The 288,358-nt window shown below is 45.3% G+C and overlaps 1 protein-coding gene and 1 non-coding gene across 2 annotated transcripts; both read right to left on the bottom strand.

The window, feature by feature from the left end:
* Positions 1-68,001: 68,001 nt before the first annotated feature.
* On the bottom strand, positions 68,002-68,073 carry TRNAS-UGA (transfer RNA serine (anticodon UGA)). Its single transcript has one exon. It is a non-coding gene; the product is annotated as a tRNA-Ser (tRNA).
* Positions 68,074-73,358: 5,285 nt separating this feature from the next.
* On the bottom strand, positions 73,359-196,206 carry MVB12B (multivesicular body subunit 12B). Its single transcript, XM_056860607.1, has 10 exons — positions 196,088-196,206; positions 180,702-180,824; positions 161,115-161,222; positions 150,975-151,071; positions 150,101-150,230; positions 148,403-148,525; positions 135,587-135,684; positions 92,482-92,537; positions 84,645-84,704; positions 73,359-73,524 (listed from the first exon to the last, which is right to left on the bottom strand). The coding sequence occupies exons 1-10, from the start codon at positions 196,151-196,153 to the stop codon at positions 73,438-73,440; spliced, it is 948 nt and encodes a 315-aa protein (XP_056716585.1). The 5' UTR covers positions 196,154-196,206; the 3' UTR covers positions 73,359-73,437.
* Between the last annotated feature and the right edge of the window lie 92,152 nt (positions 196,207-288,358).

Below are 288,358 nucleotides of genomic sequence, written 5' to 3'. Positions count from 1 at the left end.
GAGGTTTTGCCTGGGATTGGCCGCTCTCTCGAGGCACATTTCCGACCTCCAAGTTCTCAACACTTCATGGGGGCTTCTTGTTGAGTGTTGAGGAGTGCGGATGGGGAAATGGGCATCTTTGCCAAATGGGCATCTTTGCCAATGGGGGAATTGGCAAATCCAAGGCACCACCTCCCGTGTGTCAACGACCTCTTCTTGCCTCCGCGGCGCTCGGCGATTCGGTCGAGAGGAGCCTCCTGGGCCCGAGGCAGAGGGCTGCTTCGCCGGCAGGACTCTCGCCAGGCGCTGGGCGGCGCGGCAGGGGACGGGGAGCCCGGCCGCCGGGGCCCGGCCGTTGCGGGTTCCTCGGGCCCAGCAGACAGCCGGACAGCCGCGCGGCTTGGCCGGCAGAAACGCCCGCGAAGGAGCCGAAGGGCTGGCCAGGAAGGGCCGCGGCCCGGGGAAGACCAGGGCTGCGGCGCTGCGGCTGGAGGAGGCGGGAGGCACCGCGGGAGGGAGTCAAGGGCGAACGCACGAAGCAGGGTTTCACACACGCCACCCATTATGGGGGAGAGGGCTTGAGAAACCATTCTGCCCCTCTTTCCTTTCCCCCCAGGTCCTTAACGACTGTCTTTCTTTCTTTCTTTCTTTCTTTCTTTCTTTCCCTCTCTCCCTCTCTCCCTCCCTTCCTCCCTCCCTCCCTCCCTTCCTTCCTTCCTTCCTTCCTTCCTTCCTTCCTTCCTTCCTTCCTTCCTTCCTTCCTTCCTTCCTTCCATTGCCTCTTGCTTCTTATCTTGCTTTATCTCCCTTGGCCTGAGCCCACTATCTTGCCTTTGAACTGTCTCACTCCTTTCCTATTTCCCCTGTCTCTTTTTTCTTCTTGCCTTCTCCTTTCTGAAGTTTTATTTTTTTTAAACTTTTGTTTTCCTTTCCTTTCTGGGTCCACAGTTTGTTTACCCACCTGCTAACTCCACTTTATCCCTTTGAGCTTAAGCAGCTGGCAAATGCACCTTTGAAAGAATTGATATTCTAACCACTGCACCTCTCTCTCTCTCTCTCTCTCTCTCTCTCTCTCTCTCTCTCTCTCTCTCTCTCTCTCTCTCTCTCTCTCTCTCTCTCTCTCTCTCTCTCATATTCATCCAATACAATGAAGGCTGCCTCTAATGATAGATCACGTTAAGTGGATGCAGTCAGGAATAGTGAATGTATTTATTTAAAACTTATTTAATTAAAACTTATGATTTAACATATTTAAGACTTGCTTTCAGTTCACCAGAATATTCAAGATGGTTTACGTATTCTCGAATATCCGTCCAGCAAAACAAATGTCAAAATTGGGGACAATGGCCCTTGGACCCCCTCCGCTTGGCTGCTGGCAGCAGATGTTCCTTTATTGGTTGATGAGATGGCAAATCATTGTTGTGTCAAGCCTCCATGTTCAGAGGCAGTATACCTTTTCACAGCAGAGGCTGTGGTCAAACATCCTGGGAGGCCATCTTCAAAGTGACCATTTTGTGAGTCAGAGATTGATCCCGGCTGGGGAGAAAACAGTGGATGAGACAACCATTGGTATGAGCCCACTAAGAATTCTTACAGTGCAGTCCATTTAAGTTATTTATTTATTTGCTTTATTTATAGTCTGCCTTTCTGCCCAACATGCATCCAAAGTGGCTTATATCACTCTCTTCTCATCTGTTATATCCTCACAACAACCTTGTGAGGTAGGTTAGGCTGAGAGTATATGACCTGCCCAAAACCACCCAGCAAGCTTCCATGGCTGAGTGGGGATTCGAACCCGGGTCTTCCAGTCTGACACTTTAGCCACTACACCACCCTGATTCTTTTAGGGCCGCATTGTTAAATCCTTATCCTAGAGGGAATCTTGTGCTGCCAAACATGGGAGAGAGAGAAAAACAGGAAAATCTCTTGCAAGATGAAAATGTCCTTCCTCGAAAGCTGACAGGGAAAACACCAAATGGAAATGTCCAGAAGTGAACTCGGTACAAACCAAATCTCTTAGTTTGTTGAGAGAATAACCATGAAATGGCTATGAAATTGGTTCTGAAGAAGATGAACCCTCTTAACTGGAGTCTCCAACTGAAATTAAATCTAAAATCCTAGGCACACATAGGTGGGAGTAAACCCAGTTGAACTCAGTGAAACTTATTTCTGAGTAAATGTACATAGGATTGGGCTGTGCATTTATTCAAGGGCTTCTCTTCACTGTTCTCCTTCCCTCTAAATTTTTATCACCCCCACCTTTTATTGCATTCCCCAGGGATTATTTTACCAGGATTCTAAATTAGGCACACTGAACCCATTTGCAAGACCACCCTGATTTTGCACAATTAATCCTGCTTTTCTGAGTTGCAAAATGTAATCTTTATTCCCCCCCCCCCTTTGTAAGTCATGGAGAGGAAACTAAGAGCCAGTGTGGTGTAGTGGTTAAAAGCGGTGGACTCTAATATAGAGAACCGGTTGGTTTCCCCACTCCTGCACATGAAGCCAGCTGGGTGACCTTGGGCTAGTCACAGTTGTCTCAGAACTTTGTCAACCCCACCTACCTCATAAGGTGTCTGTTGTGGGGAGGGGAAGGGAAGGAGATTGTAAGCAGGATTGATGCTCCTCCTTCTTCTTCTTCTTCTTCTTCTTCTTCTTCTTCTTCTTCTTCTTCTTCTTCTTCTTCTTCTTCTTCTTCTTCTTCTTCTTCTTCTTGTGGTGGTGGTGGTGGTGCTGCTGCTGCTGCTGCTGCTGCTGCTGCCTTTTTCGCCAGTCAGAGGTTGCCTCAGTTTCCAGAAGGAAAATGCGAGCAAAACGCGTAGGGAGAGTGAGGCGAGCTGGTGAAAAAGGCACACATAATCAAAGGGAAGCCCCGAAGCAGTCAGCGGGGGTGACCGTGGGGAAACGTCCCTGCATAAAAAGCCACTGCCTACCCACTTCCAAGCAAATGTTTGCAACCATGAGGGTTAGGAACTTGCTGATAGCAACTCAAAGCCATAGAACGCAGGAACCTGTTTTCTGCATTCAGCGTCCCACAGCCTGGCTGATGTGTCAGGGTTTCTGTCTAAAGAAATTAAGTCCAGGAAACCCAAATTCAGGATACGTGCCCCAAGGACATACTTACATGCCTTTGATCTCAAAGACACTTTTATTTGGGGGTTTGTTTGAAACCCTCACCGGCTGTCCTGAGATTTGTGTTTATCTGATACTCCTCTGGGCAACAGTCAGTCTAGGCATCCCCCCCCCCCAACTCCACCCCTTCATCATTTTTACATTCATCTTCCAAAGCTTAATCATTCCCATCTTCAGACACCTCTAAATTTATGAGGTTTTTTTTTTTTCAGGCTTAAAAGACATTATTTCAAAAAGGTGTCTACTTTGGAGAAATCTTCTCTCCCAAGGGCTGAAAGGTTATCAGGAACGATAAATGGTTTCACCTCTGGCCTCCTTTTGTCATTGATGGATGAGTGAAGCTTGCCTGATATTCCTCCACTCCCATTAGCTTGACTCGGCTCTTAATTGTTTTAACACCTCTCTTCTTTCCCTCTGGACAAAGTTTGCTGCTCTCCAATAACCCCCTCCCCTTACTTGGGCTTCCCTCCATTAGAGACCATGTTTGGCCGTTTTCTTGAGTCTTTTTTTCACCCATCACCTTTATTATTTAGAAGAAGAAGAAAAGTTGGTTTTTATATGCCGACTTTCTCTACCACTTAAGGGAGACTCAAACCGGCTTACAATCACCTTCCCTTCCCCTCCCCACCACAGACACCCTGTGAGGTAGGTGAGGCTGAGAGAATGTGACTTGCTTAAAGTCATCCAGCTGGCTTCATGTGTAGGAGTGGGGAAACAAGTCCAGTTCACCAGATTAGCCTCCGCTGCTCGTGTGGAGGAGTGGGGAATCAAACCCGGTTCTCCAGATCAGACTCCACCGCTCCATATTTAGATATTTATAAAGCCGTGGCCCTTCTCCACACTCTAGCTATCACGTCATGCCAGCTCCCTTTGGATCTACAGCCCAATACATCCCAGGTTAACTGTGTTCTTCAGGACTCTCCCACCTCATCAGATCAACCCCATCCAGAAATGCTTCTATCCTGGCTGTAGCTTGTGGTTGAACACTAGGTTCAGGTTTTGGAGAATAGAACTTCTGTAGAAGTTCTGTAGAAGTAGAACTTCTGTCCCAGCTGTAATGTGGGCCAATGTGAGTTTTAGCTAGGGTGGCGGCATTTCTGGAGACAGCACGGGATATGGGATCAGCATGTTGCCAGAGATGTCCCCAGCAGGGTGCAGGGTGGCCATGCCGTGGCACCCCTCAGATACTGGAGAGCTCAGAGGTGACATAGCAAGGCTTAGCATTGCCCATAAGGGCCACCAAGATGGCTAACAAATGGGAAAACGTGCTATAAAATCACATCTTACAAACCATTAAAAGCAACAAAAGCAACCAAGGAGTCCATGAACACTTCTGAGAAGGGGCACCTCCCACCCAATTCTGCCTCTGGGAGACTTGTTGGGGCACTAGCAGTATACCAGGACTGGCTTCTACCCAGATTTTATTTTTTAAAAATTTCTCCCAACTGAATTTATATATGTCAATTATACTTGGAGTAATGCTGAATGTAATATTACTTTTGTATTTTTTATTTTTTTAATAATTTTTAAAAAATCAACAAAAGCCATTAAAACAATTAAAACCCAGAGCCAAAACATATACAAAAGCATAAAAAGCAACAAGAAAAACACTGTGACATGTTAATCACATTGCCGTCCCATACCCCTCAAAGAAAGGTATGGCGACGTCCTCTATCCATGTCCGTTCCAGAAATAAAAGATGAGGTCCTTGGCACCGTAACGGCTAGTAATATTTATTCCACTATAAGAGTTCATGAGTCAAAGACTACTTCATCAGGTGTGTGTGTGCGTTAAGTGAAGTCAAGTCGCTTCCGACTCATGGCGACCCTATGAATGAAAGTCCTCCAAAATGTCCTATCTTTGACAGCCTTGCTCAGGTCTTGCAAATTGAGGGCTGTGGCTTCCTTGATAGAGTCAATCCATCTCTTGTTGGGTCTTCCTCTTTTCCTGCTGCCCTCAACTTTTCCTAGCATGACTGTCTTTTCCAGTGACTCTTGTCGTCTCATGACGTGACCAAAATACGACAGCCTCAGTTTAGTCATTTTAGCTTTCTAGGGTCAGTTCAGGCTTGATTTGATCTATAACCCACTGATTTGTTTTTTTGGCAGTTCACGGTATCCATAGCACTCTCCAGGTGTATAGGGGTGTTAATCCTTTGGACTGATTTCTGTACTGAACAGAAAGGTGGCGTGTGTGTAAGCATGGGGGGGTGGGGGTGTTGCAAAGAGAGACTGGTTCAAAACAAGATTTGATCCAAAGAGCAAACAGTTCACTCAGCAAGGATGTGAGACACACCCTATGGCCATTTATGCAGGGTCGGTTTTGATGCTCGCTCAAAGCTTCTTTTTTAAATCCGACCTTTAAAATGCCTATCCATGGTCCCGATGCAAGAGGAGAAAAACAAATTCCACCCCTCCCACGCACCTGCTCCTTCGGTCCTTCGTTTGCATAGCCATTAGCAATCGTCGTTTGCACAGCTAACCCAAAGCTGTGATTCTTCATGCTTCCTTGAGTGGATGCTTCGAGGCGGGGACAGAGCAAATAAATTCGCAGTGACTTCTGAAATGACGGTTCAAAGAAATACACAAGGCACTTCAGCCTGGAACTCACAGCCTGGAACCAAGCATAAACGGCCAATGTGTCTTAAATAGTTCAAACCTAAAACCTAGTTCACGATGGGCTGAGATAAGTAAATACAACCAGAAGCCTCAGAGGCATAGCTGGAATAAGGAGTGGGATATCCAACTTATTAACATCTATAGTGAGAGCCAGCAAGGCGTAGTGGTTAAGAGCGGTAGACTCTAATCTGGAGAACCGGGTTCGATTCCCCACTCTTCCACATGAAGCCTGCTGGGTGACCTTGGGCCAGTCACAGTTCTCTCAGAACTGTCTCAGCCCATGTGGAGACAGGCAACGGCAAACCACCTCCAAACATCTCTTGCCTTGAAAGCCCTATGGCGTCACCATAATTCAGCTGTGACTTGATAACACACCCGAGTACACACAACATCTATGGTGCATTAGGAATCCCAGCTCCTTGTTAAGTCCTGGGAAGGGGGAAGGGTTATACGGTCTTGAATTTGTTGCCAAAATTGTTTAGCTACACCAGGCTGGATTAGCCCTTACTTCACATGCTCACTGGCTTCCACAGCTGAGAAAAGGAAGTGATGTTGTGATGCCAGAGGGACATAGGCAGAGATGCCCAGCAACTCTAGGCCTTTCTAAGCATGTCTAAAACTGACTATTGATTCCATTCTGGACATCGTTGTCCCCTACAGATTTTTGGCTGAGTGGAAGGTCATCATGAGAACCTATGCAAAGCATTCTGAACTTATCAAGGTATTCTGCAGTAAGTACTTCTTTTTATCACCATCGTGGTCGTCATTTGACACCCTCTAGCTATCTTTTTAGAAATCTACTAAGGAGCAGATCTGTGGACTCAAAGGTTTCTAGAGAGCAGCAATGTGGTATAATGACCGAGGACCGAGTTCAGATTCACCCTCAGTTATGAAGTTCACTGGGTGAGTTGGGCTAATCATGCTTCTCCCTCAGCCTAACCTACCTCACAGGGTTGTTATGAAGATAAGATGGAAGAGGCAAAACCCGTGGAAGCCTCCTCGAACTCCTTGGGGCCAAAGGGGGATAAAAATGTGATGTTTTTAATTGGTTGAAGTATATGACTCTTCTGCTTGTCTCAATCTTCTTGGAAGACTTCTGGGAAAAACCCTTCTGATCCGTACGCAACATACTCTAACCAAGCATCATCTGCAGTTGACAGGGCAGGAAAATCAGGTCCATCTCCTGGCTGGAATGTCTCTTTCTGAAATACAACCACCTCCGGCCTGGGGGAGAGAAAAAAAATCAGCATTTTAAATATGGATTACAATGCTTCTATGAAAGACAGATGTGAACTGTTAAAAATGTTTATAACATGGCTTAGTATTGAAAAAAACATATTAACTAAGGAAGCTTTGCTGATGGGGACTGATTGGCATGCGGGATTAATTACAAGATTTTCACCTCTCAAACTGGAAGGCTAAGCTAGTCAAGACCCAGAGCGGTGACCCATTTCGAAATTGTTTATGTGTTTTAGAACGGTCCAGGAGTCAATTAAAGAGGGGGGCGGGAAGCTAGGATAGTCTCAATTGAAGGTCGAAACAGACCCCAGTTTTAATCCTAGGGAAAAGAAATGTCCTTTAAAACAAGATCATCTGCCAACATATAGAGCCACAACAAAATCTCGTGTCGTTGAAGAAATTGCATTTTTTAAAGGTAGGGATTGGGTGTGCAGTTTTTTGTTTTTCTGGCACAGCAAAAAGAACCCCGAGCATTTGCTTGGCTCAGGCCTTTAGGGTAGGCTTGCCAGCTCTGGGTTGGGAAATTCCTGGATATTTTGGGGGTGGAGCCTGGGGAGGGTGGGGTATGGGGAGGGGCCTCAGCAGGGTATAATGCCATAGAGTCCACCCTCCAAAGCAGCCATTTTCTCCAGGGGAACTGATCTTGGCCATCTGGAGATCAATTATAATAGCAGGAGATTTCCGGGTGCCACCAGGAGGTTGACAATTCTACTTTAGGGTCAAACAATGATGCTGGAAACCCATAATCAGTAAGGTTGCCAACCTCCAGGTAGTAGCTGGAGATCTTTTGCTATTATAACTGATCTCCAGCCTATAGAGAGCAGTTCACCTGGAAAAAATGGCCGCTTTGACCATTGGACTCTATAGCACTGAAGTCCCCTCTTAGGATGGGGCATTCAATAAACAGTGCAATAGGATTAGGGTTGTAGAACCAACCAGAAATCTGAAGCAGAGCATAACATGACACACTAAATGTTGCAAAATGACATAGACAGATCCTACTGTACACAGTAGTATAGACCACAATCCCTAGTAATGTATCCAAGTACAGTGCTATCCTATTGCCTGCATAGAAAAGCCCTCTTTCATAATTCAGTTTTGCACAGCCCAGGTGGTCAGATCAGCCACATCAAGGTGTGTGTGTGTTAAGTGCCATTAAGTTGTTTCCAACTCATGGTGATCCTATGAATCAATGTCCTCCAAAATGTCCTATCTTTGATAGCCTTGCTCAGGTCTTGCAAATTGAGGGCTGTGGCTTCCTTTATTGAGTCCATCCATCTCTTGTTGGGTCTTCCTCTTTTCCAGCTGCCTTCAACTTTTCCTAGCATGACTGTCTTTTCTAGTGACTCTTGCCTTCTCATAATATGACCAAAATACGATAGCCTCAGTTTAGTCATTTTAGCTTCTAGGGTCAGTTCAGGCTTGATTTGATCTATAACTCACTGATTTTTTTTTAAGTCCATGATATCCATAACACTCTCCTCCAACACCACATTTCAAGGGAGTCTACTTTCTTCCTATCAGCTTTCTTCATTGTCCAGCTTTCACACCCGTACATAGTAATAGGGAATACGATGGCATGAATTAACTTGATCTTGGTGGCCAGTGACACATCCTTACACTTCAGAACCTTTTCTAGCTCCTTCATGGCTGCCCTCCCCAGTCTCAATCTCCTTCTGATTTCTTGGCTGCAGTCTCCCTTTTGGTTGATGATGGAACCAAGGAATATAAAGTCTTCAACAATTTCAATTTCCTCATTATCAATCAATTACCACATCACGGTAAGGGGCCATTTTACGAGCTAGACTGAGTTCAGGTGCATCAACTTGCTTCTCCGGCTATAATGATGGGTCCTGCTTAACCCTGAGGCTCTTAACTGAGTTGGGAAGGGTCAGCTGAACCTCACTAAAAGTGGGAAGCATAACGTCCTTCAAGATCAGCCAGCATTCCTTCTGTCTTTCCAGGGTTCGGTTTCAATTCATTCACTCTTACTCGTTTAACCACAGCAGCCAGGCGGCGGTTTAGGACCGTTGCCGCAACACCAGGAGATTTGGATAAGGATACATATTGCTGTAATCATCTGCATATTGATGATTGCTAGGGTTGCCAGGTCCCTCTTTGCTATTGGCGGGAGATTTTTGGGGCGGGGTCTGTGGAGGGCAGGGTTTGGAGAAGGGAGGGACTTAAGTGCCATAGTCCAACTGCCAAAATAGCCATTTTCTCCCGGTGAACTGATCTGTATCAGCTGGAGATCGGTTGTAATAGCAGGAGATCTTCTGCTATTACCTGGAGGTTGGGGAGAAAAACGGCACCTCTGTACTCGTACCAAAAGGTTTAGAAAAACAGTACAGGAAACTGTATATACACAAAGTGCAAATATTTATAAGCTACTGAGGTGAAACATAGACCATATAAGTGACATATATACAACACAATTATATACAATATGTACAGTTCACACAAAAAATGTAGAGAAATTTCCAAAGGTCTCAACTGAGTACCACAAATATATAGAGGAAGTTCCAAAGGTCTCAACTGAGTACCAAATGAATGCTAATATTGTAATCCTTGTGTAAAGTTCATATAGAGCCACAATCATCGATGGATACGGCCGTTTCAGATCCACAGCAGTGGAAATCTTTCTTCAGTCCTTCTAAAAATTAATATATTACCATCAGTATATAAATATATAAAGATTATGACTATTAAAAAATGAGTCAATACAATATACTTACAATACAAAAGTGCTGTTACATATTCATCATTCCTTCCCACACAGGGTAAGTATGAGCAATCAGACGTCAGTAAAGTACATCACATAGTGCAGCTAGTAAACTAGAACAGAGTCTTAATCAGATACATAGGAAAACCCAGGTGTTGCTGATGATGCATCCCCAAAGTGGGTTAGAATTCTTTAAAGTGACAATGTATATTTTAGCAGCATTTTAACATCAGCTTTACCCTATAGAAAGTAAGAAATCTCCAGGCCCCACCTGGAGCTTGGCAACCTTAGAACTGGCAATCCTAGTATAATACCATATAGTCCACCATTTAAGGGTAAAGAGTAATGCTTCAGGTCACAAACTGGCAACCCCAATAATGCAATTTGTGGTGGGTAGTTGGTTGGAATTCTTAAAGTGACAGTGTATATTTTAGCAGCATTTTAACATTGGCTTTGCCCTATAGAAAGCAAGAAAAATCATTATCCAGGTTTAATCCATTTGGAGACATCGTGTTCAAAAGATGAATGAAGAAAGCCTCCTTCTGCCTTAACAATCTTTCGTTGTCACCTATATTGAAACGTTTCCTCTGCAGTCGCCAGATTACAAAGTAGCGAAGCTCATTTTCATTATGGTGCATCTCGAGAAAATGTTCTACAACCGGGGCAGATACTATCTTGGCCCGTATCCTGGATTTATGCTCCAATATGCACATTTTAATTGGTCTAATTGATGAGCCTATGTAAAATTTGCCACACGGGCCGCGCAAACAGTAAACACAGAAACGCGTGTCACAGTTGGTAAAGGACTGCAATTTGAATAGTCCTTATTGACTCATTTTTTAATAGTCATAATCTTTATATATTTATATACTGATGGTAATATATTAATTTTTAGAAGGACTGAAGAAAGATTTTCACTGCTGTGGATCTGAAACGGCCGTATCCATCGATGATTGTGGCTCTATATGAACTTTACACAAGGATTACAATATTAGCATTCATTTGGTACTGTCAGCGAGGGCATGCAATCGGACCCGGGATAGCGAGGTGACTTTCGTTTCATCTCTCCTTCCCATGGGAAGGAAGAGGCAACAGCCAAAAGGCTCGAGAGATCTCCACTTCAAAGTGACTTCCTGATTGTAATCCTGCTCTGATCTTAAGGTGTGAATTCTCTCTCTTGGTATTGGGGAACCTCTGATGTTTTGCATTTCAAAGATGTTACTTGTAAACATGCTAGCGTGTGTACTCTATAAGAATACCCTCCAAATGATTTGGCGCCATTGTAACGTTGTGTTTCATAGATTACTGTACCCTTCCTTTCAAATAAATTCTACTTTAACTCTCTGCTAACGTCTGGAGTAAAGTTGATGATTCCTGAGAGGCAACGGAGTCCTAGAATCTGACAGTACGTTACAATCCCAACCTTTTTTGTTTTCGGGTCAGAAGTAGTATTAGGATGTCTGTACCACCCTCGGGGCCGCTCAACGTGGGAGAGGAAAGTCGGCAGACTCCCGCTGATATTGAGGTTGGCCAAGGAGAAGCGACCCCGGAGCAGCGCCCACCCGGGCCTACCGATGTCCCTGGGAGGCTGACGTGGACCCCCCGACTCTCGGGGGCCGGGCAGCGGCAGAGAGCAGCGTCAGAACCAGGAGGCGACTTCTACCGGGGACCGCTGGCCGCTTGGTATGGAGAGGGGGAAGGGTGGAAGGACCCCACGCTCGCTCACACCCCTACCCTCACTGCAGAAGCGGCCACTCTGATACGCGGACAGAATCAGATGCTCGTTCTGCAGAATCGGGACCTGCAAACTCAGCTAGACACCTTGCAGCGGGATCTCGCAGCTGTTCTAGGGGCAGTGAGGGGGCTTGGACAGCCCGTGCAACCACCCCAAACGGATTCGCGGCCGACTACAGGACCGCTCGTTGTTGGGGAGGCTCCCACGCCCAGACGCCCTACGGCCAGAGACCTGAAGGTATCTTTCGACGGATCCAGCTCACAGTTGCCTCACTTCTTACTCCAAATTTCCGGCTTCATGAAGGACCAGGGGGAGACCTTTGCCTCGGAAGAGGCTCGGGTCAGGTATGTGATCAGCCTGCTGGAGAAGGAAGCGGTGGAGTGGGCAGTGACGGCGGCAGAGACTATGCCTAGAGTTTTGGCATCCCTGGATGAGTTCTTGTCCGCTCTGCGACGCAGGTTCGAAGACCCCCACCGGGGGGAAAAGGCAAAGGTTGCCCTGCGTCGTTTGAAGCAGGGAACCCGCTCAGTAAGTGAGTATGCACAAGACTTTTTATCTTTGTCGTGCAAGATACGGGAGTGGAGCGAGGCCACAAAGGTCCAGCATTTCCGCGAAGGGTTGCGGTGGGAAGTGCTGGATGGCTGTTTGACTTTGGGAGATCCAGAATCGGTGGAGGAGTGGATAAGTTTGGCAGCTCTGGTAGAGAATCGCAAGCTTACCCTCCAGTTCTCCAGGGATCGTCCTTCGAAGACAATCCCTATCCCGCCCGCGAGAGGGGACAACGCAGTAGGCCCCCGGCGAGAGGGAAGACATCGAGGAGTCTACAGTCTCGACAGGGCGCGTCGGTTCAGGGAGGGAGCTTGCCTTCAGTGTGGGAAGATGGGCCATTTTGCAGCAAAATGTACCAACACGCCGTCAGAAGGGACGAGCAACAGGGCGACACAAGAGCGGGAGGCGACACCACCTTGGAATCTGGAGCACAGGAGAGCGGAGGGGATGAACGGTCGCCGTGGGGCGGCGGCCCTGCAAGCTGAAACCTCATCGGATCTCCACAACCGTTGTACCCGAGATAGTTTCCGAAGCCCCTCACCGGCAAAAAACGAGGACGGCCTTCTGTGAGGGAACCGGCACAGAGGGCACCCGCGGAAGAAACCAAACCGGCTCCATGTAGGGTGAGTGATCAGGGAGAGACATTACTGATACCTGTGGTGTTACGAAACCCCCAAGGGGGGGAACCTGTGGCTGTTGTGGCTATAGTGGATTCCGGGTGCTCCCGGACCCTAATTGATCAGGCGGTGGTAGAGCGTCTGAAAATTGGGACTCGAGAACTGGACCAGTCCCTACACTTCCATCAAATGGATGGGAGTGACCTGCGGGGGGGGCCGGTTCATTTGCGCACTCGCAAGATGTGGTTGGGGGTGGGAAATCACTGGGAACAAATCCACTTCACGGTAGTTCCTAAAATTTCCTACCCGGTGGTGCTCGGCATCAATTGGTTGGTGGGGCATAACCCGAGCATTGATTGGGAACAAAGGCAGGTGGTATTTGGAGCTCCCCAGTGCGAGAGACACAGCCGGGATGATTTACCTGGAGGGGAAGGGGGAGACGCCGCTGCTTTGGAGACGCCCACGTTACCCCCAGAGTATAGTGACTTTTCCGATGTATTTGAAGGGACGGATTGTGATTTATTGCCTCCTCATCGCACAACGGACTGTGCCATCGAACTGATTAAGGATGTGAAACCGTCCAAGGCTCGAGTTTATGCCATGAGTCCTCACGAGAAAACAGTGCTGCGAGAATTTCTGGACAAGAACTTGAAGCGGGGTTTCATACGGCCGTCCAAGGCTGCATTTTCTTCTCCCTGCTTCTTTGTGAAGAAGAAAGGTACATCTGATCTCAGACTGTGTGTAGACTACAGGGGGCTTAACGCGATTACTGAAACTAATGCCTACCCCCTTCCCTTAATCCCGGATCTCCTGAGTGCGTTGCAGGAGGGTTGTGTTTTTTCGAAAATTGACCTGGCGGAAGCCTACTACAGGGTCCGGATCAAGGAGGGGGATGAAGCTAAAACAGCCTTTTCTTGTTGCTATGGTTTGTTTGAATTTTTAGTCATGCCATTCGGTCTGTCTGGGGGGCCCTCGTGCTTCATGCAATTAATTAATGAGATCCTACACGACCTCCTATTTAAAGGTGTAATAGTATTTCTCGACGATTTATTAATTTACTCCAAGGATCCCGCAGAGCACAGAGAGTTGGTGCGGGAGGTGTTGAGTCGTCTAAGGGACAATCATTTGTATGCTAAGTTATCAAAATGTGCATTCAACCAAGACCAATTGTCGTTTTTGGGTTATGTGATATCTCCCCAAGGGTTAAGCATGGATCCGGAAAAGGTGCAGGCAGTGTTAGGATGGGAACCTCCCAGAACTCGCAAACAAGTTCAGCAGTTTCTGGGGTTTGCGAACTTTTATAGAAATTTTATTCAGGATTTCGCTCAAATAGCCTTGCCTATTACTGATTTGCTTAAAACCAAGGGGAAGGGGCAAGAGGCCACCTTTGCACAATACCAGGTACCTTGGACCGCCAGGTGCCAGGCGGCTTTCGAAATTCTTAAGGAGCGCTTTACCTCTGAACCCATTCTGGCGCACCCAGATTGCTCCAGGCCATTCACCTTACAGGTAGATGCCTCTGACAAGGCGATGGGAGGCGCGCTCCTTCAGAGGGATGATCAAGGGAGACTTAGACCCTGCGCATATTTTTCTAAGAAGTTCTCTGGCCCTGAACTCAACTGGCCAATTGGGGAAAAAGAGGCAATGGCGATTAAACATGCACTCACGGTTTGGCGACAGTTCCTGGAGGGGGCTGCCGAGCCCTTTGTGGTATGTACTGATCACCGCAACCTCGAATCTATTTTGGGTCAGCGGAAGCTGTCAGCCAAACAAGTGCGTTGGTCTACCTTTTTCTCTAAGTTTAATTTTACCATCAAACACATGCCTGGGAAAGAAAACTGCTTAGCAGACGGACTGTCTCGCATGCCGCAATATGAGTGTCAGGTTGAGCGGCCGGTGGGTTCTCTTTTCACACGGGAACACCTGGGTTTGACTGCAGAGGGGAATAGTGCAGGAGTTCTGACCAGAGCGCAAAGCCGCGCGGCGGCACAGGACTCGAGTTCGAGTTCCCCTCGTGAAGTGGTCGCTCCCACCTTCTCATCCCCAGCAGTCCCCGGAGAACTCTCAACCACTACCGCTGGGGAGGGGGAATCTCCCAAATAGAGCGAAGGGACCAGGCTGAAGGGCCGGTACCCACCCCCTTGCCGGGGTCGGATGCTGCCATTCCCCGCCTCTGGGCAGTTCCAGAAAGCCTCCCAGAGATAGTCAGGACGAGGTGGGGGGAGGCCCTTCAGCGAGAGCGGGAGGAAGAATCTATCCCGTCCCAGATGACGGACAAAAACGGTATCTGTAAGAACAAACATTACGTGCCCAGGGAACTGAGGCGGGAGATATTGGAACGGAGCCACAGTTCAACAATAGGGGGACATTTTGGGTTTGCTAAATCCTTACACCTAATAAGAAGACAATTTTGGTGGCCTGGGATGCGCCAAGACATCGAAGTGTTTATCAAATCCTGCCCTGTGTGCGCAACTAGTAAACGTTTGATGGGAAAACCCCCGGGATTATTAAAGCCCCTAGAAACTCCCGAGGCACCCTGGCGAGTGATTGGGATGGATTTCATAACAGACCTCCCATCCAGTCAGGGGAAGACTGTCCTGTGGGTTATCACGGATCTTTTCTCTAAGCAAGTTCATCTCGTGCCATGTGAAGGGATGCCATCTGCACATAAACTGGCTCGCTTGTTTGTGCACTGCATATTCAAATTGCACGGATTTCCACGGAAGGTCCTGAGTGACAGGGGCTCCGTGTTTGTGTCCAAGTTCTGGAAAGCGTTTTTAGGAATTGTAGGTGTGCAGTTGGGTTTGTCATCTGCCTATCACCCCCAGACGGATGGGCAGACCGAAAGGGTTAATGCGGTGATGGAATGTTATTTGCGTTGTTTTGTTAATTATCACCAAGACAATTGGGTTGATCTGCTACCACTGGCAGAATATGCCTACAATAACTCGGTGCACTCTGCAACCGGGGTGAGCCCATTCAAAGCAGTTTATGGAATGGATTTTGGACCATTAGGGGCTGTACCCACCCCGCCAGAAGGCGATCCCCCCGAGGTGTCTAAATGGGCTCACACAGTGAGGAACACTTGGCCCTGGCTTGTAAAAAACCTGGAACAGGCTAAAGATAGGTACAAACTACAAGCAGACAAACACAGAACACCTCAGTGGGAATTGAGGGTCGGAGAAAAGGTGTATCTTTCCACTAAGAACCTCAGGTCTTTACGCCCGTGTAAAAAATTGAGCCAACGGTTTGTGGGCCCATTTTCTATCTCCAGAGTTATCAATGAGGTTACGGTAGAGCTGGAGCTACCCAAATCCTTACAAGGGGTGCACCCGGTGTTTCACGTGAGTCTACTAAAACCCTTTCTACAAGCACCAGAATGGCACCCCGAACCCGAAGCGGCAACTCCCATCATGGTACAGGGCGAACGGCACTTTGAAATCTCCAGGGTGCTCGATTCTCGGAGGCGCAGGGGCCGACTGGAATATCTTGTGCGTTGGAAACATTTAAATTCCAGTCACGATGAGTGGGTGTCCGCTGTTCACGTACAGGCTCCAACCCTTGTAGCGGATTTCCATCGCCATTACCCGGACAAACCAGGAAATCTGGAGGGGGGGCCTTTGGGGAGGCGGAGTGTCAGCGAGGGCATGCAATCGGACCCGGGATAGCGAGGTGACTTTCGTTTCATCTCTCCTTCCCATGGGAAGGAAGAGGCAACAGCCAAAAGGCTCGAGAGATCTCCACTTCAAAGTGACTTCCTGATTGTAATCCTGCTCTGATCTTAAGGTGTGAATTCTCTCTCTTGGTATTGGGGAACCTCTGATGTTTTGCATTTCAAAGATGTTACTTGTAAACATGCTAGCGTGTGTACTCTATAAGAATACCCTCCAAATGATTTGGCGCCATTGTAACGTTGTGTTTCATAGATTACTGTACCCTTCCTTTCAAATAAATTCTACTTTAACTCTCTGCTAACGTCTGGAGTAAAGTTGATGATTCCTGAGAGGCAACGGAGTCCTAGAATCTGACAGGTACTCAGTTGAGACCTTTGGAACTTCCTTATATATTTGTGGTACTCAGTTGAGACCTTTGGAAATTTCTCTACATTTTTTGTGTGAACTGTACATATTGTATATAATTGTGTTGTATATATGTCACGTATATGGTCTATGTTTCACCTCAGTAGCTTATAAATATTTGCACTTTGTGTATATACAATTACCTGGAGGTTGGCAACCCTAATGACCGCCAACCCCAAAGCTACAAATGATTTGTCCTAAGGGCTTTACATAGAGATTGAAGAGCACGTGGGATAGGACTGCACCCAGTTGGATCCCCACCGGATGCGTCCCACACTAATGATAATGTAAGTGACAATTTTGCGAGTTGGGGTTGATTTTTCCCCAGAAAGCAAATTAAGTTAAACGGGTGAAATAAATGCAGCCATTTTCGTGAAATGTATTCCTTTCTCTCGTCACTTTCGCAAGTAATTCCTTTGGGTGCTACTCAAAGATCAATCCATCAACATTCAGCAGATGGCAGCAGTACCAAAAATATGAGAGCTGGGAGTGTGTCAGCAACTGAGAGAGAGAGGGGTGGGTTCTCCCCACCACCATGGTCCTTTCACTGCTATCGGAAACCAAAAAATAGCTGGAAACAAACAAGGCCTAAAATGCAGGGGACGGAGCTGATCGCTGTTGAGAGTACACAACCAGTTTTGGCATTAGGTAGCAGAATTCTGGAGCGAGAAAAGGTCTTCTCAGGGGCAAAGGTCCAGTCTGCAGCAGGTTGCTGAAGTACCTCCTCCAAGGCAGCATGTAAGTCTGAGATTGGCTGGGTTCAAGATTTAGGCTGACAGTTGCAAACTGGCCCATAGGAACCGGTGGAACCAACTGGCTCCTGACTTAAAAAGGTAAAGGTAAAGGCCCCCTGTGCAAGCACCGGGTCATTCCTGACCCATGGGGTGACGTCACATCCCGACGTTTTCTAGGCAGACTTTGTTTACAGGGTGGTTTTCCAGTGCCTTCCCCAGTCGTCTTCCCTCTAGCCCCAGCAAGCTGGGTACTCATTTTACCTACCTTGGCAGGATGGAAGGCTGAGTCAACCTTGAGCCGGCTACCTGAAACCAACTTCCGTTGGGATTGAACTCAGGTTGTGAGCAGAGCTTGGGCTGCAGTACTGCAGCTTACCACTCTGTGCCACAGGGCTCCTGACTTACTACTCTGAAGATGCCTGCCACAGCTGCTGGCGAAACGTCAGGAAAGAAAATTCCAAGACCACTGTTACACAGCCCGGATAACCTACTAGAACCATTTAAATTGAGGTTTAAATAGGCTGACAAGACAGCTGGATTTAGGCACCAGCTAAGTCTGCCACAGTTTAGAGCCTCAGGTTATGAGGGGGCTGTAATTTTTTTAAAAACATACTGCATTCCAGGGCTAGGATAATAAATAATGCACGTAGCCCCACCCTTATTGAAGGTTGTTCCTGGGCCTCCTTCTGCCAGGGCTTCATAGGGTCAGGATCTTACAAAGAACTACATATGGCAGGACGGCAGTCTGCTTTGGTGGTAGGGATCTGGGCTGCAAGCCTGGCACTTCTCTTTCATTGAGTTGCCACTTTGTGGGCCTGGTGCCTCTGCCTTGCAAAGTTGGGAGAGACCCTGGGGGTGGGGGCTGGTGGTTTAGGTCCAGGTATGAGTGATGGATAGGCTTCCCAGGTTCTGGCAAATTGGCAGCATCTCCTGGTGGAGTGGTTCTAAAAAAAGGTTCCTTGGCCAGGGGTGGCTTAGAACCCAAGTAGGATTGCCAGGTCTCTCTTCGTCAACAGTGGGAGGTTTTGGGGGTGGAGCCTGAGGAGGGTGGGGTTTGGAGAGGGGAGGGGCTTCAATGCCATGCAGTGCAATTGCTAAAGCGGCCATTTTCTGCAGGGGAACTGATCTCTATCGGCTGGAGATCAGTTGTCATAGCAGGAGATCTCCAGTTAGTACCTGGAGGTTGGCAACCCTACATTAGCCCTGTGCTGAAATGACCAGCAACAGGGGAAGAGGACACATGTGAGTTGCACTCAAAAGGAAATGTTTGTAGATCACAGTGATTCCCAGACTCCTGATAGCTGGGTGGGCCAAAATGTCCTTTTTGAGTTTCTTTTAGTTTTCTGTCATTGACAGCCTTTCCCCCGCATTTTGCCCATTTCCATTCCTGCAGTCCCTGATCATTTTACATTTTTTTGTAGCATGTATACATTCTGCACCCTTTAAGTGCAATTGATGAAAAATCAGCAACAAGTTGAATGGCCACAATGCTCTCTATTTTCATTCCCATGGTCAGGAAAGAAGACCACTGCTAGTTCATCTTGAGGAAGGAGAATTTGGGTGCGAAACTGGGATTTTTGAACGAACAGATGGTTCTCCAAATTCAGTAACCTCCCCCCTACAAAGGAGGAAGGTTGGCAACATTTCTTTGTCAGCAGAATGCGATCAGGGTTGACCTTCTAATCCTTCCCTGTTGCAGGTACTTCGCCAGGGTGTGACCAGAGGTGCAAGCTGAAGGGAAAGTTTCAAAAGAATCATGGCCCTTGGCTTGAAACCTATAGCTATGAGTGAGCTGAACCAGCCCTGGATGTTGGAGGATCGTACCACTTATCCTTTGATCCATGTATGGGTTTCAGTTGCATTTTTGCATATATTTCATAAGTAGGGTTGCCAACCTCCAGGTTCTAGCAGGAGATCTCCTGCTATTACAACTGATCTCCAGCTGATAGAGATCAGTTCCCCTGGAGAAAATGGCTGCTTTGGCAATTGGACTCCATGGCATTGAAGTCCCTCCCTCCCCAAACCCCACCCTCCTCAGGTTCCACCCCAAAAACCTCTCACCGGTGGCGAAGAGGGACTTGGCAACCCTATTCCTAAGCTGCTTGGAGTTCTATGAGTGGGGGGGGGGATTCTGGTTATAAATGCTTACTTCCTTCATCAATAATATGCCTTTCTCACTGAAACTCAAGAAAGATTATAGAATGAGAAGCCAACGCAATAAAAACAGTATGATATGTATAAACAATGCAATAAAAGAGCATAATACAACAACCAATGCAAACAGATGCATAATCACCCCCTCCTCAATTTAAATAAATAATTCTAGCCTGGTGTGAGTTTGAGGAGGGGAGGTGGATGGTATAGCCCGGATCTCGTCAGCTGCTGGAAGCTAAGCAGGGTCAGTACCTGAAAGGGAGACCCCCCCCCTCCAAGGAAGAAACTGCAGAGGAAGGCAATGGTAAACCACCTCTGCTTCCCATTTGCCTTGAACACCCTTTGCTTGGGTGTCCCTAAATTGGCTGTGACTTGACGGCACTTTACACATACACAGTGTACGTTTAATTGAACATCAGGACCAAAGAACAGACTGTGGGGGAGATCTGTGAACACAGAGCCAGCAGGGGTTGTAGTGGTTAGAGTTTCAGACTATGATCTGGGAGACCCAGGTTCGGATCTCCACTGTGACATGGAAGCTTACTACATGAGCTTGGGCCAGCCACACACTCTCTGACTAACTTACCTCACGGGATTGTTGTGAGGATAAAATGGAGAGCGGCGTAAGTTGCTTTGGGTTTCCTTTGGGGAGAAAAGCAGGGTATAAATGACGTCAGTAAATAAAATCTCCTGATATTCTCTTGAGCATTCAAAAGCAACCATGGAGGTCCTTGATTGGGACCAGGACTGTGCTGCTGGGTGGTCTTAATCTCCCCCATCCACTTTCCTAATGACAATCACCCCGTACAGCAGCTGCTAGTGTGTGTGTGTGGGGGGGGGGGAGAGGGGTAAAGGATATCTATAAGGTATTTCTATATAGTTTAATACCTCCCCCTGCTAGTGCCCCTGCCCTGATCCGAATAGGGTCCCACCATGGCAGCATTTGGAGCACCTGGTCCCCAAACCAAATATTTGAAAGAGATGATCTGGGTCTCCTCCTGACCTGCCTCTAACATAAGAACATAAGAAAGGCCCTGCTGGATAAGACCAAGGTCCATGAAGTCCAGCAGTCTGTTCACACAGTGGCCAACCAGGTGCCTTTAGGAAGTCACAAACAAGACGACTGCAGCAGCACCATCCTGCCTGTGTTCCACAGCACCCAATATATCCGGCATGCTCCTCTGATCCTGGAGAGAATAGGTATGCATCATGACTAGTATCCATTTTGACTAGTAGCCATGAATAGCCCTGTATCCTCCATGAACATGTCCACTCCCCTCTTAAAGCCTTCCAAGTTGGCAGCCATCACCACAACCTGGGGCAGGGAGTTCTAAACGAGGGATGGGCAGGGCTGACACAAGGCCCTTTTTTCACCCTAAGCAAGAGATATCCATCCCTTGCCCTTCTGGGCTGGCGCTACCAGCCTGAGCTAGGAGGTGACGCCAGCTACCGCCTGTGCCACTGATGGATGGGAACAAGCAAAGGCCCAGCAGGCCATTGGCACCCAGCAGGCCATTGGCATCACGCCAGCTACCGCCTGTGCCACTGATGGATGGGAACAAGCAAAGGCCCAGCAGGCCATTGGCACCTTTCTTGTTGTGTCACCTCAAGCTCTCGCTCAGGTGGTTTGGCCAGAAAACCAGCCCCAGGGATGGGCGAATGTTCTCCACAATGATGATCGTTTACGTTTTTGTCAACAGGTTTCTCCACTTTTCACTGTTGGCTATATAGAACTCTCTGGATCAAGTAGGCATATTGTAAGGATGCTGTATGTACAATGTAGAAATTGATGTGGAGTGTGTATAATGCTGATTTCTTTTTCTTTTCTTTTTTAATTCAATGCTAGGAAGGCAATGGCAAACCACCCCGTAAACAAAGTCTGCATAGTAAACGTCGGGAGGTGACGTCACCCCATGGGTCAGGAATGACCCGGTGCTTGCACAGGGCACCTTGACCTTGACCTTGAGGAACTGAGTTCTTACATTTTAATATAATAATAAAAATACATAGTCAATAGAGAAGCGTCCTTTTTGTTCAAAATTCATTCTGCTCCCCAAATGAAAGTTAGTAGAATGTCTTGATTCATTGTTCTTTCACAGCTCGCAATTTTAGGGGCATGACATGCTTTCAGTACATCTTCTCACATCTTCTTTCCAGGTAGTCATTAAGCAAATGTACTAAGCATTTTATTAAATGTATTGTTAACAAAATTACAACAAACAAAGCAAAGGAAAAGGAAATAAAAATACAAACACAGAGGCAAAAAGATACTTCTGATTTCTTGACGCACAAATAAATGTTGAACAAAAAATGTGTCTATTTCACAGGGATAATTGGGTAAGAAAGCACACCTCAACTGCACAAAAAACACAGCACCAGCGATTTGCTTTGCATAAGGAAGAAGGAGAATTGAAAAGGGCATCTGGGGCGAGAACAAGAGAGGCGAAAAATTTAAAAACAGTCCTCCTTCTGACTTTACTGTCTCCATTTTGTTATTTTTATTTATTTAGTTAATTAACTTGAAGTTAGCTGCCTTTTGGCCCCATGTGTCCCCCTCCAAAGAAGTTCACAACAAATTTAAAATGTTTAGAAATAATGTATTACTCACCTAGGGATGCCGGCCTCCAGGTGGAACCTGGGTGTCCCCGTAGGGTTGCTGACATCCAGGTACTAGCTGGAGATCTCCTGCTATTAAACTGATCTCCAGCCGATAGAGGTCAGTTCACCTGGAGAAAATGGCCGCTTTGGCAACTGGATTCTATGGCACTGAAGTCCCTCCCCTCCCCAAACTCCACCCTTCCCAAACTCCATCCCAAAAAACTCCCATTGGTTGTGAAGAGGAATCTGGCAACCCTACAGGCAGAGCACAGAGAGTCACCCTTATGGGACAACAGACCTGCTGCCTGCCTTCAGCTCCTTGAGAGACAAATTCTGCATCTTCCAGGTGCTTCAGCAAAAGCTCCCAGCAATGGCTTCCACCTCTCTCTTTTGGAAATCTTTTTTCAGACTAGATGCTGCCCTTTTTTTTCATGCAGGCCCCCATGCCCTTGACTCACATGAACACATGAAGCAGCCTTATACTGAATCAGACCCTTGGTCTGTCAAAGTCAGTATTTTCTACTCAGACTGGCTGCGGCTCTCCAGGGTCTCAGGCAGAGGTCTTCCACATTACCTATTTGCCTAGTCCCTTTAACTGGAGATGCCCGGGATTGAACCTGGGATCTTCTGCATGCCAAGCAGAGGCTCTGCCACTGAGCCATGGCCCCTCCTTCCTGCACCTAGGAGTCTGGCTGCCTCTTCCAGCTCTGCTGGCTGCTTGGCCACGGCCATTAATGCACATTGAGGGGTGACTCCCACAGCTAGTAATAAACACAATACCTTTGTGCTGTAGGATAAACTAGGTCACAGCAATCAAAGCCCAAGTATGTAAGGCAGAGCCATTCACAAATTACCCTCCCCCCAAATTCATTACAGCAACAAGGGGGCCAGTGTAGTGGTTAGAGTTAGGGGGTTTGGGGAGGGGAGGGACTTCAATGCCATAGAGTTCAGTGGCCAAAGCGGCCATTTTCTCCAGGTGAACTGATCTCCATCGGCTGGAGATCAGTTGTGATAGCAAGAGATCTCCAGCTAGTACCTGGTGGTTGGCAATCCTATAAACTGATAGAACAAACTATCTGGCAGGGTTGCCAGCACCCATAACCACAGATTATGGACCTAGGGGAGCAGCCATCTTGGTCTATTGGTGGGACCTACAAGAGTCCCAGGGACAGAGCGTCACAGGTTTTGACACCACTGAAAGGGTGCAGTATTTATTCTGTGTCAAAGTTGTCTGTTCTCTTCAGGTGTACAGTTGTTTGACAAGTCAGAGGATTGTGTCTGTATGCGAGTTAGGGTTGCCAACCTCCAGGTACTAGCTAGAGATCTCCCGCTATTGCAACTGATCTCCAGCCGATAGAGATCAGTTCACCTGGAGAAAATGGCCGCTTTGGCAATTGGACTCTATGGCATTGAAGTCCCTCCCCTCTCCAAACCCCGCCCTCCTCAGGCTCTGCCCAAAAAACCTCCCACCAGTGGCGAAGAGGGACCTGGCAACCCTAATGCATGTGGCAGGGGGAGGGGGATTTTTGCCAGTGCTTTTAAGTAGGGTGGCTTTTAATTAATCATTCCCAAATCATGAACCTCCCCTCCTTAGCTTTCTAAAAACAGTAGCTGAAGAAGCTGCTTCAAAAATAAGCGGGAGAGGGCCCCCTCCTCCTGGCTCTAAGGACTGCCTTTCCTCTTTTCTGGCTGCTGGCTGAAAAACAAGGACTCGGTCAAGCCATTCATGCGGTCAGATGGCGATCCCACTGTCTTGGGATGAGGAATAATTTGGTCAGATAGAATCCTCCCTAATTTTTCACAGGGGTACACCCTGTTCTCAAAGATCGGTCCTATGCAACCTGAGGCCCTGTTTACTTGGTTACTCTTAAAGAACAGTTCAGGACTCTTCCTTGGGGTTGCAATGAATCGCTGCCGCTTAAGCGCATGTTTATTTTTTAAAAAGATGCAGATCCAGTGGCGTTTATTGCTCCCCAGAGGAACGCCCCCTCCCCAAGAACCATAGCTGTTATGAACCCACCTGGGAAAAGCACTTTTGAATTACTGGTGATTTACTCCCATTCAAATATTCACCATAATGGTCTTTTTCTTTCTAGCTTTGTTGTTTTTAATTATTCATATTTGCACATCCATTTCCCATTAATGGAGGGGAAGGACTGATGGTTAGTGTGGGTGGGAATTGTCGGAGCAGGAGATCGAACAGTTATTGTGGATTCTTAATCATCTGTTTAATTGTTCTGGGGGCTTTGCTAAAAATACTGCCATGTGTTGGTCCATTGTTTGCATAGCAACAGATACAAGGAGACATTCATAGATGCATCTGGGGGAGCCTGTTTTCCCCTTCCAGGACCCATCTTTGAATTTTCAGCTTTATAAAGCTAAGCTAATAGTCCTCTGGATGGCAGGCGATATTTAACAGACGCCACACAGTGGCCAACCAGGGGCCTCGAGGAAGCCCACAAACAAGATAACTGCAGCAGCAGCATCCTGCCTGTGTTTCACAGCACTTAATATATTCAGCAGGCTCCTCTGATCCTGGAGAGAATAGGTATGCATCATGACTAGTATCCATTTTGACTAGTAGCTATGAATACCCCTCTCCTCCATGAACATATCCACTCCCCTCTTAAAGAAGAAGAAGAGTTGGTTTTTATATGCTGACTTTCTCTGCCACTTAAGGGAGAATCAAACGGGCTTACAATCACCTTCCCTTCCCCTCCCCGCAACAGACACCCTGTGAGGTAGGGGAGGCTGAGAAGGTGTGACTAGCCCAAGATCACCCAGGCGGCTTCATGTGTAGGAGCGGGGAAACAAATCCAGTTCACCAGATTAGCCTCCACCACTCATGTGGAGGAGTGGGGAATCAAACCCGGTTCTCCAGATCAGACTCTACTGCTCCAAACCACCGCTCTTAACCACTACACTATGCTGTCTTAAAGACTTCATCATGGCTTAATAATAATTCATGCATTACTATTGATGCATAATTATTGTTAATAATTTGTGGTTGTTACTGTGATTTTGCAGCCAATTTTCATTAGAGGGAATTTCCTCATGAAAACCTCCGTCAGCCCTTCGGTCCGTTCCCCCACCCCTTGTATGCAAGCAATGAATCAAGCCCTTATCAAGGCTGTTTCCCCCACCCCCATCTCTCTCCTCCATTCATCAGCTCTGTTTGACCTGGTTCACAGAAGACTCCTTTGCAATCCGCCCCAGCCCCTTCCGTCCACATGGCTGTTTGTTTTCCTTTGGAGTTTGGATCAACATTGGCCTTACCTTTTCCCCTCTTACTATTTAAAGGGCGAAATAATATTTTCTTTTGCTTGGGAAAAGGATAGAGTGCAGGCAAAGCACTTGACCTTCCAATAAGCTTCCCTTCCCTTTGCTCCCTGACTCTCTTAGCCCAGTCTGGCCCAGGTCTCCAGCAGATGAATCATTTCTTCGTTTTCTGAATTAATTAGAGGCAGGCTTTGCTCTTACATCCAAAACTCTTTCGTTTCAGTGGGTGAACGAATGAGAGGTATCTGCCCACAGAGAAGAAACCCAGTTTCTGCATGACATAGTGTTCAGTGCACTGATTCATGCAGAGATGCAATAGGCAGCCTCCTCTGTGGGAGTGGGATGGTAACTCAACTACAACTTTTCCCTGAGCAACTGAATTTCTGATTCCCATGCAATGCTGAAACACAACAGAATGCAGGCTGACAAGAAGAAGAAGAGGAGGAGGAGGAGGAGGAGGAGGAGGAAGAGGTGGTGGTTTTTATATGCCAACTTTCTCTACCACTTAAGAAAGAATCAAACCGGCTTACAATCACCTTCCCTTCCCCTCCCCACAACAGACACCCTGTGAGGTAGGTGGGACTGAGAGAGTGTGACTAGCCCAAGGTCACCCAGCTGGCTTCATGTGTAGGAGTAAGGAAACAAATCCAGTTCACCACATTAGCCTCCAGCGCTCATGTGGAGGAGTGGGGAATCAAACCCGGTTCTCCAGATCAGAGTCCTCCGCTCCAAACCACCGCTCTTAACCACTACACCACACTGGCTCTGCCAAAGCAGCAACAGGGGAATCTGTTGCAGAGGCACACCAGTCTATTTCAATGGACAAATCCTGCAGAGATGCAACAGGCAGCCTCCTTTCAGTTGAGTCGTTTTCTCTGTGTAGGGTATCATCCAATCACAGCCTCTGCACCTGGAGATGGGGAAAGAATTGAGCACCTCCAAATTCTTTTGAGGCTGGTACAAAAAAGGAGGCAGGAAAAAGCAGGAACGGTATCATGAAGCTGTCAAAATGAGTAGAGGAAAATATAGGATGTCATCACCGCATGTAGAAGACCTGATGCCATTGAGCCACACGCAGGCAGAGATGAATGAGTGTTCCCAATATTTGTTTTTATGTACGTTCGTTCATCTTAGTCAACAGTTTTGGCTCTCTGCTTTCTGCTGATGGTTTAGATTTGTTTGTTCTATGCACATACCTTTGATGGTTTGATGTGCAATTTATACATACAATACACATTACCATTTATATGTTTAACATGTGCATCCTGTAAAGGATGTCATAAATAAGGCTGAAATAAAAATGCATGCACCTTCATGGGTGGGAGTGTTGACTGCAACCAGTCTTTAATAACTGAATAAATTTCATTTCTAGTGTGTTCCTGAGCCACTGTTTGAATTATCAGCTTAATCATATGGGTGGGGTTGTGGCTCAGTGGTAGAACATCTGTGTTGCCTGCAGAGGTTCTCAGGTTCAATCCTGGCATCTCCTGATGAAACAGAGCTTGGGGTTCGTGGAAAAAAACCTTTTCTCTGCATGAGACCCCAAAGAGCTACTGCCAGTAAGACTAGAACTGAATTTGCTGGATCAGCATCTGATGCAGAGCAAGTCTTGTTTATAAAGATTTTGTACCCTTAATATGGTGTAAAATATCACTCAGGAACATCTGTACTCCATTTTGGGGGAGGAGTATCAGAATTGTATAAGCCTGAGCCAAAATTTCACACTAAGATTTTTAAAATATGAAGTGCATGCAAAAGACCAGGCCATGTCTGCACTTACCATTTGCGGCGCCGGCTTCCGCGGGCTTTCCTTGCATGTTCCCACTGCAACTCACCCAAAGGATTCTGAGGACGTCTCCAAAGCGCAATTTCTCCGCGTTAAGCGCATCCGCTTATAGGGCGAATTAAAAAAATAAAACATCCTCCACACCCGGTGCCTCACAGTGGGAACATGCAAACTGTGTTCGATCCATTTCCTACTGCCAGCCCACTCCCTGCTGCCAGCCAAACCCCGCATTCCCCCCTCCTCCCTTACTCACGCTGGACCATGCGTGGGAGCGTGCCGGTCTGGGCTTATCAAAAGCAGCGGACAAAGGCGGCGCGGTGGGAACAGAAATTTAAACTCGTCTTGGATGCTTTCGTACTGGACGCGTGTAAATAGCGAGGTAAGTTGCTGGTGCGTTCACGGGCCAGGAACATAATCCAAAAGATACCTTTCCTCAACCCCCCACAATTTTGCTTAGTTTTGTTCCTGTTTGCTGCCTCTCCTGTAAAATCAGGAATTATACGGATTACACAGCCATTATGATGATATCATGGTGCCATATAGTTATGAGATTTGTCTATGTGCTGAATTACCATGAAGTCAGACCAGAGAGAGAGCAATGCTTCTTCCCCTCACTCTGAATGGGAGGCTGTTTTCGTCCCATTTTGCTCCCTTCTTGAATTATTGCCAAAATCAGAAGTGCATTTCATAGGAATGATATATTTCATGGAAATGTACCCATACTCCTTGTTTTGGTTCAGTGACCTCAGTCCTAGAATTACGCGCCACAATATCTCAGATGCTAGAAGTGGCTAGACTACTGAAATGCTCTTTACATGGTCTGCCTTTGAAGACTGTTCAGAAATCCCTTGAGCAGCAGGTTACATCTCCTGAGCCATTTACACTTTACCTAACACAGTATTTGACTGTTGATATTCCTAGTGTGTTGAAGATAACTGAACTTCATTAAGGTGCACTGAAGCACATATTAGATAAACAGCTGTCTACAGGTGGTGTTATTGCATAATGTATCTCTGCAATAAAGGATTATTTTAACCAGTGCTCCTTTGAGGCAAAGCAGAACATAGATATGATCAATAAATTAGGGATCTGGGCCTGCTTTCCAGATGTTTCTTATATATGTTCATCTGGCCCTGTTCATGTTGGGAGAAACAGGAAAGCATCTCATCAGTTCTCCTGCGTGCATTGCTTTCCGTTGCCACAATGCAGCCAAACATGACGGGCACAAGATTTATCCTTCCTTCACAATCTCCCAGCTGTCAAATACGGTTGACGTACCACAGCAGGGGGTCCATCTGAGAACAGATTATGAGCGCTTGTGAGTTTTGGCGCTTGCCGTTCATAAGGCGGAGGGAATCGAAAGCCAGAGGAGGAGGGCCGTGATGGTATAAATAAGCAGTGCAGCATTGCTGGAAATGGTGGCGAATGAATCATTTCAAGATGAGAGATTCAGCGGACAAAGAAGCCAATCTGACAGAACTCCGCTGACAGTGGAGGGGACGGGAGATAAGCGGTGTTTAATTAAATCGGCAAGCCCGAGCCCTGGACACCCACCCTGAAATAGAGCTTTGAAACTTGCTGTGAATATTGTCTCCACCACCACTGAGGGCTTGTTGTGGTACAGCATGTGATTTACATCCCAAAGGTCCCAGGTTCGATTCCGGCCATCTCCAGTTAAAAGACCTTAGGTAGCAGACCTTAGGAAATACTTTCCTCTGCCTGAGACCCTGGAGAGTTACTGACACACAGAGTAGGCGCAATTGAACTCGGTGGACTAGTGGCTTCACAAGGCAGTTTCATTAACAGTTCCATGGCCCATTGGTAGAGTACAAGTTTTGCAGAAAAAATGCATTGCCTGAATTCATGGGCTGCTGCACAATGAAGCATGTGCAATACACAAGGGTCTTTTATGCAGGGATCTTTCCCTGCAGTCACCCCCACCAACTGCTTTGGGGCCTCCTTTTGATTATGCATGCCTTTTCCGCCCATCAGAGGTCGCCTTGCTCTCCCCGCACATTTTGCCCGTGTTTTCCAGATCCTGTTTTAGCCAAATGGCCCCTATCAAGAACCAAGCCAAAGCAACATGAGTCTAACCATCAGGCATCCACCTTGATTCATTCACAGGGGAAAAGGGAGTGACAATTGTCTTAAATAAATACAAATAACTAAAATTGTCCAAGTAGCTTGGTGTAGGAATCTACAGCCTTTGGCGTTTCATAGAACTCTTCATCCAATAGGATTCAGTAGATACATCCAATAAATTCACACTACCTGGAGACCAAAAAAGTTGCTGATATCACATAACTAGATTTTTTTCAATGTCAAGATTTAAGTTGTCAAAAAGGGCAAGAGTCCAGTAGCACCTTAAAGACTAACAAAAATATTTTCTGGTAGGGTATGAGCTTTCGTGTTATTTAAGTTATCCTCTAAGTAGAAGGTTCAAGCATGAGGAGTGGGCGGACTTGATTTTTCTAGACAATAAATTCATCATGAAGGGAACACTAATCAGATCTTCTCTTTGCACTCTTGGACGTCTCTTACACATCTTCCTAGTAGCCGGATCTGTAACTCATTTAGGGCTTGCTTTGAAATGTTATCTTTCCAGCTTGTTTGCTGTTTCCTCTTTTTAATTTTTTTTTTTTTAAAAAAGAGGCCTCATCTGCTTGCCAGTCTTCCTTGATCAGGCACAGCCATGTGTTTTCTATTTAGACAAAAGAAACTTTTCACACATCACAAACGGCTCTGTTCACAACTGCCACCAGCAGTTGAGAATGGAAACATATAAGTAGGCTCCTCACAATAGGCAGATCTGTCCAAATCCAACTCTGGTATTAATGTGGAATTAATTTCCTAGTAATACTGTGGATACTTGAAAAATTAATCTGGCCTCTGGCGCAGATCACTCTCCTGAGCTGTGCTGCAGAAGAGGGATGTCATCACTGTGAGACAAAACGTGGAGAAGGCCACCTCACCTGTGTATTTAACTTACTAACACAGCAATCCTACACACACTTCCCTGGGAGTAAATCGCATTGAACCCAGAGTAAAACATGCATACGATTGGGCTGCAAATGCAGCTGGGGACCCAGATTCTGGATACTGTCAGGCATGTATCTCCTCAATACTCTTGGCCAACACTAAGGTCAATTTCTCATGGGCACCATGGCTAGGGCTGCCAACCCCCAGGTACTAGCTGGAGATCTCCTGTTATTACAACTGATCTCCAGCCGACAGAGATCAGTTCACTTTAGGATTGCCAGGTCCCTCTTCACCACCAGCAGGAAGTTTTGTGGGGTGGAGCTTGAGGAGGGTAGGGTTTGGGGAGGGGAGGGACTCACACATGTCTTTTCTTGACATTTTCAACATGTGTCGATAAAACACTACTCCAAAAAGCAATTGTGAGATCACACTTATGATCGAATCAAGATTTTTTATGTGCAGTGTTTTTTGAGGCATGTAAGCTGCTTTGGGTTCCCATTGGAAGACAAGGTGGCATATGAATGAAGCACATAAATAAATTTGCAATCTGTAACTCCAGGGGCTCAGCAGGTGTTAGGAAGTTCATTTTTGATATCTGCTGGAGATGCCAGGCGCTGAACCTGGGATCCGGGGCATGCAAAGTAGAAACCCATCAGGTTCCACCACTGAGGCACCCCAAAAACCTCTCCATATGCACCATGCTCAGCACAAATCCTACCCCCCCCCCCCCGAACAGGGAGAAATTTGGACAAAGATGATTTCAGAAGCATCCCCGAGACATTTCATCCCTCAAATAAATCTAAGAAGGATTTCCCAATTGTGCATCTGTATTTTTAATGGTGCCTTTTCAACATCGTGTCTCCTTATTTCAATATGTCTCTTGAAAACACTACAGATGGGAAAGAATTCCATTAACTAGAAGATAATAGACTATATTTGAGATTTGGGGTTTTTCCCCTCCCTCCCCTTCACTCTCTGTTTGTTCAGAGTTCTATTTGGAATCAAATCAAGTCCTTTTATAGCCTTGCATATTGAACTGATTTCAAGAGTTTACATATACACCCACCAAATTTGAAATTTAAACAATGAAGGGGAAAGGGGTTAAAAAGAGCATTAATGGTTGTTTATAAATCATGCCCCTGAATGTTAAGTAAACACACGGCTTTTCTTTTTGGAGGGAAAGATTGCGGGGAAGAAAGAAAGAAGAGATGGCAAAGCGCAGATTTGTTTGCATATTATTAGGTGTTGCAGTTGAGCTAGTTTGAGCCAGAACTCAGCCAACTGAATTTACCTGGGACTTTATATGCAGACTGCAGCGCCCCCTGCAGAGAAAGAAAGTAATAGGTTGGGTGAAACATCAACCCCTGTGATTGGCCAGCAGTATGAAGACTCTAGATTGGCCTATTTTTTAATGCAAACAGCTGTCCATCTGCCTTTGCCTGGTCTACAGAAGAGTATACTGAGCCTCCTGTTTGGGTTCTGGGAACTGAATTCAAGGACCTTGAGTTGCAGAAAATTAATGCCCAAGTCTGGCTCCAGCGATGGCCCCAGAGCACTTCAGACTTCCTCCAGCTGTTGAGAGTAGGGTTGCCAGCGCTGGGTTGGGAAACACCTGGAGAATTTTGGGGCGGAGCCGGAGGAGGGCAGGTAGGGTTGCCAGGTGCCCGGTGGTGGCGGGCAACCCCCCGGCAATTCACCCCTCTGCTACCAACTAGCTGAGGGTCAGCAGGCAAACGTGCATGCGCACGTACACATCGCGGCACGTGAGGGGCCTTATACCACTCAAACTGGGAGTTTGAGTGGTATAAGGCCCCTTGTGCGGCACTTCCGGTGAGAAGGCACGCGCGATCCCCTCAGCTCTGCCCCAAAAGCCTCCTGCTGGAGGAGAGGGGGGACCTGGCAGCCCTAAGGGCGGGGTTTGGGGAGGGGAGGGACTTCAATGCTATAAATTGCCAAAGCGGCCATTTTCTCCAGGTGACCTGATCTCTATCGGCTGGAGATGAGTTGTATTTGCAGGAGATCTCCAACCCAGTTCACCGCATGAGAGTCCGCCGCTCATGTGGAGGAGTGGGGAATCAAACCCGGTTCTCCAGATTAGAGTTCACTGCTCTTAACCACTACACCACGTTGGCTCTCCAGCGTTCTGCAAGTTGCATGGATCATGCATTTTAACCCCCAGCTTTTCAAAAACAGAGCCAAGGTGCCCGTGGTGGACGTGAGCACCCTGAAAGAGAATTCTGATTGTTGGTATGACCTTCTCCTTTGCTCTCAAGAAGTTAAAAGAAAACGAGGCAAAAGCTCTCCTTTCATCTGTGAAAACAGCAATTTTCTCTGAAGTGTTTCAAATCCTTGGGGGGTGGGTGGAGGATAGCGACTGTCTCTGAACATCCCCATCTGTATTCCTTTGCCTGTGAAAATGAGGCTAAAAGGAGAAGCCTCGGGGCTAATGATCTGCCTTTGAAGATCTCTCTTTTTAAAAAAAAGCCAAATAGAAATTTCTAATCACAAGTTATATAGGTGAGTGAGAGCCATGGAGAAATTAACACAGACGCTTCTAATGGGGAAATGGGTGGAGTTAACCTGAAAGAGAGAAGACATGTGTGCCCAACGGCAATCCAGCATGGCCTCTTCTGTCTCCATTGGGTACCCTTGGGTTACTTGCTAATGCCACTTGCTAATGATGTGGGGAAAGAGAGGTTCATCTCATGCCATGTTAGGGTCCTGTTGTGTCATAGGATATTTTTGGTCAGAGATGACAAAGTGAAATTCATTTGTGATTAGAAAAAACCAAAACTTAAACCCCCAAATTCTCAGCCGAGAAGGAGGCTTCTAGTAAATCAAAACAAGATAAAAAATATCACACATAACAAGACAGGATATCACTGATTAAATAGCCCCTGAAACCACAATAGAAAGCAGCCTGAAACTATCAAATGCAAAATGTAAAAGATAAAATCAGCAAATAATGTCCTGCAATATAAAAGCCAAGGGGTCAGACAAAACAATCATAACCTCAATTAAAAGCCTGGGCAGAAAGAAAAGTCAATTGAGTTGTTATGTTTTTGGGGAAAGAATGACCAATGTTTCATTCTGAGTATGGAGAAACGATAAAAGAAGCTTGAATTTTTGAATCATCACAAAATTTGGCAATGTCCCACTTAGCCCTACTGGGATAGGTATGGGGGCTTCTGTTTGGACTTTGGACAGAAGAGGCTTGGTTTCAACTAACCATTAAAGTGGCTGCCAACTTCTGATTTTATTTATTTGTTTATTTATTTTATTTCATTGCATTTCTACCCCGCTCTCCCCAACCTGAAGGTCAGGCTCAGAGTGGCTTACACAATCTAAAACATAATATAAAAGTTCTGGTATGAGAGCAATGTCAGAGCTTGTGCTACCCTATTTGCAGAGGTTCCCAAACTGTGCTCCAAGGAGCACTTGGTGCTCCACGTGCTCCGTGAAGAGATTGGAAAGAAAAAACACTACCGTCATTCGGTTTAGTATATAGGTGCTAGGTGAAAATTTGTGCTCCGTGACGAATTTCTCTCCCGAAAAGTGCTCTTTGACTCAAAATGTGTGGGAACTTCTGCCCTATTGAATACAAGGTGTTTTATCTGGAGTCGACCATGAGTCTGTTAAGATTAATATTATCTGATCCTTTTAAATGGAGATGCCAGGGAATGCAGCTTTCTGCAGGCCAAGCAGATGCTCCTCCTCTGAGCACCCACTTACCTCCCTGATGGTGGTAGGGCAAACTGCGGCAGAACCAGACACAAGCCCTTTCTGGCTTTGCATGTAAGCCACACGTGAACTTACACACTGGGGGCTCAGTTCCACAATCTTAGTGCGCACGTGCGGACTACAGAGTCAAAAGCATGCATATTAAGGGGAAATGATGGCTTCCCCCCCAAAAAAGTGTAACACCCCATTTCAGAAATCATTATGTAAATTCTCCCATTTATGCTAGAATTTAAGTGCAGAGAGACAATTTAAAACCAGAAAGGGGCACAACATGGGGAAATCTACTCATCAGTGGATCTTTGTGAGTTCTTTTGTAGCATAGACCGATTTTTCTGAAGAGGTGCAACTGCTAAACGATGCTCATAAATTAGCCAGGATTAACCTCGGTGAAGAGTGTCTCCGGCAGGCCAACATTAGTCCAGTAGGGCAGCAAGAACCCTGTTCAATGTCTGCATCAGATCGGAAAACGGCAGCCCCTTGACATGGACATTGTTCTTCCGAAATCCACCCATCTGACCAACATCTGTGCACTTTGGGTGCTGAAGTTCAAATTTTCCCCTTGCCACAGGGGTCTTGTTTCATCTTTTGATGGCGATGCGAGTCTGCCTTTGTATAGCGACTTCTCTCTTCCCTCCTCTTCTTCCAGCTAAAAAAGAGGAATGGAAAGATCTGTCCACCCAACCGAAAGGGAAGAATACAGATGGGGAAACTGAAAAGGGGGTGGGGGGGGCAGACATGACTTTTTTTTTTTAAGGAAATGCTAGAAAGAAATAAAATCAACATGGAGAGAAACAAGAGAAAGGAGGAGGGAGAAAATAAATAGCAAAGAAAGAGATGGAAGAGAGAATTTAGGGGAATATTTTCCCACGATTGCAACATTTAGTCAAGTAATTTACCTATTAAAATCTATTTACACAATTTTATGGGATTTAAAAGGTACTTTGAAATAGGGTTGCCAACCTCCAGGTACTAGTTGGCGATCTCCTGCTATTACAACTGATCTCCAGCCGATAGAGATCAGTTCCCCTGGAGAAAATGGCCGCTTTGGCCATTGGACTCTATGGCATTCAAGTCCCTCCCCAAACCCCGCCCTCCTCAGGCTCCACCCCAAAAATCTCCTGTTTGTGGCAAAGAGGGACCTGGCAACCCTACTTTCAAATTAATTGGGAGGCAGATTTCCCACTTTTAAAAATGAAAGTACTTACATAAAGCAAGCGCTATCTTCAAAGAGCCAGGCATAGTGCAGTGGTTAGCGTATCGGACCAGGATCTGGGAAACCCAGTTTCGAATCCCCACTTGTGCCATGGAAGCTCACTGAGTGACCTTGGGTCAGTCACACATTCCCATACTAACCTACTTCACAGGAGTCAAAAAGGGCAAGAGTCCAGTAGCACCTTAAAGACTAACAAAAATATTTTCTGGTAGGGTAGGAGCTTTCGTGAGCCACAGCTCATACCTTACCAGAAAATATTTTTGTTAGTCTTTAAGGTGCTACTGGACTCTTGCCCTTTTTGACTACTGCAAACAGACTAACACGGCTACCCACTGTGAATCTACTTCACAGGGTTGTTGTGAAGATAAAATGGAGGACAGGAGAACAATGTAAGCTGCTTTGGGGCCCCACTGGAGACAAAGGCAAGATATAGCTCAGCCTAACCTACCTGACAGGGTTGATGTGAGGATAAACAGAGGGAAAGGAGAACAAGGTAAGCCACTTCGGGGGGGTCCCCATAGGGGAGAAAGGCAGGATATAAATAAAGTAAATAACTAAATTAAAAATCCCTGTTGTGTGTGTGAGTGAGGGGGAAGGAAGTAGGCATGCTAGAACACCCTGCAGTTTGACACGTTCATGTCCTGTTCACACATTGTGAACAAGGAGCTGGTTTTTTGATGATTGGCTCAACTGTTCACTGACCCATTTGTGGCTGTTGCATCACACTGGGGGGGACGCTCTGTTATTCTCCCCCAAATTCTATGGAGACCATAGAGTTTGGGGGACAAGTTACAGTTGCCAGCTCCGGGTTGGGAAATACCTGGAGATTTGTTTTGGGCGGACCCTGAGGAGGGTGGGGTTTGGGCAGGGGAGGGACTTCAGTGTTATAGAGTCCAATTGCCAAAGAGGCCGTTTTCTCCAGGGGAACTGATCTCTATCAGCTGCAGATCAGTTGTAACAGAAACAGATGTCCAGCTAGTACCTGGACGTTGGCAATGCTGGGGCAATTGCAAGAGCATCCCGCTGGCGCTTCTGCATTTTGCCGGAAGTGATGTCATCACGTGTGCCGATCACCGCCCCCTATGCCCATCCCCCAAGATCTCCCACTGGTTGCCATGAAGGACCTGGCAACCCTAAATACAGAGCAATGGCCGGTTTGTTGATGCACATTCTCTCACGGTCTGATTGAGTTCTACTACCCCCCACCCCCCCATCCACACTGTATAACTGCTCTACTCAGCAGGCAATTGTTTAAATATAAAAATCCATCAAAAATAATATATAGCAAATAAATGACTGCATTTTAATATAACCCTACTCTTCTATGTTCATCTAAACAGTTCTGGTAATGCTAATGGCTGCCAATTGGTTTGAATCAACAGTTTCTTTGCACGGGCACAGTTTTGCAAAACTCTGATGCAAATCTGTTTGGCTGGCATTCGTGGTTCTTGCGTATTGGGGAGGGGAGGGGCTTCAATGCCATAGAGTCCAGTTGCCAAAGCGGCCATTTTCTCCAGGTGAACTGATCTCTATCGGCTGGAGATCAGTTGTATTAACAAGAGATCTCCAGCTAGTATCTGGAGGTTGGCAACCCTACTTATAGGACATTTGTGGACATATAATGGGGAGAGGGAGCATCAAAATGTAATCTGTCAAAGCTGACTCTTTCCCAGGTATGCTCTGAGATTTCATAATCCTTACAAGGGTTATAAGGTGGGTACAGTCACTTTGGAGTCTGGGGGTGGTTCTCCACAAGGAGGCAGCACAGCACAGATCCAAATCATCCTGGTTTTACCTTTGATAACTTCATGCACGTAGGAGGGAAAGTTGGAGGGTTTTTTTTTTAAGTATCCTGAAACACATTTTAAGTTAGCCCCCAACTGCAAATCCTTGGGAAGATACACCTGCAAATGCCAAGGGGGTTGCACCTGCCAGTAACCCTAAACTGATAATATCAGCTAGTTTAACAAATCCCACAAATTGCAGGAGGTGACAGTGCTGAATGTCCGTTCTACGGGACCTACTTAGTCCCGTCATCCCTTGAGATATTCATTTACATCTTGGGAACTAGTCTCTAAACAGACTAGTTTGTTTAGAGACACATTCACTTGCTTATAGTCTTCAGTGGTGAGGAGCGGGAAACCAACGGTGAGCGGATTGTGGGTAATCCAGTCTCTATTTTTCTGAGTTCCAGCGCTTAAGTTCAATTTGCTCACATTTTTTAATACACCTTAGACTCCAATGAAAAACTGTCCAGTTTGGTTTCACCCACACTGGTCTGTAATGCCTTGAGAACATCTATTTGGGTTTACGCCACTGTGCTAAAGCGATGGAAATAGTCATCAGTCTCGACAATGCAGCCGTGGCTCAGATGCCCATGACTAGGGTTGCCAGGTCCCTCTTTGCCACCAGCGGGAGGTTTTGAGGGCGGAGCCTGAGGAGAGCAGGGTTGGAGGAGGGGAGGGACTTCAGTGCCATAGAGTCCAATTGCCAAAGCGGCCATTTTCTCCAGGTGATCTGATCTCCGTCGGCTGGAGATCAGTTATAATAGCAGGAGATCTCCAGCTAGGACCTGGAGGTTGGCAACCCTGCCCGTGACCCTCTTTGGTCCAGACGTTTCTTCTCATACCAGGAAGCAGGAGCAGATGTCCAAACCTTCAGGACAGCGTACCACAAATGGGGAGCCGGGAGATGGGCGGTGGGGTGCGGGTCCATCCTGACCCTTCCCCCAAACCAATCATTGTGACACGCTGGCCTTGGAGAACAAGAAACCTGTTACCAAGAAGGCAGCTGGACTAAATTAAGATGGAAAGTTTGGAGTCTGGACAGTGTCATTAGGAGAAAAGCAGAACTTTGCCATTAAGTCTAATGAATGAATTAAAGGACGACTTATGCTCCTCAAAGGGGGGGGGGAGAAGCCGCTTAAATAAAGTTATTAACGCAGCCCACCTGCGCTCGCTTCTCTGACTAGGCTGTTTAACTAGCCCATTAAGTCTCGAAGTTAGTCATCTTGAAAGTGAATATGAGCTTTCTGAAGTAGGCCTTTAACTAGGTTCATATAAATCAATTAGAAGGCAGCATTCTTGGGCCGAAGGCTGGGATTCGATGCTTTCATCTCCAATAACAGAGCGCAGACAACCATGGTTAATATGGTGTTATAGCCAAAGTGGGGTGGGGGGGGAGAGGAATAGCAAAGCATTTAAATCCTTCCTCATGAAAAAAAAAAGCAAAACAATTCATCGATGGGACCCCCAGATACCTCCTGTAATAGCAACAACCTAGATAGTTATTTGCTGCAAAGTTGGTGTAGTGGGCCAAACTTTTTTGTTTTTTGAAGAAAGTTTTTTTTAATCATGCAGGCCTCCTTAATTTCCTTCCCCCCCCCCCCCAATTATGAAAGGTAGTAATTTCTACTGGCAGATCCAGTGCCATATGTTCATTAAGTGGGTTTTTGTTCAGGGGGAGGGAGAGAAATACAAGCAATGTCAGCCGGCCCACTTAATCAATGGTTATAGCAAATTCGTTAGGCTGGAGGACGCAGGCAGATGTGAGGGCCTTCTTCCTCTTCATGTCACCGGCCCGAAATGATACCACTCCTTTTATCACTTTACAACTTGTTAATGCCTTACCCCGGGACCTCTTCATCTGTAGTAAACATCTTAAGAAAATATGCATCCCTCGAGAGGAACTGTTAATTTCCTCTGGGCCTCACGCATGTAATAAGGGTTTTTTTGGGGGGGGTTTTTGTTTGTTTTTTGTTTAATGGCATGCAGGTGTTTTGCAAAATTGCATCGGGGCTGGTAATAAAAGTTCCCCGTAAAAAGCAGGTAGCACCTTGGAAAAGGGAAAATGTTTGTGCACCTGTCTGTGGAGAGGCTGAGGGAGTCCTGACCTTCAGCAAGCTCTCCTCGGCACTGCCGGGGCAAACTGAGAGATCACCTAAGCGTCAAAAGGTAAGTCCTTCTTTTTGGTTTGTTGCCTCTCTTACAAAGTCATTCTTCTGTGGGTGTGTTTTGGGGGGGGGGACGAAATTTTTTATTTTTTTTAATGGGGCACAGAGATTTTGTTGGGAGGTTAATTATGCAGGCATCATTTTGTAAACATGGAATTTCTATCAGCACATTAAAAAACAACAGCAACATTTTCATACATGTGCTCTCCACGATCCATTCAGCAAACCTGGTACAATGAACCTCAGATTGCACAGATGAACCAAGGAGAGGAGATTTAACAAAGGTCACTTGGTGAATGGATGGCAGAGGCAAGATTCGAACCTGGGACCTTGCAGCCCAAACCTTGTTGGGTAGGGGCTTAGGGCTGAGCTTACCTAAAAGCACAGGAGATGCACAGTTTCCAGGCTTTAGGAACTCTGTGCCTTGCAGTCCCAGCTGCTTGGTGTGTCTCTGAAATTTGACTCCCTTCCTCTTCTGCCTGTTACAGGGCTCTGTTAAACTCAAAAGCTTGCAGCAACCTAAGGCATGACATTAAAGACACGATTTTAACCATTTTGCATCTCTCATTCATTTGATGGGGTTTAATCTTGAGTTCCAGCCACAGCTCTGTTCCATTCAGACTGGAGGGTAGGGATGTAGCTAGAAAGGTGGGAATGATGCAATACGACTTTCATACACAAACCCATTTGGAGGTGCACATTTTTGCAGATAAAAGGAATGCCAGATTTTATTACTGTAAAGGGTCCAGTCCTCATGGCTGCAAAACAAATCAACATTGATAACTGGAAATAAAAGGAAAGGAACGGCTGTAACGTGCATTCACACACACTTTTCCTCTTCAGTTTCACATGGCTCCTCCTCTTGAGACATGAATTTGTCTAGCCATGCCCTTAGTTGATGGGGGGGGGGGAGGAATCCCAATGAGCTCCTCCAAAGACTGTGCGAGTCCACCCCCCCCCCCCGCCAAAGAAAGAGCTCAGATTTTTAAATTTCACAGATTTCAAATTTCAGTATAATTTTTGATTCCAGGTTTGACTTAGATTGGGAATATTTCCAAATTTAATATCCATACTTTTAAACTTTTGCTGATGTTTCTATAAGGCAGCCGTGTCAAGTACTTATTTGGAAAGCAGATCATGATGGGTAGCCCTGTTAGTTAGTCTGTAGCAGTAGAAAAGAGCAAGAGTCCAATAGTACCTTAAAGCCTAACAAAATTTCTGGCAGGATATGAGGTTTCATGAGTCACAGCGCACTAGTTCAGATATTTGGAAAATGTAACCTTTTAACACTTTGATTTCTTCCTAAAAACCATTTAATCCAATAACATCCATTCCAGCTGGGAATATGTTTAGGAAAACACCCATTCAGAAGGTAAACTCTAGCCCAAGTCGCGAAGCACTTTGAAGTCCCATTCATTTCAATGGAACAATTAAGCACACTTTTATTGGGTGATCCTAAACACATTTACTCAGAATTAAGCCCCTCTAAACTCAGGAGGGTTTACTCTCTTAAAAGTGTGCACGGGATCCAGTTTTACTTTCTTCGGTTGACATCAATGGGATTTTTAAGCACTCCGCTTTGTCTGGTTTGTGCCCTCAAACAAATTCAAAACAGGAGAACGTGCTTATGATTCCCGTATCCAATCAGTTTCAGCTTTTTAAAAATATTTAAGTGGACTTTTAGAAGTTGGGATGAGGACTGGAATTTCTATGTTTATTTTCCTTGCAGTTTTTGGTCCTGATCGAGAGCATCATAGAATCATAGTGTTGGAAGGGGCCATCTAGTCTAACCCCCTGCACATACCTGAGACATTCATACAATGGAGGATTTTATGAATCCTCATTATTGGCTTGCAACCTTCATGTATCGCTTTGGGATGTGACTATTTGAACCCCTCCTGAGCCCTTTAAAAGCCACATGCAATATAGAGGTTTAACCAAAGCTGGCATCTGCACATCAAGTTCCGTCTTCCTGTGTGTGACATCAGTGCTGTGATGTCATAACATCCTATGTTTCCCCACTTCATTGGCTGCCAGGAGCAAGGAACGGTAGAACATTATGATGTCATAACACATGATCTGTTCTGTTCAGGCCCTGCCTGACCATTAGACAGGGTAAAGCAATCTACCTTGAGTGATATATTTTGAAGTATTTCTTCACACAACACATAGTTAAATTGTGGAACTCCCTGCCCCAGGATGCGGTGATGGCTGCCAACTTGGAAGGCTTTAAGAGGGGAATGGACTTGTTCATGGAGGAGAGAGGTATTCATGGCTACTAGTTAAAATGGCTACTAGTCATGATGCATACCTATTCTCTCCAGGATCAGAGGAGCATGCCTGTTATTTTAGGTGCTGTGGAACACAGACAGGATGCTGCTGCTGCTGCAGTCGTCTTGTTTGTGGGCTTCCTAGAGGCACCTGGTTGGCCACTGTGTGAACAGACTGCTGGACTTGATGGACCTTGGCCTGATCCAGCAGGACATAAGATGTTCTTATGTCCTTAAGTGTCATTACCCCACAGCAAATTATCAATTTTTGTGATTGGCAGGTATCATTTAGATCTTCTGCAGCAGATACCAAAATAATCTCAGGTCTTCTGTGCTACTTGTAGCTCAATGTTGCAGAAGAGATAGGGGGAATGAGACACACAGCTGCCATTTTCAGTGGCAGACACACACTTCCTTCCACATCCATCTGAGCCCTGTGCAAACATACACTTTCAGTCTGCGTGTGAAATCATGCAGTACACTAGGGAATCCATGTACATGCTCAAAGAAACCCCATAGTTCCTTAATTGTATGTGTTCTAGCTGTTTTTTAAATTCCTGTGAGTTTTAAAACGTCAGCATCCCTGCATATTTTTATTCCTACATTCCATTTTTATTTAAATTCATTTACACTTTCCTAAGCTTACTGGAATCAGCACGGATGGGGAAAAATCAGAATAATTGGAATAAAGTAGATTGGAAATTTAGGCAGCAATCCTAAGCAATCTACTTTATTCCAATTATTCTGAATTTTTTTCCCATCCGTGCTGATTCTAGCAAGCTTGGGAAAGTGCAGATGAATTTAAATAAAAATGGAATGTAAGAATAAAAATATGCAGGGATGATGACAATGTTTATTAGGCAGTGTGCCACTACAAGAAACCTTTCCTGAAAGTTACTGCCATGGGGTTATTGAATAAGCCTGAGTCGAACTCTATGGCAGTTACTTTCAGGAAAGGTTTCTTGTGGTGGCACTGCCTAATAAACACACATGCAAGCAGATCACGTTGCACTTGGTGAAGCAGGTTTTTGGACATGATCCCCCAGGCTGTTTCTCTTGCAGATGGCGGATGTGCCTTTGAAACCGCACAACAATAACTTCACATTTCATTTCAATGTAGTTCATGCAGGAAAACTTTGACGAGTGGCATTCTTTTTCCTTGCATTTTGCAGTTGTTAAGAACCAATGTTTTTTGATAAATCAGAATGATAATGTACAATTTTGGGGGAAATGGGAGGCGTGGAGAATTTATTGTGAAAATCAATTTTTGATGGGACCGTTTAAGGGATACTCTTTGATTTAATCATATATATTTTCTATTACGATTATATATTAAAGCATTGAATGAATAAGATAAGATAAATATATATTCATTAATTAATATGGGGATTAGCTCAATTAGCAAAAGTATATACACTTTAATTGTAGATGGAAGAGAGTGAGGGGGAAGTCATTATATGTTTATTATTGATTTCTTATTATTTTATTAACTTTTAGTGTCAAATGTTGATTTCTACTTGGATGTATTAAATGAAGGAAAATAATAAAAAAAATTAAAAAAAGAACTAATGGTTTTTTGTTTTTTAAAATGTAAGGACAGGTAAAAAGCTTTGGAAAACCCTGTTATCGTTCAGAAGAACCTGTGTGGTCTAGTGCTGTTCTAGGAATGGGGAGAATCCCCACTCTTGTCACAGAGATGACTGGGTGATCCTGAGCCAGCCATGCCTGCCAGCCTTTCTTTCTCAGCTACAGGCTTGGAGTAAGGAAGAGTAATGTTCTCTATCCTAGCTCTGGCATTATGGAATCAGCTCCCTAAGGAGGTGAGGAAGGCACCATCTCAGGAAATGTTTAGGAGTCACTGAAATACTATTTTATTTGTTCGGGCTTTTCATTGATCGGGCATTTTTTTAGGGGGTGAGAGTTTTGGGGGAGATTGTTGTATATTTTAGATTAGGATTGATTTATAAACTGCCTTGAGCCACAGGAAAAACGAGGTATACATATTGTAGGTATAATTAAATAAATACATAAAAATTGACATGGGGGAACTATCTACTGTACCCTATATGATAAGTAGATATTTGAAACTTAAAACAAAAATGCCCCCCCACCCCCAGTGCTGTTTGACCTTATTCTGTCTTATTGGAAAGAAGACAAGGGGTTGAATCTAACTAGCTTTTCAGGTGGTGAAAAAGGAAAGAGGGGGTTCAGCTTGACTTTCCCAAAAGGCTACACTGGGAATCAGGGGACCTGCATGAACAAAATCCCTGTAGGATGGGGGCTGTAGATAGGAGGAGAATGGGGTGAGATTGGGCTAAACCCTAGCTAGCCAACAAAGGCTAGCTGGACAGATCCAACTCAGTGTGAATTTGGCGCAAGATGATTTGACTATCCCCCAAATCAGGCATACTCATTTTTTGGTGGCGGTGGGGGGTGGTATCATATAATATTGTGAACCCATATTCTATGACACTGGAAAGAATGCAGTATAAATCGGGGTGTAATACTTTTTTTTAAAGTTCCTTTTGGGGGGAGAGCAATACCCCATATTTTTTGGGAAAGGGAAGTGACCCAGTGGAAGTGTGCGAGTTGTACAGCTTGTGATACTTCTCTGCAAGGCTCCAATGCATACAACGGATGCACAGGGGCTGTTTCCAACAGCGGTCATTCATAACTGTAAAACAATTATCTTCCTAGCTTTGCTGTACTCGTTCAAAAGAAAAGTACCCTGGGCTTTACTGAGTCCAAAAGGAATAGAATCAAACATGCTAATAAACTCCAATTTGAAAATAGAATTTATGTACACCATCTAAATCATAACTGCAAATAAGCCAAATATTATTTTTCTAGGGTTTTTTTTTGGGGGGGGGGGCGTTGTTAGGAAATGTGAGGCTTCAGGTATCACAGCAAGTATAACAAAGGGAAAAAAACCCAGAAATTGTTGGTCAGCATGTTGATCCATGGGTGAAAACTAACAAGCAAACAAAAAAGTCATAATAACTTTTTATTAGGATTAGCAAAAATATCACAAAATAGTGAGTGCAGGTTTTTGAGACCCTGAGAATGCTAAGGATAGGGAAGTCAGGGAGGGGACAAATTTGTTTTGGAGTAGATGGTAAAGCCTCAAAGTTAGCACTTTGTAGCGTTCTTAAAATGAAGATGAGGTGTTCCAGGTGTAATTTGATTATGTGGGCCTGGGTGCAAAAGCAGAAACTAGTTTGGTGTTATCAAGCAAATTCTAATGTCTTTTTTTCTTAAGAAAAAATACACTGAAAAAAGAAAAAAAAATAACAGAAAGTTAAAAAAAAAAGACAAATGACTGAAAATATTGCAGTTACCCAAGTAGGCGGTCACGGGGAGGGAAGAGGAGGGAAGGGCCTGCATTTTAGGAGTCAGGTGAATATTTGATAATGTAATTAAACTCTCGGCATTCTGCCAAGTCATCCATTCCAGTTTGTTTGGCATTCCTCGATGGCTTCCACTAATAAGACAAAAGAAGTGGGATGTTACCAGTAAAACATAGGGAAGCAATAAGTGTTTGGGAGGGGGGTTTGCTTCTGAATAATTAGCTAATTATTTTATTCTCTAAAATAATGAGGGTCAGAAAATTAGTTTGCAGTAGCCAGATAGATCTGAGGCTGGTTGTAACTGTATCTCATCATAATGGAGAGATGCCATTTTCCTTTTTTGTGGTTCAATTTTTTTGGGGAAAGGGTTCTCTCTGAATCCCCTAAGTATTACCTTCCCTTGAAAATGGTGGCGTTGAAGCTCAGGATTTTGCTGCCATGGCCATAGGCTTCAGTCCAACAAAAATTAAGCATTTTTAGTCCCACCAATTTCAACGGGACACCAAGATGTTTATCCCCCCACCATACACACACACACACACACATATACTCAGAATTCAGTTGAGGCAGCCCATCATTTTTGTGCCTGTACAGCAGACGCGTGCTCTAAAGAGATCCTGCTCTATATTTGGAGCCATTACTAGATTCTCCTTTAATGTCATTGCCTGTGTGATCAAAGTTTAGATATATTAAAGTTTGCTTGCCAATAATCTGTTGCAATTTTTTACTTTCCTTAATGTTACAAATATGGGGGGGGGGGGATTAGCATCTCATCTTTTCTCTGTTTGCTGCCAGGAAAGCCTTCGTTGGCTAGCTAGGGTTTATTTTAGAATTCGTTTTAGAATAAAATGGTATTCCATGATTCTCCGGTGTGGAATGGCAAGAGACCTCGATTTGACCATGGAGTGCAGGTTATTATTTTAACTCTATCTTTGACTTTTTGGCTTCAGCTTGGAATAAAATAAATCGGTATTTCTCAAATTTCTGAAAGTGAGGTCATTTTTTTTAAAAAAAATTCTTAATTAAAATTGGAGGACCAGTCTTACACTTAATAATGCTTAGTTTAAGTGTGTCAGACTCAGAGTAAGATTTAATCACTAATAAAAGGACACCTGGGTTTTTATCTGAGTCTCTGTGCTGAGTGTGAGTGCTGATTGGAAGTGAGATTCAATCTCAGGGCAGCGACTCATGGAAAGAGGCAACCCGCAGCCCTCCTCTGGACTCAGGGGATACTATTGTGACCATGCATCCTGACAGCTCAAATGAGTCGATCAAACCCTACGCAGGGAGAGTATCGTAGACTGACTGGAAAGAACCAAAGGGAATGAACTCATGCAGAGAGGTTGCAGGCCGCCTCCCCTGTTGACAGGTACTTTGGACTTTCAGGAGCCCTTTGTTGTTTCGTAACTTTGATTTATTTCTAATTGGTTCTTTTTTCATGATAAACTTACATGCACAACATGGAAATTTCCCGCTCAAAACACCTTTTTGAAATTTCTCTGGAATTTCAATCTGAAATACAGTTGTTTTCAGCCCGGGTTTGAAGCCTACTTTAAATACCAAGCGTCATGACCTAATTGTTTGCAATTAATGAGCAAATGCTAATGGTACTGATGAAACATCAAATGAGAGCTTTGTGGCCACAATCCAGAACGCATACAGTCTCGAGCTGTACCTGTTCCAATTGCTTCAGCCCCTCTCCTTTGAAATTGTAGCCTAAAAGAATTTGCTGTTGTTCAAAGACAAGAGTCTGCCTGGCCAGACATTTTCTCCGATGGTTCAAGTCACAGCTCAGTCACAAGACCTTGAAAAACAAGCATTGCCTTGGCTGAGATTAGCAGTCAACGTTTCTCATGATTTCCGCTGTATATTTGTACAACCAGGTGATGATAGTTAGAACTTCAAAAAAAACAAAACTTTTTGGAATAAAATGAAAGTTACTTTCAACTGCCTGCAAACAGTTCTGAACAATTCTAGGGCTGCTATTAGACAAACCATTTATTTTTAATTTAATTTCCATTTAGAAGAATGGGGCCGGTCCCTAAATATACCCACTTGGGATGAGATCCCCACTGACCTCAGAGTGACTTACTTCCTCAGTAAATGTGCTTAGGATTTAGCCGCAGTGGCATCCTGTGCCCACTAACTCAGGTCCATTTTACTGATGTTAGACTTACTTCTGGGTAAATATGCTTTGAGATTGTCCTCTTAGTTCCAAGCCACTGCATTCTGTCTAACATTCATGAAAATATCTTTGGGTCAGAATAGAAAGGATAACGGATTCACACAGTCGAGGAAAAAGAACCAAAACAGTTAATGTACTATTAACATTAACTGCAAAATGAAAACTGAGGTCCCAGATCAGATATTCTTCTTGCTGTTATATACCAATATAGCAACAACAGCACCCACATTATGACATAATTTTGTAGCTAATAGTAATAACAACAACAACATTAAAACACTGCATAGCAAAGATGTAGGTCCCAATCCAAAGGTCCTTGAGTGAAGTTCCATGTATGCATTTAGTCCCCTCTTTTTTGGACACTGACTTTTTCGTGACACCCAAAGTGCTTCCCAAAAGAAATAAAGTTTTTTTTTAATATATATATATATATATATATATATATATATATATATATATACACACACACACACACACACACACACACACACATATATACACACACACATACACACACACACACACACACACACACATATATATATATATATACACACACAAAAAAAAAACATATAGAAGTCTTCATAATTTATGAAAACACACCCTGAATTTCTATATTACAGCTTCACGGTTTAGTCCTTTATAAAATAGCTAGACTGTCATCGCAGTCCAATATAAAAACCCTTTCATGCTCTGGACTGTGGCTCTGGGTCATGCGGTGATATAAAGGTTCTGCTCTGAAGCTGCTAGTCCTCATAAAGAAACCCCTAAGTAAGTTCAGCTTCCTCTTTCAAGCTTCCTCTTGGTTTACTGGTGCTTGTGTCTGGGAAATAGTTATTGGCTTGTTTTCTCAGAAAAAGCTTTGCATGCCACATTAGCTTTTCTTTTCTTTTTTAAAAATCATGCATTAAAGGAGAAAAGCCTACCCACTTGAAACATAAATGCAAGTGTGATTAGGTAACGTATGGGAGGATTCGGACAAGATCAAAGTGCTTTCAGAAAGGAAAGGTTTAAGAAGTTAATACAACACGTTGTTTCATAAATCGGTTCCCCTGCTCGTTTTTTCTTTAATAGATTTTGGGCAATGCTAAATCACACTTATTTCTGCAGCTGTAAAGTTTACGGCCTGCTTTCTAGAAAGATCCTGGTGTTCTCATATCTCCCAAGGTGGAGAAGAAATTCCCAGGCAAAAAAATACAGCGCCAAGATAAATTTGTAATTCCAAAACGTTTTATAGACCAGTCTACTGAAGCTTAAAAAAACCTAAGCATCATCTCATGGAAAATCAAACACGCAATGAAATGGTGTCTCAAATATCTGCCCATTCCTGCTGAAATAATGGGAGTGGGACACCAATAGCAGGTAAACTTGTAAATGGTATTAAAGAAAATGTAGACGTTTGCCAAGGGTGGGGGAGGCAACACAGAGAGGAGGAAGAATTTATCACCACAAGCTAGCCAACAAAAGGCCCCCCTTGATCCAGTAACGCCTTGTGGTCCCCAAAAATACATACTGGTCCTTGCCCCAATGGGTGCTTTGCCAGCCCACGTTCCTGGAACAGTTTTATTGGCCTCACGTGGTCCCAGCAGATTTTCACTGATTTGTGGTAAGTACATTTGACCAGAGATTCATTCTGGAGGAAAAGAAAATGGTTTGCAAAAGTTGTAAGGGACAAAGATCTTCCACATGAATCTCTCTCGTCAGGTTTTGCACAGAATGCCCATATACCTTTGCACCATAACTATGAGGCCTCCACTCTGGAATGCCATCAGTCAACCCAAAAGGAGACCAGTGGCTGTGGCAAAATATTAGGTTGCCAGGTCAGGGGTGAGAAATACCTGGACATTTTGGGGGTGGAGCCTGAGGAGGGCGGGGTTTGGAGAGGGGAGGGACTTCAATGCCATAGAGTCCAATTGCCAAAGCAGCCATTTTCTCCAGGGGAATTGATTTCTATCGCATGGAGATCAGTTGTAATAGTGGGAGATCTCCAACCATTACCTGGAGGTTGGCAACCCTACAAAATGTACTTCTGGCTCTCCCCAGGAAATGCGGCGAATAGAGCAGCCTGCTAGAATACAGAAATGGGCCGCTAGGTATCTAAGAGCATAACAATGGATTAGTTTCCGCCACTGAAATAAACAGGGGTGAAACATGATGTTGGAACTCTGTGAATGGAACTGCTGATGCTACGTCCCTAGAAAGTATGTGCAGGGAGATGCAGTAGGGTTGCCAGGTCCCTCTTCGCCACTGGCAGGAGGTTTTGGGGTGGAGCCTGAAGAGGGCGGGGTTTGGGGAGGGGAAGGACTTAACCACTACATCAGTGCCATAGAGTCCAATGGCCAAAGCGGCCATTTTCTCCAGGGGAACTGATCTCTATCAGCTGGAGATCAGTTGTAATAGCAGGAGATCTCCAGCTACTGCCTGGAGGTTGGCAACCCTAGATAGGAACTGCAGTGCTGCAAAACAGAGGGGCTTAACTCTTAACCCCATACCATTTCTGCAAATGAAAACAACCACGTTGGCTGGCTTTAAACTCCAGCAGGGAAAAAGGCAGCTACCCGTTCCCATAGCAGTATTTTTTCTGCTTTGCCTTGAAGCGGCGGTGGGGGGCGGGGGGAGAACACAATGGGAAGAGTTAGCCTCCTCTTTTCCACGGGCCCCAGCCCAATCATACTGGGGACACCCATGGCTGCTTTTCAGGACTGAACATCACATTAGCACATCCAATTACCAAACTCTAACCTCAAGCTCAGTGTGGGCCTAAGTCAATCCCATACATGGTGCATGTTGCACAGGCTGGAGCATGTGCCGCATGGTGGATCGGGTCTCTAGAATGCAACACAAAGAGTTTTGAGGAATGCAGCCAACTTACAAGTGCCATGAATGAGAAAGATGGCTCAAGATAGCCCTGCGGTTGTTCCGGATAAAAGCAAAGTCTCATCCTGACGATCAAAGAGTTAAGCACGTTCGTCCAAGCACACAAATAAGGCCAGGCGAGATAATTAGGAAACAAATTCTGTAGACATCTTGAAAGGGGCTGGAGACCTTTGATCTTTATAGACAAGAAAGCCTTCTGCTACCCCTGAAGGTTTCAGGGGCACAGCGCATGTCATGGAAAAAAAAAGAAAAGCCAAAGGAGAGGATGATACCGTTCACAAAAAAATCAGGTCACACCTAATTCCATAGTAGCCTCATTATCTTAACCGGCTGCATATGTGGCTAGGTACTTGGCCATAAGATTAGAGGGGAAAGCAAGACTGACAAAATAATTAAATCTGCAATTTGCCAAGCTTGGCCAATATGGCTTTGAAATCACCTTTTCAGGAAGTTTTACGGCTTGTCCCCTGACATATATATTGCGGCCATCAGATTCTTAGCTAAGCTCTTTTGATTACTTTAATGGATTAATACCTGAGTACCATTGGCTTAAAGGCCAATAATGTAACCTGCTTCTAATTTGGCTAAAATTGTCCCAACTTCCTCTTTGGAGTTTTGACCTCCACAAAATATTATCCTTTCCCAAACCCTATATGCACTCATATGTAGAATATCTGGTGTTTTAATCACAAAAACTCATTTTCCATGGTGCTTCCATTACCTTTAAAAACAGGCCTGTTTTGAGCATCTTGTGAAGATTCTTTAAGAGCTTTTACACATGCAGAGCATCGAAGAACAAAATGAGAACCCAGTCAAGCAGTTTAGACTAGGGCCTGGTTTGGTGTAGCTGAGCCAAATAGGATTCCTTCTTTATTCTTCTAGGACTTAGTTTGAATGGCCTAATTTCATGCCTGGGAGTCTCAAAGGACTATATCAATTTGTCAGTTCCAGAGCTTGCATTTAGAACATATTGTAGGGTTGCCAACCTCCAAGTGGTGGCTGGAGATCTCCCAGAATCACAGGTTACAAAGATCAGTTATCCTGGAGAAAATGGCTGATTTGGAAGATGGACTCTACGGCATTATACCCTGCTGAGGTCCCTCCCCTCCCCAAACACCACATTCCCCAGATTCCATTCCCAAAATCTCTAGGAATTGCCCAACCAAAAGCGGGCAACCACAAACATACTAAATAATATTAAGGAGGGGACGTCTCTAGTCATACTCAGCTGGCATTTCCTGTCACCACTGAAATCCCCTTCCTGCTAATGGCATAGGAACTGTGACTTGTGATGACTTCTTGCTGGTAACATTGGTATCTGGAAACTATGTGGGCAGGAGTAGCCATGTGGATTCTTCTCCCTGCATTGCTGACTGGCTGAAAGGTTAGGACCAGGCAGAAGGAGCCTATGTGGTCAGCACTGCCTATGTGGTTATTATTGCTCTCAGTGTGGCATAGTGATTAGATCTGGGAGACCCAGGTTTGAAGCCCCACTCTGCCATGGAAGCTTCCTTGGTGACTAGGGTTGCCAACCTCCAGGTACTGCTATACATGACAAACAATGTGAAAAGTGTGAATTAGCACCCAAAATGTGACGAAATAAATAATATAGACGATACAAACATGGAAAAATCTCTCAATATACATCGAAAAAATATTTCTTCATAATTGCGCATGTCATAATTCCACAGTTTTTAAGTAGTGCATCAATTACAGTTTCATTCTTTCTGCCTATAAGGCTAAAAGTAAAGTTGAGTTACGGTAGCTTCTCAAGAAATCTTCTCAGCCAGAAAGGCTTGAGAAGCTAACTCAACTTTACTTTTAGCCTTATAGGCAGAAAGAATGAAACTGTAATTGATGTAATTGATGCACCAGGAGCCTTTTGGGGGGTGGGGGGCAGGGTCTGAAAAGGGGGAAGCATCATGGACACTGTCATGTCACTTCTGGGACTAACTGGAAGTGATTTCATAGTGTCTGCACCATCATTTCCCCCATTGTTTCCCCCGCTGTTCCACTGATCAAATGCAGGCGATGGAGGGCAGGACTTTGCTTGATGCAAGCGGGCAAATGGTAAACCAATCCTTGTTGCAGGAGTGTAACAGGATCCATCCCCCCCCCCATTGCCTACCATGACTGGGAATAGGACAGCTGCTTAAATGGGGTAAGGAAAGGGGTTAAGCCTTCAGTTTGGGGTCTAAAACCTCCCCAGCCAAGCTCAGGAATTTTCCCAAGCCATGATGTCACCAATCCCTCCTCCCTTGTCAATTGGCAGAGAAGGCTCCAGTCCTACTTGGAAATGTTGCAGCTCCACCTAGTGAGAAAGGGTGGCTACAACCCTGCTCTGAATAAAAAGAGAACTTATGACAACCTCGTCTAGGGGTAACATTACACGCAGACACTTGTCTGAAAAGCCATTGCGACTGACACCCTGCAGGCAACTGCATTTAATCTACACCAGCCAAATTCATTCAGCTACATCTTGGTGTCATGCTGCAAGACTCTGGGTCTGAATTCGGATAAGAGTATCCAGAAAGGTTTATATGAACTTCCTTCTGCTGAGACACACCCTTGATCTATCAAGCTCAGTCTGGTCTGCTCTGACCAGCAGCAGCTCTCAGGCAGAGAGCTTTCACATCACCTGCTAATCGACCCTTTTCACTGGAGATGCCAGGGACTGAACCTGAGACCTTCCGCATGCAAAGCCAATGTCCTACCACTGAGCCATGGCCTGACTCCTTAACTACATCACGAAAAGCTGCCTTCAACTGAGTTAGCCCATAGGTCTATCAAGGGCAGTATTGTCTATTCTGACTGGCAACAGCTCACCATAGTCTCCAAGAGAGGTTTTCCACATCTACTTTTCACATCTTCAAGGTGTTGGGAATTGAATGTGGAGCCTTCTGCATATAAAGCAGAGGCTCTACCATTAAGTCATGGTCGCGCTCCTAAGATTATGGATGGAACGGAATGAAAACAAGTCATTTTTTTTTGCTGTCAAGTCATAACTGACTTATGGCAACCCCTGGTGGGTTTTTCAAATCAAGAGGCCTTCGGAGGTGGTTTGGTGTTGCTTCCGTATCATGACAGTGGTATTCCTTGGAGGTCTTCCATCCAAATATTAGCAAGGGTCAGGGCTAAGAGTGTGTGACTGGCCCCAAGGTCACCCAGCAAGCTTCCATGGCACAAATGGGGATGCGCCATGAGGAGGGCCCCATTTACAATTTCTACTTCAAGAATTAAAATGAAAGGCATAGGCTAAGATGTTTTGATTCTTGAAGTAGAAATTTTAAATGGTGTCCCCCTCATGGCATTAAAAATCTAACATAGAAACATATACATTTGTCAGTATTTGGCAAATAGACCAATAGTCAGTATTAGACAGCTTCATAGGCAAAGAAGAAGAAGAAGAGTTGTTTTTTATATGCCAACTTTCTCTACCACTTAAGTAGGGTTACCAACCTCCAGGTATTAGCAGGAGATCTCCTGCTATTACAATTGATCTCCAGCTGACAGAGATCAGTTCACCTGGAGAAAATGGCTGCTTTGGCAATTGGACTCTATGGCATTGAACTCCCTCCCCTCCCCAAACCCCACCCTTCTCAGGCTCCACCCCCAAAATCTCCAGCCGGTGGCAAGGAGGGACCTGGTAACCCTACACTTAAGGGAGACTCAAACCAGCTTACAATCACCTTCCCTTCCCCTCCCCACAACAGACACCCTGTGAGGTAGGTGGGGCTGAGAGAGCTCTAACAGAGCTGTAACTTGCCCAAGGTCACCCAGTTGGCTTTGTGTATAGGAGTGGGGAAGCAAATACAGTTCACCAGATTAGCCTCCACCGCTCATGTGGAGGAGTGGGGAAATCCAACCCGGTTCTCCAGATCAGAGCCCACAGATCCAAACCACTGCTCTTAACCACTATACCATTCTGGCTATAAAATGCTGACCTTGCACATACACCCCGTTATTCAGGAATGTTGGAAGCCGGTCATCAAGCACTGCAACAGAAATCAAATAAGAACATCAGAAGAGCCCTGCTGGATCAGACCTGTGGTCCATCTAGTCCAGCATCTTGTTCACACAGAGGACAACCAGTTGCCCTGGAGGAGGGCCCACAAATAGGGCATAGACACCAGGGTCTCCCCTGATGCTTCCTCCAGCACTAGTATTCAAAGGTGTTCATAGGCCTTTTATGCAGGGCCATTTCACGGTCACCCCTGCCGACTGCTTCCTTTTGATTATGCATGCCTTTTCCGCCTGTCAGAGGTTGTCTCGCTCTCCCCACGCATTTCCCCCGTGTTTTCCAGATGCTGTTTTAGCCATAACCTGGAAAATGCAAACAAAATGCGCAGGGAGAGCAAGGCTACCTCTGATGGGCGGAAAAGGCATGCATAATCAAAAGGAAGCCCTGAAGCAGTCAGTGGGGGTGACTGCGGGGAAACACCCCTGCATAAAAGGCCATAGCCTCTGACTATGGAGGCTCCCTTTAGTCACCATGGCTAGTAGCCTTTGATGGACCCTTTCCTCCATGAATCTTTCCTTCAATGCGCTTCTATGCATCGTTTGCAACTGTGGATTTTTGTATTGTTGTAATCTTGTGCAACAGGGGCAGAGGCTTTGTTCTCTCTTGTATGGGAACATTGTTGTTTATTAGCGTGTTGTATTCCCTTTTTGTGGGGTATTTTGTGTAAATTTCAGTTTCCCAATAAGAACTGCATGTGTGCATTTTGTGTGGCTGTTTATGCTCCTTTCTTCCTTGGCTATTTACCAACAAAACATTTAAATAGCTACCTTTCTACCGGTAGGACAGGGGGCCACAGGAAGGAAACAAAGTCAAAAGGGGGCCACAGTCAGAAAAAGGTTGAGAACCACTGATTCAGAGGATGGTGCCAAGCTGTTTTCTGTAGCCCCAGAAGGTCAGACCAGAACCAACGGGTTGAAATTAAATCAAAAGAGTTTCTGTCTAGACATTAGGAAGAATTTTCTAACAGATAGAGCAGTTCCTCAGTGGAACAGCCTTCCTCGTGAGGCGGTAAGCTCTCCTTCCCTGGAGGTTTTTAAGAAGAAGTTAGATGGCCATCTGTCAGCAATGCTGATTCTATGACCTTAAGCAGATCATGAGAGGGAGGGCATCTTGGCCATCTTCTGGGCATGGAGTAGGGCTCACTGGGGGTGTGTGGGGGAGGCAGTTGTGAATTTCCTGCATTGTGCAGGGGGTTGGACTAGATGACCCTGGTGGTCTCTTCCAACTCTATGATTCTACGAACTCAGGTCTCCTTGCCAAACATTCTCATTGCTGTGACCATGCTACACTTGACCTCGTGTCTACCACCTTGGAAGTTGCTCCATCTGCACCACCCTTTTGGACAAGAAGCTCACCTTAAATGTGTACATACTTCGCCTATGGTTTATCAGACAGAATAGTGGCCACAAAGGAAGTGACAGAAGACTGAAAATGAGGTATTAATATTGCTAGAGAGGGAAAAACAACCAAAAGAGAGGTTCAGACTGAAGTTCAGGCTGTAGACTTCTTCTCCCCCTCCCACCCTCATCTAAGACCACAATTTTATGGTGACACAAGAAAACAACCTTATTACAAGTACCCAGAGACCCCATCATTTAAATCTGGAACATTAGATACATTCCATTTATTTCAGGGTCAATTTCTCCCGGCATGTTCCCTTCCTCACCAGCGCATAAGGGAAAAAAAGAGAGAGAGCACGCATACCCAAGACATATTTATAGCAACCGCTACTTATCGGCTTGTTGTAAATATGTCTGTGCTCAAATAAATCAGCCTCAGGATTATACAGAGAAGTAATCCCATGGCTACTCTGGACGTGTCGGTGAGATGCTGGACTGCCAAAGCAAAACCTCAAGGCTTGGCGATGAATTTATTTATTTAAATACGTCTCTCAAGCTAGCTCGAAGTTCAGGGAGGCTCACAGCGCTCCAAACTCTCCCTCCCCTCCTCCCACAGTTCAGATCATTGAAGCATGCCTGCATGCACAAATGGGCTTTGTTTTATAGAATGGGCATTTCCGTTTGCGCAACATGTACAATACCTGCCACACGCACAGCATGAGCCTTTGGCACAACTTTTTTCCTTCTCTTGAAATAAATGGGAGCCCTTTTGCAAAAGGGAGGGGCCATATGCACGCACTGGGAAGTTTATGCCCCTAAAAGGCATCCCTAGAGGGGAGCTGGGAGTCAGCCCCATTCCAGTTACGTTTAGGGCTACTTCAAATTACTCCTTTCAAAATCTACTACTCCACTGTACCCTCAAAACAATCCTTGCAGGCTAGGCCGAGAGAGGTCACCCAATGGCTGAGGGGGAATCAAACCCGGAGTCTCCCCAGCCCTAATGATAACACCATACTGGGTCTCCCAGATGCTGGAATCACTCCCATAAAATGTAGTGATGGCTACTAGTTCTTCAGAAGGACCAGACAGATCCATGGAGGATACAGCTCTTAGAGAATGTTAGCCACGACCACTAAAAACAGAACCTTTAAGGATAGGGCTTGGAAGGGGGAGTGGAAATCAAGATGTCCTCCAACCCCTAACTCAGAGTACCAGTTTAGCTTCTATTGAAGCCGAGCCTCCTGAAATTGCTCTCCAGCCTTGCTAGCCCACGGACTACTTTGCGTTTCTTTGCTGCTGCTATCTGCCCCATGGGAAACCTGCATGTTTCCAGTGAGGGCTGGCAATGGATCCAAATTACTATCTGCTCACTACATGTTTTGCTGATTGGGGCATAGTAAAGGTATTGGGGGAGGGGTCATGGCTCAGTGGGAAGGGCACCTGCTTTGTGTCCAGAAGATCCCAGGTTCAATCCCTGCCATCTCTAATTCAAGGATCTCAGCTCCAGACTCAAGCCAATCAGAGGATACAATACTCAGTTGAATGAACCAATGGACTGAACTGATAAGGCAGCTTCGTAGGCATGATTCCGTGTCCAGCTTAACAACATGGTATCCCTTTCTTACCTTGATTATAATCTTCCTGTGGGCACCTGGCTGAGAACAGGATTTTGAGCTAGATGAGCTTCCCTCCTTGATGCACGCTGCAACTGCATTGTCTTGTGCTTAAAAGGCTGATTAATGCTATTTCATGATAAATAGAACCTCTGTGTACAGAGGCAGTGTACCTCTGAATAGTGGCACCTGGCCTGCCACAGATGGATACGAAATACCTGACTCTGGTGTGATCCAGCAAGGCAAATTTTTGGAGGCTGGCATTCCACTTAGGCGACACATTTTCTGACGGCTGGAAGAGTGAGCTGGAGAAGCCCTCCCCTCTGCCGCTCCCACTTCTGCTTCAGCCCGAGCACTACACCCAACCCAATGGCGCACCCGCTCTGACAGAGGTCACCACTGGGAAAGCCACACAGCCATAAAGCGAGTAAGAATAACCGTTTCCTGACAAACAGGGCCTCTGGGAAGGGCTTTCCTGCCTCCATGTGGACAGCAGGTTGGGGAGCCAACAGCAGGTTGGGGAACGGTTCTACTTTCTGACCAGCCTTCAGGGTTTGCTTGTTTTTCGCCCCAAAGAGAGCCTGTTGACCTCCATTCACCTCCAATTAATAACTCAGTTCCTACACCAATCTTGGTTTTACTCTTTGGCCCTTGACACAAACCAGAGAGTTCATTAGTCCCAATCGCCTCGGTGTTGTCAGAGACGCAAGCTCTGCCTTCTACGGGCCAAGAGGTTTTCGCTGCAGGGACGAGCCCCAGACACTGCTGGCGAAGCTGGGCCGACACGTGGGATGAGGAAGTGGACTTCACAAGCTGGCCAGCTAGATTCAAATATCCTATCCGTTTTGCTTCTTCTTTGTTAGGGCCCCAAACAGGGGGGTTTCATTTTCAAGTTGTTTTCTTTTTCCTTGTGCCCAACTGAACTGCGTACCCATTTTTCCAATATATTTTGTTCCCCTTGAGTGTAAATTGTATATGGGGGGATGTTGTAGGATAAACAAAGACGGGAACAAGAACGTGGCAGGCTAAAAAATGCTGATGACGGCAATGCATAGAATCCAAAGGAAGCCAACCTGGCCATATCCTAGTGGTGCAATTTAGACCACTGGACAAGGATTGAGGATACCCAGCCTAGGGTTGCCAGCTCTGGGTTGGGAAATACCTGGAGATTTTTGGGGCAGAGCCTGAGGAGGGTGGGGTTTGGAGAGGGGAGGGACTTCAATGCCATAGAGCCCAATTGCCAAAGCGGCCATTTTCTCCAGGGGAACTGATCTCCATCAGCTGGAGATCAGTTGTAATAGCGGGAGATCTCCAGCTACTACCTGGCGGTTGGAATCCCTAACCCAGCCTCAAATCCACCCTCCACTGTAAGAAACTAGATGGGTGACTTTGGGCCCATCAGTGTCTCTCTGCCTTCTCTGTCACAGGGTTGTTGTCAGGATAAAATGGAGGAGGGAGCCCCTTGAGCCCCTTGGAGGAAGGTTAGGATGAATAAGTACTTGGTAAACAAATAGATATTGGCTCCCCCCTAATGTGTGCGGTTTTAAGGCACGTGACAGAGATGAACAGAATGTCTGGCGGAAGTACCAAAGAAATCTCCACTATTGCAACCAGACATCCCACTTCAATTCCACGTCTCCCTTCTGCACATGACACCCATTATTCATTTATTTCCACACCTGTTTCTGGTTGCTTCCACAGAGAGACACAGAGATGTTTTTTGAGCATCCACCTAATGTCCCCTAATTCCCCTTTTGGAATCCCCCTCCTGCTTTGGTGAGAAATTTGACACGATCTTTTTGGAAAGATCACAAAACGCCTTTGCACATCGTGTAGATGGGAAGGTCACATTTTTGAAGGTTACACTGCCAATGGGGCCTATTTTCCTGGCCCCTTCCCTGTGCAGGTTGCCATTTCCCCCCATACTACTGGAAGGCTTTTTACAAACTTGCCATTTGCTAGATTGCTTTAGTGCAATAAGGTTACAATGATCTATTGTCATGATCTATTAGTGCCTCTGAATTTCCAGTTTCATTTCCCAAAAAAGTCAGCCTTCAACCCTTTTTATTATGGCGATATAAGGTATATCTCTGCAGTGAAAAGGGCTAGGGACTTAAATTGTGGAACTCCCTGATCCAGGATGTGGTGATGGCTGCCAACTTGGAAGGCTTTAAAAGGGGACATGTTCATGGAGGATAGGGCTATCCATGGCTACTAGTCAAAATGAACACTAGTCATGATGCATACCCATTCTCTCTAGTATCAGAGGAGCATGCTTATTATATTAGGTGCTTTGGAACACAGGCAGGCTGCTGCAGTCGTCTTGTTTGTGGGTTTCTTAGAAGCATCTGGTTGGCCACTGTGTGAACACACTGCTGGACTTAATGAACCTTGGTCTAATTCAGCATGGCTTTTCTTGTGTTTTTATGTTCTTATGAACTGAATTTAAAGAACACACAAAAGGCATTCACAGTACAATCAAACTCTCAAAACCCAACACCAAAAAATGAAGTACCAAAACTGTTGACAAAAATTTTTTTGGAAAAAAGAAAAGAAACTGGGAATGTTTGCACATACCTACATGGCAATATACTGGAAACAAAAGGAACTTTGCAAAGGGCAAGGAAATTAATGGTGTACAAACTCAACAAAAGTGTGAAATTCTAACACAAATTTAGTATTGCCTACTGGCAAGCCCCTCATTGGCTGAGCTGATATGATGTCACAGAAGTTTAGATGGGAGCTGGAGAGAGAGGCGCTGGAAAAGGAAAGGATGTTGAATGTCATGGATGTGAGGAGGAAAGGGACTGGCAAAAGACAGGGATTACGGGAAAGGACACAGAAGGCAGAAGCCTAAGAAAAAAGTGGAGAAAGCCGAAGGAGGTGGGGGAACCTGCCAAATTTTCTTAGCATCTCTGCAGCGCATAACCACAGTCACAGAACTGGTCCGTAGGGTATGCTTCCATTCTGCAATATCTCCTCCTCTATAAAACCAGCCCCTCTGGTTTATGTCAGCCTCTAGCTAAGCTGATGTTTGCAGGCTGATCTGAGGCAAGTAAGGTTGAAATACAAGACTTCTTCTAAAAAAAAGTAAAACAGCAAACCTTCACAAGCTCCCCCCTCCCCCCAACCTATTTTGATGAAAATCCAGCTATAATGATCTAGGGAAGCTAGCCAAAAATTGGACGAATCAAATCGCACTATTGATCAAGAGATCCTTAGATTCCACCCCCCCCCCAAAAATTCTGATGGAAAAATAATTTGGATTGTGTGAAGTATCATCTCGGGAGAATTCCACTGTGATTTGATTATTTTCCATCCCTTGACACGGTGGGTCTTTTATTAACCGGCTGCTTTGCTTTCAAAAGGAGCCATTTACAGCTTTGCTTTTTTCGAAGAAACCCGTCATAACGTTAAAAAAATATCTATCCCCCTCCGTATCGTAACTCAAGTGTCAGGATGGATTACGTTGACTGGGCTTTGTCACTTCCCAACGGGACGGAACTTCAAAACAGACAGTGTTTCCCTTTGGTAACATATCACGGATTGCATTAGAGCAGTATGTGGAATTCTGTCACTTAATGTGTTAAAGTTGGCATGCATTTGTATCCTGGCGCAAGGTGAGAAATTACTTAGCGAACAATACACTTTGCTTCCCGCGCAGGCCCGCTTCCCTCCCCCTCCTCCTTTATGAGCCTCCAAGTCAAGTGTGACTGTTTCGCCAAAAAATCCATGCCTTTAGCCGTGAAAAAATGTACATTAAAAAAACCCCAAAACACATCAAATGGAAAGAAAAGACCAGCTGGTTTTATTCACAACCAGAAGTAATGGCCTTTTCAAACTCTTTATAAATATTAGAAGCAGATGAGTTTACCGAAATCGAGAAAAAAGTTTCTTTGTGTTGACAAGACAGCTAATTACCGTGAGTTTCTACCAAATAATAAATGGATGTTTCTTGCGGGGAGGGGACAGAGTGGGGAACTTCTGGCTAAATGAATATTTTTCACAGGCTGTTTGGAAACAACTTTCTTTCTCCCCCCCCCCACCCCCCGCCTTTCCAGAGCTATTTTGAAAACTGTCCCCAAACCCCAAAGTTGCAAAATGTTGGTTTTCTTTTGTGGTCACCCGAAGTTTTTACATCTTTTGACAAAGCCAGTGAGAAAGTGGAAACATCTGAAGAATGGTTACATCAAAAGAGTGAGGCTCAGTGAAATCAGGATCAAACCGTGGCCATCTTTGTCTCCTTAAGATCTGGAGCAGAGCATGAGGGTCTGGCGTGCCGTTGGCATCACTTCTAGGCCTGAACCCTTAAGTCAGCACACAGGTTAGGTTAAGAAGCCAGGGTTATGAAAAGAGGGATAGTTGGCGTGGCGTAGTGGTTAAGAGCAGTGGACTCTAATCTGGAGAACCAGGTTCAATTCCCCACTCCTCCACATGAAGCCTGCTGGGTGACCTTGGGCCAGTCACAGCTCTCTCCCAATTCTCTCAGACCCAGCTACCTCGCAAAGTGTTTGTTGTGGGGAGGGGAAGGGAAGGCGATTGTAAGCCACTTTGAGACTCCTTAAAGGTAGAGGAAAAGTGGGATATAAAAACCAACTCTTAAGAACATGAGAACAGAAGAAAGGCCCTGCTGGATCAGACCAAGGCCCATCAAGTCCAGCAGTCTGTTCACACAGTGGCCAACCAGGTGCCTCTAGGAAGCCACCAAACAAGACGACTGCAGCAGCACCATCCTGCCTGTGTTCCACAGCACCTAATATAATAGGCATGCTCCTCTGATCCTGGAGAGAATAGGTATGCAGCATGACCAGTATCCATTTTATCTAATAGCCATGAATACCCCTTTCCTCCATGAATACTTCCACTCCCCTCTTAACTAATCCATTTTAACTAATACGCATGAATACCCCTTTCCTCCATGAATATGTCCACTTCCCTCTTAAAGCCTTCCAAGTTCTTCTCCTCCTCCACCCTGACAAGAAGATGAAACATCTCCCATTGGAGGAAGGGGTCAAGTCATCTTTGAGCCTTAGGGACGTATATTCATTTCCAACACACCATCTCATTGGGCAAACTTTTTCTCCCTGCACGGTCAGCGTCTACCGTGTTGATTCAACAGCTAGATTCGAGTCTGGGAGCAGCAAGATTTCCAGGGTATAAACTGCTGAATGTTAAAGCTCCCTTCCTCAGATACTTAAGGACGGGAGCTCTGACTCACGAAAGTTTATACCCTGGAAATCTTGTTGGTCTTTAAGGTGCTCCTAGATTTGAAGCAAGCTCTTCTACTGCAGACCAACAAAATTACTACCCACTTGAAATGTGTTGATTCAGATTAACAGTAGACGTTTGATATTTTCTGATACAGTGTTTTAATGCTACCCAAGTTTAGCTGCTTCAGAAGCCTTTTGGCTGGGAAAAAGGTCTTCCGAAATAAATGAATACTAAAAAAAAGAACTAGAAAAACTGCAACCACCATTTTCACCAGAGCAACAAAAGCCAATGAGAAGAATGGATGCCATTACCATGCTTTATTTTTCTGGCATTTTAACCGTTTTCCTGTTTAGAAGCTAATTTGCATGGACATAACGCTATGTGCCCCAGATACAAAGGGAACCCCCATACTTTGACGCGCCAGCCTGCCAATCGGCTCTTTCTGCCAGTCCTCAGCAACACTGAACTTATGAACCTGAAAACCGATGGACAGCTTGGCTTGCAAATGCCTGGAGGATGGGCGTGAGCCCTTTGCGGGCTCATAAAATTGGACACACACCCCCATCCCAACGTTCACGAAACTTCGGTGTCCGTCTAAGGGGTCTTCCTCTTTACTTTCTGAAATTTGGCAGAGGGGATCCCTGGGTTGAGGGGTATAATCCCTGAACATTTCATCCAAAAATGTATGGGAAACAAACAAGTAACAGCTGGAAATGCCCCCCACAATCAAAACCAACAATAACGGAAGGGCCGGATCCTCTGGTCTCTTCCACCAAGTGTTCCTCTGCTGGAGAAAGAATTCTTCCATCAGAGAAAGTCTTTTTCCATTGGAAAAAAAGACTGTGTTCACTAGAGGAAGGCTTGGCAGAAACAAGTCAGAGGACCCTACCCAAGGAAAACAAACACTGCTATTAATGAATGCAACAAAAATAATCTTGAAATGAATATGAAAATGGAAAAGAAAACGAACATCCCTGTGAAGCCCAAACAATGCGTGGATGTGGTCACAGTCTTAAGTCATGGAACTTGGAGCTCACTTCATAGCTCGTAACGCTTCAGCCAAGGAGTAGAAAATGTTTGATCCTAAACTTCATCCCGCTGGATCAGACCAAGTCCCGCTAGCCTGATACTCTATTTCCATCGGCTACCTGCCAAACACTTCTGGAAGCAGAGATTGCTGGCAATGACCTTGCTTGGTTGGTTGCTTCCAAGCCCTTGTTTGGTAATTTTTTTATTTTTAATATTTGTAATCTGCCCTCCCCAGCTCAGGGCGGATAACATCACTTTATAACATCACAACTGTATAATAATAATAATAAAGTAAAAGTAAAGGTCCCCTGTGCAAGCACCGGGTCATTCCTGACCCATGGGGTGACTTCATATCCCGACGTTTACTAGGCAGACTTTGTTTACGGGGTGGTTTGCCAGTGCCTTCCCCAGTCATCTTCCCTTTACCCCCAGCAAGCTGGGTACTCATTTTACCGACCTCGGAAGGATGGAAAGCTGAGTCGACCTTGAGCCGGCTACCTGAAACCGACTTCCGTCGGGATTAAACTCAGGTCGTGAGTAGAGCTTGGACTGCAGTACTGCAGCTTACCACTCTGCGCCACGGGGCTCTTCCCAATAATAATAAAATTATCAATAAAATCAAGAATTAAAGCCAAACATTAAAACACTAATCATGGATGGCGTGTAAATCCCACTCTTCTGTCAGAGCCCACACAAGTGGCTGCCCCTCGACCAGGCCATTTCAGACATGAAGGGGGAGAGGTGGGGAGGCCAGCATTGATGGTATTTTGCGGCTGCCCTCAGTTGTAGGCCTGGTGGAAAAGCTCTGTTTTACAGGTCCTGCGGACCTCCTTTAGGTCCCCTGATGTTCCTTGGCAGAGCATTCCACCAGGCCGGAGCCAAGGACAAAAAGGCCCTGGCTCTTGCTGAGGACAGCCGCACACTCATAGGGCCAGGGGCCACCAGCAAGTTCTCATCAGACGATCTTAATGTCCTTTGGGGGGTATACCAGGAGAGGCGGTAATTCAGAGGCAGGCTGCTTTTGCACATGGAAATTCCATCCCACAATTGTGGCTATGAACCAATAGACCCACCCTCCATCCATTTTTAATGGCTGTCAAAGCTAAGCTGAGAGCCAGCGTGGTATAGTGGTTAAGAACGGTGGACTCTAATCTGGAGAACCGGGTTTGAGTCCCCACTCCTCCATATGAGCGGCAGACTCTAATCTGGCGAACCACATTGGTTTCCTACACATGAAGCCAGCTGGGTGACCTTGGGCTAGTCAGTTCTGAATTCTCTCAGCCCCACCTACCTCACAAGGTGCTTGTTGTGTATGTGTGTGTGTGTGGGGGAAACAGTGATTGTAATCTGCTTTGAGACTCCTTAAAGGTAGAGAATATCGGGGTATAAAAACCACCACTACTACCTCCTCCTCCTCCATCATAATGTCCTGAAGTAGCAAATTCTACCTTGTGCAAGGAAACTCAAGGTGGACATTAGTGAGATATCATTTGCGGAACTAAAACGAAGAAGTGTTCATCAGCATCGTACTCTTGAGTAACAGATATCACGGACAAAGAAGGAAGGTCTCTAGCCTTTATACCTTCCTTTTTGCTTCCTAGCATCCTTTGGTTGGCCACTGTTGGAAACAGAACGCTGACCTACGTGGATCTCTGTCTGATCCAGCAGGCCTCTGAAGATATATTCTGGCAGGAAAGCACACTGCATGCTGGTGATAGAAAGACACGGGACTGCCATTTTCAGCAGCAGCCCTGCGCTTCTCAATATTAGTCCCATCCTAAGTGTGAAAATGCAGTTTGTCTTACTACATCCAGACAGGAGGCAGAAGGAGATTCCCGCTCCCAGACAACAGGCTGGGGTAATTCTGCTTCACATTCTCCCTGCACTTCTCTGCCCACGCCCTCCCACCCGCCATCCTTGACATTCAACTAGGTGCCGGTGATGGGTCCCCACAGCAATTGGAAAGACGCCTCCTCCCCCAAGCGCCCCCCCCACCTCCTCAGGGAAGCTGCTGTTCGTTCGGAAGAGGAGGTTACAAAAACACAGAATGTCAAAAACATGGGAATTCATCTTGTTTAATTCGAAGGCCGCTCAAGGAGAGGAGTGGGAGGTGGAGGGGTTCTGGGGGGGTGGGAATAAGGAGAGCTGAGAACGTCCCAACCCGTCACTTACCCGGCCAGGTTACAGCAAGCTTTGACAAAACGAAGTCCCCCAGTGCGAAAAGCCCTCTGCATTTCAGCGTGACGAAATGAATGGATTCCTTTCTCTAGCCCAGAGGGGAAAATACTTGCATTTCCAGTTCCCCAAAGAGCCACTTCACTGTAGTGAATAGAACATCAACACCCACCTAACCATACGACACCATCTTCATGCATGACTCTTTTCAGAGTCCAGGGAACTTCCATTCTAAGGGCCAGAGGGGTGTCGCGATTCGAACGTCAGGCTAGAACGGAAAGCTCCGGATTTAAATCACCACTCCACCATGAACCTCACTGGGTAACGTGGGGCCAGTCACTCCCTCTCTCAGCCTACCTCACAGGGTAGTTGTGTGAAGTGAGGGATGGAGGCCCATCAATGCTATCCTGAACTCCTTGGAGGAAGGGTGGAATCAAAATGTGTGTGTGGGGGGTCCAATCTTTAGAGCAAAAAAAATAATGTATGTATGTGGGACTGAGGGGAGATGACTGCCTGGGTTAGGGCTATACTGCCTCGTAGACTTTCCTACAGCTGAACACACTTTAAAAAAAACCAAGAAAGAGTGCTGTGGAGCGATGAGTGAAAAACTAGAACTGGGAAGATTTGAGTTCTGATCCCCGTTTAACCACTGGTTGTCCTTGGACCAGACATTTTCTATAAGTCTACCTTGTAGGGTCATTGTGAAGGTAAAATAGAAGCAGGGAGAACCACGTACACTGTCCTGAGTGTGGTATAGTGATTAAGAGTGGTGGTTTGGAGCAGTGGACTCTGATCTGGAGAACTGGGTTTGATTCCCCACTCCTCCACATGAGCGGCAGAGACTAATCTGGTGAACTGGATTTATTTCCCTACTCCTACACATGAAGCCAGCTGGGTGACCTTGGGCTAGTCACACTCTCTCAGCCCTACCTACTTCACAGGGTGTGGGGAGGGGAAGGGAAGGTGATTGTAAGCCAGTTTGATTCTTCCTTAAGGGGTAGAGAAAGTTAGCATATAAAAATCAACTTTTCTTCTTCTTCCACGTGCCATTTTTCCTAACCTGAAACAGCTCTGAGGAGACTCTCTGTCCTGCTGGGGGCTGCTGAACGTGTACTGATGGCTCTGTGTAAGTTTTCCCAGTGAGGCACATGGCCATTTTGTTGTTTAGATCAGGAAAATGTCATGGGGGTGGTGAGGCATACCTTTCCTCCCGGTATGCTGCAGTCCCAATCCAAATCAAGTCTGTGCACACCTAGGAATTAAGTTCCCAATGGGGAACTCCCAGACCATGTTTGGCAGCCACAGGGACTTGATCATGTGAGAATCGGGCAAAAGTGCAGGGAGTTTTTTTTACGTGGAAGAAAAGGATTCAAATACACAAAGCCTGAAGTGGTACAGTCCCAACCAAGTTTTTACCATGCATATTTTCTGAATGTGTAGATTGTTTTTCCAGACATTCAGCCCCAAGGTTTCAGAAAAAAGCACCAAGTCCAGTGCACACTAAAGCTAGGTTGAACTTTGGCACTGGTTCCAAGTGTTCCTTTTACTGCTGACTGCTGAATAATATTTGTCATTTGGGTGCTTGAATCGATTAGAGAGCATTGTTCCTTTTCTCTTTCTTTCTAGCATGCAGCCACACAGAGACACACAGAGGCAGCTGAGCAGAGAGCCAAGGAGGAAATTCTGGAACGGAAAGAGGCTTCCTGTATGGCCAGGCAGGTGAACACATGAAGCTGCCTTATACTGAATCAGACCTCTGGTCCATCAAAGTCAGTATTGTCTAATCAGACTGGCAGCGGCTCTCCAGGGTCTCAGGCTGAGGTCTTCACATCACCTACTTGCCTAGTTAGGCCACAGAACAGAATATGGAGAAACGGAATGGTTTCCAGTTGGCAAAGGTGTCAGACAAGGATGTATTTTATCTTCCTCAATCTATATGCAGAACATATAATTAGGAAAGCTGGATTAGATTTAGATGAAGGTGGAGTGAAAATTGGAGGGAGGAACATTAATAATTTGAGATATGCTGATGACACTACATTATTGGCAGAAAATAGTGAAGATTTGAAACGACTACTGCTGAAAGTTAAAAGAGAAAGTGCCAAAGCAGGACTACAGCTGAACATCAAGAAAACAAAAGTAATGACTACAGGAGAATTACACAACTTTAAGGCTGACAATGAGGAAACTGAAATTGTTCAAAACTTTCTATTCCTTGGCTCCACCATCAACCAAAAGGGAGACTGCAGCCAAGAAATCAGAAGGATATTGAGACTGGGAAGGGCAGCCATGAAGGAGCTAGAAAAGATCCTTAAGTGTCAGGATGTGTCACTGGCCACCAAGACAAGATTAATTCATGCCATCGTATTCCCTATTACTATGTATGGGTGTGAAAGCTGGACAGTGAAGAAAGCTGATAGGAAGAAAATAGATTCCTTTGAAATGTGGTGTTGGAAGAGAGTGTTACGGATTCCGTGGACTGCCAAAAAAACAAATCAATGGGTTATAGATCAAATCAAGCCTGAACTGACCCTAGAAGCTAAAATGACTAAACTGAGGCTATCGTATTTTGGTCACGTCATGAGACGACAAGAGTCACTGGAAAAGACAGTCATGCTAGGAAAAGTTGAGGGGAGCAGGAAAAGAGGAAGACCCAACAAGAGATGGATTGACTCAATAAAGGAAGCCACAGCCTTCAATTTGCAAGATCTGAGCAAGGCTGTCAAAGATAGGACACTTTGGAGGACTTTCATTCATAGGGTTGCCATGAGTCGGAAGAGACTTGACGGCACTTAACACACACACACACTTGCCTAGTCTCTTTAACTGGAGATGCCGGGGATTGAACTCGGGACCTTCTGCATTCAGAGCAGAGGCTCTACCACTAAGCCACATCCCCTCTCCTAAAAAATCTCTAAAATCTTTTTTCCTTGCCATCAGGTTGCTGTGCAATGCAGTGAGAAGCTATCTAAGCAGAGGAAGGATAAGTCCAAGAAAGGGAACCAAGCAAACTCAGATGGATACACTCTGGTCAGACAACACACAAAACCATGGTTTAACTTAACTTCACTAACTGTTGTTAGTTAAAAAGGTAAAGGTAAAGTTCCCCTGTGCAAGCACCGGGTCATTCCTGACCCATGGGGTGACGTCACATCCTGACGTTTCCAAAGCAGACTTTGTTTGTGGGGTGGTTTGCCAGTGCCTTCCTCAGTCATCTTCCCTTTACTCCCAGCAAGCTGGGTACTCATTTCAACGACCTCGGAAGGATGGAAGGCTGAGTCAACCTTGAGCCGGCTACCTGAAACCGACTTCTGTCGGGATCGAACTCAGGTTGTGAGCAGAGCTTTTGACTGCAGTACTGCAGCTTAACACTCTGCGCCACGGGGCTCCTTGTTAGTTAGGATCCCTGAAAACCAGGATCTGAAACCATGGTTTGAAGTTGGCTTCTAACTACAGTTAATCTTAACTTTGGTTTCATGTGATGCAGGAACACAGAAATTTTGGTTTGTTCCCTGTGTGCTCCCACACCCTCCCTAGCTGGTCATACCTGGCCAAAGTGAAGGAAATGACATCAACGTGTTGAGGCTAACCGTAATTTGACCCATGGCCTGTGAGTCAAATACCAATTTCATAAACAATAATTAAAAAAACAAACCACAGTTCCATGTGCTGTCTGAACCAAGCCATAGTAGAAACAGAATCATGTTAAGACTTGTTTGCCCTCCAATCTGTGCTATGGTGATAATAATTCTGACACTATTGCAGCACTGTTGAATTGACAAGGCAATATATGCAAAGCACTTTAAATAATTCTGTTGTCATATGTAAATGCTGCAACCTCCTTCAAGCAAGGGATACATTGGAAGGGTTCAGCGAAAACAAGTAGATCTTCCAAAATAAAATAAAAAACAGACATTTCTGTTGGGGAACATCTTCCCCAATGACTTTGCAAAAGCCAGAACCTGAGAATGAAGCCTGACCTTTGGAACAGTGTGTGGCAGGTCCTCTTACCGTTTCAGAATGCAGATGGGAGAATCACATGTACGGACACCCAACTACCCTCGCACATGGAAAGCCAGCACCTCAAGAAAACAAGAATACTTCTTTTGATGTATCAACTTTCTACATACCAGGAGATATTCACTTGAGGGAGCATCTGAACATGCAGTTCCTCCATCTAAATGTTATCACATGCTTGCCCCAGATTTGTTAAACGCTACTTTGGGAAGAAAATAAATGGGTGCATAGAGGCTTGGGCTCAATTTTACAGTCTTGCGAAAGAATACCTCTGGTCTTTCAAGCACAGACGAACCGGTTAAAACAAACTTTTATTTAACAAATTATATTAAGAATACAGACTAAATCCTCACACACAAAAACTTCCCTTTGCAAAATACAAGGAAGGCCATCTAAAAATAAATATGAAAGGATATTATTATTAATAGGATTAATGAACAAGTTAATCCACTTCCAGCACAAATAAAATGCATAGCATCTTAAAAAAATAGAAACACATACACACACAAACAGTGACACACAACACAACCAAAGATTCCCAACGGTATAACACAATGTTCTGCTTTTTGCCTGTAGGATCTGAGAGCTCAAAATGGATGCTTTTATCAAGGCATTTCACATTGCAGAGCCTGGAAACAGACTCTTTTCACCTCTGGTAGCCCCACCCCCTTAAAAAACCCCACCCAAACGCATTTTAAGGAGAAAGAGACAAAGCGCTGATCATGAGTGGAAGGTGATTTTCTGGCTCTCTCAACCTACAACTTAATAGGCCATTTGAAAAAATGACACGTTTATTCCACAGGATTGGTCCGCTTTGAACCAGTTCATACCATCCAATTCCGTGAAACATGAGTGGCCGTGAAATCACCGAGTATGAATTTGGCTGTACGCGCGGGGACCATTGGTAGCTGTTCAACAGTTTCAGCCAGTGCCTTTCCCTTCTACCCAGATTTCAAAGACAGCTACATCATCAACAGTGACAGTGCCCACCGACAGCCTAATTCGCACTAGGGTTGCCTGTGCAATCATGTGGTCAAGACTTGGCCATGGTTGACCGAGTGCAGGAAACTGAATCGCATGAATCTGTCTCCCCCTAATGGTGGTGGCTGGGATAACACATGGGAAATACACCAAGTTCAGCGAGCATGAGAAAAACATGCGCTGGGAAGCCATGACTGGCCAAAGTTTCTTAGCATGCACGCACACATACAATTAGACCACGTGCAACAATTATATGAGATACTGTACACATGGCTTGCATGCTCCTTCCAAACAAAGTGGAAAACATTCATTAGTTCTGAAGAGGCACAAAGCACTTCAGGCACGCTATCCCAGCAACCACCAAGAGGGGGAGATTAGAAGCTCACAACTTGTGCATTTCTTAGCACAAGACGGGAGAGAACACAAAAGCCTTTGTGTGCCTCAAATCTGCCTCTGCCGGGGGCAGTGAAACTTCAGGAGGGTTTTGCACAAGTCATTGCAGAGACCAGCCTGTATATAGGGGAAACTGTGCTGCCTGCTCTGGCAGACCCCAGTACAGCGACCTTCCCAGGTTCGCTAGAAAAGGGATAAAACGGTGGAACAGTAGAAGACACTATGCAGAAAAGAAGACCTCTTACATTCAAGAAATCACCCACTACAAGGGCATTTTCAGCTTCTCTACCAAACACTTTAGATTTTTATTTTAAAATCAGAAGATGACCCAATGTTAAAATGTAGAACCAACCAACTTAGAAAAGATGCAGTCATCACCCCAAGAGGCATGCCTGCACAGCTCTGATCTAAAGGCTTGAGAGTACTGTATCAATGCCTCTGAACATCCAGGACGCATGAGCGAAGAACTGTTACCCACCAGGCCCTAAACAATTGATAAGAGAGCTCTGTGGAGGACGCAGTACGCCCAACTCCTTTGTGTGTGCGTGTGTGTAAGAATCCAGACTATGTAGCATTACAGCACCAAATGTTGAAACCTGGAGAGCTGCCAGGGGAGCATGCCCTTGAAATCTCTGAGAACTTGATGGACCACAGTTTGGGCGACACCTCTTTCCTCAACCACGAAAAAAACCCTTCAACTGCATTTCTGGAACACACCTGTAGAAAACAACTGCACTTGTTAACTTCTCAGCTATCATTTTTGGGTACAAATAACACTTTTCTTTCTCTACTAGCTGCCGATGGCCACACACACATTTCTACCAAATACTGCCAATACATTTCAGTGCTTTGGGGGGGGGGGGGGAAACATAGCAGCAAGGAATAGGGTGGAACAGGAGTGGAGACTTGGGAGGAGCTGGATTTCTAGGGACATGCTGCATTTTTCTGAGTTTTGATTTCAGCCCTCAGAGCTGAGCAGGAAACACTGAAAAGGCAAGCCCGTCTTGTCATACCTGGCCCGATAATCTAGAAACCAGTTACACCGATGGCACAGATCTTGCAACCTATCCCAACTGGTTTGTAGGGCCAGAGGTGTGGTGCACGAGCATCCAGCTGTTATCTCCGCTGCCAAGGGCATGCACTGTGCATGAACTGCCAGCCCGTTTGATTTTGCTACATGTCCGTGATGGCAACAGAATCTTCCCAAAAGCCGGGCTTTCCTAAAAAACGCAATCCTGAACCAGGGAAGGAAAAGGTACCCTTGCTGAGAACAATACAGAACGGGACCCTCTCTCTTGATCCAAGTTACCTGCTAAACTCTGAAAGGAGTGCCAAAGGAGCAGGAGGATGACAGCCAAACGACCCACATTAACAGCAACGTGACCATGGCAGTTATTTGCATTTTAATACAGTTAGAAAATAAGTATTTACACGTTCCACATTTGAACCTTCCCCCCTTTTGTTTCTTGCCCATAATCCCCCCCCCCAACTGCCATAATGCAGTGCTTATTCTCTGGCGGGGACTCATGAAGCAGCACAAGAGATCCGGCAAACGTTCCAAAATAACTTTTCAGTAACAGATTTCGGTAACGTAGACTGGGGCTCAAAGGAGGGTGGCTGGAGATCCCCATGAGATGCATGCTGGAGGCTGAAGCCTCCTTTGTTCCTGGGCTGGCCAAGCTGTATCAGCCTTGTTAAAAACTGAAGTCTGAGGTCCTTCCAAGAAGGCTTCCGGAGGCACACACGGCGATCGCTCTCTTTTGAAGCAGCCAATGGGTGGGTCAGTGACGAAAAAGGCAACCAAAAGAACTGACACATTCGATTGGGCATTTTGTTCCTTGCCACGTTCAAGTAGTTTTGGGTGTGGGAATGAAGTCCGGGCGTCTTTTTAGGCTTGATGGAAGTTGTACTTCTGAGAGTGTCACAGAATATCTCTGCGCAAACATTTAGGCCAATGGCTCTCGGCCGAATAAAAGAGGCGACGGCTAACTGTCGGGAAATTGGGTTGGGAGACCTCTCGAATGTAGAACAGAGCAAGATCAATTCCAGGTTTCATGAGCCAGAAGGAAGTCCCGGCTAGGAAAGAGCTCGAGGTCATTCCGATCATGAATGACCAGTTATGCGATTTTCATCACTGAGAAGGCAAACGATCGGCTTTTTCCTCCCTTCATAAGCCAGTACTGAATGAAACAACCACAGGTTTATAGAAGAATACTGTCCAATTGAACCTATGAGTTTATTGTCTTTATACAAACTGGAGGAAACCTCATTTAGCGGGATATAGATGCAGGTTTAGGGCACAGGATGTGTCATTGTTCTGGAGACCAATTTACCCATGTGGGTTACAGAGACTGCACCAAGTTCCAATTCTGATATCCCTTCTAGTACCAGCCACTGCCAATTAACTACAGATCATAGTTAAAAGTCAAGGGCCAGATGTCCATTCCTTCTATAGAAAGATGTCTTGATGGAATTTCAGATAATGCCTGCCAAAACCAGTTATTAAGGGGGGGAGGATGTAAGAGAGGATGGACAGAAGCACCCATCGAGGTCTGTGTTAATTGTTATGACGTGGAGGAATTCCAGAGGAGGTTGGAAGATCTGGGCAGCTGATAAAAAGGGTTAACTGCATCCCAATCCCAAATCTCCAAAACAACAGGTACCAAAAAACCCAAAGATTAAGACCCCCCGCCCCCGCCAGTCACATTGTACAAAAATGGTGATTCATTAGAAAAAAAAACCTTTGCTAGGAAAGGTGCTCCAGTAACACTGCTTGTCAGGAACTTAGGGAGGGGAGGGAGAAAGGAGGGCTGGGGAGTCAGCCCCCCCCATTCAGTAGTACATGTGATTCCCTTCCAAGGAGTTGAGGACCTCAGGACTGCGGTAGCTGCTGACATCTAGTGGGGCTCGGGGGAAGCCTGGCTGCGGCGCTCTGCTCCGTCCTGAAGCTGTAATCGTACTGTGGGAAACAAAAATGAGACAAAGAAAGGGTTGGACATGATTCCCGGGAAATGACCACACTGTGCACCTGTCAAAATAACAGAAGGGGAAATGGACCAGCTCAGGAACGAGCATGCCGCTGTTTTTAGCAGACCCCATTCTGGCTGGAAGTATTTTTTTAGATATATCATAAGGGGTTCTTGCCCAATGAAAGGCATTTCAATCACTTAACTTAGCGGTTTTGGTGGACCGATTCAATCTGCATCGTCACAGAATAACGGTTCTAAACGATAACAGGAAACCTTCCTTTGTTTTCAGAGTCGGCATGCACACGTCTTAACACGTGCCATCTCAGAAGAGGCATTCTACATTGGGGATTGCTGGTTCCTTGCCACCAATTGTTAAGTTCTTGTAAACATAAATATTCTTTTCTTCCTTCCTTCCTTTTTTTTGTTTTTTTGTTTTTTTTGCTGCCCTATTCACCAGAGACAATTTTTAGTAGTCCGTTTTTTGTCGGTTAATGGAACCATTTCATACACCCCATCCCACAACAGCATGCCCACGACTTGGAATCTCAGTATGGGTGGGGACCACCAAAGAATGGGACCACACAGGTTTGCTTCTCGACGACAGCATCTTGGGCAAGGATACCCAACATCTCTCACCCCAGCAGTATCCCAGTCCCCATTTCACAGTCCCACAGGAAAAAAAAAAATCTTTACACTGAAATCCTGCCTTTCTTCCACCATGGAAGGCAAGGCAGTGTATGTAGGACTCCCAGGCTGTCTCCTATCTAGACAGTGGTGATTCATTAGGAAAAAAAAAACTGACCAGATTCAGATCAGCTTAGATGTGACGGGCAGCCCATTCCTGAGGGGGAGGGCAGCTCCAAAGGAGGTCCCCTCACCCGAGGCTGAAACCTCTCCATGGGGTTGCAAGGGGATACGCCACCTCAAAAGGTGGAGTATCTCTAGGAAAGGGAAAGAGGGCCTTCCCCAGCCAAAAGGGCTTAGGAGGCTGCCTAAAGGTGGCTCCTCCCCTCACTCAGTGCGGGAATGCCCTGGGAATGCCCCTGGGAGGACAGCGTACAGAAATGTGCCTTTCGATGCCAGCGGGAGGCCAAGCCGGAGTCGCGGGGGGGGGGGGGGGAGGCTGCCACAGCAGCAGGAAGAGGATGGCATCCAGGTCCCCCCGCTGGCGTCCGGCCCACCCTTTCATCCTTTAGGCTCAGAAATGGGCTGTAAGTGCCTTCCAACTATTACCTGGGCCTGAAGTATTCACAAGGGAGTAGCAATAATCCATTCCTGAAAAACGAAGGCAGCGTGGAGTGTTTTCAGGACCAGCTTGGGTAACTGCACTGGCTTATGTGCTGCTCGGATTTCGCCTGCATGGTTTCCCCCTCAACTGTAAGCTCCTCTGGGCAGCGACTTGCATCGTTTTGGAAATCAACACATACATCGATTGAATGTTAAGTAGTGTCCCCATTGCACCTCAGCAGGTACTTTGAGAGGGAGGGGGACAGGTGGGCTATGGCCTACCTGCCATCCTTTTGATGACGCTCCAACGCACCCCTCCCTCCAGCTCTAGCTAGTCAAGATGAAATTGGACAAAGGCATCAGCTCCCTAGCCAGCAAAGTATGGTAATACTGCCACCTTGTGGCAAAACTGCCACCATACAGTAAAAAGAAAAAAATATATCTCCCACTGAGTATTGCAGTCCATTGGTCAGCTGGTGGAGACTTGTTTTTTTGAGGGTTTCTTTTTTCTTTGCAAGAACGGAGCAAGTTGCCTTCCTGTTCTCAGATCAAAGCACCATCCTAGCCTGAGTTGCCTGCAGCAGCAGAAAACCCTAATAAATAAATAACACATCCCTACAGCACTTCTGAGGGTTCACTGCGCTTGGTAAATCCTCGAAAGGCAGGATACGGTCACCACCCACACCCTCCAAGACTGAGGGCTAAACTGGCTTGCTCTTATAGCCAGTCCTTTAGGAGCTGAGCTACTGCTGTGCTGCTCTCTATACCAAGCAGAAAAGAATGTTTTCTTCTCATGTCAAGGAGGATACTCAGCTATTTTCAACAGGGCCCTTCCCTCAAATAATTATTTAAGGAATAAGATTTTCATCCTCCCTCCAAAGCATTCAAGGTGGCACATGTTGGGTCATCCCATTTAATCTTCAACGACAGCCTCCGAGATAGATCTGGCTTAGATCAACCGCTTTAAGCCAACCCTGGGATTTTTTTTTTTTTGGGTAGCCAAATGGGGATTTTCAACTCTGACCTTTCTGGTCAAAAGTTCAACATTCTTCCCAGGGCTTTCGCCAGAGGGATGGTGTGGTGGGATCGACCTCGCTAGGATATTTTTTTCTGTCCTGCGCTTCTTCCAAGGATCTCGGAGCAACACACATAGTTCTCTCTTCCCTGTTTTATCCTCATAACAATCCTTTCAAGCAGGTTAGGCAGAGGGAAAGGCTAAGCTAAGGTCAGCCAGCAGACTGAGGCTAATAACCAAGAGCCAGATTGGTATAGTGGTTAACAGCGGTGTTTTGGAGTGGTGGACTCTGATCTGGAGAACCGGGTTTGATTCCCCACTCCTCCACATGAGCGGCGGAGGCTAACCTGGTGAACTGGGTTGGTTTCCCCACTCCAGCACATGAAGCCAGCTGGGTGACCTTGGGCTAGTCACAGCTCTCTTAGAGCTCTCTCAGCCTCACCTACCTCACAGGGTGTCTGTTGCTGGGAGAGGAAAGGAAAGTGATTGTAAGCCGGTTTGATTCTTCCTTAAGTGGTAGAGAAAGTCAACATATAAAAATCAACTCCTCCTCCTCGTCTTCTTGGCCTCCCAGATTCTAGTCCAACATTCTAACCCCCACCTCTCAAATGATACCCTCCAGGGCAAACAGAGGCTTTGGGACGATGCAGGTGGGGGAAACGACACAGGAGAAAAAGGCTTCAGCTATTCCCAGTGCTGCTTTCTCTATCTGATTCTCCGTCCTACTTAAAAACGGGATAGATCACGATGGGTAGCCGTGTTAGTCTGTCACAAGCAGGAGAAAAGAGCAAGACTCCAGTAGCCCCTTAAAGACTAACACAATTTCTGGCAGGGTATGAGCTTTTGTGAGGTATCTGAAGAAGTGAGCTGTGGCCCACAAAAGCTCATACCCTGCCAGTAATTTCATTAGACATCGGAAGGATGGAAGGCAGAGTTAACCTTGAGCCGGCTACCTGAAACCGACTTCCGTCGGGATCGAACTCAGGTCGTGAGCGGAGCAGTACTGCAGCTTACCACTCTGTGCCACCGCAGAAGCAAAAATGCATGAAGTGGGGCTTTTAGTTGAAACAATTGTCTGTGAAGCTGGGTAGCATCACCCCTCCTCTGGTCTCAACCGTTTTGCCTCAAAGTCTCATTCTTACATTATTCCAGCAGTGTGGCAGCTGCTGGCGTAAGGGGAAACCCCCAGACCATGCTGCTGAGCCCCCCCCCCCACTTGCACATTATTTTCTCCCCTCACCAGCGGTTCTTCAGTTCCTGGGAGAATCAGCATCACAGCTGCCCATATCACAGGGAAGCCTTGGACTAAGTGGGAGGAGCTCCCGTTGAGACTCCTCCCACCCCAGGTTCTGATGGGAGGGGACACAACAGAAGCTCCTCCCACTAAGTCCAGAGTTTCTCTTGCTCCCCTGCAGTACAGGGAAAAGTGGTTATAGTGCCGCCACCAGAATAATGTTAAGATCTAACAGGGGAATGCCAGCCTCTCTTTACAGCCTTGCTAGAGCCAGGCACCTTCTCTCTTGCATTGCTCAGTCTTTGGCTTGAAGCTTCTACCGTTTCCATGAAGACAGTGAGACTCGGTCCCCGGAGAGACGTCTCCCAATTTGCAGAACCCTAAATGATGAGGGTCATGTGCATCCCCCCCCTTTCTTTCCAACAGCAGGGTGGCAGGAAGGAGTCTCTCCTGTGTACTGCAGCTGAGAAATGAGGGGTGCCGTAATTGAGGGAGGCCTCTGAAGGGTGCTGGGTCTGAACTTGAGTCCCTCCAACGTCCCAGTAATTAACACACACACACACACAGTGGTTGCTCCCCACCTTTCCCTGAGCTGCTGTGGTGGGCAGGCGAGCCACAGAACAGGGGAGGAGAACGGCGTCAGGATAGGGGCGGGAATGAGTAGAAACAGACACAGGCTGAGATCCTCACTGAGACACACGTGAAGCTGCCTCATACTGAATCAGACCCTTGGTCCATCCAGGTCAGCATTGTCTACTCAGGCTGGCAGCGGCTCTCCAGCGTCTCAGGCAGAGGCTGCTCACACCACCAACAGCATGGTCCTTTTAACTGGCAACGGTGTGAATTGAACCTGGGACCTTCTGCATGCCAGGCAGGTGCTCTACCGCTGAGTCGAAGCTTTACACCTGAAGCGTAACCTTGGGCCAGTCGCATACTTTGCCTAACCTACCTCTCAGGGTTGTGTCAAGGACAACAGAGCTCACTGGGGGGGGGGAATAAAAATGTGGAGGAGAGATCAATTTCATCATTCCCGCTGGCCCTCCCAGCAGTCAATCACCCACCAAGGATCACCCACGAACCCCTCTAGCCACTGAAGCTCATTTATAGATATTTATCAACAAGGAGCTGAGACAAAGGTCTGGAACAGGACGTCCTCACTTCACATCTTGTTTCTGGAGCCCAGATACCAATAGTTAAACTACTAGCAGATATTGATCCAAACGCATCCTTGGCGGTCGCAAATTTTTTGTCTACGGCACTTAAGGGTATTTTAAAAATTTAACCGTTTAGCGAATAATATTGACTTACCTTACAGAGCTCTTTTACAGTTTACTGAAGTAATGTTATACAAGGGGCTTTGAATGCTTGGAAGGCGCTGTGTCAACGCTAGTATTATCCTGTCTAGCTGGACTGGGGTGGAGGGCCAAATTCACTGACCTTCCAAGCCACATGCAGTAAACCCTCAGAAGTTGCAAGAGACTGAAGAAACACACATCATGTCTTGGGGGAGAGTTTTTTTCTTAACCCTATCTCAGAGTTTTCCAAACTTTTTGAGTCACGCGGCACTTTTCAGGAGGGAAATTCATCACGGAGCACAAATTTTCACCTAACACCTATATACGAAACCGAACGACAGTAGTATTTTCCTTTTCTCTTCACGGAGCACTAGGAGATGTTTCGCGGAGCACCAAGTGCTCCTTGGAGCACAGTTTGGGAAGCTCGGCCCTATCTTATGGATGGGGAGCAGCACACAAGCCGGAGGGGCGGCGCGACCGCAAAGGGAAGCCGCAGAAGGACGGCAAAGTGACCGTTCATGGCGGAAGAGAAAAGGCGCCCAAGCGCTGCGAGAGCCCCGAAGCGTAGCCACGCGCAAGCCACCCGTAGAGGCGCCACATGCCTCGATACCTCCCCTGCTTCCAGTCTCCAAGGTCTTGGGCCGCTCCTGCTCTGATCAGCGCTTAGCCACGAGCTGGCAAACCCTTGTTACTTTGGCCGGAGTCAGGTGAGGAAGAGGGGGAAAGGAATGAACGCGAACAACTGCTGCAGAGCGCACACGTTCAGCACCACTTCTGGCAGCAGGAGGCGGATCTGGATGCCGTCCAGAACATTTTGCCTTTGCTTGGCCGAACGTGCGCAGAGGCACGTGGCCACAAAGGGACACTTGTGTTTCTCCTGCAAAAAGCTCGCAACTGGCTGGCAGGAAATGAGTGGGTTTCCCACCGGCAGGAATTCTGAAAGGGAAACCACATTTAAAACTGGCCCGCCACCCTCTGTGCCAGACGCAAAACAAAAAAAGTTCCCCGCTCTTGTTCCTCAGACCGCGTGACGCCCCTCCCTCCTCACCTGATAAACTGGCCCTCGTCCATCATAGACTCCTCAGCCTTGCCTGCTGTGCCCGGCCTATTCGTTCTGTCCTTATTTCCCACGATCTCCCCCTGGACTTCCCACGACCTCTAAAGAGACGGCAGCTATGGGACCAAAACCACTTGTGCTCTTCAGGGGGTGGGGTCTTCAGTTTCATCCCCTCCTTTGGTCTTCCAGATATATCAAAACTGGAAGAGCTTAGTCTGCCACAGCTCCAATTACCTCAACTTTTAAATTTTGTATAGTTTTTTTTTTTAAGCATTCTGATTCGTTGGCTTCAACTGCTCTTAAGCCTTTATAAGCAGCACAAAGGCAGGTTATGAATAAATAAAACGGACGATTCCTTCTTCTGACCTCTGTCTTTCGGACTTTCCCACCTCCAGCCACCTAAAGGTCTTCTGCTACCTCAAACACCTTTCTCCTTTGCTGCCCCTTAGGCCTGAAGCACCTCTCCAGACCCTTCTAGATGGGTGCCTCGCCCTTTTTCAGCTCCTGCCTCTTCCTCGCTTACAACACCTTCTGAACTTCTACCCCCTTCCCTTTGCCATCGTCCCTCTCCCCATATTTTCTTCCTTTCTTCTTTTCTGCTTTTAAACATTGTTTTTATTTAATATCTAAGTTAACCAAAAAGAAGAAAAAAACATGCCTTTGGGCTAAACATTTTAGCCCCCCTCCAAAAAAATAAAACAAATTTAACAGTAGAAAGGAGTAGGAGTCCAGTAGCACCTTAAGGTGCTACTGGACTCCTACTCCTTTCTACTGCTAGTGACAGACTAACATGGCTACCCATCGTGATCAAAACAAAACCTAAGTCTGCATTTTCTGTCTTGGTTAAACTTTAGTTTGTTTAACTGCTAGGGGTAGAGATCTGTCCTCTTGAGCTAGTAGAATGGAAATTCCTAAAAGGTGTGGTCAGGTGATGATGTGCCCTGAAAGAATCACTAGTGTGCCATGAGAAATAATTCCGATATTTAAAAGCTTCCCTAAGCTCGAAGCACTAAGCCCTTGGAAGAGGCTGCCACTCACAAGAGTGACTGGGAGACGACAGTTTCAGTTTGCAAAAGAAGAAGAGTTGGTTTTTATATGCTGATTTTCTCTACTACTTAAGGAAGAATCAAACTGGCTTACAATCACCTTCCCTTCCCCTCCCTACAACAGACACCCTGTGAGGTAGGTGGGGCTGAGAGAGTGTGACTAGCCCAAGATCACCCAGTTGGCTTCGTGTGTAGGAGTGGGGAAACAAACCCGGTTATCCAGATCAGAGTCCACTGCTCCAAACCACCGCTCTTAACCACTACACCATGCTGGAGATGCTTTAACCCAGGGGTGCCCGCTAACACCTTTCTGGTGCTCACCAAGTGCTTTTAGGAAGTGGGTGGAGCCAGGTAGGGCTTTTGCCCAACAAGGCTTCTTATTGACTACTGCAGATTTTATTGGTTGTGCAGACTTTTTCAATGTTGCTTTGGCAGTAGCTGCTACCACGGAACAAGGATCTACACTGTGTGGCTGCAGTTAGGCTGTGGCAATCATTTTGTGGCTGGCTCCGCCTCCTGCAGCAGCCATTTTGGGGCAGCCATCTTGTTGCTGCGCCCACCACGCCGTGTCAGAGTTACAAATGTGCCTGCAGGCTCAAAAAGATTGGGGATCCCCTGCTTTAGCCCATCGCTGGTATAAGAAACACCGATGTACAGTGAGGAACCGTATGAACGAACGGTGCAACCTACTCTTTAAATCTGTAGTCGAATCCTGGGTCTCTTGCGAGAAGCTGCAGCCCCTGCCTGCCTTGTGAATCATGAAGCTGCTAACAGCTCTTGCTGGGATCCTTGGAAAAAGCCCGCGTGGAAGAGGCCAAAGCATACTGGGAACAAGTTAACATTTGAATTGGAGCTAATATTGCTGGAAAGGAGGCTGGAGGAAAAGTGCCCAGTTTCGATTAGAGCAGCTCCATTTAGCTTCCCTGCTACGGACAACGCAGCCAATTGGCTTTAAAAACAACCCATGGCATTTGCTAGATGCTGCAGGTACTTTCCCAGAAAGAGAATCCAGGGGTCTAGATCCAGTGCACTCAGCATTCAATGTCATATGCTATGAAAACAGCTAGATGGTGTGGTGTGTGTGTGTGTGTGGGGGGGAAATCGTTCCGATTTCCATAAATCGCAAATCCACAATCATAGACAAAAGAGGAATAAAAATCAGATTAAAATATGGTAGCCTGCCCCAATGGGCAAGAATGAAAAAAAATAAAGGCAGTTCCTATGCATGGGGGGGGGGGGTCCCTCAAATGCCATCACTGCTGTACCACAGAAGAGGGCTATGAATTCATTCTTTGAACACATGAAGCTGCCTTATTTGGGCTCAGATCACTGGTCCACCCTGCTCATTCACGTGTTTCTTCCCAGAGCAGCTCTCTGGTGTCTCAGGTTAAAAAAAAAAGGTCTTTCCCAACACCTGGGATCACTCAGCTGGAGATGCTGGGGATCGGACCTGCGACCTTCAGCATGAAAGGCACATGCTCTGCCACTGAACCATGATCCTCTGCTTTCAGGCTTAGCTTTTGGCATTTCATTTTATGTGATGGGCTTGGGTTTTTTTGGGGGGAGATTAGTCAGTTTAGGGGGGGGGCGCAGCCAATACTGGTCTCCTTTCTCCGGGTCCCTGAAAGTGGTTTTTTTGCCATGCAAAATGACCCCCTTACAAACTGCAAGACTCCAGAATAAAGGTGTCGCCACCTAGTGGCCATGTTTTTGCAGTTAAGGAGGGACAGAACTTCACCCTGGCCAAATGTTATACATTTGAAAGAGTTATAAATCTGAAAGAGAACCATACTTGTTAACGTTTCTCTTTCCTGTGCAGTGTAGTATAGTGTTTAGCGTGTTGGACCAGAGCTGAGAAGACCGGAGTTCTTCACACTGTCATGAAGCTTACTGGGTGACACCTGAACACATGAAGCTGCCTTCTACTGAATCAGACCCTTGGTCCATCAAAGTCAGTATTGTCTACTCAGACTGGCAGCGGCTCTCCAGAGTCTCAGGCAGAGGTCTTTCACGTCACCTACTTGCCTAGTCCCTTTAACTGGAGATGCCAGGGATTGAACCTGGGACCTTCTACATGCCAAGCAGATGCTCTGTTACTGAGCCACGGCCCCTCCCCTAAGGAACCTTGAGCCAGTCATGCTCCCCTCGCTCTCTGTCAGCCTAACCTACCTCACAGGGTTGTTGCGAGGATAGAGCAGGGGAGAACCATATATGCTGCTCTGAAAACTTTGGAGCGAGGGAGGAATAAAAATCCGAGATCACGAAATGGTGGGCCTGTAGATTTTATTAGCTGCTGATTCAAATTTGATAGGACTCCCCCAGAGCCATATGTTCCAGAGATCCCTTGTGGCTCACAAGCCACCAATTGCCACCCCTAATTTACATTAAGAAAACAAAGTAATATGCTCTCGAGTTGCACCCGACTCATGGTGACCCCATCCACGGGCATTTCAGGACAGAGATGAGCAGAGGTGATTTGCCATTACCTTCCTCTGCGTAGCCACTCTTCTTCCTTGCTGGTCTCGCATCCAAGTACTGAATGTGACTAACCCTGCTTAGCTCCCATGCTCTGATGAGCCCAAGCTAAGCCGGGCGATTCAGGCTGCTTCTACATGAACACCATAGATTTATTTATGAGCTGCTAACACTCAACTATTTTCCCTCCAGATGCAATAATCAGTCTTACCACTAGATGGCACTTTGACACCACAAGAGGCATGTGTTCTTTTTAAAAAGGGGATTATTCTTGCAAGTTAACAGGTCAAAAAAGTTAGGAGGAGGTGAAAGAAAGAAATTTAGGCATTATCCAGGAAGCAAGGTTGTGAGCTACCTAGGTAACTAGGAGCTGTTGCAAACATTAAAAGGAATGCCATCTTAGCAAAGAGAATGTACGGAAAATGATGTACAGGAATGCATCTCCCTCTGCGCTTTCGGGTGGTTGTTGTTGTTTTTTGAGAAAAAAATAAAATTAAATGGCATGAAGGAGACTTCTTTGTTGAGGAGGAGTCTTTCCAAGAAGGGCTTAAAAAAAATTGGCACGCATGTCTTCATTAATTTTATGTCAATGTCGCGATGTCGCGGCGAGCAGAGAATGCCCGCAGCTAAATAAGCAATAAGCGCTATTTTTCAAACACGCAAACGCATAAAGATGTCAGCTCAAACTGTTTACTAATTAACACTTAAAAAGACACAAATTAGATATGCGTGGGTAAGAGCAATTATAATCAAGACGAATTTCTCCAGTCATTTGGGATCGGAAAGGGGGGAGAAACCCCTCCCCCCCCCAAAAAAACCTCCCAGCTAATCGCTGGAATCAAAATTTCTTTTTCTTTTTTTTAAAGAAACCTGAACGCCTGCCAGTTAGCAAATATGTTCGTTTAAAGACCATTACATGTGACTGTGCTCTGGAGAGTTGGTTGCTAAAAAGGAGAAGTGAGGGAGATTAAAAAAGAAGGGGGGGAAATACCTCCCCAACCAACTTGGAGATCTGCATAAAATTAAGCCTTCCAAGTTCTTGGTTGTTTATAGTTCCTTTGTTTAAAAGGCCTGGGAAGACCATTGCCGAAATTAAGCAGTTAAACAAACACCTCCCTTGTCAGTTTTAAGAGAGTGATTAATATTGAACATTCGCACTGCTAATTAGAACCCCCCAGGCCTCTTCGAAGCAGAGAAGCTCTGCATGGGCTGCCTCCAAGAGGGAACCAAGGCAGGGGGAGGGCCCTCAGGACTTGAAGCAAGGCACTCGCGGCCTGAGGCTGAGAGAGAGTCAACGGTGGCCACTGGAGACCCCTGCTGTTGAGCCCCCAACCCTCCAGGGCTGCCCAGGCTTGGATGGGGGAGAGACCCCAAGTTTCTAGCCCTTCTGGTTGAAAAGATTTGCTTGAACATGCAAAGGCAAGTCTTGGTGGAGCCTGAGAAGTTTAAGGAGGCCCTGAATAAGGACCCCAGAAGGCTTCCTTGCCTTAATATGGCTTTTTCGGACCTCCCCGGGGGCTGGCAATGCCACGATGCAAAACAGTACAAATGAATTTTAAAAATAAATTATGCAAGAGAGGTACAATTTATAGACAATGAAGGATTTAGCTTCAAAAAGAAAAAAAAAGCCATGTTCCCTTGATGCAAACTAACAAACTCAGCATTATCCTGAACCCTCATTGTAAGGGACGAAATTCATCCAACCATGAAAGGGACACGGGTGCTGAAGGACCGAAAGACAACGTCCCCAAAAGAACTTACCTCCTTTTCGATTTCTGCCAAGGATTTAATGGTGATGCCCAGGAGATCAACAGGCTGCATCTAGAAGGGAAACCCACAGACATCCCATTTAAATCTGAGAATGATCATGGCAAACAAATTCTCTAGTTCCTAGCATTCACTGAACCATCTGCAAAAATAACTAGATAATACAATTCCACCCAAGCTGTCGGAACGCCACACGCTTTCTAAGAGAGGAACCCCCACAAAGAAGACCTCTTCTTTCTAATGGAGACAGACATGCAAATGCCATCTTTTCTGTTCTGGGGATATCAGGACACTTATCTGCAAAAACGGAATGTGTGACTGTTGCCCACTATAAGTCTGCTGCTATCCGCAACTGCGCATCATGTTGCCCCTTTCAAAAGTGCAGGTAGGAGTACCACTAATGCGCTTGCATGTGCTGAACTGCGCTACAGGATGCATATCAAGGTGCCTTTTTTGGCGGACTACAAAATTGGTTGGTTTGGCTAAATGTAGTGGTTAAGAGCGGCGGAGAACCGGGTTCGATTCCCCATCCCTCCACATGAAGCCTGCTTTAGACTTCTTAAAGTAAGCCGCTTTAGACTTCTTAGAGTAGAGAAAAAGGTAAAGGTCCCCTGTGCAAGCACCGGGTAATTCCTGACCCATGGGGTGATGTCACATCCCAACGTTTACTAGGCAGACTTTGTTTACGGGGTGGTTTGCCAGTGCCTTCCCCAGTTATCTACACTTTACCCCCAGCAAGCTGGGTACTCATTTTACCGACCTCAGAAGGATGGAAGGCTGAGTCAACCTTGAGCTGGCTACCTGAAACCAACTTCCGCCGGGATCGAACTCAGGCCGTGAGCAGAGTTTGGACTGCACTACTGCAGCTTACCACTCTGCACCACGGGGCTCACACAAAAAAAGTAGAGAAATGCAGGGTATAAAAACGTACTCTTCTTTGAACAAATGCAATGATTTGGTTTTTTGACAGATTTTAACCATGACTATATGCAGCTGCCTTATACGGGGTCAAACTATTGGTCCTTTTAACCTAGTGCTCACTACTCCAAATGGCACTGGCTCTCCCAAGTGGTCAGGGTAGAGAGGACTTCCTCAGACCCTGCACAGACTCCTTTTTAACCAAAGACACCAGGGGTTGAATGGCTGACCTTCTCCATAGAAAGCTTGTGCTCTGCCACTGAGCTAAGTCTCTCTTCCCCATGGCTATTTTAAGCACCCTCGTAGGCCAACTGGGACAAAAGGCAGCCTAGAATTCTATTAGTGTTTCATGCCTGCAAAGGCAAACTGCAGTATGATCCCTTTATCAAGGACTGGTAATTGCTTGTAGGCCACTGGAAGAGGCAGTACGAAGATCAAGGAGATTCACATGCCCAGTTCTCTAAAAAGCACAAAGGCAAAAGTTCAAGGCCAAAACTTTCCCAGCTTAAAATATGAACTTTTGGGGATGTAAGTGTATATTTCAAGAAAGCCATCTCTGCTCACTTATTTCACTGCCTTTTTGTGATGCGCTATCTATTGTGATGGCCCAGGCTAGCCTGATCTCGTCAGATCTCTGAAGCTAAGCAGGGTCAGCCCTGGTTAGTATTTGGATGGGAGACCACCAAGGAATACCAGGGTTGCTGTGCAGAGGAAGGCACTGGCAAACCACCTCTGTTAAGTCTCTTGCCATGAAAACCCCAAAAGGGGTCACCATAAGTCGGCTGCGACTTGAAGGCATTTACACACACATCTATTGTTTTGCGGTCTCTCAGATGCCATCCTCCTCTCTATGTTTACAATCACAAAATCTCCCACCTGCTTTTGAAAAATCACCCCAAGAGGAGGGACTCTCATATGAACACCATGGAAACTGCAGCCAAACGGGAGGGCAGGGGTTAATTTTGGCTCAGTCCTAGTTTTTAATTGATATGACCCGTTAAGTCTTTGGGGCTCATTTTTTTCCTGGATTTAATGTTTCTAAACACAATGTCTCTGTAGTGCTTTAATGTCTGAAACTCTTTATGTTAAGCCCCTTGGAACAGAAAGATAAAAGCTACTTCCAAGGTGCCATCACGCTCCCGCATAGGCAGGAAAAAAGGCAGGGCTATGCAGATGAAGGAGTCGCGCCTGTGCATATATGAATAAAGCTGGATTCTCAATAGCTGGCCTCCCCAGAGGCAGGGAATAGGTTTAAAATTCAAATAATAGAATTACAGAGTTGGAAGGGACCACCAGGGTCATCTAGTCCAACCCCCTGAACAATGCAGGAAATTCCAAACTACCTCCCCCCTCCCCAATTCATCACTAGGTGCTCCTTTTTGTTTTCTGCCATCATCCATCCTCTGGCGAACAGGGAAGACCAATAGATGTGGAGTCATTGTGGCAGACGAGGCACAAACTGCTTTCCACCCTGATAGTGGGGAGCATGAGATGGACAGGGAGCTAAATCCTTCCCCCCTTCCTGAAGGCAGTTCCAAGGATCCATAGAAAAAGGCAACACCTTCCTGAAGCATCCCTTCCTACCCCTCCAAGAATTTCAGGAATGGGGGCTGGAGAGAAATGTTCCTCGTTTCCTTCTCAGGATGACACCAGATAGGACCAGTTTTGGAAAAGCAGATCTGGTTTGGACCCTTGCTCCACCCACAACAGTGAATGGATGGGGGGGGGGGAGAGACAGGCTTCAGAAGGAGGGGATCGGACCAGCTTCTTTTTTCAGGGAGTGGCTGTAATACGTAGGCGTGCAAGAAATCCCCTCCTCCACCATCTCATCAAAGTTGACAGCAACTGATGCAGTAAATCCATTTTAAGAACAGTGCCATACAACTCTATTTCAGAAGTCTCTTTTGCCTTCTCGATGTGTCGTGGGGCACGCCGTCTGTGCCGAACATATGTCGGCAAGAGCATCTAAAGAATCTTAGAGGGGGATTAGCAGGGGCTTAAGTTCCTCTGGCGTTTGGCCCAGCAGCTGTGGAATTCCAGCTTCCTGGCAACGGAAAAGGACCTGAGGACAAATACACCCCCCCCCAAAAGGCCACTCTCCAGGAAAGTTATGCTCTCTAGCCCCCCCCCCCGTCTAGTTACAGCACGCTAACTGCACACAAACCTCTTGCTCAAACGTTTGAGTCCATTCTGTCCTAAAGGCACCCAATAAGGAAGAGAAATAGAAACCGATCCTGTCTGTTACAGGGTTGGTCAATTTAAAAGGTGCCACTGATTTAGTGGGCAGCACATTGTGAAAGCTGGACAATGAAGACAGCTGATAGGAAGAAAGTAGATTCCTTTGGAATGTGGTGTTGGAGGAGAGTGTTACGCATACCGTGGACTGCCAAAAAAACAAATCAGTAGGTTATAGATCAAATCAAGCCTGAACTGACCCTAGAAGCTAAAATGACTAAACTGAGGCTATCATACTTTGCTCACATTATGAGAAGACAAGAGTCACTGGAAAAGACAATCATGCTAGGAAAAGCTGAAGGTGGTAGGAAAAGAGGAAGACCCAACAAGAGATGGATTGACTCTATAAAGGAAGCCACAACCCTCAATTTGCAAGATCTGAGCAAGGCTGTTAAAGATAGGACATTTTGGAGGACATTGATTAACAGGGTCACAATGAGTCGGAAGTGACCTGATGGCACTTAACACAAACACACATTTTAAAAAACTGTTGATTGTTTACTGCCAACACTTATAGAACACGCTAACAACTGGCGTTACCGTAGAAGAGACTTTGCCCATCACCCACAGGAGAGATTACCTGTTCTAAAATGCTGCTGTCAGGCATCATGCAAATAAACATAGGAAGTATGCATCAGAATGCTCGTTTTCATTCCTATGTGGATTTGGGCAAATTTAATCAATTAATCAGATGTTTTAAACTCACAAAATTAATCAACTAAGACTTTGTCGATTAGGTGACAGCCTTAATCTGTACATTTCACTGAATTAAGGTGTAAGGCGTATTTAGCGTTACAGTTTTGTGACTCTGCCGACATGAGTCAGTTGGTATAGGACATGATACAGTACCTTGAGAAACTCAACATTCATTCAAAAAAGTGGCCAGCTGTCAAGGATCGGCAACACAGGCTTGGGGATATGTGGGCAAGGTCTTAAAATGCAATAAAATGGCTGCAAATATTTATTACCCGGGGGGGAGGGGGGGTCAGGAGATTTATTCTTGATTGATGTTTTAATTGCATATTGTAAGCCGTCTTGAGCCACATGGAAAGACAGGATGGAAAGCCAGTGTGGTGCCGTGATTAAGAGTGGTGGTTTGGAGGGGAGGACTCTGATCTGGAGAACCGGGTTTGATTTCCCACTTCTCCACATGAGCGGCGGAGGCTAATCTGGTGAACAGGAATTGTTTCCCCACTCCTACACATGAAGCTAGTTGGGTGACCTTGGCTAGTCACACTCTCTCAGCCTTACCTATATCACAGGGTGTCTGTTGTAGGGAGGGGAAGGGAAGGTGATTGTAAGCTGGTTTGATTCTTCCTTAAGTGGTAGAGAAAGTTGGCATATAAAAACCATCTCTTCTTCAATAAATGTTTTAATAAATAAATAGATCAATGCATCCATGTGACAACTAATGAGAATAGGGAGAACCCAAGTTTCGCAAATAGTAGGACAAAAGTATGGATCAGAACTAAGGATGTACAAAAATACCCAACCTCCTTAATTCCCTTTTTGTATTGCATGCTGTCGTTGTGAGCCTTTTCGTTATTGATGTACCTTTTTCATTTTGCTCATTAAAAAAAAAATTAGAAACATTTAATCTTTACAATAAAAGGAAAAGGGAAAAAACCCTAGAGATAACATTACTTTAAAAAAAATCAAATACTGGTGTTACAAATTATTTAAAAAAACAAAACTAAAACAGCCCTAATATAGCGAGAATACCCATAGCACTATTTTTATGGCTTTTCTAAGTTACACGCCATTTGTATAGCACTGCTACAAAAATAACATTAAGCACATGTTAAGGTTGATGGGAGAAATTCAGCAAGGGGGTGGGACAGAAAATGGTATGGAAAAATGAGACCCGTGGCTTTAATTTGCACAAGGAGAAATGCGACTGAAACGGGGACTTCCGTGCGAAAATGGGGTTGCCAAATCCGGCAGCGTCCCGTAACAGAGCGATTATCGCCCACGAGTCACAAACTCTATACTCAAACCGCCTAACGAACTTTGCCAACGAACTTTGCCAACGAACTTTGCAGCACGAAATATTGGCACCGATGAAGGTCTCGAGCCGGGGGGGGGGGGAGAGAACAGAGAAGGTTCCCGTAATAGAGCAATCATCGCCCACGAGTAACAAACTCTATACTCAAACCGCCTAATAAATTAACCGGTTCCTGGGAGTTGTCGTCATCGTCTTCTTCCTTGGGAGGGGGATGCACCTATCGCCCGTTTCAGCCTCCAAATGAGCCAACGAACTTTGCAGCACGAAATATCGGCGCTGATGAAGGTCTCGAGCCGGGGGGGGGGGGGGGAGAACGGAGAAGATGGAAGAGGTTTTCCTTGAAACCCGCGTTTCTGCTGCCTGGACTCCAACAGAGGTCCATCTGCTGCCTCATTAGGACGTAACGACCTCTCAACTTCCTAGAGTGGAATGGGTAAACAGGGCCGGGGAGGCCTCTCGCTCTGTGGCAGCTGGAGGCCGGCCAGCATCGCCATGGCAACCAGGCAGAGTTGGGTCAGCTAAAGTTACTTTGCGCTCCATGCGCGGGATGGCTGACATTTTTCAAGATTTAAGCAGCTTCCAGAAATAGGGATCAGGAGGAGTCGCAGACTTTCAGTTGGAGGGAGGTCGATACTGGTGGATACAGAGGGAAGGGGCCATCGTTTTATTCTTTTTTTAAAAAAAATTAAACATTTTCCAAGAACAATAGCTTTGCAGTGCTCATTTCTGGCCTGATTCTCATAAAAAACAGATGAGGAGATAAAGCAGCCTGGCTACTAAAAGTTAAAGGTCCCCTGTGCAAGCACCGGGTCATTCCTGACCCATGGGGTGACATCACATCCCGACGTTTCCAAGGCAGACTTTGTTTGCGGGATGGTTTGCCAGTGCCTTCCCCAGTCATCTTCCCTTTACCCCCAGCAAGCTGGGGACTCATTTCACCGACCTCAGAAGGATGGGAGGCTGAGTCAACCTTGAGCAGGCTACCTGAAACCAACTTCTGTTGGGATCGAACTCAGGTCCTGAGCAGAGCTTTTGACTGCAGTACTGCAGCTGAGCACTCTGCGCCACGGGGCTATTACATTTTGTTTATACCACCCTTTCTCCAAGAAGCTCAGGGAGATGTACAAAGTTCCTTTGTGCTATTGTCACAAAAATCTTGTGCAGTAGGTAGGGTTGTTAGGTCCCTCTTCAACCGATGGGAGATCTTTGGGGCAGAGCCTGAGGAGGGTGGGGTTTAGGGAGGGGAGGGACTTCAATGCCATAGAGTCCAATTCCCAAAGCGGATATTTTCTCCAGGTGAACTGATATCTATCGACTGGAGATCAGTTGTAATAGCAGGAGATCTCCAGCCACCACTTGAAGGTTGGCAAACCTAGCACTAGGGCAAAGTTGAAAGAGAGTGAATGGGATGACCACCCTATGAGTGATGGTTAAGTGGGAATTTAAACCCAGGTCAACCCACCCTTGTCTGATATTCCATGCATTACAACAGGTACTGGTCTGTCTGTACTTGGTTCTGGACTATATACCACTTTAGGCTGCTGTGGTATAGTCTCTCTTGGGGGAAAAATCAATACATAGAAAGTTTGCTCAACAGAAGAAAAGTTGGTTTTTATACCCTGCTTTTCTCTACCTTTAAGGAGTCTCAGAGCGGCTAACAATCACCTTCCCCTCCCCACAATGGACACCTTGTGAGGTAGGTAGGGCTGAGAGAACTGTGACTAGCCCAAGGTCACCCAGAAGGCTTCATATGGAGGAGTGGGGAATCAAAGCCGGTTCTCCAGATTAGAGTCCGCTGCTCTTAACCACTACATCACGCTGGCTCTCTGTAAGCTGTAACAGGGAGAAGACCAGGCTAGAAACTTCCTGCCAAGCTAGTCATATACCTTTAGGCAATTTTTTTTGATATGGAGGCGCATTCAAACAAATGAACCACACCTGCCATTTGAAGTAGCCCAATCCAATCCACAGTTTTACTCCGCCACCTGCTGTTTGTTTGGGTCAGCCAAAGCCAGTGCTACAGCTGGGGTTCAGACCAAGCCACATCCAAGGATGTGGTGGAGCTGCTTTGCCAAAACACACAAAGAATGATCTTGGCCCAACTAGACAGCATTTTGTGTCCAACAATGGAGAAGCTTACAGAACACAAAGATGAGGGCGTTCCCCTATTGTTTCTGCCCAGTACCTAATATGCCAAGGGGCACTGAGTACGTACATAGAGGACACTCATACACATGAAGCTGCCTTATACTGAATCAGACCATTGGTCCACCAAAGCCAGTACTGTCTACTCAGGCTGGGAGTAACTCTCCAGTGTCTGAGGTTCTTCACATTACCCACAACCTGAAACTTACTGGAGATGCTGAGAATTGAAACCTGGAACTTTCTGCATGCTAAGCAGAAGCTCTACCGCTAAGCCTCGGCCTTATCTGTTTAGCTATCACAACGACTAGCTGCCAACAGACATATAATCCATGCGTCTCTCCTCTTTTAAGAGTCACTTGAGCCAACGGCCATCCCCACATCTTGAACCCATTTTGAATCTGGGCATCTCTGCTAGGCGCTCCAGGCACTCTTCAAATAAGCAACAGATTCTCGCTTCCGGGCAGCGGATGCAACAAGATGAGCAGTCTCAGAACGGAGATGAGCTGCAGGTCAGCAAGATTAACTCACCCCTTCGGAAGCGCAGGCAAACTTCTCCGAGATCATAAAAGGCACGCCTTCCATAGCTACAAAGAAACAGAAGGAGAAAATCATCATCATCACTGAACATCTCATTACCGACTGACTGATTTGCAGCGACCTTTTCATTGAAACCTTTTAAGTGGCCCACAAGATGGATCACACACAACAGAGACAACAGAAGACACTGGCACATTGGTCTCGCCTGAATGGATGCCAACACGCTTTCCGAGTGCCTGTACACCGCCCAACTCTCCTGCCCAGAGAGATCACAAGATAGGACTGGCCCATCGCAGGCTATAGAGAGTTTGCTGAAAATTAGCCAATGTCTGAGACCTCCTGGGAACCCTCTGCATGCCACCTTAGGTTCCACCATGAGGTAAAAGAAGCAAGACTGTAAATGCAATGAATAAAATAAAAATAATTTGGAATTGCCAAGGGGACTTCTTCGTTCATACTGCAGCCCTATTTTGCCAGGGGTTGTCCTTCTAGCACCCTGTGCTTTTAGCTCCACACACCCCAGGACCTACACCAAGGATATTGATGGAAGAAGACAAGAAGGGCAGAGTTTGAAAAATTAAAACTTTGTCTCCAAGTCACAGACTTGGGAACCTCTTGCATTGCTCCAGTTTGGACATCCCCCAAATTAATCATCTGAGTTGACCAACTCTGAACACAAAAGGAACACCTGGAACTTCACACAAAACCGGTGGCTAGAATTTTACTTAGAAAGCACATTTTCATTGGAGAAAAAGAAAGAATCATCATCCCAAGGAAAGAGACAGCCAGGATCAAGGTTGCCTCTCAGATGGATGGGCAAATGATTTTTTTTTTTTTTAATAGAAGACACTTTCTTATCCGGCCCTTCCTCTAAGGAACTCCAGGCACCATGCACTTTCTGCCCTCCATTTTACCCTCACAACAACCTTATCAGGTAGGTTAGGCTGAGAGATGCTGAAGAGCCCCGTGGCGCAGAGTGGTAAGCTGCCGTACTACAGTCAAAAGCTCTGCTCATGACCTGAGTTTGATCCCAACGGAAGTCAGTTTCAGGTAGCCAGCTCAAGGTTGACTCAGCCTTCCATCCTTCCGAGGTCGGTAAAATGAGGACCCAGCTTGCTGGGGCTAAAGGGAAGACGACTGGGGAAGGCACTAGCAAACCACCCCATAAAACAAAGTCTGCCTAGTAAACGTCGGGATGTGACATCACCCCATGGGTCAGGAATGACCCGGTGCTTGCACAGGGAACTACCTTTACCTAGGCTGAGAGACAGGGAAACACGGTCACCAAGTAAGTGTCATGTCTGAGAAGGGATCTGAACACAGGTCAACCCAGTCCTCGTTCAACCACAGCAGCTCTTCAAGACACTTCAGCAAGGATCTGGTGGCAGACACCTGACACTGCTTCCAAACATTCATGTCACTTGCACTAGGAAATTTGGGATGCTCACCATGAAAGAACTAAAAAAGAACAAATAACTTTTGCCCAAGGTCCAGACCAACTTCCGTGGAAGCCTAATGCCAAGACCTACCAGGGGAAGCTTCTGCAACAGCAGTCAGAAACTTACTCATTACTAATGTCATTTTTCTAAAGAAGACAATGTTATGAAACTAGAAAAAGAACATGCTGTGTGTGACCTGCAGGAGAGAATGTTCCTCTTGAGAAGCTCAACTTAGGCGGGAATACCAGACCGCGAGCTATTAAACCACCACAAAAAAATTTCCTCCTGGAAACAGACACCAATAAAAGTGCATGCCTGGGTGGGAAACTACTCTGCAGAATAGGGGAGAGCAAATGTTTCAGCTTAAAGGTCCCAACTGGGTCTCTGCTCACTTTCCAGGCGTCTGAGCCAGTTCTTCCTGTTTCCACTGCTGGTGGTGAAAACTGGTCCCCAGCTCAGAGCCCTCAAGAACAGGTGAAGACCCAGATGCAGGCTCCTCTCACATTCTCCTTAACAGCACACACCCTGGAGCTGCTGAACAATTTCCCAACAATACTGGCCCATACGTCGATGCTGCAATCTGGCAGGATGATGCTCCCAACAAACCGTTAAGCAGCTTGAGGGCTAGAAGGAAGCTCCTGGGAGCTGGCAGGGGCCCCAGCCCCAAATCTGCCCGCCTCTGACATGGAGGGCAGCCTCAGACCTCTCGTCCACCCTTTCAAGTGGAGAATCGAGCCAGGGATATTTCCAAAACTCTTCACTCAAATTTCTACCCAAATCTTGGAGTTCTAAATGACTCAGTCTTCTTTCCAAAGTGGATCCAATACATTTAAGAATTCTCCGTTTAAGACCACTGAACCATTTCCAGCATAATGAGTCACCGGTACCTGCTTTGTTTATGCAGTCGTTTTGGGAGATATGTGCCGTGTCATTTTTCAAAGCGGGTACAACACCTCTACATCAGCTGTACAGTATTTTGTGCACAGTTCAAAAAAAAGTAAATAACACAAGATTTTGACCCATATGATTTACAAGTTTAACTAAACTCTTAAAACAGCAAGTCAGCTGTTTAAACGGAATAAGGTGTACAGCACAAGTTTAAGGCCCTATTAAACAATTTTTACAAGGAACGGCACTGAGTTTCACAGACACCGGCCTGAGTTTTGTTGCAGCCAGCTGTACAAAAGGATAGATTGTAAACCATCTCACACCTCCCTTGCAGCTAAGGACTGCTTAAACTTCCTTGGGATTTGGGGCACAGCTAGATTCTCCCAGCAGACCCAGTGATCTCACTTTAGTCTGATCTTAACATAAAAGGAACAATTTAATTTTAAAAAATCATCTACTGATTCTGCCTTGCTTGTCCCTCATATACACTCTCTTTCCTGACTGCAGACTTGCTTATAGTAGTGTAGTAAGACAGCAGTTCCATCACCCATTAATTTCCTCACAGGACCTCCAGATGCGTATCCATTCTTCTCCCTCTTCCATTTTATTCTGACAACAGTCCTGTGAGGTTGGTTAGGCTAAGAGCAAAGGAGTACCTGGCCCAAGGTTACCCAGTGAGCTTTATGCCTGAGTGGGATTTGAACCCAGATCTCCCCAGTCCTAGAGCAACATTTTAATCACTATATCACATTATCATCTGTGCAAAGGGGCTGATTTGTGGGATCAGAAAGAAAAGACAGCCAGATCTTTTGGGTTTTGGACTGCTAATCTGGAGTTAGGAATCTCGCTTGTTTGTTTGTTACGGCCAATGGCCAGCATAAAATTACAAAACAGTACAGGTATATATATATATATATATATATATATATATATATATATATATATATATATATATACACACACACAGACACACACACATATACATATATGTAATAAGGTATATTGTGTGTGTGTGTGTGTGTGTGTTAAGTGCCGTCAAATCGATTCCGACTCATGGCGACCCTATGAATGATCTTGCAAATTGAAGGCTGTGGCTTCCTTTATTGAGTCCATCCATCTCTTGTTGGGTCTTCCTCTTTTCCTGCTGCCCTCAACTTTTCCTAGCATTTTAATCACTATCTATCTATCTATCTATCTATCTATCTATCTATCTATCTATCTATCAATCAATCAATCACTATATATATATCACTATATATTATATACCTTATTATATATATGTATATATATATTATATGTGTGTGTGTGTGTATAACTGAAGTGATAGAAAGTTGAATAAAATATCCTAAAATGGACAAGTTAAAATACATTTGTGAGCATAATACAAAAGAAAAAAGAGAAAAAAATACATTATACCATGCTTCACCCGTCACTCATCATCTGGTGCATCGCAAAAAGTATAACCCTTTTTATTTTGAGCGTTCCTTTTAGTAATGACCTTCCAACAAAATTTAGCTACATCGTAAGATATAGTGGGATTTTTATCCTCAAGCAGAAATTGAATGATTGAACTCTCATTGCTTATAGATTGGTTATATGTAAAAGGCCAAATTGTTGTAACCAGGGGTAGATTATAGTTCTTCAAAATTCCAGGTAAAATTCACAGTGTAATAAAATGTGTGCCAGGGATTCTTCCTCTCCTGCTGTACATAAACATTTTCTCAGCTCTCTAGGTTGATTTAGGAATCTACCTAGGAGAACAGCCGAGAGAAGGGCATCAAATCGTGCTCTGGAGAATGCCCATCTCAGTTGAGGTGATATAATGTTAAAGAGACATGGGACCACAGCTTTGCCACCATGCAATAATAAATCCCTATACACCCCAGAAAGTTGTGCAATCTCCGATTGGAACTCCATATCACTCAAGCGTTGGTGGACTATAGCTCTGTTGGGATTCTCGCTTACAGTGCAAAAGATCCCGAGTTCAGAACCTTTATGAGAAACAGGTTGTTGAGTCTAAATGACCTTTGATCTAATCTAGCAGGACTCTTCTCAAGTAACCCCCTTGCATACAAACCAAATTTCCTCTTAAAAAACCGATAAAAATTTTCTAAGAATTTCAAAATGGCATGCTGGAAAAAATACCTTCACTTTAAAATTCAACCCTTGCAATCTGGATTTGGAGTTCAAATGGAATTTTTAGGCATGGTGAGTGAAATTCAACTTTGGGAGCACGCACACCAGCTGCTGTCTGGTTGGCAGCAAATTCGCGCATGAACAGTGCTTGAAGATTACAACACTGGTTTCTAAACACTGTAAAATTCAAGTTTAAATGAAAGAACAAGCAATTTTGAGATGGAATTCTGCGAGAGAACAAATGAAGATGTATGAAAACCGACGTACAAACACAGGAGTCCTGCTGGACCAGGAACAACGATCCATCTAATCCAGCATCTGGCTTCCTACAGCAGTTAACCTGCAGTCCAGAAAAAGGGTACAAAGGCCAACACCTTCCCCTCTTGCTGATCTCCTGTAACAAGGAATATACGAGGAAGTTCGTTCCTGTCGCTATTTTCTCTAAGGGTGCAAAACCACGAGGCCCAGCATCGAGAAACACCGCGGTTCAAAAGCAGAAGATATGCCAAAAGAGCTTGACAGCGTAACGTGGGTTCTCCCAAGCAAACGAGTTTCTACAGGGCTGTAATTAAGCAGGCATATAATTAAGTGGATGCCCTTTATTGGAACGATTGCAGTTAAAAATGGCATTGATGCACAATGTAGTCTGTTATTAATGCCGTAATCCCAAAGAGAAGGAAACACACACTGGCAGGAATCCATTCCGTCAGGCCTGTCATTGCAAGATTGTTGGTAATATCTATGGGAGGGGGACTGAAGGCGGGTGGAAGAGACATGAACATTAGAAAGGAGGATGAACTCATTCAATGACTTCTTGTTTTCATGCACTGAAAGTCAAGAGGGCACTGAATGTTTTCAACCAAGACCCATTTCATGTGGCCAGAGTGGGGCATGCTCCTTTCATCCAATAAGAAGAAGAGTTGGTCTTTATATACCAACTTTATCACTTAAGGAAGAATCAAACCTTCCCTTCCCCTCCCCACAACAGACACCCTGTGAGGTAGGTGGGGCTAAGAGAGTGTGACTAGCCCAAGGTCACCCAGCTGGCTTCATGTGTAGGAGTGGGGAAACCAACACGGTTCTCCAGATTAGAGTCCACCTCCTCTTTGGCTGTGCTCTCACCCACAGACTTCTTCTGACCCCTTCTCTGGGTTATCATGGCAGCTTGCTGAAGGAGGAAACTACCAGCTTGCTCTCTCTGCTACTCTTGAGCACCACAGTTACAGATGACCAGAGTCTGCTGCTGCATCTACCAATCCAGTAGTGATCAGAGGACATAAGCGTACAGCAAAGTTCTAGGTGGTCCTGAAAACTGCTGAATCTGGCCTCAGTGCAGGTGACTCTCAGACTGCCCATCCCCACTTGCCCACTCACATGCTCCCCAGATCAACCGGTCACTGTGTTCCTACAGTCAGTCCTACCACCCACCCTCTTCTACCATATGCCATATGCCCAGTCCTTAACTTCTGCAGCTAGAATTTTGCAACATATGTCTACCCTGATGTACATATGAACATATGCAGCATATGTCTATCCTGATGTACATATGAGTCATTTCTGGCCCGGATATGTTTACTGAGCACATGAACACATTAAGCTGCCTTATACTGAATCAGACCCTTGGCCCATCAGAGTCAGTATTGCCTACTCAGACCAACAGAGGCTCTCTGGGGTCTCAGGCAGAGGTCTTTCACATCACCTACCTGCCTAATCCCTTTAACTGGAGATGCTGGGGATTGAACCTGAGACCTTCTGCATGCCAAACAGATGCTCTACCACTGAGCCACAGCCCTGTCCCAAACAAATTTCCAGCTGCTATAACCACAACAGGGAGATGAGGTGCACCCATGCCAACTTTTTGGCACAAAGCATACAGAGCTCCAGGTAGAGTAGGAACATGATAATGAATCGTACCCAGGGCCAGGGAAAACGCTCTTAATTGCTTTCCCAGTGGCCCAGATCTACAGGGCAGCCAGCAGGGATGAAAACAACATGCACACTTGTGCAAGCCAGTGAAACGGGCTTCCTACACATGGAACAGATAAGGAGGTTCCCTGCTGGATAAGACTAATGGTCCATCTTGAAAAGCATCATGCTTCTCAAGATGCAGCTGGTTTTTCCCTTGTTTCCAACAAAGAAACCTGCCTCTGTGATAACATAGTAGTTATCACATGGCTAAGTTGTTTGCACTATGCTTTTTAATGTTTTGATATTTTGTTTTTCACAAGGCAGCAGAAGCTTTGGAGGAGCTACTAACAAAAAAAGTAAAAGAAAAAAGACATCTAAAAGCACACTGTCACTCCCTCTGTACAGAAGCGCATTATGCGCTGTAATGAGCTTGCCCTTCTTCCTTGCACACCAGATCCCCAGCTTCAACCTCAATTGTCAAATCAGCAATTCATCTCTCTCCAAATAGCTATATTTTAGCAAAGGCTACCAATGCTATCCTAAATTTAAACACGCCAATGAATTCCCATAGGCTGCATCCACTAAATATAATGAGTTTCGAGAGGACAAAGAATCTGAGCTGGAACAGAACAACATTCCCCAGAATAATGAGCACTTGTTCTCTTAAAAGAAAACAAATAATGGGATCAGAAACAGGAGGAATTCTAACTAATAATTGCTGTTATTATCCCAGGAAAAAAATAAGCAGCGATTCATTGTGATTATGAAAATGCGTGCAATTGTTCCTTTTGACTCATTGAAAGATCAGATGGCTTCTTCAAATTGCTGCTAATAAAGAACGTTCTGGGACAAAGAGGATGACAAATTCAAAAAAGGATCTGTAGGAGAAAAACACCCAGTATTTCAAATATAGCTGTCAGGAACCACTGGAGTAAGAACAAGGGTGGCACAGAATTTTTGCCCATAAAAATGGGAGTGGGGGAAGGAGGAAAAAGTTTCAGGAAAAGCCCAGCTTGCTTGCCTTATTTGTGCAATGTTCAACACCTGTTTGCCTCTGCCGTTTATGTGGACGAGTGGCGAATCAAACCGGGTACTCCAGATCAGATTCCACCGCTCCAAACCACCGCTCTTAACCACTACACTACGCTAGCTCAAGAAGTATCTTTGATTTTATTTCACAGACTCCTTTTCCCAAACTGCTGAAACATGGGATGAATTGCTATTGGTTTAGCCATGGTCAGAAACAAGACTCCGTGGGTCAGTACTTTGCTGCCCCCTTGTGGTGAGGCACTCAGGGCTGCAGCTCAGAGGACTGTCTATCATACTCCTCCAGCTTGAGGGTAACCACATAGGCACCAATGGCTTCCTCTGAGTTGTGTGTGCATGTGTATGTCTTCAAGTCACAGCTGACTTATGGCAACCCCATAGGGTTTTCAAGGTAAGAGATGTTCAGAGGTGGTTTGCCATTGCCTGCCTCCACGAGGGCTGAGAGAGTTCTGGGAGAACTATGACTGGCCCAAGGTCACCCAGTAGGCTTCAAGTGGAGGAGCGGGGAATCAGACCCGGTTCTCCAGATTAGAGTCCACCGCTCTTACCACTACACCATGCTGAGTTGGTAGGGTTCAATTTCCCTGCCAGGCCCCAACCGGGTCTTGAGGAATACCCCATTACCCCATCCCACCAGACTTTTCAAGGGTCATCCTCCAAGGCTCTCCTAGCCCAGCATTGCAACCCTAGGAAGGTGCAATCTGCAAAATTAAACCATCTAAAATCTCACCAAAAGTACAGAACCAACACTAGTTTATACAAGCTGCAGAATCGAGAGGGACTGTACCATTTCAGACTGCAGAGGTGTGTGCATGCGCAAAATACGCCTCTGTGTTAGGGGCTTCAAGAATCAATGCTCCACAAAAAAAAAAAAAAAAAAAACACAAACCTCTGCATGCATGACGAAATCTTCCATGCCTTTAATGGTACAGGATGCTCAGGGCATTGGGGGAAAACACAGAGCATCCCACTCACCCCCCTTCGCAATGGGAGAGCGTCATCATGGGCGGTGTTTGTATGCATGCCGGAGCCTGAATGGGGGCCGGAGTACTCAACTCCACCCCAGCCCACTCCCCACCCCCCCATTCAGGAGACACACTCAATCTCCAACTCGCCTGCATGAGGGTCCCAAAGAGCTGGGTCCAAACCATTATTTATGCAAATAATTAATTACTCTCGTTCCCGTCAAGTGGTTTGTCACGACACATTAATGACTTGATAGACTTCCATGAACTGGCGAGAACTGAAACAGCCCGCGCGTCTTTATCGTCATTTAATTTAAAAACGATCCTGTGTGAAATTATCTAGTCGTGAGTGATGGAAGCATAAAAAACAGACTCAGCAAAGCTGCTTTTGGATCATTGCTTTATTAATGGGACCGTCAGGAAAATGAAAAATGCCGGCATTGTCATCCTTAGACTCCCAGAAGAACTGCCTCGACACTTGGAAGGAGAGCGGCATTTTGCACACCGCAGTAAGCACATCAGTTTGAACATGAAACAAACAAAGCCGCCTGATATGGAGTCAGACCGTTGGCCCGTCTAGCGGAGAACGGTCTACTCTGACTCGTGGCAGCTCTTCAGCGTCACATGCAAAGAAAGGTCTTTCCTGCCACTTATCTGATATCTCTTAACTACAAATGAACACAGGACCTTCTGCATGCAAAACATGTCCTCTCGGCTATACAAGTGAAGCTCCCTTATACTATTGATCTACATAGAACATTAATGTCTACTCAGACTTGTGGCAGCTTCCTTGGGGTCTCAAGCAAGGAAAGTTCTTTCTCAACACCTAAGATCCTTCAGTCGGAGGTGCCAAGGATTTAATTTGTGACCTTCTGCATGCAAAACATATTTTTTCCCCACAGTCCTCTCTAAACCCATGGAGCTGCTTTACATTGAGTCAGACAATTGGTCCAATTGATCCAGCATTGCCTATTTTGACTAGCTGTACCATCTCAAGACAGACCTGCTGCTGGAGACGCCTGGGACTGAAGTTGTGTGGGCTGGTACTGTTACAGCTCCTCTATCAACACCAGAAGCTGCCATACTCTGATTCAATCTCTTGATTCAATACCCTTGCTCAATCTAAGTCCAGGACTCTCTAAGCTTACCACCAGCAGCTCTCCAGGGTCTTAGGGAGAGACAAGTCTTTCCCACAACATACCAAGATCCTTCCACTGGAGATGCCATTTCAAGCCAAGGGGGTGGCTGACTTGAAAATAATATTAGCTTTTTGAGCAAGAGAAGTTTTCCGTTTGAACTCTCTTGTTCAAAGTCCGCCAGCATCCCTGATTGGTGTGTGTTGAGGCAGGTTGTGAGGATTTCAAGGGCCACCTGGGGAGTGTTGTGAGGCTGTGTATACTCTACACACCGAGATTTATGGCACACAATCACCCTACATGTACCCATTAGTGAGGGTGAGAAGCAGTTTTGCCCCTCCACGGCCCTTATCTCAATATGACCAACAGCCATTCACAAAGAAGGAGTCGACTTGGGGACACCATTGGGGGAGAGGCTAAGCTTGCTCCCTGCCCCCAAGACTTCAGCGTCTCAAACTCCTGAGAAACACACCTTTTCCTTTCTGCACAGGTCCGACCCTCCATTTCAACTGCGGCATCCTGAGCTTTATTTGTTGGTCATGCTAGAGTGTGACACCACACTGAGAACATAACTGTGCAGTGTATTCCTTTTGCCCACAGGAGTGAACGGCACACATGTACTTTTTTGGAAGAAAGTCAAGGGGCAGACTGGGGACATCATTGGGATGGGGGCTAAATCTAGGGCCCCCGGTCATCGACCATCCAACCCCATTCCTGTGGCCACAGCCCCACTCATTTCACCTGCATTTCTCTGCTTTTGAGTGCGACGCAATGCTGGGAGCTGCGGATGTCAGACACAAACCCTTCCTGCTCTTTTATTTTTTCCGGAGGTCGGTTAGCGGCTCCAAGACTCCTTGGGGGGGGGGGGAGGTGAGACAGAAATTCCAATAAATAAGTACCAACCACCAGGACAGCCTTAGCTCCTCGAAGCTTTCGTGCATTACATATTCAAGAGGCTGGTTTTCACTCCTGAGCAAAAATGGTGATTGCGTGGCGAAAGGGAATAAAACAAATCAACTCTCTCACCCAACAGAGTGCCACGACATGATAAATAGGGCTGCTGACAGGGCAAAGACATATTGAGGTTTACTTTGCTGTTTGGGCCTGCCATCTGTTGCCGTATCAACAGAAGCTGCCTCTGCAGTCTGTTTGGAGAGGATTAGCCAAAGTCTAAGAGGCCCCGAGAGTTCTGCCTGCCCAGCCCGGGATTCCTTCACCAGCCTAAGGCAGGGACCAAAAAGCTTCCTTGCCAATTCCCCACCCACACAGCTTACGTCCAACCATAAACTTCTGGGGGACTCACAAACTTGAAAAAATATATATCTGTATTTTAATTATTTCCAAAGGATAATTCAAATAAGGTAGAAGGTTTAAAATGATTTAGATTTGCCCAGAGAAATGTTAAAGGCAAATGATGTATGTATTTTGTGTGGATTGTGAGCAATGGAATATCTACTCAGTGTTAAGTATATACATGTTGTATGTTTATTTTATGTTTGCTGTTATTTTTTGGAAGGGTTTAAGAGGGGAGTGGACATGTTCATGGAGGAGAGGGCTACTCATGGCTACTAGTCAAAATGGCTACTAGTCATGATGCATACCTGTTCTCTCCAGGATCAGAGGAGCATGCCTATTAGATTAGGTTTTGTGGAACACAGTCAGGATGGTGCTGCTGCAGTCGTCTTGTTTGGGGGCTTCCTAGAGGCACCTGGTTGGCCACTGTGTGAACAGACTGCTGGACGTGATGGACCTTGGTCTGATCCAACAGGGCCTTTCTTACGTTATGTTTTGTTTTTTGTATGAGTAATTTTAATGTATATATCTGATTATTGCTATTTGAACTTGGTTTGGGCAGATATTGTGGAATTGTTTTTAACTTTTTTTTAAATGACTCTGATTGGAAACCACCTTAGGAGCTGGTGAGCTGAGACCACGGGTTGCAAACAAAATCAAGCAAAGCACAGGTAGCGTATTCCACCTCCCCTCTCCAACAATCATTCTAAACACGATTGGGAAAAGTTGTTCCTGTCAACTCCACGAAGCTTTTCATGAAACAGAATCCATGTCCTGTATAGGACAAAATCCATGTCCTGTATAGGACAAAACAAACTGAAAGTGCTATCCGAAGAGTTACAGCTGTTGAAGTCCACTTGCCTGCTTAGGACTGCACTGCAAGAGTACATTGTAAATAGGGTTCCTGACTGCTTTTCATGTGTGGAACAGCAAACATGTGAATGGAAACTCAGGCTGGATTCCACTGGGTGGGGAAAAAGAAGAAAATAACGTTCTGCCCTTGTTCAGTGTTGCTGGGTGCTCACTTATGCAGGCAAAGAGAACTGGGCAGAGCAAGTGCTACATTATCTTAGCTGCAAGCTACCCCAAGGAATCCTATGGAGAGGTAGCATATAAATTTTCCAAAAACAGAACAGCATGGTATAGTGGTTAGAGTGTCGGACTAGGATCTGGGAGACCCAGGTTTGAATCCACACTTTGCTACGGAAGATTTCTGGGTGACATCTGGGTCAGTCACACACACTAAGCCTAACTTACCTCACAGGGTTGTTGTGAGGATAAAACAAAGGAGAGGAGATGATGTAAGACATTCTGGGCCTCCATCAGGAAGAAGGGCAGAGTTAAAATGAACTAAGTAGATAAAGCTGGAGATCCACTGGGTCACAGTGTGCCAATCCACCATGCAATATAGCCTTACATGCAGAAGGTTCCAGCTTTGATCCCTACCATCTCAACTTAGCAGATCCTGGATAATTCCAGGTGACCCTGGAAAGGACTCTGATCTACTGGAGAGCTGCTGCCAGTCAGAATAGATAATACTACAATGGATGGACCCAGGAACTGCATACAGCAGCTTCCTGCCTACATGGCTTCCTCTCTCTCCAACAGCATCTTTACATTAACTCTAACTAACTCATAGCAACTACCCCCAAGGAGTCATACAGTTGCAATCCTATGCAGAGTTACTCCAGTCTAAGACCATTCATTTCAATGAGCTTACACTGGAGTAACTCTGCAGAAGATTGCACTGATAGTGAGCTTTCAGCAGAGCAGAGACTAGAACCCAAGTTTGATGCTCTGTCATCTGCCCCACAGTGGCTCGTTCTTCAGTGTGCCAAGATGCATTTCCCCATAAATCTCTCAATGCCGGCAAGATCACATCTCTGCCTCTGATGAACACGCCGCTGTTTGGCACAATACTGGCAGCGTGCAACACCTTCATCTCACTGATTAAATTTAAATTAATTCATTTAAACCCCTGTGTTAGACAACCTCCGGTCTCCCTGGTACATTTAGTGGGTAGATATATTCTGTAGGAGTAAATTCATAAAGGAGAGCAATTCAGTTGCAAATGATTTAAAAACTATCGGGAGGGATCCCATTGCCGAGAATTATCCGGACAGCAATGCATTTCTACTAGGTATGTTTTATTTGCTATGCAAACTCCATCAAAATATGATGCACCCATTAATGTAATTGCTAATTACATAATAATAGCCACCAATCTACATATAGATCAAATGCCCAAGTCTTGTCGCTATTAGGGAAATGGCGCTTTGTAATTAAGATCATCCTCCTTTCCAGATGCCAATTAACTACATAATTATTAGCCCCCTTTCTCTAATGCAAAATTAAGGATTTTCACCCTTAGTGGTAAAAGGATTTTTAAAAACTTATTGCTTTAAGAGGAACTGTAACAACAAACAGGCTCTTTAGAAATGTTGCCCCATTTTCAAAGGTGAAAAGGTAAACCCATCTTCTACAACCCTTCCTAAAACAACTGAGCACTGATTCATTTATTCGAAGATTGAGCTCACCCAGCAATCAACATGAGCAGAAAAGCCCCTCTTAAAAGTTATTTATTGGATTACATATTTACATAAAAACATAACAGCCCTAATGGACCAAACCACGGTCCATGTTGTCCCACATCCTGTTTCCAACAGTAGAAAAAGAGTTGGTTTTTATATGCCGACTTTCTCTGCCACTTAAGGAAGAATCAAACCAGCTTACAATCACCCTCCCCTCCCCTCCCCACAACAGACACCCTGTGAGGTAGGTGGGTCTGAGAGAACTCTAAGAGAGCTGTGACTAGCCCAAGGTCACCCAGCTGGCTTCATGTGTAGGAGTGGGGAAACCAACCCAGTTCTCCAGATTAGTGTCTGCGGCTCATGGGGAGGAGTGGGGAATCAAACCAGATTAGAGTCCACCGCTCCAAACCACCACTCTTAACCACTACACCATGCCGGCCAGTTGCCTCTCACAGAAGCCCAAACTCAAGGCATTAAGGCAACAGATGTTCCCTGTTGCTCTCCCCCCCCAAAAAAACCCTGCTATTCAGACCTACACTGCCACTCAACGTGGAGTTTCAATTTGTCTAACCCCATCTAAGTCATGGACACCATTGTATCCCTGTAGTAGCAAGTTCCCACGAACAAGATGAAAAAGCACTTCCTTTTCTCTGTTCTGAGTCTACCATCCATCCACTTAATTGGGTTATCCCCGATTCTACTATTTCTGGAGAGAGAGAAAGTTATTTCTATCCATTAATTAGATTTTGAGGTGCTGCTCACCCAAAGGGGTCATGAGGCAACTTACAACATTAAAGCAGTATAAATGAGTTAAAGCAACATAAAACATATAACAAATTTAACATATTAACATTAAAATATTACAGTTTTAAAATATGTGTCTAGCGTCATCCTAGTAACCAAACTCCCCAAACTTGTGGATTTCCCTCTAAAGGCCAACCTAAACAATTCGGCCTTGCATGTCCTGTGGAAACTAAACAAGTCCAGCAGGGCACGGGTGCCATGAGACAGGGTAGGGGCTACAACTGAGAAGGCTCTTCCCCTGGTGACAGCTAACTGTGCCATCCTGGGGCCAGGCACCTGCAAGAGACCCCTAGAGGATGACCGAAGGGAGAGCATGCAACTGTAATGGAAGAGGCCATCCCGTAGGCATGAGAGTCCCAGACCATTAAGGGCTTTCAAGGTGAACACCAACACCTTGAATTGGATCAGGAGACTACTTTATCATGCCATTAAAGTTGACTGAAACTGACTACTTGGTAGCCAATGCTGCTGCCGCAAAATTAGAGTAATATGACTATGATGTTCCCATCAGCAACCTGGCTTTTCTCCACATCATGTATAATTTAAAAAAACTATTATGATTTCCCCACCCCAGTTATCACCTTTGGGAAGTTAAAAATTCTCAAGCACCTTTGCCTTTCTCCCAATAGGGAAAGTCGATGCCTTGGCCATTTGGGTTGCTCTTTTCTGTATGTTTTCCAACTCTACAAGGTCTTCTTCAAGATGGGCCAACCAGACCTGTACAACTATGCCAAATGTGGCTACACCATCCTTCTATACAAGGGCATTACAGTACTAGCCATTTTATTTTCAGTCCCTTTCCTAATCATCTCTGGACTAGAACCTGCATTTTCACCAGTGTGGCTCACTAAGAATTATTTGACAGAGAGTTCCACCAGATTGGGGCCAGAGCTGAAAAAGCCCTGGCCCTGGTCGAGGACAGCAGGATGGTTCTGGTGCCAAGGACTCATCTTTTACGAAAGCCGATATATGAGCATACCAGTCTGAACACGTTCACAAGCAGTGGCTCTAAATAAAGTTTCCAAATTGCCTTCAAGAGCAGACCCTTTCCTGACACGCTTCTCTGCTCAGGGCCACAGCCTCCAAACCCATCAAATACAGACTCCAAGATAGCAGCGCAGGTCTCTGTAGAGGACAACAAATTAGAGTACCCTGGGAGTGGAAGCCTGAGGGAAGAATCCAAACCAGCCCACCGCCCAAGGCTGTTCATTTTCCACAACAGCCTCCTAAGCCAAAGATAACACAGTTATCCTGCTTAATGCAGGATCAGCCTGGAGCATCCCTGACAAGTGTTTGTCCAGCCTCTGCTTAAAGACTGCCAGTGAGGGGGAGCTCACCACCTCCCTAGGTAGCTGATTCCACTGTCAAACAACTCTTACTGTAAAAATTATTTTCCTAATATCCAGCCAGTACCTTTTCTTCCGCAATTTAAACCCATTATTGTGAGTCCTATCCTCTGCTGGCAACAGGGAACAGCACCCTCCTCTAAGTGACAGAATACTTAAAAAGAACAATCATGTCCCCCTTCAACCTCCTGTTCTCCAGGCTGATCATTCCCAACTTCATCAGCCTTTCCTCATAAGGCTTGGTCTCCAGGCCCGATAATCCTCATTGCTCTCCTCTGCACTGCTCGATCCTGTCCACATCCTTTTTGAAGTGAGACCTCCAGAATTGCACAACTTGGGATTTGGATGTTATGCCTCTGTTGATGCACCCCAAGATCGCATTAGCTTTTTTTGTCGCTGCATCACACTGGCTACTCATATTTAACTTACGGTCTACCAGGCTCCCTCGTGTGCTCCTTACTGCTGACTGCCTTCTGTTCGGGGTCAGTTTCTCAACACCTTCCCCACCACCCTGCACGCTCTCAGGCCAACCATACTGAGACGAGCAGGGGAGACATCTGTGTACCTAACTGGAAGGGTGATACGGTAAGCAACTATTAGAAGATGCTCTGTGGAATTTGGGAAAGAAGAAGCGCCTGTGCTATTGAGTTTTTGCCCTGCTAGAAATGACAATGAATTTAAGCTGGCACCTGCACCCAGTGACTAATGAGGGCTACCTGTGCAGGAACAGAAGGCCAGACAGCCAGGTAAGGCCCCCTTGGCAGGAACCAACTTGGGCCATGACACATTCATCATCCGCTAAACCAATCCACCAGCTCCACACCACCATTTGTCATTAATTATGCTAATCAGCAAACCATTACTCTCCAGATGACAATACAGCACTTATTAGCTAGTTATAAGGGGGGCTTCTGCCATCCCTTCCTCTCAGCGCACAGCTTATACATGAGCCCACAGGGAAGAAGTGTCTAATTATGGAACTAAGAAATTTGCTAATACCTTCTTCTAATAAACAGAGTCATTTTAACTATCTTAAAAAGCTTCCCACCACCACCAAATATTAAATAGTTGCTACTTATAAGAACTTGGCTTCGAAAACAAATTTTCACATTTTGACTGACTAAAAACAACAATAGGATGACACGTCGTGCACCCGTGGCAAAGCATAATGTAACAAGCATTTGTCAAAAAAAGAAAAAAAGAAGAAAAAGAAGCAGAACATAAAATTGCAAGTTCTGTGTTAGGATTTGAAACAAAGCACCAAGACTAAATCTTTGGCGCAGCCAAATTTAAAATACTTTGCACAGTTTCATTTCCCCATTTCAAAAAAGATGCAGCGCTGGAAAGTTTAAGTAAAGCATTAATAAAAATTTACACGGGGGCTGGAGCACCTTCCTTAGAAAACCTTAGCAAGCTTTGGGGTGGGGGAGGGTTGTACATTGAGGGAGATGCCTATCAGAGGGGTTTTAAAAATTATGAACGGGGGACGGAGACATTTTTCACCATCTCTCCTGGCATTAAAGTCAGGGTTGTGGTGGTGGAAAGTTCCGTCAAGTCACAGCTGACTTATGGCAACCCTGTAGGGTTTTTCAGAGGTGGTTTGCCATTGCCTGCCTCCACGTGGGCTGAGAGAGTTCTGAAGGAACTGTGACTGGCCCACGGCTACCCAGCAGGCTTCATGTGGAGGAGTGGGGAATCGAACCCGGTTCTTCAGATTAGAATCCACCGCTCTTAACCACTACACCACGCTGGCTCTAAAATCAGCATTACTCGTGGGAAACTGATTGACAATAGGATCCAGAGAGTAGTAGTACTTTATTTGTTATATGTATGTAATGCATGTGTATGTATTTATTTAATTATTATATGTATGTATGTTATGTATATGTATGTATATGTTAATTATATGTAAGCCTATGGTGAATTTTTTTCAGTTTTGGGGACAAAAGTAGTGCATTTGAGGAGAAATATTTCCCAAGAAAGCCTTTAACTGTGAGAATGTTCCTCTATTTCTCCCCAATGTGTTCACTGTCGCTGTTTCCTTTAACTTTTGCTGCTTTGGCAATTTTCCCCATCTCTTGCCTCATTACTCACCCACACGGGCATTCACAGAGTCGATCAGGGATCAGACAGAGAATGGGATGCTCTCAGGACACTACGAAGCCAGATAAAGCTCAACATCGGGCTGTATACTATCACCTCCTTCACAGTATAGCAGTGAAGGTAAAATGGGGAAGGGAGAGACATGTACTGTGCCTACACTCCCTGGGAAGAAGGGCAGGATAAAAAGGCAGTAAGTAGATATCCCTGTTCCACTGACAAAAGAGAGGTGATCCTGCCCAATTCCCCTCCCTGCTACAGCCTCCCAACCTGCACAGCCCCCATTCCCCAGCAATTCCTTTGGGGAGGGGGCACAGGAGGGTACCGGGGAAAGGGGAAGTTGGAAGACAGCTCTGCTTCCAGCAGTGGAACAGTAGTAAGATACAACTCTCTATCACAGAAGGAAAACCATGGTGGAAAGGGAATAAGTCACATAGGTGATACCAGGCAATCAGAGATTACCCAGGGGAAGTGAGATCACAATTATACATCGCCAATCAGATTTGGCTACATGCCATCGTGAAGGGCAATAGCAAATCAATTCAGAGGGAAGATAATGCTCCCTGAGTTATGAAAAAGCACCATCAACAGGGTGGTGGTGGTGAAAAGCACTACTTGCAGACACATTGATGGCCATTAGCTTAGATGGCTAAAAAAGACTGGAGAATACCTCCATCAATCATGAAAGCTAAGAGGTGGCAAATAAGTTTCAAGGCAATACCACTGCTGGATACTAGATGCCAGGAAGAAACAGCAGAAGACCATCAATCTCCATGCACTTTCTATAAGCTTCCACAGGTAACTAACTAGCCATCATTGGAAACGGAATGCTAAATGACAGCCCTCTGGCCTGATCTAGCAAGGAAGTGATTATATTCTTAAGTTCAAACATGGAAAGTGAACATGGAAATTGGGATGGGGGAACTAGCAGTCACTACGAGCATCAGTGCACGGAACATGCGATTGTCACCAAGACGGCAGGATGTAGGTTGACCCAACCCATAAATTTACCGAGCTATCGTGCACAGTAGGAATCCAATGGATCTGAAGGCCTCATTCTTACAGTGACTCAGGAGTATTTTCTTGCTGCCTTGCTGTACCTCAAGTTGTTTTGTACAGTTGCAAACTCTTAACACACATTAAGATTCTTGCACTAGTGGTAAGAGCTCATTAATATCGCCCAAGTAAATGGGCCTATTAAACCATCTTTAAGCAATATTGAAGCATAAATCTCCTTAAACTATATTTAATGACTGTACTTAAGATACATTATATGAGACTCTTAATGAAACATTAGATCGCATTTTGGAGATGAAAATGAGAAAATCCATGGAACGGCCATCCAGTTAACACACCCGAAAGCTACAGTCATGAAATGCATTACTACCAAATGATTAGTTCATTAGGAGAAATATTTTCTAACGCTTCCTGATTTATATTATCAGACCTATAGATATTCCACTGATGGACAAAAACTACTTTCCCAATCACCTGCAACATACTATGTCAACGTTGTCCAACGATGTCTGACGACTTTTTACTCCAAAGTAGGTTTAAAGTATGGCTGTCAAGCAATTAAAAGGCTTCTTAAATGATCTATCATTGGTCTATTACACTGAGAAATCAATTAAATTTAAATAACCTCAATATAAGTGCCTTTTTCAGATATTGAACCAAGTTTAAGATAATTTACATTATAATTAGCAAAAGCAACCCATCAGCATGAGCAGAAAAGAGACAACCTTTAATCATTCCTTCTTTGTTTCCCATTGCAGCAACATACCAGAAGCAAAGTAGTTGCAAACAAAAAGTTTTAAGAAGTCTAGGGGCTTGAGCACTTAGAATAATAGAATCATAGAGTTGGAAGGGACCACCAGGGTCATCAAGTCCAACCCCCTGCACAATGCAGGAAATTCACAACTACCTCCCCGCCCACACACACCTAGTGACCAGAAGATGGCCAAGATGCCCTCCCTCTCATCATCTGCCTAAAGTCACAGAATCAGCATTGCTGACAGATGGCCATCTAACCTCTTCTTTAAAACCTCCAGGGAAGGAGAGCTTACCACCTCCCAAGGAAGCCTGTTCCACTGAGGAACCACTCTAATTCTTCCTAATGTCTAGACGGAAACTCTTTTGATTTAATTTCAACCCGTTTGTTCTGGTCCGGCCTTCTTGGGCAACAGAAAACAACTCAGCACCATTGTCGCGGTTCGGGCCGTTAAGTGCCTACACTCTTAGAAAGGACCCCTTCCTGAGAAGGGATATGTTATCTTATTCAGCGAGACACCACTAGACCGGAATCAACGGTTCCTAGAAACTTGTTATTGCTCCTAGGACATCTCTTGAACACGCCAATAAATTTATAATAATGGACAAGAGTAGAAGTATATTAAAAACACATTTATTTACATTATATAATATATGCTTTTTGGTTGCAAAGCCTTAAAATATCATATAAGGATAGACATCATTAGTCTTAAACATGTTTATGTAGCAAGTAATCATTCACATTCTCTATGCCTCCATAAAGGAGTATTTTAGTCAGAATATACTCATAAAGTATCCTTAGTGCAATGCACCTTCATTCAGAATATAAGGTTACAGAAATCCTGTCAAAATATGGTTAATTCTTTGGAGAAAGATTTGGTTAGAAGCATCCTAACTTAAACCATTCAAAACATCATAACATTTCTGTTACAGAAGACACACTATACCTTGCTGTGTCATCTGTGTCATCTGGAGTCCTGTAAGAGTCTAAGCTCTATGAGAACATATGAAGTTATCCCAGAGTATCTGTATTTGCTAAGTCTTAAATCCTTTAAAGACTTCTATTAATATTCTTAACTGATCATCATTAAGATCAGGCATTGTCTATGTACATGCTATGCATGCTCTTTCTAGTTTTAGACAGCAATGCTGAATATATAAATACTATGTGTTAGCTTAAAGCTGTTTACAGTCTCTTTGACTGTGCCAATCTGTGTATGTGCATTGTGCATATCTCACAGAGTACAGAGAGTCTCCTTTCCCTTCAGGAACATCTCTGGTCTCTTGCTCTGAGGAGGTTCAGAAGTCCCTCTGTTAAGTAGAGGACGTTCTGACACAATCCCAGAGGTCTAGCTATTAGCCCTGTATTCAGGATGCTTCTTAGCATTGGTAAGCCAAATAGGCTTAGTTTGTAAGAATCCATAAATCTGATGGACTCTCAGTGTTCCAATACATGGAAAGATCACTGCACTTAGATTCCTATTCAAAGAATAGGAATTCTAAGGGTCTCTATCCTCTTCTAGGAATAGAGCAGTCTCACAAGAAGACTGTAAGTAAGATATGTTGAAATATCCAGATCTTGATACTTCAAGATATCTGAGAACTACTGTCCACGCAAGGACAGAGTTTCAATGTTTTACATCTCAAGCCTTTTGAGATGGAGAAGTGTCATTCCAGACAGCTGCAGTCTGCCAGTCATAACACTCTAAAGTGCTAGCTGTACTGTGGCTGTTATTTATGCTGTTTCTAGACCCATTAAGAGTGTTCCTTTATCCCCTCTTCCTTATCCTTCAAAAGGGTACCTTTATTCTCTCTTATCAGATACCAGGAGCTTAGTGGCATCTGCTCCTGTCCTCTGATATCTTATTGTCCAAATATGGACATCCTTCCCTTTCATTCCTCTGTGCCTAAAGTATAAATACTAATTTCTGAGTTACATGATCACGTTACATATTTAATTTCTATACCATCCTCTTTGTTAGGACTATACGCATTAAATGAGACTACTTAGAAATCTGTAGCACAACGTTTAACTGTATAACTCATGAAACACAATTATAGCTGACATTGTCACTTGCAAAGTGTCATTTGTTTACATTTGGCCGGCTGCATAGCCTTCAGAAGGCAAGAAAGCATATTACTCTTATCTTTGAGAGAACTTTAATGCCTCAATAGCACAGTTTCAGCTATTGAGACCTTGAAAAGGCCTTTGAGATTCTGACATCTGGCAGCTGAGTCAGAAAGGTGACTTTTGCACACTTTATGGACAGATAAGAGAAAGTGCTTTACGCTGCCCCTTCAAGGGAAGGTGCTCAGCTCTGCCCCTTCAAGGACAAAGCCAGAGTAACTTTAGTAGTTAGCTTTGATAGAGCTAACCTTGAGAGTAGTCTGTCAGCCTGACACAGAGCTAGCCTGTCAGCATGACACAGACTTTCATTATACATTACACAAACCCCTGTATGTGTATGATGTGTTTAAGCTCTATATGGAATTAATTCTGCACATGTTCACATGATTATGTCAGGGCCTGGCACACCATCCTCAATATGACAGCCCCTCAAGCACTTGATCTTTCAAATAATGGTCAAGCATTTTCTTTTTAAAAAATCTGTACTGGAACAACAGATAAAGGCTTTAATTAATGGATTTGATATTTATGCTCATTAGGAACAAAAAATTGTTAACCACAGTGCAAAACAAATGACATTGGGTTGGATCCAGGATAAAGTTTTTGCTAATGGAAGGGAAGGAGCAATTTCCACCAATTCTCTTTTTCAGCTGCAGGCCCCCAATACTGTTCCTAAGAGTTTCCTATCCTCCAGGAGCAGCAACTCATGGAGATCAGTGGGCTGCAGAGGGAGGGGAGAGGAAGGAAGCTTCCATTCTGCTTATGGAAAACAGTTTTGTCTGGATCCAGTCTGTTCACTTTCAAAATGATACCAGAAATTATCTATGTCTCTAAGAACAGCTTGTATGCACGACTCTCTTTTTTGGGGGGTGCGGGGGTGGGAATCAACCATCAGCTCCTGCCTTTGCTAGCAAGTGACACTATTGGAAATCCAAAAAGAGTAGCTGCCACCCACACAGGGTCATTTGTGGCATTATGGACTATTTCACAATTATTTCACCATGGTCAAATAATAGGCAGTCAACTAATCCAATCTGCCAATATCTGACTGGTTGATTGACCAATATGCCATCCCATGCTGAAAATTACTTCCGCAGATTGAAAACAGCCTCGGCTGAATAAGCAGTTAAAATTTTAGACTAGCAATTCACCCTGTGCCGCCTTAAATTTTAAGTTTTTTTTTTTTAAAAAATGAAACATCCTTAATCTTAGTTCGCAGGTTTTATTGCAGATATCATTCTTCACATTTCTTCAAATTAACTGAACTTTTAAAGCTATTATTAAAACAAGGAGTTGCTGTATACCAACTGGAACAAAAAGTCCCATCTCAGTGTGTAAATATCTACTCTGCTGGAAATCGAATCTCAGGCAGCAAAACTTTTCCATCCTGAGAACTCCTGGTTGAAAGTTAACATGGGCATATAAGCAAATAAAGCCAGTAATTCATAGGAGTTAGAGCATAAGATAAGGAGTGAACTCAAATCCCCACTCTGTCATTAAAATCTGCTGGGCAAGTCACTTTACCTCAGCCAAACTACCTCACAGAGCTGTTGTGAGAATAAGGAGGAGATTCATGGATGCTGTCCTGAGCTTCCTGGAAGAAGGGCAGGATAATACTATACTAATGGGTGTGCTGTAGAAGAAGCTATCAAGACAGAACTTGGATAATTGCATGGATTTTAATTTTTTTAAAACTGTTTTAACTGTTGCTGGCAGAGTGGATTTGTCTTACCTTGCCCTCCGCCAAGCAAAGAGTTTTGTGTGAACACTCCTGAAGATAAGGAAAGCCTCACAATCATAATGTGTCATGAGAAATGGGGCTGCAGTAATTTAAGGGAATCAAGTAGAATTGTCTCTTCTTCCTCCTCTCCTGTACACGGCTTGAGTCAGTGGAAGCAGCCCAGCAAGGCAATTTTATTCGATTCCTCCTGGGCACGACAGCTCACTTTCCTGTGTTGCCTTTTGCTTACCTGCTAATCAGGCTAATGGTAGGTAATGCGATCATTGTTCTTAACAGTACTGAAAGAAAACACAGGGGCATTTCTGAAGAATGGATACATGTGCCAAATGTGAACTTGATTTTTTTTAAATGATAGTGTAATAATGTAAATGTGTATTAATTGAGTGCTGCAAACACAATTCAAAAGAATTCAGGTGCACTAGCAAGGTATCCTACTCAGTGCAGAATGTTGAACTATGAAAAAAACTACTTGCGTTTTGAATTTGTGGGTGAGCATTGCTGGGATTCAATGTCTGAAGCAAAACTCTTGCCTTTTGCTTACAAGGCCCTCTCAATCCTCAGAGAAGAGTTCCACCAACACCATTTGAAAACTCTTCCGGTGGATCCAACCCTATGGTTTTCCTGTGTGTTTACTGTTGCATGGTACTTTAACAACAGAAAGGCGGGATACAAATTTCTTAAAACAATGCATGGGAAGGTACTCATCCTTGTTTGCTAATAGGAGATTGTGTGATACAAGTAATGTTTTTTCTTTAAGAGGCATGTAATTGAAACTTGCATTGACCTGGATGGCCCAGAGTAGCCTGATCTCATGAGATCTCAGAAGCTAAGCAGGTTCAGCCTGGTTAGTACTTGGATGGGAGACCACCAAGGAAGCCCAAGGTTACTATGCAGAGGCAGGCAATGGCAAACCACTTCTGTTCGTCTCTTACCTTGAAAATCTTACAAGGTTGCGATAAGTTGACTACGACTTGATGGCACTTTACACCCCCACAAACTGAAATCCACACCATACATGTATTTCTGGATTGTGTCACATCAGAAGTAGGCTATTTAAAAAAAGCCCAAGTATAGCATCTCATATGTAAGGACTTACGTAACAGAACTTATAAAACAATCAAGCAGAATAGGAATGAACACCTATTTTAAAAGCCACAGAGAACAAAAAATGGTTTTAAACCTCCTAATTGGTGGAACGCAAGCACAGAAGGGACAACTTGAACCTCATGAGGCAAAACATTCCTGAAATCCAGAGCAGACTCTGTGTCTAACTTGGCCTCTTCCTGATATGGACTCTTTAGCATGTCATTAGCTTATCTCAGTTCATGAAGACAGGAGAAAGAGGTTTACATGAATATGAGCCTATTATATAGCATGCTTCATGTCTCCCCTATCTAAGGAGGCTGCAGTATCCTTGAATTTAGGCTTTCTAAGAATATTTAACTATTGTGGAACAAGGTGGAGATTTTGGTCAAATCCAGCAGGACAGTTCTCATGTTCACAGTCCAGTTGGGCATGCCCTTGTGGGCCTGGCTGACAGGTAGCAACAGCACACTGTTAGGCAGCAGAATTAAAAACATGTGATGAGCCACTTGGGGAATGGGTTCTAAAGCAACACTCAGCCAAGGTCAAAAGTAAGACCTTCAGCACCAAGGACAGCTCTGAGGCAGCTGCAGAGTTGCCTCAACAGAGTGCAAAGCTCAACTAAAGCCTTTTAGCCCAGCTGCGAGAGCCAGTGTGGCATAGCGGTTATGGTGTTGGACTAGGACCTTGGAAACCCAGGTTCAAATCCCCACTTGACTCATGGACACTTGCGGGGTGAGCTTGGGCCAGTCACACGCTCTCAGCCCTGACCCTGGCTAGCATTTGGATGGGAGACCTCCAAGGAATACCAGGCTCATGATGCAGAGGCAGGCAATGGCAAACCACCTCCGAAGGTCACTTTCCTTGAAAACCCTATGAGGTCACCATAAGTCATCTGTGACTTGATGGCAAAAAAAGAAGAAGCCCGCCCAGCTGCAGGCCTTGAGGATGGCCCGAACTTTCGTGGAGGAGGCTATGTATGGAAAAAGTGCAGCACCGGGGCATGGAACTTTGCACCTTCTCCACATGACCTGGTGTCCTGGGATGCTGACTCAATTCAGCTAAAGAAAGAGGGGGGAAAAGAAACTCAACCTAAAAGTGAGGGGAAACCATAGGGGTTGAGCTAAATACTATCTAACGTAACAACAATTAAATATACTTTTATTGTATAGTGTGCACAATTGTATTTAAAAACACAGGGCCTAAAATGCAGGCTACCTAAAACGCACAAAGAATAAATGGTTACAAATATTACAAACACATACACAGTTGCTGCTAATACATACAATGACCAAATTCTGACCAGGAGCATTTCTGCCTTTTAGAGGCCTTCCTCAGTGGCCATCCATACACAATTTCAAAATACACATCCAGACATATACACAAACATTGTTCAAGGAAGGAAAAAATAAAAGCCTTTTATCCTGTGGGGCTTTGTGTAAAATATAGTTAGTCCATGTGTTCTGTAACATGGCTTTTGGCTCACACCTTGTGGCCATTCTTATCTTCACGATAGTTGATGTAATACACATCCTGATACGTTGGATATCATATACAAAGATTTCTGGATTCATTCCTGAAATGAATCCTTCTAATGCACTGCACAAGGGAGAGTTCATCTGCTACACCAAAATGCAAACAAAGAGTCTTGTGGCACCTTCAAAACTAACACAGCAACTGTGGCAGAAGGTATGTGGGCCAGAATCAATGGTGAAATGGTCTCCAACCCTTGAAAGCTTCTGCGGCAATAAATGCGTTCTGTCTTTAAGGTGCCACAAATCTTTATGAATGGCCTTTTCAGTGACAGAAAGTGGACCACTGAGATATCAAAATGGCATTAAGCAGAAAGGGGGGTGCCAACGGGGCCCGTCAACAGGACGCAAACGGCACTGGCTGCTTCTCTTAATCTAAAAATAAAAGCATACAGTTTTGCTACACAAGTCATTAAAAGAAAATCTTTCTTGATTAGGAGAAAGCCGTAGCAGCAGAAAGATTCCTTAATTCGTTCTGTCCAGATCTGCTATCAAAACAGGGGAACAATTCCTATGCGGTATATCTAAGCGCACGAATGATCCATTATGCATTTCATTAACAGCAGCTTCCTCCTCTCCCCAGAACTGCCTCTTTTTTTTCTATTAGTGACATTGTAATGAACAATAGCCAATATGTTATATTCTTCTTCAAACGAGAAGAGAGAGAAAGAGAGAGAAAAAGAAGCAGCTCTCTGTTACATTATAATAGCTGTTGGTCAATGTAATGCAGTAGATTAAATTCAACTTGTGTGTGTTTTAACACACCATAAAACAGCACGATAAGGCGGCTATAAAAATTTTTAAATTTTACTCTGAACTCCATCACGCGCATCATATACAAGCACTGGAAAAAAAATCGTGTGAAAAGTAATTTTGCATAATCAGTACACGCCATCTGGAACAATTAAACGATTTCTATAGAACTATGGAGGATCAGTCATATCTGCTTATTAAAGATCAGAAATTATACAAGTAATAAATCCTCGAAAAAACTGAGCGTACTCCCGCCTGTCAACGCTATTTTAACTTCAAATACTGAAGAATGCTCGATAAGGCTGAAAAAGGAGAGATTAATATATGCAAATTACATCGAGCATTTAAAATCCCCTACAACTGTCTCCGGTTTCCCTGTCCCTTATTGCAGCGTTTATGTTTTATTCATTTCACCCAACTCACCTGTCACTTCATAAGCTATAATATTATGGGGGTATTATTAAACAGCATAAAAGCCCCCGCTTTAATTGGAAAGCTTCATTGCATTTTCCAATTATTTGGACTAAATTAAAAGCAGATGTACATGGTTTAATAAGGAGTCTAATATCAGTTCCGGGAAATCAAAATTCATTGTCATTACTGCGGTATGATACTTTTTTTTTTTGTGCACACCATATTCCATTTTCGGGGATTGTTCCCCCCCGCCATCCGAAGGAAATCTGTCTCAGCAATCTGTTAATTGTCATTCCGTTAATAACTGTTTAAATATCTGAACGGCACAGCAGCTTCCTATTAAAAAAAATTAAAACACCAGGACGCGTACAAGCAAAACAAATAGACTGCCGATTCCAGATAAGGTGGGCACTCTCCCCCCGCATCTGGTACATGATGCGCGCAAGCATGTTTGATTAGTGGAGTAGTGAGCTGGGATGAGGGGTGGTGGATCTTGAACCTATTCTTCGCTCAGAGTTTACACTAATTGGGATGCAAACTTACTGCTCTTCCCCACATCAGCACACGAACAAATGATAAGGCTTTTTGACTCTCGGTACAAAACTTCCTTCCCCATGCTAAGAGTCATTCCTAACACCAGATGGCAGTAAAGTGAGGTGGTTCGACAGGGCCTTGAAACTAACAGGGGATCTACTAGGGTTGCTGCAGGAACTCCTGCAACCCACAAGTTACTAGGGTTGCTGCAGGAACTCCTGCAACCCTCCTGCAACCCTTCCTCATGGTCTTTGCTTTCTTCCTTGACCTTAACTAAACTAGGTATTTCTTCCAAACGGAAAACAAATGGCAAAATTTATATACAAGTTCCCAACATGGTACTGACATATGGCGCAGCTTGCTTTTTATCCTCTTGGGCCTGGCTGACACATGCAAGAGAACGAGGAAGTAGAACGGACTGCCTCTCCTCGGAGGGCAGGTGGAGGATTGCATTTTGGAATACCCCTGTGTGTCCGAAACTCCCCGTAAGGAGAAAACCAGGATAGGAAGAAAAGGGGTAGGGGTGAATCCCAACCCTGCAGAGTGCTTTCTTTTTGCAGCACATTTTTGGTGCGAAGGAACATTCAAAGCGGGAATCAACCACCAGTTGCCTAACCACAGCATTCTACCACTTCACTCACTGCCTCAGTTTGTGTTCCCTTGCTCCTTTGTGCATGCACGCAAACAAGCAAACCTATTTTAAACAGAGCCCACTGATGGTCAAAAGAACATAAGAAAAGCCTTGCTGGATCAGACCAAGGTCCATCACGTCCAGCAGTCTGTTGACACAGTGGCCAACCAGGTGCCTCTAGGAAGCCCACAAGCAAGACGACTGCAGCAGCATCCTGCCTGTGTACCACAGCACCTAATATAATAGGCGTGAACCTCTGATACTGCAGAGAATAAGTCTGCATCATGACTAGTATTCATTTTGACTAGTAGCCATGAATAGCCCTCTCCTACATGAACATGTCCACTCCCCTCTTAAAGCCTTCCAAGTTGGCAGCCATCACCACATCCTGGGGCAGGGAGTTCCACAATTTAACTGGTCTCTTGTCCAGAGTCACAAAGCTAACTTTCCTAAGGAGAACCAAGAAAAGGCACAACATTTTTTGCACAGAAAAGATCTCTCGCCCAAACACTGAGAGACTCAGCCTCCTGAGAGAACATGGCTTAACTGTACACACTGGAATGGCTAAATCCGAGCCATATCTCTGAGCAGAAGAGTGTGGGTGCAATGAGGTGCCTCCGAGCGGCATGCAATGCCCGCAGCATGCATACAGAAGCTTTCCTTTTCCTAACCGATTCTTGCGTACAATAAAGGAATCCACACACATAAAAGCACATCTAGTCCCTAGAATAATGGTAACCTACCCCATGAACTGCTTTTGATTTTTGTTTTGTTTCAAAAATTAATGTTCTGTCTTTTTAAACTTAAAATGGCACTCCGGGCTGCTTACTGAATGAGATGTTTAAAAGAGTTACAAATACACATTCTAAAAAAAACCCCACACAAGAACAGAATAAAAAACCTCACATCGCAAAGGCAGCAGCACAACAAAATCAGAAACAAACAGCTTGTGGTTGATGTAAAACTGATAAAAGAATAAAAACCAACAGTCAGCAGGGAATTTGAGGACAAGTTTTATTTATGCACTCACAGACACATTCATGCTAGGACTTTGGTGGAACACCATCGGAAAGAAAGCACTTGGAGGTCCCCTTCTGAAGGCCTCTTGCACAACCACAAAAACGGAAAGCTGCATTTTGTTGATATCAGGCAATGCCTTCTGTTGCCATAAGGGTGTCTCAGATTAACCTCAATGGAAGTATAACTATACTTTCACATCTCCCTCCCCCTACCCCAATTGATTATTTTCTTGTTTCCTCTCTCCTTTTATATTCTAGATTGATGTGGCTTGGGGTGGAAGCACTGACTCGTGCATAAGCTGCTCACCGATCCCAGAACACTTTAAAACCAAAAGGTGCTTTATCATCCCCAAATAGCCCGGTGTCAGCATCCACCCTCATGAAGCGGAGGGCAGAGGCAACAAATTCTAGTGGGGCCATTTTCCTACCTTCAAGTACCACCTCATTCATTATAGGACATTTCTTTAAAAAAAAAAGATAAAGCGCTCCGTACCAAAGGAAGGGTGAGCTATAGATTCCATTTTGTTGTTTTGGGTGGGAAAATGTACACGGCGGTGACAGAAACCTACCAAGGTTCACGGCCAGGTGAGAAGGAAGTTGCAGGGAGGGGGGCTATTTGTAAGCTGCAGTACTGCAGTCAAAAGCTCTGCTCACGACCTGAGTTCGATCCCGACGGGAGTCGGTTTCAGGTAGCCGGCTCAAGGTTGACTCAGCCTTCCATCCTTCCGAGGTCGGTCAGATGAGTCCCCAGTTTGCTGGGGGTGAAGGGAAGATGACTGGGGAAGGCACTGGCAAACCACCCCGTAAACAAAGTCTGCCTAGGAAACGTCGGGATGTGACATCACCCCACGGGTCAGGAATGACCCGGTGCTTGCACAGGGGACCTTTACCTTCAACACCCTATAAAGTATGGGAGATCTAGGGAGGGATGCTCATTCCACACCCTCAAAGGTACACTGAACTGCTATGGGCTACAGCAGGCCGATTCCCCCTTGCATTTTCTTTGGGATTTTCTTCATAAACTGAAACTCAATTTGCTTGTCCTAGAGAGCAGTGAGCATGCTCCGTCCTTGCCAGATTAGTCTGTTCCCCATCATCTTGCTTTTAAATTTACAAACTAATATTTGTCTGCGCACCTGGGGAGTCCCTTGAGTATACAGGAATGCCTATTGTGCCTGTGGGTGGCCCCGTCTTGCGTCCTCCGAATAAGCACTCAGCCGTCAACCTTGCTGTTAAGAGGGACCGCCGTTTGTAAAAACACCCTGAAACTGCGTTCGGGGATGAAGCTGAAAGCAATCCTTGTGCAGTAATTTAAAACAATGGCATCTCCTCCACCCTCACTTCAAAATTACCTGTTTTAATAAAGAAGGCACACTGTGCCTAGCAAACTATTTAATTATCTTTGAAAGGGGGGGAGAGGAATCAAAACAATAGTTTTGGGGGGAAATATGACTAAGCCCTGATTAAAATGTCTATCCTCATCACATGCAGATAAAAGATACAGCATCTTTTTTTTAAAAAAATACATATTGAGGAGCAGCAAGCAAACAGTATCATGGCAGGGAGCACCTGACATTTCTGGCAACATGGGGGGAAAATTATAGAGAAGGAGTCTGAAAGAGAAGCGGAGGTTTTCACTGTTCCCCCTTTACAAAGCAATAGAGAAAGGACGGTTTTTCTATTCAAGTTGCCATCCAACGCTCATTAATCAACGCCAAAGTACTTCAACGGGCTCCAGGTTTAAGACAAAGCTGTTTCCAACCAAACCAATGGCTGGAGATTTGATGCTGCAAGCCAGTTGCCATCTTGGAAACCTGGGCCTTGTGTGACAATTAACATTTTGGCCATGATGCCTCATCCCACCATTAGGTGGTTTGTTTAGAATTAGAAGAAAAGTTTGCCACACTAGGGCGGGGGGAGGCAAGGAAAATATAAAACCTTGCTATGATTGTATGTCTATATATTACATATCCTTTAGAAGTCAGTGACCTGGAAGTGTTTAAGCATGCTGTTGCTATCAACATTTTACCTTAGTTTACCACATATTTGTGATTGTTATCATCTGTTCATTTGGTGTTCATTTGGTGGGGGGAAGCTTTGCTGAAGTTAGTAGGGAATGGGCTGGATCCAACTAGGTTTTCCACTGTCAAAATAAGGAGGAGGGCCTACTCTTTAAACACCAAGAATTTATACTGGGGAAAATGGGACCTACATGGATAAAAGTCATGTGGAACAGGGGTTGTAGTAAGGAGGGGACTTGGGTGAGACTAAGCAAAAGACAGGTAGTCAGCCCAACACAAGATATTATGGACAACTTTTTCATATTTTGTCACTTTCATATTGGGGGCACAACAGTGACACCTAAGGGCATATTACAAGCATTACAAGGATTATAGCACTGCAGTCAAAAGATCAGTTTCAGGTAGCCGGCTCAAGGTTGACTCAACCTTCCATCCTTGGTGAAATGAGTACCCAGCTTGCTGGGGGTAAAGGGAAGATGACTGGGGAAGGCACTGGTAAAACACCCCGCAAACAAAAGTCTGCCTTGGAAACGTCGGGATGTGATGTCACCCTATGGGTCAGGAATGACCTGGTGCTTGCACAGGGGACCTTTACCTTTTTTAAAATAACACCACCAGCCCAAGTGCTGGCATCCACAAATACCGATCTAGAAAGGCTGCAAAGAAATGAAAAGTCTGACCTAGGTAATCACAGAACTGCAGACATACATATCAATCACATAAATTAACATCTGCCCTCTGTCATGCCAGATGGCCTCCTCTCTTGACCCAGTCACATCCTGCCTCCTTACCATCTGCCTTTTCCTGGGACCCAATACCTTCAAAAGGTCAAGTAGATGAGTCTTTCCATTCCACTGCTCATGTACAGTTGTCACCAGTAGGGCCAGCACTAGCATACCCTGAGGCGGGGCAGTTGCCAGGACCGAGAGTTTTTGATGGGGTCCATTGCTGCCAGCTGGCCCCCACACTTCCCCTGCCACCTGTCTACATGCCCATCTCCATCTGTTTGCTTGAAGTACTCTGCCACCCATGCTCACTCCTGCCCAGCGTCATTAGGGAAGGGCACATGGGTGGTACACAGTGGTGGCGCTTTTGGTGGCCATGGCAGCAGAATTCTCAGCTACATGCACTGTACAGTGCATTTGGGGAAAGATTGTCTGGGCGGTGCAGGCAACTCCTCCACATGAGCGGTGGACACTAATCTGGTGAACCAGGTTGGTTTCCCTACTCCTACACATGAAGCCAGCTGGGTGACATTGGGCTAGTCACAGCTCTCTCAGCCCCACCTACCTCACAGGGTGTCTGTGGTGGAGAGGTGGAGGTGATTGTAAGCTGGTTTGATTCTCCCTTAAGTGGTAGAGAAAGTCAGCATATAAAAACAACTCCTACTCCTCCTCTTCTTCTCACAAATGGCCCTGTGAAGCAGAGTGTGACTAAATTCCAAAGTCCTCTCCCTGTCTAAATCAAGATCTGAACCTGGACCTCATCACTACACCACTCTAGCCCCCCCCTCCAAAACACAAACACCCTGTTTTCACTGAATATTTGCTGCTGGTTTTAGCAGGGTTTCATTTTCATGACTGTTTTACCCTGTTTAGATGGAGCTTTAACCCATATCCTGTGCCATTTAGTTTTTAATGCTGAAGGACACCCTTTAATTAGTCTTTATAAGATTTTTACTTAGAAACCCATCAAAGATGCTTCGGAGAGAGCTGGATACAAAGCACATAAAAATAAAATAAACACGTGTGATCCCATTTGGGATGGAGGCACAGCACACAAACATGCATGCCACCTCTGAGCCGCAAAGCCTCGAACGCGGCACAAGGCCCCTTGGGAGGGCCAAGGCTGTGAAATCCTCATGCCAAAGAGAGGATTGGGCACTATCAGTGGATCGGAGATCTTTAATGCCTAAAACAAGCCAGGCATGCAGAACACACACACGCACCCTGCCGCCAACACACACATACGCACAGGCTCCCTGGATAACAAAAGGATCTCCGTCTGGCATCATTCATTGTCTTGTAGACAATGGTGAGACAAATCTGCGGAATAATGAGCTTCTTTTCAGAGAGCTGACAGACCTGCTCCATCTCAAATCTAATCTGTGGGACCTAATGTTCTTTACGGTGAAGGCAGCTGAGATGTTCATTGTCGGCTGGCGCGCCTTTTGTTTTAAAGTCAACAGCTCCCCAGAGGCACAAGAAGAACGGAGAAGGAAGCAGCTAGCAAGGGTGCCTGGAGTGTAATATGGCAGATCACTGCAATCTGGTCCCTGGCCATCCTGCCACTTGGTGTCAGGAGTTTGAACCGGGGTACTGTGGGGAGGGAGAGGATATTCCACAGGAGGGACTGCGGTTTAGTGGAACAGCACCTGCTTTGCATGCGGAAGGTCCCTGCTCCAATTCCCAATGCCTCTAGTTAAAAGATAACAGGAGCACAGAAAAACCTCTCTCGGCTTTGGACCCCTGAGAACGGCTGCCAGTCGGAGTTAAGTAATCCCAAACTAGATGGAGGAGCAATCAGACCTGTTTTAAGGCAGCTTTAAATGACACCAGGATTTGAACTGGGGAGACAGGGACTCTGGGAGAGGTGCTAGCCTAATGAGCTCTGGGAACATGGCCTCCTCAGGCGTCAAAGGAAACAAGACTGGTCAAATGTGTGTGTGTGTGTGTTAAGTGCCGACAAGTCGCTTCCGACTCATGGCGACCCTATGAATGAAAGTCCTCCAAAATGTCCTGAGTCTTCCAAAATGTCCTGAGTCCTCCAAAATGTCCTGAGCCTTGCTCAGATCTTGCAAATTGAAGGCTATGGCTTCCTTTATTGAGTCAATCCATCTCTTGTTGGGTCTTCCTCTTTTCCTGCTGCCCTCAACTTTTCCTAGCATGACTGTCTTTTCCAGTGACTGGTCCTCCTGTAACTGGCAGGAGGTATGAGGCCCCTGGATTGGCCAGACCTGGAATAAGCAATAAAGACTCGTCTCGATGGGATTTTGGGAATGGCCCCTACAATCTTCATTCACTCCTCTTGGCACTCTGGATTCCCCCATAGCAACACGCCTTTGAGACCCAGCGTGGTGTAGTGGTTAAGAGCGGTGGTTTCGAGCGTTGGACTCTGATCTGGAGAACCGGGTTTGATTCCCCACTCCTCCACATGAGTGGCAGAGGCTAATCTGGTGAATTGGATTTGTTTCCCCACTCCTGCACATGAAGCCAGCTGGGTGACCTTGGGCAAGTCACACTCTCTCAGCCCCACCTACCTCACAGGGTGTCTGTTGTGGGGATGGGAAGGGAAGGTGATTTCAAGCCGGTTTGATGCTTCCTTAAGTGATAGAGAAAGTTGGCATATAAAAACCAACCCCCCCTACCCTTCCTCCTGGTGTTGTGTGCATTAAGTAATCCCTGAAAACACCCCTAAGTAAAGAAAAGAGAACACTGATGGACCTTGGCCTGAGTTAATATCATGTTTTATTATAATGCCAGCAATACTATTTATTTATTTAATACTCTGCCTTTGGTCACGTCATGAGATGACACGAGTCACTGGAAAAGACAGTCATGCTAGGAAAAGTTCAGGGCAGCAGGAAAAGAGGAAGACCCAACAAGAGATGGACTGACTCAATAAAGGAAGCCACAGCCCTCAATTTGCAAGATCTGAGCAAGGCTGTCAAAGACAAGACGTTTTGGAGGACTTTCATTCATAGGGTCACCATGAGTCGGAAGTGACTTGACAGCACTTAACACACACACACACTGCCTTTCTCACCAATGAAGACTCAAAGCAGCTAACATCTTTCTCCACTCCTCCATTTTATCGTCTCAACAGCCCCATCAGATAGATTAAGCTGACAGTATGTCACTGGGTCACCCAGAAAGCTTCCATGGCAGAGCTGGGTCTTTGAACCTGGGTCTCTCAGATCCTCATCCAACACTCTAACTATGATATGAAACTGGCTCCTGTGTGCATGGTGCATTATAAAAAAAGCATGCGTGTGTATAAAGTGCCGACAAGTCGCAGCCGACTTATGGCGACCCCTTTTTTGGGGGGGTTTCAAGGCAAGAGACTAACAGAGGTGGTTTGCTAGTGCCTTCCTCTGCACAGCAGCCCTGGTATTCCTTGGTGGTCTCCCATCCAAATACTAACCAGGGCCGACCCTGCTTAGCTTCTGAGATCTGAGGAGATCAGGCTAGCCTGGGCCATCCAGGTCAGGGCATAAAAAAAAAAAAGGCATAGCAAAAGCAAATTACTAAACTAAGATCCGTGCCTCACAAAGATTTCAATTTACATTTTGATCATACTCTGAATATTCTCCATTTCCTAATTTTGTGTCAAAACTAGCGAGCTCAATGGGTTGAGAATCTCACGAACTTCTTACTTTGTATGTAAATTCATTTTTCCCCAATCCTGAATTAATGCCCCACCCCCTAGCTGCCAAGGCCTATTCATACCTGGAGGATTCATGTGGGAGATTCAGGAGGATTCATGTGGGAGATTCAGGGATCACATGGCCAATTGGATGTCATGATGCTACCCTGATCGACAGACTTGGCTGTGTAATGATAGCAACTGTGAGAAAGGGCAATTTGAATGAGCACACATTTTTGTGTTGCTTGCAGAAAAGTCATCCAAAAAAGGCGCTTTTCAGCAATGCCGGAAAACATTTGCCAAAAAAACAACAACCCCACAATAGTTTGGCCATAGTGATTTATACTTGTCCAGAAACCTGTCAGAGGGCTTTTGTGTCCAGTGATTGCAAAGAAATGAAACATCTTGCCATTGAAATGGCTCCATTTCCCAGCCAAAGTATTCTCTCTCTTTTTGGAAGCAAGTCCAATCCACATCCCTTTGGGGACCATTAACATATTGTCCTGAAACAAGCTGTTTATTAACTTCACCACAAAAGCTGCCGAGGTATTAAAAAGCTCATCCATTTAGAGCAAACTTTTGACGGAATATTTGCACTCCTTAATTTGACACTTTTCCCCCCCTTTTCTTTTGTTTAATACAGATGCAGTCCTGGGTCTGGTTGCCCACACCGTAGTGCTACTGAACTCAACCGTTTGGAAAGAATGAAGATTAAGCATATTTCAAACTAAAATTACTGAAAATAGCTGCCTTAATTTTGGTGCTATTACTTTAAATTCCTTTTAAAATATATGAATATGGATAGAAAAGTTCTAAAAACACAGGACAGGATGCAGCCAAATTTGGGTCATTTCTATGTCCCAATGATTTCCGTGGGAGAATCAAGCATGTGGCAAAATCTCACCCACTAAAATAAATGAGATAGCACGGCTTAATTTTCTGATTTGTGTGTTATTATCACTGCCTCTACTACCGGACTTCATTAAGCGCAGTGAAATGGGGACTACCTAAATGCAGAAATATCCCCCCCAGCAAAGCAAAAAAATGACTTTTGAAAATTAAGGGTGGGGGGAAAACAACTTCAAACAGCCTAATGAGGACTGAGCATGGTTTGGGAGGTAAAAACGTTGAAGGTAGTGGAGGGTCAGTTAAAAGTAAACAGAGAGAGATGGGGAAATTGTCCTCATCAGCCCCCCCAGTACTTTACAGTACCCTGGAGGATTTGGGCCATGGGAGGGATTTCCCAGTTGCTTATTCTCCCCTGCCTCGCTCCAAACTGTCCTGGGCCCCCAGTTTATAATTTATTTCTGCACTATCAATGATGCAAAAAATCCTTTGCACTTTACAATCTAAACATTAAAAAAATTATCAGCCCGATATAAGCATTTAGTGAATTAGTCATCTGCCTTTTAACGAACTGACTGCATTTTTAAAAGCTTGCATGTCGCCCAAACCTCGACGCAAAAAGCTTTTTCCGAGAGAGCGAAAGAAGTGCGTTTCCAATCTGAGAAATTAAAACCGGTGATACCGCAGAATCAAAATAGCCTAATAAATAAATAAACAAGCCAACCAACAAATCCCAGTTCGGTAATCAACCAACTATGGCTTTAGTTGCTGATTAATCGACCAATTAAACTGATTAAAGATTGCGGCCGTTATCTACCTCTCGGAAAGGGGCTCCAGACTTATTATTAACAGATAATTTACAGGCCCTTCCTCCCGCGGAAGGAACAACACGCTATAAATGCCACATTCGTTTTAATAAAACACGTTACACTCTGTGCCCAACATCTGCGGAAAGGTAAAACAGACCCTTCCTCCGAGCTCCCGCCCCCGCTTTCTTCTTCTTGACGCGTCCCTCTTTCTCATCCACGCCTGGGCTTATTGTTTCTTAAATGACGGAAGGTTTAATCAAGAACGCAAGCAATTCATCAATCGCAACGAGGCTGCCTGCGTGGGCCTGACAGCCCCCACATGGTTTCATACAGTGGAAAAACCTGGCCACCTGTCAGCCGCCAACCTTTTACATCGGGATATGCAAACCCACTCCCCGATCAATCCTCCAGAACTTCCCATCCGTCCCCTCCCTCCGCCTGATTATATCCACCTTTATGTTCGGCACCGTTCCCCCCCACCCCCCAAGTTATTGGCGGGGACAGACGGGGAGAGACTAGGCACGGAACGGCTGTTTATGCGCCATCGTAAAAATTTATGCACCCTTAAAGTGACTTATTCCCCCTTCTGTTTGACTCCCATTATTATAAATAATCTCTCCCCCCGCTTCATTCAGGATTCTGCTTTGCTTTTGTATTTTATTATCTGTTGTTCCTGCGCAAGAGAGTCGGTCGGGCTTCCCTCCCCTGCCCTCTGCCAACACGCTCTCTGCCGCCCCGGCTGACCCTGCAGTTTCTTGAGCCAAAACGATACTAGGTGAGGCGGCCTGAAATAGTCTGGATGCTGACTTTAATTAAGTCTAAGGCCACAATGTGCAGTGTTTCATGCGCACGTCCGAGGAGGAGTGGGTATGTGGCCAGTTCTCATTGCTCAATCTGTCACTTTCCTACTGTGACCAACTGAACCTCAGATGGGAGCAGGCTAGATTCTTATTGGCCGGGGTAGGGGACAATTTTAACCGCTGCCCCCAGTGCACCTTGTCATCTTCTCCTACATTTATTTTAAAACACTTCTATCCTATGTTTCTACTCACCAGTTGGTATACAAAGTATTTTATTACACTTTTTAAAAGTCCAATTAAAAAGAAGAAGAAAAAAAAACCCAGCAATTCTTTGAATCAGCCTCAACACTATCAACAGAAGTCCAAAAACCGCAGGAGAGTCGTAAGACTTGCGTGCATTAAAAAGGTCTTTAACAGACACTGATAAAAAGTTGACAGATGGAGCCTGGGGAGGACATTCTGCAGTCCTGGGTGCCACAGCCAAGCAGGCCACGTCCCTGACAGCCACCCACCCCACTTATGAAAGGGGACAATCCTGCAGCAGAGCCCTGCGTATTAGAGAAAACAAGGCAATAAATGTACTGCGCTTAGGAAACAATTCTGTAGTGGGAACCAAACATGTGAGTGCTTCACAGCTTCTGCAGAGTTCCTTCCTCCAGTACCCATCCCCAGCAGGAGAAGTTACACAATTTACTGCTCCAAAATCTGGCGGTCGTTGGTTTGTTTTTAAAGAGATACAGAGAAAATTCCTGGTAGAAAGCAAGGTTGCCAGCAGACCAGGAAAGGCCTTGACCTGACCTGCACCTGAGATTTTTATAACACCTTTCCAGCAGAAGAAACTTGTCAAGGACTGGGAAGGATCTTCCTGACTTGTTAACCACTGAAGACAAAGCACAGGAGCAAGCTCTTGGCAAAGATCTGGCAACCTCAGAGCAGAGATCTACCAAGCAGCCTTGATAGCCAAATGAAGCTTTTACCATTTGCAGCAGAACCTCTCTAAATACCAGAGGCCGGGGACAGCCATTACCATCAGGGAGCGGGTACAGTCCAGCGACTGAATGCACTGAGACTCTTGGTTCAAAACCTGCCTCCGCCACAAAGTCATCAGGGGGCCCTCAGCCACCTCTGAGCCTCAGTTCCCTCCTCTGCAATATGGGAACAACAGTCTCAACATATAGAGGGGCTGTTGCAAGGATTATTAATATATGCAAAGTGCTTCAAATGTCAGAAACACAATACAAATGTTAAGGACTATTACCATTAAACTTCTCAGCTTTCTGGATGGATTTGGCTGTCCACTGCTGGAAAAAGAATGCTGGAGTAGATGGACCTATGGTATGATTAGGGGGAGGAGCCGTGGCTCAGTGGTAGAGCCTCTGCTTGGCATGCAGAAGTTCCCAGGTTCAATCCCTGGCATCTCCAGTTAAAGGGACTAGGCAAGTAGGTGATGTGAAAGACCTCTGCCTGAGACCCTGGAGAGTCACTGCCGGTCTGAGTAGACAATACAGACTTTGATGGATCAGGGGTCTGATTCAGTAGAAGGCAGCTTCATGTGTCCATAAGTTCATCGCAGGTTAATTCTCGTCAGTGTGGCTAGCTTCTCTCTCAAGCAAAGTCCAGGCAGACAAGCCATTTGGAACCACCACTCTGCGTGAAAACTCATGACTTTCATTCCACCTCCGCCCACCCCATCTAGGATCACTGCTGGGCTACATTTCTGCTTTCCCATTTCCAAACCTATTAGCCCACCAGAGTAACAAAGAAAAACTAACAGTGACATGAATTATGTCATTGTTATATTCCGGCTATTTAGAAACCTAAGGCGGCAGTTTTAGCAAGATATTACCATTGAATGGCCCTTTCATTAAGGTACATGAGTTAATGCCATGTTCCTCTGATATAAGTGTCACTCACCATTAATAAAAAAAAGAAGAGGAAAGGAGGGGGGAGAGAAAACCAGCCAACAGGCTCTTTTCCATTTCCCGCTGTGCAAACCACCGGATGTACCCTGTCAGAATTCACTGCTGGAACACTTGGAAAATCCCACTTGCTAGTGGCATGCCTCCATTACATAAAATAATATTAAAAAAGAATCACATCAAGGTCCATCAAAGCGGCACCCTTCTTTTAACAGAAGCTGGACAGCTGTCTCACAAGCAAGGAAGGAACGATGGCCACTGCTAAGATTAGGTATTCAGTGGTAGATTAAGTCTGTACATGGAAGTTCTATCACGGCTAACGTGTCCTCAAAAGCCTCATCCCCAATAATTATAAGCATTATGCTATACAGGATCAGATCTGAAACATCTACCTTGTCCAGCTCTGCAATGACAGCCAACCAAATGCCTCTGGGAGCATATGGCATTTAGAGATACAATGCCTTCATCCATGTCACTACCATAGCCAACACACAGCAACAGGTCTATCACAAACATGTACAAATTACCCATAGAACATGACCAAATATCCATCCAAACAGTTTCCAGCAGTGGTCAGCCAGATGCCTCAAGGAAGTCTAAAAGTAGGGTGTGAAGTTAACAACCTGGTGTTTGTCCCCAGCAATCTGGCATTCAGAGGTAGCCTGCCTCTAAAAACACAGGTTCTAGTTAGCTATCATGGCTAATTGTCCTTGGCAGACCTACCTGAGAATTTGCCTTTTAAATGTCACCTAAACCTCCACTGATCACCAAATTGTGGGCATACAATTTCATAAGACAGTTCATTAACTGGAGATTCTCCAGTTTTGCCTGAAATATGAGGCCCACATCAGCTCTGTTTGCAAAGTCTAAATCCTCTTAAAAGTCAGTCAAAAATCTGGCAGGACATCTGGTTAGCATAAAAGACACAGCAGCAGAGACAATGTACAGGGCCTAGAGCAAATATGGGTCATGCTGTCCCTCTTATTTCTCTTTCCGCCTTGTGAAAAAAATTATAAAAGTTATTTTCCTCCTGCACATGTGCAGAATTCTACATGCTCTGTGGAAATTTAACACTGAAAGCAACATACATGACAGAGGCTGGATGAAACCAAAGGGTCCTGAGATGCCCAGGAGAAAGGTGGGCATATAAATTTTAAGTAAAGACATTCTATTCCCAAAGAATTGCTAGCCAGACACCCCTGAATAACTCACAAGGCAGGACATGATTGAGAAAGTGATCCCCAGCTGTCTCCCCCCAGAATATGGCAATCTGACCTACATTACCTCTGAATATAGAAACTCTATTTTCTTCTCTTACCATGGCTAACAGGGCTGGGACAAGATACTTTACAGCTCCAACTGGCTGGACTGCATAGACATTTGTGCCCCAGGATTCCTTACACTGCCAGAGGATGCTTTGGTGCAATTCTCCAGTGGCAGCGAATTCCCAAAGGAAGTCTAAATAGAAAGCCTCCACATGGTCGAAGCCTCCAGGTGACTGTAACAGCTGTTAGTCCTGACAGCTGCAACAGTCGGACAGGGATTTCCATTCTATCCCTGCCTTTCGCTGCCACTTTTATAATTGGAATTTTTGAGTGACTGCCTGGATACACATGGAGTTACCAACATGGAACTGGTATCCTAATAAGGGAGCTCAGAGTGGCACATGTGTTCTCCCCACCCCTATAATCACAGCAACCCTGTGAAGTAGTTTAGGATACATAAACTAACACTTAATTTTGTAAAATTTAATAAGTGCCTACTGCTGGCTAGTTGTCCAGATCCATTGTACTCTTTCGACAGAACAATGTAAGGTAAGAGAAGGCTTGCTTCTAACCAAACAATTGTCTTATGCTTTTCAGTACATCTTTCAAAAAAAGAAGCTAGGAATGTATTTATTTTTAAATGGAAGCTGAAATTAGGAAAGCTGAATGCCTTTGAAGGGGAGGGGCTGTGGCTCTGTGGTAGAGCAACTGCTTGGCATGCAGAAGGTCCCGGGTTCAATCCCCAGCATCTCTAGTTAAAGGAACCAGGCAAGTAGGTGATCTGAAAGACCCTGGAGAGCCGCTGCCTGTCAGAGAAGACAGTACTGACTTTGGTGGACCAAGGGTCTGATTCGGTGTAAGGCAGCTTCATGTGCGTTCAAGGGAGCCCCGCCCCCTGCAGCCCCCCTGGTGGCTATGCCCCAACTACTCATCCACTTGCTCACTCACCCACCACTCTACCTGCAGCCACAGAGAAAGAAAAACATCATCACTGAAATGCTGTGATAGCAACACTGATCTCCGCAGGTATGGGGAAAAAATCCACGCGACGCTTAGTGAACAAGTGGGCCAGTGGCAGCCTGGGAAAAGGGCAAACAACTGGACACTCTGGTCATCAGAAACAACAGCTGCTGCAGTCAATCTGATGCTCCTCTGCTTCCACCAGAAGAATTGACGTAGTGCAAAGAGAATGCATGCAAACGGGGAGCGGCAGAGCAAGCAAGGAACTGGACTGGAACTCTCTGGCTGGCTGTCGGTCCCATTAAAACCAATAACTACTACAGTCAATGCGAGACTTCTCGCCACATTGAGGCTCCTTTTTAGGATTCCTGTGTGAACCATGCCTGAGGGCTACCCTCCAATATCCTCTGCATCATGGCAACAGATTATGGGGTTGGGTACCCAAAGGTTGGGTGGAAAAAGACTCAACTATGTAAGAAATATATTTATTTTAAGCTGCTGAGATCTACATTAAAAACATTAAAAATAATATTAAAAGAAAGCACAATGGCAACTAATACAGGTTGATTTGGAATGCGGTATTAGTTTATCAACCTGTATTAGTTGCCATTGTGCTTTCTTTTAATATAATTTTTAATGTTTTTAATGTAGATCTCGGCGCCTTAAAATAAATATATTTCTTTACATAGTTGAGTCTTTTTCCACCCAACCTTTGGGTACCCAGCTTTGCTTTTAGATTGGGTCTTTCTTTCCCCTTTCGTTTTTTGTCAACAGATTATGGGGTTCATCTTTCAGATTAAATTTTTAACGTGTGCCTGTAAAGTTACAGCTGTTACTGCCGGTCAAGTTGGATCTCAGATTTAAGCCCATACGTAACAAACAACTCCAGTAACCAATGCAGTCTGCATCTTACCCGATATGGCATATAAATTAGAGTGCTGGTACTCAAAATCCGGCCGTGTGCCATGCCCTTTCCCTCGAAAGCTGGCTGGAAGGGTCAGGGATATATGCCTAATGAGGAAAGAAAGGAGATAACATTAGCAGAGAGGTTCTAAGAGAAAACTGCCAGCAATATAATCAGGAGGGGACAACCGGGGCCCTGGATGCAACCTAGATAGCCTAGATAAAACCTAGATAAAAAGAAGTATTTCTTCACACACAATGCACAGTTAAATTGTGGAACTCCCTGCCCCAGGATGTGGCGATGGCTGCTGACTTGGAAGGGTTTAAGAGGGGAATGGACATGTTCATGGAGGAGAGGGCTACTCATGGCTACTACTAAAAATGGATACTAGTCATGATACATACCTATTCTCTCCAGGATCAGAGGAGCATGCCTATTATATTAGGTGCTCTGGAACACAGGCAGGACAATGCTGCTGCAGCTGTCTTGTTTGTGGGCTTCCTAGAGGCACCTGGTTGACCACTGTGTGAACAGACTGCTGGACTTGATGGGCCTTGGTCTGATCCAGCAGGGCCTTTCTTATGTTCTTATAGCAGCATAAGATAAGCATTAAAAGATTGCTTGCTATACCAAACATATGAAACTGCTTTATGTGGAGTCAGACCTTTGGTCCATTCCACCCAACATGGTCTACTCTGTTTACTGGTGACTCTCCAAGGCCTTTCCCAGCCCTCCACCTTAAGATTTTTTTGACCATACCTTTGGCACATTACTTATCTAGGGCCCATCCTACCTAACATGCTGACTTTATTTTAATTTTGTTATGGAAAATGGTAGAAGAAAAACGGGACACCAGTTTGCATGGGAGGCTTAGTGAGGGCAGCTAGTCAGGCAGAATGAGAACCAGCGTGGCTTTGTATTGCTCCTGTGCCTGCAGCTTAACGCAGCAGAAAACATCTAGCTGCTAAGTCCTGCTGAACGAGGGGGGAAATCAGACATTGATGGTACTAGAGAACAGCATCTAAAATCAAGGACAGTCTCTATGAGTAGCAGAAACTTTGGATTTCAGCAGGAGCATCCTAACACATCCTCAGCCACCCTAACCTCACCCTAGTGGCAGTTCACAAGAGGTATGTGTGCGTGGAGTAGAACTGGGTGTCTGGCTTGGATGTAGAAATGACTACACTCTACCAATCCCTTATTCTTCACTTCTGGATAAATTCCTTCCTGGTAAGGGGAAGATTGGAAGCATAATCAAAGTTGGGTGTTTTCTGAGATGGGACTGTGAAAGAACAAAACCACCAGACTGGGTAAAATCTAGTATCCTGAGATTCCTGGTTGTTGTTTTTTGTTTAGTTTTTTAATCAAGTTCCTAGCTCCTTAGGCTGCAGAGGTAGACTGGCATGTCGGTAATACCTGATGCAATGACAGAAGCTGAGAAAAAGGAAAGGTAAGCCCAACAACAGGATGATGGGGGTGGGGTTTCAGTGCTCAGAGTATTTCTGAACCTTCCTTTGACTATGGGAGAAATAAGAAAAAAAAATGTACACATGTGCTTGACATCGTAATTTGCAGACCTGGTTTCCAACAGGGCTTCTCTCCAAGTAAGGATATACGGGTTTGCAGCTTCACAACTGTTCTTTATTTAAACACACCTAGACTGGATTATAACTAAAGAGTGAATAACAACTGCGATTCAGAACCACCACTGCTAAGGCCCTGTTTCCGGCAGTGACAGTCCTAACTTCCTGTGACAATTCAAATTAAAGCTTGATTTGAAGAGCCTCATCGTGGAGAGGGGCGATAAAAGGAAATATGAACTCTGAAATATATTGATCCAAGGCTACAGACTTTAAAGATCAAAACCAGTGTCTCACCAGCTGACTTATACTTAATCAGACCCTTGGTCCATCAAGATCAGTATGGTCTACTCAGACTGGCAGTGGCTCTCTACAGGGGTGGGGGGAGGAAGAGGAAGAAGAGGAAGAAGAAGCGGTTTTTATATGCCGACTCTCTCTACCACCTAAGGAAGAATCAAACCGGCTTACAATCACCTTCCCTCCCCCTCCCCACAACAGACACCCTGGGAGGTAGGTGGGGCTGAGAGAGTGTGACCGGCCCAAGGTCACCCAGCGGGCTTCATGTTGTGGAGTGGGGAAACCAACCTGGTTCACCAGATTAGTGTCCACCGCTCATGTGGAGGAGTGGGGAATCGAACCCGGTTCTCCAGATCGGAGTCCACTGCTCCAAATCACCGCTCTTAACCACTACACCACACTGGCTCTTTTGCCAGACCTCGCACAGCCTGACAACTGGAGCACCACTAAGAGTCACAGCTCTATGGAGCAACTGTCTGATGTGGTATAAGGCAGCCACCACAGTAGGTCCATAAGCTGCTCTGATAACTTTTTTGGAAAAGCTGAAAACTGATTCAACAAAAAGAAGCACATACCCATACCCCTGCCAGCAACCACAGGACCAAAAAGTGATCCCAGGCTCCGTACCACTCAGGCAGGGGAAACCAAATAAAATCACAGACCGCCGCCTCCCATTCCAATCGTGGGGAGGGGGGGTGTCCCACTAACACTTTCTCCGGCTCATTCGGGGTTCAGCTTCAACTTTCCCCCCCTCATCCATTCGACCGCAGCAGGTACGAGCTTCTACCTGCGAGCCGATGGCAGAAATGCATTTTCCTGATGGTTATAAAACGCCTTGTCATTTCGCACTGTAGACAGGAAATTACACATGTGGAATGTTTCCCCCACCCACCCACACGCAGACCCCATCGCTGGGAGGAAAAAAAAAAACCTCAGCCCAATTTATAAAATCCCTGAGTTCCTAAACACATATCGTTAAAAACGTGAGCAGCTTGGCAGCATATGGCAAATCAATTACTAGCTTCAATTCTGAAACATACACACATAGGGGGGGGAAAACCCGAACAAAGCCGGGGTGGGAAGAGGGAGAAGAGGATCAGCAATCGTGTTGCAGGAACAATCAAGGAACAATGGCTGAGTCGAGATTAACGGTGGCCACTGGAGTTTTGAATACAATTAATCATCATTCCAGGCAACGGGAAGCCATATTGACACGGGTGCTACATTTGAATATTTAATTAGGGTGAAGTTCTTTATCAAATTATCACAGGCGGGGGAGGGGGAGAAAAGAGGAGGAGGAGGTCTGGAACAATTCAAAACCAAATTTTCTCATTTCAAACTGCTGCCGAACAGCCCCATTTAAATGCTTACACCCCCCCCCCTTCACTAATTTTGATGCCGCAGGAGGTATTCAGCAAAGTTGAGCTGGGGGAGGGAATCATTTAAGTTAAGTTGATCAGAAATGCATTGTGGGTGGGCGGGTGGAGGTCTTTGCTGATCACAAATGAGGGAGTAGAATGCCTAAACAAAGGATATAGATATATACACACATACATACATATGAGAGAGAGTTCATAGTACAAGATAAATTGTAATTTTTAGCACTAAGATTGCTAACATTTACTAAGCCGGGAGCACACAAAACACAGGATGCCCTGCCCAGCAAATGTACAATCTGAGTGCACCTAGCTGAGCCCAGGAGGGTGTAGATCAGTGGTTCCCAAACATTTTGGGCTATCGCCCCCTTGGTTCCACAAACTCAACCCCAGCACCCCCTATCCTAACCTATAAAAAAAACATAGGGGGTTGCATGATTCACTAAAAAATCTATAAAAAGCATAGGGGGTTGCATGATTCAAAATAGGGGGTTGCATGATTCACTAAAGAAGATAATAACAATAAAATTTCAAAACAGTAACAATTAACTGCACATCTATTCAAAATCAAATTAAAACTTTTTAGTTGAAATTTATTCAACAAAACTGATGAACTTGATCCAGTGGTACCAGCTCTTTAAAGTCTGGAAAGAAATTCTGATAGTTTCCAACAAATTTGGCAGCATGGTGCCATAGCTTGATCTATTGTAAATTAGTGAACAACACGGTTGAAGGGGCCCACCTCTAGCGCCCCCTCTGCTGCCCCCTTGCCAATCCCACCACCCCCCAGGGTACTGCTCACTTTGGGGACCACTGGTGTAGATGTTGAAATATTTTTATTAAATCCATCATGATTTAAGTAAGATATACCCCCCGCAGAGGACCAGAGGGACCAAGGAGGGCCCAGCACTGCAGAGGTGCATGCTGCCAATGTTCTGGCACAGCCAGAGGCCCCTCCGCCAGAGCCAGCAAGGGAGACCTCACCACTGGCCCCTGAAACCACCACCAGGTCTTTGCTGGGCAGGATGCAAACCCAGGTCAACAGCCCCTCAGGAGATGCTCTCCCTCTGCAGCAACAGTACACGCAACCCCACCCCAGAGCTGGCCAGCGTGAGCAGCAATTCTTTGCAGGATCCTGGCCAAAGCACAGCGCAGCCAGCAGGGCAGCTGAGCCGGATTACTTCTCCGCCTATTAAGGCGGAGGCTTCGGGAAGCTGCCTCGCTGGATCAAGCAGTTTGCTTGGCACGAGACAGTGTTCTAGCTCCTGCTCTTTGCGTCCCGTCCCAGCTCCTGTTGACACTCTCAAGCCCCGTTACCTAGACCTGAGGGTACTACTCCTGAAGAGATCTGGCTGGGCCAGCCTGCAGAGCACAGGACAAGCGCATGACTGTGGGAATCAACCTTGCTTATCTCCCTCTTCCATAATATTAGAATGCGGGGTCATCTGCTGAAGCTGGAGGGTGAGAAATTCAAAACGGATAAAAGAAAGTATTTTTTTCACACAACGCATAGTTAAATTGTGGAACTCCCTGCCCCAAAAGGTGGTGAAGGCTGCCAACTTGGAAGTCTTTAAGAGGGGACTGGACACGTTCATGGAGGAAAGGGGTATTCATAGCTACTAGTTAAAATGGATACTTGTCATGCTGCATACCTATTCTCTCCAGGATCAGAGGAGCATGCCTATTATCTCAGGTGCTAAGGAACACAGGCAGGATGGATTCTGCTGCAGTCGTCATGTTTGGGGGCTTCCTAGAGGCACCTGGTTGGCCACTGTGTGAACAGACTGCTGGACTTGATGGGCCTTGGTCTGATCCAGCAGGGCTTTTCTTATGTTCTTACGATCCAACAATTTCTTGCTTTCTAATGGATCCTATGCTGGTAGCGGCTGCTACAGAACCTCGAAAACGTCCAGTGGCATATGGAGGCCAAAACCCTCTTCCTTGACTGAAATGCAAAAGCCTGTTTTCAACTTCTTGTAAGCAGTACACGAGAAGAGAGCAGGGTGGGGAAATCTGTTTTAATGAGGGATGAAGCAGTGGCAGCCTCTCCGGAGCCATAATTAGAACAAACTAATTGAAGGAGTGTTTTGACACACTTTCCAAACACACGGGCGACACATGACAGATTCGCCACTTTGCCTGCCATACAGCAAGGGCGCCGCATGTAAGGAAAGGAAGCAGCTAAGCGCACAACACACATTTGCATGCATAGTGTGCGAGTGATGTGCTGTTCACCACCATTCCAGCCCCTGCTCTGAAAAGCTGCCAGTGAAAGATACCAATGGTAATTGCTAGGACTTCAAGAGAATCTCTAATGTGAGACTAGCGGGAGGGGGGCACTCATTAATATGAGCTAATGCCTTTTTTTGTTTTGTTTTTTGGCTTCAGCAAACGAAGCCAACACAAGAATAATTTCCTGCTGGTGTTAAAAATGACAGAACAGAAATGGGGTCATTGGAGTACAGGAAGCATTACTCCAGGACGGCATATCCGTGCCAGGAAGCACCTACTTTCCCAATCCCTCTCCTCCCTCGCACCGAAGGACAAGCTCTGCCCACTCACAATGGAAGTCCTTTGCATGCAAAAGGTCCCAAGTTCAATCCCTGCCATCTCGAGTTAAAAGGCACAGGCAGTAGGTGAGGTAAAGAACCTCTGCCTGAGACCCTTGGGAGCTGCCACCAGTCTGAGTAGAAAATACAGAACTTGATGGACCAAGGGTCTGATTCAGTATAAGGCAGCTTCATGTGTGTTCCTAACACAACAAAAGAAGACCGGAGTAGGGGGACCACCAAACTACATGTAATCCACACCCTGCACAAGGTCATTGCCCTCACTTTTAAAGCCCTCCACAGTCTTGTCCTACCTTGTCCTTCCTTCCTCCTATTTCCCATGAGGCACTCTAACTCTAATTCCTCAGCCACCAAACACATTTTGGAAAAGAGAACTGCAATCATGTTCTAGACATATTCTCAGGATCGCATCCTATAGCATCCTTTTGCCAAATCTTCTAACGCCGAAAGATGTCCTCTGTCTCTCTCTCTTAGGAAGACCTGGCAGAAGGGAAACCATCAGTGGAAGGTTACTATAGGATCCAGTAGGATCCAGCCCAATGTCTGTATTTTGGGATGTACACACAAATCCTTTCTCATGTACATGTGTATGTGTTAAGTGTCATCAAGTCGCTTCCGACTCATGGCGACCCTATGAATCATTGTCCTCCAAAACGTCCCATCCTTAACAGCCTTGCTCAGATCTTGCAAACTGAGGGATGCGGCTTCCTTTATAGAGTCAATCCATCCCATGTATATACTTCAAGGCAATATGTGAAGCAGTGAAGAAATCTGATAGGAAGAAAATAGATTCCTTTGAAATGTGGTGTTGGAGGAGAGTGTTACAGATTCCGTGGACAGCCAAAAAAAACAAATCAGTGGGTTATAGATCAAATCAAGCCTGAACTGACCCTAGAAGCTAAAATGACTAAACTGAGGCTATCGTATTTTGGTCACGTCATGAGACGACAAGAGTCACTGGAAAAGACAGTCATGCTAGGAAAAGTTGAGGGCAGCAGGCAAAGAGGAAGACCCAACAAGAGATGGATTGACTCAATAAAGGAAGCCACAGCCTTCAATTAGCAAGATCTGAGCAAGGCTGTCAAAGATAGGACATTTTGGAGGACTTTCATTCATAGGGTAGCCATGAGTCAGAAGCGACTCGACAGCACTTAACACACACACAATACGTGAAGCAATCTTGCTCAGAGCTTAGGGTATGAATATATGAAGTTGTCTTATACAGTCAGGCCATTGGTCCATCTTTCCCAGTCTTCTCTGCTCTGACTTGCAGCATCTCCTCCAGGCAGAAAATGGTCTTTCCCGGAACCAGCTACCTGAGATTGGTTTTAACTGAAACTGCATGTGCGGCATCTCACCTGAAAAACATGTGCTCTGCCACGAAGCTAGGGACCCTGCAGCTCATACTGCTTCCCATGCAGAAAGCCCCAGGTTCAATCCCTGGCACCTCTTTTTAAAAGGACTCCAGGTTGCTGGTATTAGAAGAGATCCCTCTCTGCCCAAGAACTTGTAAAGTCGCTGCTAATCATATGGCACTAGAAGGACCAATTGTAACTGGGATAAGGCAGGTTTATATCATCAGCGATTGAGGCTGCTTTTGTCAATTCCTCTGCCTCCCCACATGCCCTACGCATTTGTTGAGACCACAACTGCTGTCAGACTCCAGAAGGCTTTGGAAAAGTGGGGAATAAGAAAGAATTGACAGACACTCTTCCCAGGCAGCCTTCAAGCTGATCACAAGCAACAGCTGAATCTAGTTGCCAAGCCTTTAAGGCGGCAGTAGAGCACCCGGAAACCACCAGAACTAGCAACTTGATTCTTACTTGCAAAGCCAACATCCTTGTATTAAATTAAAGCCATATTTCCTGCCAATGACTACTGCAAGGTATTCCTCCAGATGTCAGCAGACGCCAACCATTGTGCAGTTTGTTAATGTTTAAACTCTCACCGAAGCCTAGTAAAATATAAAACCAAGCTGCTCTCGAGTTCCGCTATTTCTCCCTCGGTTCCTACATGCAACTCTTGGAGCCAAGAGCCACCCCCCTTTCACCTAATTGCCTTCATCTGCAGCTGAAACACAGTGGGCTGGAATGGCTTTCGGTATTTTTTCCCCCTACACTCAGATGCAAACGATACAGCTAAGGCCAACTTTAGAGAACAAAGCCCTTTCTGCAAACAGCCTCTGGACAGCTAGACCAAAATGGAATCCCTAAGCGGGGCAAGCTGGGGAAAGTCCAAGCAGAACCCCTGCAGATGGCCTGGTACAACTTTCCATTCACCTTGCTAACATTGGGTTGGCCCCAAAGAGCTGCCTACAGACAAGAGCCACTAGTGCCTCTCCACAAACACTCACAAGAGAGCCAAAATGCCAATGAGGAAGGTTCTGAGTTGTCCTCCTGGGGACAGGGATTCCAGAGGTGTGGTGCCACAGCCAAGAAGACCCCGCCCCTGGATCACCAACTGCCTCACTTCAAGTGGTGAGGAACTCCAGAGAAATACCTCAGGTTCACACAGGAGCAGGCAGTGCTTCAGATAACCAGAGGCTGAGAGCATTTAGAGACTATTTATAGCAGTGACCGGTGTTGTTCTCCAGCAACCAGTAGCTTCTCCTTCCAATCTTGAATTCTCCAATTCAGTGAAGCAGAAGGTGCACTTCAGAAGAACCCAGGAGCCATCACCCTGATCTGCAGGGAGTACATCATTTGAAAATTACCCTCCCCCCATCTGAGTACGATACTGGTCCCTCAAGGTCAGTATCGTCAAGTGGCTTTCTGGGGTCTCAGGCATAGAGGCCTTTCACATTACCTCCTACCTGGCCCTTTTAGCAGGAGATACCAGGGACTGAACCATGCAAAGCAGATCCTCTAGCACTGAACCATGGGCCCTCCCATGACAAAAGCCCTGGAAACCTGTTTCCTCACTCCCTCTGAGGGGAGTAGGTAACATGTACTTCAGTGATCCTCCTGTTTTAAGCGATTTTTCTCTCAAGAGGATGCTATGCCCCAGAACCTCCCAGCTCCATCTCTGCAGAGGTTCTCCCGCTCAGCATAATCTGAGTAAGAGAACCTGGCAGCTTGCTCCCCCCTACTTCCTCTCCCGCCCCAGAGTAAACCATTAACCTTCACGTCAAGGGCCCTGTCCCGCAAATCACCGAGTCCTTCCTCAGGGTCATCCGGCACCCTGCTCGACACTGAAGGATCAGATGTTGGGGGGGGGGGGGGAGAGGAGAGAGACTCTGCATTGACATTCAGAAGCCGAGTTTGAAATCCCCAGGTCTCAGTAAGAAGGAGATTAAACGCAGATGACACATCTTCTGCAATCTGAGTGCGTTCAATTTCCCAAAGTATCTGTCACAGGCTGATAACATCCACGCCAAAAAAAAAAGAGAGAGAGAAAGAGAGAGAGTTAAGTATAATTATGTCTAGTGTGGGGGGGGGGAAGAGAAAGAAATACACACACTTCAGTAAATCCTGAAGTGACATTTTGCTTGAAGATGACAAATTGCTGGGAGACCTTTTGAGCGATTGTGGAGGAATCTCCCGTGGCATCTCAGGAAGGAATTCCGAGCGCATCGGCTCACCAAAGCAAACAACAGAGGATGGACCACGCTGTCTCTAGGGCCTGCTCTCCACACACAGCAGAGGTGGCAGTGGTTCCAGCCTCAGGTGGTGAAATTGACTGACGGTCAGACCACAGGTGGAACACACCGTTTTTACGTTATCCCCCATGCCAGCACCCCCCCCCCCAAATACCCCAACTTTTGGGGGTTTTGCCCCCCCCCAAAAAAATTAACACATAAGGGGAAATTACTCCAGTGCTTTGCCCTGTTGTGCTAGCTTTCTGCTTGCATGGAAGTTTCTTCGTGAGAGGAAGTATTTTAAAAATGTTATCTGACAACGGCAATCTGAAGTCCATCCCACCACCTCAGGACTTCGCTGCTTCATTCTACTGCATGTGCGGAACAAGCCTAACAGACATTTAAAACAGAGGCACTGTGAAACAAAAACTGCCGTGAATGCATGAGGAAAAGCTTTGCTGATGAAGTTGAAGAAGGGCCAGCTACAGGGGAACAATGGTCCAAAAATTATCACTCCCAAAAGGACAGATGGATGCAACCAGGAATGTGAAACTCGCCCGGATGCAATTATGGATACCTCGTGTTGACTTCTTTCAAATTCTCTCAGTTGTACTGCTTGAGGAGTTTTCGGGAGGTAAAAAAATCCAGTCACAGTCAAGGGTTTGGAGCAGAACCCTCTTCAGGAAATGTCACAAATATCCTCAAAACTCTTTCAGCAACCATCAAGATTCCTCAGACGTTTTGCTTTAAGAGGAATCTGAAACTTTAAACTCCAGTTGGGACCAAAAGGTGAACTCTAAATTCTGCTGCAAGAAAAGCCCCATTCTGCCCAAAAAGGACATTATGCTAAACACTGCGATGAATTGTTCAGAGAACAGCATCCTGGAAAGGGATCCCAAAGTGAGGGTTTCAAATGAGACATTTGAAAGACCACCTACCACCATATAAACTTGCCTCTACCATTAAAAATCAGCACCAGAGGCCCTGCTTTGTGTGCCTCCATCTGTTGAAGTAACATGGGTGATGACCAGAGACAAGGCCTTTTCGGTGGTGGCACCTGGGCTGTAGAATGTGCTCCCTTCAACAGTTCACCTGGCAAGTAATCTGCTAAAGCTTAAGCACTAGGTGATTTTTTTTTTCAGTCTACCCAAATGCTCTGTTGATTTCCCACCCCCTGCTGAGCTTTGGTCCCCATCTTTTAATCTTCTTTTTATTGCTGTTTTCACATGATTTTGTTGTTGTTGTTGCTGACATTCATATATGGGGGCACTGGCTGTAAATTTTCATTAGAGCGTAATGTATCAAAAATGCCGAGAGCTGACGCAAGTATTTTTATGGAGAGGTCTGGTCTTCACTGAAGAAAAGCTTTTAGTTTTAGGGTTTGGCGGGGAGGCAACGGAAGAGGCCCAGAGGCCCACAATTGAATAAACAATATAGTAATAGAATGAGATACACTTTTTGTTGGAAGTGAAGGACTTTACGCTGTCTCTTACCTCAGACTCCAGAGGGGGACTTCACTAGTGAGTCAGAGAGATAGAGGGGAGAAGACACAGAGACATCCTTTTCTCTACTGCTCTGAACTATCCCTTCAACATGCAGATTGCTGCTCTTGGGGAACTTCCTTCATTCCTGCTTCGTCTTCACTCTCCTCTCACACACAGGCCTGATCCTCCATCTTGCCACCATGCAGGAAGGACACGTCCTGAATCTCCCTCCATCCTAATTAGTTAGATTAGATAGGAAACTACACTTTTCTCTATCCTATCAAGAAATGGATTTCCTTTAATAAATGAAGTATATTAGTTGAATTAAAAAGGGCTCTGACCAGTTTTGTTCCTGGCACACACACAGATTTGGATGAGCTTCTCTGCGCACAATATCCTTTGTGCACTCTGCTAATTTAACAAGTATTTGGGCATAACAAAGCCCTCATAATACCAACAATTTTCTCCTAATACTGGAACTCAAGGAACATCTAATGAAGCTGATTTTCATAAAATTCATGACGAAAAGGAAATACTCCTTTGCATGCTAGATTCAAGTCCATTAGCACCTTAGAGACCAACAAGATTTTGGAGGTATTAGCTTTCAGGAGTCAAAGATCCTTTCATTAGTCTCTAAGGTGCTACTGGACTTGAATCCAGCTGCTCTACCAGAGTCCAACATAGCAACCCTCTGAAACTAACTTCTTTGCATACACATGAACACATGAAGCTGCCTTCTACTGAATCAGACCCTTGGTCCATCAAAGTCAGTATTATCTACACACACTGGCAGCGGCTCTCCAGGGTCTCAGGCACAGGTCTTTCCCACCACCTACTTGCCTAGTCCCTTTAACTTGAGATGTCAGGGAATGAACCTGGGACCTTCTGCATGCCAAGTATGTTATTAACTTCTGGAATTCATGGTCACAAGACAAGAAATGGTCAGTAGCTCAGAAGGCTTTTTAAAGATTACATTTGCCATTACTACCCATGCATTTTCAGTCCTAAAAGACGACAAGCTTCCCTCCAAAGAACTGAATTCTGCACAGGTTTGTGAGGCACAAGCCTGGGGGGTGGGTGGAGAGAAGCACAGTTCTGGTAAAAGAGGCATCAGGAGTTGCTCTTAACTACTTCCCCTAAGCTTGTGGCATGGGGCAAGATATTAACACGAATGATTGAGTGTTCCAGCCGTCTGAGACAGAACAAGCAACTCTATCTGCTCACACGTCCCTTCACAGCATAGGCAGGAAAAGAGAGACCGACAGAAAAGCTGAGAGGGGTGGGAAAGAAATTGCTTGATTGGGGACTCTGCCTCCCCCCCCCCCCCATACCACCCTCCTTTAAGAACAGCAGTAAAGGAAAAGGTAAAGGTCCCCTGTGCAAGCACCAGGTCATTCCTGACACATGGGGCGACGTCACATCCCAACGTTTACTAGGCAGACTTTGTTTATGGGGAGTTTGCCAGTGCCTTCCCCAGTCATCTTCCCTTTACCCCCAACAAGCTGGGTACTCATTTTACCAACCTCGGAAGGATGGAAGGCTGAGTCAACCTTGAGCTGGCTATCTGAAACCGACTTCTGTCGGGATCGAACTCAGGTCATGAGCAGAGCTTGGACTGCAGTACTGCAGCTTACCACTCTGCCCCACTTGGCTCCTTCTAAAGGAAAAGGCAGTCTTAATACAAAGTTACTTGTCATTATGATATCAGCTGCCGAACGACTGATCCTCGCCTTCTACACTCCCTGCTATGCGCATGCTAAAAAATTTCCGAGTGCGGAAGGGCAAGCTGGCCTACATGGCAGATTTCAAGAAGTTCCCATTCCTTGCAGTTGAATATATAAAGAAACCATCTCCCTAGTGAATACAGAAAAGTCAAACAGACACATCTCGAGAGAACCCAAGCTGCAAAGGCCAAAGGAGAATTGGAGCGGAAAGCCTTACCTGGGAAGGTTAGCGGCTGGCGTCGTAGCCGGAGCTTGTGGAGAAGGCGTTGTGGGCTGAGATGATTCATGATTTCGTGGGACCTTGCCCATTCTGTACCAGATGATCATGTTGTTTAGTTCCCTTTGCAACACACAGAGAAACCATTAGCCCTGTAGTTCAGGTACAGTTTTCACAATCAACATCTCACTCCTGTTTTTATGGAACTCGTAGCCACAAGATGTTACAGCCAGGGGCTGAGATGGCTTTAAAAAAACTGATTACACACTTTGCTGGAAAGCCAGTTTGATCAGTGGCCATGACAATGAAGAACCAAACTGATCTAGCAACAACAAAAAGTGGGGGGGAACCTTAATCCTATGAAACTAGAACAAGATACCCAAAAAGTAACAACACAAAATTACAACAGTGTGGCAATATACCAAAAGAATATCACAGCTCAGACCCTACGTGTTTCGGCTGTGAAGCCTTCTTCAGTGGTCCGAATAATACAATTCTATGCCATTTTGAAAGTACATTAATGTATGAGAAAATTGCAATGCTTAGACTGAGTAAGCTGACATTTGTAAATTGTAAAATCTACCACTTGTTTAGGTATATTTCATCCAGAGTTGCCTTTGTAATCTTAGGCTCCTATAGAAGTCTTCTTTTCACAGTATTCAGTCATCAGGATATGTTTGAAACATTTTTAGACTGTGATATTGTTTGGGTATATTGTCACACTGTTGTAATTTTGTGTTTTTATGTTTATTTGGAATGTTCAGCACAGATACATAGAGGCTAGAACAGGGCTACATACAAGTTGTTTATGTTTATATTAATTTTGTGTTTGCATTAAATTTATTATATATCATTCACAAAAATCACTTGTATCAATATTAGCCCATGATTTAATGTTGATTCCTTACCTTTTGGGTACCTTATTCTTGAACCAAACTGATCAACAGATATGTGGGGGGTTTCCAGGAGACTCTATCTGGCTGCTGTTGGAACCAGCAGACAAGCCTCCAGTCTGACAGTGGACAGGCCTGTTGCCCGTGAGATTCCTGTGGTTTGAAAGAGGGGGGAGCAAATGTTCTCTAGTTTGTTAGCTTTTACACTGGTTTATACTTTTGTCAACGGTTTTGGCTGGCCGCTTTTTGCTGCAGGTTTTGCACGTTCATTTGCATCATTTATACATGTTGTATGGGCTTTGTACACAATTTGTACTATTTATATATAACCTGTACTTCAACTACAAGTATAATGCACAATGCTAATGCGCACAAACTGCACTGAAAAAAATGCAAGGAGAGAGAAGATGGCCTCAAAACAAAAGACTTACTGGTTCACATCAGAGAGAGAGCAAAATTAAAATAGGGAATTGCTAGTTATGATGGCAACGATAGGAAGCTTGAACCCAATTCTAGTTTGTAAACAGCAGGTGAGCGCAGACTGCTTCTCTATGACAGAATCATAGAGTTGGAAGGAGCCATACAGGCCAGCCAGTCCCATCACCTGCTCAATGCAGGATCAGCCTAAAAGCATCCCTGACAAGTGTTTGTCCAGCCACTGCTTGAAGACTGCCAATGAGGGGGAGCTCACCCCCTCCCTAGGCAGCTGATTCCGCTGCTGAACAATTCTTACTGTATCTAAGTAACGCTTAAGCTGACCTGGAAAACCAGCATAGTTCAAGAGAAAGAAGAGACAGGTCCTTACCCTATGAACGTGTACTGGGGAGGAGCTTGCTTGCCCCGGCCCAGGATTCGGATATCACAAATGGCAGCCTCTGTGGAATCCCGAGGAATGAACTTAATGCAAAGCCTTTTCTTTCGGAACGCCGTTTCCTCTGCAGGGAACACAGCGAAAGAGTTAAGGATCACCTGTGTGGTGCCACCATTTATCCCCCCCCCCAAAAAAATCACCTTCTGGCCCTCTTCCTACAACTGGAATAGAACCTAAATCATGCTTTTGTGTACATCTATCTGTCAGTCCTTGCCTCTCCCTTTCGTTTGATGAACTTGCTTAAATTGTAAGGCAGGAACTATGGTTACCAAACGCCTTCCCCAACACAACAAAATCTCCAGCTTGACAAGAGTTTTTTTGGACTTTTACCACTAAAGTAAGGCCACTCCTCTCCCACTTCAACTTTTTTGGGAGCTGCATATTTTAGGCGAACAATGCAACTTCCGGGCTGAGCTGCAACTCCTAGAAGAAAAAGGCAAAAAACTCTGGGCTTTTCCCCTGGGTCCACCCCAGCCCACCTCTGGCCTCTATCCTGTCTCAGTCTTGGCTCTGCTGCCCAGAAGCCTCCATGCCCCACTCTTGGCTCTGCCTCCCATGATCTACCCCACAGATTCTCTCCTAAGCCCTGCCCAAGCACCAGAATTTTTTATTTCAACCGTTAGTAGGACTCTTGTCTTTATATGTGACTTATAAGTTATGTTTTGTTTCTGTAAATTACCCCACATACCGATAGCATTACAGAAATCATTATTGCCGATAATGAATACCAGAGGCAACAGTAACTTTATTCTCAACCACCAAAATGCTACAAATCTAGCTGTGGCCAAAGCTTGGAAGTGCAACTCACGTGTGTCCATGGTCTCTTGGATGGGGATAAAGCCCACCGGCAGCGTGTCTTTGATGTCAATGAGCTTCATGTCAACCAAGACGTTGCCCAGGTGGCTCTTCAGAGAGAGAAAAGAACATAAGAAAAACATATTTTTGCTGTATTTGCTGGTCGTGGACAGTAATAAATACCTTTGAACTTTGAACATAAGAAAAGCCCTGCTGGATTAGACCAAGGCCCATCAAGTTCAGCAGTCTGTTCACACAATGGCCAACCAGGTGCCTCTGGGAAGCCCACAAACAAGACGACTGCAGCAGCATCCTGCCTGTGTTCCACAGCCAAGTCACCCTCAAAGTAGTGGTAAACTCAGCAAAATCAGAGCGATAAGTCCAGACTATAAGTGAATGTGAGGGGTCAGCCAACACCAAGGTTGGGTTTTTATCAATGCACACAGCTGAGCATAAGTGGAGGACTCAGAGCCAACCTGCATGAGCTCCATCAACAGATCTCCACCACCAACTTCAGTTGAGACCCTGGTGCTGAGTGGAGGGTGGGTGTTAACTGTTGGAACATGCAATGGTAAACACACAGGCTTTCTCGGGAGGTGGTAAGCTCTCTTTCCCTGGAGGTTTTTAAGCAGAGGCTGGATGGCCATCTATCAGCAATGCTGATTCTACGACCTTAGGCAGATCATGAGAGGGAGGGCATCTTGGCCACCTTCTGGGCATGGAGTAGGGGTCACAGGGGGTGTGGGGGGGAGCTAGTTGTAAATTCCCTGCATTGTGCAGGGGGTTGGACTAGATGGCCCTGGTGGTCCCTTCCAACTCTATTATTCTATTCTATTCTATTCTATTCTATTCTATTCTATTCTATTCTATTCTATTCTATTCTATTCTATTCAAATACTCAGCTCTTCCAGGGAGCAGCAGACATGTATAGCCAGTTAGCAGGAATCTCCCTCTTTTCTGCCTGCTAGGTTGCTTCCTTGTTTGTCCCAGAGTGCAATTCTTGGGCTTCATTACTGATTCTTCTCTTTTTTACTTTCCGCCATCTACATATAGGTTTGCCAACACTAGCTTGGGAAATCCCTGGAGATTTGGGGTGGCATCTGGCGAGAGAGGAGTTTAAGGAGGGGTGAGAGCTCAGCAGGGACGTGATGCCATAGAGTCCACCTTCTGAAGCTGACACTTCCTCCAAGGGAACTGATCTCTGCAGTCTGGAAATCAGTTGTAATTGCAGGATCACTCCAGGCCCCACCTTGAGACTGGCAACCCTATGTAGCTACAGTGCCTCACCGTCTCTCTATCTGACAGCACAACGCCCTGAGAATAAGTAAAAGGTTCCTGTGTTCCCTTCAACTGCAAAAGAATTCCAGTGCATTTCTTTATGAACAAAGATCAATCTCAATTCTGCAAACATAAACCCTCCCCTGACCCTTCTCCCAATATAAATTGGCCCCTGGCGAGTGGCACTTGCCCCAGCAATGAAAGCTTGTGCGTTCTCCGTACCAGGACAAACATCACCACCCAAGAGCCAAATTTAAATGTGGAAAAGGAGACAAGGGGAGTTTGTTTGTCTTAGAATACTTAAACCCTACCTTCCTATTTAAAATAAATATTTAGGACAGCTTACAAAAGCAAAATTTAAAAACAGGTTAAATAGAAGTTAATCCCCCCTCGGGTAGCACCACAGTTGTGACCCATTAAACCCCACACGCACACACACACAAACTATTATTTAGAGAAGTTTAAAGTGACAGGAGATCCAATTATGGATTTCCAATATCTTGTCTAATTTGACCCTTAGCAGAATGACCATGGGGACCTCTCTGTGTGCAGGAGAGGATTATTGTGCTACTCGCCTCCCATAACACGGCTGAATAAGAATCTCCTGTGCGTGCGCAGACTGCAGTCTCCCATGACTGACTGCTCCTCCATTGCCAAAACAAAACAAAAATATTCCAGGACTCAGACAACTGGCAAGTCAAGCGAAAGGTTTTTTGCCTAGCCTCCTTCCTGTGGTATGCAAGTGACCAGATGAATATTTATAAGCCCACATTACCCTCTTGATTCCTCTAAGAGAAAGCTGTACATTTCCCACTGGCATTGTTCCCAGGCACTGTTGGTCTTCAAGAACCGAGAGAAAAATTGACATTTGATTTTTAAAAAGGACACACACCCTTGTTTAATCAGATCAACTACAAGCTTTTTTTTTCCTAGCCAAAAGGGGGACATATTATGCATCTCAGATGCCTCTGACTGCTGAAATGAAAAACTACATCAGTTCAAAAACTAGTGATTTTATCTCCCAAACTGTTACAACTGAGGTGTGCAGTTATCATGAGACCTAATTTTTTTGCACGTGCCGCTTCCCAGATGGGCAAATCCAAAAAATTGTCCCGTGGGAAAACTTCCAAAATGCTTGCTGAAATCCACTCTTTGCTACAGCTCTGTTTTTTCACTCTCCAGCCCCTTGATTAATAAGAGAAGACATTAGTTTGGATTCCTTTTTTAAAAATATTTTTATTATATTTTTCAAAATACAAAGAAAAAAGGGGAAATTAGGGAAAGGAAAATAGAATTACATTCACTGTTTTTCACCGGCACATGGACTGTTTCATCATCTACATAGAATGTCTCTCTAATCTATTAATGGCCTTATTTCCTAAATCTAATACAATTTTCTTATACTACATCAATTCTTGTTCTTAATAACTCTGTCTAATAAACATATTTCTGAACATCAGAACATCAGTATCTTTCATAAAAAGGCCGCCATCTTTGCGTGTGTTCTTCGGTCATCTCATAATGCAATATGGCTGAAAGTCTTGCCATCATTGCATATTCATGCATTTTTGTAATCCACATCTTTAAGTCAAGTGTCTCCATGTCCTTCCATTTTTGTGCTATTACCAGTCTCGCAGCCATCATTGCATATTGATAAAGTTCTTTATACTTTACAGGTATTTGAGTTGGAGTTATTCCCAATAAAAAATATTTAGCTTCCAACTGAAAATTTGTTTTCAACATCTCTTGTATTTCTTTATGTATGACTTTCCAAAAAGTTTGAATTTTTTTACATGTCCACCATTGATGGAAATACGTTCCTTCTGTTTCTGAACACTTCCAACAGTTAACCTGGTTTGCTTTGTACATCTTCTGCGGGTCTTTCGGAGCATAATGCCATCTAAAAAACATTTTATACCAGTTCTCTCTTACTGCTTGTGATCTTGAGAATTTAATTTCTGTTTTCCACAGTTTTTCCCAAATTTGCATTGGAATCATCCCCCCAAAGTTTTGCATCCACTTCACCATACATGTCTTTACTTGTTCTGATGCGGTGTCTTTAGCCAACAATATTTTATATATATTTCACAAAAAGTGGTCCTGATTTTTCATAATCAAAGTTTCAAATTCTGTCAATTTTCTTTCTTTGGATCCTTGTAAATAGTCCTTTCTTAATGCATGAATTATTTGGTGATATGTAAACCAAGAGATTTTTTTATTTTCTTCCTGAAGTTCTTGCAATGATTTTATTTGTCCATCTTTCTTAACTAGGTCGTTATAAGTGAGTAACCCATGTTTGATCCTGCTTGCAAAGTCTGTGTATGCTTCAATAGGAGACATCATTTCTGGTGGTGAGGGACTGAGAAATCTTTTAAGTAAATTTCATACCTTCATCATCTGTATTGGTAAATTCTCTGTGTTTACATTCTTGAGTTTAGTTACAACTTTTTTGGTCCAAAGTAGTTGATGAAATCCATGTCCAAGATCAGCTTTTTCTAATCTTATTATTCTGTCTTCAGGGCGGATAATCTAGTCTGACAGTGCAGCCAGTGGCTGCTTGATGATATAATTTGAGATTTGGTAGATTCAATCCTCCTCTACTTTTCTCGTCTTGTAGCGCTGAAAATCTTACTCTGGGTTTCTTACCATTCCAAATAAATTTATTCATTGGTTCTTGTAGGTTATCCGGGCTGTGTAACCGTGGTCTTGGAATTTTCTTGGAATTTACACAGCCCGGATAACCTACAAGAACCAATGAACTCTGACCGTGAAAGCCTTCGACAATAAATTTATTCATTCTTGTCTGCCATTTAGTCATTGCCATTGGGTTTATGTCAATTGGAAGTCTTGGCATAACATTCATTTTCAATGCTGCTATTCGACCCAACCATGACATTTGAAGTCTGTTCCATCTTTGTAGATCTTCTTCAGTCTTTTCCCATACTTCTTTGTAGTTTAAATCAAAAAGTGTGTCGGATCTCGTTGGTATCTTAACACCCAAATACTTCACGCTCTTCTTTGGTGTGAACCATTGAAATCTATTTTGAATGTCTTGTCTTTCTTTTTCTGAGACGTTATAAAGAATCATATTAATTTTAGTTTTGTTAAGCTTATATCCGGAGTAATAACTGAATAGATCAATTTGTTTCTGAATTTCATTCAATGAAAGTTCTGGTTTTTGACATATTAACACTACATCATCTGCGTAGCTTCTTATTTTATATTCTTGGTCTTCATATTTTATTCCTTCTATTTTAGGATAGTTCCTTATCCTATTTGCAAGTATCTCCACTGACAAGTTGAACAACAGTGGTGACAAAGGACAGCCCTGTCTTGTTCCTTTTTGTATCATCAATTTATCCGTTAGCATCCCATTGATCAGAAGTCTTGCGCTTTGATTGGTGTAAATGAATTCACAGCTTTCAAAAATTGTGTACCAGTCTAGTTGTTGCAACGTTTCCTGCAGAAATCTCCAAGAGACATTATCAAAAGTCTTCTTCGCATCCAGATATATCATTGCTGCTTTTTCTCTTTTGTGCTTAATATAATTAATTGCAGCCAGGACAACTCTGACATTGTCTTTTAATTGCCTTTTCGGGATAAATCCTGTTTGATCCGGGTGGATTATTTTCGTAATACACTTCTTCACCCTTTGAGCTAATATTGAGGCAAAAATTTTGTAATCCACATTTAAAAGTGAAATTGGTCTGTATAATTTAGGGGAACATCTCTCTTTTTCATCCTTTGGAATTAGAGAGATATGTGCATCTTTCCATGTTTCCAGAATTTTGCCTTCCTGAAGCAAATCATTAAATACCTTTTGCAATTGAGGAGTTACTATGTTCTCCATCTTCTTATAATAGCTCACTGAAATTCCATCTGGTCCTGGCGCCTTATCTACTTTTAAATTTTTCAGGATGTCATTTATTTCTTGTGTGGTAACTTTCTGATTTAAGATTTTTCGATCTTCTTCCTCAAATTTTTTAAGATTTGCAGACTGAACATAGGATTCAAGATCTGATTGTTCAGTATCATTGTTCTGATATAACTGTACATAGTATTCTTTAAAAATTTCTTTAATGTCTTCTTCCTTGGTTGTCAGTTGTTCATTCTTATATACAGCAGTAATTCTTCTTTTGCAGATTCATTTTTCAAAGTATTAGCTAATAGTCTCCCCGGTTTGTTTGCTTGTTCAAAGTATTTGTGTTTTACAAATCTCAGTTTCTTGTGCATCTCTTTTACTTCCAAACTTTCTATCTGTTGTTTGAGACTTAAGATCTTCAGCATATCCTGTTTCTTTCCCGACTTATGGTGTTGTTCTTCTAAAAGTCTTAGTTGGGAATATAGGTTTTGTAGTCTTTCTTCTCTTTCTTCTTTCACTTTGGAGGCAATTGCTATCAGTCTTCCTCTCATGTAAGCTTTACTTGCATCCCAAACCGTTCTTGATTCCATCTCTGGGGTACAATTAATTTAAAAAAAGAGTTTCGCCTCCTCTTGAAACTGTTTCATAATGTCCTGTCTAAGAAACAGATTGTCATTCATTCTCCACCTTCTTGGTCCTCTTCTGTCTCCATGAAATTTCATTTGTAGAGGATTATGATCTGCGTATGTCGCTGGTAAAATTTGCACTTCCTCCAAATTTGATAATAAAGAATTTGAAATCCATCCAAGATCTATTCTGGAATAAGAACTGTGTCTGTTGGAATAATAAGTGTAATCTTTTTTATTGGGGTACTTAAAGCGCCATGCGTCTATCAACTTCCAGTCTTGAAGATACTGAAATACTACCTTCGGTAGTCTGTTCCCTTTTAGTCTTGTTGATTTGTCCATCTTAGGGTCCATTACAACGTTCATATCTCCTACTATCAATATTTCTCCTTGGTGAAAGTCAGTGAGATCTTCAAAGAAGGTCTTAAAAAACTTTTCCTTAGTATGATTTGGTGCATAAATATTCACAATTGTGAATTTACGTCCATTTGCCCCTTGCAGTAATAGAAGGACATATCGACCATCCAAATACAGTTTCTTGATCCAACTAGAATGCAGGCGTTACTCTTTTTTTTTCTTTTTTGGGGGGAACTTTTCTCAATTTTGGATCTAACGGGTAACATATTTAGAGCTAATTAGTCAAATTTATTATTTATTTGCCATCCAGATAAAGCTCTTCTGTGTTTCATTTGATTTGTATGTAGTATTGTTCACTGTTGCTCAGTGAAAATAGGAGCTCAGAACACCAACCCTTTTAAGGATAAGCAATTCATTTTCCAAGTTTTCAAATCTAGTTCAATATTGTGTCCTTTGACCAGCAGCAGATCTCCAAAATCTGGGGCAGAGAACAGTCCTTCTCAATACCTAAGATATTTCAGCTGAAGACGCCAGCAATTGAACTTGGCAAGGCACATGAATGGCCACTGAGTTATGGATCCCTCCCAAGTTGAGGGGGAGATACATACATACACACACAGCCATCATATTTGTTCCCAGATGTCCTTGGATGAGAGTTGGGTGGCTTTTTTTGCCTTTAATCCAGTGGTTCCCAAACGTTTTGGGCCACCACCCCCTTGGTTCCACAGAGTCAACCCCAGTGCCCCCTACCCTATCATATAAAAAGCATTATTCAAAATAGGGGTTTGCATGATGCACTAAAGAAGATAATAACAAAATTTCAAAACAGTAACAATCAATTGCACATCAATTCAAAATCAAATTAAAACTTTTTAGTTGAAATGTATTCAACAAAACTGATGAACTTGATCCAGTGGAACCAGCTCCTCAAAGTCTGGGGGGAAATTCCAATAGTCTCCACCAAATTTGCCAGCATGGTGCCATAGTTTGATCTATTGTAAATTAGTGAATAGCACAGTTGAAGGGGCCCACATCTAGCACCCCTCTGCTGCCCCCCTTGCCTCTTGGTGCCACCCCCCCCAGGTAATCCCACCACCCCACAGGGGGTGGTACTGCCCACTTTGGGAACCACTGCTTTAATCCATTCGTATGTATTTTTCTGGCAAGGCCGTAATAAAGTTGTTTGTTTGCTTTAATCCATTAGCCCCAAGTTTGCCACTCCAGTAAGGCCCTCTCTGCAATGACAGCCAGTATGGTGTAGTGGTTCGAGGGCTGGCCCAGGAACCTGGGAAACCCAGGTTCCAGCCTCCATTCTGCCACGAAGCTCACGGAGCGACCCTAGGCTTTCCACGTTCTCTCAGCCTGACCTACCACACAAGGCCATTGTGGTGATAAAACGAGGGAAGCCACCTAAGCCGGCCTGAGCTCCCTAGAGAAATGGTGAAATAAAAATAGACAAAGAGTTAGAAATCCCATCTAGAGTTTTCCGTGCTGCCTGCAGGGACAGTTCCCCAGCCTGGCTTCTTTCCCAAATGGCGAGGCTAACCCCAGGAGATGTGAGTAGGTGTTAACCCCCCACCCACTTCAAAAGCCGGTATGTTTGCCTATTTATCACTTATTTTGGAGAATTCCTATCCATTTTTCTGTTAAAAAACAAACAAAACAGCAATATGCACAGCTGCACAAGATAAGCACAGATGAAAAATGTACAACAATACAACTAATTAATAAAGAAGCAATAATCATAAAACAGCTATTAAAAACAGCAGGCAATACGAGACTAAAACAGTTGTCAATAAAATCGTAAGACCAACAGTTTATTAGCATGAATTTAAAAAAATCCAGAACAAATTAAAACCACCAGTGATAAACAGGACTGGAGACAAAAGTCATTTAAATGATCTCTAGAACAAAGAACAACAACATCAAAACAGTCTTACTCTTAACCAATTTCTGGAAGGCTAAAAGCAAGAATGTCAGGGGAGCTTCCTGCGTCACTTCCACACTCTTGGGGCCACCTCTGAAAAAGCCCAGCTCTGTGCACTTGCTGATAATGCATGCTGTCAACTGTGAAGCAATGGAAGTACCCAAGCACCCCTAGACATCCAGCAAGTCTACCTAACATCTCGCAAGTACAATGCGCTACATGAAAGAAACAACATACAGGGAATTTTCCATGTGCAGGGTGGGGAGGGGGGAGCAGAGCATCTAATCACGCCAGCCCCTGCAGCTGTCCGAAGAAGCACAGCCCAGTTCTGTGAGGACCACGCTGGAGAGACCAACTCCAAAAATGAGCCTCCATAACATGCGCATTTATTGCATTTTTCACCAGTGGAAGTGCTTTATGGCAGAACACTTCGTGCCAGCATTTCTGAGCTGCTGCTCTTCTGCAGCAATGAGAGTCAGAAAGTAACACACTGCTTTCAGCGGGTGGCTGCTTTTCATCTAAGGGCACCAGAGGAACCAGGCCCCTAAAAGCCAAGCTGCAGTAAAATTAAACGGAGTCTTGTGGCACCTGAAAAATAACCAGATGCTTCCATGGCACAGAACCCACCTCATCAAAAGCATGAAGTGTTTCCTCATCTGGCAGACATAGATATATACAAATGCACACACTGGCACAGAGAAAAGGTTATCTTAAACAACAGGGTAAAGGGGAAATGTGCATTGCACAGTGATGTCACAGTCTGTACCTTTTGGACTTCATTGCCTTTTGACCCCCACGATGCCAACGAATATGTATCTACCAACTGAGGCCACAAATTAATGCCGCGTTTTTAGCTGGGTCACGTTTTCATTTTGTTGATGGTGGGTTTTGATATGTTTGGGTCCTTGCAGCTCTTGCTGCGTCATTAGCCTCTTTGAGTTGGAGGAGTTAAGGAGGAGCATAAATATTTTAAATAAGCCAATAAATAAAAATCTGATGAAGGGGACCCCTAGCTCACCAAAAGCTTCTAACACAATGAATCCATTTGTCATTCAGGTGCCACACAACCCCCCTTTTGTTTCGGCTGCAACAGACTTCAGATAGTTACTTCTCTGGAATCTGTTGCAAGGGAATAAGATAAGAATCTTGTCATTTAACTGCACCAGCGTTCAGTCTTGCCCTGGATCTTCCCAACAGTTCTCAAGCAGTGTCTGCTCTACCCACAAAGCGGGTAAAAAGGTAAAAGTAGTCCCCTGTGCAAGCACCGGGTCATTCCTGACCCATGGGGTGACATCACAGCCCAACGTTTACTAGGCAGACCATGTTTAGGGGGTGGTTGCCATTGCCTTTCCCAGTTATCAACACTTTACCCCCCAGCAAGCTGGGTACTCAACACACAACACAACCCTTTATTGGCATATAAAAGGAAGAACATACACTTGGGTAAAACTGAGTACAAATAAATAAAATTGGATAAAACCATCCCAAATCAGCCATTAACGAAAGCTACCCACCATTTACGATACCTGATTGCTAGCTGTAAGAACCTTAACACTGATTCAATTATTTTTGGGTTTTGTGTGGTCATAAGATAGGATGTTCTTATTTCACCAGAGAGCCATTCCCTGTTTACAAACAGTGGGTCATTGAATTGGGATTGGCTACAAGCATAAAAGCAACAATTGAAAAGGACATGCACAAGGGATTCAATTTCACCATTCCCGCAGGGGCAAACTGTCCGCAAATGGGATTTTATTAAATCTTCCATATAGCATGGCGGAGGGTAGTGCATTTAGCCTGGCAAGCATATATGCTCTACGCTGTTGCGGTGCAGTTAGACACGTAAAGTATAGTGCTATATAAGCTGGGTACTCCGTTTACTAACCTTGGAAGGCGGAGTCAACCTTGAGCCAGCTACCTGAAACCGACTTCCATCGGGATCAAACTCAGCTCGTGAGCAGAGTTTGGACTGCAGTACTGCAGCTTACCACTCTGCTCACAAAGCAACAGGAATTTATTTATGTATTTATTATATTTTACTAACAGAAATTTTGCTGATTTGACTAACAGTAGTGTTTCAGGCAAAAAATACAAGCCACTTACATTCTCTTTAGAAAACGTCCGTGTAAAGCACAGATATCGGGTGACCTTGGATTTAAAGAGGCCATCTTTCCAGAGGTCGGCGTCCAACCCGTCTGCCGTTTGTGAAACCTGGGGGAAAAAGTAGAAGGGGGGGTATGGAAGGACAGGTGAGCAAAACTAAAGCAAATATATAGGCACTGCATCCCCTAATTAATGTTGGCCCGAGGCTCTCCTGACACCTCATTAAGTCTCTCTTCCACCGTAGAGAGCCTATGGGAAAGGGAGGGAGCTCAAATGCAAGAGGGTCGATTCTAAAAATACTGTCACCAGAGACCCATTTGATTAAAGAGACCCTAGTGCTCAGCACTGTACACTGGAAGCCATAACCTGGGTCACCGCTTTTTGGCTAGGCATTTTGTTTTGATTTTTTTACAAAGGAAGGGAGGAGGACACAAAACCCTTATTCTTCTTTGCAAGCCCTAGTTTGGAAAAATAGAAAAACCAGGGCTCACTAGGAAGAAACAGAAATATTGGCCCCTATAGCAGGGATGTCAAACATAAGGCCCGCGGGCTGGATCTGGCCCCTTAAGAGCTCTTATCCGGCCCGTGAGCCACCACCACCCCACTCTCGATCTGGGCTGGCGAGGCATGGCCTGGCCCGACCAAGTGTCATTTATGTCATATCTGGCCCTTGTAACAATTGAGTTTGGCACCCCTGCCCTACAGCCCCTACCCCAAAAAGAAACTCCGGGCTGGTCTACCCGTCAGAATTTTGAGGACACAGAAGTGCAGAATTGGCAGAAAGGGTACAGACTAATGTGGAAATCTCTGACTAGCAATAGGCTGTGGTACTGCCTGGCCCCTATTAAAAGCTTCCGAGTCAGACTCGTTGGCCTAGCCTAGTCATGAGGGAACTGTGCCTTAGCTGCTTTTGTAACAGACCACTTTGCTCATCGGTCAACGGGAAACTTAGGCTGAGAAAAAAACACTTAGTTCACACACAGGAGGCCTAAATTATTTTTTAATGTTATTTATAGTCTGCCTTTCTCACTGGGAATCAAGGCAAATTGCAGAGTGAGTCAGTACAACCAGCAAGACATTCAATAAACAATGCAATGGGATTTGGGTTGTAGATCCAACCAGGAGTCTAAAAAATAGAACAGAAGCAAAGTATAAGTGGTAACATGACACATTAAATGATGCAAAATTACACAACGGGAGCCAACCCACAGCAAACTACACACAGTAGTACAGACCACAGTCCCCAATAATTTATCCAAGTAATTTTGAGAATCCTTTTGTAATAGTGCTACTCTATTGCCTGCATAGAAAAGCCCTCTTCAATGATTCAGTCTTGCGTAGTTTGAAGAGAGCCGGGAAATCAGGAGCCTTCCTGACCTCCTCAGGCAGGCCTTTCCACAAGGTGGGGGCAACCACAGAAAAGGCATGTGTACAGACAGCTGTTGACTTTGCCCATTTGCAGACTGGCCCCTGCAAGAAGACCTTGCTCAGATGAGCTAAGCTGTCGTGGCAGAACATGGGGGAAGAGATGGTCTCGCAGATATGAGGGTCCAAGGCCATGAAGGGCTTTTTATGTGATAGCCAATACTTTAAAATTGAACTCAGTAACTGATGGGCAGCCACTGGAGTGACTGTAGAATTGGAGTTATATGTATGCTCCACCTAGCTCCCGATAATAGCCAAGCTGCAACATTCTGTATCAACTGGGGTTTACAAATTGATTTTGCATTACAGTAGTCTAGTCTCAATGTTACCGTGGAATATATCAGGTGGTCAGCTTAGCCATATCAAGGTAAGGTGCCATTTTTTGAGCTCAGCCGAGTTGGAAGACAGCCTTTTTTGCAACTGCATTAAGTCGCTTCTCCGGGATTAATGTTGGGTCCAGTATAACCCGAGGCTCTTAACCCGGAGTCGGCAAGGATCAGCTGAACCCCAGATTGACCAGGGATCCTGGAGAGGGGTTTTTTTGGGCATCTTCTGGGTTTGGTGTAGGGGTCACTGGGTGTGGGGGGACGGTAGTTGTGATTTTCCTGCATTGTGCAGAGGGTTGGAACTAGAAAACCCGGATGGTCCTTTCCAGCTCTATCATTCTATGACTCTATGTTTCTTCTGGTGGACATATGTTACAGACAGCATCTAAATCAGAGTGTACTCATGATATTTTATCAGGAAAAAAAACTTTGCAAAAGTATCATGATTAATTGTCTGGTCTTGATACACTGAAGGCTCAGTGTTGGTTAGCAGCTGCCGTGTTACCTTAAACAACTGGGATGCTCATGAACTAGCTGATGCAGTAATAGCGGAGAAGTAATAGTTCTTAGCTGCTGTCACTGCTGCTTCATAGGTATTACAGAGAGCTGTATAACATGATCTGTCAGATTCAGTATGAGTTCTCAGCGAGCGCCATTCTAGACATCTCACAGCCCTTTTCAGATCACCCAAATCTGTGGTAAACCAGGGGCCTGGCTTCCGTCCCAAGGGCAGGAAAGGTCGTCAAGGGGCGACCTTGCTGATAGCTTCAAGGAGCTTCACATTCCACGCTTCTACTGCAACCTCAACAGAGCATGTGTTTGGAATCCTAAACCCCCCTACAGCATTCTGGGATCCAGCAGGAGTCACAAGCCTCCAAGGGATGAGCATTATAACCGGGGGCCCTTATCTGAGGGATGTTGGAGCCACGCTGACCTTGGTTTTGAGGTGGCAGAGGTCAGACCATGGCTCAGGGTGAATCTCCAGCCCTGAAATCAAAGCTTTCCTCAAATATTCAGCACAAAAGATTAGGTCCGAGGTGTGGCCTCTTTCATGTGTTGGACCAGTCACAATTTGGGAGAGACCCAAGGCAGACAAAGAAGCTATAAAATCCTTGGCCGGCCCTGGTGAGGTGTCTTCAGCACGAATTCTGAAGTCCCCAGAATAACGAGTCTGGGTGTCTCCAGCACTACATCCGAGACCACCTCTCGGTGGTCATACAAGGTGCCCACTGGAGAATTAGGCAGCTGCTAAACAAGCAGAATGCCTAATCTATGCTTAGTGCCTAATGTGAGGGGCACACGGTCAATGCTAGAGATGCTTTGCACCGGAAGGCTGTAGAAGGTGAAGTACTCATGGAGGATAATGGTCACACCTACTCCCTGGCCAACTGTGCACGGATGATGGAGGGCTGCATAACCAGGCGGTATTAGTTGGGACAGACGCACCACATTGTTTTCTTCAGCCACGTCTCTGTAACACAATTTTCCCTTCCTGTAACACAGGTTCCCAAAATTTTCGGGCCACCGCCCCCTTGGTTCCACAAACTCAACCCCAGCGCCCCCTACCCCACCCCATAAAAAGCATTATTCAAAATAGGGGTTTGCATGACGCACTAAAGAAGATAAGAACAATGAAATTTCAAAACAGGAACAATTAATTGAACATCTATTCAAAATCAAATTAAAACTTTTTAGTTGAAATTTATTCAACAAAACTGATGAACTTGATCCAGTGGTACCAGCTCTTCAAAGTCTGGGGGGGGGGAGGAATTCTGATCGTTTCCACCAAATTTGCCAGCATGGTGCCATAGCTTGATCTATTGTAAATTAGTGAGCAACACAGTTGAAGGGGTCCACCTCTGGTGCCACCCCCTGCTGCCCCTTGCCCTAGGTAATCCCACCGCCCCCCAGGGGGTGGTAATGCCCACTTTGGGAACCACTGCTGTAACATCTCATACAGTTGTGCAGTTTTGTGACTTACTGATCTGGTGTTACATAGTGTTAGCATACAGGTGCTGGAACCGAGGTCCCTTGCCTCATCAACACTTGGGATGGTACAGAAGTTAGATAGGCAGCGAGAGTTCTTACCACACATTGGCCTTTTGTTTGATACAACCCACCCCCATATCTACCAGCCCCCAACTGCACTGAAGTATTGCATTCATCAGACATCTCGCTACGGGTAAAGATTGCCCCCAAAACAATAATAAACCACCCAAACAACCAACAATCCACATGCCAATGACGGCACAGAAACTGTTTCAATAGGTCAGACGTCCAGTAATGCTCTGCTGATGTCAGTGTTGTCCAACAGGTGTAGTTCTATGTCAGTAAATGCTTATATAACTGGCGAGACTCTCTCTTTCCAGTAACAGTGAACCTTCCTCTGGTCGTCGTTCGCCTCAGTTGTGCGCCCCGACCAAGAGCCACAGGCCAAGAGCCTCTGGCGAGACCTTGCCTTTAAAAAAGCACCATAGGTCCCAAATTCCTTCCAAGATTCAAGGTGGTTCACAAAGTAGCAAAAGAAGGCTCAGGTGTGAAGGTCTTTCTAATTTGCACTGTCCAACAGGTGCAGTTCTATGACCGGAGCTGCTCTTGGTTCCAAGGCTGCTGGAGCCTTTCCTCTCAATATAGTGGGACCTCAAGCAAAACAGAATTTAAGGCATTTTTACAAAGGCAGTAGGGCTATACTGTAACTGAATAGTCTAGGAAGATACTTTAATAAAGGGAAAGGGACTGTGTATAGTATGTGCTATCTGTTGCTGTGTTATCCTACTACTAAATATTTCTGCACTGTTAGCATGTCATGTTAATACTTACGCTTTGGTTCAGCTTTCTGCAATCCCAGTCCTGTTAAATTGTTAACTGGATGTCTTATCCTGCAGACATTGATTTACACTGGGTAATTCTACCTTGAGTCTCAGAAAGGAATACGTAAGATAAATGTAGTAAATAAAATAGGTGGCATCCCTCTTTCTTACAGTGCCATCCTAAACAGAGCTACACCGTTTTATTTCAATGAATTTAGAAGGATGAAGGCACTGGCAAACCGCCTCTGTTAGTCTCTTGCCATGAAAACCCCAAAAAGGGGATGCCATAAGGAGGCTGCGACTTGAAGGCACTTTACACACACACACAACTCTGCTTTGGATGGCACTGTTAATCTTAGACCCCCCTCCCCAATAAGGGATCATAATTCTGACCTACCTTACAGGGCTATATACAGGATAATAATTCTGACTTACCTTACAGGGCTATTGTAAGGATTACTCCAAGGTGTATGGGAAATGTTTTTAACATATGTGCATTCCTTTCAGTGATGAGTTTTATTATTATAGTTTTGTCTGGTCAGCCCAAGTTGTCCTTTCTGAGCTAGGAAGCACAACCGCCACAGAGAACAGACAAAACCAGCCAGCCAGATTGGTACTAGCAACATTTTGGAAACAGGAGGACCTTCCAGATGTAGAAAGGTGGCAACAGAAAATGGATGAATTCGTGGTGATGGCCAGACTGACTAGCCTGATGAGAGAGAAGACAACTGATGAATTTCAACGAAAATGGGAAGGCTACTTGGATTATGTTCATCAAAACGGATAGATTGTTAGATGTAAGATCTGGAATATACAAATTGTTATAATTAGAATAGAAGGAATTTACTATGTAAACTACAATGATAATGTAGAAGATTTTTGAGATGTAAGATGAAATAGACTCCCCGAAGGAGTATAAACTGTGTGAACGGATGTGTGACTTTATGTTTGTTTGTATGTATATACTGAAAATTTAATAAAATATTTATAAAACAAAAACCAGCCATCAGCCAGAGACTTCAAAGACACGGAGATTCAAGCAAGCCGCCTCAAATCCATATGCACTATATCATCTCTGTAAGCAACTCCAAGTCTAGACAATGCAGCTATTTTTAGCCTTTCTCAGTTTGCCTTCTTTAAAATAAAATCCTCTTATGAAAGTAACAATGGAATGATCAATGCTGGGGTCTAAGCCTGAACCAGAATTTAACTTCTAGCATATGCTCTCAAGATGTTGTTGGCACTACCTTCAGAGAGGAACTTTAAAAATAAAATGCATAGAACAAAAAAAATTTTTTTTACACAACTAGATTCTTGAATTAAAGGGAAAAAACATATATTTTCAGATCATGCTCCTGAGAACTGAGGAAATTCAAGAAAAGTGCACGGGGTGGTATATTTATTTGTTTAAATTTTTTAAATCCTGTCTTTCCTAGTTAGTGCAAGGCAGCTGAAAAACAAAGTCACAAGACCAAAAGTCAGGTCAAAGCATACAATCACCAACAGCTCCAAATGAAGCAGTGAAAAAAATCCACATAAACCAAAACACCCAACAGAATTAATTTTTTACAGTACAAATGACCCAGCCCAATTTGAAAGCACAGGCTTGTAAGAAGACTTGTAAGCCTTAAGGAAGTGCTGTGCAGTGGTTAAAGTTTTGGGCGAGAGTTCAAATCCCCACTTAGCCATGAAACTCCCTAGAACAGCCTCTCTCAGCCTAAAAGGTAAAGGTCCCCTGCGCAAGCACCGGGTCATTCCTGACCTATGGGGTGACGTCACATCCCGACGTTTCCTAGGCAGGCATTGTTTACGGGGTGGTTTGCCAGTGCCTTCCCCAGTCATCTTCCCTTTACCCCCTGCAAGCTGGGTCCTCATTTTACCGACCTCGGAAGGGACCTCTCTCAGCCTAACCAACCTCACGTGGTCATTGTGAGGATAAAATTGGAGAACACAGTAAATGCTCTAAGGAGGAAAGGTGGGATAAAAAGTAAATAAAATTCCTAGTGCTGCTGCTGCTGCTTTCCAGACTGCCTCTTGAAGTCCATTCCATGATGGGTGCTATGACAAAGGCAGCTCAGGAATAGGCAGAGGCAGAACACACCACACAAAGCGTGGGAACAGCGAAGAGGGGAAGCTGCAAGTGCATTTTGCAAGTGCAAAATGGCACGAAGGTTCCTAATGGAGATTATAACACTACTACTCAGCATTTACACAACACTTTCAGTCTTCAAAGCATTTCATGTACATTTTCATGCTGTAATCCTTGCAACAGCCCTATAAGGTAGGCTTGTATTGCTATTTTTTAAATTCGTAACTAAAAGAAAGAGCAAAATCAGTTCTCAGTGGTGTATTTTATTTTCAAATGAGTTTTTTTTTTAGGATGTCCTGTATCATGACACCATGGTTAAGATCTCCTTCCAGCTTAACAAAATTATGAACTCTTCTTATGCAGATATTGGGGGTGGGGGGGCTACCCTTTCTGTTTTGTTTTCCCCCCTCTGGTGGCAGGTTTTGAAAAAAGTTATGCTATGCTTTTTATTTGTAAATTAAAGTTAAGCGTATCCTTGCAAGCCGCGCCAGGCATAATTACAATAACCACAGCAGAATTTAACAGCACGAAGGCCAATTCCTCCTACTTAGCAATCACAACTCCACAAGTTAACTTCGGAGACCTCAGTCCCTGTTGCACTATAAAAACGGAAGGGGAAAGGGCCACAAGGACAGCAATCGACGAGACTTGCATTCCAACAGGAGCACAAAAACTTCCAAGGACCTCGTGTTTTTCTACAGCTGTTGAACAGATAAAATATTGTTGCAAAATCACACAGGCAAAAGGTACGTGTGCTCATTTTTTATGCACAAATGCCCAAATGTCTATTTTAATGACTGTGAGAATCATTCCAACACACACACACACACACACACAGAGTGTGAAAAGACCTTTGGCTTCTGCAAGCCTAGGAATGTTCCGACAAGAGTTACATAGGCGATAACCAATGAAGGGAGTTAACCTGAGGAATTTCACTTGCAGACTCTTATTTTAATGTTTCAAGGAAGCTGCTTGCCTCTGCCAGCAATTTAAGGCTATAAAAAGATAAAAACAAATAATCCTAGTGGTTAATGGATGCTGTGTGCGTAAGTGTGTTTCTCCCAAGCCACTTTATAGTGATGGAAAGTAAAGTGGGCATCACTGATCAATTTCTGGCAGACTGCACAAAACCCACTGGCTGCTGGGAATCCCAGGCTAGGTGGATCAGTCGGATCCTGCTAGTGACTTCCTAGTTCCTACATTCCAAAGCGAGGAAGAGGAGGAAGAAGAGGAGGAGGAAGAGGAGGAAAAAGAGGACGAGGAAGAAGAAGAGTTGGTTTTTATATGCCGACTTTCGCTGCCACTTAAGGGAGAATCAAACCGGCTTACAATCACCTTCCCTTCCCCTCCCCACAACAGACACCCTGTGAGGTAGGTGGGGCTGAGAGAGTGTGACTAGACCAAGGTCACCCAGCTGGCTTCGTGTGTAGGAGTGGGGAAACAAATCCAGTTCGCCAGATAAGCTTTCGCGGCTCATGTGGAGGAATGGGGAATCAAACCCGGTTCTCCAGATCAGACCCCACCGCTCCAAACCACCGCTCTTCACCACTACACCACGCTGAGACAGAGTCAGAAAGTGCCTTAGCATGCTGGCCCTGCTTTCCAACATTTGTAAATTCAGAGTCAATAATCTTGTTTTGCTCTTTCTGGTTCTACTGACAAAATGAGCTATTTCTCCCCTAATTCAGAGGATTTTTGTCTCGCCATGCTAAGACAAATAACACCTAAAGCCGCTTACAGCAGATCAGAATGAATTAGAAAGAACAAGCACAATAAAAACAACAGCCTGCAGAAATCTAAAATGCAGGGAAAACAGGAGTAAAAATTAAACTTTAAAATCACTTAAAAGCAATTAGTGATAATGCAATCCGCTATTCCATAAGCCAATGGATTTGTAACAGATACACTGTCAATGAAGCTGCTTCAGGGATTCCAGGTCTTGGTATTTTGTCTGACTGTACCTTCCTTTGCATTACTTAAATATTCTCAATAAAGTGTAAAGAAAAAGTTCTATATTTTTCTGAAAAGGTATAAATAAAGTAGAGATAAAAGCGCTGTAGTGGTTAAGAGCGGTGGTTTGGAGCGGTGGACTCTAAACAAGGTTTGATTTCCCCACTCTTCCACATGAGCGGCGGAGGTTAATCTGGAGAACCGGGTTGGTTTCCCCACTCCTACACATGAAGCCAGCTGGGTGACCTTGGGCTAGTCACAGCTCTCTTAGAGCTCTCTCAGCCCCACCAATCCTCACAGGGTGTATGTTGTGGGGAGAGGAAGAGAAGGTGATTGTAAGCCGGTTTGATTCTTCCTTTTTTTATATATATATAAATTTTTATTATTTTTATAATAAGAAAAAACAAATTATAAAAAACAAAGAAAACAATAACATAAAAAATACAAAAATACAAAAAGAGCACTAATACATCATTCAAAATTACCCCATATCATATGAATTATAAAATACACAGTGCTCTAATACCCACCACCCACCTTAACAGTGTGTCCCACCACCAATAGACTTCCGGAGAACTGTTTTGACAGTATTTAAAATTATCTTATACTATTATTACTATAAAAAATTACATTTTGTCTATAATTCATTAACTATACTTGTAAAATTCATTTTCGCCAGTTTATCCCAAAAAGCGATGGCCTTTAGCCATGTTTTTTTAAACTCTTCCATATCTTTACCATGTAAAGAATCTGTAAGTTTGGCCATCCGCATATACATCCACATTTTCTCTCTCCAGTCCTTGATTGAAGGTTTATTTATTTGCTTCCAGTTTTTTGCTATTATAATTCTTGCTGCCGCAAAGCTATATTGACATATAACTCTATCACATCTATCCATATTGTCTTTGGGAATTCCCAATAAACAAAAAGAAGGATCTTTTTTTAACTTTTACATTAATCAAATTATTAGTTTTATTTAATATTAATTTCCAAAATCTCTTAATTTTTTTACAAAACCACCATGCATGCATAAACGTGCCTTTTTCAGTTCCACACTTCCAACATAAAGCCATATCATCTTTCTTCATTTTACTTAACAGTACCGGGGTTATGTACCATCTATAAAACATCTTGTATAAATTTTCTCTTATTTCATTAGTAATTGTAAATTTATATTCCCTCTTCCATAAATTTTCCCATATTTCCAAATCAATATTATAACCTAACTCCTTCTTCCTTAAGTGATAGAGAAAGTCGCCATATAAAAACCAACTCTTCTTTTCCTAAGAGCAGTAGACTCTAATCTGGAGAACCAGGTTCGATTCCCCACTCCTCCACGTGAAGCCAGGTGGGTGACCTTGGGTTAGTCACAGGTCTTTCAGCCCCACCTACCTCACAGGGTGTCTGTTGTGGGGAGGGGAAGGGAAGGTGAATGTAAACCAGTTTGATTCTTTCTTAAGTAGTAGAGAAAGGCGGCATATAAAAACCAACTCCTTCTAAGTGCAGTAGACTCTAATCTGGTGAACCAGGTTGGTTTCCCCACTCCTCCACATGTAGCCTGCTGGGTGACCTTGGGCCAGTCACAGTTCTCTCAGAACTCTCAGCCCACGCAGGCAGGCAATGGCAAACCACCTCTGAATGTCTCTTGCCTTGAAAACCCTATGGGGTCGCCATAAGGCAGCCGTGACTTGACAGCACACAGTCACATTACAAAAAAATGTACTTTATAAGTACATCATTAGACTTTCAAGAAAATGGGGTTGAATCTTGCTCTCCACTAGCAAAGTTCTATACTTCTACATACAGAGAGCCACTGCGGTGTGGTAGACTGTCAGAGTAGACCTAGATTCAAACCCTACCACCGCACACGTGGGCTGAGAGAATGACTGGCCCAACCAAACCTCACAGGGTTGTTGCGAGGGGAGACGACTACACAGGTCTCTCTCACTTTCCTCGAAGGAAAAGCAGGATAAAAATATGAATTATAGGTTTCTGTTGTAATGCAGTAACATTCAGCACAAATGACCCCCACACAAACACAGCTTGTAACACAAGCCCTTCCCACTTATCAAACTTATTTTAATACTCAGTGGGTCGCCGTGTTAGTCTGTCTGCAGTAGTAGAAAAGGGCAAGAGTCCAGTAGCACCTTAAAGACTAACAAGAATATTTTCTGGTAGGGTATGAGCTTTCGTGAGCCACAGCTCACTTCTTCAGGTATCTGAAGAAGATACCTGAAGAAGTGAGCTGTGGCTCACGAAAGCTCATACCCTACCAGAAAATATTCTTGTTAGTCTTTGAGGTGCTACTGGACTCTTGCCCTTATTTTAATACTAATCCAAGGGTTTCCAAAGCAAAAGGTACCCCTCACCTGAGTGAGAATAAAAGCCTTTCTGAAAGACCTGAGAAATAAAATCACAAAGCCATGCAGTAAAGAAAGAAGTCGGGTCCCTGAATGCCTGGGTCTACCTTTCTTTCCTTCTGCTGCAGAATAACTGTGATTTGATTACTCGACGCGATTGTACAGGGGGGCTTGAGAAATTCACAGAACCACCTGCTGTCTCTCTGGTATGGGGAAATAAGCCCTTCAGTGCGTCCTACTCAAAGGCAAACAAAGGTCTAAAGAAGGAGGGCCTCTTCAAACACCTCGCCTACGATTTGATTCGAAGCAGCTCTAACATACCGGACCAAAGCCAAATTCTCTGGGCCCGAATGCATATGAATGAATGAATGAATGAATGAATGAATGAATGAATGAAAAACCTTTAATGGCATAAGTAATATTACAATTGTTACAGAAGGTACATAAAATATGCAGTCATTAAGATAAAAACATAGGCCAGTAAATTCCCAAAATAGAAATTACCAGCTTTGGGCTTTTTGAACTTTCATCACATCCACTAGAAAACTGGCAACATCTACAGTAACCTCTGGATCGAAATCATTTAATAAAAATTGACGTTTTGCTTGGATAGATAGGTGATATTTGGAAAGAAGCCAATTTTTAACCATTTCTCACAGGGTGTTTCATATAGAGGGCAGACCAACAGATCAATTGAGTCCAGGGAATAGGTATCACAGGGACAAGTCCTTTCCCGGATTGGTATTTGTTGATACCTTCCATATAGCATCCTTGAAGGAAAGGCATTAACCCTAGCGAGAGAGAAGGCTCTGCGGAGGGGTGGGATGTCCAGTCGAATGCATATTACAAGGATCTTTCTGTGAAACACCCTCCCATTTCATATTAAAAAGAACTGGAAACGGTGGGGGGGGGGGCTTTCCCTTGGAGCCAGTTTTCCTTTCAGCATCATCCTGCCCCATTCAAGTTGCTATTCTCCCCACAGTGGCAATGTTTGTGCTCAGGGCTAAAAGCACCCCATCCCCGCCAGTTATTTTTTTGCTCCCAAACGTAAAGGGGAAGTTACAAAATACTCCGTCGAAGTCTGGCCCTTCCTGAGCCGCTAAAGTGTGTCTCGGCTATTCAGACCCACATGATGGAATGCTCTGCCATATAAAACACAAAAATCCCTGCACACAGAAATCTAGAGAGTCAGGGAGAAGCCTGCTGTGTTGTCAAACACTAACAGGGTAGGATGGTGGTTCCGCATTAGTATCCCCTAAATTATATATGCGTTACATCTGATACTGAAGGCCTGTGTGAATGCCTTTGGACATTTCTAAAACTAGACGTTTCTAACATAAAGGATACTGGAAGTCGGAGCCGGTGTGATGTAGTGGTTACAAGGTCAGACTAGGGCCTGGGTTCAAATCTTCTGCCTTACAAAGTGCTGGGTGATCTTAGGTCAGTCATTATCTCTTAGCCTAACCTACCTCACCAGGTTGTAGAAAGGAACAAAAGTGGGGCAGGAAAAGATAAAAACTTCTACAAGGAAGGACAACAGAAAAACCAATTTCTATCAAAATACAGACAGACATATAAAGCTGCCTTATGTCAAATAAGACCACTGGTCCATCTAGCTCACCGTTGTCTATACCAACTGGCAGAGGCTCTCCATCATCTCAGGTGGAGAAAGGCCTTTCCCAATACCTCCTACTGTATTCCCACTTCACTGGAGATGCCAGGAATTGGGTCTGCAAGCAAATCACATGCTCTGTCCCCAAGCAACAGCCTCTCTCCATCAAATGGACAGCAAAGAGACAAGGTTTTATTGTCTGCCAACGAGAACTCTTTCTAGGTCTTCTTGCAAAAGCTTCTAGTTTAATCTAGGTGTGGTGAAGCGTCACCTTGAGAAACCAAGGTATTTCCTGGAAAACCACCCACTTTGAAGTTGTTAGTGGTAATTAGGAACTTACAAAAGATGCTGCTCTCAACTTTGGAACGACTGCTTATTTAGTTTCTTTATGTTTGACTTGCGATTTTTTATCAAAAGACGTGGAGATACTCACAAGCACAGAAGGGCTTTTAAATTATTATTTATTTAGAAAATTGATATGACACCTCTTCACAGACATAATGAAATAATTAATTTTCATACAACAGTCGTCTCCACAGAAGACGACCATAAAAATAGCTTTAAAAGATGGACCCCGCCATTAAAACTCTAGGAAACAAGAAATTATTTGGCCTTGCACCTAAAAGACTGGTAAAGTAGTAGGCACCAGGCAAACCTAAAGGGGGAAAGCATTCCAAAGGCAAAGTACCACCACTGGAAAAAAAACAACACCTGTTCTGGCCACCTCTTGGCTGCAAATCAGTGACACAAATTTTCTTCCCACCAGCTCTTTAAATCCTCCCCATGCCATTCCCGGTCAAAAAACAACTCAGTTTTCCAAATATGAGCACATGAAGCTGCCTTATACTGAATCAGACCCTTGGTCCATCAAAGTCAGTATTGTCTACTCAGACCGGCAGCAGCTCTCCAAGGTCTCAGGCAGAGGTCTTTCGCATCACCTACATGCCTAGTCTCTAACTGGAGATGCCGGGGATTGAACCTGGGACCTTCCGCATGCCAAACAGATGCTCTGCTACTGAGCTACAGTCCCTGACACCTCGTTGAAATGGTGCAAACACTGAATTTTCAAACTGCATGCAGAGACAATGGAGAAAGGGGGATGCTTCCTCTCCTTCAGCTGTGCCAACCCTTTCTTAGCTTTTAACAAAATTAAATAAATACAAAACTTCTAGAAGCTCTCCTTCTTGCAAACAGCTGGGATTCTAAACAGAAGCCAAAGCCATTGCCTTTTCTACTACAGTTCAAACATCGACTCCAGTATTTAACTCTAATGAATCAGATGATGATTTTTAAGACATGCAAAAAAATTTGGATTAAAAAAAAAAGGGCCCCAGAAGCTTCCAACAAACTGGTTCTAGCAAAATGTAGTTTTGATTCCGGTTTTCAATCTCTTGGATTATGGACCAACCCAAGTGAGCAGACTATGGTTAGAAGAGGGGCGCGTCTGCAGCATCCAATGTCTTTTGCAGAATCTGGGCAGGGTCATGCTCCACCCCACTTTCTTCATTGGTTTCTACTCACCTGGGCTACCTATAAATACCTCCTGGACACATCCCCATGGGATCTCATTCTCACAATCTCATACTGCTTGTAACATCTAAGAGAATATCCCTGGCTGCCAGATGCAAGCCCGAAAGCTGGATATGCACTGCCCAACCCTTTGCCAAGAGCTAGAATGACACCACCAAGCATCTGAACAAAAACTAAGCAAGGGCCTGGGATATATGACATGGGGAGGGGAGGGGAATGTGAGATGCAGCAAGAGGAACAGCTGAACACATGAAGCTGCCTCATACTGAATCAGACCCTCGGTCCATCAAAGTCAGTATTGTCTACTCAGACCAGCAGCAGCTCTCCGGGGTCTCAGGTTGAGGTCTTTCACATCACCTACTTGCCTAGTCCCTTTAACTGGAGATGCCGGGGATTGAGCCTGGGACCTTCTGCATGCCAAGCAAATGCTCTACCACTGAGCTACGGCCCTTCCCCTCTCTTGACAGCTCCTACATCCAAGATAGCATGCCACTGTGCAGCGTGTCCTGGGTTAGCCAAAGCCACAGAGAATGTAAATCGATGAGCAGCTATTAGCTATGATTGCTCAATGAAGCCCCCACATTCATAAGCAGTATTCTTCCAAGTACCAGAAGCTGAGATCAAGAATGGTCCATGTCTGCATGCTTTTGATGAGGGGTCAGATATTTGGAAAACAGAGCCGGTTTTTGACCAGGGGGAGGGGGTGGCTGGCATGGAAAGGGTTTAAGCAGCATATGGAAGTGTGTGGGTGTATGAGTGGGAGGGGGCAACCGGCACCACAGTGAGAGTTTTCATATTGCCTCGTGACCTGAGCATCAAGTGCCTTAATATGTGAAGCAAAACACTAGGGCGGATGCCTCCTGCCCCCCCTCCCCATTTGCTTCGAGCATCTGTTAAGCCTTACTTACAAGTTTTCACAGAGACAGCTGTTCGAACATTGCTCGGATCAGAATGCTGGACTTGGTGGACCTTCCGCCTTATAAAACAAGGTAGTTCTTATGCGGAGGAGGCAAAGCAAAGCAGGCAAAGGCAAAGAGGGTAACGAGTTATGGGCGGAACCAGCACTGGCCTGGGGCCTGGAGGAAACACCCCATCTCCTTTAAGAACATAAGAACATAGGAAAGGCCACGCTGGATCAGACCGAGGCCCTTCAAGTCCAGAAGTCTGTTCACACAGTGGCCAACCAGGTGCCTCTAAGAAGCCCCCTACCAAGATGACTGCAGCAGCACCATCCTTAGATGACTGCAGCAGCACCATCCTGCCTGTGTTCCACCGCACCCAAAATAATAGGCATTTATTTCCAGACTGTTGTAGCTTCAGATATTATCGCAAACAAGCAAATTAAACCAAGACTGCTCGACCGGAATTGACTTGCAAATCCAAGGAATGGCAGCGTGCCATAAAACTTGCCTGATGAGTCAGTGGAGAATGGAGAGAGACGCACATGAAGTTCTGTAAACTGACTGAAGGGAGGATATTCCAATTAATCCTTTTCCTTGGGCTCTAGGCAGGTAGCTTTGAATTTTGCACTGATGCAAGCCAAACAAACCTGAACTCTTTGGCCACAAAAGCGAAATCCTGTGCCCAGAACTAGAGCCCAAGCGTGAGAAGGGCAGAATGGGTATACTTTAAGGGAGGTCTGGTGGAGAAATCGATTGCCAGGCGTACACCTCTTTGCAAGAAAGAGCCAATGAACGTTCACTTGACAGGTGAAAACGGGGACCAGTATCTGTATATGTATTTGTGTGTGTATACACACACACACACACATACACACACACACACACACACACACACACACATATATATATATATATATATACACACACACACACACACACACACACACACACACACAAATGTGGCCATCTTCTGGTCACTAGGGGTATGGAGGGGGGAGGTAGTTGTGAATTTCCTGCATTGTGCAGGGGGTTGGACTTGATGGCCCTGGTGGTCCCTTCCAGCTCTATGATAGATAGATAGATAGATAGATAGATAGATAGATAGATAGATAGATAGATAGATAGATAGATAGATAGATAGATAGATAGATAGATAGATAGATAGATAGACAGACAGACAGACAGACAGACAGATAGAGATATATAGTTTCAATCACATGTTCAGCTGTACATGAGCTGAATGTAACATGAGAATTACTTAGTGTACATATAAAGAAAAAGCAAATGTACACTGTACATGGATTGTACATGTGTTCACAGTAACTTGTGAACAGGGCTTCTGACATTCCAGAAACACATAGAAATTTTTCTTTCTGGGATTTAAGATATTATATGTACATTTATTTATTTACTTACTTCATTCATTTATACCCCACCTTTATCCCCAAATGGGGACCCAAACCAGCTTACATCGTTCTTTATACCTCCATGTTATCCTCACAACATCCCTGTGAAGTAGGTTAGGCTGAGAGAGTGTAACTGGCTGAATGTCACCCAGTGAGCTTCCATGGCACAAGCAGGGATTCGAACCTTGTCTGTCACTAGTCTTAACCACTACACCACACTGGTTCTATGTGATGGTACTGGAGGAGCAGCATAATGTAATAGATTTGTATGAGACCATGAGATAACATGCTCAAGGTCCACCCGAGCCAGCCACAGAGTCAGCCGTAGAGCCAAGGCCCAACCCAGCAGCCTGATTTTGTGGCACTAATTTTGTAGTCACAACTGGTCAGGTAAGTACTCCCTCTTTTTTGTCAAAACTTCTAGGTCAGATTCACTACACCAAACTAAGTGATCCATTGATGGAAGACCAGCACCGACTTTACAAGCATTTCCAACACGAGGAAACCACTACCCGAGGATCTGCTCAGTCAGTTTTTGCCCGGTAATATTCTAAATTCTTTCCCCCTCAGTGACATCAGTAACAAGGACCCACACGTTTATTTCACAAGAGTACACCAGTGAAAACCCTAACACAGCCCATACAGGAGAATACGGGGGGGGGGAGGGATACAAGAGTCAGGATGGTGTAGTGGTTAAGAGCGATGGTTTGAAGCGTTGGAGTCTAATCTGGAGAATCGGGTTTGATTCCCCGCTCCTCCACATGAGTGGTGGAGGCTAATCTGGTGAACTGGGTTGGTTTCCCCACTCCTACACACGAAGCCAGCTGGGTGACCTTGGGCAAGTCACGTTCTCTCAGCCTCACCCACCTCACAGGGTATCTGTTGTGGGGAGGGGAAGGGAAAACGATTGTAAGCCGGTTTGAGTCTCCCTTAAGTGGTAGAGAAAGTCGGCATATAAAAACCAACTCTTCTTCTTCTTCATCAGGCAACCGTGTAACACACTCGTGGTCGTGATCCCATCTCATCTATAAGATCTCATGAATAATAAAAGGAAAATGTCTATTTTATTTTTAAAGCGATGTAAATAGATTACATCACAATTTTGAGCTAGCAGCCTGGGTGTCCCCACCCTGAGACATTGCAAAATTAACTTATCCTCCACGTTTGACCCCACGTTTGGCTCAGTCTAAGGCTGTAATTGGTCAATAAGGCTGCAGGATTGCTCAGTAGCACCTATGGAAGTCTACCCCCCAAAACAAGGATGCTGCTTAGCTCCCACTTAGGTCTCCAAGCCTTCACAAACCCAGCCCGTGTGCCATGGGTGCTAGAAACATTTTCCCCCTTTGGTCTGTCTTAACAAAACCAGAAATCCTCTAGTTCTTCAATAAATTCTACACTCAAAAACCACGAGTCTGGCAAACACAGAGCTTACATCTCAATGCAAAATTAGGGGAATGTATTTTTAGCTGCCCAACGTTCGAGTGCTCTTAATAGACAGGTTCTGATTGTAATCTGTGAGTTTGTTTTTATTCATTACTGTAACGTTTATTTATGATTTTATTTTCTTTGGAAGCTGCCTGAAGCCTCCAGGGGTTGGCAGGAGATAAATTTAATAAACCAGACAGCATAATGCCCATTTGGAGGAAGAGACTTGTTTAAGGCAGAGGCGCATCATGCAGCAATGAAAGGAGATGTTCTACTTTCGATGCAAAAAACCACACACTTGCTGTTGCAGATAAGTGTCCCGAACAGATACGAGCACATTATCCGTGGGTGCCCAGGGGACTGCATGCACAATCTGATCTGCAATTATGCCAGTAGTTAATGATCCACACCAGTCTTTCATGTCCCTGGAGGGGGCTGGCACTGACATGTGTAGGCTTTTTACATAGCACATTCAAGGGCTTAAAGCACTTCCCACAATTTCCAGTTCTTACAACATGCAATTTAATAACATTTACCTATCTCTGCATTGCAGCTGGGGGCAGGTGAGATTAACAGAGAGAGAGAAAGAGAGAGAGACTTCTCTAAGGGAGAGTTCTTGGCAGAGGTGAAATTCGAACCGGAGGCTTCCTGGTTATCAGCTGAGTCTGTCAGCCACTGCCCCCCCCCCCCTTTATGATACAAGGAAGTGCAGAGAGTTTGCAAGGAGCTAGAGATTACAGCGGCACTAGAAGATAACTCATCACGAGGATGCGTTTCTTTGTGGGGAGAGAAACAGGCAGGCTAAATTGTGGGTACTGTAAATATTTTTTAAAAAAATATTTTTTATTTAAATTTTTTCAATAAAAACACACATTACATACTCATTCTTTCACACGCATAGTGTTATCAATCTTCCAGAAGACTCGTTTTAAACTAATCTTACATTTCCTGCTGGAAATTTGCTTGATTGATAATTTCCAAGCCCTTCATCAATATTCCCACTGCCCTTCAAACCATCTATCGATAGTTCTTGATACAATTCATATCTCACATTTACACCACTTCTTTTAGTCTATACTTTAATTTTATTCTCCATCTATTACTCCAGCTAAACTATTTCATATATATAATAAATCCAGTATCTTTATATTGCTATTCTGTTATACACTGATAAATCTCCACCCTTCTTTACTGAGTTGTAATCTCTACTTTATATAATCAAAGTAAGAACCTCATTTCTTGTGAAATTCTTCCATAGATCTGCCTTTCACCAAACTGGATAGTTTCGCTATCACTGCATATTCTGCCATTTTATCTTGCCTTTTTTCCAGTTCTGGAATCTGTATAATATTTTTATAAAAGATTCTGTACCCAATAAGAGTTCACATTCTGAGCCAAGGACAGCTGGACACACAATTAACGGAAATTAATATAAATAATAAGACTGCTCCTCACTCCCATATACTTGTGTGTGTGTGTGTGTGTGTGTGTGTGTGTTAAGTGCCGTCAAGTCGCTTCCGACTCATGGCGACCCTATGAATGAAAGTCCTCCAAAATGTCCTGTCTTTGACAGCCTTGCTCAGATCTTGCAAATTGAGGGCTGTGGCTTCCTTTATTGAGTCAGTCCATCTCTTGTTGGGTCTTCCTCTTTTCCTGCTGCTCAACTTTTTCTAGCATGTCTTTTCCAGTGACTCTTGTTGTCACATGATGTGATTAAAATACGATAGCCTCAGTTTAGTCATATGTACTTACTACGTCATAACCTGTAGGCGCCCGGTTCCGAGAAGCAACAACCCCGACTCCGGTGATTGGGTCCATCTGCACATCTGGCAAAGCATCGGCAAGGTCTCTAACCTCAGGCATCGTGGACTGATCCTGCAACAGCAAAGAGGACTTAGTGGAACGGCAAGGTCACCAGGCTAAAAGCCAGCAGACGTTATCGCTGCATAGCTGAAAGCTGCCAGAACAAACACTCCAGCCAGGTTAGCAAGCTGAACCAAAGCAACTATTGTTATTGATAAGAAATGGCACAGACTCTGCACTTAGGCTTGCACTTAGAACATGGGTTACCCTCTTCAGACCATTCAATTGGGGCAGATCCCCGTGCAAAAACTGCAGAGAAACCTAAGGGTAATAGCCTGTGGAATGGAAATGGGAAGCCAGAACTGTGATAGGCCCATAGCCACTCTCCAGAAATGTCAGCTTTAAAAAAAAATCGTGGCAAAATGGCAAACTTAAGAGTCCTCAAGGTAGTCAAAGGAGTTGTGAGCATTACTTGATGCCAGAAGCCAGACAAGGGCTGAAATTCTGGAGCTTTTCATCACTGTGAACTTGAGCATGTGAAAAATATGTTCAAGTTCACAGAATTTATTCCAGCTGCCGAATCTGACACAGTACTTGGGCTTTTCAAGATGGGGTGAGCAACAACAGCCTTTTGCATCATACCTGGCTTACCAAGAACTGCAGCCTGTCCCCTGACCCAACTGCCAAGCTGGAGACTTCAGAAGCCTAGACAATTTGGGTACAGAAAGTGCAGGATCTTAGCTTGTCACAGATCTCATCTGACTTCTTTCCTTTCCACAAGAATTCTGCTCAGACATGTTATTCTTCAGTTACACTCACGGGCATGTGAGTTAACTGACGTTAGTAAATTACATGATAGGGCACATGCAAAAAAGTCTCCCCCACCCACACATACACACCCCATTTCTGCTTGGGATGATGGTTAGCGATGTGGGGTAGAAAATTTTCTGACGCTGTATTTTTCCATGGAAAATTCATCCACCCCACATACACAGTCTATCTATAGTTGTCAGGGCTGCTGTGCTGCAAATTAATCATATCAGGTGGTCTAAATGTCAAATATGAAGAATGGGCAAAGCCCAGGGCTGATACATGCACCAGGCCTGTACATAGTGTAGTCCCCTTCTTTTGCTAGCATTATTTAAATTCTGCTAACATTATTTAAATAAATTTAAATTGATGCAGATTTTTCTGAAAAACCCATATCATTGGGGGAAGGCATGGAGCCCCTCCTCTCCCGGTGCTGCAGTCCTGTTTTGAATTGAGCACTGCATGCATGGGTAGCCAAGTTCCCTGCAGCTGCCAACCTGATTGGTGGCTAAACATTTTGTGTGGTCTGGTCCCAACAGTTCAATCCAAGTTTAAAATCCCAAGCAGGAAGACTGGCTTGATCCATATGCTTCTGTCTGTATATCAAACAATCCAAGTTAATTTCTATTTAGGATTCTCTACATGGGAAGGGAGGAGCAAAGCATGCATCCAACTTTAGCCCCGAGCCAGGTTTGTGCAAGAGGAACAGGGTTGTAGTTATAACATCTGTTGAAAAATACTATGCTGTTCATATGTATCATACTTTTATTTTTGCGTTATTTTCTAGTTTTGTCATCTAGCTTCATTACTTTGTATGTTGTACGTGTTGTTGTAGATTGTTGTACGTGTTATAATGCTGGTTTTGCGCTCTCTAATCCTGTGATCCAGCCTTAATGCATTGTTCGTTATTACACTTCTATTATATTTTTAAACTGTGTAATCCACCTTGGGTCTCAAGAGAGATAGGTGGACTATAAATGAAGAAAGCAAGCAATTTAACGAAGAAATATGGGATGTGGTGTTTTTTTTGTTGGTGGTGTTTTCAAGGTGATAGCTACGTGTAGCCCAAGTCAGGCCCAGGTGGAATCTACTCTCAGACTAGGATTCAGCTTGATCTGCACTGCAGCCCAACTCAAAACAAATGTAAATTCACTGGCAGTACTAAAAAAAAAAAAAAAAAAGATACTAAGGCACCGAAAAGGGGAGGAAGCCGGTTTTTGCCTGTGCCCTATCATATAGAGTGTTATGCTTTGAATGCAGAAAGGCCTAAATTCAGACCCGGGTATCTCCAATTAAAACATGTCAGGCAGCAGGCATTGAAAGAATTGTGACAGTGTGTAAAAAAAAAAGGTCTTCCCCATCCTTTTTTCAATTTTTTTCTAATGGAAGAACTTGAAATGTGGGGAAACGCTGAAAAATCTGCTATGAAACATTTTCTTTTGGAATTAGTGAAATGCTTTTATAGACAAAGTTTTTGCTCATTCAAACATTTTTCTAAGAACTAGGTAGTTCTTCAGACCCGTATGAAGACCCGTAATACAATCTAAAGTATTAGAGAATTACAATTCCCACGTATATTGTAGATGTTTAAATTGTTTTGTCCACAACTAATCAGACATATTTGTGGGTATGATAATAATACACCATTACAAAGGTCACTGTTTTCTCCATCAAGTTAAACACAATATTCAAATCTGCTGAGACTGTGGCTGTAGGAAGACCATGTCTAAATTAAAATAATAAGCCTCCTTTTGTTTACTGAAAAACTCCTTTGTTACCAACTTTTGCTTTTTCTAAACTTCCCAGATGGTAAAAAAGTTATGGATACTTAGGTAACACAGGGTACTGCAGTTGCAGCTCGCTCGCTCTTTCTACTATTAGATATATTAGCAATTTTATTTGAACAAACCAACCATGCAATTCTAAACAGAGTTACACTCCTCTAAACCCATTGACTTCAATGGGCTTACTCTATGTTACTCTGCTTATAACTGCACTGCAAGGCAACTGTTCTTTTAAATTCCATAAACATGCCGAACTGTACAATTCTGTATACTAACAAGGTTATAAATGACGCCTCCTGTTCTTAAAGCAGGAAAAAAATACATTTCGGTTTGATGAGAAAATAAGTATAATGTATATTTCATTTCCCCACAATGGTTTTTTTTTTAATGTTTTTCTTCCCTCAAGAAATAATCATTTCTAGGTAGTAGGTGAAACTTTTTCCCCGCCCCAGGCCCTAAAGAATAACTACCAATCAGAGCAAACAGTATTCAGCTAGATAAGGCAATAGTCTGACTTGGTATAGGACAGCTTTTTGTGTTTTTCCCAGCTTTTAATGTTTTTCCCAGGGGCATTATCATCTGTGGTTTCTGGCTGTCACCTACTTCCTTAGCGCCTAATCACAACCAGGTCAAGGAGGCCAGATCAAAATATCTCCAGCCAGTGGTCGTTGGGCTTCTTGATGAACCTGATGCGGCCAAACTGGAATATTTGTTGTCGGACAGAAACGACTGGGTATCCAGACAAGTTGCCCAATTCTGTCTAGGGATACGCAAGACGTGGGGAAACGATATTGAAGCGGACGCCGAGTTTTAAACCCACTTGACTAGCTCAAATCCATGCCAGAGTACTTGTCCTGTCTTACTGTCCCTCATCTCCGGAGGGCATTTATGTTAGCCCGTTTTAATGTTCTCCCTTCTGCTATTCTGTATGGGAGATATAAGAAAATCCCATACTCCGCCAGGGTGTGTAAATGTGCCCTGGGGCAGATTGAAAGTATTGACCATATGCTCTTGTATTGTCCATTTTATTGTGAAATTCATGCGGTCCTTTTAGATCCCTTTCTCTCAAATCATGTAGATCAAGCTGATGATAGTGAGATCAAATAGTTGCTATCCTCCTGAGATTCTGAGACTACTGAATCTGTGGCTAAATTTTTTGATGAAATTGTTAAGAGGAGGAGGTCAAATGATGTTTAGATGGTTGGTTTTATTTGATCGACTGCTTGATGGTACGCCAATAAAGGTACTGAAATTTGAAATTTGACTAGCTCAAATGTTCATGCAGCTATTTTTGTTGTTGTATTGAACTATTGTTGTTTTAATGATGTTTTAACTTTGTAATACTGGCAAAAGGACCGCAATAAATTATAATGAAAAAACAACCAGGTCTCACTCACAGAAGGGGACTCCCAATTCAAAACCTATGCAGTTAAGCTTGCAGTCCCTGCAGTGTGTGTGTGTGTGTGTGTGTGACAGACCGGAACACCACAGCAAGAACAGGATATCCCTTCTCCTCGGCACACACAGAGCGAAAACGCATGGTCGCTTAATAAAGCCTCCTTTATTCCCTGTTTCAGCCAGGATTCAGCCAGAATCGAACACACATTCAGCGAACACACATTCAATCCTGGCTGAATCCTGGCTGAAACAGGGAATAAAGGAGGCAGCCCCGTGGTGCAGAGTGGTAAGCTGCAGCACTGCAATCCAAACTCTGCTCACGACCTGAGTTCAATCCCAACGGAAGTTGGTTTCAGGTAGCCGGTCAAGGTTGACTCAGCCTTCCATCCTTCCAAGGTCGGTCAAATGAGTACCCAGCTTGCTGGAGGTAAAGGGAAGAGGACTGGGGAAGACACTGGAAAACCAACCCGTAAACAAAGTCTGCCTGGTAAACGTCGGGATGTGAAGTCACCCCATGGGTCAGGAATGACCCGGTGCTTGCACAGGGGACCTTTACCTTTAAAGCGACCGTGCGTTTTCGCCCACAGAGTTCCATCTCTCCTCCTTCCAAGTTGACTTCTCAAAAATCTTGCTGGCTCTTCAGTTCCTCCAAGGCACAAACTTTACACTGCTGCATTTCACAATGAGAAATGAATTGCTTCTCTGCTTGGAAGGGAATTAAAAAAACACTTCCAAAAGCAGTGTTCGCACCGCCCCAAAAATACAGCACGTGAGGCATAACTCAAGTGGGGAATACCAAGATCACACCTGCCGCCAAGGAGTCCACACTCCAGAACAACAGAAACAAGCGGCAAAACACAGCGTGGAAAGAACTGTACACACACAAGACTTCTAGGCGCTAGGAGGGCCGTCAAGTGTGTGGATGTTCCAGGGGAGATTATGTTAGGGCCAAGAGGATGAATGAGCCTGACATGGGTGATTAAACCCAGCTTAGGAAGCAGTAACGGAGCAGGCAGTACTCCGGAAAAACACTTTTCTCTAGCATTCCATTTCATGTGGAAGAAGAAACCATTTTTGAACACCTAGCCCATCTCATCCTAAGCACTAATAACATTACAGCAAAACTAAAAAATGTAAGATGTAAGTACTTTATGCCACATGTACAGGGAATCAATAAACCACACACACACCCAGCCCAAAACACACTCATTGGAATGGGATTTCTAGGTAGCTTTTCACCCTGAGGACCTTCCTTTTGGCATGCGATGGTTTTTGGGCAAAATGTCCAGAAGCCAGGCAGGGCTGCTCTGGTCTAAATAGAACACACACACACACATTTCTGAAAGACAGCCCATCCACCTTATACCCGCGTTACACACCTTCAGCATCAGGGACTCCAAAACCAGATATCTCACCAATTAAACCTGGGACAATAGGCCTGGTTCTCATTAAGACAGTTCCCCCCGCCCCCCGGTGTCCAGGTTGTACCACGTCTGACATTGCCGTTTTCGTGGTCTGTATTTAGCCTGAGGACTGTTTTATGTGAGGGCAGAAAGGCAGAAAATACATTTTGTAAAATAAATAAACAAATAAAATTATGAATGTTGTTTCAGGCTGCTTTTTTAATGCCCCGGCTTGTGTTTATGTCTTGCTTTTTATCATTCACTAGGTTGTTGTTTTTATAATTTTATTGTGTCGCTTTTACGTTGTGAGGCGCCATTTATATTTCCTTAATAACTAAATAAAACCGTTCTCCCTGATATGCTGGATTTCTGTGTGAAGGGGAGAGGGAGGGAAAGGCTTCAGTGAAAAGTAGGCCTGACAGTAGCAGGGCTGGATGTGCTCAAGGCTCAGAGCCCGCTTCAGGTACCGTTGTGCCTAGAGATAACACTGCAACATCGGCGCCTGGTCCGGTATACAGGGGGCTCTCTCATCTGAATGGCATTTCTTGCTCTTCTGCGCAAGCGCAAAGGGCTATCTAGCTACGCCTGCGCAAGCCGCTGTGCTGACTCTGCTTATTATCCGTATATGGTAGCACAAGCACTGTATTCTCTAATGTGCTATATGATCTGCCTCCTCGTACGGCAATGTATTCGCCTCTTTTGTATGAAGTATAAAAGTTCTATTGCTCCTTTGTTCGGGGTGGCAGCTTCCCACTTTGCTTATTGGGTCTGTCCACCCCGGCTCTCTACTTGGCCAAATAAAGAACTGTGTTCTTTTTATACCAAACTCCCCCCCATTGTCCTTATTGGACTCTACGGATAATTGGGTCACAACAGCACAAAACTGAAAAAGTGAACAAGCATGAGCACCACTGAGCACTGATGACCGGTTGCCAGCATGAGGAGACTGGATTAGCTGGGCTGGTCGACAGCTATGCAGCCTGCTGCACTTCAGGCTTCTCCTTGAGATCTACTAGGGGCGCCAGCAAATGGCCCAAAGATCCCTCCATTGAAGAATAGGCCTGGATTCACCTGCTTAAAAGCCAGGCTTGGCCTCACAGCTGAATACGATTCAGCTTTGCCCCTCCCACACCCCGACAATACAAAACAGTAAACATGGTTCTCCTCGCCTCCACTTTATCCTCACAGCATCCCTGTGAGGTAGGCTAGGTCAAGTGAGACCAAAGGCACAGTCACCCATTGACTTTCATGGGATTTAAACCCAGGTCATTCCCAGTCCTAGTTTGGCATTCTGGGTGAGAGTCCGGCTCTGCATGGTCTCACTAGAACGTCGATCCACAAAGATCCCTAAGCTATCTGATGACTTTTAAGACTGAGTTTAGCTTAGTTTTGGTTTGGCCTCATGTATGGAATAAGACAATGCCAGGCCTCAGCTTCTGAACATATGAGGTATCAAGAAGAGACCATCTCTGAGCATTCACAGAACACTTTTTCCCTTGCTGCAGGGCTGCAATCAGCCACGACTCTTAAAGGGGCAAAAATCATCCAGGCTAAAAGGCCAAAGTGCAAAACCTCCTGGCAGGCTGAAGCCTACAAACTAGGCTAATGAACACCCTAGCAAGATGGTTATCCGAGTAACCAAACAGGTTCCAGGAGCTTCTGGGTATATTTTGGCACAGAGAGGAACATTTCCCTCTCCATTAGGGGCTGCCAAAAATAATCTGAAGCCTTCAGTCCTGCAAGGAAGAAGGAAAAAGAGAAACCTTTGTCAGCTTGGAAGCACAAAGGAGTTCCTTGTGGGTGTGGGACTCAAAGCGAGCTGCAGGGGGCGAGAGGAAATCCACATCAATTCGGACTTTGTCAGTGGCTCACAAAGGCCAGTTTTGTAAAGGGAATGTATGGAAGGGGGAGGGAAAATGCGTGAAAAGAGAAATAAAGGCCTTTCTACATGGGGGGGAGGTTTGAATCACCATCACTCTCTGGGTGGAATGGGGGGAGCAATGAACCAGCCCCCTCCCCACACCAGCAGAGGAAGCACAACTTAGCTTAGAACTCAAAACAGATCCATACAATTGAAGAAACCTATGGGCATCAACGTCTGGTGGGTATTCATACGCATTTAATTCAAATAATGAAGAAAACTCTGGTACACTAATTAGGTATAGACCTCTCCCACCCCCCAATACAGCTCCCCCACCACCATATCCTTTTATTTCCTATTTCTTAAGGCTCTCGGGACAGGTTCACACACGCACATCCGCTCGACAATGCGAACATGATTTGCATGTATGAATGAGCATAATCAACAATTGAACAGCACTGGCAGGATTCTTCCAGCCCTCAAGCAATAAGAAACCAAGTTAGATGAACCCGAACATGATCGGCTTGATGGGAGCAAGACACACGAACTTACCCAAACAAGCACAATTGTATCTGGAGATTATTTCATATATACACTATCTCCCAAAGGTGTGCATGGACAACCACAGTTTCTAACACCATAGGCAAAGCTTACATTTTATCTCACATCACCACAACTGCAACATTTTTCAATGGAGTCAGTTCACACATTCAGCTGCCACTCCACAGGTCCTGAGGAATTTAGTTACGTACACGCTGTGTTGCGCACCAGGCTTTATGACTACTTGGCACCCCTGTATATCCCAGAGCATTCTGGGCGACACACAGATCAGTTAATGGAGAGCAACGCAGCAAGAAGGCTGTTGCTTTCATAGCTTGTGTGTGGGCTTCTAGAGGACATTTGACCGGTCGCTCTGAGAAGCAGGATGTGGGACTAAATGGTTTGATTTGGTTCCAGGGTCTGCTAAAGTGAAGCACGGGTCAGATCTTATCACCTCCCCGTAGTCCCAAGTAAGAAGACACTCAAGCGCACTCCCTTGTGGCTGGACATCGAGAAACAGCAAGCTTGTAAACCCTTAATGGACTTTGGCAGAGAAACCCCTGGTAAGCTTCTGAGAAATCCCTTAATTACCCAGAAGTCTGAAAAACAAAATCGATAGCTGCTGCAGATCCAATGCTCACTAACGCACCCAATTCACCGTGGCGCTACAACTATGAAGCCACGAGCTTCATGAGCGAGCCAGCCCCAAAAGATGTGCAGGCCCAAACTAGACGTGAGAGCACCCTCATGCCTGCCACGGGGATGCTACTGCCACTTTAGAGTGATTTTAAAATGCCGCAAGGGCCCAATCTTAACCTGGCACACAGCACTGGGGGATGAGGTTGTCTCGTCCCCGTTCCCCCTGGAGCCAGTGTGGAGTAGTGGTTAAGAGCGGTGGACTCTAATCTGGAGAGCCACGTTTGATTCCCCACTCCTCCACAGGAGCAGTAGACTCTAATCTGCTGAAACGGGTTGGTTTCCCCACTCCTCCACATGAAGCCTGCTGGGTGACCTTGGGCTAGTCACAGTTCTCTCCGAACTCTCTCAGCCCCACCTTCCTCACAAGCTGTCTGTTGTGGGGAGAGGAAGGGAAGGAGATTGTAAGCCGGTTTTATTTTCCTTAACAGGTAGAGAAAATCGGCATATAAAAACCAACTCTTCTTCTTCTTCCCAAGTGCCAAAACACATACATCCTCCCTTCTGTGGCTGTTGAAAAGACATGGTGGGGGGAGTCACAACAGCGCATCAGCCAGCCACACTGCCAGCCCAATCAGTATTGGGCCCTCAGAGCATTTTAAAATCACTTTAAGATGGTGGTAGGATCTTCATGGCAGCCACGAGGGTGCCGTCATGTCTAGTTTGGACCTTAGAGACTGAATATGTGCTTTGCAAACCGATGGCTGCAGGGTCAGTCCCCAGCATCTCCAGTTAAAGAGGTCACAGTAGGCGCACAGCAAACCTTGCAGAGTTTGGAAGTCCAGTTTCCCAGAATCGCTCCAGCTTTAGAAACCCGCCTCCAAACACACGCATAAGGCCTGTTCCTTATTTCACGCTGCATTGCCACTGAGCCAACAATCCCCACAAAAAGGCTGCTAGTTGTCTGTTTAAGGGCATTATTTTTTCAGTCCTGCAGGCTGTGTTTACTTTGAACCAAGGAAGTAGGATGTGCTTGAGAGATTCAGATCAGTGTTGTCCTAAACTTAGCACAGATTACCAAGCTCATTTGCCTGGGGATGCAGCTGAGATTCTGAGCTACCCCACGCCCACCCTGGGACACTGACCAAGTTATGTTTCTTCTGCCATTTTCGAACTTGCTGTGGGATTTTAGTCTTGCTGTGCAACCTTAGGAATGCCTAAAACTCCTTAAAAATATGGAACATCCAAGTATTTCTGCTTACTATCTTGAGCCAATGTGTGGTATAAAGATTAGAATGCTGGACTAAGGCTGAGGAGACTGTGGCTCAGTGGTAGAGCATCTGCTTGGCATGCAGAAGGTCCCAGGTTCAATCCCCGGCATCTCCAGTTAAAGGGACTAGGCAGGTAGGTGATGTGAAAGACCTCCGCCCGAGACCCTGGAGAGTCGCTGCCAGTCTGAATAGACAATACTAACTTTGATGGACCAGGGGTCTGATTCAGTAGAAGCCAGCTTCATGTGTTCATGTGAAACCCGGCTTCAAATGCTCGCACGCTGGGAAACTCACTGAGTGAACTTGCTTGAGCACTCCACTGTCATTCTCCCTCGGCCTAGACTACTTCAGAGGACTGTTGTGAAGATAAAAGGAACGAAGGGAGATCTATGTATGTGCCCTGAGTTCCAGGGAGACAGGGCTGGATAGAAAGGGGGGGGGAATGGTATCCCGTAGAGAGAAGGGATAACTCCACCCATTAGTACTGCAATCAACAGCTTATACTGTCATGGTGAATCTCTGAGTTTATGAAACTTGGCTTCATGGTCCATTGCTAACACAGATCCAGAGCCAATTCATAAACTGATGGGGCTAGCAAGGTTGCAAAAACTTGGCCGAATGGCTACAGTGGGATCAAGGGGGCCCAGTTCAACCCCGCATTCTGCCATGAAGTTTTCTTGATGGCCTTGGGTCAGCCACACTCTCTCAGCCCAGTCCTACTTCGAAGGGTTGGCTGTAAGGAAGAAATGAGGCAGTCGTATACACCACCTTGAGTTCCAAAGGTGGATGGGACAAAAACCTAATTAAAAATGCCCAACACTAAGGATGCACTTTGAAAGAAGTCAGGTAGGTATTGCACAGGGGCTAAGCAAATGACCTGTGAACCAAGGGGTCCCTAGTTCAAATGTTGCCTCTGCTAAGCACTCATTAGGTAGCCTTAGGCAATCCAACATTCCTCAGCCTTAGGTTACAGTCTGAAATATAGGAATCCCGCTGGCCTACCTCAGGGGTCAGGTATACAATATGTAGAGAAAGACTGTATATTACATACTGTACATAACTTATACATATGTATTGCATAACAAGTGCTAATTATTTATCATTAGCCATGATAGCCAACAGTTGAACCGCACTGTTCAGAAGCAGTATGCTTTTAAATCCAAGATGCTCAGCCTAGAAATCGTAAGAGGGCTTCAGCCTTTCTGCTCTGCATGTGAGGTTCCCGGAAACATCAGGCTGGTAACTGGGAGAAACCTACTGGTGAACACATGAAGCTGCCTTATACTGAATCAGACCCATGGTCCATCAAAGTCAGTGTTGTCTACTCAGACTGGCATCGGCTCTCCAGGGTCTCAGGCAGAGGACTTTCACATCACCTACTTGCTTGATCCCTTTAATTGGAGATGCCGGGGATTGAACCTGGGACCTTCTGCATGCTAAGCAGATGCTCTACCACTGAGCCACAGCATGCAAGATGAACCTCAGTCTGTTCTAGCAGGCCTTCCTTATGCCCTTTAGGATGCCCAGTTTTTCAGCCACCAGTAGCTAGAGGGCCTTGGTTGGGGGCATGGAAACTGACTACAAATTGTATAAGTACTGGTGTCAGCCCACAGGTAGCCAGTAACGTATCATCTGCCACCATGCTCAGGATGCTGTTTTTGATTAAGGATGCGTGAAATGCAACGTTACCAGCATGGTCACCTGTAGCGAAGAATGCTTGCCTTAAGGTGCACAGACAGAACAGGCAGGAAACATTTACACACACACCCAATTGTTTGTTTTAGTCCACACTGACTTCTGTAGGCATGCATGAGCAGATAAGTCAATTAAAACTATGGACTAGTAACTTCTGTGGCTCTATTAAGAAGTTTAGCTTAATTGTATGTCATCGTATGCAGCCAGCTGGTACGAGACTGCCATGGCTGGTGTAGCAGAGTTACATCATCATTATTAATAATAATCATAATCTACATAGCATTTTAAACAGTCTGGAGTGTTTTATATACAACAACTCTGGTAAGATAGTCAGTAGTGATATCCCCACATTGCAAAGGCACACCGAAGATTGATTAAGTGTCTTTCCTAAGGCATTTCTAGTAAGTTCATGGGAGAGGTAAGAACCTGTTCAGGGGGTTCCCAATTAATAGCCAATACATTAAAGCAGCTGGGAAATCCCAAGTACAAATTTTAACTTGACAACAAAGGTATTAAGTAGACTTACAACACAATACTGAAGGGGGGGCATGGCGTCAGGAGGCAACGTGACTAAAGCGCCAGCATCAGTGCCACTTGTACTGTACAAATGGGCACTAATGCCGGCACGGGACCACTTAGGCCGGCGCCAGGGAGTGGCGCAGCAGCGTGAGGCGAAGCACCAGCAGAGACTCACTGGCAACGTTTTTCTGGCACAGGGTCTCGCACTGGCACCAAAAGTCAGCTCCCTGAGCCCTTTCGCCCCAGGAATGTCCCCTTTTGCCGGCGCACACCTGCACCAGCAAAAGCGGTGGCACAGCCCCATGAAACTGTATGGAGCAATTTCTCAGGGCTTAGGGGAAATTCCCATTTTCAGCTTGCTGCGCTGGTCAGGAAGTCACTCAGGAGGTGGCGGAGCGGCGCCATCCCCAGGCTCACTGCAACTCCCCCACCCTTAAGATTTCTCTGTTAAGCAACCCGCTATTCCATAAAATGATTTTATTGGCGGAGGGCAACCTGTTTGGGCAAATTTGTCTACATTTTTAACCAAACCTTTTTTTTAAGAGTGTGTTTTAATTGCATAATTTCAAAGTGTGCATTGTAATTGCTTATTATATTTTAACCTGTTGCTAGATACTTGTGTTTTTGGGGTCCTCCGAGCCTGAGAAGATCAGGTGGGGTACAAATAAGTTTTTAAAAATGAGTTCTCATAGACACCCCCCCCCCCCACATCGTCGAGACTGTGTTAAAATTACTGACCTACCTTTGAGGGCTGTTGCAGGGAACCCAGAAAGATGTGATTTGCTTTTAATACATTGAAGTACTATATGCATGCAACACTGTGGTACATTGGCAAGCAGCTTAATGCTCTAATATGTACAATAAGACCGGAATTTCTAACGAATATAAGCATCTGGTTGGGAGACTGGGTTTCTTTCCCACTTTGATTCCATCTTTCAAGACATGTGGTGTGGTTAATTCTACCCTGAGCTGTATGACAGGTGGTTATAGGGAAAGAAAGCTGACATTGTTATCAAACAGGATGCATGCTTTCCCCCCCTGGTACGTCAATGGGAGCATTAAACCCTCCTCTTAAGCTTCCTGTGACTACAGCAAAGGGAACTCAGATGAGAGGGGAATCGGGGGCCTGAATTGGGCTTTCCAAAATAGCAACAGTCGATAACGCAGATGGCTATCATGGCAGGATGTGGACTGCTCCACACCCCAAAGAAACCCAAACAATCAGATAGTTGCCCTGTTAACATGTTGTAATTAACATGTACGTTTTAGACAACACAGCACAAGTGAGTAGTGCAAACATAAGCAGAGTTACACCCTCCTAAACCCAATTACTACGGTGGACTTAGAAATGTGTAACTGTTAAGGAATGCACAATAAAGGTGGAAGACAGATAATGACCAAAAGGATACCCATGAAGAAGAGAGAGGTGCCAGAATCCTGACAGAGTGGAGTGGATTCTTCAGGCTGCCACTGGGAGTTGTCATTTTAAAAGTTTCCATGGGAAAATTCCATGCGAGCAAAAATCAAGAACATCAAGGGAAAGAATTCTGGCTACCTGGGCTTATTTTCTACTTGCAAGAATTTGTTTTAAGGCAACGAGCATTCAAAAACACAATCCACCCCTGCCTGCCACCTGAAGTAACACCTCCTCAGAACTCTACCATATAATTCTGCTACTTGGGTCAACTGCAGTCCCACCCCAACCCTCCTTGTGAATTTAAAAAAAAATTTCCAACACATTAAGTGTTAATTGTCCAGCTGTTCCTGGACTACTCTGGAGGATGTGGAGTTGTGTACATTTGATGAATTACAAACTGGTGCACGTCTTGCTGCAAGGTGTGCTATCAAATCTACACCTTATTCATGGAATACACTGGAATCCTATCCAAAATTACTCCACTCTAAACCCATTGAAATCAATGGGCTTAGACTGCCTAGGATTGTACTATTCGTGGAAGAATGTGGCATGATACCTGGATAACTTGCTATGGAGATGCCTTTTCTGACAGCAGTGCTGGAATTTCCATGTACCTCCTATGCTTCTTTTTTGTACATGGATGGGGGGAAAAAACTATTAACCTTTTTTAAAAAAAAAATCGGCTAATCAATTAATTAGGAGCACTCCTTTTTAATCAATGAAAAAGTCCCAAATTAATTATGAATTTGGGAAGTTCTCTTTCATCTGCCAGAACTTGCTGCCAAGCATTGAGTGACCCCGAATTCTAATTTTATAAAAGGGATAATGGTTTTTCCATTCAAAATTGTATAACCCACTTCCATGTTCTCCATTAGCTGTATTTCCCCCCTAAACTCTAAAGCCCAATATATTTTAGCTTTTGCTTGTGGGGAAAGGATGTTCCAACGCTCTGTTTGCTTTGGCTGCCCTTTCTTCAACATTTCCAGCTCTTCACAATGCAACTACCAGAATGGTGGTCTAAAAGTGTTTTATTGTCTCTACCTGGATCGGGTTTTTAATGGGGTAGCGGAAGAAAACTGTAGAGCTGCACCTCGCTCAGAACACCCCAGGCCTTGAGACCTTCTATCAGCATTGAGTTCCGCAGATCGGCAGCACACGGAGGGAAAAATCTTCCTTGGCTCCTTGTTCATTCCACCTAGATATTATTGGTATGACTCACTTCAACTGCTGCAGGAGAAAGCATCCTACTCAAAGTGGCAGCACAGGAGAGGAGGGAGAGATAGAAGCCTTAAAAAAACAACCTAAGGTGTTATTTGTGCAAGAACAAAGCGCAGGCTTTGCAAGCGGAACGTCCCTGGAACAGTCCCTGGCATCTTGGGTTAGTCCTGAAAAGGAACCTGACTGAGAATACTCCATGGACCAATGGTCTGATTCAATTGAAGGCAGGCTTCTGTCTTCAAGAAACAAGGGGGGGGGGAGCTAAAGGGGAAATAAATATATCACTAAAGCTTTAGAGGGTTGATTCCATCTTGTGCCAGGTCTTGCTAGGTTTCGTTACTGCAGATTGTTGGTTGGGGGAGAAAAAGCAATTTTCATTTCCTGTTTTAGAATAGGGGGGGGGTGCATTACAATGGGGGGGGCGTACCGCAGAAGACAAAGCCAGCCTATTGTCATGAACCCTTGCCAGGAAACCCCTCTCGCCAAAGCCTCCAGCTTGCCCCCCAAAAAAGCCAGAAGCCGGGTCCCCACCACGAGCAGCGCACCCCAACATCACCCCCAGCCAAACAGGGGGCTAGGCGGAAATGGGGGGGGAGCAGCTCCATTGTGATCCAGGCCATTGTGATCCCCCCCCCCAAAAAAAGCCACCCCAAGGGGGGAAATCGAAGCTGAAGGAGAGCTGGAGTGGGGGGTGGGCAACTAGGGGAGAGGCCCCAGGGCCGGGGGGAGAAGGAGGGGAGGGGGGTAGCAGGGCCCGGCCAGGCTCCCGGGGAGACACTTAACTGTTGCCCGGGGCGCTGGCGGCGGCTGATCGCGGCTCCCCCGTTTCAGGCAGAAGCAGCTTCTCATTGCCCGGCGGGGCGGGGAGCGGAGAGGCAGCGGCAGGAGGAGGAGGAGGAGGAGGAGGAAGAGGAGAGGCGGAGAGGTGGCCTTTCGGGGCCCAGCAGGAAGAGGAGGAGGAGGAGGAAGAGGCGGCGGCGGCGATCCTTACCGGGCGCGCCAGATCGAGGCCCCCCAGCCCCGGCCCGGCGAGCCCAGCGCCACGGAGCCGTCTGGAGCCTCGGCCGGCGGCGAGGGCGGGCGGAGGGACGGAGGAAGGCGGCCCGGCCGAGCCTGCCTGCCTGCCTGGCGCCGCCTCCGACCAGGAGACGTCGCCGCAGCGCATGCACACAGCCCCCTGCCTCCCGGAGCCCGCCCCGACGCCCCCTCCAGCCCGGCCCGGGGGTCTGGAGGGGACCCAAAGGCGGCCCCGGCGCGCCCAGGGCGCACCGACGCCGCCGCGCCTTTGCGCCCTAGGCGCACGCAGGGAGCCGAGGACGGGGGCCAGGCTCGGCCTGGCCTCTGCCGCTCGCTCTCTCTTTATATATATCTATATCTACATCTATATCTATATCTACATCTATATCTATATATATCTATATCTATATCTATATATATATATCTATATATATATATCTATATATATATCTATATATCTATCTATCTATCTATCTATCTATCTATATATATATATATATATATATATATATATATATATATATATATTCATTCATTCATTCATTCATTCATTCATTCATTCATTCAATATATCAACACAAAAACATCCAATACTAAATAGTAACAATGAAAATTAAAAAAAAAACATCACTAATTGGTTCTAAAAAATAACATCACTACTTGGTTCTAAAAAACAACATCACTACTTGGTTCTAAACAACAACATCACTCACATACCACACCCTCCAAAAGGGCCAGAGTCCAGTAGCACCTTCAAGACTAACAACAATATTTTCTGGTAGGGTATGCCTCATTAGCGCATTATCTTGACACTTCCAGGACAATGATTTGCACATTACCTTGGATACTTTTTGCAGGACAATGATTCAGCTCAACCCAACCCCTTTCTGACTATGGATTACTCTTCCTACACACTTGACACTGAGAGACCCTGTCCTTCAGTGTGACTCCTCTGAAGATGCCTGCCACAGCTGCTGGCGAAACGTCAGGAAAGAAAAGACCAAGACCACGGTCACACAGGCCGGATAACCTGCGAGAACCGATGAACTCTGACCGTGAAAGCCTTCGACAATAATATCACTAATGTGACAGTGAAATGACTTCCCCCTCTCCCTCTTCCATCTAAAAATGAATTGTGTAAACTTTTGCTAAGGGAACGAATCCCGGCATTATCTTTAACCTGTTCTTATCCCATCCAACATTATGAGATCAGTACCTAATATAAAATTAATACAAAGTGTAGGTAAGGGATTAGATCCAAGAATGTCCTTTCAATGATCCCATCACAAATTGATTTTCACAGGAAGTCCTCCAAGCCTCCCATTCCCCCCCCCCCAAAAAAAAATTGTACATGATCATTCTGGTTTATCAAAGCTGCCAGCTTCGCCATCTCGGTCCATTGGGGCATCCTTTTGCATCCAGTCTTTTTTGGTCTGGGATCTCGACTGTCTTCCATTCAGCCGCATCTCTCAAGGGGGCAGCCGTGGGGGCAGAAACCGAAAAGGTCCGGTGGGGGGGGGGGGCTCTGCCGCTCTCTCTCCCAGCCGAATTCTCCCAACTCCCCAATGAGCCCCCCAGGCAGAGTTTGGAGCCTTCCGATGGGGGAAATGCGCCTCTGGAGAGCGGCAAAGCCCGGGCCCCTCTCCACCTGGGCCCGGGAAGCCGCTGGAGCCGGGGGGGGGGGGGGGCGCCTAGGTGGGTCTCCCACTCGCCCGGGCTCGGGGATCTCGCCGGGGGAGCCTCCGCCTGGATGCCTGGGCACGTAGGCTTGAGAGAGGGTCGGCTTGCGGGCTCGGGGGCGTCACTTCCGAGCCGGGGAAGGCCGGCTCGCCCGGGCTAAGTTGGCCCCAGGCTGCAATCCAACGGGGGAGGACTCGATGGGCTCCGGGGGGGGGGGGTTTGCTGCTGGGTCGAATTGGCCGCCTGGTTCTGTAGCGGCAAACCGGGGTTCGTGGGGGAAATAGAGACCCGAACCGTTCTTTCAAGAAAGCAGTTTATTCTGGGTTGGCCCCAGGCTGCAATCCAACGGGAGAGGACTCGGGCTCCGGGGGGCTTTTGCTGCTGGGTCGAATTGGCCGCCTGGTTCTGTAGCGGCAAACCGGGGTGCGTGGGGGAAATAGAGACCCGAACCGTTATTTCAAGAAAGCAGTTTATTCTGGGTTGGCCCCAGGCTGCAATCCAACGGGAGAGGACTCGGGCTCCGGGGGGCTTTTGCTGCTGGGTCGAATTGGCCGCCTGGTTCTGTAGCGGCAAACCGGGGTGCGTGGGGGAAATAGAGACCCGAACCGTTATTTCAAGAAAGCAGTTTATTCTGGGTTGGCCCCAGGCTGCAATCCAACGGGAGAGGACTCGGGCTCCGGGGGGCTTTTGCTGCTGGGTCGAATTGGCCGCCTGGTTCTGTAGCGGCAAACTGGGGTTCGTGGGGGAAATAGAGACCCGAACCGTTCTTTCAAGAAAGCAGTTTATTCTGGGTTGGCCCCAGGCTGCAATCCAACGGGGGAGGACTCGATGGGCTCCGAGGGGCTTTTGCTGCTGGGTCGAATTGGCCGCGTGGTTCTGTAGCGGTAAACGGGTTCGTGGGGGAAACAGTTTATTCTGGCAGCTGCGACCCAGAAGCCCTAATGGGCAGAAATCTCTGAGTCCCGATCATACTGAGGAAGGGATATTTATCCAAATTCAAGATATGACAGCCATCAACATTCAGGGCATATCTGATTGTAGTACAGACAGAGAGGCGGCAGTATAGCAACAGTTTCACCCAGTTCTTGTTATGGTTCACTGTAACCCTCCGTGACTCTTGCCCCAATTACTGGCACACAGACACACAGAGATACCCTGCCCAGCCTCAAGCTATTCCCTTGCTGTCCTAATACATTTCAATACATTTCCAGAAAGGAGAAGAGATTATTACAAATTGCAAAATCAGTGGATCTTCCATAGTCAGGAGAAGTCTACCTTGCTGTCTCAGTTCATTAGGCCAGTTTCCTTTTTCTGGCAGCGGCCCACTAGATGCCTCTGGGCGATCTCAAGCAGGGCATAAGCATCTGGCATGTAGAGATATCTGTACCTGGAGGTTCTGCGTAGTTATCGTGACCAGTCGCTGGCTACAAACTTCTCCCTGCATCTACGTAATACTTCATAATACCTCCTTAAAGCTGCAGCCGTGTGTGTACTTCCCAAACATTCTCTTTAACTTAGTAGGCTTTCTTCTGATTAATCATTCATAGACTTGGGCTGTAAGTTAATGGCTTATTAACACACCTCGTGATAATGAGTCTCATAGGTTAACCGCATCAGGGTACTTGAGAGGCTGCCTGCTCCCATATGGCTATAGGTGCATATCCGGTTGGGTGGGGGGGGTGCATGCTGCTGCTGCAGGGTAACTGGCTGGCCATCTTAAAGCTGGACTAGATGGATCGTTGCTCTCTTCCAGCAGGGCTCTTCCCATGTTCCTGTATAAAGTGGACGGCTATGCCTTTCCCGTTGTGTTGCTCCATCTGTGAAATGCTGTCCCAGTGTCTATTCACCTTTACACCAAGTCTTTTGAGATTCAGGCGCCAGGTGAAGAAATGCCATCACCCTGTGCATTTGGTGAGAGATGAAGGGGAAGTAGGCTTGGTTTGGGGAGGTTCTGCCTTCTGATCACGATCACCCTCTAATTGCATTTATGTATTACATTGTTGTTTATTCTTATTAACTAGTTTAGAAAATTTAAAGTCCACCTTTTGGCTAAAATCAGCATCCAAGGTGGCTTCCAATTGAACATTTGAAATGAGGCAACATAATTCAAAAGACAAAACCCAGGACCTGGCAGGCAGACATAAAGCCGCAATAAAACACTATTTGAGAAGCAATAAAAACCAACATCAGCAGCAAAACTACATAAGAATCAGTGAGGGTAGGGGAAAACAATACTATCAGAAGATTAATTCAGTTTATCTGCCACTAAGAACCCACCAGGGCTGAATAGTTTAAACAGATCACTGGAAGGCCAGAAATAAAAGTGGAGGAAAACAAGTTTCCTGGGGAAGGGAGTTCCAAGTCTGGGGGGCCACCCTTAAAAAAGTCATGTCACAAATGTGTCTACAAATGTCACCTCTGTTAACATAAACTCCAGTGTATGACTGCCATCCAATTGTTTTACTGATTTTATGCAGTTGGTTTTTATTGATGGTTTCAATTGTATTTTTGCATTTTATATGTTTATTATTATATTTATTTTTTTAAAAAATATATACTGCTTTCCACCCAAGTAGAGACTCCAAGGCAGCAAACATCAAAACATTTCAATATTAAAACAGCATATAAAATAAAGTATATATAAAATAAGCAATTCAATAAAAACATAAACAGACCAACACACATACCAACACAATAAGGGAGGAAGGCAATTGCAATTACTGGGGGAATGCCAACAAAATAAAAAAGTCTTCAACTGCTTGCAGAAGTCAACAATACAGGGAGACAGACAAATCTCCCTGGGGAGGGAGGTCCAAAGGTTTGGCACCATGACCAAGAAGGCCTTTTATCAGGTTGCTTACCTGTCTAGCCTGAGATGGCAGGAGCACCTGAAGCAGAGCCTCTGAAGATGACCAGAGTGGATGAGTAGGTTCGTATGGAAGAAGGCAATCCTTAAAGTATGATAGCCTTAAGCCATATAGGGCTTTAAAGGTCAACACCAGCACCTTGAATTGCGCCCACAAGCAAACGGAGCCAGTATAGATGGAACAAGCCCAGAATGATATGATTCCTGTGACCTATTCCAGTCAGTATTCTGGCCATAGCATTCTGTACCAGCTGTAGCTTCCATACAGTCTTAAAGGGTAGCCCCATGCAGGGCACACCACAGTTATCAAATCTAGATGTTATTAGGGCATGCACCACAGCGGCAAGGTCTTTCCTCCCCAGAAGGACTAAGCTGGCTCATCAGCCAAAGCTGGTAAAAGACCCCTCCCCCCCGGTCACCACTGCCCCCTGTCAATCCAACAGGAGGCCCGGGTCCAGCAGTGCCCCCAAGATACAGACCTGCTCCTTTAGGCGAAACCAGGCAAAATGTACAGGCAGTCTTCCACCCAAGAAACAAGCCTAGTCCTACCTTCCATTGTTCCAGCCAATCAGGGAAGTCACAGTGTGATTGGCGTGCTTGCTATGCTGCTCCCGGACAAATGTGGTCATTGCAAAACCCAGCATGAGTAAACGGTGTGGTAAAAAGGTGCTTCTTTCTCTTCCTTCCCCAGAATTTTGAAATACCTTCTGGGAGAAGCCACAAAGCAACTGTTAGACAATGCAACCGGCAAGAAAAATTAGGCTGCCTTGATTTGGGAAACGGGAATATGGCAATTCTAAATGCATGCTGATCTGGTGCCTAAAAGTGAGTAGTGCAACGTTTGCTCTGGATGAATGAGTATGGGAAAGGACAACAAATGAGGTGCCAACACAGGAAAGGCCCTTTTCCTGGTAGCAACCCCTCTCTAACAGTGCAGGGCCTGGAAAGTGATCATAATAGGTGGGCACATTCAGATGTGATCTTTCAGATTTGTGTGCCGAGATTGTTTAAGGCATTAATTTTAGATCCATCAATTGCCGTAGAGGAGTGGTTTATATATATTATTTATGTATTGATATTATATGCCACCGTTCTACAAAGGAAGGCTAAAGAGGCTGGGGCTTTTCAGGTTAGAAAGACGACAACTGGGGAAAGGCATGGTGGACATTTGTAAAATTATGCATTGGGTGGAGAGGGAGCTTTCTCTTTCTCCCATAATACTAGAACTCAGGGCACCCGATGAAGTTGACGGGCAATACTCAGGACAGACAAAAGGAAATTAATTTACTCAATGAGTAAATGCATTGCGGACTTCACCGCCAGTGGATGCATCGTGCACTATGATGGCCATGAGCATAGACAGCCTTAAAGGGGGATTGGACAGATTCTTGGAGGTCTATCAATGGCTACTAGCCATGGGGACTAAAGGGAACCTCCATATTCAGAGGCAATAAACCTCCAAATTATAGTTTCTAGGAGACAGCATCCAGGGAAGGCCTTGGCTTCTATGCCCTGTTTGTTGGCCCTTCAGAGCAACTGGTTCGGCCACTGTGTGAAACAGTATGATGGACTAGATCAGTGTTTCCCAAAGTGAGCAGTACCACCCCCTGAGGAGCAGTGGGATTACCTAGCGGTGCACTAAGAGGCAAGAGGGCAGCGGGGGGGGCACTAGAGGTGGGCCCCTTCCACTGTGTTGTTTACTAATTTACAATAGATCGAGCTATGGCATCATGCTGGCAAATTTGATGGAAACTATCAAAATTCTTTTTCCAGACTTTGAAAAGCTGGTACCACCGGATCAAGTTCATCAGTTTTGTTGAATACATTTCAACTAAAAAGCTTTAATTTGATTTTCAATAGATGTGCAATTAATTGTTTCTATACTCTGATCCAGCATGGCCTTTCTTATGTTCTTCTGTTCTTTACCTGGTCAGGAAAGCTGGACCTATCCAATAATGGCAGGTGAGTTCTCAGCAACAGTGCATCGCCTCCATCTTGTCTGGTCTGCTTCTAGCCTGAGGACTGTCTTGTGGGTATCATTCTTGGCTGCTTAAGATTGTTTCTATACTGATAATTTTATGGGAGGTTTTTTTATTATCATTTCATTATATTGTTTTTTAATTTGTGAGGTACCTTAAGCAGGTGTCTGGAGAGGTGGCATATAAAATTGCTAAATAAATAAAGAGGATAGATGCTATCCAGTGCACAACAGAAGGCAAAAATTACACAGGCTGAACATAGGTGGGGAACAATCACAGAGAATCATAGGCGAGGTGCACCACACAGGACCAAAGGCAGGGCGCAACCACAGAAAAGGCCCTGCATCTCCTCTAGCATGATTAAATGTGTGGCTTAGTTTTCCCATTGAAAGCAATGGGGGTGAGTCTGATTCAGCAAAGGAGTTCCTCTGTGCTCAGCAGTTCGGGGCCTGTGGAATATAGCCTAGTTGATAATCCCAAAAATGCAATTTTGATCTCAAAAACGGAAATTGCAGTTTTCCTCAGCACAACCATCTCTCTCTCTCTCTCTCTTTCACTCTCTCCCCCTCTTTAGCATGGAGAGTAATTTTAAGACAACAATGTTGCCTGGCGGAGGTAAGAAATATATGCCCCATACATAATAGATGCCCCCAACGCCCCATTAACAGATGCAAGAAGATTCCTCAAACTGGAAAAAAAAGAAATCCTGGCACATGTTCTTGAGTGATAATGCTCCCCCATGGATGGGTTGTTTCTAAGACAGTCTTTAGTGTAATAATATTTTTTATAAACCTCAGGTTTCAATAAGAGCCAGCAGCAAAGGGAAATCCATTGTTTCCCAAGGAAGAATCTAAGTGCTACTTTGCAGCCAGAAACCATCTCTCTGCATATTGCAAACATATGTTTTTTTTAATGGGATGGGAGGATGGGCCACACATCATGCTCAGTCCCCCCTCTGCTTCATAGGGACTAGCTGCTTCTTCATGAGCTTGCGAGGAGGGGGATGTACCCTTTGCTTCCTCTTCTTTCTCCTTGGATAGCATTCAAGATTTATTCCATGTAGGGACGAGCAAATGTTCCTTTTCGTTTCTCCCCCCCCCCCCCACATGGTTCTTTTAAAATTTGGCAACTATTTGGATTTTTTGCTTTTCACTGTTAGTGTTTACAAGTTTGTTTCTACTTGGTATGCATAGGATACCCAATTTACATGGTATTTACTGAATAATGAATTTGCTTGGACGACAGATAATTATGAGATAGATACACACACACATATTTATATTCCTTTGTATTCAAGGTGAGGTAGGTGGACATGAACAAGAAGGTCTTTTTGGTGGTGGTCCCCCAGTCCTTCCACTGTACTTCCACTGTCTCTACGCATGGAGCCATCATTTGATAGCTATTAGCATCAGGCCAAGACTTCTTCATTTCTGCAAGCGAAGTTCCCGTCCCCTTGTTCTGCAGCTTTTGGTTTTATAACAGTTTTTTTTAATACTACTGTCATTTTTTATGAGTTCTTTGTTGGTTATTGATTACATTGTTTTATCAATAGTGAGATTTTTATTGTATCATGAGAACTTCAGACACACATTTGTGGAGAGGCAGCATATAAACATTAGAAGGAAATAATAATATCACAGAATAATACTTGTGAGTGTTTGACAGGACTCTTGCAAAATGCACACAACACAGTGTTCACGCTGTTCTCTGCCCCCAATCCTCAAATGTGGCCTATCTTTCCTCTACAATCATTATTCTTTCCTGTTTTTCCCAGAATAACATCCTATAGAGATTAATGGAATTGTAGTTTTTTCCACACAGACTTCTGATTCCCAATACCATCGACCTCTTGGTTCTTTCTGAGTTCCTTCAGGAATCACCCAAATCACTAGTGGCACATTTAAAAGGTAAAGGTAGTCCCCTGTGCAAGCACCGGGTCATTCCTGAACCATGGGGTGACGTCACAGCCCCACGTTTACTAGGCAGACTATGTTTACGGGGTGGTTTGCCAGGGCCTTCCCCAGTCATCTTCCCTTTACCCCCAGCAAGCTGGGTACTCATTTTACCGACCTCGGAAGGATGGACGGCTGAGTCAACCTTGAGCCGGCTACCTGAAACCAACGTCCATTGGGATCGAACTCAGGTTGTGAGCAGAGCTTAGACTGTAGTACTGCAGCTTACCACTCTGCTCCACAGGGCACATTTACACTTGTAATTATTCTTGCTGTTGTTCGTATCTATTTTTTATCTTACCCTTCTTCCTTTTCCCCATTTTTTCATCACAACCCTATGAGGCTGAGAGCATGCCTGGCCCAAGTTCATCCAGTAAACTTCATGGATTCAACTCCAGATTCCCCTAAGGTTGGCAGCCTCCCAGGTAGGGAGATCTCCTGGAATTACAACTGACCTCCAGACTACAGAGATCGGTTCCCCTGAAGAAAATGGTTCCTTGAAGGTGGACTCTATGGCACCTCTATGGCACTATACCCAGCTGAGGTTACTCCCCAGGCTCTGCCCCCAAGTCTCCAGGAATTTCCCAAACCGCAGATGGTAGCCCCACTCCTCAGTCCTATTCTGACGCTCTAAACACTGCATCAGACTGGATCTCACATCAAGTTCTCAAAATTTGAGTTCAGGCTTTTTTTAATATAAAGACAGCACCACATTGCCAGCAAATTTTTTTAAAAAAAATTGGCATTTGTCCACCTTCAGTGGCCCCGACAACTTTCCCCATATCTATCTCAATCTAACCTTGCCACATTGATCCATGAAATGGTCACCTCTAATTTAGACTACTGCAACACGCTATGTATAGGGCTACCCTTGAAGTCACTTCAGAAACTCCAGGTGGTACAGAATGCAGCTGCTAGGTTGCTGACCAAATCATCGAGGTCAGCTCATATACAGTGAGGGGGGAAAGTATTTGATCCCCTGCTAAATTTGCCTGTTTGCCCTCTGGCAAAGAAATGGGAGGTTTGTTGTAGCTGTGAGAGACAGAATAACAACAGGAAAACCCCCAGAAACCCAGAAGACAAAAGTCAGAGATTGATGTGCATTATAATGAGGGAAATAAGTATTTGATCCCCTATAAACCAGCCAGATCCTAACCCTAACCCTCAACCTCCTTGTAGCTGTGAGAGACAATAACCCCCAGAAACCCAGAAGACAAAAGTCAGAGATTGATGTGCATTATAATGAGTGAAATAAGTATTTGATCCCCTATCAACCAGCCAGAACCTAACCCTAACCCTCAACCTCCCTCAGTCTGGGGCTCCATGCAAGATCTCATCTCGTGGAGTTGCAATGATCATGAGAACGGTGATGAAGAAGCCCAGAACTACACGGGGGGAACTTGTCAATGATCTCAGGGCAGCTGGGACCATAGTCACCATGAAAACAGTTGGTAACACACTACGCCGTGAAGGACTGAGATCTTGCAGAGCCCACAAGGTCCCCTTGCTCAAGACAGCACATGTACAGGCCTGTCTGCAGTTTGCCAATGCACATCTGAATGACCCAGAGGAGAACTGGGTGATTCAGATGTGCATTGGCAAACTGCAGACGGGCCTGATGACGTTTCAGACACTCTGTAAAGCAGAACTATTCCAGTGTGCTTTTGGCTCATAATAGCTCTCTATTGTAAGGCATAGTTGGCTTGTGTGTATTGCAATATTTGATTTCAATTGTAGGGTTCCTACGGTTTTAGGATTGGGATTAGATTGGTTTTATGTGTTTTGTGTTATTTTATATGACTATACAGGCTTTTATTGGATATTTGCTATGCTATTTTTGTACCTTTTTTAATTGACGTAATTGTCACTGATGTGATTGTACATTGTAATAAACCACTTTCAGTTCTTAACCCAAGAGAAGAGGAATACAAATCAAAATAATAAATAAATTAGGTGTGTTAAATAAATTGCTTTCCACCTGGCCAACAAACAGAAGACTCAGGTTAAGGCCATCTTCAGGACAGCCATGATGCTATGCTGCTCAAAGGCATAGAATCATAGAGTTGGAAGGGGCCACCAAGGTCATCTAGTCCAACCCCCTGCACAATGCAGGAAATTAACAACTACCTCCCCCCCACACACCCCAGTGACCCCTACTGCATGCCCAGAAGATGGCCAAGATGCTCTCCCTCTCATGAACTGCCTAAGGTAATAGAATCAGCAATGATGACAGATGGCCATCTAGCCTCTGCTTAAAAGCCTCCAGGAAAGGAGAGCTTACCACCTCCTGAGGAAGCCTGTTCCACTGAGGAACCACTCTGTTAGAAAATTCTTCCTAATGTTTAGACGGCTTCCCTAGGAGAGTGTTTCTGTGAACTAGGATGCTTAGACTATTTTAGCTCACAGGAGGAGATGGGGCAAGGAGAGATCTCTTGAAGCCAGACACTAAAGTGCCCCTTGTAGACCTGAGTCCTGCTACCACAGCCACCTTGAGGCTGCTGTGAGATCTGAACAGACCTGGTCTCCAGTTCTGCTGTCAGGAATGAAGAAGAAGAAGAGTTGGTTTTTATATGCCGACTTTCTCTGCCACTTAAGGGAGACTCAAACCGGCTTACAATTACCTTCCCTTCCCCTCCCCACAACAGACACCCTGTGAGGTAGGTGGGGCTGAACGAGTGTGACTAGCCCAAGGTCACCCAGCTGGCCTTGAGGGTAGGAGCAGGGAAACAAATCCAGTTCACCAGTTTAGCCTCCGCCGCTCATGTGGAGGAGTGGGGAATCAAACCCGGTTCTCCAGATCAGAGCCCACCGCTCCAACCAGTTCCCTGCTCTTTTCTGGACAGCTTTCTGTGGCTGCCTTTGTTCCTGACCTATCTTTGACCATTGTGCATTTCCCTCCACCTGACTGAAAAATAGCATCCCATTGTATCATCCATGTGTTCAACCAGAAATGTGTATCACGACCACTGTCCAGTGTCTTGGAATCACCTGTTATTCTGTAGTGGGTGATTGGTAGACTTAGCCATTTATGGAGCAAAATGACAATCGGGGACAGGGTGGGGTGGGGGTGGGGACAAAGTGCCCAGATCTCTTCACATGACACATAGTTAAATTGTGGAACTCCCTGCCCCAGGATGTGGTGACGGCTGCCAACTTGGAAGGCTTTAAGAGGGGAGTGGACATGTTCATGGAGGATAGGGCTATCCATGACTACTAGTCAAAACGAATTCTAGTCATGATGCATACCTATTCTCTCCAGGATCAGAGGAGCATGCCCATTATATTAGGTGCTGTGAAACATAGACAGGATGCTCCTGCAGTCATCTTGTTTGTGGGCTTCCTGGAGGTACCTGGTTGGCCATTGTGTGAACAGACTTGAAGGACCTGGGTCTGATCCAGCATGTTTTTTCTCATGTTCTTATCTGTGCTGGACAGCTCCCAATGGCCTGCTGAAATCCTGGTCCCTGCTAAGGACTTTGGTCAGCTTCCAGAATCCAGCCCTCCAAGCTCCTGCAAATCTCTGCACCTTGCATGATCTTCAGTGGCGAAGCATGCATTGGATCCCAGGTTCTAATCCTGATGTCCTCACATCTCTAGTAACAAGGCTGGACAAAGACCTTGAAGAGCCTTGGTCAGCCTGTCCGTATTACTACGATAGACGGCCCCAGACGTTTTCTCACAACTTCGTGTCCTTTTTGTACCTTATCATTCCTTCAGGGAAACCAGGGTTTGCACACGTAATTCCAAACCAAAGAAAATGACACTCCAGGCATGCAAGTCCTTCTTTCCGTGCTTTAAAAAAAATGCAATACGTAGAAAGGCTTCCTCTCGATGCAAGGAAAGCACTTGCAATATGCTCCTGCTATTTATGTATTAGGGCTCATAATATTTAAGCCTTCGAGCTGTAAAGCCATGAACAGGTTTTCCCTGCCAGACTCAGCAGACTCTTAACAGCTGTTGGTAAAACAAGTTTATAAATTGTTCGTAAATTCCTTCAGAGTAATTGCCGACAGCACTTTTGGGAGCGGGGAAGGGTGGAGCTGAACGACCCCCTGGGTTTTAAACTTGTTATTCTCATTCCTAACCCAACCCAAAAGATCCTCTGATCTGGGAAGCATCATCGTTGTGCAGAATGCTAGGCGACTTCTTGATCAACCGTGCCTGCAAAAGATCTATTTGAGGGCGTCAGAAACTTCACAGGCAAGTGAGAAATTGTGTGGGCTTCCTCTGTAACACAGAACAACCCACACATGGGATGAGCAAATGGTCCTTATTTGGTTTCTTTTTATAATCCTATTTTTGTCAGCCCTTTTGGTTTTCCTTTTCTTTTGCTCTTGATTTTGTAGATTCCTTTGTATTGTGTACATACATTGAATGGCTTGCATACACAGCATAAAAGGTAGTTATTATATGCACAATATATGTCACACTTAGAGTGAAACCCTAAGAAGAGTTACACCCTTCTAACCACTATTAACTTCAACGTACTTAGAAAGGTGTAACTCTGCTTAAGACTGCACTTATACGTGTAATATTCATACAATGCCAATTTATTGATGCACAAATAATGTTTTTTTAAATGAGTACATTTTCCACAGGGAAAAATCCAGTGTGAGAAAACAACAAAACAAAACATTGTTGGTTCGGTTCACACAAGGCAGAAGTTGTTTGGGCTCTGATCATACCCTAGCAATCTTGGGGCACCCCCCACATGGTGTACAGGGCAACAGCTGGTGCACAAGGATGGCACAGTGCCGTGTAGCCAGAGATGACATGGGTCACCTGGCATCCATCTTGGCTGTGCAAGGCTGGGGTGAAATGACAGGGTTGATACAGCAAAAGGTGAGCCATATACCCTCCCCAGAAAGGAATGTTGGCAGCTTTTCCATGAAGACAAAGAAGACCAAGATAAGCCATTTGCATCTCTATGCCCTTTCTTCAGTGGAGCGGCTCATGCCCTGCCAAATCCCTTCCATCCATTCAGAGTTTCCCTTAATCCCATCCTATCTCCAGCCCATCCCCTCTATGACTCACCTTAATCTCCATGTCTATCACTCAATGCTCAGAAACTTAATGTATTTAGTTCAGAGGCCCTGTTCTATGTGTTTCAAAGGCGAGTCAGCAGGGACAACTGGGCACAGGGCTTTCTCAGTGGTGGCACCCTGCCTATAGCATTTTCTTCTCGGCCACATTCAATTGCTGCCTAATTTAAGGTGCTAGGCTAAAGACAAGTTTATTCTCCTGATCTTTTAATGAAATGTCTATCCATCCATGTATCATTTTGGCAATTATGGATGGTTTTAAACTTTCACTCTAGTTGTTTGCCACCTTGGGAGCCAAAAAATAAAGAAAACTGCCAGAAAAGTCAGGGATGAGGTGCTGTGTCCTTGCCCTTCATCTTATTTTTTTTCTTGACGTTTACTTTTTTCTTGTTGTCACTTTCATTGTAGGTCGCCTTTCCAATTATCTGAGGAAGCTTACAATGACTTCCAAAGATGGTCATGCAATCATAATTTTATAAAAGATCTCCATAAATTGAGCTCCAGATGAGTAAGCCGATCGCTGACCAAAGGCTAACTGAAAACAGTTTTCCATTCTCTCCAAAAGTGGGACGGGAGACTAGTCGTCCTTGCCTCCCCTGGAAGATGATGCCCGGGGAGGAGGCGCAGCCTCAGAGAGTCATATTTAAGGCCCCTCCACTGACCTCACCTGTCAGGGTGTTGGCAACCATGCTACCTCCATGATTCTAACCACAGGTACAATGATTTGTACCATTGTTGCAAGTCTTCGGCCATAACCTGAAAACATTTATTCCAGATAGGGTTGCCAGGTCCCTCTTTGGCATCGGTGGGAGGTTTTGGGGGTGGAGCCTGAGGAGGGCAGGGTTTAGGGAGGGGAGGGGCTTCAATGCCATAGAGTCCAATTGCCAAAGTGGCCATTTTCTCCAGGTGAACTGATCTCTATTGGCTGGAGATCAGTTGTAAATAGCAGGAGATCTCCAGCTAGTACCTAGCAGGAGATCTCCAGCTAGTACCTGGAGGTTGGCAACCCTGATTCCAGAAGGCCTTATTCAATTTATTTATCTAAAAATATATATTTATATCCATGTTTCTCCAAAGTGAATCCAAAGCACTGGGAAAAAATGTGATTAGTATGTCTGACATGTGAATGTCATTGTGCTTTGATTAGCAGTTTTGTTTAATTGTTATTGCATTTGACATTTTTATTTGGTAAGTTTCCTTGGGAGGTGCTCAGTTGCACCAAGAAGGTGGCATATAAATTCTCCAAACATATAAACCAACAAGCAGCCTGGTATTTACAGAATCCAGTTTGCAGCCCATCGCCTCGGAAAGCCAAAGTTAGGCCAAGGGTTTCATACCAGGCCTCCAAGGACAGATCGGCCACCGACACAGCATATGCATAACTAAGAATCTGGGCCGATTAACACGCCGCTTCTTCCAGCTGATAATTGCTTTCGGCCGTTAACAACGTGTTAACATTTTTTCCCCTTCCTTTCAAGCAGAACATACTGTCACCAAAAGCAAAACTTGTGCCTGGGCTCAAGCCCAAGGACACCAAAAGGGAAGCATTAGATACTAATCTTTATGTTGCACAAGGCCTTTTCTGGCATGGCCACAGCCTTGAAACGAGTGGGGTTTTTTTCCCCCTTTCAATGCTGCTTGCAGCATGTAAACAGCTGTCTATAAAACACAGTTATGAAGTGGTCCCTAGCCCGTGACAAAAAATGGGCAGTCAAGCTTTGCCTTTCTGTTCAGGGGGAAGGTATACCTATTGAATTTTAGCCTGTCGCACAGCTAGGGTTGCCAACCTCCAGGTACTAGCTGGAGATCGCCTGCTGTTACAACTGATCTCCAGCCAACAGAGATCAGTTCACCTGGAGAAAATGGCCGCTTTGGCAATTGGACTCTATGGCATTGAAATCCTTCCCCTCCCCAAACTCCACCCTCCTCAGGCTCTGCCTCAAAAATCTCCTGCCGGTGGCAAAGTGGGACCTGGCAACCCTAACTATTAGCTAAATGTAGTTGCATGTCCTGAAAAACTTGGTTGCAGCTGGGGATGAGGACTAAGAGGTAGGGTTGCCAGCTTCGGGTTGGGAAATTCCTGGAGATTTGGGGGTGAAGCCTGGGGGAGGTGGGTTTGAGGAGGGGGGGGACTTCAATGCCATAGAGTCCAATGGCCAAAGCCGCCATTTTCTCCAGGTGAATGATCTCTATCGGCTGGAGATCAGTTGTAATAGCAGGAGATCTCCTGGGGGAGGTGGGTTTGAGGAGGGGAGGGAGCTCAATGGAGTATAATGCCATAGAGCCCACCTTCCAAAGCAGCCGTTTTCTCCAGGGGAAGAGATTGGTTGTAATGCCTGGTGATCTCCAGGCCCCACCTGGAGGTTGGCAAGCCCAATAAGAAGTAGGGTTGCCAGGTCCCTCTTTGCCACCGGCAAGAGGTTTTTAGGGAGGAGCCTGAGGAGGGCAGGGTTTGGGGAGGGGAGGGATTTCAATGCCATAGAGTCCAATGGCCAAAGCGACCATTTTCTCCAGGTGAACGGATTTCTATCGGCTGGAGATCAGTTGTAATAGCAGGAGATCTCCAGCTAGTACCTGGAGGTTGGCAACCCTACTAAGAAGCCATGTGGGGGGGAAAGTGAATTTGGTGTGGGGATTTGTAGAGCTGCTGTATGTTCAAGGAAGGAGCAGGAGCTATGTGCATAGGAGGAGGCAAGGAAAAGCTAGTCAAAGTGTGATAAAGTATGAAAGACCTTTGGGTGGTTGGCAGTGCCAGGCTAAGCAGAGCTTAGAGAGAGAGTGGCTGGCCCAAGGTCATCCCTGTAAGTATTATAGTGAGTTGGAATTTGAATCTGACCTACCCAGGCCTAGTAAAACATTGTAAGCACCATCCCAAAGTGAGTTTGCGCAATGTCAGCGCGGGTCACAGGCAGGGATGTAATGAGGAATGAGGATCGAGAGATAGGTGGGCCAGAAGGCCTTGGAAAGCATTAGAGATAAGGACAAGAGAATTTGTGCTGGATGCTGAATGGGATGAAATTGTGATTCGAGCGCTCCAGAGGAGTTGCAGTGTGGCTCTACTGTACTGTAGTCACAGCAGTGAAGAATCTTGTGATCCCTTCAAGGATAACAGATGTGTGGCAGCAGAAGTTTTCAGGAGCCAGAGTCCTCTTTGACCAATGCATGAAGTGTAAAAGCCAGTTTTAGGGGGGCTATGTCTCCCGCTATAGCAGGAGACCTCCCCGCAGAAGCTCCTGACACCCATTGCTGCTCAGTAGGGTGGGGGGAGGGACGTGCCAAAAATAATGGCTGCTTTGATGGCATGATGTCACTTCCAGATTCACCCCAGACGTTACACCATGCTGTCAGAGCAACATCACCTCATCACCCCCTAGTCTCCCATTGGGTGCCAGCCATCAGCTGGCAACCCTAGTTAGAGTGTTGGACTAGGATGTGTGGGACCCAGGCCAGTCACTGTCTCTCAGCCTGACCTACCTCACAGAGGATAACAGAGCGAGAAGCTGCTTTGGGTCCTGACTGGGGATAAAGGGAGAGTATAATCATCCAAAGAAATGAAACAGTCAAACAATCCAAAAGATAGGTGTTTTACATTACCATTCTAAGAACATCTGAAAATGAGATGCGGTGAAGGAGGAGGAGGAGGAGGAGAAGGAGAAGGAGAAGAGTTGGTTTTTATTTGCCGACTTTCTTCACCACTTAAGAAAGACTCATACCAGCTTACAATCACCTTCCCTTCCCCTCCCCACAACCAGTGCCAGATTTACGTATAAGCTAAACAAGCTATAGCTTAGGGCTCCACTCTCTTGGGGGCCCCAAAAAAATTTAAAGGAAAAAAAAACTGGATGTACATTTCCAAAATATAAGATAAAAAACAAATAATATAAAACCTACTTACAGCAACAGTGTTTTGTGTTGTGTAGGCTCCTATGATGTAAGTAATGGGCCCCGCCTGCTAGCCTGCTCCCTAAAATATCACTGGTTTGCTCATTTCTATATATAGGGTGCCTACATTCTGCATGGACTGTATTCACTATTAATATACTTCTTCTTAGTTGTATTTCAGTTCAACAATTACTTTGATAAAATACATATTTTGTTTTGTGCAAATGGCTTTAGATACCTATTAGGTCCATAAATTACCATATAGCATATATTCAACACAAAAAACAGCGACAATTTGTTGTTGACAAAGGACAGCTGGACATATAAAGGGCCCCATTACCTTCAATAGCTTAGGGCCTCATCAAACCTAAATCCGGCCCTGCCCACAACAGACACCCTGTGAGGTAGGTGAGGCTGAGGGAGTGTGACTAGCCCAAGGTCACCCAGCTGGCTTCATGTGTAGGAGTGGGGAAACAAATCCAGTTCACCAGATTAGCCTCCACCGCTCATGTGGAGGAGTGGGGGATCAAACCCAGTTCTCCAGATCAGACTCCGCCGCTCCAAGTAAGCAATCTTAGCAAACTGCTTTCGAGCTTAGTTTCAGAGGGTAGCTGTGTTGGTCCTGCAATAGAACAGTTAGATTGGAGTCCAGTTGCACCTTAGAGACCAATAAAGAGTTTAAAGGTATAAGCTTTTGGGAGCCAAAGCTCCTTGTTTCCCCCATCTACAGGGCCTAGAAACTTGATCTTTTTTAAAAATAATGACCATTGAAATTCTCAGGAAACTGAATTTACATCAGGCACCATATTATGTGGGCTTTCTTTCTTTCTTTCTTTCTTTCTTTCTTTCTTTCTTTCTTTCTTTCTTTCTTTCTTTCTTTCTTTCTTTCCATTTTGCATTGGTGTCCAATTGTACAATATACCCAGCCATAGGCAAACCACTCAGGGCTTTCCCATCTCCCATCTTGTCCTCATCGGTCCATTATACTCAAGCTCAACAGGATCTCCCCTCAAAAACCTGCCTTCACAAAACAATTGTCTGGCCTCATCCTGTGGAGATTTCCATAAACTTTAAATGAAAAACTCAAACCCCGGTGCCCTAACTTGATATATGTGCATCAGTCAAAACTGTACCAAGCTATATCAGTGTGTAAATAAATACCTGGCCAATTCCACACATGTGGAGAAAGGCTGTCATAAATATTCAACTAAAAGTAAATTGTGCCCCCCCCTTTTAAATATGAGGAACAAGGCTTTGCCATCCTTCACTCTTAATGGATGCATTAGCAATTGATCAGAGGCTGCCTTGTCAGTCTCTGGTGAGAACCTTACCTTCAGGCCTTGGCAGGTTTGCAACGAACGTCGCCTCGATCTACCTGTCCCTCCAGATTAGATCGACTTGCTACCACTTCAGCAGGCTTCCAACTGAACAGCTAATCTCTACCCCATTTTCCTTCAGCTCCCAGGGACACCCAACAATTTCCAGACAGTTGGAAGTTGGGACCTCCTCTTTTTCCATCTGCAGAATGCCTCGATAACTTGTGGACTATACTGCCGTTAGGAGGCGGGACTGACCTCTAGCTTTAAAAAAAGTTCTGACCATCACACGGAGGGAGAGGTGCATTGGTGGCTACAGCCATGATAGCCAAACAAGCTGTACACAGGATTGACAAGTTCACGACAGTAATGGCTTCCCATAGTGTTTACCTCCCACCCCAGCATCTGCTAATCCTGCCTCTGAATGAGGAGACCACAGCAGGGTTCAGACATAATCAATACATTTTTATGCCCCTCTTCTTCCAAGGAATTCAGGCTGGCCCACGCAGTTCTTTGTTTTATCCTCACAACAATCCTGTGAAGTAGAGGGTGACTGGCCTAGGACCCCCTGTTGAGGTCCATGGCTGTGGGGATTTGAACCAGGGTCTTCCTGAGCTGCAGTTTATAAATATGGGAGTTTTTGTATTCTGCCCCTTCAGTAGTTTGAGTCTGTGGGACCTCCGAGGGACTCACAAGCGGACTTCATGAACCCACGGAGGTCTATGATGAATTTCCAAGAAATCAGGCTGGTCCATGTGGCAATCTGTTGTGAATGAAAGTTTGTAAGGCTTTACCACCGTTAGATTACTGTTACTAAGGGGAATCCTTTAACCACAATGAACATTGATTAATTTATCCATTCGGTGAAGCTACTACGATCTACAATTTATAATCAACAAGCTGAAGAAGAACCTCATGAAACGCAGCCAGGATCTAGAGGGCGCGTACTTGTTGATGTTGATTTTTGTCAATGCTGATAACCGTATTTGAAGACTTTGTGTATAATAGGAGGGTTTCTGCTTCCTATACCTTAATGGACTTTGGTCCTATATTTTGTTTAGAATTATTTGTTAATACACTTTTTGTGACTAGTGTTTGCTTAGATCAGGCGTGGGGAACGTCAGACCTGGGGGTCGTATAAGGCCCACGAAATCATTTGGTCTGGCCCTTTGTAGGTCCTGGCAGATCTCTAGCTCAGAAGGATCTAAAACTGGCGATCTGCCCCCTCCCACGGACAGAAATAGCCTCTATTCAAGGTGGATGTGAGTTTGTTTTGCCGAGAAAAGGAACCTTCTTTCCCCCTTGCAGAAGAGTCATTAGCTATGGAGCTGCTAGGAACGCCCAAGAAACTGTTTTAACCCTTTCCCACCCAGGGCGTGGAGAAACGTATTCCCTCTGTACTACAAGAGGGCTGGGGGCGGAAGTGGCTACACTGGAGAGGTTAAAGGTGGCAGGGCCAGAATGTGCGGCCCGCGAATGATGTTTTAAATATCCAAATGGCCCTTGGCAGAAAAAAGGTTCCTACCCCTGACTTAGATAGAACAGATTAGTTTTAGGAATAATGTGTGTATATGTAAATGATTTAGGAATAAATATTGAATTTGTTGCATGCTTAATATTGAGCTTTCGTGCTCCCTTTTGATATATAGCCTATTCACATTTGCAGCATAGGTTGTTTGCTTTTTTGTATTCTAACCTCCAGGTAATAGCAGAAGATCTGCTACAATCAGCCAACTGAGATCAGTTCACCTGGAGAAAATGGCCGCTTTGGCAATTGGACTATGGCATTGAAGTCCATCCCCTTCCCAAACCCTGCCCTCCTCAGGCTCCACCCCAAAAACCTCCCACTGATGGCAAAGAGGGACCTGGCAACCCTACCTTCTTCCAAGGTACTCAAGATGTTGCATACGATTCTCCACTTCTCCATTTTAGCTCCACCACCACCCTGTGAGGTAAGTAGGGATGCCAGACTCCAGGTGGGACCTCGGGATCCCCCAGAATTACAACCCATCCCCAGAGATCAGTTCCCCTGGAAAAAATGGATGCTTTGGAGGGTAGAGTCTGTACGTTGTACCCCACTGAGGACCCTGTCTTCCCGTGGCTCCATACCCAAATCTCCATGGGTTTCCCGACCTAGATCTGGCAACTCTATCCCCCTATCCCCCGCTGGTGGCCAGGGAGACCTCGCAACCCTAGAGGGAGGTAAGGCTGAGAGACTGACTGCCCAAGACCACTCAGCAAGCTTTATGTCAGAATTGGAATTTGCAGCAGGGGCTCCGCAGTCTCAGTCAACACTCTCACCTTTACACCACACTGTCTTTCATAAAAGAGCGCCCCAACCAATCAGGCAGTGCTTTATTTTGGAAAACATCAATTATATTTAGTTAGGGTTGCCAACCTCCAGGTACTAGCTGGAGAACTCCTGCTATTACAACTGATCTCCAACAGAGATCAGTTCACCTGGAGAAAATGGCCGCTTTGGCAACTGAACTCTATGGCACTGAAGTCCCTCCCCAAACCCTCCCCTTCTCAGGCTCCGCCCCCAAAATATCCCACTGGTGGTGAAGAGGCAATCCTACGTTTAGAAAATTGATACCCCAATTCGGTGCAGTGGTGAAATGAGCTGCACTGTGAATTCTACGATGAAATCAGAGCAAATACTATTTCCCCTCTGCTTTCTCGTTTTAAGCATCTGAACCTCTTTCTGGGGTGTACGGAGTTAGCCATGGTCAAACTGTTGCTTGAGGATGGGGAGGCTGCCGTAGGATTGCCAGCCTCCAGGTAATGGTTTAGATGAAGATGCACGGGTACTGAAATAGTCAGGCTGAGGAAATGATAGTACAAGGCTCTCAAAATACTTGCAAAAATGTACATACAAAAATGTACATTTGCAAGTATTTTGAGAGCCTTGTACTATCATTTCCTCAGCCTCCAGGTGGTAGCTGGAGATCTCCTGCTATTAGAATTGATCTCCAGCCGATAGAGATCAGTCCCCCTGGAGAAAATGGCCGCTTTGGCAATTGGACTCTATGGCACTGAAGTCCCTCCCCTCTCCCAACCCCGCACTCCTTAGGCTCCACCCCCAAAATCTCCCACAGATGGCGAAGAGGGACCTGGCAACCCTAGGCTGCTGGATTCCACGCAATAGCAAAATTCTGCTTTTTAGCCATTAAGAAGAGAAATGCACTCACAAGTAAGGAGGTGGATTAATGGTCTTATTTACATAGTACTAACTTATATTGTAGCTGAGGTTCCCATAATTCACTTAAGACAGCTATATAGTTAACCTTAGCTTATTTATTCATTCAGGGTTTTTAGTTTTTGATTTTATACAGTTTTTCTCTTTATAACAATTGACTGTAATTTGTATACATGCTGGTCTTTGACTGTAACGATAAAGACTGATCGTGGTGAAAGGCTCAGATTGGAGAGACCCAGGTTCAAATCTCCACTCAGCCATGAAGCTCACTAGATGACTTTAGGCCGGTTGTTCTCTCTCAGGCTGACCTACCCCACAGGGTTATTGTAAAGATAAAATAGAAGGGGAAAGCATCAAATATGCGCTCCTTGGACAGAAGCTGGATGAAATGCAATATATAAACAGAAAGGATTATTAACTTGGTATTAATGGATACATTCTGTGGAACAGCGCTGATTTAACAGAAGCGAAGGCTGGTTCGGTAGCCAAAATCTCTCGCTACAGCTTAGATTAATGAGCCAGGCCCATAGTTAACGGCTGCTGGGCTATCAATTAGAACTTAATTGCCTTTTTTTTTTTTTTTGCCATTGTGAGAAGCGGCCTCCGGTCTTCTCGCCTTTGCCCCACGCCTGCTCTGCCATTTCTAGTAACCCAGAAAGCATGCCAACAACAAAGAAACCTGCGCAGACAGCTGCTTTTCAGCTGGCATCTTTATGCCCAGCGATACCAACCTGGTAACATTTTTCAAGAGTTTAGTTTGAAGGGTTGGGGTTGTTGGGGGGGGTTAAATCCCCTCCCAGCTCCTTTCCGCGTCTCCCTTCGGTGCTTGAGGCAGCAGAGTTGGGAGCACAGGAGGCTCGAGAGCCAAGCGACGCCCTGGCTGGACAGCAGTGGAACGCAGCGTCATAAGGTTACTATTTATCTAAACGCGAGCCGAGTTGGCACTCACATCTGGCGCCTGGCACTTATTGCAATTATTTATGATTTCCACCAAGATTTAAAAGCTCATCGCCGGCCTTGTAATGCAGTAACTGATTGCACGGCTAATGTAATTAAGAAAAGATTATGATGTCCACGTGGCGCGGCAGATGGTGGCGTTCATTGCGATCGGCAGCACACAACTGGCAGGCAACCGCACAAGGGCAGCGAGGCGCCGGCAGCTGGAGCACGACTTTGCCACCATCCATTTGGAAATCGAGGAGGAGGACAGGGAAGGGGAAAGGCGAAAGGTTGGTCGCGCCAGTCCCCGTGCAAGGCTGTCCACGAAGGACTCTCGCGCAGGCAGAGGAGTCCGGCCTCCTTGAAACTGTCTTTCGCTAGTGAGGTTCTGAAGATGTGTTTCACATATCCTCAACTCAGTTGTGTTTGGGAAGAAGTCCGCAAGTCTCTTTTGGCCCCAGTTTCTCCGTCCCTTGCCAAATGGCGTCAAAATGGCAACAAAAGAATTACCCATGGCAGCAACGGAAAGGAGTCAGACCGAAACCGACACCAATGACAATGTGCTAATTTGAAAAGAGATGGCCATGCTAGCTTCCCTGTCTCTTGCCGCGTTTTCTTCTCTTAAAATGAACAAACTTTCAATGCTATCTTTACTTGAAAGGAAGATGACCCTGAATGGAAGACCCTCTTCAAAATGTTACATGCACCAAAAAGTTATTGGACATAACTTGAACTTGTATGTGAACGTAAGACGATCCCCTCTTTTTTTATGGCATACTTGCGAAAAAACTTTGTCTTGATTTGAGTAAATACTGCAGTGCTTACCACTCACACATATGCTGGAATGGGCCTGTTCCCCAGAAGGGGATACTCAGAAGAAAGGATGATGCTGATATTAACTACTCTCAGTGGCAATGGAGGCCAGGACTCCTGCACTTCTCATAGTAGCGCAGAAGAGTGAATTTCAGGAGATACAGCATCTCACCCTGGCGACACAGTGACAGGGCAATTGCCACTTCCCTCTGCACAGCTACTCAGTGTAGGGATGTCACCAGATTCCCTATGGTAATATGAACCTAAGTATTTACACAGCTATGCAGGCATTCTTTAGGTGGGGACTAAATGTTCATTTCTGGCTTCCCATTCCTTCTCACTGCATCCTTTATCAATACTAGGGTTGACCCCCTCTAGGTGGTGGCTGGAGAGCTCCCGCTATTACAACTGATCTCCAGGAGATAGAAATCAGTTCCCCTGGAGAAAACGGCTGCTTTGGCAATTGGACTCTATGGCATTGAAGTCTCTCCCCTCCCCAAACCCCGTCCTCCTCAGGCTCCACCCTAAAACCTCCCGCCGGTGGCAAAGAGAGACCTGGCAACCCTATCTCCAGGTGAACTGATCTTTATTGGTTGGAGATCAGTTGTAACAGCAGGAGATCTCCAGCTAGTACCTGGAGGTTAGCAAACAGCAAGAAACAGCACAAAATTTCAATGCAAAAGATATATATTATAAGTGCACAAGATATGAAGTGAGTACATTAAAGACACACAATAGACAATTACAATTAACAAACTGACAAGAAGATCGACTATTATAGGTAAGTACACAGTAATTATTACTTATGGTATTCTTTTCCTTTTTTACTTAAATTCCAGGTAAGTACAGTTCTTTCCCAAATGTTTAAGAAGAATGCAACAGTCAACAAAACAGCCAGAATATGATGGACATGTTGTCTAGATCGGTGTCTACGTTTCACCAAGGCTTCATCAGCTGATCAATTTCTCAACACAATTAATAAATATGTGCCAGCACCATAATAGGTATAATTCTCAGCCGCATGGAGGGCTTGGCAACCCTACTAGCTGTACCTGGAGGTTGGCAACCCTACTAGCTGTGAATACAGCAACAGGAAGCTTTCATATTAAGTCTTCATTAATTCCTGTTGTCTGGAACCCAGAAATGCAAATTCAAGGGATCCTGGGAGATGCAGTTTTCCAGAGCTTTCTACTGATGTCAAGAGCCGTGAGGATAAAATTAAGGAACGGACAGCAGTGCATGCCTCCCTTGGCTATACAGAGGAATGGCAGGATTAAAAAAAAATGCTAGCTATAGTAAAGGTAAAGGTCCCCTGTGCAAGCACCAGGTCATTCCTGACCCATGGGGTGACATCACATCCCGACGTTTACTAGGCAGACTTTGTTTACGGGGTGGTTTGCCAGGGCCTTCCCCAGTCCTCTTCCCTTTACCCCCAGCAAGCTGGGTGCTCATTTGACCGACCTCGGAAGGATGGAAGGCTGAGTCAACCTTGAGCCGGCTACCTCAACCCAACTTCCGTCGGGATCGAACTCAGGTCATGAGCAGAGCTTGGACTGCAGTATTGCAGCTTACCACTCTGCGCCACGGGGCTCTTATATGGTCGCTTTAGCCTCCTTTATTCCCTATTCCAGCCAGGATTCAGCCAGGATCGAACGCATGCGTTTCGCCGAACGTGCGTTCGATCCTGTCTGAATCCTGGCTGAAACAGGGAATAAAGGAGGCTAAAGAGACCATGTGCTTTCGCCCTTTGTCTGCAAAGGAGCAACCCTGGCTCCCTGAAAGACCTCTACCTCATAACAATTGACAAACCCTATCCCCTCTACTAGGGCTGCAATGGGTTGGCAAATACCTGGAGATTTTGGGGATGGAACCTGGGAAGAGTGGGGTTTGGGAGGGGAGGGACCCCGGCAGGGTATAATGCCATTCCCTCTAAAGCATCCATTTTCTCCAGGGGAACTGATCTTGATTGGCTGGAGGTCGATTGTAACAGTGGGAGATCTCCAAGTGCCAGCTGGCACTTGGCAACCCTACCCCCCCCCGAAAACTACAGTTCCCAGGGTTCCTTGGGAAGAAGGAATTATTATCAACCAATTCAAGCTTGTGGTATATGTAAAAAGGTCCCCTTATTCCGCAGTGCTTGCTGGCTTGTATGCACCTGTGTTGATCTTACCACCTCTTTAATTGCCAGCAGTCGGTAGTTTGCTGTTGTGAATGAGCTCCCCTCCTTCCCCTTCCACACAAGTTTGTTTCACTTTGCAGTTCTCTGCTGCCGTTTCTACTAAAGTGTTTTTGCCAGAGGCACAGCCATTTGGGCATCTCCAAAGCATGTCTTCTCCGAGGCCTCAGGCAAGATTGTGAGTGCTAAAATGAATGCTCTCCGCTGCCTATGCGCCGTGGGACTCCATCAAGGAATGGTGGGCCAAAGGAATTATGGGAGGAGATTCAAGGATGACAGTTTAATGCTGCACAGATGTGGATCTTCTTAAAAACCCTGACTCTACTCATGTGGAAGCTGCAGAGTTAACTGTTTCACTTCAGTTCTTGTATAGTTCTGTTAAGATTTAACTAGGGACAGGCGAACATCTCAGTTTAGGAAATAATTCAGATTTGGGCATCCAGGAATTGATTCGGATTACAGATTGCTTTCTGTGTGTCCTCTGAGGTCCAATCTGGACTTGGTAGTAGGGTTGCCAGGCCCCTCTTCGCCACCGGCGGGAGGTTTTGGGGGCAGAGCACGAGGAGGGCAGGGTTTGGAGAGGGGAGGAACTTCAGTGCCATAGAGTCCAATTGCCAAAGTGGCCATTTTCTCCAGGTGAACTGATCTCTGTTGTAGATCAGTTGTAATAGCAGGAGATCTCCAGCTAGTACCTGGTGGTTGGCAACCCTACTTGGCATACTTTATCACCATCTCTAGATTTTCTTTGTAAAAGAGCTCTATGGGCCACAGAGGGTCAAAACAGGCATGACAAAAGATCCCAGATGTCAGTTTGTCTTTAAAAGGTAAATTACATGTGCTTATAGCCCCAACTTGGAACAGGGTCGTGTGGAGAGGGAGGGAGCCTTTAATTTTTCAACTTCCCTCTCCTGGGATGCCTTTGGTAATCAAAACTGCTCTCCCTGTTAGTAGTACCTTCAAAGGAAAGCAAAAGCTTTTAAAAGAACCCATCAGTTAAGCACTATGGAGGATTCTTAATCCATGGCTTCAGTTTGGTAATTTGGTAACTCCAAATTTCAGAGAGGAATTTTGAGAAGGAGAATTTCTGAAGCACCCTTAGCTACTGCGAAGGAATATATTAATCCCTTGTTACTCTTCTTCCCTTCCCCTCTTTCTCTCCTGCTTTTTGATGAAAACTTCCAAAGTAGCTCACAATAAAAGCAGAATGTTACAATACAATAGATAGTAAAATACAAAATGATCATGTATCTGTCAAAGGAACTAGGAAATAAAAGGAAAACAACTAGCAGAGTTATTTAACGCAAAACCAAGAGTTAGCACGAGCCAAAATCTCCCAGCTATTAAAACTCAGATTGTAATGTAACTCCCTCAAGGCAGAGACCTAGACCTGCCATTTTGCTTATATGTTACTCTCTAATGTTCCGTGCACATTGATGATGCTTAATGCATGAATAAAGAAAACCGGAGGCTATTAATTCATGGCTACTACAGTGTCTGTGCTTACCCAGGTTGTGGCCATGGTAATGAGTAGGGTTGCCAAGTCTGGGTTGGGAAATACCTGGAGATTTTTGGGGAGGGGGTTGGGGAGGGGAGGATCAGTTGTAATTCCAGGAGATATCCAGACCCCACCCTGAGGTTGGCAACCCTACGCTAATCCCTCATTTTATAAGATCTACCCTTTTTCTGGGTTCAGTTTTAATCAGTTCAAGCCCCATTACTAGGGTTGCCAACCTCCAGGTACTAGCTGTAGATCTCCTGCTATTACAACTGATCTCCAGCTTGCTATTACAACTGATAGAGATCAGTTCCCCTGGAGAAAATGGCTGCTTTGGCAATTGGGCTCTATGGCATTGAAGTCCATCCCCTCTCCAAACCCCACCCTCCTCAGGCTCTGCCCCCAAAATCTCCAGGTATTTCCAAATCTGGAGCTGGCAACCCTAGTTGGGGCGGTGAGTCCTCTGACCACCTTACAACTGATTGCCTGCTGCTCCCCTGCCCCACTTGTAGCATCTAGTGATTTGGGGCCCATCCCTGCTGGACCAGACCAGTGGTCTACCTAATTCAGTCTTTTGTCTCACACAGTGGCCAACCAGTTCTTACGGAGGGCCAACAACAGGGCATATCCAAGGTCCTCCCATGATGCTGCCACCAGGCTCTGGAATTTGAGGTTGACTGCCTCTGAAGGTGGAGGTTCCCTTTAGCCACCTTGATTAGTAGCAACTGTTACACCTATTCCCCACAAATCTATCTAATCCCCCTTTAAAATGTCTATGCTTATACTGATTACCACATCCTCTGGCAGTAAATCCTTGTCTTGACCCAGATCTCCAGAATAACTAAGACTGCCTGCCCCTGAGGTTCAAAATGTGCTTGATAAATATCTCTTATGAGAACATTATAATCCCTTCCGTCCATAAACATTTGGCACCCATCGTTCATGCTTTTATACACTCAAGCATTGACTACTGTAATGTGTCATACATTGAGGTCCCCTTGATGACTATCTGGAAGCGTCAGCTGGTGCCAAACACAGGAGCTTGTCTCTGTCTTTGAGCAAGATGCAGACAGCATTTAACCACAGACCTCCATCATCTATACTGGTTCCTTGTTGTCTTTGAGGCACAGATTTAAAGTGTAGTTTTGACCTATAAATCCATTCATGGCCCAGATAACCTGCTCCCTGGTGTACCATCATGTCCATCAAGATCACTTGATTATGCCTGCTTTGCAAAAATCATCCATGTTCCAAATTCAAATAGGAACACTGTTCTCAGTTGGTGCCTCACAGTTGTGGAATTATCTTCTCCTAGTGAGCCCCAAAGGCTGAGTCTGTTTGCTTCCTGCAAGAGAAGAAGAAGAAGAGTTGGTTTTTATATGCCGAGTTTCTCTATTATTTAAGGAAGAATCAAACCGGCTTACAATCACCTTCCCTTCCCCACCCCACAACAGATACCTTGTGAGGTAGGTGTTGCTGAGAGAGCTCTAAGAGAGCTGAGACTAGCCCAAGGTCACCCAGCTGGCTTCAGTTCAGTTTATTTACAGTCATTTGACCAGCAAATAGCTGGCTTCATGTAGAAGTGGGGAAACCAACCCAGTTCACCAGATTAGCTTCCGCCGCTCATATGGAGGAGTGGGGAATCAAACCTGGTTCTCCAGATCAGAGTCCACCGCTCTTAACCACCACACCATGCTGGCTTTCTTGTAAGAGTTGGAAAACCTTTCTGTTTGGGCTGGCATTCAACGGCTGGGTTCCATGGGCTCAGCTTTCCAATCAAACAAAGACCTGGCCTTTTTGGAAAAAAAGGGGGAGCTCCATCTTCCCATCTGGTGGATCAGAGTTCACCTCTCATCGGTGGTCCCCAATGCACAAGGCACGATGATTCATTACTATCTTGAAAGAACCTGCACACCACAAATCCAGAGCTACACAGGGCCATGGTTTGTGGAGCTTCAGCAAGATGCTTTGCACTCACCTACCTGGGCAAATGAGCAGGTGCTCCTAGCAAGCATCATTGGTTGTTTAGGGGCAAGCAAAGTCAATAGTCCTCTGACTATTTAGTGTGTGGGTGGGGAGACACTGTCTTCACCAGTGGTGGTGGCAAGCATGCTAAAGGAGGGAGGAAACATGGGAAGACCCAGTTATTCCATGAGCTGACAGGCCTTCCAGGAGGTCACATAAACACATCAATCTGCTGTCTACTGAGAGAGACCATTGGTCTGTGAAGGTCAGTCTTGTCTACTCTGATTGGCAGCAGCTCTCCAGGGTCTCCGGTGGAGGTTTTTCTTGTCACCTACTACCTGATCCTTTTTTAATTGGAAATTCTGGGGATTGAACCGGGGACAATCTGCATGCAAAGCAGCTGTTCCACCACTGAGCCATGGCTAGTGTTGCCAGAACTGGCTTGGAGAATATCTGGAGATTTTGGGGGTGGTGCCTGAGGACAGTGGGGTTTGGGGGGGGGAGGAACTTCAATAGGGTATAATGCCATAGAGTCCACCTTCCTAAGTGGCCATTTTCTCCTAGTGAACTGATAGCTATCATCTGGAGGTCAATTGTAATCCCAGGAGATCTCCAGCTACCACCTGGAGGCTGGCAACCCTATGGCCCCACTCAAGTCCTATCCAGAGACAAACGACAGATTTCATTCACTGCTTCTGCACAGTGGCTGCCCAACAATGTCTACCAATGCAAAACAACGAAAGCTGTCTGACAAGGCCATCTAGTCTAATGCCATCTCCTCTGACTGGTAACAACTTTCCAAGCATTCTGGATATTTTCCCAAGGGCTCTGCAGAGATCCTATTTCTGGGGACTGAACCTGGGATCTTCTGCATTCAGAACATGGGCTGACCTATGCCAGCGTCATGGTTCAGTTATAATCTATGATACATGTTTTATTGTAAAATGATGTAACACCACTCATAGACACCCCCTCAACTCCTTGGGAAAAGGTGGGGCAGAAAGGGAAGCAAAACAATTAAACTAAAACTGTGTTGCCTCATCTGGAAAGAAACTGAGTGTAGACCAATAACCTTGCAAGGTTTAAACAAGCCGAGTAGATCCTCGCTCTTAACTATATTTTTTTCCCTTCTGTTGTTGCAAAGCAAAGGTTAATGTTTTTTATTGTTCAATGTCATGTTTATAGCGTATTGTTGGTGGAGAAGGGTGTGGGGAGGGGGGGACGTCCTGTGATTAATTGCCACAAAACTGGTGGATCTACAATTATTTGGTTGTTGTGAACAAATAAAGGGCTGCCGTATTCATCATATTCAAATGAGGCAGTAAAATAAATGACGCCGAGGCTGTTGACGAACAAAACCTCGCCATGTTCCCCTCGCAATCGGAAAATGTGCTTGAAAAAAAATTGTAAATGAGATACAGCCACTGTCAAGGGATCGGCGGCCATTTGTCTTCGCGCAACGTGGCGCAATGCTGACCCATCACTTGCCGGTTTTAATTTATGTCACAAGATGCGCCTTCATTATGCACTTTTGATGAAAATGAAGCGCTGATTTATAATAAAGACTTCTGTGTGTGTGCGTTCCAAGAAGATCGTCGCTCCCTCTGTGTCCCCCCTTTTCCCCCCGCCGGTAGAAGTTCTGTTTTTCATTAGCGCCCATTCCACCAGGTTAAAGCGCCCAGGTACCGACGGAAATCTGTCCCATCATTCATCATAATTTTGCTTTCCACTTTGTCACAGCTTGGGTGTTTAAGGAAGATAGATGGCACAAGATGTCTCCTTTTCAGAGGCTCTTTATGCTCCGGTAAGTGTGTCCGATGCAAAATTAGTTTGCCACTTTATTATTTTCCAGTGAGTGTTTGTCAAAGCCCCGCTTTACCTCTTCCGTACAGAGAGCTGGTTGTTCGCTGTCATTCAGAGACATCGCTGGGGATGTGGCAGGACTCGGGAGCACCGTTCCGTGGTAGCCCAATCAACCCTTCGGCACGGGGGTGCACAGAAGACCGGGCCCATTCACCTTGGGGCCTCTCATGCTGCTCAGGTCTCAGATTTCCAGCCAAGTCAGTTTCAATAGTGGCACTGTTTGCATGGGCCTTTCCAGACTGACATTTCATAGTCTACTCAGACCATCCTTTCGGAGCCAAGCTGAATGATTGGCAGCCCTGTACGTGATGCATCAAGAGTGCAACTAGAGTAGGAAAACAAGTAGGGTTGCCAGGTTGGGGGCTTCGGCAGGCAATTGCCCACCAATCCACCCAGCTGCTCAAGAGCGGGGATCGCACACGTAAGCAGCTGTGCATGAGGCGATCATGTCGCTTCCGGATTTATGCCTGGAAGCGCTGCATCGCCGCGGGCTCTTTGGCACTCAAACCCCCAAAACACATTTTGGGGGGTTGAGTGCCAAAGCGCCCACGGCGATGCAGTGCTTCTGGGGGTAAACCTGGAAGTGACATCATCGCATTGCATGCGGCCGTGCATGCATGCAATTGCCCCACCCCCAAAAACCTCCCGCCAATGGAGAGGGGGGACCGGTAACCCTAGAAACAAGGGGCATCTGTCCTGATGGATAAACCAAACCCGACCCCCAATTTAACATAAATAACTATGTTCGTTTGTACCTGCAAAAGTAAAAATCAAAAGTTTAAAAAAGATCATGTCATATGCAAAAATAGCTAATTTTGGTTTGTTCTTTGGGTGGAGCCTATGAATCATGGGTGGAGCCTATGAATCATGAATGGCAGGAATCACAGAATGAACCTCGATCTTTTCCCCTTGAAACCTTCTGTAGCTTCATACCCCCTCCCCGAAAATGCTACTCCATAAGGTTAGGGGACCCTCTGGAAACAGAAAGGGATTTGAAACGGGGCGGCAGCAACAGAAGAATCAACTGAAACCCCCCCTGCTTTATTTGTGAATGAGTTTGTGCAAGAAGGAAGGGGGTACATTCCCCCCCCCCAATACTGTATCCCACTTTTTTCCTGAGGCTCCTCTGACTTTTAGGAGCACAGGAGGAAGGGTAAGGAGGAAGTGAGAAAGATTGGGTTTATTAACTCCTTCCATTCATAATTCACAGCATCCAACCGCTTATTTTAAAAATAATATAAAGTAACAGGTTAATTAATAACCAGCCACAAAGTCATTGGGACCTAATAGAAAAATCAGGAAAACATCAATTAACGTCAGGCGTTTCAGCCCAAAAACGATCAGTTAACAACAAGATTATTTAGAAATTGGCTGAAAATAGCAAAACAGTGATTTAATAATATTTCAACTCTTTTCCTTAATAAGCAGTTAATAATTGTTAGTCAATTACTTTTCCCTTTAATAAATTTCACATCATCTTGCAACACTTAGTAATATTAAAATATGCTTAAATTAAATTGTCATGACAGAATTTAATGAACAGAGTCGGATTCCTTATGAAAATATTCATTTTCTGTCTTCTTTTCTCCAGCTCTCATATACGGAGTCACTTTCTCCACTGGTACACACTCCTGTAGTTGTATTGTTTTCTTTTTCATATAGAGGACTTAATTTTGAAAGGGTAGAGATGCCAACTGGCTCAGAGGCTTAGTAAGGGCAGGAGGCTGGGCAGAATGGCACTATTGCAGTGTCTTCTTCACTTCATGCCTTGCAGCCCATGCTATGAATGCACTGGGACCCAGAAATCGGGAGCTAGGGCATTGGTTTTGTCTCTTTGAACCTTTTGAGCAAAAGCAGTCAACTTGAGTAGCCAAAACACTGAATTGCAGTAGCAGAACCATTAATGATGAACACACACACATGAACACACGAAGCTGCCTTATAATGAATCAGACCCTTGGTCCATCAAAGTCAGTATTGTCTACTCAGACTGGTAGTGGCTCTCCAGGGTTCCTGTACGAGATCCCACATCCAGTCACTATCATCTCCAGTTGAAAAGGACATCAGGTTGGTAACTGATGGGGAACTCAGGTACCCAGATGTTGGGAAAGACCTTTGTTGGCTTGAGATCCTACAAGTTAGTGTAGCCGATGTCGATGGGTAGACCGATAGCCCGACTCAATGTATGTGGTTCTTGTAGGTTATCCGGGCTGTGTAACCGTGGTCTTGGAATTTTCTTTCCTGACGTTTCGCCAGCAACTGTGGCAGGCATCTTGAAGATGCCTGCCACAGTTGCTGGCGAAACGTCAGGAAAGAAAATTCCAAGACCACGGTTACACAGCCCGGATAACCTACAAGAACCAATGAACTCTGACAGTGAAAGCCTTCGACAATATTTTCAATGTATGTGGTTTCTGGCCCTGACATCGCCTATAAAACAAAGATCTCAAGTAGGGAGTGCTGGGAAGGATCGTTCTCCACTGGTCAGAATAAACCCGGCATCATATAGAAGACAGCGTAAACAGAAATCAAAAAAGTCTGAGCAAAAATCCAGCATGAACCTCATTTACCCTTCCCAAGTACATTATCCATTTAATTTCCTTGCTGCAGAAACGTGTTTTCCCCCCTGCTGTTTTTCAATTGCTCTTCAATACGATTTGCATTCTGCTGTGTTTACCTTGATTATTGGATGAGCTGTGGCTTTCCGTTCTGCTTTTAATTGCGTGAGCTGCTACGTACAATGGTAGTAGAGAGGCAGCCAGTGAAACTTTGATATAAGTAAATCAATAATGGGCAAAACAACTTTGATAACAGGGAGTTAGATGAACAACAAACAGTTCTTGAAAAACAGTGTTTATAATCACGGACTGACTGACTGGTATGTTCATTGTTTATTTAAACCATTGGTTGCAAAGTAAAGGCCATGTTGCGGGGTGGACTAGGACAAGTGTCAGGTTGTATACCAAACAGACGGGTGAAATGTTGCCAAAACGCACTGCACTGTACTGTTTGAATATACAGAAAGTAATGTACTGAACACTGTCAAGTTGCTTATGCACAGTGTGCTGCTCCCCCCTGGTCAAGGCCTAGGGTTGCGAAACTCCAGGTGGGGCCTGGAGATCTTCTGGAATTACAACTGATCTCCAGACTAAAGAGCAAACGGCTGTTTTGGAGGGTAGACTCTACGGCACTACATCTCTGCTGAGGTCCCTTCCCCAGGCTCCACCCCCAAATCTCCAGGCATTTCCCAACCCAGAGTTGGCAACCCTATCAAGGCTGTATTGCCCGCGCTCTGCCATGATCTGGAACATAAGAAAAGCCATGCTGGATCAGACCAAGGCCCATCAAGTCCATGCAGTGGAGGACCTGCAAGTCCTTAGATTGGAGAGGGGGGGGGGTTGCACCACTTTTCTGTATCCAACCCAGAAACGGATGCAAAAAGTAAGACTTGTGAATTTGTTTCTCACAAGGGAGAAGTGAACTCAGGAAGGGGATATTAACCCAAATAACCAAACCTGCAAAATCTGGTCTTGTTCCTAAAGGACTGCCATTTATTCCTGTGCTGTTGCAAAATCTCTGATAATTCTGACCATCTTTGCAGGCTCGGCCATCTGTCATGCACCACTGAGAGGCAGCCCCAGTGCTTCTTCTGCCTGAGATGGTAAGTGCATTAGGAGCCTGTGATTCATATTTGAATCATTGTAGGTGTGGTGCAATGGGACTTAATTCTGAGTAGACCTGTTTAGGATTGTTTTCTAAATGTAACACTCTCTACAAGCCATGGTTTGCAAATTGGAAGCTAGCCAACTTTAGGGGTATATACTTCCTCCCTATCCAGAGCAAATGCCCCTTCCCCATGCCTTCTGGGTTTCATTTAAGGATGGAACGGAATTTTGAAATCTGTCTGGTCTAGGTAGGGTTGCCAGGTCCCTTCTCCCGTTCAGCGGGAGGTTTTAGAGGGCAGGGTTTGGGGAGGGGAGGGACTTCAATGCCATAGAGTCCAATTGCCAAAGCGGCCATTTTCTCCAGGTGAACTGACCTCTATTGGCTGGAGATCAGTTGTAATAGCAGGAGATCTTCAGCTAGTACCTGGAGGTTAGCAACGCTATTCAGTGACAACATATCATCAGCCCTATTGACTTATCCTGACCCTCCTTCATTCCCTGTTTCCTCCATTTTGTTTTAGTTTCCCTAACAAAGGGGCTCTGCGGTTCCCCTGTTTCTTCATCTACAAACACACGCTCATTTGCAAGCCATCCAGTTGCCGTCGCCCAGTGATGGCCATGCTTGTGCAAGCCAGCCAGTCGCTTGGCAAGACGCTCTTGTTTTCTGTGGCTGCCAAAGGAGTCTGTCGAAAGCCAGCCTTTTCAGCAAAGGTTCACAAATCCTGCTCTCAAGGTATCATACAGCTAAGATTAATACATATTTTTCCGGTGCCATCATACCTGACAAGATGCAATTATCTCTACCAAGAAAAAAAAAGGCCGGGGGGTGGTGCGTGCTTCCCTTCACTGTTCTTTGAATAGGGGGTTGTTCACAGGCGGCATTCATCAGACAGATTCCGGAGGGTGTTTTTAGCAACGAAGCTTCCCGATTAATTTGGGGTAGAATCTTCATGTTGACATTTGCCGCTTTAGAAGAAAACATCCTGGGTGGGGTGAAATCACCCCGTTTTTCTCAAAGTGGCGTTCTCCTTGCATGGGTGTTTCAAAGCGCATTCAGGAGCTCTTGAGCAACTGAGCTGGCAAAACAAAGCTGCCTTTGGCTCAATGGATCTCTGTACATTGAAGTCTTCCAATCAAGCTTCCCTGTTGTTCCCTTTCCATTTGTTTGCTCTCGTCCACTGCCTTCTGAGGGCCCTCTGAATTCACACTTGTTCTCAGGACAGGAATGTCACTTAGCACTTACTGCTTAAAAAATGTAAAGGTCCCCTGTGCAAGCACCAGGTCCTTCCTGACCCAAAGGGTGGCGTCACATCCCGACGTTTACTAGGCAGACTATGTTTATGGTAGGGCTGTTGAATTAAAAAAAATTCAGTATAGTTCGGATTCGGCCGAATTCAGCCCGTTTAGATTCGGGATATGCCGAAGTCCGAACTCCCCCACTTCGGATCCGTTCAATTCGGCGGGAATTCAAAGTTCGGGGAAAAATTCGGCCGAATAAAGCCATTAAAAACACAACCGCGCCTTTCCGTGGCTCTGGGGGGGCATTTTTGGGGTTAGAGGTCCCAAACTTTCGGCAGAGCTTCAAAGGACGTTTATTGAAAGACTCCCCAAGTTTTGTAAAGATTGGGTCAGGGGGGGCTGAGATATGGGCCCCGAAAGGGGTCCCCCCACCCTTAATGTGCATCTCTCAGCAGAGCTTGCCGCCCACGCACAAAGCTCCCAGCCCCGACAACAGCTGAGAAATTTGCAAAGCAACTGCAAAACAACACAACCTTGTTAAACAACACCTTTGCAACACACAACTGAAACCTCCCCCCTCAAACCAGGGAGCGAGAGACTCAAGGGGGAACACACACCCCAGGCAGAACCGACGAAAGCCCCCTTTGGCTTCCCCCCCACCCACAGAAACTGCTCCCTCCCCACACACACAGAGACTCTGCTTTCCCCCCCACACACACACATACACAGGAGAAAAATTATAGATTAAAGCCCCCAAAGGGGTCTTACTGTGGCTGTCTTCTGTTCCATCAAGAGGGGCTGAAGAGGACTTGTAATCCAAGATGATTCCAATTAGGCACGGGAGGTTTTGCTCTGGAGAAGATGCACAGGATCGGCTGATCCATTCATCCCAATAGGAAAAGGGGAAAGGGGAAAGGGGAAAGCCCATATCTCGGGACCCCCTAACCCAATGTTCACAAAACTTGGGGGGTATCTTAAGAACACTGGTCTGAAACTCCGCTCAAAGTTTGGGATCTGCACCCCCAAAAATGCGCCCCCTGCAGCCATGGAAAGAGAAAAGGGGGAGGCGATATTTCTGCCCCCACTGAACCCATCTTTACAAAACTTGGGTAGTATCTTAAGAATAATTGTCTGAAGCTATGCTAAAAGTTTGGGGGCTATATCCCCAAAAAAGCGCCCTCTGCAGCCACATAAATGGAAAAAGGGGGGGAGACCTCCTGACCCAGTGTTTACAAAACTTGGGGGGTATCTTAAGAACACTGGTATGAAACTCCGCTCAAAGTTTGGGGTCTGTACCCCCAAAAATGCGCCCCCTGCAGCCATGGAAATAAAAAGGGGGGGAGCCCATATCTCGGGACCCCCTGACCCAATGTTTACAAAACTTGGGGGGTATCTTAAGAAGCTTAATCTGAAGCTCCAGTGAAAGTTTTGTGTCTGTACCCCAAAAAATACTCCCCCTGCAGCCACAGAAAGGAGCGAATGTGCACAAGCACCCCCACACACACACACGAGGATTTTGCTCTCTCTCTCTCTCTCTCCCTGGCTGGGCCGCACATCAGCTGATTCCTCCAGTACTCAATCCTGACTGATTGGCCAGAAGAAGACCCAGCTTGGCCACCGATTGGCCGGGGGAGGAGAATGCTGCTTACTGACGGTTATGCTGCTTACTGACGGCCCCGAATTTGCCGAATTTATTCGCGAACTCCCGAACTCGCTGAATTCGGTCCCCCCAGTTGCCCGCCAGTTTTGAGTTTGGTTCCTCCCGAACTAAAAACCACCGAATCAGGGGAAATTCGGCTGATTTTCAGTTCGGGCCGAACCAAATCAACAGCCCTAGTTTATGGGATGGTTTGCCAGTGCCTTCCCCAGTCATCTTCCCTTTACCCCCAGCAAGCTGGGTACTCGTTTCACCGACCTCAGAAGGATGGAAGGCTGAGTCAACCTTGAGCCGGCTACCTGAAACCGACTTCCGTTGGGATCGAACTCAGGTCGTTTAATTGCCTTTAACATTTCTCAGATGGACACTGTTCTTTTCAAAATGTATGGGGAAACCCCCCTCAATTGCCAGGCACCTGTTTATATATGCCATCGGTATGACAGACAGTGTGGTATAGTGGTTAGAGAGTTTAAATCCCACTCTGTCAAGAAACGTGCTGGCTGAGCTGGGACAGTCACTCTTTCTCAGACTTACCCTACCTCACAGGGTTGCTGGGAGGGCAAAATGGAGGAAAGGGGACCACATGCACTGCCTGTGCACCATGGTGGGTAAGATAAAGAATGTCTTGGGTGTCCAGTGTCTACGGTAGCCATGGCCAGAAAGTTAGGATTGCCAACCTCCAGGTACTGGCTGGAGATCTCCTGCTATTACAACTAATCTCCAGCCGATAGAGATCAGTTCACCTGGAGAAAAAGGCCGCTTGGGCAATTGGACTCTTTGGCATTGAAGTCCTTCCCCAAGCCCCTCCCTCTGCAGGCTCCGCCCCAAAAATCTCCAGGTATTTCTCAACCCAGAGCTGGCAACCCTATAGAAGGTAGGCACTAGTAAATACAGATGAAGGAGGCTCCTTACTGTCAGGAATCCAAAAACTCATCATCAGACGAAGGATCCAAAGTGTGATCTAGGTGTACCCTCAGCATTCTGGTGTGCAAAAGGATCATCCACCCGTCAATTTCCTTCCCAAGGCAAAACTTTCCTGCAAATGTATCTGAAATTAAGTGATACTAGGTGCTTTTATACTTCTGGGTTGCATTGGCTGTTTTTAACAGATGTTAATGGTTTTATCTTTTATATTGTGAATCGCCTCCAGCAGGTCTCTGAAGAGATGGCATATAAATATTTTAAATTTATTTATTTGAACCTTTTTTTTTTAAAAAAAGATATTTTTCCATACATACAGCACCATGAACACTATACAATCACAATATGGACTATTACATCTTGGTCATGATCTTACATAATCTAGCATACATCACATTCTACTCAAAATATAGCTGTACTATTCTACCTTCTTACTAAAGCAGCATTTTATCATATATAAAAAGAGAAAAAACAGAGAAGAATGATGGATTAATTATTTGCCCTTACTATTTCTAATATAATTATATAGTTGGAACATCATTTGTAATTGATATGGCCATGATGATATATGCTCTTATTTCTTAATCTAAATACATATATAAACATTAATAGGTCAGATTAACATTCTTAACACATATGGTCATTTATTTGATTAAACTTGTATCCCTCCCTCCACAGCAAAAAGCCAGGCTCAGGGCGGCTCACTGATTCTTAAAACATAAATACAATAAAATTACAATCAGTCATATTGAGAAGAGCCCTGTGGCGCAGTGGTAAGCTGCAGTACTGCAGTCCAAGCTCTGCTCACGACCTGAGTTCAATCCCGACGGAAATTGGTTTCAGGTAGCTGGCTCAAGGTTGACTCAGCCTTCCATCCTTCCAAGGTCGGTAAAATGAGTACCCAGCTGGGGAAGGCACTGGCAAACCACCCCGTAAACAAAGTCTGCCTAGTAAACTTCGGGATGTGACGTCACCCCATGGGTCAGGAATGACCCGGTGCTTGCACAGGGGACCTTTACCTTTAAGTCATATTGAAACAATGCTCATAAATAGACAGGCCCCGTAAAACCATGAAAATATAAAAACATTTGGTGCACTCATTGTGGCATAGAGGCTGTAGCAGGGCCTGTGGGAAGTCAGACCCCCCCTTCACATTATATTCGGATGGCAGCAACAAAAAAGGGGGTAATTATTATTCAACAGGAAACTCATATCTCTGCTTATTTGGCTGTATATATGGAATAAGCAACTGTGTCACTGCAGATTACCCATCTGTGGGGCAATCTGATTCGTTCAACCAGATGTTTGCAGGAAGTGACACAACATTTTGCTGGACACATAGTGACATCAACCCAACAAACCCACCAGCTTGGAACTCTGAGCATCCCAGGGGTTATCCTTTCATCCTCCAGATGAACCTCCTGTGTCAGGAGCTTGGGCATGGGGCTAGTAATGTGGTACCTCTGTAACTTGCAAGTCTTTTGTAAGGATGTTTATGAAATATGCAAGGATGGCCAATGACAGCATTGGTAGGGACGCCAGCTATGGGTTGGGAAATACTTGGAGATTTTATGGGTGAAGCCTGGGGAGGGTGGGGTTTGGGGAGGGGAAGGACCTCAGAAGGGTATAACACTATAGAATCTACCCTCTAAAGCAGCCAGTTGCTCCAGGGGAATTGATCGTGGTTGTCTGGAGAACAATTGTAATAGCGGGAGATCTCCAGGTACCACCTGGAGGTTAGCAACCCTACGTGGGTGTCAGATATATCGGAGGTAGCAGGTGAGGTCGGGACCTTCCAAGGCTGCTATATGGGTATGCAATAGAACCAGACTGCTTTATTCTTGCTCCAACAGATCTAGGGCGCTTTCACACATACTGAATAATACACTTTCAATCCACTTTCAATGCACTTTAACGATGGTTTGCAAGTGGATTTTGCCTTTTCACACAGTAAAATCCAGCTGCAAAGTGCATTGAAATTGGATTGAAAATGCATTGTTTGGCATGTGTGAAAACAGTCCCAGACTTCGGTAGAATGAACTCAAAACCACAATGGTCTATTTGCTCAGATTATATATCTAGTACAGTTTCAATCCCTTTCTTCCTCCAAAGAGCTCAGATTGGCACACATAGTTCTCCAGTCAATCATTTACACTCAACACAACCCTGTGAGGTTGGCTAGGCTGAGAGAGAATGACTGGCTCGGGGTCACTCAGCAACCGTCATGGCAGAGAGAGGATTTGACCCAGGCCTTCCAGATCCCAGTTCGACACTCTAACTACTGTACCATACAAGTGCCGATGTTCAGTTTGGCCTGGTAGCCACAGGAGGTAGGGTTGCCAACCTCCAGGTACTAGCTGGAGATCTCCTGCTATTACAACTGATCTCCAGCCGATAGAGATCAGTTCCCCTGGAGAAAATGGCTGCTTTGGCCACTGGACTCTATGGCATTGGAGTCCCTCCCCTCCCCAAACCCCACCCTCCTCAGGCTCCGCCCCAAAAACCTCCTGCCGGTGGTGAAGAGGGACCTGGCAACCCTAACTCTATGGCGTTGAAGTCCCTCCACAAAGCCCGCCCTCCTCAGGCTCCGCCCCAAAAACCTGCTGGTGGTAAAGAGGGACCTGGCAACCTTAACAGGAGGGTCCATGTAGGGGAGGGCCATCTCACTTCAGTTAGGCGAAACCTCTGAAGGATGGAGGCTTGCGGCACAGGAGTTAGGGAACCTGAATGTGGCTGCAGAAGGCCCCAGATGGAGACACACACTTGGCATCCTAGTAAGGTTGCCAACTCCAGGTTGGGCAATTCCTGGAGATTTGGGAGCAGAGCCTGGAGAAGGTGGCATCGGCTATAATGCCACAGAGTCTGCCCTCCAAAGTGGCCATTTTCTCCAGGAGAATGGATCTCTGTCATTGGGAGATCAGATGTAATTCTGGGAGATCTCCACACCCCACCCAGACGGTGGCAACACCATGTCCTGAATGCACCTGGATAACTTTTGCTCCCTGACTTTTATTTACGTATTTTTAGATTTCTACCCCCTTCTTTGGCTGGAGTCCTAATAGCAGATGAAGCATTTGAAATGGGATACAATTTCAATATAAAATATTTAAAATTAAAGCCATAAATAAATAACTGGGACCATGAGGAGAGATGTCCCAGCCATTTGAGGTCAGGTGGGACATAACAAGGAATATGGCCTTCTTGGGTGGTTTTACTACCTCCCACCTGACGACTTCTCCGATGGCTTGCAGGCATCATGTGGAAACATGATTGCCTTCCCAAGCTGATGGTTGAAATTTCTCTGCCCTGTTGGTTATGCTTTCAGATCCAAGGTGCTGACTCTTAATTTTTGCTTTTGAAAAATTGATTTGTATGCTTATGATAAGCTGCAGGGGAAATGGAATAGAAATGGTGTTAAATAAACACGCCAAACCACTGTCATATTGTGGTTGGAGTGTTGGATTGGGAAGTCCCAAGATCATATCCCTGATCAACCATGAAACTCGCTAGGTCAGCCTGGGGCCATTTCTCAGTCTTATTTTAACCTACTTGACAAAGTTGTTTGTGAAGTTAAAATGGAGGAGAGAAGAACCTTGTACATAGGTAGGGTTGCCAACCTCAAGCTACTAGCTGGAGATCTCCTGCTATTACAACTGAACTCCAGCCGATAGAGATCAGTTTCCCTGGAGAAAATGGCTGCTTAGGCAATTGGACTCTATGGCATTGAGGTCCTTCCCCTCCCCAAACCCAGCCCTCTGCAGGCTCCGCCCCAAAAACCTCCCATCAGTGGCAAAGAGGGACCTGGCAACCCTATAACTTAACTTAACTTAAAAACCTTTAATGGCATAAGGTCCCTATACATAGGGTTGTCAATAGGTGGTGGCTGGAGATCTCCCGTTTTTCATCTGATCTCCAGGCGAAAGGGATCAGAAAAATACCTGCTTTGGAAGGTGGACTTTATGGCATTAAACATACAAACATAAGAAAGGCCCTGCTGGATCAGACCAAGGCCCATCAAGTCCAGCAGTCTGTTCACACAGTGGCCAACCAGGTGCCTCTGGGAAGCCCCCAAACAAGACCCTTCCCTCCCCAAACCCTCCCCTCCTCAGATTCCACCCCCCAAATCTCCAGTATTTATGGAAATGGGGTAATCACGAAAAGATCTAAATATAAATAGAGCAACTTCATACATAAATCGCAATCGTAGTTTGTCTCTACCAGAAGAGAGATGATCTCTCAGAAGTTACAAGGAGTCTAGAATGTCAATGTTAGAAAAAATTTGCAAGATCATTGGGAGGGCCAAAAGTAAGCTGAATGAGATGTTTTCAAAAGGATGATATTCATTTATTCAATTCAAGAATAAGATCAAACCAAGAGAACTTGTTAAGCAAGAAGTGCTTCCATTGCTATGCTAAGATGATACTGATGCATAATTTATTATGTCTGGTTGTTTAGTTTCAGTGAATAATCTTTTTAAAAAGAACCTTGAACGTTAATTTTGATAAGCAATTCAGTATAACCCAGAAGCTTGCATGCTTCATCACAAAACGTTGGCTGGCTATAATAAAAAAAGTGTGCCAAGAGCAAAGCATCCTCCTGTGAGGACCTTTTGCATGGAAAAATTAGTGAGCTGCATTGGAAGGAAATTAGTCCACTACTATAATCTTTTTTGAGAAACTTCTGGAAAGTCCACTGGGGCTCTCCAAAATTCATTTTAAACACCTTTGGAATAGGCTACAAGGATTTTGAAATGCATATTGTCCTTCTGCCACAAGGTGGAGCTGTTGATACCTTACAAAAACATTCAAGATTCCTGGAAAGTCAGATTACTTGAATTTGTGCAACTGAAAGAATGGCATAGAAATGTTTAAACCAAAGGCAGAAATTAGAGGCTGTATTCCGGCAAACAAAGGGAGTCACAACAAATGGCCTTAGATACAATGGCAGCCGCAAATTTTCGCCTACAAAAACGGGGGGAGGAGAGGGAGGTAAAGCAAAATGGTTTATAAACCCTCAATTTCCTACCTTTTCCAGGCAGTATTTACTCCCTTGTTCACAACTTCTTCTGTACACAATATGCAGCTCTAAAAACAAAACAAAACAGGGGCTTCATCCTTAAGTGAGCCCAACCAATCAGGGATCACGTAGGCAGCGTGATGACATCGCACAGGCCGCATGCAAATGTCACAAAGCACAATCGAAACGAACATCACCCCCCCTTTTAATAAGCCTCCTAATTATGATGTGCAGCTAATTAGATTTGACGATGTGATGACATCCCAAAGCCCAGCCAGAGTGAGGACAATGTTTCCTGCTCTCATGTTGAAGAAATAGTTTAGCCCTGTTTTGTAAAGGTAAAGGTCCCTTGTGCAAGCACCGGGTCATTCCTGACCCATGGCGTGACGTCACATCCCGACGTTTCCTAGGCAGACTTTGTTTACGGGGTGGTTTGCCAGTGCCTTCCCCAGTCATCTTCCCTTTTTGGTAGGTCCTCCTAAACAACCTTGTCTCACTGGTAGAGGGGTGTGTGTGAAGTTTTGCCCTCCTCTTTTTCTCATGCCTATTAAGTACCCCAATAGCATAAGATATAGGGTCTAGACTATCTTCAAGGTTTGCCAGACCTCCAGCAGAGTCACCTCAGCCCTGCAGATTTCCCAACACGCCAACTATCCATGCAACAACATCTCACCCCCCTTGGCCTTCCTGGTGTTTCTGAGGTAATCTGCCTGAGTGTTTAAAAGAAAGCAGATAGTCTTTTTTAAAGGCTACTTGGGCCATTCCACATGTTATAGGGCAACAAGCCTGGGTTTGCAACTGAGTACATGTTTGACAGGGAAAGGCAGCCAATGTTGGCTTCCTGATGAGTGTTCCTGTATGGCTCCCTGATGGGTGATGCTGGATGGCACACAGGTTTCCAAGTCATGCCTGTTTCAGTCTTACCTGGCATTTTTTTTAGGTCTAATATTATCCTTATATTCCAAAGAATGTCATGTGTGAATGGACACCAAGCAGAGGCTGAAGCCTGAGATCCTCACAGCTTCATTGCACTGATGGTAGAAAGTGCTGTCAAGTCACATGACAACATGAAGCTGCCTTATACTGAATCAGACCCTTGGTCCATCAAAGTCAGTATTGTCTGCTCAGACCGGCAGTGGCTCTCCAGGGTCTCAGGCAGAGGTCTTTCGCATCACCTATCTGCCTAGTCCCTTTAACTGGAGATGCCGCGGATTGAACCTGGGACCTTCTGCATGCCAAGCAGATGCTCTACCACTGAGCCACAGCCCCTCCCCAATAACACATGAACGCACATGAAGCTGCCGTATAATGAATCAGACCCTTGGTCCATCAAAGTCAGTATTGTCTACTCAGACCAGCAGCAGCTCTCCGGGGTCTCAGAAAGAGGTCTTTCACATCACCTATTTGCCTAGTCCCTTTAACTGGAGATGCTGGGGACTTAACCTGAAACCTTCTGTATGCCGAGCAGAGGCTCTACCACTGAGCCACAGCCCCTTATGGAGACCCCATAGGGTTTTCAAGGCAAGAGTTGTTCGGAGGTGGTTTGCCATTGCCTGCCTCCACATGGGCTAAGAGAGTTCTGAGAGAACTGTGACTGGCCCAAGTATACCCAGCAGGCTTCATGCAGAGGAGTGGGGAATCGAAGCCGGTTCTCTAGAGTCTGCTGCTCTTAACCACTACATAATTGCACTACCACACCGTTATCTCTACACATCTCCAAAGAAATCCTTGGAGAGTTTCAATGGTGCAGCTTGCCCATCACCGTGTTGGCAAAATACATTCATATCAACTGCAAGAAATCCTTCCTGAAACTTGGAATCCTCAGGAAATTAGCATGCGCAGGTCAAAATAAGAGCAGAAATGAGGACTAGGAAGCAGAGGCATAAACACAGATTCAGAACACAAAACTTGTTTTCATGTGGCCTCCTTGTGTCAAGTTTACAAAGATAGGTCATGTACTTTAAAATAGAATAGAAGCAAAGGCATACCAAGCCCTTCCAAAAGAGGGGTTTATGAACATAGAAACCTTCATACTATCCACTGGTCCATCAAGCTCACTGTTTACTGTGGCAAGGTGTCAGGCAGAGAAAGATTTTTCTCGGCACCTGTTAATTGAGATCCTATAACTGGAGATTCCCGGGAATAAACCTGGGGTTATACAAAGCTGCCTTCTGCCCAGTCAAGACACTGGTCTTTTATGCATGGCTGTTTCCCTCACTGTCACCCCTCCGACGACTTGGTCTTTGCTTGATTATGCATGCCATTTCCGCCCATCAGAGGTCGCCTCCCTCTCCTCCTGTTTCCATGTTTTTTGCCCAGGTTTTCAAATTCAAGATAAAACAGGTCCCTGAAAACTTGGGCAAAATGCGGGGAAACGCAGGGGGAGAGCGAGGCAACCTCTGACGGTCAGAAATGGCATGCGTAATCCAAACAAAAACCAAAGGTTGGAGGGGTGACCGCGAGGGAAACAGCCATGCACAAAAGGCCATTGATAACATGTAGCTTAGCATTGCCTACTGGCTTTGTAAAGACTCTGTCAGACCTCCGTTTCATACATATTTCTCCAGTTCCTAATGTTCCAATTCAAAATCCCTCAATTAATGGGAGGCGAGGTCCTGATTGGATCTCCTCGATGCTCCCAGATGAAATTCATCTCAAGCCCAGCACCTTTCCAAGCAGCTTTGTACAGTATCTGTGCAGTGGCTGCTTGGTCTCTGTGGCTTGCAGGTGCTTTTGCCTAGGGATGCTCAGGAATGGGTTTGACAGCCAAACTTACCATGTTCAAAGGAGTCGATCAGATGTAAGCCAGTCACCAAGTCTGTTTGGTCCATGCCGGACAACCGAGAATGCCTGCCGAGCAGATGTGCACTGGGTTTTCGCAAAACTGCACATGAACGAAGACGCTGCCGATTCAAAACCAACCACCAGCCATTGCCATCACTAGGATCTACTCAGATAAACTACGAGGAGTAGGACTGTATTAAAACAAAGCATTTATTTATGACTCATTTATATGATTTGTGAGCGATCCGTTTAAACAATTGCCTAATGAGCAGAGCAGTCGTGCAGCAAGGATAGAAGGGGGGTAGTAGAACTGACTTGGGCTGTGTGAGAGTGCTTGTGTGCAACAGGTCAATCACGCTGTATTGCAAGCTCAGGAAGGAATACAATGAAGTAACCTTTCAAACAGCCATGAACGAATGGACAAATGGTTGAACCAGACATCGAAAAACCGGCTTCTTGTCCGCAATCAACTAAGAGGGCATGAACTGAACCGGCAGCTGTTCAAGTACCTCTGGTTTTTCCCCATCCAAGAATTAAATCATGTAGTTTATCTTAGAAGAGGCACTATCCCCCTCTTCAGAAGAAATGATATCTGCTCAGATCATGGTCAATTCAGGTCATTAATTGACCGTCTTGGATAAAGCATGGAAACTCTCGCAGACTGTTCTACTTTCTATGACTGCAGTCAGATGCATCCTTTAAATGAGCAACACTGGATAGGTTGCATTGCCTGGCATCAATTCAAGAAGGGATCACAGTAACTGACTGCAAGATTAGCTGGGTTCATGGGCAGCTACTGAAGGCATACAGAGATCTAAGTAGCAAGTCTAAACTTTAAAAATCTCAATCCCGCCTTTCTACTAGGTTCCCCTTAAAAATCAGAGGCAGCAGCTGTACCAGGTGGGGGTAGCAAGGAAGTCAAGTCATGTGGTCAAACAGCGTAATTGCACAAATCAGATACATCTGAACTCACTCTGATACATCTGAATGTCTTGCCAAACAATCATCTTCCTGATGGCAAAAGGTAAACAGAATGTGAGCTGAACTAATGCGTGGTAAAGCATGATTAGAAAGAGAAGTTTATGAACTAGTTTGTTTCTAGACATTTCTGTACCAATTATTAATATTATTTGATGACAAATTATAAGACACTGAGGAGTAACACTGAGAGACACTGTCCTTCAGTGTTACTCCTCTGAAGATGCCTGCCACAGCTGCTGGCGAAACGTCAGGAAAGAAAATACCAAGACCACGGTTACACAGCCCGGATAACCTACAAGAACCGACAAATTATAAGTTTCAGCATTTCAGCACTGGCTTGATGTTGTTTGATGTTTTACAGCACCCAGCTTCCCCCCCCCCCCCAAAATCTGTACAACAACTATTGGCATGTACTTTTTAAAAAACCCAACAAATATTCACTAACTTATCAGTATATGACATCTGATCATATTTGGTTCCTGTGTTTGATGCTCGACTTTGTTTTTGTTTTTCAACATTTGATGTAGGACAATATTTTGATTACTGACATACAATGGTATGCAGTACAGCTATAGGACATGAAATGGTGTTAGTTATCTGAAAGTGGACAGCTCATGAGGTTTTATATTTGATGCCTGCCAAATTCAAATCAATCAAGAGTTCCCAAAACTGGGGCATACTCAATTTCTGTCCTCTATACACATTTGAATTCCCAATCTGAATTTTAATATTTGATATATGAATAGACAATTTCAGTGAAACGTGAATATTTGTTGCAGTGCTACTGTTCCCATGGGATGGTACACTTCTGAATAGTTATTAAAAGAAACCTAACTTTGCTTTTGTGACTTTCTGATCTAGTTCACAGCCACTCACAAACAGGGATAAGAAAACGTTTTCTATTCCATTTGTGTATTTTTTACATTTGTTTATATTTTAGTCAGCCTTTTTCAGTGCTTCTGCTTTCTCTGTTGGCTCTGTAGATCTGTGTCTATTGTGTATGCAATTTATACATACAATGTATGGCATTTAATGTCGAAAGATGCGTGCATTTTATGAGAAAAGTCTGGTGCAAGGAAACAGAAAATAGTACGAAAATGAAGGCTCAGGGGTTGGAGACACACGAGGGGAATGTAAAATCGAAATGTGGATTTTGGGGTCGAGATGAGAAATTCAAATCGTCCCTAGCCACAGAAGTCGGATGCAACATTGCCTGTCCGAGCTGCAATCATGAGCAAATAGAAGGCATGAGACTTTATCGCAGATGTAAGTGATTACTCCCTGCATGGGTAAGCATTTCATTATTGCTGGCATTTGAGTGGCATCGCAGCTGGGAACAGCAGTGAAATGCCATTAATAAGTGGGAGAGAAAAATTTAAGAGAAGCAAAGGGGAGAGAGAAAGGGTGATGGACATGCCGAAGCAAGGGAGAGGCGGAAGGACCAGCGAGCGGACATTCCAACGCCAGAACTTTGAGTGGGATTCAGAAGAGTGGAAATTATTCACAATTTCTGTATGGAGTCATCCGATTCAGGATGCACACGCATATTCAACGCAGACATTTGTAAACGGAGCAGAGTAATGCCAAAATGAGGGGTTAGTTTCACAAATATTTTGGCAATGTTGAAAAAATGCGTCTTTTTTTCTGTTCGCTCATGTTGGGTAGCCGTGTTAGTCTGTCCGTAGCAGTAGAAAAGAGCAAGAGTCCAGTAGCCCCTTAAAGACTAACACAATTTCTGGCAGGGTATGAGCTTTCTTGAGTCACTCACTTCTTCGGATACCTTCTTTTTTTGGTTGATTTTTTAAAAGCCTCTTTACGAAATGTTCACTTACCCGCTCACTTATTCGTTGATGCCTCCACCCTTCTGTCATGTCATCACATTGCCAAATTTGTCTATTTAGCACTGTGTCATCATCTCCCATTGACTATGTGGTCCCCAGCTGGATCGCCTGTGTGAACGATGCAGGTAGCAGAGCTCTCAGTCTCTAGGGCTTTCGTTGGCCCTGAGTAACATCTTCATGTCACCAAACCTGATAGGCCAGTGTTGAGGTGCAGCGTTTGTCCGCACTTCACCTTCTCTGGGAGTAAATGGTGGGCTGCACTCAGGGCTATAACTGAGATGAAGGATAAACCTGAGTACTCTTGAGAAGCTGAATATCTGGCCAGGTTCCCTCTCCCATCCATGTTGCAGCTTGCTTTCCGAGGGGGCCTTTGCAAACCTGTTTACATAGCTCCACCTTTTGTTTGAATAATCCTTCTCTAAGGACCAGTTCTTGGCCATGCCAGAATGTAACAAATAGATCAGGAGACCAGCTTTAAATACACGGTCCGTTGATGGGGTCTTTAAAGGAGCATCTACTACCATATGGATCTGCCTGGTTATAAAAAAATCTTCATCAGAAGCCCCGTATTGGAAGTACTCACCTTCAGAAATGATGTAGGTGGCTACCAGGTGTAGGTCTTTCTCTGTGGTGGCCATCATTTATGGAACTGGGTGAGGACCCAGCTGTTGATAGATAGGCAAGATAGGATTAATATAAAATCTGATCTAGGAAAGCACAGGATGGAATATGAAAAGCAGATAGTTGTAAAGGGTGGGGAAAAGCAAGTTATTAGAAGCTCTAGTAAGTGAGGGAGACAAAGTCCTTGTGAAAACCCAGGGGGCGGTGACGTTAAACTTCCTGAGAAATTCTATTTTAGTATTTTTGCATCGGATTCTCCTTTTGAAGTTCTTTTGTAGGAGAAGAGTGACTTTTAGATCCTCAACATTGCTCTGGAAAATTAAAAAGCAAACTAAAATAAATGGACACAAATCTGACATTAAAAATCACAACATTCAGAAACCTGAGCAGTTGGACATCTATAAAACCAATGAATTTCTATTAAAGGCTGCAAACAATAGAAAGGCAGATTGAGGAAGGAGGAGAGATGTTCATTCAGGCATCTGATGAAGTGAACTCTGACTTGTGAAAGCTTATGTTGGAATAAAGGGTGTTAGTTTCTAAAGTGCCGCTGGATGCCCGTTTTATAGACTGGAAAGGGGTGTAAATAAGCTGAAGGAATGGAAAGGTGTGGCAAACTGCAGATATGGAATTAGAAGAAGAAGAACAACAAGAAGAAGAGTTGCCGACTTTCTCTACCACTTAAGGAGTAATCAAACCAGCTTACAATCACCTTTCCTTCCCCTCCCCACAACAGACACCCTGTGAGGTAGGTGGGGCTGAGAGAGTGTGACTAGCCCAAGGTCACCCAGCAGGCTGCACGTGTAGGAGTGGGGAGAGGAAAATCCACTTCACCAGATTAGCCTTCGCCGCTCATGTGAAGGAGTGAGGAATCAAACCTGGTTCTCCAGATCAGAGTCTACCACTCCAAATCACTGCTCTTAACCACTACACCACGTTGGTTCAGAAACTACACGTTCAGAAACTCTCCTAGTCAATCAGACTGATGGAAAACTGGAACACAGGCCAGAATAAACTCACCTAGCAATAGAATGGTGAAACCTCCCTACCACTGATCTGTCCTCAGGGGAATCCCGCATGTTGGTGGCTTGTCAGATGCAAAGAGAAGAGGGGAAAGATTCTTCCCCAGGCTGGGCTGTCCCCAACACACAAAGAATGGACCAGACACCAAACCCCACCCATCCCTTACTTTTAACGGTGCATGGTGCATCATTCTCCCTGTTGATTCAACACAGCACTGGGCCAGCTTTTTGGAACGGAGAGAGCTTCATTTATAGAAACCTCTGTGTTGGAACACCATAAACAATTAGTCCGATTGCAAATTTGAGGGGCAGGAAGGAGAAGAGAGTGTCATTGCCCTGAAGCACTGGCCTGCTGTTCTCATTCTGCTAATAAAGCGGTTAATAAAAAAAGGGAGGCAAAGCGAATGTCCAGATTTCAGAGGTTATAAAAACGAACAGCGTTCTTCTGTTTAGTGGACAGGCGAGGGAATGGAGAAGCCTGGGGAATCCGCTGGTGGTTTGCAGGCTGAATTCCTTAATGACATCCTCATTAAAAAGTCCTCACTGCCAAATACTGTTTGCGTTCCTTCTTTGGAACTGTCTGCATTAATAATGAGCAAATCCACTTGGAAGGTATTTACATAAAGTATTGTTCTCATGTCAGGGCTGGAGACAGGGAACACCATGCTGGGACAGACCAGGGATGGGGGAAGCCAGGCCAGTCAGGGAGACGGGAGAACGAGGGATCGCAGTGACAAGGACTGTTGAACGCCGCAAGAAGGCACTGAATTAGGGTTGCCAGGTCCCTCTTTGCCACCAATGGGAGGTTTTTGGGGTGGAGCCTGAGGAAGGCGGGGTTTGGGGAGGGGAGGGACTTCAATGCCATAGAGTCCAATTGCCAAAGAGGCCATTTTCTCCAGGTGAACTGATCTCTATCGGCTGGAGATCATTTGTAACAGCAGGAGATCTCCAGCTAGTACCTGGAGGTTAGCAACCCTACACTGAGTGCTTAGTAGCTGTTTTTGGTGTGACCAGGAAGCTGGGGCTCAAATGGGTTCTGGAATGATGAAGCAGAGAAGAACAGAACAAATGGCTGTCTTTTACAAGCGGTGAAGATAGGGTATGTTTGGTGGTGAGGGGTCCTCTTTCCTCAGCAAGTGGGAGAGGTGTAAGAGCGCTGAGGTGTAGTGGTTGGAGTATCTGACCTGGGTTCAAATCCCCAATTGACCATGGAGCTCACTGGGTGAACTGGTGCTAGTCATACTTTCTGAATGAAACCTCCTATAGAGGGAGAACCCTGCATGCCACAATGAATTCCTTGATTTTGGTTGCTTCAAATCAATGTGAACCTTCTTCATGTGCTGATCTCTACAGCACATTCTATTCCCTGGTTTGGTTTGCTTTCCCTTCTTACACTCTTCCCTGCAGCCATTTTGTGGTGTAGTGGTTAAACCAGCATGGTATAGTGATTAAGAGCGGTGGATTTGAGTGGTGGTCTCTAATCTGGAGAACCGAGTTTGATCCCCCACTCCTCCACATGAGTGGTGGACACTAATCTGGTGACCCAGGTTGGTTTCCCCACTCCTACACATGATGCCAGCTGGGTGACCTTGGGCAAGTCACAGCTCTCTTAGAGTGCTCTCAGCCCCACCTACCTCACAGGGTGTCTGTTGTGGGAAGCAGAAGGGAAGGCAGTTGTAAGATGGTTCGATTTTTCCTTAAGTGGTTGAGAAAGTCGGCATATAAAAACCAACTCTTCTTCTTCGTCCTCCTCCTCCTCCTCCTCCTCCTCCTCCTTTGGCTTGCTCTCTCTTCTAGTTTGCAATACGTTTTTCACCCTGGTTCTCTGCCCCTCTCTAGGATATAGGAAGCTCAACCAATGATAGCCAGTGACCCTGCTGCCTGCCCCATCCCTATGTGACATCATCACAACTCAACGAATCATTGCCAGCCAATAGCTTTGTCATCACCACCAAGCACAGTAGCTTAATATAGACCATCAATTATTACTGCCAAATAAAGGGGGGAAAGACTTGGCTAAATTTACTGAAGGATCTAGAAAGTTTCCTCTCTCTAATTGATGAAGAGTTTTAATTGGTGCTGTCTCTTACTAACAGCCACAAGGCCCTACAGAATTAAGATTATCGGATAATTGACCTTCGCTGTACATTTTACACCGTTATCTTGCTCTGGCAGAACTTAACTGCCAGGTGCTGACAATTATCTTCCCATATTGCCCGGTTTGTTGGGTCATCCCACTTGAATAATTCTCAAGAGTTCGAGGATTAGTGTCTAATGGAGTGATTTCAGGTATTTATCGGCTAATGGCTGAGTCAGTAATGGAAGGGGGTTACATCTCTAACCCTCTCTAATGGCGCATATATCTAGCCCTTTTCCCAGACAATATCTTTGGTGCTTCCTGCAGAGTGTGATTACTCAGAAGTGAGGGGCCATGGCTCAGTGGAAGAGTATCTGATTTGCAAGGTCAATCTCGTCAAATAATCTCAGGTAGCCACGGGAAGATCTTCCTTTACTCAAAATTCTGGAGAACCACTTGCCTGTCAGAGTATACAGTACTAGGCTAGTGGTTTGTCTCAGTACAAGGAAGCTTCATATGAGATGTCACCCTCTGAGCCAGGGTGGTACAGTGATTACATAATACAACCTGAGGATCCAGTTATCAAATACTCGCTTGCTTATTTGAGTGTACTCTACTGCCTCATACATTGTTTAGTGGAGAAGCCATATCTTCAAGTGTTCAGAAGCTTCAATGGGTACAGAATGCTGAAGCCAGGATGTTGAATGGAGTGGGTCATAGGGACTGTATCACTCCAGTCTTGGCCCATCTACAGTGGCTCCCAATTTGTTTCTGGGCACTATTCACAATTCAAGGTGCTCGTCTTGACCTTCAAAGCCCTATACGGTTTGGGACCAACATACCTGAAGGACCATCTACTCTGTTATGAACCTGCCCGACCACTCCAGCCAACTTTGGAGGCTCTGCTGTGGGTATGCTGTCTTCTGAGATAAGGCTGATGGCAACATGGGAGAAGGCCTTCTCTGTCATGGCACCAAAGCTCTGGAACTTTCTCTGCAGGGAGATTCATCTGTCCCCTTGTGTTGCCATCTCCCACCAGTGGGTGAACACTTTGTTTCATTTGGCATAGCCTCAGTGATTCCTCCTCCTTCCTAACCAATGTTTTAATTGCTATTTTTATGTTTTGTATGTGTTTTAACTCTGTTTTGAATTGTTTTGATGATGAATGTTTGGGGGGTTGATTTTAAGGGTTTTAAAATGTGATTGTATCATGTATGTCTTGAATTATTAGCTGCCTTGATAAGCCATGTGTAACATAATGTACAAAGCAACAGTCCAAACAGTATGTAAATAAATCAATAATATTTGGCAAGAGGTTGGCCTGAGTGCTCTGGACTGCCGGCTCTTAGGATCCAGTCAAATGGGTAGAGCTCCTGTGCTAGAGTTCATCTGCTCATCCCCACACAAAGTTTCAGACTCCAGGAGGTTCCAGTAGGGGTGTGCACTGATTTCTTTTTCGGTATTTTTTGGGGTTGGGTTTATTAAATCTGACAATTTTTGAAAAATCCAGAAAACCCTTCAAGGCCGGCAGCATGGATCTTAATAAAGTCCTCCCCGTCCACCTTCTTGAGAGTGTAAAGGGAAATAGACAAACCTGAAAAACACGAATACCTATTGAGGTTATTCAGGAAGCGGCTATCCGGCTTTGCCGAAATTTCCATTTTCCTGGGGAAAGCTGAAACAGCTTATTTCGGGTTTATTTTCAGCTTGGTAAAGCCAATATGCACAACCCTTGGCCCCAGACCCTACTTTTGCAACACCACTTCTGCCACCTTTATGGCTGGTTCCCCTGGGACCAAGGATGTTACCTTGTCCTGTTCTAAGCAAGAGGTTGGGGTTGGGGCCATTCACTCAAATCCAGCTAGAGTGGATCGAAATAGCCTGGTCAGTGGCAAATGGCATCACCCTTCAAAAATTCTAAAGAGGTCTCCATTTAGCCTAATGACCATCGGCAGATCTCTTCTCTATCAATTGACCTGACCCCCTATTAAAGCTGGTGGCTCAGTCCTTCACCTTGTGGCAAGGAATTCCATAACAACGATCCCCCTGAGTGTTGGACTTACTTTACTCTATCCTGAATGTGTGGTCAATGAATTGCACTGAGTGAGCCCAAGTTCTAGGGTTGTGAGGTCAAAAATAATCTCTACCTGCTCTCTCCACACTACTCCTAATTTTATAAACTACGGTTGTGTTTTCCATCAATTGTGTGGTTCTTTCTCCCCTGAACTTAAAAGCCTGAAATGGTATGGCTTTAGCTGACATATTGTAAGTGGAAGCCAAAAACAACCCCCTACTGTCTTCACACAGAAGATGTCGTAATTTTGAAGAGAAATGTGTTTAATAAATGATATCAGCCCAAGACAGTGCATTTGCCTGGCAGAATTCTCGTGGGCTCATTTGTTTTCGGGATGTTCATGAAACTCTCTCCTGCTGAAGTTCTCCACTGAATTTGAAGGGTCAGTGAGTGAAATCACTGATTCAACACATAAAAATTGACTTTACAGCCCCCCATTTTTCCTTCCCCAATTTCACCACCTGCATAACGATGATTTAATATGCTTTTCTCTATGTGTTTTTGGCTTATTGCTCAACATCTCCCAAGATGATGTCAAATTACACAAATGCCTAGAGGTTGTGCAGCCTAGAGAGCAGCCGTCTATCTCAGAGGCTAGTTTTTCATACTTCCCATCATCCTACACCTCAATGTGCTATACAATGCAACCATCAATCAAACACATGTATATTCCACCCTTCCTCCAAGGAGTCAGAGCAGCGTACCTGGTTCTCTGTTCCTCTGTTTTATCGTCACACCAACCCTATGAGGTAGATTAGGTTGAGTGAGCCTGATTATCCCAAGGCCACCCAGTGAGATTCATGTCTGAGTGATTTCAGCCAATCCTAGTCCAGTACTCTCACCACTTGGAACAGAGAACAGCACATGACTGTGGGGAATGGTGTAAAACTTTGGTATGTATTCAACCAAACACATACAAAATGTGATATTGAACATCAGAAGAGCATAGACATGCAAATGTGTATTCAAATTATGGATGCCACACATTTCTCAGTGAACCCAGTCATGAGTCAAACTTACCCTGCTAGACACTCAAAATCAAACTGTGAGCTGATCAGGGATATGTTCAGATTTGGTCGGGGGAGAGTGGGCTAGAAATATGAAAATAAATAAATAAATAAATAAATAAATAAATAAATAAATAAATAAATTACATGGAGCAACTTGAACAGCTGCTGAACAAGTTTGCAACTGCCCCTTGGTCAGAAGCTGACTCACAGATGATCAGGGGATCATCTGGGAGTTGGGTTCTGATCTTCCACCACCCCTCAGCAAAACAGCTACCTGGTGAAGTTATAAAGGGGAGGGGAGAAAGAGCTTGTTTCTCTTCCCTCCTCCTCCCGCCAAGGTGGGTGGGCATTGAAGCAATACTTCTGAGTTCCTCACTGCAAAAGGGAAAGAGCTAATTTTTTTTCTCTGTAGGCCAAGCCAGGTGGGAAGAAGAGAAATCAGCTGGCCTACTGATTATACACTCACAAAATCTGCTGTATCTCAGGAAGCCTGGGAGGCAGCAAAGTTTCTTGGATGGGAGATAAGAAGAACCCAGCTTCCAGCTGATCAGATGGGAGTCCACTCCAGATCCTCCCCCACCCCCAAAAAAAATCTTTGCTGGGTACACAGCAAAATTTCCCCAGCAGGAAATAAGAAGCTGACTCCTAGCTGATCCCTCATCACCTGGGTGTCTGTTTCTGATGCCTGCAAGTACATAAGAACATAAGATCATAAGAAAAGCCATGCTGGATCAGACCAAGGCCCATCAAGTCCAGCAGTCTGTCCACACAGTGGCCAACCAGGGGCCTCTAGGAAGCCCTCAAACAAGACAACTGCAGCAGCACCATCCTGCCTGTGTTCCACAACACCTAATATAGTAGTAGTAGTAGTAGTAGTAGTAGAAGAAGAAGAGTTGGTTTTTATATGCCGACTTTCTCTTCCACTTAAGGAAGAATCAATCGCCTTCCCTTCCCCTCCCCCCAACAGACACCCTGTGAGGTTGGTGGGGCTGAGAGAGCTCTAAGAGAGCTGTGACTAACCCAGGGTCACCCAGCTGGCTTCATGTGTAGGAGTGAGAAAACCAACTCGGTTTACCAGATTAGAGTCCGCTGCTCATGTGGAGGAATGGGGGATCATCAAACTCGGTTCTCTAGATTAGAGTCCACCACTCCTAACCACCGCTTTTAACCACTACACCATGCTGACTCTCTTGCAAGTCGCTTGTTCTTGCAAACAGGCACAAACAGTCTGTGAACGGCTGAACAGCCCACCAATTAATTGGCTGCTCGATCACCACCGGCAAGCCGGAAGAGTGCTGTAGTACCAGCAGGTCACCATGAGCATCCCTAATTCAAATAAATACTCTGTGCCAAATTGCCAGCAAAAATTCTGAAGAGCAACAGGCTAGAAGACCAGAATGTCTATGATCAGAGTAAAATGCCAAAGAGGGGGAGTTGAGGAATTTGCACGTTCTTATTTATTTGTTTGGATTTTTAAAAATCTGCAGCAGAAGTTATCTTACTATGATTTTTTTCAGGTTGAGGGGTTCAGGGAGGGATAAAACTATTTCCCTCCCACAAATTCCTCACTTATGAGAATATTCATCTTTTCCCAGTCTGGTTTGCTGCAATTGCTTCCTCTACCTGCTGTTACTTAGGCACCAGTTTGTCATTCTAATTATTGCTTCATCTTTTCCTACTTCCTGGATTAGTTGCACGGGTGATTCTTGCATGGGTGATTCCAGCCAATCGGGAATCACGTAGTGAATGAGTTGACATCACAATTCTGTGTAGCTAGGGAGATTTGACAAAGCGCAAATAATACAAGCTGAAAGTGAGAACAATATTTCCTGGTATCAGTTGTGTGCTGCCAGCCAGTCAGGGATCACTTGGTGAACAGCATGATGTCACAACATCATTAGATCTGGCTGTAGTGATATCACGATAGGCAAGAAATGTCAGAGTGTGGTCAGCGTTTCCAGAATATTGAAATACTTTTGAAACGATGGGCGACAATAACTGCCAAAAATATATTTTCACACGAAAAAAGAGCAGGTGCTTTGGGTTCTGTACAATAGCTAATTTTTGGTCTGACAGAACTTAAGATCTTCCTCCAAAAGTAACTTTCTGAAAGGAAATGTTCTCTGGTCGGCTGCCGAGTCTTTTAGCCAAGACTTAATACGCCGGAGATTTCCCCCAGTGCTCGAGCCAGCCAGCCAGCGACTTGTTGCTCCTGCAGATGTTTCAAATGTTAATTCTCAGTAAATTTTGATGCATCGTATTTATCGCTGTTTTGGACGGGTATAATTTCCCCCGCCCCCCCAACCTCCCAGTCGTTCCTTGTAATCATCGCTTTTGAGAAAACAGAAGCTGTTGGTTAAGGACAAAGCAGCTGACCAACAGCGCGTCTAGTTCCCCAGCCAAAAATGCAAGCCAATAAGCTACCATCCGATGAAGGAAGATATTTTGGGAGCTCTTCAGTCTTCAACTTTTCTAATTGCGTGCCTCCCTATGAATTCGCAGGAAAATGGCAACGGTCTTCTTTAGTTCTACTGAGCTATTATCAGGGAGTGGTGATGTGGGAGGGAGGGGCCTGAATCTGTAATGAACACATGAAGCTGCCTTATACTGAATCAGACCCTTGGTCCATCAAAGTCAGTATTGTCTGCTTAGACCAGCAGTGACTCTCCAAGGTCTCAGGCAGAGGTCTTTCACATCACCTACTTATAGGGTTTCCAGGTCCCTCTTCACCACCGGCAGGAGGTTTTTGGGGTGGAGTCTGAGCAGGGTGGGGTTTGGGGAGGGGCGGGCTTCAATGCCATAGAGTCCAATTGCCAAAGCAGCCATTTTCTCCAGGGGAACTGATCTCTGTCAGCTGGAGTTCAGTTGTAATAGCAGGAGATCTCCAGCTAGTACCTGGAGGTTGGCAACCCTACCTACTTGCCTAGTCCCTTTAACTGGAGATGCCAGAGATTGAATCTGGGACCTTCTGCATGCCAAGCAGATGCTCTACCACTAAGTCACAGCTCCTCCCGGATATGAATGCAAGAAATGTAACGTGTTCTAGCTCAATGGCAGAGCACCTGCTTTGCATGGTAGGAGGTCCCAAATTCAGTCCTAGCATCTAGGATCTCAAGTAGTAGGTGTTGGGAATGATCTTTCTCTGTGTGAGAGCCTCCAAGTCAAAGGCGACTATAAATCAACCAATGGTCTGCCTCAGGGTAAGAGAGCTTCGCGTAGGGGAGACTGTAGCTCAGTGGCGAAAAAAGCCCATGGATTGGTTGGCTGCTTGCTCAAAACCGGCAGGGGCAAGGTGTATGTGTGTAATAGAGCTGCCAGCTCCAGGTTGGGAAATACCTGGATATTTTGGGGGTGGAGCCTGAGGAAGGCAGGGTTTGGAGAGGGGAGGGACTTCAATGCCATAGAGTCCAATTGCCAAAGCTGCCATTTTCTCCAGGGGAACTGATCTCTATTGGCTGGAGATCAGTTGTAATAGCAGGAGATCACCAGCCGCCACCTGGAGGTTGGCAAACCTAGTGGGTGAGCTAGCAAGTCCTCATACACCTCTACTAATAACCTTGGCCAACCTATGCATTCCCTTCATTTGGTTAAACCCCTATTTTCGGAGGGGGCCAGCTAAAAGGCGACACAGACTCCCAAGTGACCCATGTGCAAACAAGAAACATGGCAACACTGAGGGAGGAGTTTCACAGAAAGAAAGAAAAAGAATCTTCTTGTGATAAAGTCAATTTTTGTTTCTTTTAAAGAGGAGATTCTTTCAGAAAGCAATCTCTTTGTTACTCCTAGAGGATCGAAGATGGGGGGGAGGAATGACAACAGGGTAGAGAGCGTATGGCCAGAGGTCTTCGCCGCTTTGCCATTTAATTATCTTGTCTCTCTAAAGGTATCTCTAAGCAATTAGAATAATCATTCATACTTCCGTTTTTATGGGGTTCCGCTTTTATCAGATGGAGCCTTGGCTTCTTCTTGCTATTATTATTAGTACTTCACTATTATGGGCTGGAATGTTTTTCTTCCCCCGTTCTCTCCTTTTGTTTTACGTTAATGGTGACCTGGCAACATAATGTGTGCACACATATACTCCAACACCATAAGTTTCTTGAAATATTAGTTTAATAAGACACAGAATAATATTAAGGATGCGATGCTCTCCCTTATATATTATTTATATGTGTGCCGTGATTTAGAGATGTGTTTGAATCGAGACAGTCACTAGCAATGTATGGATCTCTCTGTGTATGTGTACACACACACACGCACACATACACCCCTGCAATATCCACCTAGAGATTCAGCCCTCATCTTTGGAAGATTTTGATTTAACATACACAGTTTATCAAGACTTGTGTGCCATGCAGAAAACCCCCCTTTTCCTTCCTTCTTTATGTAAGGGTATAAATAATCAATGCGCACTGCAACTTTAAATTACTGTTAATGCATCGTACTTACGATCCCACAAGAACGATACTGGGACTAACAGGGAATTGCAAGACAGATGCTGGGGGGGGGGGAATATAATAATATCCATTTTTATTATTTTGAGACGTTTCTTATTAAAGTGGGTGGGATAGTCCGCAATATGAAAAAAGGGAGAGGGGGTGAGGAGGAAGAGGAGGAGGAGCCATCCTGCTGGATTATTGCAAGCCTCTGAAAACGTGAGGTTAATGTTCCATTGAACAGCTCCTTGCCTTCCTCCCCGAACTTCACTCCGAAGACAACCAGGAGCGGGTGAGGGATGTTTGGGGAGATTTGTGAGGTGTAAACTCCAGGGTGGCATTCCATCTTCCCCAGTTCAGTGGTTTCACTCAATTTCCTCCATGCAGACATGGGAATTGTCAGATGGGCTCATCCCCACACTCCGTCTACTCCAGGATCTTGTTTCCTTGTGATAACAGTACACAACGCTTGAGTAGAGTGTGTGAGATGTCAAAGAGAAAGATGCAGGGTGGGCCCAAGACACCCCGAATGCATACAGAGCCCGGAGGGGCCGAGGAAAAGCTAGAGAGCTTCAAATCCTGACACAGCCTTACTAAGCAGCCTTGGTCATTTCCTCTCCATTTGTACAATAGGAATGTTATCTGTTCCAGGCCATATGTGACTTGTATCTATTATACATAGTTGTCAATGTCCCCTATTTACCAGTGAGAATCCTAGTTTTCCGGGCTCTGTCTCTGGCAAATCACAATCTCTGTTACAGCTTTTGGAGAAGACCTGGTTACTTTTTCGTTAGGGGTGATTTTGAGTTTTTCTCTCTGGCTGTTTCTACCGCCTTCCCCATGTGCAAATCAAACCTCTGATGCTTTCTTTTCATGTTGTTTTCTGTCTTCCCCACCTCCACCATGTCTCCATTTTCAGTATTATTTGTGTAAGAATAATCCAGTATTAGAAATTACATGTGCATTTTAGCGAGATGGCATTTACAGTATGTATCAATACTATGTAATTTGTGCATAATATCTCTATATAACATGCATACACAAGACAAATAAATTGACAAATCTTTGACAAAAAAATATTAAAAGCTACAGGATGTAAAAAGGAATTTGTTCATCCTCACTTACCAAGAGTGGTCATTCTTCCAGATTCAGCTTCTTTACCAGTATCTAAGGAAGTTTCGAAGTCAGAGCGGTGGGTTCATTTCCTTTTCCTTAGGCACATGCACATAAAGACATGCACATGAACATTAAGACACCAGCCAGTGTGCAGGCTGCCTCCTTAGCTATTCCACTGCTGCTGAAAGCTCAAAAAAAGCCTTTTAAAGTATTAAATCCACCCAGAGCCTTGGGCATGAATTATCCTGATCAAAGGCTTTTTTCTTTTAAAAAGCAGGCACAGCCTCACCTCCCCACCAGCATACCCGGGGCAAAAGGGGTCAGGAGGCAGGAGGCAGCCCCACCCCTGGAATGCCCCGGGAACTCCCCCTGGGACACCGGAACGCCCCCTGCAATGCCAGCACGGGCCTTTCCACCAGTGGGATGCCGGTGGAAGGCCCAGTCGGTGTCCCAGCACCAGGAGACCAGCGTCTGGGCCTCCCCGCCAGCAATGGGGCCACTTAAAGCAGCATAAGTAGCCCAGACGCCGGAATGGGAGACCCAAATGCTGGTGCAGCCCCTTCCTAGCCTCCTGAGGACTTTCATCCTCAGAAGTCAGGAATGCACAGTATCTCCATGCCTTACAGCAGTCAGAGTGATAGTGGCAGGTCTGTGTAGGAGGCACAGGAGGAAACCAAGTGGTGGTGGTAGTTCTTTGTGGGAGGTGGGAAAGTAGGATTCCTGCCTTGCACTGTACTATATAATGGTACCTGTGAGGAGTGGTCCAATAAACAGGTTTGGACCCTTCATGGGCAGCAAAAAAGCCCATGGATTGGTTGGCTGCTTGCTCAAGACCAGCAGAGGCAAGGTGTTTGAGCTAGCAGGTCCTCATACACCTTTAATAATAACCCTGGCATTCCCTTCATTTGGTTTAACCCCTATTTTCTGAAGGGGCCAGCTAAAAGGCAACACAGACTCCCAAGTGATCTTGCTACAACCAGGAAAGAACTCCAGGCCCCACCAGGAGATCAGCAACCCTACTGGGTTGACCAATGAACGTACATGTTCAACAGAGATCTTTAGCCAATGAAGGCTACCCAATAAGTACGCTTCTCTGCCCTTTCAACACAAAAGGACACCTACAGTTATGTCATCTTTGTGGCCGTGGCCCCCGTATTTTGTTAAATGTGGCCAGCTATTGATCAAAATTCACAGTTGCACGCTTTGTGAAAAGAAACAATCCATTGCGGCAGGATTTTCTTGGGTGGGGGGGAAATCCCCAATCTGGTACAAAGCGGCTTTGGATCTTTAATTAAAAAGCAGGGTTCATAGCACCGGGGGCATCGACTTCCTCTAGATAATCTCCATCACTCCATTTCCCCACCAACTTCCCTGGTCTACAAAACTGCTGGAGACAATTTTTATTGATTGCTCTTCAAGCCGTCAAAAGCGTCCCCGGCTGATCATACGTTACCCCCAGACACCTTGTGCCTTTCAGATAATAACTTGGTGCTCCAGAGAAGAAATGAATTGGATGTGCAGTCACTAACTGTCCAAGTGAATCATGTTACTATATGTCAGCAGCCCCAGCGCCCGCTATCATTTTAATGGAGAGGAATCCGCTATTTTCATGGCTGTTTAAAATTATTTTTCCAGATGAATAAGATATAACAACAACTACTTAGAATCAAAGGAATAATACCAGGGCAGCAATTTGGCTACTGAGGATCCAATCTTTCAAATATAATGCTGATAACCATTATTTAACCTGGAACTGAAAACGGGTGTGGGGGGAGACTCCACAACAAGGTTGCCCTCGCTCCGGGGAAAACCTTGTCGCACACAGGAAGGATCAATCTCAGGACTCAGTTCAAGCAGCCCAGATTTCTAGGAGCCCGGACAATCAGTTCGACAGAACTGCAGCGGCTCATGAGCACCGAGCCAACCAGCTGTATCAGCCGCTTTATCACTCTCTCATTCTGCCCTACAAAACTGTCACGTGTTCTCTTTGGGGATTTTTATTAATCAAACTAAAGCTTGGGATAATTATTATTGATCACCAAAGATGTGTGAAGATGTCATCGGTGAGCCTTTGGGTTCCACCCATTTGTGCCAGCGTTGTTCTTTGGTGCTCTTCTAATGCCATTTATAAATTGCATATAGCCCGATCTCGTCGGAAGCTAAGCAGGTAAATCTGATCCTCACCTTTAAGTAGCACCGAGAGGTGCCATGGCTTACTGACAAAGCATCTGCTTTGTATCCCAAAGGTCCCAGGTTCAGGCCCCGGCATCTCCAGTTATTAGGAGACAATGGAAAGCTGCTGCCTGTCAGAGTCGCTTCCTTTGGCCCATCAAGGGGCTCAGTACAAGGCAGCTTCATGTGTTCGTGTGTAGGGTTGCCAGGTCACTCTTCACCACTGGCAGGAGGTTTTTGGGGCGGAATCATGTTACTTTATGTCAGCAGCCCCAGCGCCCACTATCATTTTAATGGAGAGGAATCCACTATTTTCATCTCTTTGGGGATTTTTATTAATCAAACTAAAGCTTTGGTTAATTATTATTGATCACTGAAGATGTGTGAAGATGTCATCGGTGAGCCTTTGGGTTCCACTTATTTGTGCCAGCGTTATTCTTTGGTGCTCTTTTAATGCCATTTATAAATTGCATATAGCCCGATCTCGTCTGAAGCTAAGGAGGGTTGGTACTTGGAAGGGAGACCCCTAAGGAAGACTCCGCAGAGGAAGGCAATGGCAAACCACATCTGCTTCTCACCTGCCTTGAAAGCCCCTTGCTGGGGTCACCATAAGTCGGCTGTGACTTGACGGCACTTTACCCACACATATACTGCATGCCACCTGTATGCAATTAAACAGAACACAACAAGTTGTGCTGTAAAAATGTAAATTGAAGAAAAACAACAGCACAATGACCAAATAGTAACCCACTATCTATAAATCTCTTGATTCAGGCACTGTATTGTTGCATACTGTGCCTAAATCAAGAGATTTATAGATAGTGGGTTACTATTTGGTCATTGTGCTGTTGTTTTTCTTCAGCCTGCATGCAATTGACACACTGATGATGGCAAATGCATTCACTGAATCATGAAACATTGGCACAAGGATACAGGAAAGAGCACAAAAATAAAAGTGCACAGCTTTGATTAGGAGAAATGGGGTTTTTGAACTCCGCGCTGCAAAATTCAGAAGCATCCCTATTAGGGCCAAGCTAGACGATACATGTAGCACGAGTCAGGTCGAGCATCCCCCCAACCTGACTTGCACTCACACAAAATATCTGGGAACCAATGTTCATGAGTGCTCCGGGGCCCAATTTGGCTCAGACGTGTGATGTGGGGGAAGGTGCTTCAGCCTCCCATTCCATGCAGCTTTCCTGAGTCAAAACGGCTGCAACTCAACTCATGTCACATGTATCATCTAGTTTGGCCTTTCGTAACAGTAACTGCATTTCTCCCCTTCTTTTTTTCCATCATGGAATTCACTGTAGTGCTCGTTGGGGAGTTCCCCAAAGATCCCACATTCAGGCCCTGGCCTAGGGTTGCAGGGTTCCTCTTTGCCACCGGAGGGAGGTTTTTTGGGAGGAGCTTGAGGAGGGCAGGGTATGGGGAGGGGAGGGACTTCAATGCCATAGGATCCAATGGCCAAAGCTGCCATTTTCTCCAGGTGAACTGATTTCTATCAGCTGGAGATCAGTTGTAATAGCAAGAGATCTCCAGCTAGTACCATTGGATCCTATGGCAACCCTACTCTAGCCAGACCCAGATGTGGTTTGCTTCAGCAAGCCAATGACATTTCAATGGGAGGATACATCGCAGCAGGCAGATCAGTGAGTTTAAGGGGACAATTCCTGGTTTATTTATTTTAATTGAGGCTTTTTCCAGTAATGTACAACCTCCTCCCCTCCTTAAACATGCACACAAATCTAGCTCAAGATTTTGCTTCATTAAAAAAAAAATCCAGTGACAGCTGAGGTCTTATTGACTTTGCCCATTGCACTGAAAGTGTCTCACCACCTCTGGAACCCCAATTGGACCTCCAAGGTGAGCAGCAGGTGAAATCCCATAAGACGGGGTCTGGAGTCACCCCTTAGGGAGCTCAGAAAACTGTCTTGCCTGCCTGAAAGTAGACACGGTCAGGGCAGATTTAGGTTGGGTTGCCAAGTCCCTCTTCGCCACCGGCAGGAGGTTTTGAGGGGACCCTAAGGAGGGCGGGGTTTGGGGAGGGGAGGGACTTCAATGCCAAAAGGAGCCATTTTCTCCAGGTGAATGGATCTCTATCGGCTGGAGATCAGTTGTAATAGCAGGTACCTGGAGATGGGCAACCCTAGATTTAGGGCTGTTGGCTCTTGGGACAGAAGTGCCGCTCATGGCCAGCATGAAAGCTGGGCTAGGGGAGAGCAAAGTGTGGGCTGTGAGCTCCAGAGTGTTTCAGGCAAGGACTGAGAGTAGCAGGTGGACTGAAAGGAGCTGAGGGAAGATAAATCTGATCCTCAGCTTCAAGTAGCACCGAGAGGTGCCATGGCTTACTGACAAAGCATCTGCTTTGTATCCCAAAGGTCCCCAGTTCAGGCCCCAGCATCGCCGTTATTAGGAGACAATGGAAAGCTGCTGCCTGTCAGAGTCGATTCCTTTGGCCCATCAAGGGACTCAGTACAAGGCAGCTTCATGTGTAGGGTTGCCAGGTCACTCTTCACCACCGGCAGGAGGTTTTTGGGGCAGAGCCTGAGGAGGGCAGGGTTTGGGGAGGGGAGGGACTTCAATGCCATAGAGTCCAATGGCCAAAGCAGCAATTTTCTCCAGGTGAACGGATCTCTATCAGCTGGAGATCAGTTGTAATAGCAGGAGATCTCCTCCTATTACCTGGAGGTTGGCAACCCTATTCACATGTGTTCAAGGGCTTCCAGTGGTAGTCCAGCCCTGAAACCGCAATATGGTAGTATAAGCCAGCTTGGAAGGGCTGCACAAATTTGGCAAGGCAGTTAATGATCCCTGTCTAATATTCAGCCACTAACAACCCCTTGGCCCCTGACCTGGATGGCCCAGGCTAGCCTGATCTCATCAGATCTCAGAAGCTAAGCAGGGTCAGCCCTGGTGAGTATTTGGATGGGAGACCACCAAGGAAGTCCAGTGTTGCTATACAGAGGAAGGTACTGGCAAACCACCTCTGTTAGTCTCTTGCCTTGAAAACCCCATAAGGGGTCGCCATAAGTCGGCTGCGACTTGACGGCACTTTACACACACACAACAACCCCTTGGAGTACTGAGCCCCACCTCACTTTACAGCACAGAGGTTTCTACAAAGCACAGAGCGCCAATCCTAGTGAGCAAAAGAAGGGCACCGTCCCTTTACCCCAGGCCCTTGAAGCGTTGTGCCTTCTGAGGCTACAACTCAGATGCAACATATAGCTTGAATAATAAACTCCATAAATGTTCTCCGGGGGATACACAGAACACCACACACACAAACGTGCACCAGTAGCAATGAGAAAGTTTGCACCTTATCAGACTCTCTCTCTCTTCTTTTGCTTCTTCAGGGTTTTCTCCCATGGAGGAACTCCTGGATTTGCACGTAAATGTCACAGGCGATGACATTTTTCAACACCTTCCCTTTCAAAGTTCTTCGCAGAAATCTCTCCTCGGCCCTCGCAGACGCGGCTCGTCCTTGACAGTTTGTCTTTCCCCAGAACTTGAAACCAAACCTTTCTGAGCGGCAAACTCTGCCTGACCTCAAACATTGCCAGCGATGAGAAGGGGAGAGCATTTCGAGTAATAAATCGCCCGGAAAGCCCATTGCAGGAGGCTGTGTGATGTCAGAGTGCCCTTGTCATCAAAAGGTTGAGGAAATTACTTAATAGATTGGAAGGGGGGGGGAGAGGAGGCAGAGGGAACAAAGCTGAGAAGACATGGGAAACACAGAAGTCTCACGGAGATGGAAAACCTGTGTGGCATAGCCAGTGCGGGGCAGTGGTTAGTAAAGGCGATCCAGGTTCAAATCCCTGCTCTGCCATGAAAGCTTGCTGGGTGACCTTGGAATAATCACGCTGTCTTGGTCTAACTACCTCGAAGGGTTGTTGTGGCAGTAAAATGGAGGGGAGGAAGAATCATGCCAACAGCTAAATTAATAAAATGATTATTCCCCCTTCAGACTGCAGGCTGGGCCCCCTCACATGTTAAGAAAGTCTCTTGTGCATAAAGCTAGCACATCAGGGTAACAGACTACAACTCTTGTCCCTGACATGCTAGTTTTTTACATGCAGGGTTTTTTTAAAAAAAAAAAAACAGAAGTGCATTCAACCATATGAAACCTGCATGCATTCTGATATGCTATGTAGATCATCTCTGCATAGTCACTCCTTGTTAGAAGCTGAAAGGGACCAAGCAGGACAGGCACAGGTATCTCAGACATAGTGAAATCAGATTTCTCTGTTAATCTTCCTCAACCAATAACCTTTTAAAAAAATGATCCTTGGAAATTCTAAGCAAAAGCCAAAAAGCCAAACACACACATCCCAGAATCTTCTTTCAGTGGCCAAATCCAAAACTGGGTACTTCTGGACAAAGATTCTCCAAGACTTCAGTTCCTCATTGTTGCCCCCTCTCAGATCCCCCAGTGAAACTGATTGGCAGGAGATTCAGGGCTGGCAATTCTTCAACATAGAAGGTGTAATTGTATGAAACTGTATGACCAAGAGACAGGGTATTTTTATTGGTGGCTCCTTATTTGAGGAACACCTTCTCCACAGCAGTTTCCTTTGCACCTATGTTTTAAAGTCTTAGATGCCAGGTGAAAAATTCTCTCTTCTACCTGTTAATTCATCTAAGGCTTTTGATTGGCACTAGCTCATTGGTTTGCCCTGACCTGGATGGCCCAGGCTAGCCTGATCTCGCCAGATCTCAGAAGCTAAGCAGGGTCAGCCCTGGTTAGTATTTGGATGGGAGACCACCAAGGAATACCAGGGTTGCTATGCAGAGGAAGGCACTGGCAAACCACCTCTGTTAGTCTCTTGCCATGAAAACCCCAAAAAGGGGTCGCCATAAGTCAGCTGCAACTTGACGGCGCTTCACACACACACACACACACACACACACACACACACACACACACACACACACACAGCTCATTGGTTTACTTCTGATGACATCCATTGGACTGGAGGCCCCAACAGCAGCATGGCTCTGGTACTGTTGATGGCACTGCCAGGGCTGTTATTAGCTACTTACTCCAGTTGCCAGGTGGCAACCCTATGGGAGAGCCAATGCCTCCCTGTCATTACTTGTGAGCAACCTGGAAGTATTTGGCTGGCTACTGATGTAAACAGGAAGCTTGATAGACCTTTGTTTGGATCCAGCAGGGCAGTTCTTATGAAGGATTCGATACATTCAGCATTCATGTCTGTTAGCAGCTATTATGAGAACTAAGAACTTCAATATACAGAGACAGTATATCTCTAAATGCAAATATCTGAGAACATAGTGCCTGCAAGGGCTAGTGCTTTCATGCCCTGCAAATAGGCTTCCTGGAAGCATCTGTCTGGCCCCTGTGGAAAACAGGATGCTGGACAACTTGGCACTTTGGTCTGATCCTGCAGGGCTCTTCTTGTGTTAAGTGATTTTGTGCTAATGACAGAGCACCCAGTTTAGTGCTTTTGTGCTAATGTCAGAGCACCCAGTTTAGTACACCCAGTATAAGTTTCTAGTTGGATAAATGTCCATGGGCTTACTTGCCAGCTTGCTGTAGACTGAACATTGGGGGCTTTCTTTCACGGTGCTGTATTTTCAAGAGATTCCAAAGGTGGGCGAGTGGGTTGCTGCTGGCTTCAGGTGAGGTTCTCCATCATTTCATCTGGAGCATTGCAGATAGAAATTCAGATCAAGCCGCTTGACAGCCTGAAATGCTTGAGACCCTGGATCAATAGCCAGGAGGACAGATCAATTCCCTTGATAGTCTGGACCAGTATAATCACTTTTCCTTCACCTTGTCAAAGTCGCCTCTGATTTACTCTACTCTGAGTTGGGGCAGTGGGAGTGACACAGTGGAGTATTTTTCCTTCTTTTGTGCTTTGCTAAGCAGATTGTATTGATAAATGTATCTATATAAATAAAAACAGGGTGCCTAACATTCCATCACCCCGGAGTGTGAGCAAGACAAAGAAGTCAGGGCAATGCGATGCAGATGAAGGGGTGTGGCCATGCAGGTAGAAGAAGGCTGGATTCTCAGGGATTGGAGTGACCAGGAGAAGGGCAACCCCCCCCCCGTCCCCAATAGTTGCCATGGAGCCACCCGAAAGATGTCAAGCAAAAAAGGACAAAGAGGGGCTGTGGCTCAGTGGCAGAGCATCTGCTTGGCATGCAGAAGGTTCCAGGTTCAACCCCGGCATCTCCAGTTAAGGGGACTAGGCAAGTAGATGATGTGAAAGACCTCTGCCTGAGACCCTGGAGAGCCAAGTAGGCAATGCAGACTTTGATGTACCAAAGATCTGATTCAGTATAAGGCAGCTTCATGTGTTCGGGGGAGGGGGGGCAACATGTTTGTAACAATGGAATAATTTATTCATGATTTCAGTAGGACCAGCTGTTGCAAGGGGAGAAGTTGGCTGGAAATGGTCAAAAATATGACACCCTTTATGGACAGTCCACACTCACTTGTACGAGGGAACAAGAAAAGCACTAAACTGGGTGCTCTGTCATTAGCACAAAATCACTATCCGCATTGCTGCTGAACTTTTTAGGTCTGGCAAGAGAGGGCCAAGGTGACCAGCTCTTCCTATCAACAGATACCTTCCCGGTCATAATGACAGGTGGTTTGCTAGGAAGAGGGATGCTCTCCAATGTGTAGCTTTACTGCACCTACAGTCACTTTGTAGGTAACTGACATGGCAAAGGGGAATTGTGCAAGAGGATAGTCTTTAGATCAGGAATAGGGGTTGTAGTTTTAATTGTCTGTGAACATTTTAAGCAGTTTTCCCTTTTTCTCTCCCCCACACTGTATTGTTTACAGTATATTACACTTTTTATTTCATTCTTCTCTAATGGTGCAGTCCAATTTTATTGCATTGTTTATTGCCTAATGGTGTAATCCAGCATTACTTCATTGCTTATTTATGTATTTATACTGGTCTTTATTGCCCTTTAAAAAAAATTCTGTAAGTTTCAATGAGGAAGACAGCTGATAAATGAAGTAAATAAATAAATAGTTTTTACTTTTGATTAAAGTTACTGGGGACCAAGCCCTATGAGGAAAGGCTGAGGGAGTTGGGAATATTTTGTCTGGAGAAGAGGAAGTTGAGGGGGGACATAATTGCTCTCTTGAAGTATTTGAAGGGCTGTCACTTAGAGGAGGGCAGGGAGCTGTTCCTGTTGGCAGGAGAGGATTTGACTTGCAATAATGGGGTTAAATTGCAGGCAGAAAGGTACCAGCTGGATATTTGGAAACATTTTTTTACAATAAGAGTTGTTCGACAGTGGAATCAGCTACCTAGGGAGGTGGCGAGCTCTCCCTCACTGGCAGTCTTGAAGCAGAGGCTGGACAAGCACTTGTCAGGGATGCTCTAGGCTGATCCTGCATTGAGCAGGGGGTTGGACTAGATGGGCTGTCCTTCCAACTCTTTGATTCTATGATTCTACTAATTATGATCCCTAAAGTCCTGCATGGTGTTTTTTAATGGGTTCCCGTGGCCAGAAGTATTTGCCAGTAATCATTTGTAAGATCTAGTATGGATACAAAGGAGGCCTGGCCCAGGCAGTCAAGTGGGTTGTCCACCTGAGACATCAGGTGAGTATCAGATTTAGACATGGTATTCAACTTTCAGAAATCAATTCAGAAGTATACACTGTTGTCCAGTTTTGACATCACCACCGGGGGTAGGGGGGCATTGAGGCCTATGGGCCCAAGTAAACAATGTGAGATCCTGCAGGAAGGGCAAAGGACGGACTGCAGGCAGCAATTTCAGACCGCAGATCTTAGAGACAAGCAAGGTCTTTCCAAACCTTCCCATCCTCCTGCTAGTGCACCACTGTGCCTGCAAGGGCTGGAGGGCTGGAGTTACAAAAGGGTACACAGAGGTGTACAATGTAACAGAAAACTACAAAGAGAAATCAAAGAGAAATTTCTCCTTTGAAAGAGAAAAAGAGAATAAGGAATCAATGGCTATATCTAAAACAGTGAATTTCAGAAAAAGAAATCCCGCTCCCCATAATGACGTTTAAGTTGGTTTGGCAGATGCGGGAAGAAGAAGAAGAAGAGTTGGTTTTTATATGCCGACTTTCTCTACCACTTAAGGGAGACTCATACTGGCTTACAATCACCTTCCCTTCCCCTCCCCACAACAGACACCCTGTGAGGTGGGTGGGGCTGAGAGAGTGTGACTGGCCCAAGGTCACCCAGCTGGCTTCGTGTGTAGGAGTGGGGAAACCAACCTGGTTCACCAGATTAGCCTCCGCCGCTCATGTGGAGGAAAGGGGAATCAAACCCGGTTCTCCAGATCAGAATCCACCTCTCCAAACCACTGCTCTTAACCACTACACCATGCTTGGAAGAGACAGTGACAGCAGTAGGAAAGCAGTATGGGAATATACTTGTGCGAAACATTAGCCATACAATTTAGTATGTTTTCAACCTCACTATAAAAAGCTAGCCATTTTTTTTACATTTTTGCAGGTACTGCTGGCAATCTGAAATCAAATTGAGCAAAGGAGAGTATGTTAGGAGAAAGCCTGAGCTTAGAGCTTCCTCCCTGGCAGGCCGGTTTTAGATATGTCATAAGGATTTTATGTCAGGGAACATACAAACATTGAACCCCTCCTAGTGTGAAATGGTACCGTCCAGCAACAGATATATCATCCGGAACGTCTCCTCCTCTTTTTCAATTCCTCTCTGCTATTGAAGAAGAGGGCAAATAATCTCCAAAAGGCTGTAAATATGATCTTGTATTCTGGTCGAAAACACCCACTGGGGACAGAACAAGGGACATCCCAAGAACATTTTTATTTCCACCGTGCCTCCTTGGCCGAGCTCTCTCCCCTTCCCCGACCACTCTGTCACCCAGCCCCCCTGCTGGGTTCCATTTATCCTCTCCATGTGCCAGCAAAAGCTGCTGCCATCAGCACTCAATGACAGGTCCCTCCGAGCCACTTTCCCTCCAGTTGAAAATAAAAATAAAAAATGTGACTGCCACCAGGGTGGGTATAAACTAAAGTCAGGGGATAAATGAGGGACAAACAGACTAGCTGCCTAATGGGCTGTTGTTAGCGAAATTATTTTCTTTTGCTCCTTAAGCTCGGTCCGAACTCGTCCCCGTTCAACGAGACTCCTGGGTAAAGTTTCCAGAATGTACCGTATTGATCAATCTGCAGACAGGTTGGCCATCTGTGGTGTGAGCGTGCCTTAGCGCTTCTCAAGGTAATCAATGGTATTTTGATAGCCACTGGTATGAATCAATAGCCCAGCTGCTATCCTAATTGATTTGTCTAAGGCCTTCAATCGGGTAGGTCATCAATTGTTTCCAATGGCATCCATCAGGTTGAAGGCAACCACAGCAGTATGTGTCAGGGCCGGCTCCAGTTGACAACAAGGGAGCCCAACTGTTAACCAATGTCAATCTCAAGGCTCAGATCAGTGAGCAATCTTGACCTACAAGACTCTAGAGGGGCCGGGCAGTATCACCTGACCCACTTGGGCCTATTGACACAATAGGGTTGTCAACCTCCAGGTACTAGCTGGAGATCTCCTGCTATTACAACTGATCTCCAGACGATAGAGATCAGTTCATCTGGAGAAAATGGCCGCTTTGGCCATTGGACTCTATGGCATTAAAGTCCCTCCCCTCCCCAAACCCCGCCCTCCTCAGTCTCTGCCCCAAAAACCTCCCATCAGTGGTGAAGAGGGACCTGGCAACCCTATGGCACAAGGAAATGTCTGGTCTTCATGCAGCTCCTTCCTTTGGCCAAAGCTGGGAAAGGTGCAGAGCCCAAAACCCTTCCCAACATCCCTGAGGTCATTCGTTCAAGCTCTGCGGTGGCCTCCAGCACTGGAGAGTGGCTGCACAATGTTTTAAAAATGTTTTTAATCCTTATTATTTTAAAACATACATATAGATACCACTGGGACAAGCATACATTGATATTATTGTACCTTACGAAGAAAGGGACTGCAGATGTGGCGCAGGATGCCCCGAGTCTCTGTCCCATATACTTTTGGACTGCCACCTATATAATATCCCAAGAGAAAATCTCATAAAAACTTTAGTCCCGTACTCTTCTCCAAACAGCAGCAAGGTGCTTCACAAACTACTAGCCAACCATGATTCACAGATCACTGAAACAGTGGCAAGATTCCTGTTGACAGTGGTCAATCAATGGGCACTTAGTTTGAAGAAGGACCACAGTACCGGGGATTGAATTATATTCAGACTCTATTTAAAGTTTTTATCCTTTTATCCTTTATTTATTTATCTTTCTACAATCTGTATTATGCCAATAAAGGTATTTGAATTTGATTTTGAATTTATTTTGATATTATTGCAACAGAAAAAAACTCAGATTTCCCCTTGTTATTTAATATTGACCTAGTTTACCAAAAGTAGTCAATTAGGGGAAAGTTGGAGGAAGAAGGGGGAAAATAGAATACAGAATTATCCAATGACTCAGTCGAGAGAGCATTCCATGTTCTGTCAGACTGTAGAACCCTGCCACAGCTAAAAACCACTGCTTTCTCTGAGCTGCCCAAAATATAAGGATTCCAGTGTTGCATATTTGGAGGGCTATTAGTTTGCAAACTGTTTATATGACTACAAGCATACCTCAGAAATATTGCAGGTTCAGTTTCAGACCAATGCAATAAAGCGAGTCACACAACTTTTTTGGTTTCCCAGTGCATATAAAAGTTACAGTATACTGTAGTCTATCAAGTGTGCAATAGCATTGTGTCTAAATTTTTTTTTACTGTAATAATAATGAAAAAGTTTGAAATATTGCAAGAATTACCAAAATGAGACACAGAGACACGAAGTGAGCACGCACTGTTGGAAAAATGTCGCAGATAGACTTGCTCAAAAATGCAATATCTGCGAATCGCAATAAAGCCGGGCGCAATGACAAGAAGTATGCCTGTATAGTGAGGGATCCAGTAAGAGTTGCAAAGAACAGCTGACTGAAGGGCTCTGTGGAGATTGGGCTTGTCACCCCTCCCAAACATCTCCTTCTGTATCTAAAATGAAATGGTTGGCTGGGCAGCTGATGTTGGGGCATGGTTGCAATCTACTAGTTTGCTGGGATTATGTCTGCCCCTGAGTCATCATAAGCCTGCCCAACCTCACTGAAAATCAACCTCATTTGTGTGTGTGTGTGTGTCCTCTTTTTGTGCCATCAGCAGCATTAATCTACTTTATGCATGTTCAGAACTCACTGAACTGAACAACAGTTCCTGGATGGCAGAGCAAAGTAAGATCATAGAATCATAGAGTTGGAAGAGACCACCAGGGTCATCTAGTCCAAACCCCTGCACAATGCAGGAAATTCACAACTATCTCCCCCACACACACACCCAGTAACCCCTACTCCATGCCCAGAAGATGGCCAAGATGCCCTCCCTCTCATGATCTGCCTAAGGTCATAGAATCAGCACTGCTGACAGATGGCCATCTAGCCTCTGCTTAAAAACCTCCAGGGAAGGAGAGCTTACCACCTCCCAAGGAAGCCGGTTCCACTGAGGAACCGCTCTAACTGCTAGAAAATTCTTCCTGATGTCTAGATGGAAACTCTTCTGATTTAATTTCAACCCACTGGTTCTGGTCCGACCTTCTGGGGCAACAGAAAACAGCTCGGCACCATCTTCTATATGACAGCCCTCCAAGTACTTGAAGATGGTTATCATATCACCTCTCAGTCTTCTCCTCTTCAGGCTAAACATACCCAGCTCCTTCAACCTTTCCTCATAGGACTTGGTCTCCAGACCGCTCACCATCTTTGTTGCCCTTTGTGATCCAATTTAGAACACTCCGTGAACATGCTTAGCTTTGGGAGCCAGGCAAGCCAAATGGACCAGGGCTGGAATCACAGCCAGCCCAAGGGCTTTGGGGGCTCAAGGTTGGCTGGGCTGGCCAGCTGCAGACATGTCTGTATTTGGAGCTGACAGTCAGCCAGGCAACCCTGGCAGCAGCCCAAGGACCAGGGGGCACTGGTGCCCTAGGCAATCACCTAGGGTAATCACCTAGGGCTGCCTAATGGAAGGGTTGCCCCTGGCTGGAATGCAAGAAAGAAAAGTCAAACAACTTCCCCCCAACACCCAAACAGGACTGAGATAACTGAGGAGAGCATCTGCTATGGGGGAGCCAGCATGGCTTGTCCTTAGTATCCCATCCTTGACCATTTCGCCTGCCTAGCTCTGAACATCATCTCCATATTAACTAAGTGTTTAAAATAAAATCATAAATATTTTGCACATTCTCACGTGGCCACCTGGGAATTGTTGGCTTGATCCAGCAAGTTCTGAGCATGTGCCAGCGTGATGAATGCTGCCCACTAATGAACACCACTGACTACACAACTGGAGCACATTTGCTCAAAATGTAGCTGATTTTCAAATGATTCATTGTGACCTTGGGACATGTGCAAGTCCAGCAATCGAGTAAATTGTGATCATGCACCAACTGTGTCTACCCAGTCAGCTGCCATACAGAATAATTCCAACTGTGCAGATGCAAATATACTCAAAATTCTGCTTATTTTAAATTGCAAATATGCACAACTTGAGTGCTTGACTTGAGAGAAAGCAAGGTAAGTCTGATTTCCGAATGCCATTTGCAAAAATCAAATCATCCCCAGTTACCTAGCTTGGCACACAAACTTGTCCAGCTTAAGGCTCAGTCATGTTACAGTTTATGGGTGCTGATTGTGGCATTATGAATTTTGTTGGGTTTGCAGATGTTAAGGAAAGATGCGGGTGTGCAAAACATTCACTTCTGCTAGTCGATTCTTAGCACCGCTGCCTTCAAATTCAGCAACAAAATGTTAAAATTTATGAAGGCGATAATGTTAATGACTGACTTGCCAAGGACAATATTTTATACATTCTGGGATGGATCCAACCAGCTATTCTGGTAGTGAAAGAGGAAGGAGGGGTCCCCTTTGATCATCAGAAAAGACTGTGCTTGCCCTGCAAGGATAAAAGCCAGGTTTGATGGGGGCTGTAGTATGGAAAGGAGTAAGGAAAGCTGGCTGGATCCAACTCCATATCTTTTCCTAACATCTCTTAACCCCATGATATCCATAACTGGGAACATTGCTGATATAACCAGGGATGGCCCACAAGTTTTGGGTGCAAAGCCACTTGTAAGCATACGGGCCGCCTAAAACTCCCGGACTGGACATGGCAACCCGATATGCAGGCACACGACTACTGTTCCAGCTGCGCTCCTGCCCCAAACGCTACTGGGGTGGCCGCAGCGTGCTCCGTTGAAACTGACATGGCCGCTCCTGTGTGCTCCGTGCAGCCGGCAGCTAGGAAGCAGAGGCAAGGGCAACCTCCAGTGAACCTGAGAGACTCCATGTTCCTGTGCAGTCTCTGATCCAGCCGCAGCCATGTCGTGGAAAGCAGACAGTCACGTAGTCAGTGCCAAACACCCCCTTCTCCCATTGCAACATCAGCAGCTTAATGAGCAATCAGCAGCGATCCTGATATCAGCGATGAGTCGTTCCTTCAGCTATGCAGCAGCGATCCCCAGCCGTTAGCAGAGATCACGCCTTTTGTTTGAGAACGTTAATCACTTCAGCAAAGACCTCCCGGTTCCTCCCGGGTTGCAAAAGCCATTGGAATTAGAATAGATTTCTAAATTCTCACCTCCCCACCTCGGCAGCCGAAGATTAATCCTTTTGTCACCTGGGAACCTAGGAGGGGCAATCCCATTACCCCGCCCCCAGAAAAACAGTATATCTGGGGTGCCCACAGCCCATAATGCTACCTCAGGGCCTCCCATTTTATACAGCTTGCCACTCTGCCGGAGTGAGCAGACATGCTGGAGCATAAAAAGCCCTCTTTTTATCCCAGACCTCCCCGGCCCCCTTTTGCTTATTCAATTTTGATCCTATGGAACGCTGGACTACAGGAAAGGTATCGTATATCCCGTGAAAATATTCCTGCCACCTGGCAAAAGTCTCTTCCTACTGCCTTCTTTATGCCTAGATTATCTGTATATTTGTGTTACACCATTTGAATGCTTGAATACATAAACATTATTTAATTTGGATTCCTTTTGCCTCTGTTGTGATTTCAAAGGTCACAGATTATTGTCTCTGGTATACATAGGTTGATCTCGCTATATAAATATTGTAGTTTCCGATTGCTCAAAGCTAATTTCCCCAATTATAGAGCAATTTGGGTAACACACCCACACCCTGTGCCACATGGAAGAGGGAAGATGGAACTTGCCTTCCTCCCCCATCCCCCCAACAATGGCAAGAAGCCTTGGCTGCCCCCCTCCCAGCCCCTTCACAGCCAGGTGAGGAGGTAAGGCATGGTGGAGATGAGGAAGAAATATCCACAATATATGGAAGAACAAACTCAAAGAATTGCAACAGGACTCTTGATTCTATGCCAGTAGAATTATTGTGGATGCTAAACTTGGGTGTATTTTAGTCAGTATATAGGTAGTCATAATGTTTGTACAGCATAAATTATATTTATGAGTATATGTCCCTCAGCCATATACTTTTTATGTGATGAGGAAGGGCTATCCCACCCCATTCAACTGAGGGAGAGAAGGAGGAAGCAGGCTCCCCACCAGTCACCTCCTGGGACCAAGGGTGCCTCCTGGAGCAGAATCTGATGCCATGGGTGGGTGGCTGTTCAGGGGCAGCCAAGTGAAGGAAGGGAAGCAACAGGAATGGTTGGCACCCCTCCACAACTGGCACCCTGTGGAGGGGCCATTTCTAAGTATAATATCCTCCTTGGTCCATGCAAAGATCAGTCTTTTGTTTGATATGGGGGTGCTGGTGAACCTGCACCCAGAACTATGGATCATTCCAAGAACAAGGCTCAATGCAAGTTCACACAAAATGGTATCTCCCAGCTCCAGCACAGTCAATAATCTTTGCAGTCATTGCCAGGAATTCCAGGCTGAACCTCCAGGCTACGTGCTGGATACAGGACAGCTCTCTGGGACAGAGAAACAGAGGGGCATGGCTCAGTGCTGCAGAACTTGTTTTGCACACAGAAGGTCATAAGAACATGAGAAGAGCCCTGCTGGATCAGGCCAGTGGTCCATCTAGTCCAGCATCCTGTCACACACCATGGCCAACCAATTGCTGTGGAGGGCTAACAACAGGGCATAGAGGCTGAGGCCTTCCCTTGATGTTGCCTCCTGGCACTGCGATTCAGAGGTTTACTGCCCCTGAATGTGGAAGTTCCCTTTTGTCACCATGGCTAGTAGCCACTGATAGACCTTTCCTCCATGAATCTGTCTAATCCCCCTTTGCAGGCCCAGGGCTATGTCATGGGAAGCTCGAGTCGACAGATCACATCATACCCAGAGGTAAGTTGCAAATAACTTTATCAACATATTGCAATTGGTTACATTTTAATATAATAAGCAAAACGTTTGTATATAGTATTTGGAAATTTTGGATATAATAAGTGGAGTAAAATTGGCCACAACTTTTTCTTTAACCATTAAAAGCTATGAAACATTGGCATAGCAGTATGGGCTGGATTTTTTCATCAACAGTCCCTGAATCGGATTGATGTGTAAATCCTGCTCCCCGCAGTCCCACTGGGAGTGCTGGTGTGCGGCAGGCCCAGGGATCACCAGGGCGTGTGCCACTTGGTGGTACTGCTGCCACCTGGGAAGTGGCGTGTAGGCCATCAACTCCTGAACTGTGCCTAACTCATGAGATGCCACTTCCCATTCCTTAACTGGGACCCCAAACGTGGGAATGGGGTTCGCAGACCGCTATCCACAACTAGATCCAGCCCAAATGCTTTTATCCCTGCCTAAGTTGTGACAGAAGTTTTGAAATCATCTGGAAACCAGGGAGTGGAGGGTGGGAGCAAAGTCCCGCAGCGATCTGCGCCGCTTGGAAAGCTGGGGCCCTTTTATTCAGGGGAGACGGACCAGAGTGGAAAACATGTCCACCCAACCGTCTCTCCTCCCACTCTTCAGTTTGGCCCCCCGCTCCCTCCCACTGGCTTGTGTGAACACCGAGGTTCAAACTGATAGGGGGAACCTCACTGGGCTAGGGAGCTGGGCCCCATGAGCCACGGAGCCTGCCACGTGTCCACGTGTTGGTCTCCCCCTCCCCTAGTTGTCTCCTGCGCTTTCCCCGGCCCGGTCCGCAACTTGGGCTCCGGCCAATAGCCGGAACCCATTATTTAAAGTTGTCTATGCTTAGGGTCCCAGGAACAATCCTGGGGTAAAACCTTTCACTGCCCAAGACCCTAGAGAGCTGCTGCCAGCCTAAGCAGGCAATACTGAGCTAGATGATCTGACTCATCAGAAGTTAGCTTCTTATGGGGACTCACAGAACCCTTGTAGGACACCTGCTTTGCATGCAGGAGGTACAAGGTTCATTCTCTAATATCTCCGGTTAAATAGCCTGACTTGGTATAAGAATTGATGTATTCATACACATGACAGTGGGTAAAGATGGTGTTAGATGGATAGAGAACCAGAAAAGAACAGCCTGAGGACCTCAACCAGCAGTTCCACTACCTGATATGGAAAGCTTGAACCTCCATTGCAAAGAATGTTGGGATTTCTCAAGAGGATTGCTAAGTAACTACAGCTGTGGAGTCGCCTTGCTTTGGGCCTTTGTCCTGGGGCAACTGTCTAGCAGATGACCTCCTGGTCACTTTACATTCCCATAACTTTTATTGCTTTCTCTAAATGTCATGGTGCATTCCTGCAACCCCAAGTCAGCAGCAATGGCATATTATTTATCTGCCCAGCGTCATGCGTATCCCTCCACATGACCTCCCCTTGGGAGAGCTGAGGCTGTAAGTGAACCCTGTCACAGAGGGTGTAATGATTTCATCTGAATAAGCAGACAAGGGTGATGGGTTAGAGACCAAAGGAGACCTTTTGTTTGTTTACACGATTCATTTGCTGCCACAAGTCATTAAAGAAGAAAGAATCACAAATGAGTTTTCTATGCAGAGGAAGGTGTAGGCTTGTTTTTCTTGGGGCAGTGCTACGAAGCATGCTGGATCCCTCATGGTCAATTTCCCTGAAGCTGAAAGGGTACAATCATAGGAAAGCTTTATCACTTGATCCTGAACATTGTATGGGCTACAGGTGGCCACATAGGTGTGGTCTGTAGAGTTGGCAGAGCAGGTCTCAGAGGCGTAACGGTGGCAATTTTGCACCAAGAATTAAAAAATGTACTCCTGAAGTGTAAAGCACATGTTTCAATAGCTGTAGTGCTCCAAAAGTTTGTAATTCCTTGTTTCTGAAGGTGAACCTTGGTGGCTCATAATGCTTGTCTTCAATATCAGGTGAGCACTGTGACCCAAATGAGTCTCAGAGTTTATACTACTCTCACCTGCTTCCAGCCATTTACCTGGTGGCCTCTTGGGAAGGAGATCTCATTCTTTTCTTCTTTCTTTCATAAGAACATAAGAAAAGCCATGCTGGATCAGACCAAGGCCCATCAAGTCCAGCAGTCTGTTCACACAGTGGCCAACCAGGGGCCTCTAGGAAGCCCACAAACAAGACAACTGCAGCAGCACCATCCTGCCTGTGTTCCACAGCACCTAAGATAATAGGCATGCTCCTCTGATTCTGGAGAGAATAGGTGTGCAGCATGACTAGTATCCATTTTAACTAGTAGCTATGAATACCCCTTTCCTCCATGAACGTGTCCAGTCCCCTCTTAAAGCCTTCCAAGTTGGCAGCCACCACCACATTTTGGGGCAGGGAGTTCCACAATGTAACTATGCATTGTGTGAAAAAATACTTTCTTTTATCTGTTTTGAAACTCTCACCCTCCAACTTCAGCAGATGACCCCGTGTTCTGGTATTATGAGAAAGGGAGAACAGCTTTCCCTCTCTTTTCTCTTCTCAACAGTGCTGCAGGAAGGGATGAAATCTTCCCTTTCTCCCCTGTCTTTCCCCATGAATGAAGTGACACACAACATTCACGGTGCCTGGGAAATGTAGTTTTCCCTGGTGCCTGAAGTGTCATCTGGTAGCCAAACAGGGTGAAAAGAGGGGGGAGAAGGAGAAGAAATAGGGCCTCCAACTTCTGTCAGAGTGTTATCTTCTGCCAGGTAAAGTGGTTTGGGGGCTCATAGGGATGAGACTTGGGAGAGTGATAGGGCACAGGGATTTGAGGGATCACGTGGAGAGTCCACAACTGCAATCTCATTAAAGCTCTTGAGGGAAGATTTTTTTTCTGAGTGTCTTCCAGGGCCACTCATTATAGCCATACTAGGTCTGAACTGAGTATTGGGGAAGTTCAGCTGTCACTATTGAAGAAGGAGGCGGAGTAGGAGGAGTTGGTTTTTGTATGCCGACTTTATCTACCACTTAAGGGAGAATCAAACAATCACTTTCCCTTCCCCTCCCCACAACAGATACCCCGTGAGGTAGGTGGGGCTGAGAGAGCTCTAAGACAGCTGTGACTAGCCCAGGGTCACCCAGCTGTCTTCATGTGGAGGAGCAAGGAAACAAATCCAGTTCACCAGATTAGCCTCGGCCGCTCATGTGGAGGAGTGGGGAATCAAACCCGGTTCTCCAGATTAAGGTCCACCACTCCAAACCACCGCTCTTAACCACTACACCACGCTGGCTTTCAGGATGGTTATGTTTTATCCCTCCTAGCTACATGTAACACACACATACACACACATGTATATGATGCTTTGAATAAAAAAGTCAAAAAAATTCACCTAAAATGTTGTTCTTTAATTAGACTATTTTTAAAAGCCCTGCTCTGTCCTGAAAGTTCACAATTTCACAAACAAATTGAAAGCAGTAAGATGCAGAAGGACGTTCTGAAGGCATGCCAAAACCTAGGGAAAAAACCCATCTCTCTTCTCCATGCAAAACCACTGATGAGTTCATGAACTGTGCCGAGTCATAAATCAGTTTGGCTCGTGTTGGAGAACAGGAAGGTTTTTTAGCCCCCTAATGGGCATTCTGACAATCTGATTGCGCCATAATTCTTTGTAGCTGTCACCTTTTCAGGCCCGTCAACACTCCTAATCTTTTTTCATTGCAATGTCAAGTTTTGGGAAAGTAAAGAGGTGGGTGGTAAAACATGACTGATAATGGAAGCTGGGATCTTTTCGGTGACTTTCCAGATGTGGGTTGCATGCCATTGCACGTGGCATGGAGCTGCGAGGTGATAACTTGGAGCTGGCCAGACTAGGGCTTTTCAGGACCATGGACAGCTCACAGGGATGGCAGGAGGGTGATCTTGTAACAGCCTGTTGGACCTGTTGGGTACTTTTAAAAGGTAAAGGTAGTCCCTTGTGCAAGCTACCGGGTCATTACTGACCCGTGGGGTGAAGTCACATCCCAGTGTTTACTAGGCAGACTATGTTTGCGGGGTGGTTTGCTAGTTCCCTTCCCCAGTCGTCTACACTTTACCCCCAGCAAGCTGGGTACTCATTTTACCGACCTTGGAAGGATGGAAGGCTGAGTCGACCTTGAGCCGGCTACCTGAAACCGACTTCTGATGGGATCGAACTCAGGTCGTGAGCAGAGCTTTTGACTGCAGTATTGCTGTTTACCACTCTGCGAGATGGGGATCTCTTGTGTACTTTTAAGGAGGCATTATGTATAACCCCCAATACCTTTGGATTCTTTACTCCTCCTAGGTCAAACTGCCATCATCTGAGGGTTTAATGCTTTGTAATGCTAATGGCCTGCCCCAGACTGAAGTGTGTTGTGTGTGTGCTTACATGTGTGTGACACAATGTTTCTGCTCTGTACCATGAGGCAGGCCCTGGTAAGCTCCTTTTCTCCAGCAAAGCAACTACCTGTATTTCCTCAGCCTTTCTTGTAGCATGAACTAAACAGCTGGATTATGAGGGAAGCATATCAAAGGAAGCCTCTCAGACCTAATATTCATTTTTTAAAAGTTTATTCTAAGTACACAGAAGTAGACAAGTGAGAAAATTGGGGGAAGGAAACATAGAACTGAGGGAATTAAATGGCAGTACACGGTCTAGCTAATTCCAAACTGACTAGGATTCTATTGTCTCTGCACTTTCCCTATGAGGTGGCTCAAGCATTCCAAGATTCATAGCCGAAGCTCGCAAAATCCCCTTCTTGCTGGAAGAGGGGTTCATCTTTGACCAGTCAGAGAGTGGGGTTTGTATGCTACTGTTCCCTCAAAGAAAAGGTCCTGACTAATTTGCCCACAATCATGTGGTTCTTGCACTCAGCACTTTTGGGGAGAAGCAAGAAGCAGTGTGCAGAAGCCGTGGGCAGGCTGCAGAGGTCTTTTGGGCCATTGTGCACCAGAGATGGCAGATGAGAAGGAAATGGGCTATCAAGTGTAGATGGGTTTTTGATTGTCCTCCCCTGGTGAGGTACTGACCAGACTACTTGGCAACCAGGTAGGTGTCAGATCCTTGAGGCTTACGTGATCTTCCCCAGCCCATACAACAGAGCTTTGGTCAGCTAAGGTCCCCCAACACCATTGGCCTGTCTTACAACTAAACAGTAAAGGGTGTTCATTTGTTACATATTTGAACATATGAAGCTGCTTCACGTCAGATCATACCATTGGTCCATCTAGTTCAGTATTATCTACTCTGTATGGCAACAGCTCTCCAGGACTGGAAATATTAGGGAGTGAATCTAGGACTAACGGGGTATCATGAGTCAGTCTGCAGAGACCTCCTCTGATGAGGAGGAAATAGAAGCCAGAACCGAGGGACATTCGGAGGCAGATGTCACACAGGAGCAACCACAGCCAGAAGATGTCCCACAGTTTGCAGAGGAACAGCCAAAGTCAGGAGATAGAATCATAGAATCATAGAGTTGGAAGGGACCACCAGGGTCATCTAGTCCAACCCCCTGCACAATGCAGGAAATTAACAACTACTTCCCACCACATCCATGATGGCATGGTGAGATGACTCACCATGCCATCAGCCTGCCAGCTACAGGACTCCAGCTGGGCCTGACACCTCGCAACAAGCAGTGTCCCCTGAGGTGCCGCCAGGGCCACTGGATCAGAGAAGGAGACGGGTTTGACTGGCAATGCAGCAGCGATGGCAAATTGCGAGATTGAAGAAGAAGAAGAGTTGGTTTTTATATGACGAACTTCCTCTATCACTTAAGGAAGAATCAAACCGGCTTACAATTACCTTCCCTTCCCCTCCCCACAACAGACACCCTGTGAGGTAGGTGGGGCTGGGAGAGCTCTAAGAGAGCTGTGACTAGCCCAAGGTCACCCAGATGGCTTCACGTGGAGGAGTGGGGAAACGAATCCAGTTCACCAGATTAGCGTCCGCCACTCATGTGGAGGAGTGGGGAGTCAAACCCGTTTCTCCAGATCAGAGTCCACTGCTCCAAACCACCGCTCTTAACCACTGAACCATGCTGGTTCAACATAGAGGCCTCCTTGGCAGCAGCATCAAGGAGGAAGAGGAGGGCTGAAGCACCACCTGTGAGATCAGCCTAACTGGCAACAGCTGGCTCTGCTACAGCAGCAGGAGAAGGGATTTAAGCCATCAGTTAGGCTTGGCTGTTGTGTAAGCAACTTGTCACCAACCTCCTTGTGTATCGGCCTTCTCTCCCTGCTACACTTTTGATTCCTGGTATCCTGACTTCTTGGACTGCCCTTGTCTGTACTGGTATCTTGGACTCTGCCTGAACCGTGAATGACCTTGGACTGCTCCCCCAGACTACGCTTCAAGCCCCTGGCCCTCGCTCTCTGCCTACAGCACGACACAGAGTCATGGAAGAAAGGCTATAATGCCTAAAGGCTTCCTGTGTCTTGTGCTAAGAAGGCCAAAAGCATTGCCTACTGCCTCTAATTCCTAGCTGACTCCTTCCTTCTTATTCCAGACGTGCGACCCTTTACCTCTAGCTTTCAGTTTATGCCACTCACTCAGGGGCTGCCTAAGGCCCAGCTCTGTTACCTTAGGAAGTTGATGGTGAGATGATGTAGGTATGAATTCCAGTTTTTCTCTTAAGGGCTTTGTACCCCCAGCCTCAGTGGCAGCATCAGGTGCCACGCCCTTCTCCTTTGGATGGTCCATAGAGTTCTCCCTCTAAGCGAACCTTGGGCAAACAGTATGGTTCCTGAGGCACTCCTCTCTTACCTGTTCTTGTAGAGGTTTTGTGGCCTCAGTGTAGCCATCCAAGGCATTTGGGGACTGAGTCATGGTACACTATACGTTTCCAGTGCTCTCTTCCAACGGAAATTTATATCACAGTCTTGTACTTTCAAGAGCTACATGAAAAGTAGAAATAGGAATGTATGAATAGGCCTCTTTTTGCCTCTTTTCATTCTTCTATGCTGTTGTTCTGAGTATTTTGTTTCACCCATTTTGCTGCTGTTTCTTTTGCTTAGGGCATTTTGGCACCACTTTTGCAGAGGTTTTACACCATTTATAAGCAATTGCAGCAAAGAACATTCTAAAACTTGCATATCTTGAATAATAAAAGTTTACCCCAGGGAGACAGAAGATGACACAAAAAACAAAGATTTGTGGGTTGGATTTCCACAAGGGAAAGGCCAAGTCCAAATGTGTGAATTGAAATAATGAGCCTTTGACATTGGGTAGCTTGCCTAGCAGAAACCAATACATTTCCCATCTCCAGACTAGGAAAGGCTGTCCCAGTTGAATATCTGACTGTCATGCAGCTATTTTAGGCCCAGATCTTGAACAAGTAAAAATTTAACAGATCTTGAACAAGTAAAAATTTAACAGACTAGAAAGAAAAGTTAGAGAAGGATTTGAATGCTTAAAAGAAAGTGCCCTTGGTTGTTCTTTACTTTGAGTTAGTTTCTCATTTTGTTTGGATTTTTAAAAAATAAGTTTTCCTGACTTCCTTACCTTCTTCCCAGGGTTCTTTGCTTCCTCATCCTTCATCTCCCCCCTCCCCCACTATGTTAGAAAGTACAAAAACAATTCCCCCCCCCCTAAGGGAGATGGTATTCGAACCCAGAAAAAAACAGGCACTTGATAACAACACATCTTTAATATTCCACTGTATCTTTCTTGCCTAGACATTAAAAACTAGGACAAATAATCTAGTCAAGGCAATTACCTTAGCATAAATGTATATATTATTTATATGTGGCTTTGAATATATAAATAACAGCGATAGCATTTGCATGAGGAAAAGGAGAGAGATAAAATGAGCCCCCAAAGCAAATTCTGCCTGCTTTTGTTATCATCTCCCATTGCATTCAATGGGTGCGTCACCTTTGGCCTAGATCTAGTGCCAAAAAATATTCTCTGTTTTGTCGTCGTTGCTTTTTAAAAGCTGTTTGTATCTTATCAGTGGTTTTGTCGCTATTGTGTGTTTGGTCATTTGTATTGCGAGTTCCTGTTGTATGGCTTTTATTCACAACTTAGAGAGTATTTCTGCATGTGTTTATGTGATTAATACATAAAATGTATAATACTGACTTACAGAGGTACAAGGCGCTTTAGGGGGAAAGGGTACATTTTATAGGGAAGATTCAGTGCAACGCAAAAGAAAAGAGCACAAAGATGCAAAATCAAAATGGGGTTGGGACTTTCAAAACCATCCCTCGGCACAAGCCAACAGGCAGAAGACCTTACTTTCAGCAGCTCTCTTGGCTGCCGGTACATTTCTCCACCAACCTCCTGCGGAGTCAGTTTTGTGTCTCAGGCAGCTGCTGAGTGAGAGCCGTAAGTCAAGAGTCAGACGTCCAGACATAAGAGTTTGATTGGCACGAGAGAGAAAACCCAGAGAATCCCAGGGGTTTTCAGGTCACAAGAGAAAGGATGAGAAACTGGAATTCATCCGTCCTAAGAGTTTTACCCCCAAGAAATGTCAATAGTTTTATCCAAGTTCTGTATGCTTCTCTCAGAGTTCCTCAGGCTCAGATAGCTCACAGGAGCAAAAATCTCCACATTCACCTCGAAATTTCACTTACATCAGGCAAAATTGGGCATGAGCTCTGATGTCCATGACTGATACCCATAGAGGGGCTGGTGCCCAGTATGGATTGGAGGAGTGTAGAAAAGCTCATCAGTCAAAAAGCTGGATATGTTTAGCCTGAAGAGGAGAAGACTGAGAGGTGATATGATAACCATCTTCAAGTACTTGGAGGGCTGTCATATAGAAGATGGTGCCGAGTTGTTTTCTGTTGCCCCAGAAGGTCGGACCAGAACCAACGGGTTGAAATTAAATCAGAAGAGTTTCTGTCTAGACATTAGGAAGAACTTTCTAACAGTTAGAGCAGTTCCTCAGTGAAACAGGCTTCCTCAGGAGGTGTTGAGCTCTCCTTCCCTGGAGGTTTTTAAGCAGAGGCTAGATGGCCATCTGTCAGCAGTGCTGATTCTATGATCTTAGGCAGCTCATGAGCGGGAGGGCATCTTGGGCATCTTCTGGACATGGAGTAGGGTCACTGGGGGAGCAAGGGGGAGGTAGTTGTGAATTTCCTGCATTGTGCAGGGGGTTGGACTAGATGACCCTGGTGACCCCTTCCATCTCTATGATTCTGTGATTCTATGGTGTGATTTATGCTGAATGGTGGGACCTTATTGGGTGGAGCCCAGCGTTCTTGAAGGAGCCATATTGTGCTGTTTGATTAGACCCAACCCCCCCCCCCAGTTTGTTCCTATATATTCTTCTGGATTTTTTCTCTGTGCTGCGTTCTACTTCTTCATTCTGGTTTAGTAAGGAGAATTTCTGGAATTCAGTGCAGAATAAGAGCATTCTCAGAAACATTCGCAGAGCATGCTCAGGAGCATCTTTTCCTTCTCAGAGACCAGTAATTGCCATGTGGCTGCAACCTCACAGACACTTTCCTGGGAGGAAGTCCCATTGATTACCACAGGAATTACTTCCGAGTAGATTTGCTAAGGCTTGCTCCCTTTGACTTCCCATTCAATACAGCAAAATCGGAAGCTTCAAAAGTCTGAATTTGCCACACCATTGAGCATGAAGAAAGTTTCTACAGCCCTCTTAAAGCCCCACAGAAACAGTGACAAGGAACCCCAAACTATCTAACTCTTCTAACTAACCCACCAGCCAGCCAATCAATCTGTGTTTTTTGTTTTCGTTTTAAATGTGTTTCTCAAAAGCAAAATGGGGTGTGCATGGAAGAAATAGGGGGAAAAAAGAATGAATAAAACTTGGCTTTCCATGCTGCTCTCTCTCTATAAAGTTGTCTCTTGCCGGCATGCTCTTTAATAAAATTGGCTTAGATTTGTTGATAAGCCTGAAGCAAAGTCAATGCGAAGTGTCAATCTTCCGGTACAAGAGAACCTTCAGGGGTCAAGCCGCTTCCTGTATATGATCGCTGTATCAAAGATATGTCAGCCCTGTGTTAACCGTTTTTCTTATGAATCACACTAAAGATCAGACACGAACAACAACAAGAAGAAGAGGAGTAGAGGGGAGATGACATTTTGTGCATGATGGGAACGGGAAGGAAGCTGGTAGTTGAGCCAGGAAGCAGGGGAGGCAGCTCAGTCTTGGCCAGAGCAATCAGCAAGTCAGAATGAGGAGGCGAGTGACAACCAGCCCCTTTATAGGGCCAAGTGAAACCTTATTGGTCACTTGCATCAACTGACACCTGCAGAGAATTGCACTGCCACATACCAACCTTCTGTGGTGGTGGTGCTGAAGCACTGCAGAGAATTTGCTGCAAACTACCATGGCGACTCAGGGAGCGATAATCATGCTTGTGTCATGGCAGGTGTCATCTTGGAAGAGTCATTCCTCCCTTGCATGCACTAGGGAGAGAACGCCTCTTCAAATATGTCACTCTTTTTAAAAAAACAAACAAACAATTGCATGTAAATATTTTGTTAAATGTGTTCCCCCTTTTTACCAGGTTCATTTTTTAATCAGCCCAAATATTTTAAATTGATGAATCTAATCTATTATTAGACTAAACCCTGCAGAAGGATGGACAGTTCCAGTTATCTCCCCCACTCTCCTAACGTTTAGTGAGGCCCATGCCTCAGACAGAGCAATTCTTTGCCCCACGAAACACAAAGGGAGCCACTTAGAATGGAGGCAGCTCCTCTCTGCATAGCCACCCTCCAAGTTATGCCTCTTGGTCACATCAGAAAGTAATGGCATGTTTGAAGATGCTTTCTCCATATATAGAGGAATGGATCCACCCGCTCTACTCAGCAAAATCGGGAGAATACCTCTAGCCTAAGGAGTCTTCCTCTGACTTGTCACTCTTAAGAGCCTCTTGATTGGGAGGGAGGCTTTCAACTTTGCTGAGCCTAGTGGGTGAATCCATTCCTCTATATATGGAGAAAGTAGGTGATGTGAAAGACCTCTGCCTGTGACCCTGGAGAGCCACTGCCTGTTTGAGTAGACAATGCTGACTTGGGGAGGCGCTGTGGCTCAGTGGTAGAGCCTCTGCTTGGCATGCAGAAGGTCCCAGGTTCAATCCCCAGCATCTCCAGTTAAAGAGACTAAGCAAGTAGGTGATGTGAAAGACCCCTGCCTGAGACCCTGGAGAGCCACTGCAGGTCTGAGTAGACAATACTGACTTTGCTGGACCGAGGGTCTGATTCAATGTAGGGCAGCTTCATGTGATCCACCCCAGAGACTGATGCCCTGTGTAATGTAGGGGTTAAAGTGTTAGACTAGGATCTAAAAGGCCCAGGTTTAAATTCACACTCAACCATGATGCTCACTGTATAATATTTGGCCTGCCTAGCCTCATACAGGCTTGTGTGTGGACAAAATGTAGGGAAGAACCTTTTGCTTCTTTGCCTTTTGCTTATTGAAGGAAGGGACAAATAGATCGTCAACATAGTTGGAAATAAGAGGCATTGCATGGAATCGAAATCACACGTTCAGTTTTGATGAAATAGGGCTGGTACAAACATAAAGAATCACAGGTTTGGTCACACTTGGGTAGACTTTTTTGGGTAAAACTGAAATGGGGACTTTTGAAGAGAACAGTGGGATGAGAACTTTGAAACTAAACCTACCGGGAAGAGCAAATTTTTTTTTTCAACCTTCTTATTTCAATGTGACAGCATTTTCTGATTTCTTCTTTGCCAGCCAACCTCAGATTGTTTGTATGGTTTCCGCTAAAAGAGGCTGAAGGTGTTTTTTTTAAAGGAGGGTTAATTATATAGCGATTAAGATTTATGCAACTTCCTCTCCCCATCATAAATATTAATAAGGGGAAACCAAGGAGTAAAGCAGTCTGTGCCAAAGCGCTCTCTCTCTCTCTCTCTCTCTCTCTCTTTCTCTCTCTCTCTCTCTCTCTCTCTCTCTTTTAAAGGAATGAAGTATAAGGCTCAGCATCCTGTTCTTCCAGCTGATCCCTGGGTTAAAAAATGAAAACCACAGTGAAAGGAGATTTTGAAGCCACTGTGGCATTTCTAGGCCAAGGGTCTGACTTGACTTGATCTGCCAAATCTCATAGAGTGAGGCTGGGCTTCTGGGTACTAAATGAAGCCACACAGAGGCCAGTAAAAGGCAGAAGGAAATTAAAACACAAAACTGGAGACAATGGGCATCAGAGAAGACAAGAGGTTCAGCGCCCACGCTGAGGCTGCGAGTAAGCAAAAAACAAAAAACAAAACCCCAAGACCTTCAGTACTCTGAACAGCTCCCAGTTATCCCAACTTCTTCTATCACAGAATGGAGTCCTAGGTCAGGGGTCTTCAGCTTGTAGCTGGTGAGCTCCCAGCAGCTCACCGGCTGCTGCAGAGTACTTCATGCATCCCCTGGAAAACCCAGGAGGCAACTGCAAAAACATATCCTCTAGGCATTTTTAAAGCTTTTATTCTATAGGATTTTTCTCTGCGCTGTTTAGCTTCTTTTCTGGCACTCTTCCTAGTCCGTCTTCTGTTTTTTTTAGGACAGAACAAAACTTGGTAACAAGCTGGGGGAGGGGAAATAACTCAGGATATTTATAATTACTTGGAAGTATCTGTCATTAAAGTAAAGGTTGGCAACCCCTGAGAAGTGTTGCAGGCCTTGAAGACCCCGTTAAGGCTCAGGGGTGCTATTCTGCTCTGGAGAAAAATTCCCTTCTGTTATTTTTTTTAATTATCTTGGCAGGCCCTTTGGCATCTCAGTGACTTGGTACAGCATGTTCCAAGAAAGTCTACTTGTCTTTACACATCGTATAATTAACTTACAAAATGTGTAAGTCAGCTTAAATAACATTCCAATGGTACTGGACAAATTCATGGTGGATGGGTCTGTTGGTGACTATTGGCTATGATGACATAAGAGAACTTTCAAGTTCATAGGCAGTGAGTGTGCTGCTGGGGA

The sequence above is a fragment of the Euleptes europaea genome, chromosome 14 (genome assembly GCF_029931775.1).
Source record: "Euleptes europaea isolate rEulEur1 chromosome 14, rEulEur1.hap1, whole genome shotgun sequence".
Lineage (NCBI taxonomy): Eukaryota > Metazoa > Chordata > Lepidosauria > Squamata > Sphaerodactylidae > Euleptes > Euleptes europaea.
The sequence above is the reverse complement of the archived record's forward strand: the minus strand, read 5'-3'. Positions and strand labels throughout refer to the sequence as shown.

Excerpts from the sequence above, each read along its gene's own strand:
- MVB12B (XM_056860607.1), bottom strand. The coding sequence starts at position 196,153 with ATGAGAAGCTGCTTCTGCCTGAAACGGGGGAGCCGCGATCAGCCGCCG. Across the intron at positions 135,685-148,402 it reads CCAGCCGCTAACCTTCCCAG|GCATATATCCCTGACCCTTC; the intron begins GTAAGGCTTTCC and ends TTTCCTCATTAG. Across the intron at positions 84,705-92,481 it reads TTGCCTGCGCTTCCGAAGGG|ATGCAGCCTGTTGATCTCCT; the intron begins GTGAGTTAATCT and ends TTTCCCTTCTAG.